This window comes from Dama dama, chromosome 12 (assembly GCF_033118175.1).
Source record: "Dama dama isolate Ldn47 chromosome 12, ASM3311817v1, whole genome shotgun sequence".
Taxonomy (NCBI): Eukaryota; Metazoa; Chordata; class Mammalia; order Artiodactyla; family Cervidae; genus Dama; species Dama dama.
Genome location: NC_083692.1, coordinates 94,338,259 through 94,626,616, shown reverse-complemented (window position 1 = coordinate 94,626,616; position 288,358 = coordinate 94,338,259). Strand labels below are relative to the sequence as shown.

At 40.8% G+C, this 288,358-nt stretch overlaps 2 protein-coding genes and 3 non-coding genes across 14 annotated transcripts; 2 read left to right on the top strand and 3 right to left on the bottom strand.

The window, feature by feature from the left end:
- Window positions 1-79,711: 79,711 nt before the first annotated feature.
- LOC133067509 (U6 spliceosomal RNA) lies at window positions 79,712-79,818 on the bottom strand. The gene has a single exon (XR_009695301.1). It is a non-coding gene; the product is annotated as a U6 spliceosomal RNA (small nuclear RNA).
- A 19,714-nt stretch (window positions 79,819-99,532) lies between these two features.
- Window positions 99,533-99,604, top strand: TRNAC-GCA (transfer RNA cysteine (anticodon GCA)). Its single transcript has one exon. It is a non-coding gene; the product is annotated as a tRNA-Cys (tRNA).
- A 20,458-nt stretch (window positions 99,605-120,062) lies between these two features.
- GCNT4 (glucosaminyl (N-acetyl) transferase 4) lies at window positions 120,063-145,929 on the bottom strand. 10 transcript variants are annotated; one of them, XM_061158158.1, is made up of 4 exons: window positions 144,949-145,121; window positions 134,655-134,704; window positions 132,493-132,651; window positions 120,063-121,956 (listed from the first exon to the last, which is right to left on the bottom strand). In XM_061158158.1, exon 4 carries the CDS (start codon window positions 121,953-121,955, stop codon window positions 120,591-120,593), a length of 1,365 nt encoding a protein of 454 aa, XP_061014141.1. In that variant the 5' UTR covers window position 121,956; window positions 132,493-132,651; window positions 134,655-134,704; window positions 144,949-145,121; the 3' UTR covers window positions 120,063-120,590. The 10 variants fall into 10 exon arrangements, with proteins under 10 accessions (XP_061014141.1, XP_061014145.1, XP_061014142.1 ...); XM_061158162.1 differs by lacking the exons at window positions 134,655-134,704; window positions 144,949-145,121 and adding an exon at window positions 145,801-145,863; XM_061158159.1 differs by lacking the exon at window positions 134,655-134,704.
- Window positions 145,930-155,646: 9,717 nt separating this feature from the next.
- On the bottom strand, window positions 155,647-287,710 carry ANKRD31 (ankyrin repeat domain 31). Its single transcript, XM_061158155.1, has 27 exons — window positions 287,586-287,710; window positions 286,923-287,071; window positions 273,525-273,583; window positions 271,641-271,750; window positions 264,056-264,096; window positions 260,928-261,004; window positions 259,118-259,161; window positions 246,805-247,431; window positions 244,238-244,509; window positions 241,657-241,757; window positions 230,498-230,653; window positions 227,434-227,576; window positions 219,866-220,010; window positions 215,978-216,030; window positions 213,498-215,007; window positions 212,812-212,973; window positions 210,680-210,817; window positions 201,440-201,582; window positions 194,322-194,484; window positions 191,243-191,358; window positions 187,756-187,843; window positions 182,460-182,556; window positions 178,942-179,941; window positions 176,008-176,148; window positions 167,670-167,760; window positions 157,706-157,768; window positions 155,647-155,996 (listed from the first exon to the last, which is right to left on the bottom strand). Exons 2-27 carry the CDS (start codon window positions 287,024-287,026, stop codon window positions 155,851-155,853), a joined length of 5,790 nt encoding a protein of 1,929 aa, XP_061014138.1. The 5' UTR covers window positions 287,027-287,071; window positions 287,586-287,710; the 3' UTR covers window positions 155,647-155,850.
- Window positions 211,499-211,571, top strand: TRNAK-UUU (transfer RNA lysine (anticodon UUU)). Its single transcript has one exon. It is a non-coding gene; the product is annotated as a tRNA-Lys (tRNA).
- Window positions 287,711-288,358: the final 648 nt, after the last annotated feature.

Below are 288,358 nucleotides of genomic sequence, written 5' to 3'. Positions count from 1 at the left end.
TGAAGCGATTTAACACACAATATCAAAGTTAAAACATATAATTATTTGGGTATTTGGGGGCAGTTTTTATTTTTAATTTAATTTTTTTATATTCAGATATAGTTTATTATCAGTGTTATATTAGTTTAGGTATACAGCAAAGCAGTTCAGGTATACATCTACATATATCCATCTTTTTCAGATTTGTTCCTCATATAGATAATTACAGAATATTGAGTTGAGTTCCCTGTGCTATACAGTAAGTCCTTGTTGATTATCTCTTTCATATACAGTAGTATATGTGTATGTTAATCTCAAACTCCTAATTTATCCCTCCCCTGCGTGCCTTGCCCATTCGGGAACCACTAGTTTGTTTCCAAAAATCTGTGGAAAATCCCATGGACAGAGGAGCCTGATGGGTTACAGTCCATGGGGTTGCAAAGAGTCAGACACAACTTAGCAACTAAACAACAAAAACAATTACACCCTTATTTACTCCTAAATGATATTTTTAGAGGAAGTAAGAAGCTAAATTTCAGTTAATTTTCTAAACATACAGTGGATTTTGACAACAATTAATTATTCATTTAAGTGGGCAGTAAATTTTCTAGTTGCCATTGGACAAAAATCAAAGCATATTTTAAAATACACATTAATCTGTGTTTAAAGGACTGCCCTTTTAAGGAAATTTAACATTCTATTTACCTTAACAGTATGTCAGAAGTGTTTATTTTAAAGCTATGATTTCTAAATATTTATACATAATTACATACACACATATATGCAGAGAAGGAGATTAGATAGTTAATAAATAGATGATAGATGATAAATAGAGACAGAGGCAGAGACAGAGGCATAGATAATAAATAGATGATAGACAGGTGATAAATAGATCAGAGACAGAGGCAGAGACGGAGGAGGAGGAGAGAGCGAGAGGGCGGGGTGGGGGGACAGGAAGAGAGGGAGCTGGCAACCCCAAGGCTTGGCTGTGCTGTAAGCTGCAGAGGGCAGTACCTCAGTGATCTGTAAAGCTCCTGTATTCTCAATTTTAAGTAGTAAACTCGCTTTATAGCTGTTTCCAACTCTTCTGCTGTATTTCCTTAGACACACATTTTTAGGCTACAAGGACTTACTAATGGACTAAATCCCATTTCAGCTCACACCTGCCGCCAGCCTGAAACACGCCAGCCCATGCACACGTTGAGAGCCATCGACCTCCCCCCCACTTTGACTACACCATTCTGTCAGTGGGGAATCCCCGGACACACCTTCTGTCCTCAGAATATCCCAGGAACGCTCTTATGTCAGTGGGAAATCCCCTGGAAACAGGCTTCTGATCACAGAAGGACCCGGGAATCCCCTATTGCCAGTGAGAATCCCCCAGACATGACTTTCTGCCCTCATTAACCCTGAGAAATCCCTTTGTATCAGTGGGGTATCCCATGGACACCGCTTTCTGTCCTCAGAATATCCCGGGAAATCCCATATTGTCAGTAGGGAATTTCCTGGACACCATATTCTGTCCTCAGACTATCCTGGGAAACCCACTTCTGTCAGTGGGGAATCCCCTGGACACCAACTACTGTCCTCAGAATATCCCGGGAAACCCCCTTCTGTCAGTGGGAAATCCCCGGAAAACCACCTTCTGTCCTCAGAATATCCCGGGAAACCCACTTCTGTCAGTGGAGATTCCCATCGATATCAGCTTCTGTCCTCAGAATAACCAGGGAAACACCCTTCTGTCAGTGGCGAATCCCCTGAACACCACCTACTGTCCTCAGAATACCCCAGGAACTGCACTTCTGTCTCTGGGAAATCCCCCGGAAACCACATTCTATCCTCAGAATATGCCGGGAAACCCCCTTCTATCAGTTCGAAATCCCCGGAAACCCCCTTCTGTCAGTGGGGATTCCCATGGACATCACCATCTGTCCTCAGAATATCCAACAAAACCTCCTTCTGTCAAAGTGGAATCCTGCAGACATGAGCTTCTATCCTCAGACTATCCCAGGAACACCCTTCTGTCAGTGGGAAATCCCCTAGACACCATCTTCTGACCAAAGAATATTCCGGGAATCCCCTTCTGCCAGTGGGGATACCCAGACACGACATTCTGGAAACATTTCCAACATACCCTGGAAACCACCTTCTGTCAAAATATCCCAGGAAACCCCCTTCTGCCAGTGGGAAATCGCCTGGAAACTACCTTCTGCCCTCAGATTACCCCAGGAGACCCCCTTCTGTCAGTGGGGAATCCCCTGGACACCACCTAGTGTCCTCAGAGTATCCCGGGAAACCCCCTTCTGTCAGTGGCCAATCCTCCGGAAACCACCTTCTGTCCTCAGAATATCCTGGGAAATCCCCGTCTGTCAGTGGGGGATCCCCCGGACACCACCTTCGGTCCACAGAATATCCCAGGAAACCCCCTAACCTCAGTGGGGAATCACCTGGACACCACCTTCTGTCCTGAAAATATCCAAGGAAACCCCTTCTGTTAATGGAGAATCCCAGGGAAACCACCTTCTGCCCTCAGAATGTCCCAGGAAACCCCTTCTATCAGTGGGGAGTCGTCTGGACACCATCTTCTCTGCTCAGATTCCCAAAGATATCCCTCCTGTCAGTGGGGAATCCCCGGACACACCTTCTGTCCTCAGAAAATCCCAGGAATGCTCTTATGTCAGTGGGAAATCCCCTGGAAACAGGCTTCTGACCACGGAATGTCCCGGAATCCTCTTCTGCCAGTGGGAATCCCCCAGACATGACTTTCTGCCCTTGTTAACTCTGAGAAATCCCCTTGTATCAGTGGGGAATCCCATGGACACCACTTTCTGTCCTCAGAATATCACAGGAAATCCCATACTGTCAGTAGAGAATTCCCTGGACACCACATTCTGTCCTCAGAATATCCCGGGAAACACCCTTCTGTCAGTGGGGAATCCTCTGGACACCAACTTCTGTCCTCAGAATATCCCGGGAAACCCCCTTCTGCCAGTGGGAAGTCCCCTGGAAACCACCTTCTGCCCTCAGTAACCCTGGAAAATCCTTTCTGTCAGTGGGGAATCCCCTGGAAACCACCTTCTCTGCTCAGAATATTCCAGGAAACCCCCTTCTGTTAGTGGAGAACCCTCTGGACACCACCATCTGCTAGTCGTGTAACCATCGGAAACCCCTTTGTCCGTAAGGAATCCCTGGAAGCATTCTTTCGTGGGGAATATCCCCGAGACCCCCTTGTACTCCTCAGGAATCCCCAGGAATCCTTATTCTGACCCTCAGGAATAGCCCGGAATAGCCCTTCTTACACTCAGAATGCTCTGTAAATCCCTTTCTGTTGGCGGGGAATCGCCCGGAAACCACCTTCTATCTGGTGGGAATCCCTGGTAACCCTTTTCTGCCTCTCAGGAGTCCCCGTAAACCCCTTTCTGTCTGTCAGGATTTCCTTGGAGTCCTCCGACTCTGTTAGAATTCCCCGGAAAAACCCTCTCTGTGTCTGAATGCCCTCAGAAATCTCTCTGTCGAATTCACATTAGGAGTTAAGATACTTACGTTTCTCTTGGCCCTTTCTCACAGAAATAGTTGAACACATACTTTTAAAAAGTGATAATTTGTAGTTTGATACAGAACTATGAAAGCGAAGAGATTATGAGTCAAATCTAAGTTGATTCAAACGTTTTGCAGGGGAAGTATTTTGATGTTGTTCACTACTACCTCATGAGTTCATTGATCGGGGTGGGGACTTGGAAAACTAAGAGGGATTATCATTCTTTTATAGTAATTTTGTAAATTACCTTTCCCTTGTGGGCAGGAGATCCCACAAAGGAGTGAGAAAGGATACACCCTCCTTAGAAGGCTCTCTGTTGTAACACACTGAATTCACAAGTTAAGTCCAAACTGATTTCCACTAAGAAACTCAGATTTCCCTCAAAAGCAAAGGATATTCTACTGTGAATGTATGGGTTTAAAGTGGGGATGTATAAGATATTCCTATTTTGTGCATTCAAGAAATCTGGAGAAATAAACATTGCTTCAGTTTGACATTTTTTCAAACTTATTAAAAATGTTTTTTGAAAGTGGTAATTTGTGTCTTTTTACTTGTAGGTAAAGGAATGAGAGAAGTTTATGAAACAGTTACTAAAACTCCAGGTTTGTATACCAGAACAGTTACAGATTTAAATCAAATAAGGTGATCTGTTCTCTACTATGCTCTGTGCAACCAAATAAACAAATTTATGATTGCTTTACCCCATGAAAAAGTTAATGTTTCAGTTATTTAAAACACCAAGCCCACACATGTTCCTGTTTCTCTTATAACTGTGTTTTAGTAATGGAATAAGAATGCTTTACTTAAAATGAAAACCTGTATTGTTGTCCTACGCTGTTTTATTAAAAGGAGCCTTGGACACTTTGCAGGCAGAAGTGGACATCAGATGTTGGCCCAGAATGTGGTATACTGGAGAGCCTGTAATCAGGGTTGTGTGTCTTTTCCTCCACACGAGGAAGCTACAGTAAACAACATATCGTGACAGCATCAGCTGTGCATTCCAGCCATTCAAATGTGGGGCTATAGCCTTCTCCAAATGTCTCAAGCATCAGACACCCTCTGCCTCCAATACATTAATTTTCATTTTCTGTTCTGTGTGATACCTTGCTTAATGCACGCTGTAGCAAGTGGAAAAGGTGCAGGTTTATTTCCTAATGAAGATGTTCATTACTCCAAATCACCTGGCCTGTTGTATCTGTTATAAATTTACAGAATATTTAAACAAGACAGTGTGTCCCCAAATTATAATGTAAGCCAAACTTTAAAAAAATAGAATGGAAAACACTTAGATAAGTTGTGTTTTCTGGTGTTTTCTTTATTCACGTGTTCACACTGGTTTCTTAGACATAAACTTTGTTCCAGGATCAAATGCAGAGAGAGTATATGAAATGATATAGTTCAGTCACAGTTGCTGGGCTTTGCATTCAATTCTTAGATGAGGCAAAAAGTTCCAACATGGTTAAAGGAATTCATGAATTGTACATCATGAAGTACGTACTTTAAAATTTTAAAATTAAGACCTACCATAAACTTTTTTCTGGACTATTCTATGTAAATGTTATTTAAAAATCAAACACAGAAATCAGTGCTCTATCCAGGCAAGGCTTTCTTCAATGGAAGGAAATACAATGGGTGGTGGCGGTGGTGTGTTTGTTTTGTTTTCTTTGCTCCTTTTGTCTTGGGCAGTGCAAAGTCTGCAGGCTCTTTTTTTAAATTCATTTTTAACTGAAGGATAATTGCTTTACAATAATGCATTGGTTTCTACCAAATATCAATACGAATCAGCCACAGAGCTGCAGACTCTGCCTCAGTGTGCCCATCCTCTCTGAAGGGAAGCACTGATGAAATGGGCTTCTGTGTTTAGGGGCAGTCTCGCACCTCCACTGTGGTGGTTACCTTACGCTGCAAACCTCCAGCAACAGGTCAGAGGACAGGGACCCAAGAAGATCATCCGTGTCCCCAGTGGTCACAGCAGAGCACAGCTAAGCCACCCCGCAGACCTGCCGCTGCTCCCGCTGCCCAGCCCGGCTGGCCCACCTGACCCGCCAGTGATAGGACCATGACAGGCAGACGTCCCCGAGGGCTGGAAAGAAAAGCACAACCAGGGACACTGTGCTTTGTCCTCGTCACGTGGTGGCCATAAGTGCATTTGCTAACAAACACACTTAAGGAGACAAGCAACTTTCTTTCTACCTAGGAAGTCCACAAATACCTTCTGACCAGTTCCACTCACAGTGGATCTGGTCCAGTTAAACAATTTATATATATCATGAGACGATTTAAAACAGAGAGCAATTGAGTGCATTCACTGATGTAGATTTAACATCAATTTCCCTGTAAAATGTTGTAGCAATATTGTAAAAATAGCAAGATTTTATGTATATTTGTTAGCAGAAATGTGAAAAGGTTTAATTTTCTTGTGACCAGTGAAAAGAGAGAATAGCTCCATAATATTTGTAAGAAATCCTGTCCCAGATGAATTGTAATGTTTCAAGAAGACTTTTTTGCCTTTTGTTTTTGACATCGTTTAGTCTGGCTTTCTTACCAGTTCTGGACTGTTTCTTATAAGGGGGATTAGAGTAGAGCAGAAGAGCTAGAAGAAAGGTTGGCTTTACTTACAAAATAGAGGCCTTGGGAAATAAAGCAGCTTTGTTTCTATTAGCTGGGTCTGTGCAGACAGAGTGGTGCTATGAAACGCAGGCTTTCTGAGGGCAGAAGAGTCCCGGCAGGCGTCAGTTCCTCTGAGCCTCCTAAGCCTCCCCCAGTAAGTGGGCTTGGATATTGAGTGAAGTAGCTGTAGTGATTTTCCAGGTCAGCCTGACTGATGATCTTACCTCGTGTCCTCAGTCCCAGTTCACCACGCACACTGGCCCTGGTGGATCCAGTAACACAGGTGCACTGGGGTCCACCCCAGCGACAGATGCGTGTCTGCATCTCACAGTAAGCTGCCTGCTCCGGGCTTGGCTCACCTCTTATAAACCTGCTTTGAGGGGACACAGAGACAGGTCATCTTTGTCATCACTGTCACTGTCGTGATGTCTTACTGAGCAATACTAAACCTTCTGTGTATTAAAATCTCTAGGTGTAATTGTTCTGTGTGTGCTAACATTTGTCTGACTGCCCCCCGCACAGTTCCTTCTGATGTGTTTTTCATTCATTCAGGGTGGAAGGGATGTTACAAATATTTAAGGAAAAGACAGCCTGTGATCCTAAGTCTCTACTGGTTCAACAAGCAGCAAAGTGAGCTCAATCTTAATCGAGGCCTCCCAGGGGGGAGCTGAAGGTGAGTGGCGCCCAGGGGTCTCCCTCACCAGACCCTCCCTCCCTCAGTCTTCTGGCCAAGGGGGCGCCAACACTGGGCCAGGTGCTGACTGACTATAAAATATTCAGATTTCTTAGGTTCACCCAAGTCCTTTGGACAATATTTCTTTTCATGGAGTTTGGATTTTTTTTTCTCTCAATGGAAATGCTCTCCAGTGTGACTTTGATGCAGTTAGGTTTGGATTTGGGGAAGAGCTTGGATCAAGGGTTATTCAGATTCAGTCCCAGTGGATAGAAGTCCCCCTTCCATGTACAGTCTGACTGGGAAGGAGCATAGAGGAGGAAGGGGAAGTCCTGTTCCCAGAGGACCAGCCAGGACCTGGTGTCCTGTGGGGTGCTGTAATTTAATTATAAAAATCTCCTGAATACATGCATCTCATCTCCACTGAGAGCTTGTAAAAGCAGGGTTCAGAGTTTTACAGGTTAAACTGGATGCTAGGAACACAGAGCTGCTGATAGTGGAGAGGAAAAGCAGCCCAGTCAACTCGTTAGGTGGTCCTCCTTGTCCGCGGGTCCTTTTCGTCTTCAGGGTCTTCCCATCCTTCGGTCCTTCCCATCTGTGGTTCCTCCCCATCCCCAGGTCCAATAAAGCCTGTGGGTTCCCTTCCATCCTGTGCAATTGGCCAGTGGACACTCTTCCTGCAGTGTTAGAGGTTTGCTTCTCTGATGAGAGGAAGTGGGAATTAACTGTTGGAGTCCCTGAAATGGACAGTGTGACTTTCCCTTGAGCCTGTCTCTGCACAGATGTTTGGGTTCATTATCGTTATTATTTAATATCTGCTCTCTTCTTTGTTTGTTTACTTATTTATTTGGTTCCTACCCTGGGTAGAGTGCTGATGGACGTTGAGTATTCTCAAGGCCAAAGGGTCTGGGATTCAAAAACAGCTGATCTCAACAAATGTCCAAGGGGTGGTCATCCGAAAAGAATTTAAAACAGGGTCGAGTTACACATAGCTGCACCAAGGGGTAACATGACTCCTGTTGCAGAGTCATGCAGAGTCTAACAAAACTCACCCTCGAAAAGAAATCACCTGAAAAGAGGTCAGTTCCACTAAATATGAGACATGCAAATCAAAACCACAGGAAGGAATCACCTCACAGCACTCAGAATGGCCACTGTCAGAAACCTGACAAACGCTAACTGCTAGAGAAGGCTTGGAGAAGAGGGAATACTCCTCCCCCGATGCTGGCAATAGACGTTGATAAGAGACACTGTGAAGGATCCTGAGAGGCTTATTAAAACAAAGAAAACGGGAATGAGGTTAGAACACTCTCCAATACCATACACGAAATGAACTCCAAATCATAAGTATCTAAAGGTCAAGAGGGATTCTATGAAAGTCTTAAGGAAAACATAGGCAGGAAATGTGAGGATGTCAACTACAAGGTCTTTTTGGGTTTGGATGACTTCATTGTGAGGTCTAGCACAATGAGAAATAAACCCAAACCAGGAAAATGTGACCTACTTCAATTTCAAAGCAGGTGTCCAAAAAAGTAAACCTTTGGGAATGAAAAAGGCAACCCAGAATGTAAAGAAATATTTGCAAACCAAGATACACACAAGCAGTTCATCTGTAAAACCAACAGAAAGCTCACAATTCAGTACTATTTCAATAAAGTGGATTCCATAAAAATACTGCATCCCTATGCTGTATCACAACACACACCTAGTGGTGTTAATCAACTGTACTTCAATTACAAAAAAAAAAAAAAAATGGGATGTATAGCTACAAACACAAAACTAGAAGAAAAAAGGAACAAAATGAAAATGGGAAATGTTATACAATACAAAAAGCAATTGAGAAATTACTGTGGATGAGATTTAAAAAAATCACACAAAATAGATGGACCATTTGAATCTTTGCTTCAGAAACAACTAACTAGTCAAAAGAAGACAATGAATCTACCAGCAAGATAAATAAGGACAAGAAAGCATTATTTAATGGGAAAGTCACATTTTACCAAGCCTACATTCTGATAATAAGTACCATCATAAGATACATAAAAATTTTGATGATACTTTCAAAAACAATTCAAAAGGTGTTAACTCTGAAGATGTATTTCCTGTATTTTTATCTGTGCCCCAAACTTCCAGGCTGCACTATAGAAAATCTGGGCCTCAAATGTCCATGCTGAAATAGGGAGAAGTTCCTATTTCTGGCTGGCAACTCTGTGCCCCAAGTTCCCGGGTTGACACAGGCGAAAGTTCCTATTTAAGGCTGGCAACTCTGAACCCGAAGTTCCTGTTCTGAAATAGGGAAAAGTTCTTATTTCAGGCCAGCAACACTGCGCCCCAAGTTCCTGGGCTGAAATGAGGAAAAGTTCCTGTCATTTCAGGCTGGCAACTGTGCGCCCCAAGTTCCTGGGCTGAAATAGGGAACAGTTCCTATTATTTCAGGGTGGCAACTCTGTGCTTCAAGTTCCCAGGCTGCAATAGGGAAAAGTTCCTATTTCAGCCCGGAAACTCTGCACCACAGGTTCCCGGGCTGAAACAGGGAGAGGTTAGTATGTCAGGTCAGCAGCTCTGCGGGCTGAAAGGTGAACAAAAGTCCTTTTCATGTTATACTATTCCTGAGAATTCTTTCAGGAGAATTTATTTACATATTCTCATCTAAGGCAAGGTTGTCAGAAACACAAAGAAAACTGCCCTAGGAAATCACACTTAATTTCCAACTAAAACAAGACAAATGGAGTTATCTATTAAACAGAAAGAGACTCACAAATCCAGAAACTAAGGATGCCTGTGCAGATTTGGTTGTGGGTGTTGCCAGATTGAAATAGAAATTAAGAAATAAAATTCATTATGTACAATGTAAGAAAAATAATAGGATATCGTATGCAACAGAGAGAACTATAGCCGAGATTTTTGCAATATGTTTAAATGGTATATATTCCATGAAAATATTGACTCATTCTCTTGTATCCCAAAGCAAATAGAGTAATGTGAATCAACTGTACCTCAATTGAAAAAGAAAGAGTGGATGGATGGCTGCAAACACCAGAAATAATTAAGAATGAAGTTTCACAAAATAAAAATGGGAAAAGTTTAGGAATAGAAACTCCCATCAAGAAATTATTTTGGATGGGGTTACTAAAAGTCTCTCTTGGTTCATCCACTAGAAAGAACAGTATGAAGGATCTTTAGAAAATGAAACATGGACGTGTATGAGGAAACAGCAATCACATGCCTGGGCATACAGTCAGGGAAAAGAAGCATTTTCAAAGACAAGGGTACCCATGCCACCCGTGCCGGACCGGTTTCCAAAGAAGGTACGCTGCTACAAAACTAAGGGTACAAGGACAAGGAAACGAATAAAGAAAACGGGTTCTATATACACAATGGTACATGAGTCAGCCACAAGGAAGAATGCACAGGCAAGAAGGTAGAGATGACCATAGCAAGTGCAGTGAGAGAGACATGGAGTGAAAAATGGGATATGATGTCACTTGTAGGTGGACTCTAAAAATGGATACATAGGAGCTCTTTGAGCCAAGATAAACAGCTCACAGACTTAGGAAAAGCTTGTCTCACTGTTAGCAGAGAAGAAAGGTTTGGGCACTTAGAAATAAGCTAATTCTTTAACGTGCACATTCCTATTTAGAAAATAAGCCACAAGGACCTACTGGATAACACTAGGAATGATACTACAGTTTTTGTCATAATCTATACAGGAACAGTCCCTGAAATACAGCATATGAACATCAATGTGTGAGTGAATCAAGTGACTATGAATTAAAAAATTTTAAAAAAATCCACTGCCTTGTAATTCACCTATATACTCAAGTTCAAATAACTGGATAAACACAATAAATATAGAAACATATGCTGATTCTATTCCCCTCATCCCATGGTTACCTTGACTAATCTCTTGGTAATTCTGGATTATCTTGGCAATCTCTGGAGACTGGGCAGGCTTGGGTCCCAAGGCTGGATTGTTTTGGGGCTCAGGGTCCTGGGAGGATGTGGTAGGCATTGTGACCCCATGATGTTTGTGGAGTGCCTCTTGCCCTCTGCAGGAGCCCTCAATCTCTAGGTACTGGTGCTGTAAATTAAGAGATTTGAATTAATGTAGACACACATATATGTATTCAATAGATGACCAAAACGACATACTGAATAGCAGGTGGAAGTTTACTGAACACACTGTAATCACCCCGATGAGAACAGGAACTTGAAAGAGAATAGATAAACATATCAAGTTCCTATACACTTGAAACACACATTAAATCAGAAATCACTTCTATTCCAATAAATAATCACACAGAAATGACAGGGAGTGGGGGGAATCTTGTGGGATGAGTAATTCTGCCTTGTGGCCATTTTCTGTAACAACAGCTTGGAAAGCTGTGCTGATGGGCGTTGAATATTCTCAAGGCCAAAGGGTCTGAAAGTCAAAAACAGCTGATCTCAACAAACGCCCAAGGGGTGGTCATCTGAAAAGAATTTAAAACAGGGTCGAGTTACACGTAGCTGCATCAAGGGGTAACATGACTCCTGTTGCAGAGTCTTGCAGAGTCTAACATAACTCACCCTTGGAAAGAAATCACATGAAAAGAAGTCAGTTCCACTAAATATGAGACATGCAAATCAAAACCACGGGAAGGAATCACCTCACAGCACTCAGAATGGCCACTGTCAGAAACCTGACAAACACTAACTAATAGAGAAGGCGTGGAGAAGAGGGAATATTCCTCCCCCGATGCTGGCAATAGACGTTGATAAGAGACACTGTGAAGGATCCTGAGAGGCTTATTAAAACAAAGAAAACGGGAATGAGGTTAGAACACTCTCCAACACCACACGCGAAATCAACTCCAAATCATAGGTATCTAAAGGTCAGGAGGGTTTCTTAAGGAAAACATAGGCAGGAAATGTGAGGATATCAACTACAAGGTCTTTTTGGGTTTGGATGACTTCATTGCGAGATCTTTTGGAATCCATCTCCTGGCTCATTGAGAATTAAACCCAAACCAGGAAAATGCAACCTACTTCAATTTCAAAGCAGGTGTCCAAAAAAGTAAACCTTCAGGAATGAAGAAGGCAACCTGTAATGCAAAGAAATATCTGCAAATCAAGATACACACAAGCAATTCATCTCTAAAACCAACAAAAGCTCACAATTCATTAATATTTCAATAAAGTAGATTCCGTAAAAATATTGCAAAAAATCCCGTATGCTGTATCACAACACACATAGTTGTGTTAATCAACTGTACTTCAATTACAAAAAATATGGGGTATATAGCTATAAACACAAAAGAAAATAGAAGAAAAAAAGAACAAAATGAAAATGGGGAATGTTATACAATAGAAGAAACAATTGAGAAATTACTTTGGATGAGATTATTAAAAATCATACAAAGTAAATGGACCATTTCAAGCTCTGCTTCAAAAAGAATTAACTAGTCAAAAGAGGCCAATGAATCTACCAGCAAGATAAATAAGGACAAGAAAGCCATGGGAAAGTCACATTTTACCAAGCCCACACTCAGATAATGAGTGCCATCATAAGATACATAAAAATTTTGATGATTTTTTCAAAAGCAATTCAAAAGTTATTAACTCTGAAGATGTGTTTCCCTAATGTTTATCTGCATGCCAAGGTTCTGGGCTGAACTAATGGAAATGCTGGGCCCCAAATTTCCAGGCAGAAATAGGGAAAATTTCCTATTTCAGGCGGAGAACTCTGCGCCCCCGGTTCCCGGGCTGAAATAGGGGGATAAGTTCCTATTTCATGTGGAGAAGTGGGCTCCCCTAGGTTCCTAGGCTGAAATAGGGGGGAAGTTCCTAATTGAGGCAGGGAACTGGGTACCCCAGCTTCCCGGGCTGAAATAGGGAGACAAGTTCCTATTTTAGGCAGGGAATGCAGCGCCCCAGGTTTCTGGGTTGAAATAGGGGGGTAAGTTCCTATTTCATGTGAGGAACTGGGCTCCCCTAGGTTCCTGGGCTGAAATAGGGGGGAAAGTTCCTAACTGAGGCAGGGAACTCAGCGCCCAGCTTCCCGGGCTGAAATGGGAAAGTTCCTATCTCAGGTGGGGAACTGGGCGCCCCAGTTTCCCGGGCTGAAATAGGGGTACAAGTTCCTATTTCAGGTGGGGAACACAGCACCCCAGGTTGGGAATAAGTTCCTATTTCATATGGGGAACTGGGCTTACCTGGGTTCCTGGGCTGAAATATGGGGGAAAGTTCCTAATTAAGGTGGGGAACTCAGCAACCCAGTTACCCAGGCTGAAATAGGGAGAGAAGTTCCTACTTCAGGCAAGGCACTGAGCTCCACTAGGTTCCTGGGCTGAATTAGGGGGACAAGTTCCTATTTCAGGCAGGGAATGCAACACCCCAGGTTTCTTGGCTGAAATACTAGGATAAGTTCCCATTTCATGTGGGGAACTGGGCTCCCCTAGGTTCCTGGACTGAAATATGGGGGAAAGTTCCTATCTCAGGCAGGGAACTCAGTGCCCCAGGTTCCCAGGCTGAAATAGGAAAGATTGTACTTTCAGGCCAGCAACTCTGCACCCCATGTTCCCAGGCTGAAATAGGGAAATCAAATCCCACCTGTCAGACTGGCCATCCTCACAAATCTACAAACAATAAATGCAGGAGTCAGCCAGCACGTGAGGTAACCCCACTACATGTTCAGTAGAAATGGACATATATTTCCTTTCTGTAGTCATGGAAATACAGATTAAAACCACAGTGCTATATTTGTTCACATTCACTAAACGGTTATAATCAAGATCAAAATATTAACAGCAATGTAAAAAATCAGAAACATTACACTTTGCTTGTGGATATGGAAAATAGTATAGGCTATATGTGTAATAGTTTGGCATTTCCTAAGATAAAAATATACATACTGTTTACTTCACCAACTCTACTCTTGGATATACATGTCAATGAACTGAAAACAGCTGTTCAAATAACAAATGGCACACAAATATTCATAGCAACATTATTCACAATAGCCCAAAGGTAGAACCCATTCAACTGTCCATCAGTGGGTGAATGAATATGCAAAATAGGGTACACACAAAAACTTCAGCAGTATTCTACTATACAAGAAATACAGTGAAATGGTGTAGCCACTCTGCAAGACATGACAGAAACTCCTCAAAAACTAGCAAATGGAATTAACATACAATATGTCAATTCCAATTCAGGTTATGTACCTAAAAGTTTTGAAAAAATGGGCTGAAAAAAACAAACTCATATTTCTACGCTCGTATTCTGGCTAACAAATGGAAGGAATCCAAGTGTCCATGGACAGACAATTCCATAAACAAACTGTGGTACACACACAATGGAATATGATTCAGCCTTTAAAAGTAAGTAATTCTGACAATGCTACAATCTGGAAGAACCTTATAGTCATTATGTTAAGTGAAACAAACAAGACCAAAAAAGGACAAACATTCTGTGATTCTACTAGCATGAGATAGTGGAATTATCTCAATAGTGGAATCACCTCAAAGCAAGTCAAATTCAAAGACAGAAAAAGCAGAAAGTGATTCCCAGTGGCTGAAAAGAGTTGATGTTTCATGGATGCAGTTTCACTTGGGGAAACCAACTTCCTATGACATCTCCAAAAATTGTTATATAAATAATTGGAAACCGTATGGAATCAAATGAAAGTAGAAAGAAACCTTACAACTTACCCCAAATTCATTCAAACTTCTCAATAGATAAAATGCAAAGCTGTGTCTACAGTACCTCAGTTTTGCTTATGAATTTTAACAAAAAAAAACTAAAGTCTATCCAAAAAAGGATATAAAATTTATAACATGATCTTTAAAAAATTAAAAATGTAAACTCTATAAAAGACCTTATTCATAAAACCTGAACACAAGCCTTAAACAGAGAAATACATTTACAAAATACATATCTGATAAAGGGTTGTACTCAAATAATACCAAAAATCTGGAACAAACAACCTCATTAAAGATGGATAAATCTGAACACCTAGCCAAACAAAGCATACAGATAGTAAATTATCAAAAATCATACATCATTAGAAAATTAGAAATTAAAACTACAGTGAGGTAGCACTGCATACCTATTAGAACCAGTAAGCAAAAAAAAAAAAAAAGAAAAGAAACCTGGGGCTTTTCTGGTGGCTCAGTGGTAAAGAATGCATCTGACCATGCAAGAGACTCAAGTTCCATCCCTTATCCGGGAAGATCCCACGTGCCACAGAGTAACAGCTAAAAAGATAAATAAGGACAAGAAAGCCATGGGAAAGTCACATTTTATGAAACCCATGCTCTGATAATGAGTACCATCAAAAGACACGTAAAAGGTTTGAAATACCTTCTGAAAGGCAGCACCCCTGGCATCCCCCACAGCCCAGCAAGACGCCACCCTCCACTGCAGGGGGCACAGGTTCGATGCCTGCTCTGGGACCTAAGATCCTGCATGTCCTGAGGCCAAAAAAGAATAAGTAACTGATTTAGATTTGGAGTTTGATTTAAGAGGTATAAGAGAATTTTTTTTTATAAATTCAAAAATTATTTTGAATCATTTAAAATATCTTAACATCCACCATATTCATGTAATTTATTACAAATATTAGAATTATTAAAGTACCTGAAAGGCTGACAGCCCAACTCCAAAGATAGCCAAATCCAATCCATGCCCTTCCTACATGTGTACTTTGCTCTCTGTAACAAGAAGAGGAGCTCATTTATCCTCCACTTCCATCCGGGCTGATCATGTACCTAACTTTGATCAAGAGAATGTGGCAGAAGTGACATTCTGGGACTTAAGCCCGAGCTTTACAAGAACTGGCAGCTTCTAATTTCTTCCTCATTCAAGGCTCTTTCTTAGAACCTGGCTGCCATACTGTGAGAAAGCAAATAACATACCCAATTGTAGAATATGTAAAGAACTCTTAAAACTCATTAATAAAAAGACAATGCAATTTTAAAATGGGTAAACTTTTAAAATAATTAAATACATAAAATGAGCAAACCTTTGAATAGATATGTCACCAAAGAAGATCAAGGAAAAGCCAATAGGCACATGAAGATAGGCTCAACATCATCAGTTATTAGCAAATTAAAACTGCAATGAGATAACATGTCACCCCTGCTAAAATGTAAAGTGGTTATAATAAAAATAAGACAGGTCATCACTAGTGTTGGTGAAATTATGAAGTGGAACCTTTGAACCTACTACCTTGATGGTTTGTTGTATGCATGTAGGGAAAATGTGATGGTGATTGCAGCCATGAAATTAAAAGATGCTTACTCCTTGGAAGGAAAGTTATGACCAACCTAGATAGCATATTTAAAAAGCAGAGACATTACTTTGCCAACAAAGGTTCATCTAGTCAAGGCTATGGTTTTTCCAGTGGTCATGTATGGATGTGAGAGCTGGACGGTGAAGAAGCTGAGTGCTGAAAAATTGATGCTTTTGAACTGTGGTGTTGGAGAAGACTCTTGAGAGTCCCTTGGACTGCAAGGAGATCCAGCCAGTCCATCCTAAAGGAGATAAGTCCTGGGTGTTCATTGGAAGGACTGATGTTGAAGTTGAAACTCCAATACTTTGGCCACCTCATGTGAAGAGTTGACTCATTGGAAAAGACCCTGATTCTGGGAGGGATAGGGGGCAGGAGGAGAAGGGGATGACAGAGGATGAGATGGCTGGATGGCATCACCGACTCGATGGACATGGGTTTGGGTGGACTCCAGGAGTTGGTGATGGACAGGGAGGCCTGGCGTGCTGCGATTCATGGGGTCGCAAAGAGTGAGACATGACTGAGTGACTGAACTGAACTGAACTGAGGGGAAATGTGTGCCTCAAAGGCAAACAATAGCACGTCCTTCCATGGTCCAGATGCTAATTCTATGGAAACTATTTTACAGTGCTGTGTTCCTCATAGGTAACAGAAATGCAGATTGGTGTTGTAGGCATGCAAGTGTCTACAGGCAGGCAAATTCTATCCTGTCCAGCAGACATTCAAATGAATTCCCTCCCCCACTGAAGAAGAAGTTCATCTGCCTCCAGTTGCACATTCATCCCCATATTCCATTTATTTAAGTGTTCTTCTTTGACTTTTCCTTTGAACCAGTTTTAACATCTGTCTGATCCCTCTAGTTCTGAGTAAAATGCAATCTTCAACATGCTCATTTTATTTCTGAATGAGAATCACGATTTTATCTTTTGGGGTAAGTTATCTTTAACATATTGTTTTTAATAGATTTTAGTTTTTGAGAGGAGTTTTAGGTCCACAGTAAAACTGAGCAGAAGGTACAGAAAGTTCTCATACACTCACCCAGGTCTCCCCCACCTGCAGCCTCCTCCACTATCAAGCCTCAGAGTGACACCTTTGTTACAATCAGTGAACCCACACTGACACACCGTTATCTTCCAAAGTCTATATAACACATGTTCTGTAACTATCAGTAAGTTTTTGGTCACCTTCATGAAGTCTAAAGATAACCTAAAGATAACCAGCCTACCTGGATAGATTCCCTTGAAGGAGCAAAGTCAACCTTCCCTTTCATAATTTTGCCTTAACGCAATTTATTTCTGCTTCAGTGTGCTGTGTGTGCATGTGTGCATGTTCAGTTGCTCAGTCATGTCCGACTCTGCAACCCCCTGGATTTTCCCAAGCAAGAATACTCAAGTGGGTTGCCATTTCCTTCTTGAGGGGATCTTCCTGACCCAGAGATGGAACTCGCATCTCTTTAGTCTCCTGCACTGGAGGCAAATTCTTTACCATGGAGCCATGGGGGAAAGCCCCTGTAATAGGAGAGTGCTGGCTAAACAAAAAAAAAAGCACAATTTAAAAGTTGGGAGTTGGGCTTCCCTGGTGACTTACTGGAAAGGATCTACCTGCCAACACAGGAGACACAGGTTTGATCCCTGATCCAGGAAGATCCCACACACCACGGAGCAACTAAGCCCGTGCTTCACAACTACTGTGCCTATACTCTAGGGCCTGGGACTGCAACTGTTGAGTCCATGTGCTGCAGCTGCTAACGACTTTGCACTCTAGAGCCCATGCTCCACAAGGAGAGAAGCCACTGCAATGAGAAGCCCGCCCACTGCAGCTAAAGAGTAGTCCCCACTTGCTACAACTAAAGAAAAGCCCATGAAACAATGAATACCAAGCAGGGCCAAAAATAAATTAAAAAGTAAATAAATACAAAAATTTTTTTTAAGTTGAGACTTATGTTTTCTTCAGTGGAGAAACTGAGGATTTCAGCCCAGGACACAGCATCTCAAGCAACTCTGAGAAACTGCTCCAAAGAGGCAAAATGGGGAGCCAGGAAATATATAGGAATTTTTGCAACGAAGACCAGGTAGTCGGAACATAAAAAGATTGTTGATAATTAAAGAAAACCAGATATCCCAAGTTAAGGAATTTAGCACTTTTCTGCATATTGGAAGATGTAAGAGTCTGGCTGCTCAGCTATCTAGGGCCAGTATTCTGTGTTTTCCCATCTTGAGTCTTCTTAGGGTGCACCGTTGGCGTTGCTGCAGTGTCTGATGATCTGATGGCAGGCATCCTGCCTCCATCCTGAGTTCCCTCAGGGCTCACTGTTGTGGCAGCTGTAACATGATGGCTGAATGGCTGCAACATCCTTTGTTTACTAATATTGTTATCCAGTCCAAGCTCATTCTGCTCACTGCACAATAGGCCAATAAATCCAGGAGATGAGTTGTTGAGGCAAGGAGTACAACTTTATTTGAGAAGTCAGCTGACTTAGAAGATGGCTGACTAATGTCTCAAAACAACTATGTTGTCAGGGATTGGATGCCAGGTTATTTTATGGATCAGAGATGGAGGGAGGTGAGGAAACAAAGTAAAAATGTCATTTAATTATTGCAAATATCTTCTAGATGGCAAACCTCAGGCGGGGGGATATGTTAATTTCTACCTGCACCCTATAGGTGGACAGGGTTATGAACAAAGGTACTTTAACAGTCAAGAAGTGGAGGGCAGGGTTCCCTGAAGCAGGCCATTGTTGTTATTCAATCAGGAAGTCTCGTCCAACTCTTTGCAACCCCATGGACTGCAATACTCCAGGCTTCCCTTTCCTTCACTATCTCCCAGAGTTTGCTCAAACTCATGTCCATTGACTCAGTGATGTTATCCAACCATCTCATCCTCTGCTGCCCTCTTCTCCTTTTGCCTTCAATCTTCCCCAGCATCAGGGTCTTTTCCAGTGAATTGGTTCTTCACATCAGGTGGCCAAAGTGTTGGAGTTTCAGCTTCAGCACCAGTCCTTCCAATGAATATTCAGGGTTGATTTCCTTTAGGATTGACTGGTTTGATATTCTTGCTGTCCAAGGAACTCTCAGGAGTCTTTTCTGGCACCACAGTTCAAAAACATCAATTTTTCAGCACTCGGCCTTCTTTATGGTCCAGCTCTCACATCCATACGTGACTACTGGAAAAACCATAGCTTTCACTATATGGACCTTTGTCAGCAAAGTGATGTCTCTGCTTTTTCATAGGCTGTCTATGTTTATCATAACTTTCCTTTCAAGGAGCAAGCATCTTTTAATTTCATGACTGTAGTCACTGTCTGCAGTGATGCTAGAGCCCAAGAAAATAAAATCTGTCACTGCTTCCACTTTTTCCCCTTCTATTTGCCATGAAGTGATGGGACTGGATGCCATGATCTTAGTTTTTTGAATGCTGAATTTTAAGCCAGCTTTTTCACTCTTCTCTTTCACCCTCATCAAGAGGCAGGCCATTGTGTATGCTTATAATAAGAAAAATGTCAAAAAAAAAAGGGGGTTAAAGTGAGAGGAACAAATTCAGCATGGAGTCAAAATTAACCCTTTTAGGTTACAATATGACAGGCAATATGTTTATAAAACCAGGGGAGAATGTACCTCTTCCAGATCTCTTTAGCATGCTTGCACATATCCCCATGCTTTATTTCATAAAAGAATTAAACTGAATTAAGCTGAACTGAATTTTGTAATTCACCTAGTTGCTTGTGCCAGAAGCCTGTTATTTATTTTAAAATTACCTCTTTCCTTTATTTTGTTATTATTTTTTAGTATTCAACAAATAGCTGTCAAATGCCCACTCTGGGCAGGCACACTACTAGACCCTGGGGAGACAGTGAGGAGCACACGAATGTGTGGATTTGTAACATCATCATAGATTCCTGGGTGTGCGGGAGTGGGTGGAACAGTGGGGTCTGCAGGAGAGAGAGGGAAGATGCCATGAGAGAGAGAGGTGGGGACCAGATCTGAGGGCCTTGTGTGCTAAGCCAGGAGTTGGAATTTTATCTTGAAAGCCATGGATTACCACTGAAGTATTTTAAGCAAGAGAGTGATGCAATCTGATTTGAAAATGATACCTCTAGCAGTCACTGGGAGAAGGCTATGGCCAAAGGCACAGGATTAGCAACGTTGAAACCAGCTAACCATCTGTGGCAAATGCTATCAGTGACCTTTTCTTTGTCCATCTTTATCCATTCCTTATTTTTTAAATTTACTTATTTTTGGTTGCACTGGGTCCTCATTGCTGCACACGGGCTTTCTCTAGTCGCAGTGAACAGGGCCTACTTTCAGGCTGCAGTGTGTGGGTTTCTCATTGTGGCGGCTTCTCTTGTGCAGAGCGTGGGCTCTAGTCTCACAGGCTCAGTACATGGGCTCAGTTGCTCCACAACATGTGGAATCTTCCCAAACCAGGGATCAAACCCCTGTGCCCTACATTGTCAGGCGGGTTCTTATCCATTGTACCACCAGGGGAGTAGGAATAGTGCTAAGTAGCTATGATTTCTATCTTCCCTTGAAACTGTTGTGACGACAGTTCTGGCAGAAGTAGAGTTGTGCTGGGAATTCCTGGAGCTGTTTTCCTTTCCTGATAAGATGCTGCTCTCCCTTCTCACCACTCCTCCTACCTGCAGTGCAGTTAGGAGGCTCTTGGTCGGTCCTTGCTAACTTCCTTGAGCTGTTGCACCAGCTCCGCACTGTTCATTTCAGTTTGGTTAAGATTCTATATTGGGTTTCTTTTACATGAAGCCAAACACAATCCTTATATGATTGTTACTATAGCAATTCAGGTAATGATGTAAGGAGAGCCTCATCACCACTCTGAACTAAGGCAGTGAAATGAAACTAGAGGTGACAGGATTAACTTAGAAGCTATTAAAGGAAGCAGGATCAATAGGATTTGTGATTAATTGGATGTGGCCTATTGGGAATTATCATCAGAGAGGTGACTTTTCTTCTGAATTCCAGGACTATGTATCCCATGGTCCTCCTACTGATTTTTTTCCTACCTGGTATCTTTTTTTCTCCCAGTAATTTCTCTTCCCCAATTTAGAGCTTTTATGTGTCTTTGTTCAGAAGCATTTATGTAGTAGACCAAAAAGAGATGTTGCATAAGACAGTCCCCTCTCCTGGCTTTCATTTTGAAAAATCTAGTTTCATTTGGGGTTACACTGGTCACTTTCCAGGGTAAGGAGACTGACCACTCATGGCCTTCCATGCAAGGAACCAAACCCAGTGAGAGGAGATGGAGAGGTTTTCTGAGACTAAAACAGGGCGTGTGGGGCTGTGGTCTCCTCAGATGTTCCCTGCCTTGGGGAAAGGTCCCATTTAGCAAAGCAAGCCACCAGCCTATGACTCACCCTCCATTAGAACCTCTCCTCTATTGCCTCTCATATGTAGCCCATCACCTAGGCCTTTCTATTTGACCAAAATATCTCCTGCATCTCTTCGTTTCTTTCCAATGTCATTGTCAGAATCCTACAACATTATTTCAACCCTGGCTGCTGCAAAATCCAGTGTGTCATATGAACATACTCCATAAAATGATCTTTTAAAATTTGGAATATTTTAGGAAGGATATAGATATTGCAATGGCTTCCCTTTGCCCTTAAAATGAAAAAAATATGTCCTCCAAAGACTGGCCTCTGTCTAGATCACCAGCCTCATCTCTCCACCCTCACTTACTGCCCAAACTCCTGCCATGGTGACCTTACAGGAACTAGAAAGTTCTTTCTTCTCCCAAAGACTTTATAGTAGCCTTTTTATCTCCTCAATCAGGTCTGCTTAACTGCCAAAGCCACCTGCAAACACACATATGTGCACACACACACACACACACACACACACACACACACACCCTAGCTAACTTATTTTCAACTTCAGATTTCAGCCCAAGTGTTATTTCTTCAGAGAAGCCTTACCTGATCCCATCCCACTACCCAGCTAAATCAGGGGCCCTGATTTAAAAGCATGAGTTTCTTTCATAGCACATTTTATGTATATACTTGTGTGATTATCTATGTGTGAGAAGTTCCATGGAGAAGGGACCCTACTCATCACTGTCTCTCCAGGATCTGATAGTGTGCCTGCCCAGAGTAGATGTTTGACAGCTATTTGTTGAGTACAAAAATAAAAAGAAGAAAAGGAGAAATAAGAGAAGAAACAAGAAAGAAAAGGAGAAATAATAGAAGAAATGAAAGAAGAAAGAAGGAGTCCAGAATGAATATCAGGCTTCTGGCAAAAGTTCCTAGGTGGATTGTGAAATTCATTTCAGCTCAATTCCATTTAATTATTTCACGAAGTAAAGCACAAAGATATGTGTGTGCATATGTGACAAAGTGATCTGGAAGAGGTACGTTCTCCTCTGCCTCTCTGAGGATTCCCACATGCCTCTCTGGGGATGAGATTTGCCATCTTAGCATAGCATGTTTTTTAATTAACTATAAGGTTTTTTTTGCCATCTCGATAAAATCTCAAGATAACTTGTTGAGGGATCATTCTACCCAGAGACAGTCTAGATAGGTCCCCTGGCTGAACACATGCAACCTGCCCTTTCAGAGATCTGCCTTAACACACAGTTCTTCTGTCCAGGTGGGCTCCATGTTTTAATAGCCTTGCCTGGATTGCTTTTCCATTTCCTTTGAACACACTCTTGATTTTATTCATACTTCAGTGGGTTGTGTGATTTCTTCCCAGAAGTCTTTCTGGGTCTCTTTTTCTCTTTTTCTAGAGTTCCTCGAGTTTACTATCTCTTTCTTAGATGGCACTTCTCACCCTTTCTTCTAGTCACTGGCTTACTGGGTCGTGAGTGCCTCAAGGGTAGACAGACTGTGTTTCACTCATTTCTCTGTTCTCAGCTGTATGTGTCAGCAGTCAGCGTGTTCTGAAGGAGTGAATCCAGCCCATTTGCAATCGTTGCTCCTCTGTAGCCTAGATGAATGTAGAGAGCTGTCCATGTCTTATATATTTAATAACCTCCTTTCCTCGAGGAGAGGCCAGAAAATGAGACCTGATGCTTCAGCAGGGATCTCTGGAACAGGTAAGAGCTTCAAACTTCCTTTCCCAGAGAGTGTTTTCCAACCCAAGAGAGAAAGAAAACTTTCTCAAATCTCTCTTCCTTTCCTTACCTCATTTATCCAGGCTTGGTGGGAATTCCAAAAGCTAATAATGTAAAGAAAGCACAAAGAGACAGAAACAGAGTTTGCACCATAAACTTCTACATTAGTGAGAAGTGGGCAAGCATTGTGCCTCACTCATTTGTAGAAATTTCACAGCCTATTACAGGCTGCATGTTTGGCTTTCCTCTCCCCAGTTTTTTAGTTGAAACCCTCACCCCCAGCATGACTGTATTTGGATGGAGTAAGGAAGTAATTAAGGTTAAATGAAGTCATAAGTGTGGGCCCTGATCAAATAGAATTAGTGTCCTCACAAGAAGGGACACCAGAGAGCTCCCTCCTCACCCCCGACTTGGGCAGAGGAAAGGCCATGTGAGGACTCAGCAAGAGGGGAGACCCTTGCAAGCCAGGAAGAGGCCTCTCCCAGATACCCACTGACGGGACTTGCCACCTCCAGAACGGAAGGGAAATAAATTCCTGTTGCTTAAAGCACCCAGTCTATGGTGCTCTGTCATGGCAGCCCAAGCAGACTAAGACACAGCCCTTGGAATAGGCTTTCTCCATAGTGAGTAGTCAGTAAGTATTTGTCCAATGTGCACATGTATAATGATATGTCTATAAAGGAGTTTACAAATAGCTATCTGTGAAGACTGTGACTATGGGTGATTTTCATTTTTGTTCCTTACATGAGTATAATTTGAATTCTTTTGGGGGTAGGTATATTACACTGTAAAGTTTTTAAAAAGCAATTCAAACGTCAGAGCTAGATGGTTTGAAATGCAGAACAGACCAGGATATAATCGTGGGTCCTGGAGACAATGCTCTGGGCCTTGGAGCAGCAGATACTTCCTGTGTGGGCTGCACACAACGTCTCCTATCAGGGCAAAGGCACCTGTGGGGATGAATTTCCTGAGTCTGCTCCGAGGTGCTAGCTGGATGGCACCGGTGTGAGCTCTGCAAGAGCGGGGTCAGTGTCTGGCTCTGCTCATCATCATATTCCCAGCACATAGGATGGTGGCACATCATAGCGAATCTTTATTTGTTGCGTTTTAAAAAAGGCCCATCATTCTCTTGGTTAAATATGAAAAGAGTAATAAATATTTACGGGACAATCAAATGAATGATGCAAAGTCCTCTCAGGCTTAAAATGATTATATTTCTTTTGAAATTTGAGAGTGACTATATCTAACAAGAAGATTCAAGTTATAAGAAATCTTGATAAACGAAGGAGGGAGGGAGGTGGAGTGTAGAGTCCAGTGTAGCTTTCTAAATGATGGAGCTCCTGCCCCTTGTCCTCTTCAATAATTTTTGTCACTGTTAGAAGGGCTGCTCTTATGAAGCCAGGACAGTTGTTTGGAGGTTCTAAGACGGGAATGAATGAACCTGTCTAGTCCTGAAGATGCTGTCTTGTTGGAACTTGAGCCCAACAGACTTCAAATTTTGATACAACTTGTATGCTAGGGACCTCTTGTGGTATCTCTGTGCACTTCATCTCTCAGTACCTAGAAAACACACACATGGCTTTGCAGGTGGCACTAGTGGTAACGAACCCATCAGCCAATGCAGGAGACATGAGAGACTTGCGTTGGATCCCTGGGTCTGGAAGATCCCCTGGAGGAGGGCATGGCAACCCATTCCAGTATTTTTGCCGCAAGAATCCCATGAACAGAGGAACCTGGTGGGCTGCGGTCCATAGTGTCGCAAGGAGTTGGACACAACTGAGTGACTTAGCACACACACACTAGGAAGTGAAGTCATTACTGTTATTTGGGGAATAAGCACAAACGTTAAGTGTTAAAAATGTAGAAATACAGGTGGTCAGTAGACATCTAACGTTTTTCAATAGTTCTAATAATTAAAGAAATTTAAAGTGTGTGTACATGTATGTATGTGTATTTAGTACCAAATTTTGAAGAAAATGTTCACTGACAGATGAATGGATAAAGAAGATGTGATACGTATGTACAATGGAATATTACTCATTCATAAAAAAGAATGAAACAATGCCATTTGCTGCAACATGAATGGACCTAGAGATTATCATACTAAGTGAAATAAGTCAGAGAAAGACAAATATCATATGATATCACTTACATGTAAAATCTAAAAAGTTATGTGTGCTGTGCTTAGTCATGTCTGACTCTTTCCAACCCCATGGACTGTAGCCCACCAAGGCTCCTCGATCCATGGGATTCTTCAGGTAAGAATACTGGAGTGGGTTGCCATTCCCTCCTCCAGGGGATCTGCCTGACCCAGGGATTGAACCAGTGTCTCCTGCATTGGCAGGCAGTTTCTTTACCCACTGAGCCACCTAGGAAGCCCCCCAAAATGATACAAATGAAGTTATTTACAAAACAAAAATAGACTCACAGACATAGAAAAAAATTTATGGTTACTTACCAAAGGAGAAAGGAGGAGGGGGAGAGATAAATTAGGAGTTTGGGATTAGCAGCTACAAACTATTGTATATAAAATAGATAAACAGCAAGGCCCTGCTGTATAGCACAGGGAACTGTATTAAATATCTTATAGTAAACTATAATGGAAGAGAATATGAAAAAATATATATATATACACATATATGTAACTGAATCACTTTGCTGTATGCCAGAAACTAACACATTATCCATTTCTTTTACTTCAATAAAAAGTTCAATGCTAAGAGAGTAAAGCAGAATTACAACTGTAATAGCTCTGTACATATGTATCTATATCCATACACACATATGACACAGATGAGATACAATGAGGGAGAGATATAGAGAAGTCAATACGGTGTAGAAAGATGAGAGAGGAATAGACAGTCATAGAGACATATTCTTATTACAAAACCTTAAGTTTGGGCTTTAATTTTTTAAACTTATAGTGGTAATATATATATTGTTCTAAAACTAGTTTTTTTCATTGTATGCTTTGGAGCTACTTCTATAGTATTAATAGCTCAGATTCACCTCAATGAGTATAAATGTTTATTTACAGAAAAAGATACCATTTAAAACTGAAAATGTATTATATTCATTGCTATTAGTTCAGTTTTGGATATATTCTTTTGGGGGGAAATAGCTAGTTCCACCAAAGAGGATGTGAGAGGTCTGATGAAGTCACTCTTTTCCTCTTTAATGAGAATCTAAGATTATATCTTAGAGAGAGCCGCGCTGCATAATAAGCAGATAAAAAACTTACAAGCAGGCTGCTTCCGCACCTCTCTGCTGCGACTTGGAGCCACCCTCAGCACCTTTTTAGGCTCCTCCGTGAATCTCAAAGGTTAGAGTAGCAAGTTATTTAATACATGAGTTCTTTAAAGCAGAAGTTCATGTGAATCTAAAGCAGTTTGGTTGCAACTTGCAACAAAAGTTATATCACTTATGCATTTTCAGTGGAAACTAGAGGTAAGAACTCCTCTCAGAAAATTTAGGTACATTTTAAAAATTAAACACATACAGAGTCAAAAACAAACACTGAGTCAAATATTCAAGCAATATAAAAATGTCCTCCTCCCTCAGATCCCCAGTCCTCTGTCCTCTGTCTCAGGAAGGAACTGTTGGCAGTTATTGATGCATTATTCTAGAAGTATTTTATTTATATCAAAGTATTGAACACTTTGATACAAATAAAGTATACAAGACATGTACCTGTCCCCCTTAACTAAAACACAAGTGGAAGGGTACTATTTATCTACATACTCTTTGGCATCATGTGATTTTAAAAAAACTAACAGTTTATCTGGTAGATGTTTTATATGTGTGTGCGTGTGTGTGTGTGTGTCTTAAAAGGCATAATGGGACTTCAATAGGATTTTATTTGTCTTTTTCCATTTTAAAAATGTATCTATTTTTGGCTGCGCTGGGTCTTCATTGCTACCGGCGGGCTTTCTCTAGTCCTGGGGTGCAGGCTTTTCTGCGTGCTGCTGTCTCCTGCGGCGCACAGGCTCTAGGGCACGTGGACTTCAGCAGTTGTGGTTTGCAGGCTCTAGAACAGCGTGGATTGTCTTCCCAGGGACTGAACCATGTCCCCTCTGCATTGGCAGTGGGATTCTTAACCACTGGACCACCAGGGAAGGAACTTCAGTAGAATTTTAAAAGTTAACTGGGGAAATTTTACATTTCTGGCAATATAATATATATCCTGAAAAACACTTCTGCTATAGAATATCTATGAATGCTAAATAAAATGGAATATATATATATGTATATTTAATGCATTGGCTTAGCAGGTAAAAAGTGAGGGAAATGAAGCAAGCGTAGGATTCAGATAGATGAGTAAGTTCTGAAGTTTCCTGACCAGAAACTGAACTACCACCCCACCCCAGCAGTGGAAGCTCAGAATCCTAACTACTGGATCACCAGTAAAGTCCGTTGTCATGTTTAGCTATGAAAACTATGTGCATAAATTACCCGAATGAAGTCACCACTCTATTCACTAAAGATCTAAACACTTTGTGTTCCGTGAGGAGTATTAATCTCATGTGCTAGGCTTTGCTGTGGTTCTCGCTGATGCATGCCTGTGACGAATTCTCTTCTTTTCGATTGCATTTATTTGGTTTTGGCTGTGCTGGCTCTTCGCTGCTGCGGGGGCGTCTCTGTCGCTGTGGTGAGTGGGGATGCTCTGCTGCGGAGCGCTGGCTCTCGGTGGATGCGGCTCCGGGCTCTGCAGCACAGGCTCAGTAGCTGCGGGGCGCAGGCTCAGCTGCTCCCCAGCATGTGGGGTCCTCCCAGATCGGGTCAAACCCACGGCTCCTGCGCCGGCAGGCAATTCTGTACCACTCAGCCACCGGGGAGTGCTGTGCTACCCATTCTCGATATTTATTCTTGATATTAAAAGTCCTTACGGGCTGGGAGGGGTTGAGTGAGGTAGGTGAGGGGGAGGAAAAAGTGCAAGCTTCTAGTTTTAAAGTCACTGAGTCACCAGGAGGAAATGCATAGCACAGCGAACATAGTCAACAATACTATAATAACTCTGCATAGCGACAGATGGTAACTGTACTCACTGTGGTGATCATTCTGTTTTATATAGATTATCCTGAGTCACTGTGTCATGCACCCGGAACTAACATAGTGTCGCAGGTCAATTATACTTCAATTTTAAAAATAGAGAAAAGAAAAAACATGCAGTCACAGTATTCTAATAGGTTCTGTAGTGAACAATATTTACATTGTTATAATGATGCAAACATATACTGACATGACTATAAGTATGATAAAATTTGGGGAAAGGATGAGGACAGAGAGGTACAGGTATTAAATCTTCATCTATCGCAACAATATTAATTTAGAAATTGCTTTTTTCTTTTCTTTTCATTATGTCTATATGAGATGATGTTAAGTAAACCTAGGGTGGTAGTCCTTTCACAGTATATGTAAATCAAACCATTATGCTGTTTGTCTTAACATTATACAGTGAGGTATGTCAATTATTTCTCAATAAACCTGGGGAAAAACAAAAATACTTTCTGTTTTTTCCTGATATAAAATAAAAATAAAAGTACTTATAAAGTAAAAGTTTCTGTTATCCTAGTGCTTTTAAAAAGTTTGACTGTTTGGAAAAAAATAAAATAAGTTCGACTGTTTAGAGGCCAGTATTACCTTAGAGGGAAGTTTCTTTCCTCTCTTAATAAGAATACTTAAATCCATTGCACCAACCTGCAACTTCACTTTGTCTAGTCTTCACGTTACTCTCAGAAGTCAGAGACATTTGTGACTTTGAGAGGTTTCCGTGGTGCTGCATGGTCTCAAAAGCAAGCTTTTCTTAAAAAAGTAATTCTTCACTATATCTTAATAGCAACAGGAGAAACAGTAGTGGGCTTTTAATGAAACTCTTTGAAACTCAGATTGTTCAGTGAAATATAAGCATTTTCAAGAGTTCAAATATTTTCCTAGACTTTCCCAGGGCTGTTACTAGAGCTGAGTTTTTTTCAAAAGGGTAAATACAGCACCTGGAGAAGAGGGGTAGAATGGTTATCGTTAAGGAGGGGGAGGTGGGGGTACCTAAAGAGTTAGGTGTTGGCTAGAATTGGGTCATAAATAACATGGGAGGTCAAAGTGGAATAAGACAACTCTTACGACATCTGTTTTGGGACCATTAAAAAAAAAAAAAAAACTTTGCTTTTCAGTTGTATGACATAAGGAAATCAACCTAAAACAATAAAATTATGCCACACATTTTCAAAATTCTCTTTTGGTAGCCAAAAAAAAAAAACCCTCACAAAGGGGTTGCAGCTAGTCTAAACAAACAGGTGATCTATTTTCATTATACAAGTGATCACCTTGTTTGGGCAGAAACATAATAGTAGGATTAACAGTAGGATTCAAGTACAAAATAACTTGGAGAATCACTCAGTCGTGTCCGACTCTTTGTGACCCCATGAACTGTAGCCTACCAGGCTCCTCTGTCCATGGAAGTTTCCAGGCAAGAGTACTGGAGTGGGTTGCCATTTCCTTCTCCAGGGGATCTTCCCAACCCAGGGATTGAACCCGGGTCTCCCACATTGCAGGCAGATGCCTTACCATCTGAGCCACCAGGGAAGCCCTTAGAGAATATACATATGGGTTATTATAAAAATCCTACAAAGAAGTCTTTACCTATTGATACAATGAAGGTACTTGTTAAGAAAAGACAAAGATGTTCAAACACACATACACAAGGATGTCCAAAACTTACACCTTTCAGTTTTCAAGATGACCCAAAAGGAGGCCTTCAGGCAAAAGAAAAGTTTATTTTGACTGAATGTCACATAAGAAAGTGACTAATAATAACAGAAGTTTTAAAATCTAAGCAGCATGACTGTGGCAACCTAGAGGGGTAGGATAGGGTGGGAGGTGGGAGGGGACATGGGTATACCTGTGGCTGATTCACGTTGATGTATGGCAGAAACCAACACAATGTTGTAAAACAACTATCCTCCAATTAAAAATAAATAAATTTAAAAAGACAACATGTGGGCCCGAAATAAATACGGTCTAGCCATAAAGAAACAATGTGTGTGTGTGTGTGTGTGTGTGATAGTTGCTCAGTCATGCCCAACTCTTTGTGGCCCCATGGACTGTAGCCCACCATGCTCCTCTGCCCATGGATTTCTCTAGCTGAGAATACTGGAGCGGGTTGCCATTTCTTGCCCCGAGGGATCTTCCCAACCCAGGGATGGAACCGGAGTCTCCTGCATTGGTAGACGCGTTCCTTACCCGCCTGGGAAGTCCTTATTCTGGTAAGGTATGGGGCATCCCAAGTGGTGCTAGCGGTAAAGAACTTGCCTGCCAATGTAGGAGATGTAAGAAATGTGGGTTACATCCCTGGGTCGAGAAGATCCCCTGGAAAAGGGAGTGGCTACCCACTCCGGGATTCTTGCCTGGAGAATTCTATGGACAGAGGAGCCTCGTGGGCTACAGTCCACGGGGTCGAAAAGAGTGGGACAGGACTGAAGCGACTTAGCAGGCACGCAGGCAATGGCAACCCACTCCAGTACTCTTGCCTGGAAAATCCCATGGACGGAGGAGCCTGGTAGGCTTCAGTCCATGGAGTTGTGAAGAGTCAGACACGACTGAGCAACTTCCCTTTCACTTTTCACTTTCATGCATTGGAGAAGGAAATGGCAGCCCACTCCAGTGTTCTTGCCTGGAGAATCCCAGGGACGTTGCAGCCTGTTGAGCTGCCGTCTATGGGGTTGCACAGAGTCAGACACGACTGAAGCGACTTAGCAGCAGCAGGCAATGGTCCAAGATATAGCATGCAATTTTATTTTCCACCTCTAGATGGTGCAAGTGAAAAGTAATTTCTCCTTTTTCAAGATTTAGGTTTACTTTTGCTGCATAATCATAGAAAAGGCATTTCTGACATTTTTTGGTTTTCTTAGTCTGTTTGGTATATATATACTCTTTTTTCATATTATTTTCATTATGGTTTATTACAGGATATTGAATAGAATTCCCTGTGCTATACAATAAGACCTTGCTGTTTATCTGCTTAGTTTTTCTTAACACACTTACCTATAATCTACAGAGATCAGTATGGAGAAGGAAACAGCAACCCACTCCAGTACTCTTGCCTGGAGAATCCCATGGACAAAGGAGCCTGGTGGGCTACAAGTCCATGGGATCGCAAAGAGTCGGACACGACTGAGCAACTAACACAACACACAGAGGTCAGTAAATATGGAAAATAATTTTTACTAAATGTTCTTAACAACCATATCCTATAAGATTCAATTGAGTTAAATTTTTAAAGCAAAACAGTTATATTATATGGTCTAACCTATATTCCAGGAAAGAAATTTTTCTTGCTTAATTTGACATTAAAATTTAGTAGGATCCTCTTAAACCATAATCCAACATAACAGATTTAGATCTGCTACTGATCAAAATATGATGGCAGTTGGCAAGCTTCTTCTGTAAAGGGCCAGAGAGTAAATATCTGAGACTCCATTTGCAGCACAAAGCAGCACTGACAAGATGCGAACAAGTGTGTGTGGCGGTGTTCCTATAAAGCCTTATTTATAGAAAGGAGATAGGCTGGATTCCTCTGGGCTGTAATTTGCTAATTCCTATTATTTACGGTAAAAGGCTGATTTCATATAAGTCACTATCATTTTAAGACTCCCCACAGACCTGGATGCCTGAGTCTGTTACAGGTTACAGCCTTCTTGAGCTTTGGCCATGATATGAAAAACAGTTGAGTTCACATAAAAATCCAGATTTCCATCTCCTCTTAGAAAGAGAAGTGAGGACCTAGAAACCCCGAGCCCAGGTGATGAGCTGGGGTTGAACCTCCTGTCCCCTCTGTGGACGGATCAGGTGCTCTCCAGCTGCTGCCTGCACCCACGGGCTGGCGCGTTCATTCACCTTCCATGACGCTGGGCATGGGGACCGAGACCTCCTAGAACTGGACAGTCTCCATCAGTTCTGTCCCCTAACGCTCTTCCCCATGCCCGTCTGCTGACTACCCATCTATCTCCTATTCTGGTCTACATTTTTCTATATTTCAACTCTCATCATTTTCATTTAAACACCTAATCCTAATAACATGATAGCAATGAGCGATTATTTATGACACTTTTGCTGCAAATATGAAAACAAGCGTTCTTATTAGTTAAGAAATCGTCATTTTGATTAACTCTCTTCATATACATCATAAGAATGAAATAGTATTACTATCTCAGATATAAGTCAGGAAACATTCCAATTTTTTAAATCTTTATTTAAAAATGATCATTTTTTAACTTAAAAAGTAATATTTTTATAGTAGTCTCCATTTTTTCCCAAAAAGCTTTTATATACATTAATTAACTTTAATATCCATGGAATTGGAATTAAATAAGTCTGAATAATTTGTTGAATTACTCAGATTGTATCATTATCCCATTCATAGATTTTGCTTTGTATTAATCAAGACATGTCTGAATCAATGTTGAGAAATGACTTCCAGATGAATGCCCTCATGAAAAAGATACTTAGCCCTGCAATGTGTGGACTTCTCACATTTTTACATTTTTTACTCCTGTATTTTCCTCTTTCTCTTTTTCCCTCTTTCAACATTGAGGAGAAAATGCCAATCTTTTCCTTTCTTCATAGCATTTTCCTAAGTTTATGTTTAGGTTTAAGTTTCCTATATGCTTGACATCATTAGTTCTTCCTTCTCCTTTCAAAATGAGATGCATGCAGTTTGAAAAAATCTTTTGATTTTTTAAAGCCCTTTGGTTTTGAGGTAGGTGGATTATTCCTGAGTCTTCATTAGATGCAGCTGTCTTGTCTGGGTCAACGTCAGTTGGCTTGTCAATGGTTCATCTCTGGAGTTCTGTGCTGTTCACTTCAGCTCTTGGGAAAAGTGGGTTAACTTTATTATATTTTAAATCTCAGTTTGAGTAGGTAAGACATGCACATGAAATCAAAACATATATAAGGGTGTGCATACCTTGAGGAGCCTTGTTCCTTGCCTGTCCTGTCCACACAGTTCCCCCTAGGTAACCACTTTTATTAGTCACCTTTGCTTCTTGGATGACCTTTCAATATTTATTTATGTGAACACATACATATTCTTATTATTCCTTTTTCTTGAATAAAAACTAACACAGTATATCCTGGAGATCTTATCAACCTTATCACAGAGCTGTTTCTATTTTACAGAGATTTTACACTGTCCAACTTTTATTTTTCATTCTCAACGCTTGTTTTTTACTCTTTACTTCATTTTTATTATGTATTTGGTCGTGCTGCATGGCTTGTGGGACCTTAGCTATCGCTCCGGGGCCTCAGCAGTGAAAGGGGTTCTAACCATTGGATGCCAGGAAATGCCCTCGGTGCCTGCCTTTCTAATTAGCATGTGCATTTCTTTAGAAGGCCGAAAGTTTTACACAGAGGAAATGATAAAATGCCTTGAGTCACAGATTTAACTGATGCCCTCAGAAGCATTTCTCAGTTTAGACATGATCCAATTAAACTTGGGGTGGCAGAGGATGAGATGGTTGCATGGCATCACTGACTCAATGGACATGAATTTGAGCAAGCTCTGGGAGATGGTGACGGACAGGGAAGCCTGGTGTGTTACAGTCCATGGGGTCGCAGAGTTGGACATGACTGAGGGACTGAACAGCTGAACTTCACTTTCCTGTTCTAAAGTTGTTAGGTTGCCTGATATGATTTTGCGTCTTGGTTTTTGATGTTAAATGTATTGGGGGTATTTGCACATTGCTGGGGATTCTGGAGGGGCAATGTTTTAATTCCAGAGAGTGGCTCTCTTTTGAATGACTTGTAGGAAATGCAGCAGATTCGAGGAATAAATAATTTTGGAAAGGGGGTCGTTCAAAAGCAGTCGAGACTTCTCTGGTTCCAAGTTATGAAAGCCCAGTTTGAATGTGCATGGTACAAGAAGAAATATCTTGGCTTGTAGATGTAAACTGGAGGCCTGGGGAAAATGAGCTTCAAGGACCAGAGCCTGGAATGCAGCTGAAACTCCCTCTAATATCTCATCCCCGCCTCCATCGCTGATAAACCTCATTCTGTCACGTCAGCTTCTTCCATGAGACTGAAACCTAGCTGCCTGCAGCTCCCAGACTCTCATCTCTCATCTCTGACCCTAGACAAGGTATGCCTTACTTGTCTCAGTGCAAGTTCACAAAGATCTGAGGGAATGACTAGCCTTGACTCAGATGTTATATGCTAGCCTGGACCAATTACCCAGTGGCAGAAGGCAGGGTGCCTTGGTTGTGATGGCAGTTTGCAGCAGATGCTCTCAGTGCACATAAGCTTGCCCTGGAGACTCACTGGACGACAGTTGCTGAACTATGTACAGTTCCTCCCACCTCTCTGGTTCAGATGCGTGCTCAGCCTGCAAGTGCAGCTGACCATGGGTGCAGAGAGTAACTGTCCACAGAGCCTCCTTAGACAAATGAAGGTTGGCCTTGGGAGTCCAAGTCCAGTGCCTCACCTCTTAGTGAGACAGTTCTGAAGTCGGCTTTACCGTTCCTCGGTCCCAGTGGGACTGAGCCCCATATTCCCACAGAGGTAACCCATTTGACAATGTACTCTTTTTTTTTTTCCTTTGTCCGCACTGCACAGCATGCAGAACTTCTCTGCAGGGATCAAACCCTTGCCCCCTGCAGTGGAAGCATGGAGTCTTAACCCTGGACCCAGGAAGTAAGTCCTTGACAACGCACTCTTTTTTATTTATGTAGGGATATATTTTACTTTGGGCTGTACTGTGTCTCTGTTACTTTGGGCTTTTCTCTCATTGAGGCGAGTGGAGGCTGCTCTCTAATCCCGGTGCCCGGGCTTCTCTTTGGTGACCTCTTGTTGCAGAGCAGAGGCTCTAGGGCTCACAGGCTGCAGAGGCTGTGACACATGGGCTCAGTCGTTGTAGCTCCGGGGCTCTTCGGCACAGGCGAAATCGTTGTGACTCACAGGCTTAGTTGCTCCACAGCATAGTCAAAGATTCCTGCCCTTGCAGAATTTAGAATTTTCTACTTATCGATGTAATGTATGGTTTGGGGAAGAGAAGTAAAGAGAGGTTGTTTTGCTTTTGACTGTCGTAACCTGAGACACAGTCTTAAGTTGGTATTTAATATATGAACGTGAGTTTCAAGTGAAGAAATAATCAAAAAAGGAACACTAAGTAATTCAGGGAAAAGAAAATGCTAAAGAATCCAACTATGTGAATATGTAAATATTACTACTCTATGAAATGCAGGATATCTGAATGCTTGGAGAATATTCCTTCCTACCCACCAGATCCACTGTTTCTTTTTTTCCCTTTAGTTTTATTGAGATATAATAGATACACATCATTGTATAAGTTTAAGGAATACAATATCATGATTGGACCTAAATACATGAGAAAATGATTACCACAAGTTTAGTGAACGTCGATCATCTAATATAAAAACAAAATTAGAGAAATGGAAAAAAGCTTTTTTTCCTTGTGATGAGAACGCAGGGTTTACTCTTAACAGCTTTTATATATAACATACAACAGTGTTAATTGTCCTTATTATGTTGTACCTTATATCCCAATTCTTATAGGAAGTTTATACCCTTTGACTGCTTTCATTCAATCATACCTCACCCCATCCCTACCTCTGGTAACCACAGTTTGTTTGTTTGGTTTTGAAGTGTAACTTGACACTATGTTAGCTCTTTTACACAACACAGTGATTCAGTACACAAACAAAAGATGTTGCCTTCCATTCCAGTTCTGCAAGGATCAAGTCTTTACCTGTTGCCATTCCAGAACTGCAAGACATCCTGGATGGAATTCAGCGCTGTGGATATCTGGTCCCCTAGACAGTAAAGATGCATAGCTAAGAAAGAATTTCAGTGATTCCAGATTGTTGCATCTTTCCATCCAGAGATAATCACTAAAATTATTAACTTATGTTATCTGTTTTTTGTGATTAGCTGTAATTTTTTTTTCCCCTTAAGGTTTGCAGGATCTTAGTTCCTGACCAGAGATCAAAAACCTGCATCCCTGCAGTGAGAGCTCAGAGTTTAACCACTGGGCCACCAGAGGATTCCCACCAGCTGTTATCTTTTAGCAAGACGTGTGCTTGGCTATATGTGTTTCTGAACCAAAAAAATTCATCTGTGCACTGGCTCCTCCCCTATCACTTTGGAGCAGTTCTTCAGAGCTATCTGAGAGGCTATCTCCTAGCCTTCAGTGAAGATATTCAGGGAATATAACTGAACGCAAAGCCCTCACATTGTGCATTTTTTCCAATCAACAAATACTTCTACACATTTCAAAACGAACCCCACAGGTCTAGTTACCATCCACCAGATGTTCTCTGAATCCAGTCATTCAGGGTTTTTATGGGTTCTGCTGGTTAAATCCCCAGTCGTGGGCGGTTAGCTGGACCCGCAGCCTGTCCCCCCTCTCTGGTTGGGGAGCAGGGCTGAAGTCCAGCCCTTTACTGTGCTTGCTTCCTCTGGCAACCAGCCCGCATCCTCCCAGTCACCTCATGGGCACAAGCTCAGGTGGGCTTATTACGAATAAAGAAAGATGCAAGTCTCAGCCTGCGCTCGGGGATTTAGAAGGGTTTTAGAAGCTTTGTCTGAGGAACTGGTGTGAACACCAAATACATATTTCTTATGATAGCACGTCATCACAGGATGTGTCTCTGTGTGTGTGTGTGTGTGTGTGTGTGTGTGTGTGTGTGTGCGTGTGCGTGCATATGTGGCGAGGCGGACATAAGGAGGAGAAAAAGAAAGAGGCAGCAATAGAGAAAGGGGGAAGAGGGAGAAAACTGTTCCCTTTCTCTTACTCCAAGTGAGTAGGTGGCATGGGGCCCGAGGGAAAGGCAGGGTCTCCGCTGACCAGAGCCTGCGCTACTGAGGGCTCTGGCCGAGGGGGTCAGGGGGGCCTGAGTCAGCTGTCCTGGAGGCGGTGCACGGACACCACCCAGGTGGGCTAGGGGGAAGAAGATTCATGTCCTCGAAGGCAGCCCTCGCCCTCCAACGTCCTTCCTTCCTCTCGTAACAAAGGACCCACCCAGTGCTCACAATTAACAGAGGGGCTCTGGAAGCCTGCTGGGCTCAAAGAGAGCTGTGAGTGGTGCATCTTGTTTTCATGAAGCCTCACCTGTGAACAGAGCTGCCCTGGACAGCCCCAAACTAGGAAAAGCAGCAGGAGTTCTGTTTTTCTCTTTTTCGAAGGGAGGAAACCATCAAGTCACTTATTAATGTGGGCACCAGTTCCGATCTGATGCAGAGGAGCCCGGGGAAATCCCCCAGTGTACATTAACACAAGCGGTATGACGGTGGCAGTCACGGCATTCCCGCGTGCTCACACACGCCTGCACGTGGGAAACTCCTGACCCTTGGAAATGAGCATCCTGCCTGCAGTGCCTGACTGTGAGGCCGGGAGTCTTCATAGTCAGAACATGACAGCATCTCTCTGGGCCATAATAACTGCCTTACTTTGTGTACAGATTCGTGAGGAATTAGGTGAAACAGCATATAGGTACTGCTAGAGCATGCTTCTATTTAAGGAAAAAAAACTTCTCTGGGTTTCAAATAAGTAGACTAACAGCATTCAAGGTTGATTGTTACCATTGGTTCTATAGCAATTGTCTTTTTTTCTTGGAATGAATGTGTGGAAGATGGGAATGCACCTTTCAAGCCAATGGTTAAATGGTGGATGTTTTCTAGTCAAATAACACTTTTCCTTTTCTGACTTGATAGCATTGTTGGTGACGTATGAACTTCATCTGTAGTTATCAAAGATTTAGGACACCCTCCTCCCTCCAATCTTAAGGAGATCAACCCTGAATATTCACTGGAAGGACTGATGCTAAAGCTGAAGCTCCAGTATTTTAGTCATCTGGTGCCAACAGATGACTCATTGGTAAAGTCCCTGATGCTGGGAAAAATTGAGGACAGAAGGAGAAGAGGGCATCAGAGGATGAGATGGCTGGACAGCATCACCGATGCAATGAACATGAACTTGAGCAAACTCCAGGAGATGGTGAGGGACAGGGAGGCCTGGCGTGCTGCAGTCCATGGGGTCGTAAAGAGCCGGACACGACTGGGTGACTGACCAACAACAATAACCTCCCACCCAAGTTCGTGGATCACGTTCCTGTGGAACAACAATGATGGCTGGTTCTCAGGATCAGGCGGTTTTCCAAAAGTGAGGCCAGGAACATTTGTCTGGCATGTGGCGTAGAGTCAAGCAGGAAATATTTCCTCACCCTTTTCTATTGTTAGTTGTCTTTCTTTGCTGTACATCATTTTTCCCTTTGACCATTTCTCTGTTTTACACGGCATCACAGCATCTCTTCAGTTATGCTGTTAGGAGACCTCTAGAGTTGTAATGTCTTCTTGATATTGAGTTTGTTGTTGTTTGCTTCTTTTTTATTTGTTTCCAGGTCTAGATGAGGAAGGAGACAGACGGGCCCCTGGGCTGGACAACTGGTGTTTGTCAAATGGAGTAAAACTGAAGTTTTCTTCTCACCCAGATACTCCAAGGATAAAGCTAGAGGCAGAAGCTGGACTCTGCTAAAGTAAAGAGATAAAAATGACCACTCCTGAGACCAAGGAAAACTTCCCTGTTTGCACAAGCGGAGGAAGGCTCCTTGGGGGTCAAAAAGGGAGGGGTCACTACCGCTCCTCCATAACAAGTGTGGACATGCACCCACAGGCCTCTGAGGTGGGATCCATCTTAGCAAAAAGATGTGTACATGTACTGGGGGAGTGTCCCAGGGCTGGTCAGGTGTGAAAAAATACATAATTGTTCAAAGGCAAGGACCCAGAAGGACTGTCCTATTGAAGTGATTTAAATCACCTCTTTATTACGCTCCTCCTCATCAGAGAGGACGCCACACCCTTTCTCTCCAGACCTATATTTCTGCTTTTGCCTCTCACTTAAATAAACTGCTTCACTGTGTGCCCTCCCATACGCTGTGCTGTCTCTAATAATAAAACTTTGTACCTGTTTTCACCATTTTTTCTCCTTGAAACATTCTTGCTTTCTAATGGGGGACAGAGCCAAGGCCACTTTGCTTCTAGCCTCTAGCCGATGGTGGACTAATAGCCAGGATTCCTGATTTTCATCCAGGCTACTCAGGTTCAATTCCTGGGCAGGTAATTAAGTCTCTTTTCAGAACCACTCACTGCTGTCTCACTGAGATCACATTCAGTGTTATGTGACCCTTTTGTCTGTTTTGGTTGAGATAATGAGTTCATTGCCCAAGAAACTCACACGCATAAACTTAAATCACAAGAAGCCAGTACAATTTATTCTTATTTCTACTCTTCGAGTTTTCATTCTTGGGATTTAAGGCAGTGTGGTCCTACAGGAGTCAGACCTTATCTTAAATCCCTCAGTTTCTTTGTTAAAAATATGAAGAATAAAGATAAAGGTTGAACTAGCATACCATTATGGAAAAAAGGTTTAACAAAAACAGCTTTCCTTCACCCCATGTCCATTTGATGCTAGTCAAAACACATCACTGGCCATTAAAAAAAAAAAAAATTTTAAAGCCCCAAACAAATGCAATATGCTTGTACACAGATACATAAAGGAATGGGAAAAGAGAAAATGAAAGATTAGAGAAAATGACACTAGCTGTTAGGAAGGGACGGGACCAAATTATAGCTTTCTAACCGAGACTGCATCCTTGCCTGTGGAACCGAGTCCTAGGATCAAGTAGCAGGTATTCCTTTCAGTACACACTTTGTTTTTACTGCCCAACACATCAACTGTATCTTCTTCATCCATGCTCAGCTGTTCAGGTTATCTGTTTCGTTGATTAGCTGCTCATCAAATGGAGATCTGATTTGCTTAACTGACAAAAGTTATCATTCGCAACAGGTACCAGCATTTGAAGGCTTGACTAGGGTTAGGGTCTGCTTCCAAAGTGGCTCACACATAAGCCTGGCGAGTCAGTGCGGGTGGCTGGCGGGAGGCCTCAGCTCCCCACCCACGGGGCTGCTTGAGAGTTTTATGATCGGCAGCTGGCGTCCCCCAGAGCCAGTGATTCAGGCTTCAGGTTTGTTTGTTTGTTTTAATTTGGCGGCTCCAGGTCTTAGTTGCAGCATGTGGGATCTTCGATCTTTGTTGGGGCATGTGGGACCTAGTTCCCTGATAAGGGATCAGACCAGGGCCGCCTGCATTGGGAACGCAGAGTCTTAGCCATGGACCATGAGGGAAGTGCCAGCGCCTCAGGTTCTGATGCAAAGGAATTCCTGCTAGAGTGGTTCTCCTGACCTGTTTCATCACCTCTCACCCTTTCTTACCCAGGGAGGAGGTGGGATTTCTGACTGGTGAATTTGGTGGAAGCAACTGAGCATGGTCCATCGTCTTCCTTGGGGTTATTGTTGAGTCCTGCCCCAAGGCCACAGAAGCGGAGTCCAGAACCAAGGTCACCTCTGAAGGTGACTGAGCCCCTTTGTAACTTTGCCCAAAGCCCCCTGATTATCACTAACAAGGTCACACATAAGCCTGGCTGACTCCCAGTTAGGAAAAGATGCCCCTTCCAGTAAACACCCTATCGCACCCCAATCAATCAGCTAACACCAACCTTCCAGCTGGAATTGTCTTTGTCTTGAGGCTATAAAAACTGGCTATTAACCCACAAAAACTGGCTATCAACCCACGAAAACTGTCAATTTTCCCAGGTCTGTCAGGAGGTTGGCCAACAGTGCTCGCAGGGCCCACTCTTTCTCTGATCTTTGTTCTTAATAAACTCACTCCCTTCCACTCCCACTGTGTCTGGAAATTCTTTTCCAACCTATGCTTGGACTGCTTCAACAGTGGTTTTACTTTGGAACAAGCAAGTCTCCAGGACATAAGCATTCCGATATGTTTTTGGTCAGACCAGAGTCAAGGCCAGCACTCTGGGGAGTCCCTAACTTGTCCTGCTAGGCTGGGACCTGGGTAAGTAAGTTCATCTCACTGGGGTAAATTGATGGCAAACCCACATGGCTGTAGATCTAAAGTCATGGTTCCCCATCAGCATTGCCAGTGACAATTTGAGCTCTCTTTGTATGACTCTTCATCTCAGCTAATTTTGAACACTGCAGGGAAAGGCAGAGCCTCTTCAAATCTCAAAATTTGTGGGGAGAGAATACAATTAGAGTAATTCAGCCCGTAATCTGAAGAACTAAATTGCTTCCTGCTGGCTTAATTTTGGCATCTTCAAAACTGAGGATGTTACTGCGTTCAAGTTGTTTTTTCTTTTCTTTAGAGGCTAAGAAGGTACTCCCAAGACTTCTTCTAGAGGGGTGTCTGGGTAGGGAGGGCACAGGGGGTGGGAAAGGGGGAGTCATTTTTCTTTATCATTCTTGCCCGCAAATTCTCTCCCCTGGTTCAGTCAAATGTCTAATGGCTGCAACAGTGTGAGAAATTTTCCTGGAAGACTTGATTCCAATTTCCATTTTCTGTTCTAATTATGATGATGATGATGATAGTCATGATGGCACTGACTATTTTGAGCACCCGCCATGAGCCAACCAGTATACTGGAAGCGCTACATACACGGTGTCTAATCAGCACATCAACCCTAAGAGGCAGACATTGTCATCTGACACAAAGATTACACAATATGGTCCAAGTTTCACAGAGCAGAGACTAGAGCCCCATTCTAGCAACTCCCAAGCCCAGGCTCTTTCGACTTTTGCCCATTTCTCTGAGCTCCTGCTCCATCTCAGCTTTTCGGGGCAGGGAGAGCAGTTAAGAAAGAGGACGTTCTTGTTTCAAGGCTGGCTGACATCTCTAGGGTGGGTTTTTTTTCCCAAATAACCTAGAAACTCAGGAGACATGAAGACTGAGCATGCAGCTCCGAGGAGAGGCGCTTTTACCTTTCTAACACCCGCATCCTACAGTGCACTCCCCAAATGCCCTCCCTCCCCACCTCCCCGGCCACGACACTGCTCCTGCACCTAGCTCAGAGCTGCGCTGAGAGGCCATCTGTTCAACCAGGGGTGCCATTATCTTTATGGTCCTTTAAAACGGCCATTTCCTGAAATTGCACTTAATGGAAAATGGGTTTCTGTGTCTCTGAGGGACCATATCCACATTGCTATTTTGTCCTCTCATGGCAAAGGGAATTTGAAACAACTCTAATATTGAGATAGAAAAGCAACAATTCCCTTAATAGGTGTGGTAAGCAGAATAATGCTTCCCAGAAGATGTCCACGTCCTTTTCCCTGGAACCTGCAAATATGTTACTTTACATAGCAAAGAGAACTTGCAGATCATGTAATGTGGGAGATTCCTGTGCGGTACCTGGTGAGTCTAATGTAACCACAAGGGTCCTTTTAAGGAAAAGAAGGCAGAAGAGTCAGAGAAGGAGACACAACAGCAAGAGCAGCTGGACTGATGAGATTCATAACTGGAGGCAATGAGCCAAGGAATGCAGGAAGCCTCTAGAACCTAGAAAAACAAAGAGATAGGCACTTCTCTAGAGCCCCGAGAAGCAACAAAACCCTGCCAACACCTTGAGTTTAGCCCTGTAAGACCCATTTCAGACTTCTGACCCCCGCCCCGGAACTGTGAGATAATGTTACCGAACTGAACGTGGGTCCGCTCACCCGCCACGTGGACACCAGCTCATGGAGGACGGAAGGGCAGTGGTTTCTGCAAGTTTCAAGCAAGGACAGGGAGCTCATGCTTGAGACTCAAACTCCTTAAAACCTTTCGGGGAAGGGTTTTTAAAGGCAACATCTGGGACGCAGTTTGCAGCTTGTGGACTTTCTTCTGATGGGCTGGTGGTGTGGTCAGAGGGTAAAGTTTTGGGAATCTTAATCCTCAACCTGGGGGGAGAAGGGGATGACAGAGGATGAGATGGTTGGATGGCATCACCGACTCGATGGACATGAGTTTGAGTAAGCTCTCAGAGTTGGTGATAGGCAAGGAAGCCTGGCATGCTGCAGTCCGTGGGGTCGCAAAGAGTTAGACACGACTGAGCAACTGAACTGAACTGAGTCCTCAGCCCTCTGGTTCCAGCCAGTCTGGGGTCTAAAGCTTGTGGTCAGTATATAGTCGCTATAATCTATCTGTGTAGGGATCTTCCTGTCTGCAGAACAACTCAAACATATGCCTCAGGTTGTTTTATGTATCCCTTGGGGAGGAACTAGAGCACTTATTCTACTGCTGAACTATTGTTTCTTGACAGCTTTTCCTTTGTTTCTGCATTCCCTCGCTTTCCTAATTACTAACTGCTTGAGTCTGTTCTTTGGAATTCAGGAAAGGCCTAGGGGATTAAAGTCTTTTTTCCCTACAAACAACATGGGGAACTTCCCTGGAGGTCCGGTGGTTAAGACTCTGAACTTCCAATGCAGGGGGTCCAGGTTTGGTCCCTGGTCAGGGAACTAAAATCCCACATGTGTTGGAATGCAGTCAAAAGAAAAAAATAATTAAAAAAAAGAAAAGAAACTGGGTCACAGGGGCTTTTGAACCTGGGAATGCCCCAAACGGGCCTGCTTACTTTCAGTTCCCTCTTTTCTTTGATACTCCTCAATCCTGAGCGGGCAGGTGGCAAGAAAGAGTAAATAAAGTTTTGGATAGAGAAATTAATTGTAAACACAAGCAGGGGGACTCAGTTCCAATCATGTATGTGTTGCTTTGTGGTAATTTGTTGCAGTAGCAACAGGAAACTAAGACAATAGGATACTCTCTGCCTTTCTCTGCTGAATCATTTATACCACTGGCCACTAAATATCCGGGTCAGAAACTCCAAGTCAGCTAGTGACCCTGCCCTTTGAACTCTTCTCAGGACATGGGAGACACCACGGCAAAATACGCCAGGTGTATGTTTTCATCACTGCCTTTTTTCATAACAGCCTTTTGGAAAAACAAGTTTATACAGTGCTTTTTCATGGCAATAAGATAAGAAATCTTTATAGATCAAGGCCGTATTGCCAGAGACCACCACCAGAGGCTCCTGCACATCCCCTTACTGGGAGGGATAATAGACACAAATCAGCAACTGTGTAACTAACAACTGTCACGTGGCCAGCTGCTGCTTGTGCTCCTGGAAAACAAGACACAGTTTATCACCACCGGGAACCGCCCATAAGCTTCCCGAGTCAGGTATTAAAATAGAGCTCTTTCAGTGCTACCGGAACTGGGGTGAAAAGGCCAATGACGCCCAGTCAGACTAGGAAGGAAGTTGTGCAGCTAATGCAAGATCCATGGAAGCTGATCCAGTCTGTCAGTGCGGAAGGTTGGTGCCCAGGACTGGGTCCCCATTAGAGAGCAGGACAAGGAGTGTCTTAACTCTGTTTTCAGCTGAACACTTTTGAAACTGCCTTGCTGATTCAAGGCTCCCAGTGTTTCAATGCCAGCCAGCAGGATAATGGTTTAATTAACCTTCCTGTTGAAGCTGGTGGGAACCCTAAGCAGTCATTCAGCAGTGGAAACTTTCACCACAAAACAAATTCTATTGATTTCTGCCTACTTTTCCCATTCTCTGTGGAGAGCTGAAAGAGTAAACCACTTCTCGCTGGTTAAAGCAAAGATCCCTTCAGGAAGGCTTCACTGGCTAACACTTCTGGGGTCCAGAAGGCGCTTGGTCCAAATATCTTATGTGTTCACAGTGCCAGGTGTCAGGTAACTTTTGGAATCCTGTTCCCTCTGTGCTCTGGGCAGTCTCCTCCATTCATACAAGGGGAGGCTCCCATTCATTGACTACGTCTACATCTTTCCTTAATGGCTGTTTCTGCAACCTCGCATTGTAAGAAAGGCCATATAGCATTAATAATTTGTATATGGGAACATAGCCATATAAGACCAGGCATGGTACACTCCCATGAAATTTTATCCCTGCCACATCACACTAACAGCTCATGAGTGTGGTCAACTCAGACGCCAAGATCTTCTTCAGATAAGCTGAATAATGAGAGAATAGAAATGGGACAGATAAACATACATGAAAGAAGGAAGTAGCTCTGAAAGCTTGAAAATTAGAGGAGAGAAAAACACATGGAGAAAAGGCCTAGGAAACAGCATGATGATGAGTGCTGGGCCATAGTAAGGGACAGTGCCAAAGGGGAGAGGTTCTAATAAGAAAGTGGGTAACTCTATTTAAGAATTCTACATGAGGAGGACTCCCTGGTGGTCCAGTGGTTAAGAATCTACCTGCCAATGCAGGGAACATGGGTTCAATCCCTGGTCTGGGAAGATTCCTCATGCTGTACCAAGCCCATGAGCCATAACTACTGAGCCTGCAGGCCTAGAGCCCGTGCTCTGCAACAAGAGAAGTCACTGCAATGAGAAGCCTGCACACCGCAACTAGAGAGCAGTCCCCGCTCTTTGCAACTAGAGAAAGCCTGCACACAGCAACAAAGACCCAGCATAGCCAAAAATAAATAAAATTGAAAAAGATATATCATCACTATAAACAATTCTACTTGGGAAGACCTTCATTTACACGCTTTCATCACTAAGTGTAACTACATTAATAAATGTGTTTTATTATTTAGTTTAATATTTCAATTGGTAAATTCTGAAATTGGCAAAGATGGAGCATAAGATGATTTGGACTGGCTGGCTCTCTGCAGGTTTAATGAACTGCTTTTGCAAACAGGACTTGGGTACAGAGAGCTCCAAAGTATTGAAAAGTAGCAAGCAGTACTCAGCAGGAAAAGGGGGTGAATGAAGATGTGAAGCACCAGCTCTGAAAGTGACCACCGGTGAATGAAGATGTGAAGCACCAGCTCTGAAAGTGACCACCCTATGCTACCTAGTCCTTCTTTCCTTGCTCCCTTAGGAGGTCTTGAAGGCTGGGTCAGAGGTGACATCAAGTGGCTATATTTGCAGGTTGGCAATTTAACTTGATGCAATAACACTCCAGAGGTTGTGGTTCATTTTAACAGAGGCCCTGAGTGAGTGTAACTTCCTCAAACCATAAAGAAATATACATACAAAGGCCAACAGTTATCTATCAATTGAAAAGAGTTACAGTTAAGTGGGATATAAAGTTCACAGACTGTACCCAATTAAAAAATATTATGGCTAATGTCCCACTAATTATCAGCAAATTAGTCAGGATTTCACAAAGATTAGACACAAACATAATTTATTATTTTTGAGGTTTGACAACTCTGCTGAATTATGAATCATCAGAGAAGACAGAATGATCTGTTCCTTAACATAAGACAGAAGCAATAGCTTCCTACATTTTGTCAGCCAGCTGAAGAACTGATTCTTGAGGGCTGACACCAGCAAACTGATTAAAAAAAAAAAAATACTTATATATAAATATTTTAGGAGAATTGAAAGACAGATATGAAAATTGAAGAAAATGATGGCAAAAGAAACAAACACTATGAAACACTGATATCTTTCAAAGGCTGTTGATCAGCTTCTATGTGCAATTTTCTTTTCAAATGACTTAAGAAAGTAAAAAATTAATAAGACCATGAGAAGAATTTACCATTATTTTCAAAAGCTCTAGTAACTAACCTTTTAATTAAATATAGCAATGATCACTGCAAAAACATGCATGATTTCATACAAATAATATATAGGTATTAGAAATATTAAAAATAATGTAAAATCTCACTATCCAGAAAGCATCTGTTAACTTTTTGGTGTGTGGGTTTTCAGACTGTTTCCTATATAGTAATGGCTTTGGGGCAGAGAAAAGAAATGAAGTATCAGAGAAGAAATCAAATATTAATATGTTTTGAGGATCTGTTGAGGAATTTTTAAAGGTATGTATAAATATTGACAATTATTTTCAAACAATTGACAAATGTGAACATTTGCATAATAAATAGTAAAAACTAGAAGACAATGAAAACATCCCAGAGAATGAGTAAAGGTAGATAGTCCAAGGTGTGCGTGTGATTAGTGCTTGTCAAGACATGAGTGGTAATCAGTTTGTAAGTAACAAAATTAATATAGTAATCTTAACCAGTGTTAAAATGAAAAAGGAAGTGGAGGGAGAGAAATAGAATAAAATTGGAAGTATCTGTAATTGCAGTAATCTGTAATCTGTAAAAAAATAATTCTGAAGCTTTTGTTTCGAGTGTGTCTGAGTGGGTATGTGTATGTACATGTGCTTAGTTACTGCAAATAATGCACTTTTGCTCCGAGGTGAGGTTTAAAAAAAAATGTATGAATGCCACAGTAGTAGACTGAAATCTAATAGACTGTGTCCTCAGAAAGTAGAGCAAAGAATGCATGGAGAAAGGATTTCCCTGCCAGATGATAAAATGGTCCAGTCCAAAGGGGAATAATAAAGGAGAAAATCATTGCACCCAATGAGAACCTTACGCTCCGATGCCACGTTTATTCTGCCTGGCTAACGGAGACAGATTAGCCTACTGGATACACCATCAATACCTTAGAGGTCATCACTGTCCCCCTCATAAAAGAACGGCCTCCTTCAGAGCGCTTCTGACTCGTCAGTGCTTCTTCAGAAGCAGCTGAAATATGATGCTTCTTCTGCCTGGTTTGCCTACGCCTGGCAGCCCTGACTGAAAATCCCCTTAGCCTTAGGGGACTGGACAGGCCACCACCACCCACCCCCGGGCCAAACCTGGAGCCGTGGTTCTCAATTAAATTAAATCCAACAAGAACTATACCGCAGCCAGCGGTCTGGAACATAACCCACTGCGATACCACAATGCCAAGGGAACAGCACGATGGGCTGTCCTGATGAATTGCAGAAATACTGCCATCAAACCCCACAACAGGCTTGCTACAGGGCAGAGGTCAGGGCGACTCCTGGAGACCTCAGGCCGTTACCTCTAGTCAAATGTCAGCCCTGCCAATTACTCCTGATTGATGACCCAGGGAACTGTCTGGAGTCCTCTAGGGAGAGCTAGCCACCAGGCAGCTGTCGTCCTGACAGCACCGTGTGGGGACCACATTGAGAGGGCCAGTGTCAGGACTCATGTGAGATGTGAGAAGTACAAGATGGCAGAGCTCACACACACAACTGTGAATTCATCACTGCGCTGCAGGGGCGCTCAGGCTTGGTCTAGAGTTTAAGTCATTTTTTGAAAAAGAAATGGCAAGTGCAGAATCACTGTCATTGTAAATTTTCCTCTTTCCATGAGATCACAGAGGGTGAAAACAAGCCTCATCAAGAGTCCATGCTTGTTATTAGGCTTCAGGGGATACAAAAGAACAGAGAATGCATCCAGCTGGGGACATCATACATGAGTCCAAATATCTGCAGAACAAATCATGCAACATGGACTTTATTTGCATGGTGATTTTCCACGCACATCTTCTTCCTATCAGTTGATAGTTGCTGCAAGGGAGGCCAGGGCAGCTGCCTCTCACTCAACAAATGCTCCGTTTCTCCTCAACTTCTATCTGTGTCTCAGTCCTCCACGGCCCCCCCAATTCTGAGGAATAATCTGGAGTCAGAAGCATCGGGTTCTTTTTTCCTTTTTTTTAATCAAAGGGGTTCAAGAGAATTTGAATGTAGAGAGGCAAACAAATTTTAAACAAATATATTTCCATCAACACTGCTACACATTGTCTTTCCTTCCTTCAGTTCAGTTCAGTCGCTCAGTCATGTCCGATTCTTTGCAACTCCATGGACTGTAGCACACCAGGCCTCCCTGTCCATCACCAACTCCCAGAGCTTACTCAAACTCATGTCCATTGTGTAGGTGATGCCATCCAACCATCTTATCCTCTGTCATACCCTTCTCCTTCTGCCTTCATTCTTTCCCAGCATCAGGGTCTTTTCCAATGAGTCAGTTATTCATATCAATGGCCAAAGTATTGGAGTTTCAGCTTCAGCATCAGTCCTTCCAATGAATATTCAGGACTGATTTCCTTTAGGATGGACTGGTTGGATCTCCTTGCAGTCCAAGGGACTCTCAAGAGTCTTTCCAACACCACAGTTCAAAAGCACCAATTCTTCAGCACTCAGCTCTCTTACAGTCCAACTCTCACATCCATACATGACCACTGGAAAAACCATAGATAGCTTTGACTAGACAGACCTTTGTTGGCAAAGTAATGTCTCTGCTTTTTAATATGCTGTCTAGGTTAGTCATAACTTTTCTTCCAAGGAGCAAGCATCTTTTAATTTCATGGCTGTAGTCACCATCTGCAGTGATTTTGGAGCCCAAAAAAATAAGGTATCTCACTGTTTCCATTGTTTCCCTATCTATTTGTCATGAAGAAATGGGACAGGTTGCCATGCTCTTAGCTTTTTGAATGCTGAGTTTTAAGCTAGCTTTTCACTCTCCTCTTTCACTTTCATCAAGAGGCTCTTTAGTTCTTCTTCACTTTCTGCCATAAGGGTGGTGTCATCTGCGTATCTGAACTAATTGATATTTCTCCTGGCAATCTTGATTCCAGCTTGTGCTTCATCCAGCCCAGCATTTCGCATGATGTACTCTGCATATAAGTTAAATAAGCAGGGTGACAATATACAGCCTTGACATACTCCTTTTCCTATTTGGAACTAGTCTGTTGGTCCATGTCCAGTTCTAACTGTTGCTTCCTGACCTGCATACAGGTTTCTCAAGAGGCAGGTTGGGTGGTCTGATATGCCCATCACTTTCAGAATTTTCCAAAGTTTATTGTGATCCACACAGTCAAAGGCTTTGGCATAGTCAATGAAGCAGAAGTAAATGTTTTTCTGGAACTTTCTTGCTTTTTTGATGATCCAACGGACATTGGCAATTTGATCTCTGGTTCCTCTGCCTTTTCTAAATCCAGCTTGAACATCTGAAAATTCACGGTTCACGTACTGCTGAAGCCTGGCTTGGAGAATTTTGAGCATCACTTTGTTAGCATGTGAGATGAGTGCAGTTATGCAGTAGTTTGAAAATTCTTTGGCATTGCCTTTCTTTGGTATTGGAATGAAAAGTGACCTTTTCTAGTCAGGTGGCCACTGCTGAGTTTTCCAAATTTGCTGGCATATTGAGTGCAGCACTTTCACAGCATCATCTTTTAGGATTTGAAAAAGCACAATTGGAATTCCATCACCTCCACTAGCTTTGTTCATAGTGATGCTTCCTAAGACTCACTTAACTTTGCATTCCAGGATGTCTGGCTCTAGGTGAGTGATCACACCATTGTGATTATCTGGGTCATGAAGATCTTTTTTGTATAGTTCTTCTGTGTATTCTTGCCACCTCTTCTTAATATCTTCTGCTTCTGCTTCTGCTTCAGGTCCATACCATTTCTGTCCTTTATTGTGCCCATCGTTGCATGAAATTCTCCCTTGGGATCTCTAATTTTCTTGAAGAGATCTCTAGTCTTTCCTATTCTACTGTTTTCTTCTCTCCTCCTGTCTCTCATCTCTTTACACATACTGAACTCCTTTCTTGGAAGCACTGTAAGAAAAAATCCAGAGATTTGCCACTGACTATGTTCTAATTCTGGCTGGATCTCTATCTGGTACTTTATGGTTTAGAGAATTTGAAAGGTCAGGGAAAATCCTAAACTGGACTGAAACCAGATGCTTAAGTACTTTGTTCTTAGGGTGACAAGAGCATTTGTCAATAAAGACTGATTGAATTCCTATGGTACTGCAAGGCTTTGCATGTAGGGGACGTACAATTTTTCTATTTCAGTGACGATTTTAGTCAAGTGACAATCAAACCCTCATAACTTCTGAGACAATATTTCTTCTCTCCCACCTTGATGAAATGGTCTGTCCTCAGCTTCATGTGAGCCTCTTCTCCAAAGCAGGGGTGGCAAGCTTCAGAGACCACCACTGGCACACCTCTCACACATCATGCTAATATGAGAGCCCAGAATGGAAGCCCCAGAGCTCCCAGCCCCATGCAGGTGAATGCTGGGCCCTGAGAGAGCCTGCAGGCAGCTGAATTGCACACACAGCATCTTGTCTGCAAAAGCTTCTGAGTGCTCTGAAAACACTTGGGTCTTGTGAGCCTCTACATTATAAAAGGATCATTGCTGAGGTCAAATGACTTCCCTGGTTATCACTCGGGCAACTCAGCCGCTACACCAGAAATAGAATCCTGCCCAGTGCTCCTGACTGCCTGGTGGGCGCTTAAAACACTTCCAACACTTAGGGCAGGAGAAAGAAGTCACCCATGCAGTCCTTGCCCTGAAATACTACAGAAGCTCATCTGGCCTCTGAGGTTGTGATGGCTCTTGCAACTTGGGGTGTGCCAGCATCCCCCCAAAACTCAGCTCAGTTCTGAGAGCAACCTGAGAAAGTTGCTGCCTTCTGAGTAGCCGGCAGTGCAAGCTGGAGCATCTGTTCTGTTGGAGTGCAGAGCCATGTTCCAGAGGTAATGGATACTCGTGGTAGGGGCGGGGCTCCCCAACCTCGCACTCAGGCTGCAGGAAGATGAAGCAGGCTGCCCCACAGTTCTGCCCACTTGCTGAATGATTCATGGAACAGAGGCGCTGGCCTCAGAGGGTGGCCACCCTGCTGTTGGCTGGAGCAGAGGTACCAAGCAGCAGGTACAGTAAAGGCTAAGATGCTGCAGTAAGACTCCTGTGTTCAAATCCCAGCTCTCAGGCTTGTTCCTGCTTCCTACCAGTGGGACTGCAGGCAATTTACTACTACTGTCTGCCTGAGTTTATTCATCTGCAAAATGTGGACGATAATTGCACCTACCTGATAGGTTCTGCTGCTAGAATTAAATGGCTAAATAAGTAAGGTACTGAGTACCTGGTATGTAATAAGTGTAACTATTCACTATCATGTATTTACTCAAAGGGCTATTTGGTGGCCCTTAAAAATGATAGTTAGGGCTCCCAGGTGGCGTCAGTGGTGAAGAATCCACCTGCCAATGCAGGAGATGCAAGAAATGGGGGTTCCATCTCTGGGTCAGGAGTGATCTCCTGGAGGAGGAAATGGCTAACCACTGTGGTATTCTTGCCTGGAAAATTCCATGGACAGAGGAGCCTGGTGGGCTATAGTCCCTAGGGTCTCAGAGTCAGATATGACTGAGCACACACACACACACACACAAATGATGGTTACAAACTGTGATGTGCTGGTAAATCTTTGACTATCTGTTCTCTGGGGGAAAACTCTGATTTATAATGTGTGCTGATTTCCATGGTTTGGATATTTCCATCATGAATGATTTCAAGAACACAGAATTTGGAAGAAGTACTCTTGGTTAGCTTTCAAGAGCTGGTATGCCACTGGTTAGAAAGCCCAAGTAGTAAAATGAAAGATGCTATGATATATTATGTGGAAAAATAAGAATAAATATGAAATACAAAATCATTATCAATTATGTGAAAATCAAATGTGTTCAAGAAAAAAAAATGCAAAGAAATATACAGAACACTGACCAAGAATAAGAGTGGTGTATGTAGTTAACTCTTCTGTGCATCTATTTTTGTTTTCCTTAAAGTGCCTATGTTAATTTAGAGTGGAAAAGCAAGCAGAGTTCTAGGGAGATCAGCTAAAATGGTGATGTAGAAAGACCCTAAGCTCACCTCCTCTCAAGGGTACACCAAAGTTACAATGATTTACTGAATATCTACCAATGAAAAAGACCAGAACCTACCAGAAAAGATCTTCTACAACTAAAGATATAAGGAAGAAACCATACTGAGACCAGTAGGGGGCTGGAGTCTCAGCAGAGTCAAGACCCATATGGTGGGCCACCCACAAACAAGAGAATAATTACGATTGCAGAGGTTCTCCCCAGAGAACAAGGGGGTCTGAGTCCCACATCACTCCCAGTCTGGGAGTCCTGTGCCAGGGAGATGAGCTCCCAGAGGGCCAGAGGGGCTTACTTTGCAGAGAGCCAGAGAGCTGTGGAAAACAGAGACTCCACTCTTAAACAGCACACACAAAACCTCACATGCTTTGGGACCCTGTAAACAAGCAGTAACGTGAAAGGATCCTGGGCCCGACCCAGCCCTTGGTCCTGGAAAGCCTCCTGGAGAGGTGGAAGGCAACTGGAGCTTACCCCGGGGACACAGTTACACGGCGGCAGCCATTTGGGAGCTCTTTACACCACACGGCAACATTCAATGCCAAAGAATGCTCAAACTACCGCACAACTGCACTCATCTCACACCCTAGCAACGTAATGCTCACAATTATCCAAGCCAGGCTTCAACAATACATGAACCGAGAAGTTCCAGATGTTCAAGCTGGATTTAGAAAAGGCAGAGGAACCAGAGATCAAATTGCCAACATCTGTTGGATCATTGAAAAAGCAAAAAAGTTCCAGAAAAACATCTGCTTCATTAACTACACCAAAGCCTTTGACTGTGCATATCACAACAAACTGTGGAAAATTCTGACAGAGATGGGAATACCAGACCACCTTACCTGCCTCCTGAGAAATCTGTATGCAGGTCAAGAAGCAACACTTAGAACCAGACATAGAACAACAGACTGGTTCCAAATCGGGAAAGGAGTATGTCAAGGCTGTATATTGTCACCTCTGCTTATTTAACTTATATGCAGAGTACATCATGCGAAATGCTGGGCTGGATGAAGCACAAGCTGGAATCAAGATTGCCAGGAGAAATATCAATAAGCTCAGATATGCAGATGACACCACCCTTATGGCAGAAAGTGGAGAGGAACTAAAGAGCCTTTTGATGAAAGTGAAAGAGGAGAGTGAAAAAGTTGACTTAAAACAACATTCAGAAAACTAAGATCATGGCATCCAATCCCATCACTTCATGGCAAATAGATGGGGAAACAATGGAAACAGTGAGAGACTTTATTTTGGGGGGCCCCAAAATCACTGCAGATGGTGACTGCAGCCATGAAATTAAAAGATGCTTGCTCCTTGGAAGAAAAGTTATGACCAACCTAGACAGCATATTAAAAAGCAGAGACATTACTTTCCCAATAAAGGTCCATCTAATTAAAGCTATGGTTTTTCCAGTAGTCATGTATGGATGTGAGAGCTGGACTATAAAGAAAGCTGAGTGCCAAAGAATTGATGCTTTTGAACTGTGGTGTTGGAGAAGACTCTTGAGAATCCCTTGGGCTGCAAGGAGATCCAACCAGCCCATCCTAAAGGAAATCAGTCCTGAATATTCATTGGAAGGACTGATGCTAAAGCTGAAGCTCCAATCCTTTGGCCACTGATACAAAGAACTGACTCATCTGAAAAGACCCTGATGCTGGGAAAGATTAAAGGCAGGAGAAGGGGAGAACAGAGGATGAGATGGTTGGATGGCATCATCAACTCGATGGACATGGGTTTGAGTAAGTTCCAGGAGATGGTGATAGACAGGGAAGCCTGGCATGCTGCACTTCATGGAGTTACAAACAGCCAGACACGACTGAGCGACTGAACTGAACTCCCACCACACTTACACCAGGAGTGGTAAGTGCCATTTTGGAATCCTCCATCTACCTTATCAGCCTCAGGACCCAGCCCCACCTACCAGTCTGCTGGCCCCAATTCTGGGATGCAGCCAGAGTCCCCAGGACCCAGCTCCACTCAACAGTGGGAAGGCACCAGCCCAGGAGTCCCCAGCCCCACCCACCAGGAAGCCTGGTCTAGCCTGGGGACCAGCCTTGCCCACCAGTGGGTAGACGCTAGACTCAGGAGAACCTCCACCCCACAATCTGCAGACACAGTTTCTGTATCGCAGGCCAGTCCCAGCCTGTGAGCTGCTGGGCCCTGGCTCCAGGCACCAGGGAGCCTGCTCCAGCCTCAGGACTGGTCTTACCCATCAGTGGGAGGACACTGCCCCAGGAGAACCTCAGCCCTGCCACCTATGGACCCAGCCCACCCACCAGCTGGGCCCTAGCAGGCCAACACAACCTTTAGGACACCGCAGACCCCATAGCCAGCCATGGCCCAACACCAGCTCTGGGCCCTGCAGCTACACCCTAGGACCTGCCTCTGCCTGCAGTGGGCTGGCAAGAGCCCCAGGACCTGGCTTTATCGGCCACTAAGCCAGTAGCCCCAGGCTCTCCACAAAGCTACAATTATCAAATTGTAGTGGTATTGGCCCAAAAACAGACATACAGATAAATGGAACAGAAAAGAGAACTGAGGAATGAGCATATGCACTGTGGTCAATCTATGACCAAGGAGGCAAGAATACACAGTGCAGGAAATATAGTCTCTTTAATAAGTGGTGCTGGAAAAACTGGACAGCCACATGTAAAAAAATGAATTAGAACATTTCTTACACTATATAAAAAATCAACTTGAAATGGATTAAAAAAAAAAACTAAATTTGAGACCAGAAAGCATAAAACTCATAGAAAAAAACATAGGCAGAACACTCTTTGACACAAATCATAGCAATACTTTTTTGGCTCTATCTTCTAAGGCAAAGGAAACAAAAGCAAAAATAAATAAGTGGGACCTAATTAAACTGAAAAGGTTTTTTACAGCAAAGGAAACCACTTGCAAAAATATAACTGATATGCGGCTAGTATCCAAAATGTATAAACTGCTCATTCAACTCAATATCAAAAAGCACAAATGACCCACCTGAAAAGTGGGCAGAAGATACAAAAGGGTAATTTTTCAGTGAGGACATACAGATGGTCATCAGGCAGATGAAAAGATGTTCAATACTGTCAATTGTCAGAGAAATACAAATTACAACCACAATGAGATATCACCTCATACCTGTCAGAGTGTCTATAATCAAAAAAACACAAATAAAATATTGGTGAGGATGTGAAAAAATGGGAACAGTCATACACTGTTGGGGGAATCTAAATTGGTGCAGCCACTGTGGAGAACAACATGGAATTTCCTCAAGATATTAAAAATAGAACTACCATGTGATCTATGAGTAATTCCATAGCTGGGTATATATCCAAAGAAAACAACACTAGTTCAAAGAGATGCATGTACCCCAGTGTTCACAGTAGCATTATTTACAAGTGCCAAGATGTGGGAGCAACCTAAGTGTCCACCAGCAGATGAACAGATAAAGAAGTTGTGATATACATATACACAATGGAATAACACTCAGTCATAAAAAGAAAAGAAATTTTGTCATTTGTCCCAACATGGAGGGACCTGGAGGATATCATATTTAATGCAATATGTCAGAGAAAGATATACACTGTATGTTATGCATTCCACTTATAAGTGGAATCTAAAAAATAAACTAGTCAATACAACAAAAACAAACAGACTCATAGGTATAGAGAACAAATTAGTGTTTACAATGGGGAGAGGGATGGCCAAAGGGGCAAGATGGGGTCATACCCCATCTAAGAGGTATAAACTACTATATACAAAATAAATGAGCTACAACATCACCAATATTATATAATAACTACAAATATATATAATTTATTAAAATTTTGAATCACCATATGGTACCCCCGAAATCAACATATTATAAATCAACTATGTTTCAATTTTTAAAATATCTAAAAAAAAGCAAGCAGAGTTAACTAAAACACACACACACAGCCTTTATATAATGGAAAATTTCAAATATGCGTAATAATAGTATAATTTACTCTACTCATTAACCAACAACGGTCAACATTTTGCCAATCTTCTTTCATTGTAATCAAATGAAATTTCTTGCATTTCATTTATCTCAGAAGATCATGTTATTTTACTTGAAACACTCCAATGTAATACATAGGACATTTAAAAAAAATACCACTAATCATATCCAACCAAAGTAATAATTCCTCAAAATCATTCCCAGTTGGGAAAGATGTCTTTTACAGTTTGTTTCTTTGAATCGTGGTTCAAACATGGCATTGGATTGTTATTCTTCTAAGTCTCTTTAATTCCACAATAATTATCTTTTCTTATCACTTTCATGCCACCAATTTAATGAAGAAGCTGACAGTTTGTCCTATAGAGTGTCTTACATTATAGATTTAGCCAAATATTTTCTTATACCTCTGATCCCCATATTTTCCATAAGCTGGTTACATCTAGTTACATCTAGAGAGGGAGTCAGATAAGAACCTTCCTGAGTGATGCTATGGACTTCCTACTACATCACATAACGTTTGCTTCTGCAACTTTTAGTGATGCTACGATTGAGTCATGGACTTAGAAATGTAACACATTTAAAAACAAAATTAAATAGGAGAAAACAATTGGAAGAATTCACTTAGGCAGATGATAAGTAAGTACAGGGTCTGGATCAGTCAAGAGAAGGTGTACTTGTGTGTCAAGATTTGCAGACAGAAGGACTTGACCCAGGCTTTCTCGGCCTTCTACACTTCTATGATAGTACAACCCATATGAATGAGTTTTGTGACTCCTTTTGATGATACCATTCTCATAAAATTGGGGAGGATATGACAATTTTAATATTGGTTCAGTTACTTCTTTGCAAAACCCTAATGCATTCTCTGGTTTGAGTCCACTACAGAAATGTCAGACACAGATTAATTTTAGCCAATTTTAGCCAATTTTGACCAATTTTAGCCAAACATGAGTCAAGGTCCCTACACTCCTTCAGCCTATCGAGGGCTCCTTGCTCAGTACAACAGTCAGAACGGCCTCCCTACCCAGAATCCCGTCTCCAAGGCATACTTCACACCCCACCTGCCAGATTCTCAAGTACAAATCAAACCATCTCCCTATCTGTGCTGGTTAGACTTTTCCAGTGGCTTTCCATGGTCTGCTGGAAAAGCTTATATAACTCCTTAATTTGTCAAGGATGTTCCCCACCTTCCGTTTCTTCTGTCTTCTGTAGGCCATGCCTTCACCCAACACTCTAACCACATCCAACCCCACGTTGCTCTCCGGATGCTATGCTCCTTCACAGCTCGGGGTCTTGAGGCAATTATTCCCCTGCGTAGAATGCCTTTCCTCTGGTCAGCCTGGCAGTTATTCTGGTGCCAAGCCACCTTGCCCTCCCTGGTCTGACTTGAAAGCTCCTCTCCTGTCTCTGTTTCCTCACCAGTCACACCATCACTCTGCCCCAGCAGACTTTCCTGGGCCTGGCATGTTGCAGGCGCTCAGGAAACACTTGTTGAATGAATTCATTTAAAATGAAGCCCAGGAAGGAGAATGAGGAAAGCACTGGGTGAATCCGCCATTGGCTGAATAGGCACACTTGGAAGATGAGCTAAGTGCTAACTGACCACATATACACTAGAACACCCCTGGCTTTGGCCTTACTTCTGTCTGCTCAACGGGTTTTATCCCTTTAAGAACTTGGCTTCAAATACAAATGACACCTCTTTATAGCTGTGTGGTCTTAGGCACTTACCTGTTTCTTTTCTTGTTGTTAGAGGCTATGCTGGGTCTTCATTGCAGCTCCCAGCCTTTCTCTAGTTGTCACACACGAGCTCAGCTGCCCACCCCACACCCCGACACGTGGGCTCTTAGTTCCCCGACCAGGGATCAAACCCACACACCCTGCGTTGGAAGGTGGATTCTTAACAACTGGGCCACCAGAGAAGTCCCTCTTACCAGTTTCATCCTTTATAAACTGGAGACGATGACAGAATCCATGATAAAGCTTGTTTTGAGGAGTCAGTTAATACACATAATGTGCTTAGAGTGGTGCCTGCAACATAGTAGTAGGAAGTTTTATTGAAATGCTCGTTATTGACATTTCTGCATAGGTCTTAACATCTCTACTTGACGGTTGGTTCTTTGAAAACATAATTTATATCTGATTGAGTTGTATTTACTCCATAGCATGTGGCATAAACTGCTGCAGGATGAATGAAAACAACCAGGGAGATTGTTCAGGGTGGTCGTAAAGAGGATGGACTTTGAGGCCAGGCTTCCTGGGTTTCCATCCCAACTCCTCCACTGACCACTACATGCCCTTCAGCATACAGACTTAAGCCCTTTGTGCCTCTGTTCTCCTTGTCTGTAAAATGATAATAGTTGTGGTCTGTTGTGATGGTTGTGTGAGATCAGAGATCATTTGTGTAAAGCTCCTAGCACAGTGCCTTCACATGGGAACTGCTCAATAGACATAAGTTAATATTATTATTTACTTTCTTTCTTGAGCATATTTGCATTTTTGCATGAACTAAATAGGGAATCTATGCTGGGGCAAATTAGTATTTAGGACCTATCCCAATAATCCATCCTCTTTGGTTATTGTTTTCATTCCTAAGTCTTTGACTATCATGCCGATTCTGCTTATACTTACACAAATAAGGTAGCTGGAATCCTGTCTGTTCACCAGAATGAATGATGTGTATGTCTGTCATTGGCTGTGTTCAGTGCAGCCCCTCCCACTAACTCAAAGTTAAAAAAAAAAAAAGGAACAATGAGACCATTCAAATCTAAAGATGGAACCAATCGAGGGAACTCAGGACAAATGTGGTTCTTCAGCAGTCTACCTATCAGTCAGGAGTGGGTGAGAATTCCCAAAGCTCTATGACCTAATGGCTAGGGCATCTTGGGCTAAAAACAGGCCCCAATGGAGATTAAACAGGAATTCAGGCATGGCTCCAATTCAGCACTAGGTTTGAGCTGAACTGACCATCCCTCTGGGAGTGCTCCTTAATGAAGAACAACACCCACTTAGCAAGCAGGATGGCGAACAGTGGCTCAGCATCTTCACAGGCTAAGAGCCCAGGGAAATGGACCGTGGATGAAACTGACTAGACGTCACCTCACAATGACTTTTGTATCCTACATATGCCATATTTTCCCCGAAAGTTTATCTGGGGATGTTGTGAACATAGCTTCTTTGCTTTATAACCCAAGTTCAAATGTCCTTATCTTGTAACTAAAGGTTAAAAATATTTCTTTATTCTTTGAAAAAAAAAAATTTTATTGGATATGCATGTTCAGTTGCTGAACTGTGTTTGACTCTTTGTGACTCCATGGACTGTAGCCCGCCAGGCTTCTCTGTCCATGGAGTTTTCCAGGTAAGAATACTGGAGTGGGTTGCAATTTCCTATCCCAGGGGATCTTCCTGACCCAGGGATCCAACCCACGTCTCTTGCATGTCTTGTATTGGCAGGGAGATTCTTTACCACTGTACCACCTGGGAAGCCCAATTTTGACGGGAGTATAGTTAATTTACAACGTTGGTTAGTTTAAGATGTACAGCAAAGTGAATCAGTTATACATATACATGTATTCATTCTTTTTAAAAGATTATTTTCCCATATGGGCCATTTCAGAGGAAAATAGCTTTCTTTCTTAAATCTCACTCCTTACTAATGCCCATAGATTATGGATACCAAAAAGTTCTTATGATAAGCTATCAGACCATTCTAAAATATCTTCAGGTTGCCAAATGAAGTTCTATGTATCTATATAATTTGTAGTGATCAAGGAGGAAGATGATTTTGAGAACCTGGGGTCTTTCTTATAATAATAACAGCAGATAACATTTATTGAGCACTTCCTATGTGCCAAAAATGTTCCTTCATTATCTCATGCGGCCTCATAGGTGACAGGATTACGTACCAACATCCACCCCATTTTACATATCAGAAAACCAAAGAAGCAGAATTGAAGTAACTTTCCCAGGGTTGTACAGCTAGCAAGTGACCAAACTACATTTCAGAGCAGGAATGTCTGACCTGGGGCTGAACTTCTAAGTGTAGAGTATGTATGGTGGTCAAGTTCAGTAGCTTCAGTGGTGTCCAACCCTTTGTGACCCTATGGACTATAGCTCGCCAGCTTCCTCTGTCCATGGGATTTTACAGGCAATAATACTGGAGTAGGTTGCCATTTCCTCCTACAGGGGATCTTCCTAACCCAGGGATCTAACTCACATCTCCTGCATTGCAGGTAGATTCTTTATTGCTGAGCACCAGAGAAGTCCCGATACCTCTCCTCTTTTCCCGCCACTTCCATGTAACTACAGATCTTCTTTGACTTAAGGTGGGATTATATCCGGTGAAAATATTGCAAGTCAAAAATGCTTTTAATACCCCAACCTATTGAACATCACAGCATTCTCAGAATTCTTAACATTAGCCTGCTGCTGCTGCTGCTGCTAAGTCACTTCAGTCGTGTCCGACTCTGTGCCACCCCATAGACGGCAGCCCACCAGGCTCCCCCGTCCCTGGGATTCTCCAGGCAAGAACACTGGAGTGGGTTGCCATTTCCTCCTCCAATGCATGAAAGTGAAAAGTGAAAGTGAAGTTGCTCAGTTGTGTCCGACTTGTAGCGACCCCATGGTCTGCAGCCTACCAGGCTCCTCCATGCATGGGATTTTCCAGGCAAGAGTACTGGAGTGGGGTGCCATTGCCTTCTCCGAACATTAGCCTACAGTTGGGCAAAATCATATATCATAAATTCTGTTTCATAATAAAGTACTGAATAACCCATATAATTTATTGAATACCATACTAAAGGGAAAAACAGAATGGTTGTATGTACACAGAATGGTTTTAAGTTTATCAATTGCTTACTAGTCATGAGACAGTATCATAACACATATCACTAGCCAAGAGAAAAGATCAAAATTCAAAATCAAAGTACAGTTCCTACTGAAAGCGCTTCACCTTTACATGATCAAAAAGCTGAACAATCATAAGTCAAACCATCATAATTTGGAGACTGTCTGTATATGCTATGGTATTTATCTCCCTAAATTCATAGGATGAAATTCTAACTCCCAAGATGATGGAATTAGAAGGTTGGGCATTTGAGAGAAGTGATTAGACCATGCAGGTGGGGCCTGCATGACTGGAATTGTGGTTTTATAAAACAGAACCCCCAAAAGAGCTCCCTAGCTCCTTCCAGCACGTGAGGGCACAATGAGAAGTCGGCGGTCTCAGCCAAGAAGACAGCCTCGCTGGAACCTGACCGTGCTGTAACCCTGATCTCAGACCTCCAGCCTCCGGAACTGTGAGCAATATGTTTCTGCTGTTTGTAAACCACCCAGTTGATGGTATTTTGTTATAGCAGCCTGAATAGACCAAGACAGTCTATATGCACAGGGCAATATCACAGGGTTGGAAGCTCACGGTGATCATACCCTAGTTCCCTGAGGTCACAACCTTCTCCCCACTTACCATTCATCCTTTACGTATCATTCAATGAATATCTGAAACTGGGCATTGACAACGTGTCACACCGAGAACAAGCCCTGGGGATACAGAGGTGATCAATAATTAATGCAGCCCTGCTCTTATGGAGCCTACATTTTCTATCTGATGTCAACATACATGAGGTAATTAAACACCCATGTGAAACTGCAGCTGGGATAAGTGCTCCAAGGCACAAGAATGAGGTGCTGTGAAACTGGGCAAAGTGCACTAGTTTGGGAGGTCAGGGAAGCCTTCCCCGACTCAGTGACGGAAGAAGTGATAGCTGAAGAGAGAGGAGAGGGGAAAGTCCCCCAGTGGGAAGCGCAGCATGGGAGGAGGCCCTGCAACATGAAGGGGGTATTACGCTCCTGGGACTGAAAACTGGCCAGTGGCTGGAGGACGCCCTGCTATGCTAAGGACTTGGTCTTGATCACAAGGGCAGTGAGAGGCCTTTGAATCCCAATTTTTACTCCATTCTTCAAAAGCCAGTCAGAGCCAGCAGTGTCTCTAGAGTCAGCCCATGTCTGCCTGGTACCTTGATGTCTGGAGCATCATGGAGGCACTCTGTGCAGCACCAGCATCCCTAGAGTTCAACTGAAGTCATGGTGATGGCCAGCTTGGAACAGGGAGAGCTGGGCCCTGGCAGCCTCCTGCCCTGCCTGTAAACACACATCCTTTGGCCTGGTAGCGAATGACAATTCCAGGAAAATGAAGGGTCGCAAGATAGATAGTAACTATGGAATTTGCCCAGGACAAGGATTACCCATACTTCTTTGCAAGCAAATTGGCCCACAGTAAGGAGTAATTTTAGTGCACTGTGAACAGGATTTCACAGATTATATTCTCTATCTCTGCCTTTTCTGCCAAACAATGCTAAAAATTCTTTCCTTGAGAAATGTGATTATATGTCGTTTTCTGGCACAAAGCTCTCTGCTGGCATTCCATGAGCGTGAAAGAGTAGTGATCATGGTGACTCATTTATTACACTTGCTGTGCTGTGCGTGTGCTAAGTCACTCAGTCGTGTCTGACTCTCCGACCCCGTGGACTGCAGCCCGCCAGGCTCCTCTGTCCATGGGGTTCTCCAGGCAAGAGTACTGGAGTGTGTTGCCATGCCCTCCTCCAGGGGATCTTCTTGACCCAGGGATCAAACTCGCATCTCTTGTGTCTCCTGCATGAGCAGGCCAGTTCTTTACCACTGGTGCCAACTGGGAAGCTTACTACTCCTGTTACTTAAACATTATTCACTAAGCTTTGTAAACAATAAAGAGCTACTGTAAAACGACTTCTCTGCCTCACCAGATAGAACCAGGAATCGAACTGGGGTCTCCTGCATTGCAGGCAGATTCTTTACTAGCTGGGCTACCAGGGAAGCCCATCTTTGGTCTAGGGAGTGTTATTTACTTATTTATTATCTCTCTTTCTCCTTGAGGGTTCATCATTTTCTGTATCGCAAAGGATGGCACAGGAGACAAAGTAAGAGAAACAGGTTTTGGCTTAGAAAGTTCAGACTCTTGCTTAGTGGGGAGGGCGGTGGAAGACTGGAGGTCTTCTGATCCAACTCCTGCTCAAGGCAGAAGGGCTTTCCACAAGGTGCTGGGCATGCTCAAGCATGCAGTCCTCTGGTTTAGGCCTGAACACCTTCATAGAGACATTGCTGTGTGCTGGTTAATAGCAAAGCTCTGAAATCTGACGCCTTGAGTTCTTCTTGGCCTCCACCTCTTAGTAGCTGTTTGACCCGGGTACCCACAAGGCCTTACTTGGCTCATTTCTAAAATGTCTAATAATAACATACATAGATTGTTAGGATAATCCCTTGAACTGGTTTGAAACGCAGAGTTCAGGTTCCGGGCGAAGTACACACACCTTAAGTTGTGGCTGAAGGCTCTGACCAAAACGATGACATGCGCAGGGCTAGTGCTAGAATTCTACAACAGGGCCCTAGAGGCCCCTTTGCAATTTAAGCCTGCTTAATGTTCAGCTCTGGCCAACATAGTAAAAGCCAGATTTACAGGAGGGATTCTGAAGAATAGAAAGAGCAGAACCAGGGGGAGGCAGGACCCGGGCCGTAGCAGGGGCTCCTGGACTCTTCCAGGGCACTGACCCTGGACGCCTCAACACCACGTGTCTGTGCCCGAGGCAGACTCTCTTCGACTGGCAGAGCCTGCGCCAGCGCCTTCTTCTCTTGGATCAGCTGGCCCTGCCCAGGTTGAGGGGGCAGCTGGGAAGGTGCTGAGCCAGGAGCCACCCCAGTTTGTCTCCACCACAGAGACCATCTTCCAGGAAGATAGATGAGTCCAGAGTTTGGCTCCAAGCAGCCTTCACAGATGTCCACTTAAATGAGCTATATGCATTGACAATTCTAGACAAAGTTAATGTAATGTGAGGCCTCTTAAACTTGCCTCAAGCAAGAAATCATGAGGGGAGCCTGACTCAGAAAAAATTATTTTCAGAGAATAGTTGTGTATTTCCCTGATCAAATCATTGAAAACTGCTAGCACGTTTGGTGTATGTTCTTCGTAGAGATTTTTTGGGGGGAGTTTAATCAGACAAAGGGTTCTTTGGGGATTGCAGCTTCCTCTGAAAGCACCATTGTCGCCACCAATGGCTGCTGAATCTGAAAAAATAGAGCCTGAATTTCCCAGAGAGCCGTATCTGGACACTAGAACAGGGCTATGGTAATCTGAGGGAGAAAATAAGAATTTCCACACCTTTATCTGAACTGCTGTTTTATCCCTGACAAAAATATGCATGTTGATAAAACCCCAACGATCTGGAACTCAGGTCAGGAAAAGGACAAGCACGTTCTTGGCTTCCAGCCAGCTTATGCATTAAAGAAGTATCGTGGCCACGTCTTCAAAAGGAATAACCCCACTGTTGTTTGCATTAGCTTGAGCTACACCTGGGGCGTGTTCAGGTATGTGCGCTACCTTCTGAGAAGGGCGTTGGAAGTCAGAGGATTCCAGGTAAAGAGCATCAGAAAAATGAAGAGAAGTTCTGTATGTCAGATTACATGAAGAACCATATGATGTCGAACCAGGAGTTGGGAACCATGGAGTTTAGGCAGAAGCTGCCTCCTCAGCCAGGGAGGTCAATGGACCAGGCAGACACAGACATGTTTCTCCTGCTCCTGAAGGGCAAGCTGAGCTCCCCAAGTGGTGGTGATGATGGAGAAAGGGATTTTCAATGAATACAAATATATTTATTTCTGACACAGAATCTCTATCATGGAGAAGATTGTCTGTGATTGGAGGAGATGCTGTGATGCATCTAATTTGTGTTGGAGAGATTTCTGAAGCAGAAATGTCAGATTTTAAAGAATTAGAGGAGGTGAGGGAAACTCCTATCAAAAGGCAAGGAGATTCATGTTGATGTATGGCAGAAACCAAGACAATATTATAAAGTAATTATCCCCCAATTTAAAAAAAATTTAAAATTACATTTAAAAAAAGAGTCAAGGAGTGGGGGTGTTGATAACGGGCAAGACTACCCATGTTGGGGTGGGGTGGAGGGGGAATCTCTGAAACTTCAGCTCAATTTTGCTGTGAGGCTAAAACCACTGTAAGGAATAAAGTCTACTTTAAAAAACAGTGAGAAGCAAGAAGAGGAACCTGTTTGTTCCTGAGAGGGAGGAGTGAGCAGAAAAGGGAGATGGGGAGAGAGTTAAAGCCAGCAAGAAGTAAGAAGGTAGGAGAATGGCACAGAGGCAGACCCGGGGAGGACAGAATGGATTTGAGAGTCAGAACATCTCTTTGTTCCTTCCTTCCATCATCCATCTATACCTATATCTATAAATATTTTAAAAGTTTAATTGAAGTATAGTTGATTTACTGTGGCTTCCCTTGTGACTCAGATGGTAAAGAGTCTGCCTGCAGTGCGGGAGACCCAGGCTTGATCACTGGGTCGGGAAGATCCCCTGGAGAAGGAAATGGCAATCCACTCCAGTACTCTTGCCTGGAAAATCCCATGGATGGAGGAGCCTGGCAGGCTACAGTCTGTGACGTTGCAAAGAGTCAGACACAACTGAGTGACTTCACTTTCTTTCTGCCCTCCTTTGATTTACAATAGCATGAAAGTTTCAGAGGTACAGCAAAGCAATCCAGAGAAAAGTCTAATCTGAAAAGATACATGAATCCAGTGCTCACAGCAGTGCTATTTAAAATACCCAAGACATGGAAGCAACCTAAATGCCCATCAGCAGATGAATGGATAAAGAAGATATGCTACATATATATAATGGAATATTACTCAGCCACAGAAAAGAATGAAATAATGCCATTTACAGCAACAAGGATGGCCTTAGAGATGACCATACTAAGTTAAGTAAGCCAGACAGAGAAAGACAAGTATCAACAGGTATTTTTGAGTGCTCAAACCTCTGTGCTAGATGCCATCAGAGCCACTGAGGACAGGGACGTTCATACAGCAGACAGAGTGCCTGTCCCAGGCAGGCTCACATTCTAGTAGGGAGATGCCAATGGACCAACACACAGACACACAGAACATCAGCCCTTGGGAAGTGCCATGGGGAAACACAAATCCAAGGAAAGCAGCTGGGTGGAGAGAGTGACAAGGCAAGGTTGCACAGGTCTGAGGCAGTGTGAGAATTCACAGGAGCCTAGAGCCTGAGATAGAGGCCCAAACCCCTCTCAACGTAAAGCACCTGCTCTCTCTTTGAAACTAGCAAATATCTTGGGGAAGACTTTAAACTTGAACACGCTATGAAACTGTTAGGGTTGAAACCAATTTTACCCAGATTTCGCAGAAGCAAGGAAGTCCTGCATACACTTGATCATGAGATCTCTCCACAAGTTTCTCACAGGTGTATGAAACATTCATCTCTGAAATAATCTACACCAAGGCTTCCAGAGGAGTCCTACTGCATTGCATAGTGAAGTGAAAGTGAAGTCGCTCAGTCTTGTCCGACTCTCTGCGACCCCATGGACTAATGTAGCCCACCAGGCTCCTCCGTCCATGGGATTCTCCAGGCAAGAATACTGGAGTGGGTTGCCATTTCCTTCTCCAGGGGATCTTCCCAACCCAAGGATCGAACCCAGGTCTCCCACATTGCAGGCAGACACTTTAACCTCTGAGCCACCAGGGAAGCCCCACTGCATTGCATAGTAGGTGGAAATAAATAGTTTTTAAGTCTGGCATAGTACCATAGTCACCTGGAGATTGTTTTAAAAATAAGTTTCTCAGCCTCACCTCCAAAATTCTGAATCATAATCTGGAAAATGGAGACCAGGAATCCGTCCCCATTAAAAAAAAGTCTCTGGGTTTCCCCGGTGGCTCAGTGGTAAAGAATGTGCCTGCCAACGCAAGAGACATGGGTTTGATTCCTGATCCAGGAGGACCCCACATGCTGCTGAGCACCTAAGCCCATGTGCCACGGCTGCTGAGCCAGTGGTCCAGACCCGGGAGCTGCAACTGCTGAGCCCCCACGCCCTACAGCCCTTGCTCCACAACAAGAGACGCCTCCTCAATGAGAAGCCCTTGCACTGCAGCTAGAGAGGACCCCCGTTTGCTGTAAACAGAAAAGCCTGAACATCAGTGAAGACCCAGCAAAGCCAAAAATAAATAAATAAATAAAATTTTAAAAAGTTTCCTACACAACCTATAGATATGATCCGATGACAAAGAAAAAAAAAGTGTTTCTTACAAAAAAGTTTCCCTGGTACTTCTGATGCAATTATAATATAAAATGCATTTGGAAACCACAAAATTAGATGACTTTTAAGGTTTTCTTCAGCTCAGAGTTTTTGATGGCATGAAATGTCAGCTCTTCCACAAGGTTAACTCTAAACTTTCAACTGGAGTTTTAAAACATCTTCTTATGGTTTTAAAGGAATACAGGTTTGTTATAAAAAATTTGAATGATATAGAATTACAGGCTATACACCCTCAAAAATAACCATATTAATATTTAGTGTCTATTATACCAGATTTTCCCATATATATGTGCATACACACATATGATAAGATCATTAATCTTTTGGTTCATAAAAATTGGCCATAATTTACTGCAATTTGCTTTATCTACTTGCTATATCTTCAAGGTCTTTCCATTGTATAGCTGTGTTGTAATATACTGGACACTGGTTTTCAATTTTTACTGTTACAAACATTGCTGCAATAAACACCATTGCAGTATATTTCTTGGTTTTCCCTGTAAGTGTATTTGGCATAAATTCCTAGATTTGGAATTTTGAAGATAGTCCTATAAGGCTCTACCAATTTATACTCATACCAACAGTTGTATTAAAAAGTTCCTGCTTCCCCTTCCTCTCATTCTTCACTAATATCATCAATCTTTTAAATTTAAGGTAATCAGGCTCATGAAAAATATCTTCTTATTGTTTCAATTTGAATTATTTGTACCTGCTGAGAATGGTATCATTACATATTTATGTTTATTGCTATTTGTTTTTCTTCTATAAATTACCTGTTCTTGCCTCTGATATTGTGACTTACAATAAGAAATGTGGTGTTTGTCCATTTCTGGCACAGAATTCCTAAAACCTTCGGACTTTCATGACAAGCGCCTTTCAGCCACCCCTGAGTTTATGTTAATGAAGTGAAGAGCGACTAATACTTTATACTATTTATCATGGCTTCTCTTAGTCAGTTCAAGCTGCTGGAAGATGAAGTGGCTTAAACAACAGGTATTTACTTCTTACAGTCTTGGAAGGTCAGGATCAAGGTACTGGCAGGTCTGGTGTCTGATGAGATCCACTTCCCGGTTTGTGAATGGCTGACTTCTCCCTGTGTCCTCACATGACAGAGTGCGCGGGGTGCGGGGGCGCGGAGCCCACATACAAGCCCCAGTGTGTCTGTAAGGGCACTAATGCCATCATGTTAGCCACTCAGTCGTGTCCAGCTCTCTGTGGCCCGATGGACTCTAGCCCTCCAGGCTCCTCTGTCCATGGAATTCTCCAGGCAAGAATACTGGAGCAGGTAGCCATTCCCTCCTCCAGGGGAATCTTCCAAACACCAGGGGTTGAGTCCTGGTCTCCTGAATTGCAGGCAGATTCTTTACCACTCAGCCACCAAGGAAGTCACGTATGGTTGTGAGAGTTGGACCATAAAGAAGGCTGACCACTGAAGAATTGATGCTTTTGAACTGTGGCACTGGAGAAGACTCTTAAGAGACCCTTGAACAGCAAGGAGATCAAACCAGTCCATCTTAAAGGAAATCAACCCTGAATATTCATTGGAAGGACTGATGCTGAAGCTGAAGCTCCAATACTTTGGCCACCTGACGCAAAGAGCTGACTTACTGGAAAAGACCTTGATGCTGAGAAAGATTGAGGGCAGGAAGAGAAGGGCCAACAGAGGATGAGATGGTTGGATGGCATCATCGAATCAGTGGACATGAGTTTGAGCAAACTCTGGGAGATAGTGAAGGATGGGGAAGCCCGGTGTGCTGCAGTTCATGGGGTCGCAGAGATCGAACATGACTTAGTGGCTGAACAACATCAATGCCATCATAAGAACTCCAACTTCATGACCTACCTCCCAAAGTCCCTACTCCCCAGTACCCATCACATTAAGGGTTAAGATTTCAATCTGTGAATCAAGGGGGGGACAAACACATACAATTCTCAACATTCCATGATACAAGCACTCAGTCCATACCATGGCTGTTAATCCTTTATGTAGTTTCCCTAGAATGTCATTTATCTTTCTAATTTAAGATTCAATAGATACTATATTTTATAAGATTCAAAAGTCAAAACTATTCAGAAAGGTAAACAGAGCAAAGTCTCATCTCTACCTCTGTCCTCTAGTTTCTTCCTCCCCATCCCCTGTAGGAATCTCCTTTCCTGGTCTTCATTTTGTAAACATGAACAAAATTGTGTCTATAGTCTTTTCATTTCTTTTCTTACATAAAATGTAGCAAACAATAAAAAAAAATGTTATGACCTTAGTCTTGCTCTTAATTTACACTGTAGATCTGCTGGTGATCACTCCATATCCATACATAGGGGTCTTCTTCATCCTGCCAATCACCCAATAGTCTACTGTGTGGATGCTCCACAGTTTATGCTGAATACTTGAGTGGTTTCCAGGTATTTTATAATTATAAGCAACATTTAAGGGAGTAACATTTTCCATATATCTGTGAAGTGTATTTATAGGATAGATTCCCAGAAATGAAACTGCTGTGTCCAAGAATTGTCACTCATCTCTGAACTTTATGATGTCTTTCACTGTAAAGAAATTTTAAGTTTTTATGCTATTTTTTTTTTCTATTTAATACTTTTGGGTTTTGTTTTGCCTTCCTTGGGAAGACCTACTCTGATCCTAAATTATAAAAGCATTCTATTTTCTCTCAAGGTGTGCACGGACACATTTAAACACACACCTATCTTAATCATATATGGGTTTCATATTGTCTGTGATGTAGGGTCTTACATCCTATTTTCTCCCATAAGGATATCCTACAACACTTAATGCTTCATTCATGGAACTTATCACCTTCTTTCTCCTTCTTCCTGGCAAGATGAATTTGTGTCAAATATTAACTTTCTATTTAACTGTGAGTTCCTGGATAGTAAACATTGTGCCTTATTCATTTTTATACACCTGATAGCTCCTACCACAGTCTTGGCTTGTAATAGATGTTAAACACTCCTTGATGAATTCAATAGCAACTATAGAATGGTAGCCAGCCTTCCAATCTCAGGCAAGATAAAATAAGAGAAAATAGACTTATGGTGCCAGTAGAAACAGTGGAATTTGTGTTGAGATAAACTTCTAAAACTCTAGCAATATGAGACACTGGTGTAAGTGGTAAACAAGAAGGAATTCTTGGAGGTCTCTTACAGTCTATGAAAATTCTGGGTGAAACAAGTCAGAAGTGTTAAAAAAAAAAAAAAAGAAGTTTTATAACATTGGTAGAAATAATTTTACAATACTGGGAGTGTGTTTCTGTGACTTCTTTAGAAATCAATACCTTATGGGAGAAATCTCATCTGTTCAACAAGTATTAGACCAAACCAGATGAAACTGCTAATATTGAATTGTTCTTTATCTATGAAAGCTGCAGTTTCATATGGTACCACCCAATATCTATTGAACTTTGATTGTGCCTCAGGTATTATATAAATTAAGTGACAGATGATATTTCAGTGGAAAAAACAACTATGGTCCACATCCTAATGGAGCTGAAAATATAGTGAGCAAGACAGACTGTAAACAAGAAAATAGGAAAAGAAAGAAGTGTAAATAATGACAAATCTCTAGATTAGTGTGTCTTTGTAATATTTGACTCATTCAAAATATGTTGAAGTTGCTATCAACTATAGTTTATAAGAAAGTATAATGCTTTTTCATTATTTTATTTTATTATAACCCTTTGCTTCACTCTTAACCTATATATCTTTTCTCTAACCTTAAACAATTAAATTGTGCTTAGTTAATGTATGATTTTAAAGTCAGTTTTATTGAAGTACAATTTATATTGGCAATAACATTTACGCTTTCTGAGTGTACCATTCCGTGAATTTTTACAAATGGAGGTATCTGTGTGACCACCACCTGATCAAAGGGTAGACTATTTCTCCCACCTCACAATACTCCCTCACGCCCTGTGTAGTCTGGGGTTGAGCTGATTAGCTTAACTCTCTGTTGGCAGACTGGGCCCCTCCGGATACCTACTCTTCTTTCAAAGACAGCCTAGTCTTCCAGGTGTGAGGAGAGAGGTCTGGCACTGAGAGAGGAAGTTTCAGGGACCTTGGCATGCCCAGGAGACCTAGTTTATATGAAATACCTAAAGGGGTGTGCGGTTTGGCTGGAATCCACCAGCCTGCATCGATAACCATGACTCGCCAAACATGTCCGGAGACATTTACTCTCAACCGGAGAGCTCAGCCCACCGGTGTATGTCTCCCTTTCAACTCACCCAGTCTTTTTAGTTTGCCCACATACTGCTTATCTTAGCCTTCCCGAACCCTTGAGGTTCCTTTGAAGACTTGAACTTTTTAGGCGTGGAACCCATGGTCTGTGTAGGATGTGTGCATTGTGATGAACAGCTTGTCCTTCCTTTGAAGGGTCTGAATGCTGTAGAAAGGGAAAGATGAGTCTGGCTATGAAAGTCTCTGAGGAAAGAGATTCAGGGACTCTGGCTCTGATTCACAGGAGACTGGACTAAGTGACAAAGCTCATGACTCACACGTGGATTCAGCAGTTTGGCAGAGATGGCAATGAAGCATTAGCTGCTGCTTTGTGCCTTTGCTAAGTATAACTGGATGAAAAATAAATATTTCCAAGCAGTTGCAGCCATGTCACTAACCTTTCAAACAAATGAACACCAGCCAGTGGCCTCCTTTCCTGGGCTTCCAGATTTGCAGTCACAAGCAGGCTATTTATTTCAACAATGTTTACGATAAATGAAAGTAGCAATGGTGTCTGAACTATTACTAATATGTGCTGTGTTAGATAACTAATAAATTAATAACTTGTACGCAGAGTACATCATGAGAAACGCTGGGCTGGATGAAGCACAACCTGGAATCAAGATTGCCAGGGGAAATATCAATAACCTCATATATGCAGATGACACCACCCTTATGGCAGAAAGTGAAGAAGACTTAAAGAGTCTCTTGATGAAAGTGAAAGAGGAGAGTGAAAAAGTTGGTTTAAAGCTCAACATTCAGAAAACTAAGATCATGGTATCCAGTCCCATCACTTCATGGCAAATAGGTGGGAAAATAGTAGAAACAGTGGCAGACTTTATTTTTGGGGGGCTCCAAAATCACTGCAGATGGTGACTGCAGCCATGAAATTAAAAGACATTTGCTCCTTGGAAGGAAAGTTATGACCAACCTAGACAGCATATTAAAAAGCAGGTGGAGAAGGAAATGGCAACCCACTCCAGTATTCTTGCCTGGAAAAATCCATGGACAGAGGAGTCTGGCGGGCCGAAGTCCATGGGATTACAAAAAAAAAGAAAACAAAAAACAAACAAAAAAAAAAGCAGAGACATTATTTTGCCAACAAAGGTTTGTCTAGTCAAGGTAATGTTTTTTCCAGTAGTCGTATATGGATGTGAGAGTTTGACTATAGAGAAAGCTGAGTGCTGAAGAATTGATGCTTTTGAACTGTGGTGTTGGAGAAGACTCTTGAGAGTCCCTTGGACAGCCAGGAGATCCAACCAGTCCATCCTAAAGGAGATCAGTCCTGAATATTCATTGGAAGGACTGATGTTGAAGTTGAAACTCCGATACTTTGGCCACCTGGTGTGAAGAGCTGACTCATTTGAAAAGACCCTGATGCTGGGAAAGATTGAGGGCAGGAGGAGAAGAGTACAACAGAGGATAAGATGGTTGGATGGCATCACCGACTCAATAGACATGAATCTGAGTAAACTCCAGGAGCTGGTGATGGACAGGGAGCCCTGGCGTGTTGCACTCCATGGGGTCGCAAAGAGTCGGACACGATTGAGCAACTGAACTGAACTGATGAATGGGTTTTTAAATAAACTTATTGGTTATCAAATACTACATCTATTAGTATTAGATGTAGTATTGGTTATCTAATACTACTTATATTCCCACAGTGAAGTAATTCCCATATACAACTAATTCTTGGAAATATCTTTAGAGCTTATTGAAGACACATATTCCCTGGAGATTCTGACTGCATCATCTCGGGAAGGGTCTCAGAAATCTGCAATTTCATCAAACTCCCCAGTTGGTCCTGATACCACTTAGCCAGGGTTGATCCTTGAAGGGCAGAGCATTTGAAACAAGCAGGCCTGGGTTCTGGAGTTCCAGGGTTCCAGCCACCAGCCGTGTGGCCTTGGTTTTGACATGTCACCTGCTGGGCCTCAGGAGACTCACTGAGAAATGGATCCCAAGCAGTTTCTGAGCAGGGCAGAAACATGGTGTGAGGCAGGCTTGGGGGAGGTTAAACTGGCTGAGTTGAGGTTTGAGTCATGCAAGTTGAGAGATAGCTGCCACAGTGCAGGCAGAGCTGTGAGGAGGGATGACGGGAAGAAAGGCAAGGGGGTCTGAGAGGAGAGCTGGTGCAGAGCGGGAGTCGAGGACTCGGTGACTGCTACAGAGGGGGAGGGGGAGGGAGGGGGAAGGGGGCCGAGGATTTCACACCTGGGTGCCTAGGTCAACGGGAATTTCTTTATAGAAATAAGGGAGTCGGGAAGAAGAGATGGATACAACACCCCGCAGCGCCTCTGGAGGATGCTGGCCGTGCACTGAGCTCTGTTCTGGGATGTGTCCCTGTCTGGTTAGGGGTCTGTGGCTGGGCTGCAGGAGAGGCAGACCGCAGCCGGTCATCACAGACTCCTTCCACCACCGTTGACAAATCCGCTCGCCTGCTGGAGTTTAGTTTCCTAGTGTGTAAATTAAAAAAGGGCTGGAAGCCAGGGATTCTTGCAGGATCTATGATCCAGGATAGGCAAGATTTTCATGAATGGGGTTATCTAAATTTTCTACGGAGAAGGCCTCGAGCTTTCATCAGATTCTCAAAGGAGTGATTGGCCCAAGAGGAGTTAGTAACTATAGGTAACAGAAAACTTCTTTCAAAAAAACTTTCTATATGGAAAATTTCAGATCCATAAAAAAGGATAAATACTCGCTTGACTTTAATAATTGAAACGATCTCTTAAGTCCTTTTTAGAGCATTGGTATTTCATTGTATGGAGGTACTGTACTTTAAGTTTGGCTTTTCTTTCATGTATTACCTCTAAGTAGGCTTGCCTCAAAAGTCACTGCTTCCTGTCAGAATGGTTATCATCAAAACAACAACAACAACAAAACAAATATCAAATGTTGGTGAAGATGTGGAGAAAAGAGAATTATACATTTTTGGTAGGAATGTAAATTGGTATAACCATTGTGGAAACAATATGGAGGTTTCTCAAAAAAACTAAAAGTAGAACCAACATATGACCCAGCAATTTTACTGCTGGATATATCTGAAAAAAACACCATCAATTCAAAAAGATGCCTGCACCCCAATAGCAGCATTATTTGTAATAGGCAAGTTATGGAAGCAATCTAAGTGTCTGTCAATAGATGAATGGATAAAGAAGATGTGATTACATATATATAACATCTTTTTAACCATATATCTGAATGTGTGTGTGTGTGTATACACATATATTTATATGAATACTACTTGGCCATACCAGATATGGAACAATGGACTGGTTCAAATTGGGAAAGGAGTACGTCAAGGCTTTATATTGTCACCCTGCTTATTTAACTTCTATGCAGAATATATCATGTGAAATGCCAGGTTGGATGAATGACAAATAGGAATCAAGACTGCAGGGAGAAATATCAATAACCTCAGATATGCAGATGACACCACCCTAATGGCAGAAAGAGAAGAGGAATGAAAGAGCCTCTTGATGAAAGTGAAAGAGGAGAGTGAAAAAGCTGACTTAAAATTCAGCATTCAAAAAAATAAGATCATGGCATCTGATCCCATCACCTCGTGGCAAATAGGTGGAGAAAAACTGGAAACAGTGACAGACTTTATTTTCTTGGACTACAAAATCACTGTGGACAGTGACTGCAGCTATAAAATTAAAAGATGCTTGCTCCTTGGAGGAAAAGCTATGACAAACCTAGACAGTGTATTAAAAAGCAGAGACATTACTTTGCCAACAAAGGTCCATATAGTCAAAGCTATGGTTTTTCCAGTAGTCATGAATGGATGTGAGAGTTGGGCCATAAAGAAGGCTGAGCAATGAAAAATTGATGCTTTCGAACTGTGATGCTGGAGAAGACCCTTGAGAGTCCCTTGGACTGCAAGGAGATCCAACCAGTCAATCCTAAAGGAAATCAACCCTGAATATTCATTGGAAGGACTGATGCTGAAAATGAAGCTCTGATACTTTGGCCACCTGATATGAAGAGCTGACTCATTAGAAAAGACCCTGATGCTGAGAAAGACTGAAGGCAAAAGAAGAGGGCGATAGAGGATGAGATGGTTTCATGGCATCACTGACTCAAGGGACATGAATCTAAGCAAACTCCAGGAGAGTGAAGGACAGGAAAGCCTGGCATGCTGCAGTTCATGGGGTCACAGAGTTGGACTTGACTTAGCAACTGAACAACAACAACAAACGATCATGTCTTGAGGGGCTTAAGGTCTTTAAGTTCCTGCTGCTTTTTTCCCCTCAAAGAGAAGACTTTGTTATTTCTGCCATAGTGAGTACAATATATTACTTAAACATACTTCGTATCCATGGAGATGAAGGCAAACCAGAGTGTTACAGTTTTAAAGCAAAGAAACAGGAGAATACTAAAGTACTTTCACTTTTTAACTTATAAGCATCTAATTCTATTATATAAAAGATTCATATATTTCTTCATCTGTATTTATCGATCTCCAAACACTTGTGGAAGTGAAAGTTGCTCAGTCATGTCTGACTCTTTGCAACTCCATGGACTTTACAGTCCATGGAATTCTCCAGGGCAGAATACTGGAGTGGGTAATCTCATGTATTACAGATGGAAAAACTCCATGCAACAGATTCCCAAAATGAAGATATTAGGTGGGAAGGGTCTTTCATAGCTAAGGTATGTCACTAAGAAATTTCAGAATCAGCTTCTTGCCCCTTTTTTCAACCTCAGAACTCATTTTATTAAAAGTAGGGATGCATTGCCAGCCCCTGTTTCTCCATCTTCACAATCAAATCTTGCTTTTGGCTATTGTCTCTGGTAAGGTTTCTGATAGCATGTACCACCCACTGGGTCAGAAAGGGGTGACTGTCATTGACGCTGAAGCTGCTCAGGATCAAGAAACTGCTGTCCCACCATTTACCTTGTCCTGGCCATCTTTGTTCTTACAGCACGGTTTTCCAATCAGACAAATGAAACAGACATGAACCCTTCAGTCAGTCTTATTGCAGTTTCACCTTCGGCTCTTCTGCAGCCAGAGGTACTGACGATGTTTGTGGTGTTTTTTGAGCTACATGAGTCAGTCATAAAAGACTTGATTGCAGGTTTGTAATAAAAGGATATAACTCAGAAGTGGTAGGATGGAGGAGATGTACAGGACAAAGTATGGGAAAAGGGCGTGGCACTTCCATGCCCCTCCAAGCTCGCCAATCTGGAAGCTTTCTGCTTCTCTTTAAAGAAGCCAAAGTGGGTACTTCCCTGGTAGTCCAGTGGTTAAGACTCTGCCTACTCAATGCAGGGGGCCCGGGTTCCATCCCTGGTCAGGGAACTAGGGATGCCACAACTAAGACCTATCACAGTCAAATAAATTTAAAGAAAGAAGAAGCCAAAGAGATAGCTGCTTAGAAAAATGCAAGACTGACTGTCATTAGCAGCCTTGTAGTTAAATAAAGTAATAAATCTGAAAGACGTTCCAAGGAACATTTACAGTAAATATCATTATTGTGTAAGGCTCTTTTTTGTGATTTCCTGCTTTAACTGACTTTTTCAATTACCAAACAAACCACCAATTTTAAGAGCTGGCAAAGAGGTTTGCAGAAAATGTTATCTCCCCCTCACTGTTCATTCTTCCCTTCTTCCACATTAAGAGAGTTCTCATTTTTAGCTGTGCTCTAGCCACCTCTCCACCCCAAATAAAAATATTTCTCTTAGTCCCTTGAAGTTCAGCATAACCATGTGACTAAAGCCTGGTGAACAGACAGACATATGTTGAAATGTCTTTTGGCAACTCCTGGGAATGTTCTTTAAGCAAAAGCTATAATGTGCTCTCCACTCCTCTCTTCTTTGTCTGCCTTCCAACCTGCTACCTGGGATGCAGATGTGATGGCTGGAGCTCTAGCCACCAACTTGAGTTATAAGGAAATGTAGAGGAATCCTGGTCCTCTGTGGATTTTATGTACCCCAGTTGTCAGAATAACATGAAAATGTCATGTCTGCCTTCCTTTTTTTTTTTTTTTTTTGATTTTGTAAAACTCTTTTAATGAATCAACTTTTCATATGAATATATAAATACAATAGTTGTTTGTTGTGTAGTCGTCAAGTTGTGTCTGACTCTTTTGTGACCCCCCCTGCCCTGCTCCTCTGTCCATGGAATTATTCAGGCAAGAATACTGAGTGGGATGCCATTTCCTTCAGTTCACAGTCAAGCTTCATTATAAATGATAAAGAGAGTTTGAGTCTTATTATTTTTTCTGAACTGAATTACAACTTGACCTGAATATTCTGGCAACCAATATTTATGTAGACATTGTTACAACACTTAGGGGCTTAACAGAAGCAATACTGGTAGGAAGAGAAACTTCCTCAGGTCTTTTAAACTCAAAGATTCCCCAGTGCTACAACTTACTTGTTCTTTTTTAAATCATAAAGTGTATGCCTTGCCCTGAGATAATCCCATTAAAATCAGTAATTCAGCTTAGTGGTCATAGTAAACACTTCTGCCTGCAGAATTTCCTCAGGCCATATTGATTTATTTTCCCTGTCTAACTTGGAAATGGTTGCAGTTTTAGAGCCAGGACCAGTGTGTTAACACATATTGATGACAGAAGTACCCTGTTCCCTCAGTTCTGAGATGCTATCAATAGAAGATGCATCACTGGCTTCATAACAGCTTTTGAGAAAAATGTATTAAGTGAACTCTTTTTTTCCTTAGTGAATGTTAATAGCAATATATATATATATATATGTGTGTGTGTGTGTTTGTGTGTATACATAATATACATATTCATTACTTTTTTTCATCTTTTCCACATCTAATCTAAAGATTCTTTTGAATTACTCTTGTTTCACAGTACACTGACTCTCTGCTTTATCAAACAAATTCTTGTGTTTTGGGGTCATTTGCATCTGTGTTACTAATACTGTGAATGGTTAATACTACATGCTCCTATTTAATTGTCTTTAGATAAAGTTCTTTTCATCCTTTCCTCTATTTTTTCCCAATAGAATTAATCTTTAGGCCTGAATATGATTTTGAAAGTTAATGAAATTCCAGAATCCGGCTTTAAAATCCAACTCCTCATAATGGACAAAAAGTTTCAAAAAAAAAAAATGGAGCTGTGTCTTCCCCTGAGCTTCAGAGGAAGAAGGGCTGATAGGGTCACACTGTGTCTGCAGACAGCTTTGGGTAGTCTGGCTAATACAATGGCAGTTTACAAGTCACTTCCTAGAATGGTCACTGTTGGCATGCTGCCCAGAAACCCTTGGATACTTTCTACTAGCTCTGTTTAATCACTTTATTTTCCCCCAAAACCCCCTAGGGCACCAACAGAATATTTTACATATAACATTTTACTTAAAAATGTTATTGAGTAAAGGGGGAATGTAGATAAATGGGTGGATGAATATATTTGTAGAATTAAAATTAATTGTATTGAATAATTCATTAACTGATAACAGAGAAAACTTGTTAATTATTATCCATTTGCCAGAATAGGTTTCAGAATAACAGAGATTTCACTCAGGGAATGAAACTGAGGCAGGAACATTTATTCTCTTCTTCTGTGATTTGATGACTATTTTTAGTGTTGTATTTAGATTCCTTTTTCTTTTGAATGTGTATATTTATTATAGATTTTTAGGTTGTGGTTACCATGAGGTTTTTTTGTATAGCAGTCTCTCTGTCTCTCTCTCTATATATACACACACACACACACACACACATATATGATTGTTTTTAAGTTGCTGAACTCCTAATTTCAAAAGCATTAAAAATACTCTGATCTGTACTCTTTTCCCCTCATGATTACTGCTTTTGATACCATATTTTAACATCTAATTGTTTTGTCTATCCCTTAACTGAAAAAAATACGGAGGACTTCACAAATTTGTATGTCATCCTTGCCCAGAGGCCATGCTAATTTTCTCCGTATCCTTCCAATTTTAGCATCCGTGCTGCCGAAGCAAGCACGAAGACAGGAACATTTAAGTATAAATTTCCAAGACTGGGCATGGTAACCAGAGAGGCTTGCCCTGGGTGAGTGGACATGGAGGAAGAAGGAAGATCTGCTTACGTGGGGACTAGCACAAAAGGAACACAAAGGACACGTGTATTTGGTCTTCATTTCCTTAGGCAGACCCATAAAATGTCACAGTTCTGTGGGCAGGGCAGGCTGAGCCAGGAGGGGACCACGCAAAGCACCAACGTCTGGTGACCAGATCTGGCAGGGTCAGAAACCGGTCAAGACACGACCTCGAGGGCCACTGAGGCTGTTCCGGGCCCGGAGACTGAAAAGGGCCTCCCAGGGTGGAGGGGCCATGAATCATCCGGCTGTGCGTCTTCCTGTCTGCCCACCTCCCAGCTCATTGATTGGGCTGAGTGCTCAGCCGTCTTTTCCTGCTGAGAAAACTGCCTAAGTGCTGCTCCGGACACTCACGCACAGACCCTCCCCTGGCAGGAGATGGGCTCCGAGAGTCGCAGCCGTCATCTCATCTATTGATTGCCCTTTTCCGGTGGCCTTTCCCGAGAAGATGCATTTACTGGGATGGCAATGTGTGGAACTGATGTTTGAAGAAACAGAAGTTGAAAAGAGGGAGCAGCACAGATGGACGTGCCTTGTTGTGAGGCCAGGGTCTCACGGGTGGCCTGCACCACTTCCCCGGGCCTCCCTGCCCAGGAGGGCCCATGGGTGACCTGCCCTTTGAGGGGGTTTAGGTGGTACCAGTGTCCATGCTCACTGCCTCAGCTGGGGCACCGTGAGTGACAAGATGCAGGAGAGGGAAAGAGGTGGGACTGGGGGGTTTGCTCACTCACAGCTCTCACCAGCATCCTCCAAAGTTGCCCCAAATAAATATCAGATCTATAGAATTGTTTCTGGCTATGTAAATGCAGTTTCAAAATAAGTCCCTGACACCTCTTCCAAACATAAAGCTGCCCCAAGCCCTTTCTGGGAAGAAACTCTAAACAGGGACAACTTGGCACAGAACAGTTCCCTAAGAGAAGTTCTACAAATTAGAGTAATCTGTTTGACATCACCCTATCTACCAATATCTGATTCCTTTTGTCATCCAGGCCTGCGGAAGGCTGCACTTCTCAGCTTTTGCGTTCCTTGAAGTTGAACAGGGCCGCGTGACTAGTTGTGATGGCCACTGTCATGGCGCACACCATTTCCAGGCTGAGACAGGGAATCACCCGTGTGTGATTCTCCAGGCTTTTTCTTGCCCTACTGAGGCAATCGTGAGATGGAAGGTCCAAAAGATAGAAGCAGCCTGGACAACTCAGTCCCCACGCAGAGGACAACTATCCTAGAGAAATGCCTGGGCCCATAAAGGGCTTGGCATGAGACAGATGAACTTTTGTTGTATAAAGCCTTTGAGATTTGGGGCTTGTCTGTCATTACAGCATAATTTAGCCAATCCTTAATAATTAATATAAGAAGTACTACTCAATGGAGTGCTTATTTTCTCCCCCCATATATGCTATATTTTATTTGATTTGACTTTTTTTTCTTTAATTGGAGGATAATTGCTTTACAATGTGTTGACTTCTGCTATGCTTCAACATGAATCAGCCTATTAATTCTCCTCTGATGCCATCTTTTCTTCCTTCAGCTGAGTACTGTCCTCTGAACCAGACCTCTCTCTTCCAGTCCTCTCCCAAGCCAGATATCCCTTCCAGGCCTTTTTTCCATAGAGACTGCTCAATTGTGGAGTTCATGCTTAACCACTCAAAACTTAGGGTGCTACAGACTTAAGAATCTTTCTCAGCCAGACCGGCCAAAGCAGGAAATTCTGTTGAAAACTTATCCATTTGTTTCATGAACTAAAAAAATGTTAAGCCCCATGGGGAATTAGTTTGAGTATCCAGGGAAGAGAGACTATTTGCCTGTCTTCACTCAATAAGTATCTTTACCTGACTCAATTGTGAAGCAGATCAAGTATGTCTTCACTAGGTAAAGATAAGACTACTTTCCTTTTTTCCTGACACCTATAAGTCAATCTTAGGACTTAAAATGTTGGTATAAAAATAATTGCTTTTCTGTCTGTGAAGTTAACACTTAAGTGCCTGGAGGCTCTGCCAAGGGCCAAACATGAAAACCCAAGCATTCCCACAGAAGGATGCCCCCTTGACCAAATAAAATGTCTCCTTGCTCTAAAAGTCAGGCTTGCAGGCTTGTGAGCTTCTGTATCCATTTGTCTGGAACTTGCCATGATGGCTGGGAAGGAACTAACTGGGTCTCCTTTCTCACTGATCACCTCTGAGCCAAGCCTACAGGATAAACAAAGCAATGTCTCCTCAGATGGGCTGTAAGAAATCTTCCAAGGTCACCTTTGAAGTTAGTGAAGTAGGCATCACTTGGACGGTATGTCCACTTGCAACTTTAACTTATTTAGAAGCAAGTAACAGAAAGTCTCAACACGGAGGTTTGAACAATTAGCATTCAATTGATGATTTCTCCTTCGTTTAACATTTTAGAGCTTCAAAGCCCTCTTGAAGGTAAGAGGTATCCCTCAAAGAGCACTGGAATGTTATCCCTTGTCCCCAGGACACAGAAACTTTTAAAATCAGCTATAGAAAGGCTGGAAAGCAGCCAGTTGTCAGGGGCGTCTCTGGGGGTTATGTGCAGGGCAGTCATGCTGATCTTACTTTCTGCAGAAGACACTGGTAGTTGCCTCAGAGCTAGAACCTGTTGGCTATCTATCCAACATCCAATATTTCTCTCTCTCTCCTTCTCCAGTTCTTTCAGGGTAGCAATACATCTACCGATAAATCATACCTAGCTTAAGCCAGTCATGACAATACTGTTTCCTGCTTTCTCAGATTCACAGATAAGGATGACCTCATTATGGCCAATGAGATATAAGGGTAGGGAACTTCTGGGAAAATATTTGCATTTGTAATGAAATGAACAGGCATGGCTGGCACTAAATCCTGCCTTAAATGTAAAGATAATGCTTAGTGATACAGCAGTCATTTTGTAATCATTAGAGCAAGCAAGAGGGTGATGTTTCAAGAAAAAGATTGAGATGCTAGCTAGCTCTCCCCTCAAAACCTCTGCTTCTGGCTAAGATGGAGTGACAGGGATCAGGTTTACCCTTCTATCTGAAATGGACATAAAAGAGGACAAAATACATGAAGTGACAGATTTCAAGGCAATGAAAAACAGTGATATATAAGAAGCTGAGAGGAAAAAGCATGAGCTCTATGATTGCTCCAGATTTCTGCCTCAACAAGGGTTTCCAGGTTGTGGGACAGGAAGGAGGGACCCAGGCAGAGCCTAGGGGGCTTCCTGAGGTGAAAAGATAGAGGAAGAATCTGAGGGGACAAAGGCAGCGAGGTTTGCAGGATGGGGTACTGGAGAAGGGGGAGCTGCCAAGAGAGAAATCCAGCAATATACAGAGTTTTCCTTGAGTTTCAGCCAAATATTGATCAACACGGCATGCAAGAAAATTATGTAAGGCCAGGGAAAAATACCAAGTGGATTATGGTATGTTGCCTGACCACACGGAATCAAATTAGAAATCAATAACAGAAAGATCTCTGAAAAATCCCTAAATATTTGGAAACTAAATGCTTCTCAAAATAACTGTAATAAAGGAAATAAAAAGGAAAATTAGAAATTAGTTGGAACTAAAAAAAAAAGAAAACAATATATCAAGTTTGATGGGATGCCACTAAAACAGTACTTGGTGGAAAGTTATAGCACTATTTTAGCAAGAAATATTTTTAAATACTTTCAAATTAGTGATCTAACCTTCTATCTTGAAAAAAAAAAAACAACTAGAAAAGAGCCAGTGAGACCCAAGACAAACAGAAGAAAGGAAATAATAAACTTCAGTGCAGAAATCAGTGACATAGAAAACAGGAAAAAAAAAAAAATTGAAGAAATCCAAAGCCAGTCCTCTGGGAAGATCAATATATGTAATTGACAATCCTTATTAGTAAAAAAAGAAAGACAAAAATTAGCAATGTCAGGAATAATAAAAGTAAAATTGCCACAGATTCTACAAACTTTAAAAGGGTAACAGTGGAGTATTATGAATAAGTTTATGTCAGTAAGTTTAATAGATGAAAGGGAAAAATCCTTTGAAAGACCCACAAAAAGCACACATAAAAAGAAATAGATAATCTGAATAGCTCTATATCCATTAAAGAAATTGAATTTATAGTTAAACTTGGTCCACATGACTTTGCTCATAAACTCTACCAAACACTTAAGGAATGTTAATCCTAGAGGACTCTATTATAACTCTAAGACAACTGACCCCACAGAAATTCTCCCCCCAAAATTGAAGATGACGAAAATGTTTCCTAATTCAGTTTATATGGCCACATAACCCTGACATTAAAACCAGATAAAGACATTACAAGAAAAGAAAATTACAGTGTAATATACCTCATAAATATGTATGCAAAAATTTTAAACAGACATTGGAAATGCAAGATTGGTTTAACATTTGAAAAATCTATCAATGTAATTCACCAAATAAACAAATTAAAAACCAAACAACTTTATATGATCATCTCAATAAATGAAGAAAACATTTTTAAAAAACTCAGCATCCATTCTTTATATAAATTCTCTGCAAACTAGGAATAAAAGGAATTTTCCTTAACCTGATAAAAGCCATTTACAAAAATGTACAGCTAACATCATACTTGATGGAAGACTGACTAGTGTCTTCCTAAGATCAGAAACAGGACAAAGATGACCACTCTCAACACTTCTATTCAACATTGCCATTGAGGGCAGTGCAATCAGGCAAAAATAAACAAATAAAATGGAAAAGAAATAAAAAAACATTCAGATTGGAAAGAAAGAAATAAAACTATTTACATACATACACAGAAAACTCTGTGTGTCTATAACAAAGCTACTAAAATAAAAAGGTGAGTTTGGCAAGGTTGCAAGATACATGCATAACCTACAAAAATCAATTCTATTTCTATATACTAGCAATGGACAATCAAATATTGAAAGTGTAAAAAACAATACCAATTACTATAGCATAAAATAGTTAAAATATTTAAAGACAAATCTAATGGAAATGTTCAACGTCTGCATACTATAAATATTATTAAAAGAAAATTTATAAGTTACAAATAAGTGGACAGATCAATTGTGTTTATGGGTCTGAAAACTCAGTTATGAATACAATGCCATTCCTTCCCAAACTGTCGATTTGCTGAATCTCAACCAAAATCCTAGGAAGCTTTTTTTGTAGAAATTGACAAACTGATTCTAAAATTCATATTATAGTACAAAAGACCAAAACTAGACAACCATCTTTGAAAAAATTTGTTGAAATTAAATTATCCACTTTCAAGATGTTACAAAGCTACCATAATCAAGACAGGATGATAATGACACAGTTAGATAAACAGACGAATGAAACTGAATGGAGAGACCAAAAATAAGCCCATACCTATATCAATCACTTATTTTTCACAAAATTCCAAAAGCAGTTCAGTATAGAAAGATAACACCAGAATAACTCAATATCCATATGCAAAGAGAAAAACAAAGTGGAGTCTGAGCCGTGTGTGTGTGTGTGTGTGTGTGTGTGTGTGTGTGTGTGTGCTCAGCCATGTCTGACTCTTCACAACCCTTTGATTTATAGCCCACCAGTTTCCACTGTCCATGAGATTCTTTAGGCAAGACTACTGGAGTGGGTTGCCACTTTCTCCTCCAGGGATCTTCCTAACCCAGGGATCGAACCCATGTCTTTTGTGTCTCCAGCACTGCAGGCAAATTCTTTACCCCTGAGCCCTACCTCATACTATACACACAACTCAAAATAGATCATAGACTTAAATGTAAAACCTAAAACTACATTAAAAAAAACTTCTAGAAGAAAGCATAGAAACTCATGGTGACTTTGGGTTACACAAAGGTTTCTAGATACTACCAGTAAAAGCATAATTCATAAAAGAAATAATTTATACATTGAATATTATGAAAATAAAAAATGTCTGGGGACTTCCCTCTTGGTCCAGTGTCTAAGACTCCATGCTTCCAATGCAGGGGGCCAAGGTTCATTGCCTGATAAAGGAACTGAAACCCAAATGCCACAAAGTAAGAGTTTGCATGCCACAACAAAGATCCTATAAGATCCAGAGTGCCGCAACTAAGAACTGGCCCAGCCAGAATGAATAAATAAATAAATACTTTTTAAAATAAAAAAATGTCTGCTTTTTGAAGCAGACAAAAACTGGGAGAAAAATTTGGAAATAACGTATCTTATAAAAGAATTGTTTCCAGAACACACAAATAACTTTTAAAACCTGATAAAAAGGAAACAAAAGTCCATTCAAGAATGGGCAACATTTTGGACAGATGCTTCACTAAGAAAACACAAGAAACAAACACAGAAAGAGAACAATGTTAGGGAAATACAAATTGAAACCACAATGTGATTTCATTCAACCATTGTAAACCCATTAGAATGGCAAAGATTTTTTTAAAAAATGATCATACCTAGTGTTGGCTGAAGGATGAAGAATGGGAACTCTCATACTGTACTGGTAAGAAGTTACAATGGTGGAACCATGCTGGAAAGAGTTTGGCAACTTCCTTAAAAAAAAAAAAAACAGTTATTTACCGTATGAACCTGCCACTCTATTTCCAGGTATTTATCCAAGAGAAAAAGAAATAAAGGGAGATTTTTACACAAAGATTCATAAAAACTTTATTTGTAATAACAAAAAACTGACAATATACCAAATACCCTTCAATAAGTGAATGGATAAATAATCTGTGATACAGCCACACAATAGAATACTACCCAGAATGATGCTACAACATGAATGGACCTTAAAATAATTATGCTGAGTGAAAGAAGTCAGAGGAAAGGAGTCCATACTATTGATTCTATTTATATAAAATTCAAGAAAATACAAACTAATCTATAGTGACAGAAAGCAGATTAATGGTTGCGTGAGGAGTGTGGGGACATGGAACAACAGGCTGGTTCAAAATCGGGAAAGGAGTACATCAAGACTGTATACTGTCACCCTGCTTACCTAACTTTTATGCAGAGTACATCATCTGAAATGCCAGACTGAATGAATCACAAACTGGAATCAAGATTGCTGGGAGAAATATCAATAACCTCAGCTATGCAGATGACATCACCCTCATGGCAGAAAGCAAAGAAGAATTAAAGAGCCTCTTGATGAAGGTGAAAGATGAGAGTGAAAAAGCTGCCTTAAAACTCAACATTCAGAAAACTAAGATCATCACATCTGGTCCCATCACTTCATGGCAAATAAATGAAGAAACAATGGAAAGAGCAAGAGACTTTATTTTGGGGGGCTCCAAAATCACTGCAGATGGTGACTGCAGCCATGAAGTTAAAAGACACTTGTTCCTTGGAAGAAAAGCAATGACAAACCTAGACAGCATATTAAAAAGCAGAGACATTACTTTGCCTTCTAACAAAGGTCTGTCTACTCAAAGCTATGGTTTTTCCAGTGATCAAGTACAGATGTGAGAGCTGAGTGCAGCAAAATTGATGCTTTTGAACTGTGGTGTTGGAGAAGACTTTTGACAGTCCCCTGGATAGCAAGGAGATCAAACCAGTCCATTCTAAAGGAAATCAACCCTGATAATTCATTGGAAGGACCCATGCTGAAGCTGAAGCTCCAATATTTTGGCCATCTGATACGAAGCGTTGACTCACTGGAAAAAGCCCTGATGCTGGGGGAGGAGAATGGGACAACAGAGGATGAGATGGTTGGATGGCATCACCAACTTGATGGACATGAGTTTGAGCAAGCTCTGGGATTTGGTGATGGACAGGGAAGCCTGGTGTGCTGCAGTCCATGGAGTCGTAAAGAGTTAGACATGACTGAGCGACTGAATAGAACAGAAGAATAGAAGAATAGAACAGAAGAATGTGGGGACAGACAGGAAGAAGGGATAAAACAAAGGAAGGAGTAAACTTTTGAGGGTGACAGACATGTTCACTATTGTGAGAATTGTGATGTTTTCATGGATATATACAAATGTCAAAATTTATCATATTGCATATTTAAATTATGTTGAATGTCCTCCATGTCAATTTTACCTCTAGAAAACTGGCTGGTAAAAGATGCTATTATCCCTGATGCTGTTAAGCCATTTAACCAATAGCTATTTATTTCCAAGTCATTGATTATGAAAAAAATCTAAATAACCCAAAATAAGTAACTTTCCCATATTTGCAGCTGGAAGCAAAATTTAATTCTATATCTACCCAACACGTTGGCTTACATAATGAAAATCACAGCATATTAAAGCTGAAGAGACCTTGGGGATTAGCCATTAAACTCTTCCCAACAACCCTCCCCCACCCCCATTTTTTTCCCAGATGAGGGAAATAGAAACCCAGAAAGTGGAGTTTGCCAGATTTGTTAGGAGATCCGTGACAGGAACCACAGTGCTCTCATTCCCAAAGCAGAGCTCCTTCCAGGATGCCATACCACAGTCTGCCATTTTGACTTTTTACATTCTAAATTTTATTTCCTTAAAACAACAAAGAGCGAAAAAAAAAAAAATAACGAGTGGAATTTCATGCTTAAAGTGGAATTACCTAAAGGAACGGTTGTGTGCTTTATAAATGAGGCAACAGAGCCTTGTGGAACAGGAAAGAAAGGTGATATTTTCTCCTAGAGTCTCAGAGCAAACATGAAACTTGCTGGTCTCTTAAAGCAAGTAAATGAAAATGACACCACTTGCCCCAACAGTAATTCTCAAGGGTAGACTTACTTCCAGGAGCTAGTATCTGCTTCCCTTCACTAGCAGACATTTCAGTCCCAAGGTTTCAAGGGTATTCACATGTTAAAAGTGCAACAATTCAGTCATGCTGTGTGGTTGACATTTTTTAAATGGCATGGGTGTTTTGTTTTGTTTTGTTTGTAACTTTAAATTTGTTTTAGATTAGGCTTACTCATGAAGAGCAGAAAGTTTTATTCCTTAAATGTTGCCCTCTTTGAGCAAAGGCCAAACAATGAAAATTCTAACGAGGCAGGAGAGGAGCATGAGTGCTTCCCCAAACCACGGAACCCTTCCTGGTCTCACGTGCTGAGAAGCAGGCTGCTTTCTACTCACCCTTCGTCCTTTACCAGAACGGTGACTTCAAATCTGGGCTCATAGGAGACACTGCAAAGTCACAGGGACTCGCGGAAAAGTTACTAGAATGATTAAGCTTTGAAAAATACAAATGAACTCTGGAAAGATGAAAGGAATGGCAATCACTGAGCCTCAGGGACAAGTTCAGAGAACAATGAATCTCCAGCCGGTATTATTTCCCAGGCTTCCTGTCCAACTCCTGCTGGAATTGCTCATAACATTAGTTACACCATATGGTGGACTCTGATATTTGCCCACTTGATATCCATTCCAGTTTCTTCCTCAGAAACAGAATTGCAGTTTTGTTAAGGCATGGCAACATGCCCAGCGCAATTACACTCTACATCCCCTTGCAGCAAGGGTGCCCATGTGACCCTCATCTGACCAACGAGAGACGAGCCGGGAGTTTCGGAACACTTTCTCCCCTATCTTCCGGCACCCGCTCCTCCACACCTTCTTTTCTGACACGTGGACAGGAAGCCTGTAGGAGCAACAGCCACCTGGAGATGTCGGGGACAAGCCGAAGGAAGACATCCCAGGGGCCAACTGCCTTCCCGAAATTCTGCTAAGATTATCTCTGGCATCTCAGTCTCAACATGCCCCAAAGGGAATTCAGGATCTTTCATTTCGCCCTTCGAGATTTCCTATTTTGCTAAATGGCATCATCACTCCTGCTGCTGCTGCTGATGCTAAGTCACTTCAGTCGTGTCCGACTCTGTGCGACCCCATAGACGGCAGCCTACAAGGCTCCCCCGTCCCTGGGATTCTCCAGGCAAGAACACTTCAGTGGGTTGCCATTTCCTTCTCCAATGCATGAAAGTGAAAAGTGAAAGTGAAGTCGCTCAGTCGTGTCCAACTCTTAGCGACCCCATGGACTGTAGCCTCCCAGGCTTCTCCGTCCATGGGGTTTTCCAGGCAAGGGTACTGGAGTGGGTCGCCATTGCTTTCGCCACTCCTGCTGTTAAGACTGATCAAAAACCAGGACATTGTGCTTGACCCGCTGCTCTCACGCCCAAGTCCCTAATTCTACCAATAAAAATTTCCCTTTTTTTGTGGGGTCTTAGTTCCCCAACCAGAGATCAAACCCAGCCCCCCAGCAGTGAAAGCCCTGAGTCCTAACCCCTGGACTGGCAGGGAATTCTTCTAACCAAATATTTTCTAACAGGGTTCTTGCTTTCACTTTTTTTCTCATTGTGGTAAAGTACACATCAATATAAAATTTAGTATTTTAACCAAAGTGTAAGTTTGGTGGCATTTAGCACATTCACAAAGTTGTGCAAGCATCATCATTACTTTGTTCTACATTTTTAGGGGTTTCCAAGTGTTTTCATATGTTTCATGATGAAAACCTGTTTTCATCACCCTCACCCCTAAAGAAACCCCAGTCTCATTAAGCAACAATTCTTATTCTCCCCTATCCTTGGCTCCTGGCAACCACTAATCTACTGCCTATGAATTTGTTTATTCCGGATATTTCATATAAATGAAATCATACAGTATATGGCTTTTTGCATCTGGCTTCTTTCATTCAGCGTGATGTTTTCAAGGCCCATCTGTACTGCAGCACACATCAGTACTGTTCCCTTTCACAGCCAGATAAATTCAAGTATGTGCATATACCGCGTTTTGTTTAGCCATTCATTAGGGGAGGGACATTTGGATTATTTCTACATTTGACTATTGTGAATACTATTGCTATGAACACTTAGTACGAGTGTTTGCTGTAACATCTGTTTTCAGTTTGGGGGGAGGATATGTATTGCTGAGTGGATTTTCTGGGTCACGTGGTAATCTATGTTTAGCTTATTGGGGTATACTGCCAAAATTTTTAGATAGTGGCTGCACAATTTTACATTCCCACCAGAAACTGAAGGGTTCCAATTACTCCACATCTTCCTCACACATGTTCTTTTCTATTTTGTTTTAATTATAGCCATCCTAATGATTGTGAAGTGGTATCTCACTTCAGTTTTGATTTATATTTCCCTAATGATGAATGGCCGGAGAAGGCAATGGCAACCCACCCCAGTACTCTTGCCTGGAAAATCCCATGGACGGAGGAGCCTGGTGGGCTGCAGTCCATGGGGTCACTAAGAGTCGTCAGACATGACTGAGCGACTTCACTTTCACTTTTCACTTTCATGCATTGGAGAAGGAAATGGCAACCCACTCCTGTGTTCTTGCCTGGAGAATCCCAGGGATGGGGGAGCCTGGTGGGCTGCCGTCTATGGGGTCGCACAGAGTCGGACACGACTGAAGCGACTTAGCAGCAGCAGCAGTGATGAATGGCACTGAGCATCTTTTCATGTCTTGCTGGCCATTTGTATATCTTCTTTGGGGAAATATCCATTCAAATTATTTCCCATTTTTTTTCCTTGGCTTGTTGGATTTCTTGTTGAGCTGTGAGAGTCCTTTATATATTCTAGATACTAGGCCCTTATCAGATATATGTTGCTGTTTAGTCACTAAGTCTTGTCTGACTCTTTTGTTTCCCCATGGGCTATAGTCCACCAGACTCCTCCATCCATGGATTCTCCAGGCAAGAATACAGGAGTGCATTGCCATTTCCTCCTTCAAAGGATCTTATCCACACAGGGATGGAACCCCAGTCTCCTGCATTGCAGGCAGACTCTTTACCACTAAGATGATTTTTGAGTATTTTCTCCATTCTGTGGTTTGTCTTTTTACTTTCTTGGTAGCCTCCTTTGATCTACAAAAGTTGTTAATTTTAATGAAGACCAATTTATTTATGCTTTTCTTTTGTTGCTTGTGCTTTTCTTGTCTTTCACCCACTTTTAAATCCTTTACCTCATGCATGGCTCAGCTAGTAAAAAATCCGCCTCAAATGCAGGAGACCTGGGATCGATTCGTGGGTTGGGAAGATCCCCTGAAGAAGGGAAAGGCTACCCACTCCAGTATTCTGGCCTGGAGAATTCCATGGACTACAGTCCATGGGGTCGCAAACAGTCAGACACGACTGAGTGACTTTTGCTTTCAGAGGAGAATAATATTTTAAATACTTAAATCTGATTGTCACTTTCCTGCTTAAACCTTCAACAGTTTCCCATTGTGCTTAGGATAAAGTCCAAAATCCTCTCCATGGGCTACAAGGTTCTGCATAATTAGGTCCCTGTCTTTCTCTTTAATCTCACTTTTCCACATTTCCCCTCACTTTCTTTGCTGTCTGCTCCTCAAGTATGCCAGGCCCTCTTTAGTCCTAGACTTTCTTACATGCTCACGCTCCTATCTGGGGAGGGTGTCCTCACCCCTTCTGTATGGCTAACTTTGCTAATTCCAGTTCATCTTTCAGGTTCAGTGTCACCTCCTCGGGAAAGCCTTCCTTAACCCCTGGCTCCAAACGTGTTCCCACTTGTGAGAGGTGGCGTTTTGCAAGCTGGATATTAAACAGCCATGATTAAAAATTGAATTATGTAAACACAATTAGATAAATTACATTAAAAATCAATGCAATAAACACTTGGAACTCTTGACATTCTAATTTCGTATTACATTTACTGTTATCCTCTTGAGGCCATTCTCTACATAGAAATAGAATGTAATGGTCTGCGATTGTGCATCCTGTCCCAACTTTTCCCTGGTGACAGGGATAGGCTTGAAACACATCATGGTGGGAGTATTTGGGCAAAGGCTAGAGACCATGTGTGGTGTTTTGGAGAGCAAGTGTCAACATTTACCAGCGCATCGTCACCAGTCAGATTTCCCATTACGTGCTGACATGGCGCTCTGAACTTTCCTGTGGTTTTTCTTTACATGCTTGCACTCTTTTAGTTTTTTATTCATAATAAATATTGCATTTTACCCCTGTGTTTCTCACAAGAGTGTGAACTCTATGAGGGAAGAACTAGGGTCCCTAGTGTTCCCTTTTGATCTCCGTACCCCTAGCACTTAGCATACTTATGGTAAATAACTAAATAACTTTGTCAACAGATTGTCAACAAGGCCCAAGAAGCAAACTTTAATATTTTAAACATAGATGGATTGATGGCAGGGATTCATTCACCTAGGAAAGCATGAAATTTTCCATTTCACTGACTGGCCTGTCTTGAGGATTTAAATACTGATGAACATTCAATTACATTCAAAAGGCTAAAGCATTTCTTTGATGCCTTTTTCATTAAAAGATAGCTGGTGATGGCCAAGGACAATTTCACCTGGCTCTGCAACAGGCATACAAACCCTGTGTATTGGTTTTTCTAATGTGGTTTCCAACTTCATACATCCAACCGCTGCCTGTTTCCTCATAGTGTACTCCCATTGTTTCACTGTTTTCTTATAAGGACATCAGTCATGTTGGATTAAGGGCCCACCTTACTCCAGTAATGCCCTACTCTTAAATAATTGCATCTGCAGAGACCCTATTTCCCCATAAGATCACATATAGAAGAACTGGGAGTCAGGATCTTACCATATTTTTTTTGAGACACAGTTCAAAATAACACACCTGCAAATGGCCCGTTTCAAATAGCACCTTCCCAGTGTGTTGCAACCAATTGAACCCAGCGGATTGCAATTCATCTATGCAGCTTCACATGATCAGCCTAGGTGGCTCTTTACTTCCTCTAGCTCCAGAATTTGCCTTCATTGCCAGAGGAGGGAGTTCCTAGAACCTTAGAATAACCCCAATTCCAAATATAGTCATTATGTTTTGTTTGAGGATTTAAATAAACCCACCCACAGGCCATCATTGCCAGGGATCAGAAGCTGGCATCAGGGCACAAAGGCATACTTTCCAGCCCTTGGCTGGGATACCTGAGAAGAGGGAGCCAATATTTATACCAACTCTATATAAGCCTTGAGACATCAAAAGTGATCACCATCCCTAGGATGCAACCAGTGAAAGAGGTGGCTGACATAGAGGGTGGCCCATCTGGATTTTCCTGGTGGCTCAGTTGGTAAAGAATTCACCTGAAATGCAGGAGACCCAGGTTTGATCCCTGGGTCAGGGAAGATCCCCAGGAGAAGGAAATGGCAACCCACTCCAGTATGCTTGCCTGGGAAATCCCATCGACCTGGTAGGCTACTGTCTATATCTATGGGGTCGCAAGACTCAGACACGACTTAGTGAGTAACCCACCACCACCCTTTTAGGGTCATTTCTCAAATTATATTTCTACATTCCTCTGGTGATATATACTTTCAGTAGCTTTGGTATAGATTTAGTGATTGTAGAGCTAGAAATATCCAGAAAAGCTCTCTGTTCCAAGCCTCTATTTCACAAAACCCAGAAGCCTAGAGGAATGGAAAGGTAGCCTAGGGTCATCAGGCTGGAGAGTGACAGAGCCCAGGCCAGACCCAGGTGGCGGCCCCCCATATGGATGCTCAGCCCACTGTTCTGTTAGCAGAAGCAATGACCAGAAGCTTCTGTTCCGCTGTCCAGTCTTAAGGTTAGAAACTCCATAGAGTAGAGGGATACAGACATGCTCTCTGAAATCCAGGAAAGGACATGATTGTTATGACTTCCTAACGAGAAGAGAATAAGCTTAAATATCCTATGTTTATTCTGGTCAATACAACCTATTAGAATGGTTTCATTATGACTTTCTGGGAGAACAAAATACATGAGAGATTTAACTGTTACCAGCAATATATGATCATCTTTGCAATCAGTTGTGAGTGTACTGGATTTAGAGTTCTGTGATTCAATTTCAGGTGATATAGAAACTTAAGAAAAATTACACACTGTGAATGCTAACCAGGAGAACCATCACCCTACTCCATGGTAGTACCCCTAAATCTCAGAGGCTATACAGCTCACATTCTACATTTCCCATGAAGGTTGTTGATTGGACGTGATTGCTATAATTATGCAACCTTGATTTTTAAAAAAGACTGGAAAATTTCCAGTTAAACTTCACAGATTCAACACATGGTTTTATCTCCACTGTCTTCTGAAATCCCACAAAATGATAGTAAAGGAAGAAAAAAAGTCATAAATTACAATTTTCAAGAGAAAGGAAATGGAGCTGAGACAAGATAAATGAAAGGGGAAAAGTGTGGAGGAGCCACAGTATGTTAACTGACTTATCAGACCAAAAAAAAAGGAAACCAAAGCCTTCAGCGGGGGAAGCCAGTGAGAGAGTTCATTTACTCAGAACCCTGAAAAGCCTTAGGAATCTGAAAGCAGGGATGCAGAAACTGGAAAAATCGATTCTGTCTCTTTGCAGTTTGGCAGGAAACTCAAGGCTGACTCTATGGCAAACCAAATTAGAGAAGACCTACTTAAAGGGCCCCACACAGGGCTGAGACACCATACTGAAATCGGGTGAAGGCCTGCAGATGAAATGGGACAATCCCAGCCCCCTTCTGCTGCATTGCTCTTAGAATACCAGCAGCCAGACACACAGAATCTGTGTGAGAGATCAGAGGATTCTATTCCAGAGATCCCGACCAGCCCATGATGGAAAATGACAAATGTGTGGTAGGGTAAGGCCTTGCTGATCTCTCAGCAGTGGCTCTCAAACTGGGCTGCACACTGGAATCACTTGGAAACTCTAGTCCATACTGATACCTAGGTTCCCAGAGAGCTAATGTGATGGGTCAGAAGTGCAGCCCAGGATTGGGGCTTATTTTAAGTTCTCCATGGGTGATTTTAATGCCCAGCCAAGACTGAGAAACACCAATGAACCTACCAATCAATGTATTCTTTTAAGTTCTTCATTCCTGATCTTTTCAAAGAACCAACTTTTAGTTCTGATTTTCTCTATTCTTTGCCCATTTCCTATTTATTTCATTGATTTCTCATCTTATTTCCTTTTTTCTGCTTATTTTGGGTTTAACTTGTCCTTCTTTTTTCAGTTTCATGAGGTAGAAATGTAGAGCACTGATTTTAGACCTTTCTTTTTTCCTCAGAAAATTTAATGCTACAAATTCCCCTTAATGTACTACTACAATATATGTATCCCACAAGTGTTGATGTATGGGCGTTCATTTCCTTTCTTTTTTTTTTTTTTTTTAATTTTTATTAGTTGGAGGCTAATTACTTTGCTATATTGTAGTGGTTTTTGCCATACATTGACATGAATCAGCCATGGATTTACATGTGTTCCCCATCCTGATCCCCCCTCCCGCCTCCCTCCCCACCCCATCCCTCTGGGTCTTCCCAGTGCACCAGCCCTGAGCACCTTGTCTCGTGCACTGGGAAGATCCAGAGGAATCGGGTGGAGAGGGAGGTGGGAGGGGGGATCGGGATGGGGAATATGTGTAAATCTATGGCTGATTCATATCAGTGTATGACAAAACCCATTGCAATGTTGTGAAGTAATTAGCCTCCAACTAATAAAAAAATAAAAAATAAAAAATAAAATAAAAATAGGGTCTTTTTTTTTTTCAAGGTTATAGTGAAATGAAAATGAAAATTAAGGAGTAATAGAGGACTTTAAAATAAAATAAGAGAAAAAAATTTAAAAAAGAAAAAAATTTTAATTAAAAAATAGTAAAAATATATGAAAATGAAAGTTAAGGAGTAATAGTGGAGTAATAGGGAATTTTAAAAGAAAATAAAAGAGAAAAATTTTTTTAAAAAAAGAAAAGAAAAAAGTTGTAAAAATATATCTAGGAATTTCTCTGGAGCTGTTGCGGTCAGTGTGGGTTCGGCTCAGTTTCAGATAGCTCCTCGTTCCAGCTTACACTTCTTGATATCTACAGGCCCCTTCTGGTGTAGTCGGTGTTACCTACAGGGATTTTAATCTGTTGCACTGGTCCCTTCTGAAGCGGTTCCCTTTGTTTATGTGGCTTCTGCTTGCTGGTCTCTTCAGTGTCTAATTTCCACCCTGACACAGGCGGGCGGAGGTGGCCTCTTGTTGAGGTTCGCTTGTTCAGTCGTGCTGCGGGGAGGGAGGGACGATGCAGACAAATCTCACTGGCCTGTGTGGGGAGCCCTCACAGTGTTCTGGCCACACTGGGTTTGCCCCCGCTCACGGGGTGTGCTCTCCCCGTCTGCACTGCTCAGGCTCCAGGCTGCTCTATAGGGAGCGGGCCTTGAGTGGCGTGCGGTTCCAGTTTTCAGGTATTCCACAAAAATACAGACTCAGTTGGGCCTGCGTTTTGTGCCGTCCCCGGCCCGAGCAGCTCAGGCAGCCCAAAGCTTGAGGGCGCACTCTCCCTGGTGCGGTACGCCTTCTCCCCTCCGCGGTCCCAGCCTCAGATTCTGCGCGCGCGCCAGTCGGGTGCGTGCGCCTTGTGTCTATTCTGGGGAGCTGGTCTCTAGCCACGCAGAATCTCAGGAAGGCTTTGGTTAGAAACTGGAGGCCTGTTTGCAGTGTGGTAGGGGTGCCTCTCTGGGGCCGATTTTGCCCCTTTCCCCTCCCCCCTGCCTCCTGCCTCCGGCGGGGGATGGGCCGGTCCACCGCCGGCTAGCTCTTCTCTGGACTTGCTCAGTCCCTTTGTTCTGCGAACAGCCCGCAGTGTGTTCTGGCGGTTAATTTTCTCTCTCTCTCTTGCTATCCCACAGTTTAAGTTGCTATCTCACGTTAGCTCCCTCCTTTGCCCTCAGGGCACTCAGGCCCGGTCCTTGCCCTAAGCAATGCCGCCCGCTCCTCTCCGTTCCGCCCCCACTTGCTGGTGGCGGATGCGGGCGTCTGGGGTACTTTTCTGCTGGGAGTTGCTTTTAGGCATGTAATCTGTGGGTTTTATTTATTTTTCCTCCCAGTTAGGTTGCCCTCCGAGATTGGAAAACTTCCCCCAGACCCGCCAGTGCGAGGGTTTCCTGGTGTTTGGAAACTTCCTCTATTACGACTCCCTTCCTGGGATGGGTCTCTGTCCCTGGCTCTTTTGTCTCTCTTTTTATCTTTTATATTTTGTCCTACCTCCTTTTGAAGATGACGGGCTGCTTTTCTGGGCGCCTGATGTCCTCTGCTAGCGATCAGAACTTGTTTTGTGAAGTTTGCTCAGCGTTCAATTGTTCTTTCGATGAATTTGTAGGGGAGAAAGTGGTCTCCCCGTCCTACTCCTCTGCCATCTTGGCTCCTCCCCTGGATTTCATTTTCATTCTGTTCAAAATATTTCCAGGTTCTCTTGTGATTTCTTCTTTGACCTCTAATTTAGAAATACGCTGCCTGATTTTCAAGTATTTGGGTTTTGTGGTCACATATCCTTCTGTTACTGATTTTAACTTTAATTCTATTGAGCAGAGAATATGCCTTGTGTCATTTTGACCCTTTTAAATTCAGTGCGACTTGTTTTAATGCCCAGAATATGTTCTACTTGAATATTCTATGTTCATTTGAAAAGAATGTGTACTCTGCTGTTGGGTGGAATGCTCCATAAATGTCAACGAGGTCAAATCAGTTGAGAGTACTACAAAATTGTCTATATGCTGATTCATTTTCTATCTACTCATCTGTTCATTATTGAGAAAGAAGTATTAAACTCTTCAACAATAATTTTAACTTTGTCTACTCCTTGAAGTTCCAAAAGTTTTTGTTTCATGTGTTTGGAAGCTGTGTTATTGTGGGCCTACACATTTGAAATTGTTATGTTTTCTTGACAAAGTGTTCCCTTTATCACTCTGAAATATCTTTTTGTTCGTGATGATATTCTTTGTTTGAAGGACATAATTTTATTTGAATATGATCCAATACAGCCACTCCAGCTTTCTCAGGGTTAGTAATTATATGGCCTACTTTGCTATTTACTTTTAACCTATTTGTTTTTATATTGTAAGTAGGTTTCTTACAGACAGCCTATAGATGGGTTGTTTTATAAGTTTAAAGATTCTTTTGATGGCATGGCACAACACAATGACCCTCAGATAGCTGAAAGGCAGACCTCTGTTATTTTAGGTCCAAAGGAGAGCAGGCTACAGAAGACAGCTTACATGTGGTTAGCTAGTTTCTTCAGGGTCTAGAAGACGGGGATCTCAAACAGAGACTGCAGGGAGCCCCCAAACAATGCTGGAGGGGAGCTCAGGGTTACAGCTGTGCTGCAGCCCAGAGACAAGTCAGTGCAGGCCATGGAGAAGGACAGCTCCGAGGGATTGTTCAAAAAGGGGGGAGAAGGAGAGGAGATCTTGTTATTTCCTTGATATGACTGTCCTGCAAAGAGCATGATTTAGCATGTTATTTAGAATTATGAAGGCAAATATGAAGAAATACAATGAGAAGATTTGAAAGTAGTGGTTCTGGGTAGTGGGAACTGAAGATCAAGAGGACCTTGGGGAGATGATTGTTATTTTTGTTTTAATCCTGCTTTTCTATTTGATTTTTAAAATTTTATCCATGTATGACTTCAATACAGAAAAATGAACATGTTAAGAGGCCTAGAAATCAAAATTCACAAATACCAAGCCCGTTACTGGCATAAATTCTTCTCTGGTACCCTAAGGGATGTGAGTGTGATTGGTGTGTGAGATCAGAGCATGAGGCTTGCACTCCAAGGGGTCAGCTCAGGCCCAGAGTTCAGTCTTCCTGCCTGTCATGTCTGAACCTAATAGGGCTAGGGTTGCTAAACCCCCTGCAAACTGGCTTACTGTTTGAGTTTCTAAGAGACTGTGGCAGAAGGCCAGTTTAGTAGTTTACAGTTAAAAATAACAACTGTCCAGGATGCTTGGGGGCTTCCCTGGTGGCTCAGATGGTAAAGCATCTGCCTGCAATGCAGGAGACCCAGGTTCGATTCCTGGGTTGGGAAGATCCCTTGGAGAAGGAAATGGCAGCCCACTCCAGTAGTCTTGCCTGGAAAATCCCATGGACGGAGGAGCCTGGTAGGCTACAGTCCATGGGGTCCCAAAGAGTGGGACACGACTGAGCGACTTCACTTTCATTTCCACTTTTCAGGATGCTTGGGAATTCTTGTAGCAAGTCTGCTACAAGAATTCCTCTTTAATAGGAAAACATACTCTGGAAGTCTAATAACATTCAGAAGATTGCTTGACAAAGAGGAAGTCAAAGTGAAGGGTGTTATACAGTCCTCAGAAATGTATCAGTCAGACCACAACAGCCTGGTAAGTCACTCTGCTCCTTTAATAGCTAAGTTCAGCAAACTTTTCTATGAAGGGTCACGTAGTCAATGTTTTCAGCTCTGCAGACCATCTCCACTGCAACCAGTCAACTCGAGGGTTACAGAGCAGCCACAGATGGCATGTAAATGGCATGGCAGTGGCTGTGGCCCAACAGAATTTTACCTGAATCCATGCTGATGACAGCTGGCCTGCCTGCCGGAGCTCTGTCCCCTAACAGGCTGAGAGACTCACAGATTCTTCTTCTCGGATTTCTCCTTTCTCTAACTTTCTTCATTCCAATAATCTCAGAGTGTCTTTAAACTCTGGAGAAGGAAATGGCAACCCACTCCAGTATCCTTGCCTGAGAAATCCCAAGGGACAGAGGAGTCAGGCTGGCTACCATCCATGGGGTCACCAAAGAGTCAGATACGACTTTGCAACTAAACAGCAAAAACAGAGAAACAGTGATCCAATTTTAGTTCTAAATGACAGCACCTGGGTTAGATTAAGGAATCATCGTAAGGTCAATAGTAGATTAGCCTGCCTCAAAATTATCTGGGGGATTTTTCCCACAGAGGCGATGGGACAGCAGAACGTGAGTTCTCCCGTCTTTCAGAGGGGAAGTTCCTTGCTTCCTCCTGCCCTCTCTCCCTCCCCTCCTCCTTCCACCTTCCTCCCTCCCTCCTTCTTCCTTTCTTCTCCCTTCCCTCCCTTCTTTTAAGCCTCTGTAGTTTTCATCACCATTGTTGCTAGGCTTTTTTTTCCTTTATCTACATCGCATAAACATCTTTCTGAGACATCATTATAAACAGCCTGTGATATGGCGTGCATGCCCAGTCACTTAGTAGTGTCTAACTCTTTGTGACCTCATGGACCATAGCTCACCAGGCTCCTGTGTCCATAGAATAATTCTGGCAAGAATACTTGAGTGGGTTGCCATTTCCTACTGCAGGGAATCTTCCTGACCCAGGGGTCAAACTTGCGTCCCTTGCATCTCCTGCATTGGCAGGTGGATTCTTAACCACTGCACCATCTGAGAAGCCCCCTGTGATATGGCATAAAGATCCTTTTGAGACATATCATTAGAAGCGCCCTCTGAGATGTGTTTGCAGTGTTTGTGCTCCCCGGGAGAAGAGGCTGCCAATATTAGGTGTGAACTAGGGTTGAGCTGGGGTGAACAGCTGGTGAGCTGCTTGTACAGTGTTCTAGGCTCCGTCTGTAAGGCGAGCGCCCAGCACACACTAAGGGGTGTCTGGCCAGCCCCCGCTAAGATGCTTCCTAGACCCTGCTTTGGCCTCCTGTGAGGGCATGATGCTATTCCTATGTGATAAAGGAAAGGATTTCCCTCACCTCCTCACAGTCACAGAGCCCAAAACCCAAGGCCAGGCACATTCTCAGAGAAAAGGCAGAGGGCTGGATAATTCTGGAAAAGTAACTGCTCACTTGTCCTAATCCCCAGGTTTGATTCCACAAATCTGCTTGTCTGGGATTTTATCCTGGGATTACCCATTGATATGATTCTGAACCACTTATACTCCCTTTTAGAAATTCATGTTTTATTGATCCAGAGCTCTGGCTTCTCAACAGATCGCCAGGTCCAACGAGAGTTATAAATTTGAAGGGGATTTTGGCCATTCATGTACTCATTAATAGGCCAGGGGCTCTGGAAAAAATAAAAGTTCATCCTTTAGGAAATATTTTACACCCACTGTGTGCCAGGCATTGTTCTAAGTGGTGGAAACATTGCTGTTAACAAAAAATCTGTGCCCTTCTGTAGTGGGATTGTGGTTCTAGGCAGTGCAGAGTGAAAGAACACACAAAATAAACACATCTGAGTCAGATGGTGATGAGAGCTATTAAGAGAAATAAAGCTGGACAAAAGAACAGACATCTAGAGTTGGGAGGGGTCAGCATGCTAGTTAGATGGGTGCTCAGGGAGGCCTTGCTTGGATATGGTGAGGTCAGAGCAGAGACTTCACTGCAGTGACAGAGAAACCATGTGGATACAAGAGGATGAGGGCTCCTGGCAGAGGAAACAGCAACTGCAAAGTCCCCAAGGACTGATCAGTCTCAGCTGAACTCACGGGATCTGAGTTCACGAAGGTGACAAAGTGATGACGTGGAAACAGCGATGCCATTGACGGAAGACTTCATTGCCTGAACTTGCTGGGGGATGGGGCACTCCACACCACGCAGGGCCACTCAGGGAAGAATGAGGTGGGGGCAGGAGGGGAGTGAGGGGAGAGCCTCACCACCAGAGCCTTGGATGGGGCTTCCACAGAAAAGGCAGGACCAGGCAGAAGAAACAGCGGAGTAGTGGCTAGTTTGAATAATGTAGCTGGGCTTTGGCTATAGAGGCGGTCCCTACCTGTTTGGTCACTGGCCCTGGAGTGATTTAGGGCCACGGAAATACTGGCTCGGTGTGTGAGGATTAGACTAGGAAGTGGTTCAGTGTGGGCTCTGGATCACAGCGTGTAAACAACTTTGAGCTTTAGTTTGGTGCAGTGATGAATGGATGCCAAACAGGCGAAGAATCTCAGAAGGGCTTCCCTGGTGGTCCAGTGGTTAAGCATGTATCTGCCGAAGCAAGGGACACAGATTCGATCCCTGGTCCAGGAAGACCCACAAGCCGTGAAGCAGTTCTGTGAGCCACAGCGGCTGAAGCCCGCGTGCCCCAGCGCCCGTGCTCCACAACACGAGAAGCCCGCACACCACAACGGGAGCGCAGCCCCCACTCACCACAGCTAGAGAAAGCCCATCCATAGTGACAAAGACCAGAGCAGCCAAAAATAAAATAAGCACACAAATTTTCAAAAAGGATCTACGGAAACACAGAACACAATCACGTAGGGTCATGACAGCATAATCAGATCATGTTTAAATTCCTACAGTGGGAAAGCTGGATGCATCTCCGGGAGAGTCAGGAATCCTTCCGGTCACCAGTGAAAGTAACAAAGATGAGCACTGACAGCTTGTGCTCAGCTCTGAAGATCCCTACTGCCTCTGGACTTATTTTAGACTCTATCTCTCAGCTCATTCGTACAGCCGGTTACAAGTTTTATCTGACCATTCTTGGTATCATTTAGCAGGTTTTGCTTTTCCTATTTTTTTCCCTGTTCCAAGTCCTATTTTGTTTCTCTTCCAAGACAAGTAACAGCAGAACTTGTAGCCAGGGACTTTCTAGAACAAGACCGATGATGACAAAGATGCCAGCAAGAGCCTGTTCTTTCTCATTTGTCATTAAGCTTTCATTTCATGGAAGAATGTATCATGAGATTCACACTCATATTAGGACAATTTAAAGGTTCATTTTGTGAACTTAAAGATGCTTCTTAAAAAATTAAAGATGTCTCTCACAGCCTGGCTGTCTGACCAGCTCTGGCTTTTGTTCATTTTGTTCATTTGTTTTCTCCGCAATTAAAAACCACAGCAATTATTCAAATACAAAGAACTGAAAGAATAAGAACCTTGTCATTGTCTAAACCTTGGAAATAAACATTTTGCTTCCCATTTGCTGCATTCTGGCTTATTCAATCTGCTGAAAGCAAAAAGACTAAATAAACAATGTCTTTGCAGAGCTGCCTGAGTTCATATGACAAAGAAACATCAGTTATAGGTTCAGTCACAGAAAGCTCAGAATATCATTCATTTGGCAAATATTAATGGGGCACTTACTGTGCGCTGGGTACATACAGAGGATGTAGTGTTGAATGAAACAAACATGGTCTCTGGCTTCATGCAACTTAGGTCTAGTGGGCAAGACATTTAAAAACAAAAAATGAATAACTACATATGCAACTATAAACTGTGATATGTGCCAGAAAGAAAAAGAGGGGAATGTAACTTAGACTTGGAGGTGGTATCCAAGGAGGACTCCGAAGAAATGTTATTTAATCTGGGGCTTAAAAAAGGTGAATAGGAATTTCTAGTTATCTATTACTCTCTATACAGTCAGCAAAAATTAGACCGGGAGCTGACTGTGGCTCAGATCATAACTCCTTATTGCCAAATTCAGACTTAAACTGAAGAAAGTAGGAATAACCACTAGACCATTCAAGTGTGACCTAAATCAAATCCCTTATGACTATACAGTGGAAGTGAGAAATAGATTTAAAGGACTAGATCTGATAGACAAAGAGCCTGATGTACTATGGATGGAGGTTTGTGACATTGTAGAGGAGACAGGGATCAAGACCATCCCCATGGAAAAGAAATGCAAAAAGGCAAAATGGTTGTCTGAGGAAGGCTTACAAATAGCTGTGAAATGAAGAGAAGGAAAAAGCAAAGGAAAAAAAGGAAAGATATTCCCATTCGAATGCAAAGTTCCAAAGGAAAAAAAAAAGTTCCAAAGAATAGCCAAGAGAGATAAGAAAGCCTTCCTCAGCAATCAATGCAAAGAAATAGAGGAAAACAACAGAATGGGAAAGACTAGAGATCTCTTCAAAAAAATTAGAGATATCAAGGGAACATTTCATGCAAAAATGGGCTCAATAAAGGACAGAAATGGTATGGACCTAACCGAAGCAGAAGATATTAAGAAGAGGTGGCAAGAATACACAGAAGAACTGTACAAAAAAGATCTTCATGACCCAGATAATCACAATGGTGTGATCACTCACCTAGAGCCAGACATCCTGGAATGTGAAGTCAAGTGGGCCTTAGAAGGCATCACTACGAACAAAGCTAGTGGATGTGATGGAATTCCAGTTGAGCTATTTCAAATCCTGAAAGATGATGCTGTGAAAGTGCTATACTCAATATGCCAGCAAATTTGGAAAACTCAGCAGTGGCCACAGGACTGGAAAAGGTCAGTTTCCATCCCAATCCCTAAGAAAGGCAGTCCCAAAGAATGCTCAAACTACCACACAATTGCACTCATCTCACACACTAGTAAGGTAATGCTCAAAATTCTCCAAGCCAGGCTTCAGCAATACGTGAACTGAAAACTTCCAGATGTTCAAGCTGGTTTTAGAAGAAGCAGAGGAACCAGAGATCAAATTGCCAATATCTGCTGGATTGTCGAAAAAGCAAGAGAGTTCTAGAAAAACATCTATTTCTGTTTTATTGACTACGCCAAAGCCTTTGACTGTGTGGATCACAATAAACTATGGAAAATTCTGAAGGAGATGGGAATACCAGACCACTTGACCTGCCTCTTGAGAAACCTGTATGCAGGTCAGGAAGCAACAGTTAGAACTGGACATGGACCAACAGACTGGTTCCAAATAGGGAAAGGAGTACGTCAGGGCTGTATATTGTCACCCTGCTTATTTAGCTTCTATGCAGAGTACATCAGGAGAAATGCTGGGCTGGAAGAAGCACAAGCTAGAATCAAGATTGCTGGGAGAAATATCAATAACCTCAGATATGCAGATGACACCACCCTTATGGCAGAAAGTGAAGAGGAACTAAAAAGCCTCTTGATGAAACTGAAAGAGGAGAGTGAAAAAGTTGGCTTAAAGCTCAACATTCAGAAAACTAAGATCATGGCATCTGGTCCCATCACCTCATGGGAAATAGATGGGGAGACAGTGGAAACAGTGGCTGACTTTATTTTTGGGGGCTCCAAAATCACTGCAGATGGTGATTGCAGCCATGAAATTCAAAGATGCTTACTCCTTGGAAGGAAAGTTAGGACCAACCTAATTAGCATATTAAAAAGCAGAGACATTACTTTGCCAACAAAGGTCCATCTGGTCAAGGCTATGGTTTTTCCAGTGGTCATGTATGGATGTGAGAGTTGGACTATAAAGAAAGCTGAGCGCCGAAGAATTGATGCTTTTGAACTATGGTGTTGGAGAAGACTCTTGAGAGTCCCTTGGACTGCAAGGAGATCCAACCAGTCCACCCTAAAGGAGATCTGTCCTGGGTGTTCATTGGAAGGACTGATGTTGAAGCTGAAACTCCAATACTTTGGCCACCTGATTTGAAGAGTTGACTCGTTGGAAAAGAACCTGATGCTGGGAGGGATTGGGGGCAGGAGAAGGGGATGACAGAGGATGAGATGGCTGGATGGCATCACTGACTGGGTGGGCATGAGTTTGAGTAAAGTCTGGGAGTTGGTGATGGACAGGGAGGCCTGGTGTGCTGCGATTCATGGGGTCGCAAAGAGTCGGATACGACTGAGCGACTGAACTGAACTGATTACTCTCTGATAACCCATTCCAAACTGTATGACATAGAATACCATGTTATTATACTCAAAAGTTCTGAGTATAAAAAAATACTCAGGATTTCAAACAAGACATGGTGATCATGACTTATTTCTGCCCCACAATGTTTAGGGTCTGAGCCAGGGAAATGTGAGTGTCTGCGAGCAGCTCAAATACCTGGCGGGTGGGGATCATCTCCAGGCCGCCTCACACACATGGCTGGGGCTGAACAGTGGCTCCAAAGAGGTGGGCCAAGTCTCAATCCCCCTTACCTGGGAATTTTGACCTTATTTGGGAAAAGGGTTTTTGTAGATGCGATCACAGTTAAGGATCTTGAGATGCTATCATCCTGGGTTTAGGGTGAGCCCTAAAGCCAGTAACTGGTGTCCTTTTATGAGAAAGGAGAGAATTGAGAGGAGAAGCTCTGGGGGAAGGAATATGAAGGTGGAGGCAGAGACTGGGGTGATGTCAGGGAACATCAGGGATTGCCCGATACCGTTAGAAACTAAGACAGAGGAATGGAACAGATGCTCTCTTAAAGACGCAGAAGGCAGCGACACCTGTTAACACCATGACACCTGCTGACACCTTGATTTCTGACTTCTGGAAGGATTCAGAACTGGAAGGAAATGGATTTCTGTTGCTTTAGCCTCCAAGTGGGTGGTAATTCATCACGGCAGCCACGGGAAACTAATACAGGTGCCTCTCTAAATAAATCCACTTCTTACTTATCACTACGCTTCTCACTGTATTTCTTCTATGATGAGACATACAGAACTTGAACTTCACTAAGTCCTGAGACCAGATGTGTCATCTCAATTCAGACAGTGGGTTCAAGTCCTGCTCTGGGTTGTACGGTTTCAGTTGTATGCACACATGCATTTCCCCCTAGACTATAAGCTCCCTGGGGAGAGGGAGCCAGTTTTACCCTCAATCCTCAGCATTTAGCATGTGACAACCCATCAGTGGTTACCCATGTAACCAGCCTTTGTCATTCTTTTAAACATCGTGTCCTACCTGCTTCCCTCCTGTTTCACAACGATGCCAGGGACCTATAGTTGCTGCCTGTTCACACCTTATCTCTGCTTCTTCCATAGTAACAGAACACTCCTTTAGCTGAGCACATGCTCCCCGGAAGAAAGATTACATTTCCTAGCCTCCCTTGCAAATTGAGCGTGGTTGTGTATTTCCCAGCCCTTCTCAGAAGGTAGGTGTGGCCATATGACAAAGTACAGTAACAACCCTGCCTGCCTGATTTTAAGGTTGGTTCCTAATTCCAGCATCTTTTTCAGAAAGACTTATTTCCTAGAAGCCACACCATCTTTTCCCTTCTACTTGCTGGAAGTATGAGGGGAGGATTCTCCAGTCTTCACCTTGAGAATCTGATGATGCTTCAGGAAATAAACAAAAGCATAGACATCCTCCCCTATAAGCACCCCTATCCCCCCCCTCCCCCCCCCCCACTGCCTTTGGAATTTTCAACCCTCAAATTAGCCCACTCTGAACTTGTCACTTACGTTTGCAATGTTCCCACCGCTACTGGCTCCAGCTCTGGACTTGTGCTTCTGGTAGATTGTGATTCTCTGTATTTTCTTGTGCCTCCAGTTTTCAGGGTGATGGCTGCCTTGTGACCTCAGTTTTCTGAGGGATCTAGGAAGAGGTGTTGATTTTCAGGTCAACTTTTCTCTTTTTGAGATGAGGATTTGAGAAGTGGATGGATTGGTAAGGGGAACTGAAGAGAGAGAGCCTCTTCACCAGCAATGAAGAGGCTTGAAAGCCAGGAGCCCCACCATCCTGCAACCACCGCACTTCTTCTATCCGACCAGGGATGCATCCAACCGACCACCCAACATCTGCTGCTGCTTCAGTCTCCGAAGTAGTGTTTTTCAACTCTGACTATTCATTAGAATCAGCTGGGGAGCACCTAGGTTTCCGCCCCCCCCTAATTAGAAGCACATTAGGTGGCTCTAACGTGCTTCTAGGAGGTTAGGGGAGTTAGGTTTGATCCCTGGGTTGGGAAGTTCCCCTGGAGAAGGGAATTGCAGCCCACTCCAGTATTCTTGTCTGGAGAATTCCGTGGACAAGTAGTCCACGGTGTAGCAAAGAGTAGGACACAACTGAGTGACTAACACTTTTACTTTAGGTGGCTCTAACATGCAATTGGTGTTGAGAACCAGTGACCTAGATTCTTGTTACTCAGAGTGGCCCACAGACCAGCAGTCTGGCATCGCCTGTTAGCTTGTTAGAAAGGCAGCATCTTGGGAGCTACCCTCGACCTGCGTGTATGTGTGCTCATTGGCTGAGGCATGTCCGACTCTTCACAGCCCACCAGGCTCCTCTGTCCATGGGATTCTCCAGGGAAGAACACTGGAGTGAGTTGCCATGCCCTCCTCCAAGGGATCTTCCCAACCCAGGGATTGAACCCACATCTCCTGCATCTCCTGCGCTGGCAGGCGGAATTTTTACCACTGAGCCACCTGGGAAGCCCCACCCTAGAGCTACTGAATCAGAATTTGCATTTTAACAAGATCCTGGTGGGATTTGCATTCATATCAAAGTTTGAGAAGAAATGATGAGGTAATCCTCCTACACCTCCACTTCCAGTTGTCCTTATGAAGCAGCCAGCCCCATGGGAAGTGCCATGTGAACTAGGCATCCTACTGACCATATCAGAGCAATGGAGAAGTCCAAAGCAGCCGGGATAGATGGTGTGCCTGCTGTAATTCCCCAAGGCTAATATATTTGAAATGGACAGAATTAGATCTTCCAGCCGAGGGAGGTGCTTGGGCCCTTTAATCTGAAACACCAATGCTGGGTTCACTAATTTCTGGGCCCACCAGAGTCAAATCACTCTAATTGAATATGTTACAGTTGAAGAGCTGAGGTTAGCTTGGAGGCTGGGGTTGGAAGGAGGCTAAAGAGACTTGAGCAAAAAAGAAAATAAATCAGGAGTTAAAGAGGAATGACCACTGGGGTAAGGAGGTGAGGGAAGGAAGACTAGAGGTCATCCATTTCGGTGGTAGGGGGTTGGTGAGGAGCATGGCAGTGAGGCTGGAGGACTCAAAAAGGAATGCCTGGGGGTGGGTGACTTAAGAAATGCAACAGACCATCTCACATCCTGACTCCCCTGAGCCACATGGATGCAGTCCTTCAACCCTGCTTACTTCCATCAGCTCTCGTTTCCTTCTTCCCTACAAGATCTCAGCACTTTGTGAAATAAAATAACAAGGCATGTGTTTGGCACTTTATTGCTCAGCAGGACTGGGCATAATAGGCACAGATGGGGGGAGGGGCTAAGAGCTTGGACTTTGGAGCCACAAGGCCTGAATTCCATCCTCATCTCTGCTACTTACTAACTGATGATGTTGGGCGAGTCCGCGGACCTCCTTGGGGGAGCTTCCTCATTCACAAAACATGGACAATACTGGTAACCCCTTCATAAGGGTAAACGCAGAATGGATGTGAAGCAAAGAGCACCATGCCTGGCAAAGGTACACATCCACATGCACATACATATACATGGTGTATTATTTAATGTAACATGTGGGCATATTAAATAATATAAACAAGCAGTTGGGACCGGATTCCCCTGACTTCTGAGGATTGCCCACCATCTCATGTCACCTTTCTAGGTTCCTTCAAGAGTGCTAAATGAGAGTGAGAACACTTAAAATGATATTTTAACCAAATCACTGTGGAGACCTTATTCAGATTCTGTTTGAACAAATGGTGGATACAGAGACATATTTGACACAAGTGGGAATATTTGAAAATGGACTTGGTGTTAGATATTAAAGGATTAATCTTAATTTTGTTAGGTGTGATAATAGCATACATCAAAAAAAAAAAAATTCTTAGAGGTTGGATTAGATTCATATAGGGTTTCCCTGGTGGCTCAGATTGTAAAGAATCCACCTACAATGCAGGAGACCAGGGTTCAATCCCTGGGTTGGGAAGATCCCCTGGAGAAGGGAATGGCTACACGCTCCAGTATTCTTGCCTGGAAAATCCCATGGACGGAGGAGCCTGGCGGGTTACAGTCCATGGGGTCCCAAAGAGTTGGACAGGACTGAGCAGCTAATGCTTTCAGTTTAAATTCATGTTGAGGTATTAGATCAAGCCATATAATGTTGCCAATATTTGACCATATAGCTTAAATATGAACAAAACTGGCCTTTGTCTGGCACCTTACTTTTCACCAGGACCAGTGCATAAAGCACAGGTAGATTGTAGGGGCTGAGTCGAAAGTCTGGGATTTTCTTTTAAAATATTTCTAAGAAACAAAAAGGGTAGAGGGATAGACAGATAAAACAAGATAGTCAAAATATTAATAGTTGTGAAGCTGGGTGATGGAATGTGGAAATTATGCTCCTCTTTCTACTTTTGTGTTTGTTTGCAACTTTCTGTAATACCATTATTTCAAAGTTTTGTTTGATGATTTTTGACTGTGTATGTATGACTACAATGAAAAGAAAAGCAATTCAATCTTGCTTCAACAAAAGGAGGGATTTAACTGACCAACGGGCAGCGTAGAGCTGGTCTGGAGGAAGATTGGATTTACTCCCTGAATACTTTGAGGACCCTCTTTGTCCTTCTCTATTTCTTCTCTGTTTGTTTTAGCACATTAATTTTGTTGGCTAGAAGGAACTTGTCCAGATAGTGAGGTAGAGAGCTGCCCTTACAAGTATATCCTTGGTTTTATGATCAGAGAACAAGAGGTTCTCGCCCCTGGGCAGGAATTTGAAAAGCCCCAGGAGAGCTGATTGGCTTATTTCAGTCATGTGCCCACTTCTTAGGCCAGTCACTGTGGCTGGGAGGATCTATAATTGGCCCACCACCCTGGGTCACCTGACCACCTCTGTAGCGAGGAGGGTGGTTTTCTGAAGACTTGGGAGCAATGAGGGGAGGGACAAGGGCTGAGCAGACACAAGCAGCAGCTGCACTTATAAGGTTTCTTGTTATTTGCACTAGCTGTTAGATTACAATCAGCCTGTGATCACAGATCACGTCTTTTTCCTTTCCAGTGTCTGTTCCCCCCACCCCCAGGTTTTATTTTAAGGTTTATGGAGCTTCTTGCAAGGCTTGTTGAAAAAAAAAAAAATTAGCAGTTTTCATCTCTTCCTCCATTTCCCTTCTTCAGAGGAAACTAGTTTCAGCTCTCTCAACTGGTTCTTTTGCTTTACTTTCACATATCTGAATAACATCCTTATACTCCTACACATGATGTTTCAGTCTTAGGCATTATCATTGATTACCACCATGGGAGATGATTTTGACATCTCTCACATACACCTACACTCCCCACCCCACAGGTTCAATCTTTTTAATCTCCCCAAGTTCCCAATAAATTATATCACCATCCTGTTGATTAGATCAGCATTTAAATATTACATGATTAAGATTATATGATTATGACTATGAAAACAGTATCCAGTTAAGCCATAACTGTACTACTCTTTGTTCTCCTTAAATAATAATTTATTCCTCGTAGACTTTCATTCAGTCCTCAATTCTCTGATGATCTAATTTGCCTCTAAATAAATGCTCCCCTCATAGCTCAGTCGGTAAAGAATCTGCCTGCAATGCAGGAGACTCAGGTTTGATCCCTGGGATGGGAAGATCCCCTGGAGAAGGAAATGGCAACCCACTCCAGTAGTCTTGCTTGGAGAATCCCATGGAGAAGGGAGCCTGGCAGGCTACAGTCCATGAGGTCGCAAGCATCGGACATGACTTATCGACTAAACCACCACAAATACACTCAGATTTATTACATATGCTATGTGTTCATCACCCTGAAGAAATCTCTAAAGCTTTCTGACCTCTTCCAGTCTCTACTGGTTGCCACCCCCATTAGTACCCAGCTCTCATCCTGGGATGTCCATTCAGCATCACCCTTGGGATCCCTTTCACCTCTTCCCATGATGGATTCCCTTTTTCCTGCACAGATGGTCTTCTCAACAACAGTGAGAAAAACTACCTGTAAAACTGATTAATAATAATCTTGAATAAAAAAATAATTAGTAGCCATTAAGACTAAATTAAGTAATGGTACAACTTACCTATTCCTTGTTGCAATTTAAAACAAAGTAATGAAAAAACTCTAAAAATAGGAAGCAATTTCCCTTAGGCACATACATTTTGCTGAGTTTTCTTCATTCCCCCCACCCCCCTTTTTTTTTTCAGTATCCACTCAGGGTTGAAGTAAAAACTTGAAAACATTTATGAGTGGGCACGTAACTCTGTATCTATTTTGTATTGGTATTCCTGTAATGACTTGAACTAGTGAAGAGTTAGAATGATAGGGCTGTTTCACTCTTTCAGTAATTTTTCAGGACTGTCACATTAAAATGTTCATGAAAAATTCCTTCTGGGTAGAGTCTGCCTCACCAGCGAATACCTTTGTTTAACAGGATTAACACATAGGTCTCAGCTTGAGACTTTACCACCAAAACTTCAGGGTAAATTCATTTATTTTTATACCTTTTATAAAATAGTTCCAAATAAGGTAGCAATGTGGTTGAAAATAACTTTAGGAGGACATGTAGATATGGAAGTGTGTATCAACTGTAGTCATTATTCAGATAATAACAGATAGCTATTTCTTCAATGGTGTAAAGAAAGCATATAAGGCAAAGCATATAAAACATTTCTGGACTTTTGACCACAGTGTTTTAGGGTCTGAAGGTATGTATGTTTATTGCCATGTATGTTTACTGGTGTTTTCTAAATGCATTTGGCCTAATGTTTACAACATTGAAGAAGTAATTTTGGGGAAAGATACCCTAATAGTAGTTCTCAAAGTGTGGTCTGGAACAGCCTCATCTGGGAATTTGTTAGAGGTGCAAATTCTCTCCCCTCATCTACCCCATTTAATGAAAAGTTCAGGCAAGGAGGAGAGATCTGTGTTTTAACAAGCCTTCTAGGGCAAAGTTTGAAAAGCATTGTCCTAGAAAAACATTGTATAAGTTAGGGCTCATGTTGTTCTGCTGTTAGTAATGGAGAACTAAAATAACAGTAGTTTAAATACACTTTTTTTCCTCCCATAAAAAAATACTGCAGGTAGGTAGTATTGGCTGGTTCAAGTGTCATATTTTCATTGTCTTTGATTATAACTTATATCCTCATGGTTTTAAAATGGCTGCTAGAGTTCCAGCTTTTACAAACACATTCCAGACAGAAAGAAAAAGTAAGGGAGGCAGAAGGAAAGCAAGCCAAGTCAGCCACCTTTCAAGTGCACCCTCATGCCCCATGCAATGACTTCTGCTTTTTCTCCTTTGCCACCATTGATCAAAAGTGACTATATATTTAAGATCATTTAAAGACCAAAAAAAGAGTATCTATGGTTCAGGCATCCAAAGTGGAACTGAGTGGCCACTGTGGATATAATTTCAGACACTTTCCCAAATCACTGAGAACTTGAATCATCTCTGAATTATACCAAACTCAAGGACACAGCCACCCATTTTTAAAACAATATCTCCAGCAGCTGCTAGCTGCAAACTTATAGTTACAAAGTTCCCTCCCTCTTTGCAACTACGTAATCATCTCAGACCCTAACTAATTCTTGCTTAACAAACACTCAACTTCTTGCCAGCTTCAATCCTAATTCATGACAATTTATTTAACTTTGTAGGGTTTTGCCTTTATAATCCTCCCCCATTTGCAGTCCAGGGCAACATAAGCCCTTGCTTCTTGAATCTCTGTCTCCCTGGCTGCAGTCCTAACAACTCCACAATAAATGTCTGCTTATCTCAGTCTGGTCTCTGTTTCTGAAATTTTGGTTAACAAAAGGCTGGGAATTAATAGTTGCCCAGAATTAAATCACAGAAGCCAGCGAGAATGGATACTGGAAGGAGCTAGTAGCCTTCAGATCCTTGCTGGAATGGAGTCAGTCATCAAAATGTAAACCTTGAGAATACTAGTACTCTGAAAGGGCTTTCACTAATCATACAGCAAATGCCTTCTTTGATTTGGTAGAAGACTGGTTGCATCCTTGCTTTAGGCCAAAGTCTTTGCTTACCTTTGAGAATCAGACTAGCCTTTTATTGGAATAAATAAATAAAATGTATTTCCCATAGGTTGAGGCTGTAGTTGATACATACCAACTAGATGTCCTATACAATTTCTTGAGAGGGCGATTTGCAACATACATGTACAACAATAAATCTTTAAAATCCATTGTCTTCAGGATTGTCACTCCTCTCTCAGAAATAAGGAAGTGACTCAGGAAACGAGAAGATTTATGTGTAAAACTGTTTATAACACCATTATTTACGACAGAAGGAAAAAAGCAGTGTACAATCCAATTGTCCTACAATCAAGGAAGAACTGAGGAAATTATGGTATGGCCATTAGATAGCCATAAAGATTAAGCAGCAACATGGGAAGTGACTGAAAGCATACTGGCAGTGGGAAGAGGAGGTATATGCAAATGGTAAGATTACAAGGGCATTCGAGACAACTATGATGGTTTTGTCAGGATGTTAGGATTATGAAACAAATGATTTCTGTTTAAATTTCCCTTACTGCTCTATAGAAAAGAGCAACATTAACAACAAAAAAGATGAAATAAATTTACCCAGGTCATTGATTATGATTTTTTTCTCAGATTCTTTCCCAGCTATTTTTCCTCTGCGTGACTTGGTCCAAGCTGCTCCCAGGAAGGACCCTACATGAACGCCATACTTGAGGGCAGGTGAATAGTCTTTCTGGGGCTTTTATGCATCCTCATGGGTGCACTGATCATCTGTCTGTGAAACAAAGCTCAAGCTGTTTACTATGCATCATCATAGGAATTTTTTCCCAGTAGTAGGAATAAATTTGCAGTCATCTACTTTCTTGTGCCAGGTTTCCTCATAATCAGTTTCATGAAACTAGAAGCCAGTTGTCCTAGTTTAGATACAGATTGGTAGGCACCAAATGGGATTTTTAAAATATGAAATTGCTAATCTGGGAATCAAATGGCTTCTTTTCAAATACCTATGAAGAGAAGTGAAAGGCAAAGGAGAAAAGGAAAGATACACCCATTTGAATGCAGAGTTCCAAAGAATAGCAGGGAGAGATAAGAAAGCCTTCCTCAGTGATCAGTGCAAAGAAATAGAGGAAAACAATAGTACAGGAAAGACTAGCGATCTCTTCAAGAAAATTAGAGATAACAAGGGAACATTTCATGCAAAGATGGGCACAATAAAGGACAGAAATGGTATGGACCTAACAGAAGCAGAAGATATTAAGAGGTGGCAAGAATACACAGAACTGTACAAAAAAGATCTTCACAACCCAGATAATCACGATGGTGTGATCACTCACCTAGAGCCAGACATCCTGGAATGCGAAGTCAAATGGGCCTTAGGAAGCATCACTACGAACAAAGCTGGTGGAGGTGATGGGATTCAGGTTAAGCTATTTCAAATCCTAAAAGATGATGCTGTGAAGATGCTGCACTCAATATGCCAGCAAATTTGGAAAACTCAGCAGTGGCCACAGGACTGGAAAAGTCCAATCCCAAAGAAACGCAATGACAAAGAATGCTCAAACTACCACACAACTGCACTCATCTCACACCCTAGCAAAGTAATGCTCAAAATTCTCCAAGCTAGGCTTCAACAGTATGTGGACTGTGTACTTCCAGATGTTCAAGCTGGATTTAGAAAAGGCAGAGGAACCAGAGATCAAATTGCCAACATCCACTGGATCATCGAAAAAGCAAGAGAGTTCCGGAAAACATCTACTTCTGCTTTATTGACTACACCAAAGCCTTTGACTTTGTGGATCACAACAAACTGTAGAAAATTCTGAAAGAGATGGGAATACCAGACCACCTGTCCTGCCTTCTGCGAAATCTGTATGCAGGTCAAGAAGCAACAGTTAGAACTGGACATGGAACAACAGACTGGTTCCAAATCAGGAAAGGAGTACATCAAGGCTGTATATTGTCACCCTGCTTATTTAACTTATATGCAGAGTACATCAGGAGAAACACTGGGCTGGAAGAAGCACAAGCCAGAATCAAGATTGCTGGGAGAAATATCAATAACCTCAGATATGCAGATGACACCACCCTTAAAGCTGAAAGCGAAGAACTAAAGAGCCTCTTGATGAAAGTGAAAGAGGAGGGTGAAAAAGTTGGCTTAAAACTCAACACTCAGAAAATAAGATCATGGCATCTGGTCCCATCACTTCACGGCAAATAGATGGGGAAACAAAAACAGTGACAGACTTCATTTTTGGGGGGCTCCAAAATCACTGCAGATGGTTATTGTAGCCATGAAACTAAAAGACACTTGCTCCTTGGAAGAAAAGTTATGACCAATCTAGACAGCATATTAAAAACCAGAGACAGTACTTTACCAATGAAGGTCCATCTAGTCAAGGCTATGGTTTTTCCAGTGGTCATGTATGGATGTGAGAGTTGGACTATAAAGAAAGCTGAGCACCAAAGAATTGATGCTTTTGAGCTGTGGTGTTGGAGAAGACTCTTGAGAGTCCCTTGGACTGCAAAGAGATCCAAGCAGTCCATCTGAAAGGAAATCAGTCCTGAATATTCATTGGAAGGACTGATGCTGAAGTTGAAACTCCAATGCTTTAGCCACCTGATGCGAAGAACTGACTCCTTGGGAAAGACCCTGATGCTGGGGAAGACTGAAGACAGAAGAAGGGGACAACAGAGGATGAGATGGTTGGATGGCATCCCTGACTCAGTGGACATGAATGAGTTTGAGTAAACTCTGGGAGTTGGTGATGAACAGGGAGGCCTGGTGTGCTGCAGTCCATGGGGTCGCAGAGTCGGATACGACTGAGTGACTGAACTGAACTGAAGTGAATCTGGAAATCAAGCCTAATGGGTTGTCAATGCCATGCTGTATACCCACCCTACCCTGCCACTACCTAAAGCGGTGCAAATTCTTCCATGGGATTACTGTGGATTTGCATAGTTGTCCAGCTTGGTAAGACCTAGAATTAACCTTAGGTTAAAGTAGATGTTAGTTTTTTTATATTGACTTTTCCTAAATTAGCCTTATTCCTCAAGATGGATTGTGATTTGTGAGTGTGACATGCATACTCCTTGTTAGTTAGGAAGGATGGTGACTGTTGCAGCTTTAGAAAGGGTGCTAGAAGAAAACTAACTGGCCAGGAGGATCTTCAGAGCAGGTGTGGAGTGGGGGCAACAGTGATGCCAAATGCTCCTCAGTTTAGTAGAGCTGCAAAGATGGTGTTACCCAGGACAGAAAGAAACTCATCCAGAATCCCCCAGCCATCGAGTCTGAGGACCCTGGTGCAGCCTCCTCATACCCAAGGGGCTCACAGCCAGGGCAGGCATCCTGGTGCAGAGAGGAAGGGTTGCTTTTCCAGGGACTGAGGAATGAAAGAGGAAAAGCTCAACCTACTCTATTAAGAACAAACTTCCATAAAGTAAGCAAGCAAGCAAGAATATTTCTCTACACAGTTAATCTGAGAGGAGAAACTAACCTGAAGGAGAATTAAGAGAAATTCTGGAACATTCTTTGAGACTTTGCCAAATTAAATTCAAGTTTGTGCGCCTATATTCCGTGTATAATACACACACTGATTTTTTAATTTTGACTCTGAAGTGAAATTAACTGCTCTTCAAATAGTGGGCAAGTGTCATCAACTGAAAGAGTGTGGGGAACCAGTACAACCAGAAAAAGGAAACATCAGAGATTCCAAGGGCTTGGTTTTGGAGGCACATTTTATTTAACAGTACTAGAGAATTAACATCTAGTAACAGCGTAATACAAAAATGAAACACCAATCTATTTAAAACTCATATAATGGGAACATGTCTTTCAAGAAATGTGGGAAAAAAAGTTGGAGATTTTGAGACACGTTGATAAAAATGTTAACAAAAATCAAAACTCATTCCATCATCATTCACTTTACATTCTCATGAAAAGATTGTCATTTTGTTTTCTCCACAACATGTCAAAAATATATATACTTATGCATAATATTCACATTCTGGGAGGCAAGAGAAATCTTCAAATTTAATTCCCTAAATTTAAACATTACATATATTTCAATTAAAATAACCTAAACATTAAGAATAGCAGCAACACTGGTCTTTAAATTACAGTAGATTATTCATATAATATAGACATATTTGTGTGGCTCTTTCACTATTAATATTATCTGATATAATTTACAAACTCCAAGGTAATGGTCTCATCATCAAATAACATAGAATCTAGTGTCAATAAATACTATGCAAAGAATTATTATAAAACACAGATTGCCAAACATTCTCCAGACTAGAGAGAACCATACTAAAAAATTTCAGGGGAGAATCAGGTCTGAAGGAGGTTTGAAGGCATGCAGGAATCTGTGGGATTCCCAAGGCAAGAGAAAATGATCTGACAAGCTCCCCGAAACGACAGGCAAACTGTCAGGAACAGAATCCTGAGAAGTGTGTCCAAGGGGACAAGGCACAGTCACCTCTTCACGGCGCCATGTTTCACATGAATATGGCGTTAAAGTGACTAACATCTGAAAAACTTCCCACTAAACAAAGAACAGGATCATTTCTCACCAGGAGACAAGACATTGGACCAGGAGGTCAGTATTTATTTCTCATCATTTACATTATTCTGATGACCAAAGGCAAAAAAAATATTTCAGCAGGGCTTTGTGTTTTTAAGCCTGGATGGTAGGAAAACTATTTCTACCCCTACTCCTGATTTAAGCCACTGTGCCAATTTCCTAATCCTACTGGCTTAAAAAGGACCCCAGATGTCAGGACAGGGGTTTCTTCATAACTGGACTGTTACAGAAGTTGCCTTGAAGACTGTGCCTTCTTTGTATATTTGGAAGGTTTTTCAGAAAAGATGATCACAATGGGGTTGGGATCTCTCACAGTAAGACTACTTGCTGATATTTCAATAATTTGTCCCCATCTTCAAGCCACTTCATACACAATTGCATGTGATACCCTCACACACAAATCTGTGAGGCAACCAGGACACATCCACGTGTTCCCTTTATAGAGGAAGAAAACTGAGGCTCCTGGAGATCAAAGAGATAAGCTTGTCACAGTCACACACATGGACAAACGGGTAATTTGAAGGAGGCAGGGGAAAAAAGAGAATATAAATGAGTTCATGAGAAAAAGAAAGGGAGACAGAAGTGGTGCCACTTGGCAGGCAGTATATAAACTTTAAAACAAGCAAAAGGCATCTCACATGTAGAACATAGACATTTAAAAACATATTTAAATACTTCAGTCTTCCCAACTGTCTCATACTAGCCTGGATTACCATATCTTTATGCAGTTACTGAGGCTGACATTGAAACGTAAGATCACCAAGAAATTCTTACATGAGTTTCATGATTTCCCAGTAGACATAAAAATAGTATAACCTGTTCTGAGGAACCCCACTCCTGTCTCATTTCACCTGCAGCACAGTAATTACAGGAAAATACATGTATATTTTGACTCATTTTGGTAATTTTCTAAGGTGTACTTTTCTTAAAATATTATTAGCGAATTTTCTTGCTATGTCCTTAGGAAAATTAGCTTTTTCTCTCTTGGATCAAAGCTGAGAACACTGCAATAAACTTAGAGCTTTGATAATTTTACGTTTGAACTCTACTTGATTGTTGTTGGAGAAGAACACGTTTTAAATGACTAATAGTTAATTTAGAAAGCTGTCTTATTTCATACAACCTTTTGAAAAAAATTCAGTGATTCTTAGCTTGACAGTTTCACAAAACAAAATTATACCTATTGCACTGTTAAAAAAAAAAGAAAACAACTTACACATACTGATAATCTACGTACTGAAAGAGTTAGGTTCAAGGTTCTGGAGAGGGACACTGAACTGTTAATCAGTTTTAAATTTTAATCAGTAAATGTTTTAAAGAAACAGCTGAATTAAAATAGGAGGCCATTCACGACACCATTGCGAAATGTGATGGAAAAGTCATACAGATCCCTTCATTCCCCCTCAGCAGCACCCGCCCCTCCCCAGGAACCCCCACCACCTTCCCGACACACACACTAGAAATGTCCGGCCATCAAAGTCTCGGGCCCTGCACTCAATGAACAAGGTACCACAAGGTAAGTTACACTTTGGCAAGTAGGAAACGGAACAATTCTTTGAGTTCTTCTGAGGTAGTACAGTCTTTCTAACATTCTAACGGTTGAGGGGTGTCTAAGGAGCTGGAACCTGATTATTACGTGGAGAACCTAAGATGCGAAGATCGCTGTGTGATGGGGTAACTGTGACTCGTGACACTTGGATTTAATCCCTCTATGTTTTTTAAAAAGTGCCTGGTATACAGCAGAAACTCAGCACATATCAGATTACTGACTGTTTAAAATCTCCCACTTAGCTTAGTGAGATTACAAGTGAAAACAAACATAAAAACTCCCAACCAATTGCAGACTAATTGTCACCAAACGCCAGGTCACTTTCCCTTGTTCATGGAATTGTAGACACCTTTCAAATGGTACTGGCCACGGTATAGCATGCAATTCCATCTTAACCTTATTTCCATTACAATTTTATCATGAGGTGCTTATGGAAGGTTTGGCTTTAAATAACTTTTCTGAAGACAGTGTGATCCACTTTCTTTGCTGTTCTTCAAGCTTTTCTGCCAAGCATTTAATCAAGACAGGGTCCACCTTAGAATCAAATTTATTAGCAAACCAATGTCCATATTTCATAAGCCACCTTAGTTCTGCTGTTCCATAGATACACACACTTCGGAGGTGAGAGCCAGTACAACTGGGATAGAAAAGACCTTCTAGATAATTCCATTTGACCAGGCGGGTCTTACTCTGTAGGTCAGACACATCCTGGGCTGTCCTAGAAATCTCCCCGGGGATTCCTGGTACCCGAATTAAGGTAGCCCAAAAGTGCTCATCAGGTGAGTATGTATCTTTAGACCAGGCAAAAAAGTCTTCAACAAAGGAGTTGTTGAAAATATACTTAATGAATGCTCGACTTAACACAAAATAAGCACTGCCAACAAATATCTCGATGTTATGAGGTGGGGCTTCCTTGGAAATGTTTGTCCTCATCGGTAGTTTCACATATTCATAAGGTGCCTGTCTGAGCTCATGGTGATAAGTGAATCTTTCCACCTTAGTGCTAGGGGGTTTCACTGTCTCTAACATGTTTGATCCATTGAGTTTCTTCAACTCTGACACTAATTCGAAGTTTGACTTCAAAGGAAAATCCTGCCCACACAGGTTGATAACGTATTTCCACTGAACTGAAGACTTGAGAAGGTCTGACAAGCAATTTAAATCAGCCTGGAGTCTGGAAATGTGTGCGTACTGCACAGTCTCTAATTTGGAAGCAATGAAAATATTGGAGAAGCACTTAGCTAAATTGTTCATGGCAACTTTGAAGGTATCCGATGATTTTTGGTCATAATGGATGCAATAAATATTGTGCTGGTTGTATATAGCAAGGATTAGCCTTTCAACCATAATTGCATCTTTGTGAACCACCAAAGAATAGGCTATTGGGAAGTTTTTCTCCTCCTCTGAAACAAGCTTTTCATCGTAGCTTCGTAGGGCCTGATAAATCTCACAATCACTGGTAATTGCCACAACATCATCATCATCCAAGTCAATGATAGTTCTTCTTCTTATTTCCAGACTCTTGCCAATTTCCAAAGGCTCCTGTTCATAGACACCCGAACAGTTAATCTCATATCCAATTTCATTCTTGACATGGGTGTATCTGTTCCTTACAAAAGGCGAGGTACTTACAGAGTACTCAACCAAGTAAATGCCCCGTTCAGGGAAGAGGAACCGTTTAACATTTAGGAGCTTCAACAAGGAGAACAGCCATAGGGTTAGAAACAGGATGAAAACTTTCTGTTGTAGGTGAAATTTAAAACAACATTTGAATGTCTTCATTCTGTAAGAGAACAAAGGAACAATTCAGTTGAAATAGGAAGAGAAAATTAGTTCAGTTCAACCAACATCCACTAGCTGCCTACCACACTAGGCTAAATGCTGGGCCCAGAGGTGATTTAAATAAGTGTTCTTGCCCTTTAAAGAATCCAGAAATAAGGAAATGGAAATATGTACAACAGTTGTATTTTGTCCTATTCTCTGTTAGATATCTAATTTTGAGAGATATTGATTACCAAATATTAGAATGAAAAATAATGTTAACTCCTTAAATATAGGTACTAAGTATCTTAATTGATTTTCTGCTGAGCATATTTGCAGAAGGATTGCTGTGGTTTGGACAGAGGTCTAGAAAACTGGATTTTTTAGTAGTCATATACAGATGTGAGAGTTTGACCATAAAGAATTTGAGCACCAAAGAATTGATGCTTTTGAGCTATGGTGCTGGAGAAGACTCTTGAGAATCCCTTGGATTCTCAAGGAGATCAAAGCAAGGAGATCCAACCAGTCCATTCTAAAGGAAATCAGACCTGAATATTCATTGGAAGGACTGATGATGAAGCTGAAGCTCCAAAACTTTGGCCACCTGATGCAAAGAGCTGACTCATTGGAAAAAGACCCTGATGCTGGGAAAGACTGAAGGGGGGAGGAGAAGGGGACAACAGAGGAGGGAGGAGATGGTTGCATGGCATCACCGACTCGATGGACATTAGTTTGAGCAAGCTCTGGGAGATGGTGAAGGACAGGGAAGTCTGGAGTACTGCATGCAATTCACGGGGTCACAAAGAGTTGGACATGACTGAGCGAGTGAATAACAACAAAGAGGTCACTGAAAATGTAAATGACCCATCTGAGGCTAAAAGGAATATCCATCTTGATTTTACCTTCAGATTCTGATGAGATCTAGATCTGAAGTCAAATGGGGAAAGCCCAGTGAACTCCACTGCTATAAACTGAATGTCTGCATCCTCCCCAAAATTTTAAGTTGAAACCTAATCGCCAAATTAAATTGATTGTATCAAGAGGTGGGGCTTTGGGGGAAGTTTTTAGGTCTTGAGGGTGAAGTCCAAACACATAGGATAGGTGCTCTTATAAAAGAGACCCCAGGCAGCTAACTTCCTTGCCCCTTCCATCATGTGAGGAAAACCGTGGGAAGATTGTTGTCTATGAGCAAGCTCTCATCAGGCATGCAATCTGCTGGAGTCTTGATCCTGGACATCCCAGCCTCTAGAACTGTGAGAAGTACATGTCTGTTGTTTATAAGCCACCCAGTCTGTGGTATTTTATTATAGCTGCCTGTGTAGACTAAGACACTCACCTTCAGAAATAAGAGCAGTGGGCAGACCTCAAAAGAGGCTATAGTAAATATTAGACATTGCAAAATTTTATTCAGATTACACAAATTTGGTAAACTTGCACATTTCCCTTATTTTGTTAGCTCCCATTTCCTCACAGGGATTAGCAATTTAGCCCTTAAAATGAAAAGAATCTGACTCATTGAGAGTAGGTGGTCAGGGGCCAGTTTGGCTGAATCTGTCAGTTTTATGTACTTATCCAGAACAGTTCATGTGTGTGTGAAGGTTCCCTGCAGTTCAGGCTAAAAACTGAAAACCGCTAAGACGTCCTACAGGGCAGTGATTAATTACACCCAACCTGAGACGAACGTGCACATGCCTCACACCACAGACTGTGAAATAGAAATAGGACCATGCAGAAAACAGTGTAGAATGAGCTCACATGTGTGTCCAAAAAAAGACTATGTACACCCAGCAGCCTACACACAAAGAGGACACGTCAGTAAGCTTTTTCTTTCTCTGTCACAGCTGCTCAACGCTGCCACTAAAGTGGGAAAGCAGCCAGATAGACTGGACATGACTGTGTGTGAATGGCTGTGTGCCAATAAAACTTTATTGACAAAAACAGGCAGCTGAAGCCCAATATTTTCATAAGGACTAAGAATCTGGGGTCTGGGGAAGAGGGGATTTATTTTTCACCAGATAGCCTTTTGGACTATTTGAATGTTAAAAATGATTATATTACTGCACCCAAATAGATGAACATCTTTAAAAAATGATTATATTACTTTATCAGATAAAAATGGGCTACCCAGTGGACGGGCATTACATGTACTTATTTGGGGAGCAGCAGGAAATAGGCAAATCCACAAAGTATTACCCTGAGGCTTGCAGACAGCAAGGCTGGCCAAGCTCCTAGCAGTGCTTCCAGTAGGCTCAAATACTGAGACTGGGGAGGTCTGAGGAGCCCATATAGAATTTCCTTATACATCTCAATAAACCATAAACAAGGACATAATCATTGAACCCAACTTCCTTAGAAAGAATCAGCAAGACATTTGAACCCGATTTATTTTCGTAGATTTCTTTTAAATAGATTAATTGAAAAAGCTCTTGTGGGAATGACATACTCTGATTCACCTTCACTTGAATTACTCCCTTTGAAGAATGACACTTTATTTATCAACGGTGAAGTGCCCTTCAGAGACTGTTCTCCTGCCACATCTCAGACTCCTCTGGGTTTTCCTCGGGTCCTATTCTCAACTTACTGCTCTTCTCCCGAACACTTTCCCTTGCTTTCAGGATTTCACCTTCCATGTATACATTGCCAGCGTCTTTATCTTCAGCCTCCACCTCTTGCCCAAGCTTCTGACATGACCATCCAACTGCTTGATAGACATCTCCACTTAGACAGCCCATGGGCACTCCACTTAGACAGCCCATGGGCACTCCATCTCAATAAGTCCATAAGTGAATGTGACATCTTCCTCTCCTGTGTTTTCCGTCTCAATTTATCCATTCAGTGACTCAAGCTTGAAACGTAAGAGCCACTTGACTCTTCCATTTCCGGTATACCCATATGGTCATCTCACAAATACCCCTCAAATTCATCCTTTCTTCTCCTTCCCAGATACCAGGCCCAGACAATATCTTTGCTGACCATCATCCTCACACTTACGTAAAAGCAAAGGCTTCAGCGCCCAGGGGGATAACCTGCTGACTCTCCCCAGAGCCGTTTGATAAAAGCTCTTTCTGATCAAAGGACTTGTACCTCCACCCCTTGTTCCTTCTAACCTGGGAAAGGGAGTGCTTTCAAAGGCATTTTTGGCCGTAGTGAGCAGGTGAAGGGGCTTCACATGGACTCAGGACACGACAGAACTGGAAGGCTGATTGCTTCCCCTGATGTTAAAGGCAGCCCTGGAGGGTAAGCTCTCCTTCTTAAAAATGCCTGGCATATGAGGAGTCAGAAAGCAAGCTTCTGGGCCGCCCCGATTCCCTCCTTGTCTTCCTTTAGAATTAACTCTCCTCCCTGGTTGACGAAGCTCAGACCGAGGATCCAGGATGCTCCCGTAGGGCTTCTCTCTGTGTGCCCGCCACCTCTCCTGCTCCGGCGCCCTGCGACCCTCCCTCTGGGCAGCCCCAGCCTCCTGCTCAGCTCAGACTGTCCTAGGAACCAGCACAGCCATGCCCCCTCGACAAGCACCCATCTGCTTTTTCCCACTGGATGGCTCATGGGCGGAGAGCAGGCTGCTGTGTCTCTGCCTTGAAGTAGTCTTATAATCATATTACAAATAATTCCTTCCTACCCAGCCAGGCAGGTGAGGAAGCTGACATGCTGGGGAGTTACCACCACACGGGTGCAAACGCCTCGTGGTGACGCAGAAGGAAATGGCAACAAAGGCTGACCGCTGCATCATGCAAGTTCTGTCCGGATAATTCAATAAAACCCCAACAGGGACGACGAATAAAGCATTCCTCCCAAACCAGCTTCTTTCCCCCTGCCCTCCCAGGCATCGTTCACAGTCTGAAAGGAAACAGCAGGCCCACCAAAGCACATCCCAGCTAAGTGGTTGTAACTGCCTTCAGGGTTAGGTGGCCACAGCCCTGAGCAGCTCTTCAATGACCTCTCCTTCACCGGCAGTTTAACCCAGGGCTGTCACTGCAGCACCTGCCTCCTCACAGGGGCAGGAAGGGGAACGGGAAATAACCCGGGAAGGAAAACGGTGAATGGGGTCTAGCCTAGGCACTGAGAATGAGGGGCCCGCCATCCATGTTGCAGGCGAGCTGGCCTCTGCGCCCCACCTCCCTCCCCGCCTGCCCTCCCCTGCACACCACACACCTTCCCAGGAGTGCAGGGATGGGGGCGGGGGGGGGGGGGGGTCGCGGAGAGAAAGCAGATGGGAGGGCTCGGGGCACCCGGACCCAGGCTGGAATCCTGGAGTGGCAGTAGCTTTAAGACTGAATGAGCGACCCTCCTGAGACCCTCTCGAGTCTCAAACTGGGGACTGCAACGGCTCCCTGCTCCCTGGGCTGTGAGGATTCAGGAGCCCGGGTGAAAGGAGTCCCTGCAGAGGCCCCCGGAACACGTCCCAGGTCTTCTCTTTCCCAGCGCCCAGCTTCCCGGAAAGATCCAATCTTGGATTTTTCCCCAGTGTATCACACAGGATGTCCTGATTGTTTTTTTATTTTAAAGAAAAGAATCCACTAGGTAATTATAGGCAGACAATGTGAAGGAAATGGCCTTCACTTTTCTGACCACACGAGGAGGTGGAAAGGCAGAGGGAGAACAGAACGGCTGAGAGTTAGGTTCCTGCTCCAGGCTGAGCGGGAGGAGCGGCGGGCACACGTGGTCCTGGCTATACAGCCAGGCTTCAGCCTGTGGGGGGCCCCGTGTGGGCCCCGGGGCGAGCCCCTTACCCTCCACCCCTCTGCCCCATCAGAAAAGAATGTAAATGACAGTAACTCCCTAAAGGGATCGAATGCACGGAGCTTTGGCCCAGTCCAGATCCGGGCTCCCCCCTCAGCCTCATCACCTCCTCCTCAGCCCCCCAACCTCCTTCCTCCTCCTGTCACTACCACTAATCAATGACTTCTTTGAAGATCCTGCCCAGACCTACGGCTTACTGGGCTATTTTTCAATCTGTCTCCCATTTTACCCCAAAGTGTTGACATAAATTCAATACTTTAGAATCAATGCCTGAATGCTTTCACGTAATGGTCTTTACTAATTTAACAATACCATGATTATTAGTGTAGAACCACTCAGGAAAGAGTTGTCACATGGTTCTAGGTACTCCACATTTAGCAACAGTTTCCTCCACGGATCAACCAGGGAGATGCTACCTCTATCCCTCTAACACGACAGGAAAATGAGGCACATGGAGATTAAGAAATTTCCCAAGGTTATGAAGAGCTAGTACTGAAGAAGTGATGCTTTTGAACTGTGGTGTTGGAGAAGACTCTTGAGAGTCCCTTGGACTGGCAAGGAGATCAAACCAGTCCATCCTAAAGGAAATCAGTCCTGAATATTCATTGGAAGGACTGATGCTGAAGCTGAAGCTCCAATCCTTTGGCCACCTGATGTGAAGAATTGACTCACTGGAAAAGACCCTGATGCTGGGAAAGAGTGAAGGTGGGAGAAGGGGACAACAGGGGATGAGATGGTTGGATGGCATCATCGACTCAATGTACATGAGTTTGGGTAAACTTAGGCAGTTGGTGATGGACAGGGAGGCCTGGCGTGCTGCAGTCCACGGGGTCGCAAAGAGTTAGACACAACTTAGTGACTGAACAACGACATAAAGAGCTAGAAAGTGCTTCAGCTGGAACTTGAACACAAGACAGTTTTGCTGCAGGGACAAACCCTGTAGGCAATGCTGTTTTTTGTAATATAAATAAAAAATATTTTTCACAACAGTTTTAGTCCTCAGTTAAAATTTCTCATTACTATGTCTTATCTGTCTTAAAGTTGGAACAGAAGCGAACATCAAACCACGTTTGAGGTCCGGAAACCTTCCACCCAGTTTAAGGGCTTGTTTAAACAGAGAATTAGCCTGGAGAAATGCTGGCTGATGAGCAAGTTCTGTTCCTGCAGCCAGGGGCTGGAGTCAGTCTACATGCCGATGAAGAGATTAGTCCATGGTTCAGTCAACAGAATCTAAGAAAGGAGAAGAAAGTGGGCTCACCCTGAGAAATGCTGCCATCAGTTACTCTTGAGTACTGTCACTGACTGTTCACTGATTCACCTGTTCTTGTAGTGACCAGTGTTAAAAATTGGGTTCTCTGAGGATCACTAATTATTTTAGAACATTTTCTGGGTGCAATTTCTCTCTACATAGTGGATATATCCTCTGTGCATGTGTGTGCTCAGTCATTCAGTCATGGCTGCCTCTGTGACCACATGGACTATAGCCCACAAGGCTCCTCTGACCGTGGAATCTTCCAGGCAAGCATACCAGAGCAAGTTGCCATTTCCTACTCCAGGGCACCTTCCTGACCCAGGGACCAAACCTTTATCTCCTGCATCTCCTGCACTGGCACGTGGATACTTTACCTCTAGTGCCACTTGGGAAGCCCTCCTATAAATTTTTAAAGTTTCAATCACTATATGTCAGTGTAAAAAATAAGATTTGAAGAGTTTATTGATGTAGGAATTTCACAGTTTTCTTTCTTACAGAGAGGAATTGCTTAAAAACACTAATATAAAGATGAGCTCACTAAAAAAAAAAATACTGTGCTTCTACTGCAGAGCTCTGATTTCAACAAAGCCACTCATTCTCCCCTTGATGACATGCTCATCATCAAACCCAAGGAGAGTTTTGGAGTAAGACCACTAGTGGAGGGACAGCACAGCCTAGACGCATTTCTTCAGCGCCCCCAGAGCACCCGAAGTCAGCAAAGGAGCAGGAAGGCCAGTTTTTTGCTCTGATGACCTTACATCTTCATTGTTCTAGAAGGATGATTGCAGTCAGTTCAGGGCAGTCACTCAGTCATGTCTGACTCTTTGCGACCCCATGGACTGCAGCACACCAGGCTTCCCTGTCCGTCACCAACTCCCGGAGCTTACTCAAACTCATGTCCATCCAGTCAGTGATGCCATCCAGCCATCTCATCCTCTGTCGTCCCCTTCTCCTCCTGCCTTCCATCTTTCCCAGCATCAGGGTCTTTTCCAATGAGTCAGTTCTTCGCATCAGGTGGCTAAAGCATTGGAGTTTCAGCTTCAGCATCAGTCCTTCCAATGAATACTCAGGACTGATTTCCTTTAGGATGGACTGGTTGGATCTCCTTGCAGTCAGAAGGACAATTGCAAAAGGCAAGTAATCACCAGACTGAGCAGGCAAACGGTAAGCACAGTGTGGCTGGGGCTTCCCTGGGGGCTCAGTGGTAAAGAATTCACCCGCCACGCCAGGAGACGGGTTTGATCCCTGATCTAGGAGGATCCCACATGCCGAGGAGCAGCTGAGCCTGTGCTCCAGAGCCCGGGAGCCCTGAGTACTGAGCCCTCCTGCTGCAGCTCCTGGGGCGCGCGTGCCCCAGAGCGCGTGCCCTGCAAGAGACGCTGCCGCAGTGAGCGGCCCACGCACTCCAACTGGAGAGCAGCCCCTGCTCGCTGCAACGAGAGACACCCCGCACGGCAGCGAAGACCCGCGCAGGCCAAAGAGGAAAAGAACCGGGGGACGGCGCTGGTAAGGCAGCAAGATATAGACGGAGGACAGACGGGCCTCGGGTAACAGGAGGCTGTGGTCTCCAAAGGAGGAAGAAAAGGTTCTCCAGTCACTGTAAAAGGAAACTTCCTTTTCCCCTTATTTTTTTAAATCAGAAAGTCAGAATAGTCCAAGGAAGAAAACGAAGCTGACCAGTAATCCACCACCTGGCCATGGTGCTCTGTGGACAGTGTACCCATCCAGACTGCTTTTGGGAAACAGGCCTGTTTGGCTTGTTCTGTTGCTGTAAAAACACACTTTTTGTTGTTGTTGTTTTTAAAAATTAATTCTTAATGGAGGATAGTTGATTTTCAGTGTTGTATTAGCTTCTGCTCTACAGCAAAGTGAATCCATTATATATGTAGATATGTCCCCTCTTTTTTAGATTCTACATATAGGTCATTGCAGGGTGCTGACTGGAGTTCCCTGGGCTACACTGTAGGTCCTTAATAGTTATCTATTTTCTATATACTAGTGTGTACATGTCGATCCCGATTTATCCCCTCGCCCCCACCCTTGGCTTACTTTTTAATGAGAAACCTCACTCTACAGGCACTGTTGTAGCTGTTTATTTCAAAATATAGTGTGAATGAGTCCTATTGTAAACTTGGTCTGTGAACTGTTAGAAAATAAAGGATTTCTAACTGAGGTCAGCATACTTTTCTACAGGGAGAAACACTGAAACAATAGAATTGACTTTTCGGGGCCTTTCCCATCAAAGCTGAATTAATTATCCCATAATTCCTGAAGAAGCTTAGAAGCAAAATCTAAAGCTGCCAAGGACTTCGGCAGCGATCTGAGTCCAAACTCCTCCTTGTCTAAGTGAGGAAGCAGAGGCCTAGTTGTCATTAGATGCTGGCTCACTCCTCACCTTCCCCCACTACATGTGCCTTGGTATTTCCAGCTACTTCTCTCCAAGGGACTGGGCAGAGGGGCCGTCTGCTGCCCCCACCCAGGTCCCTCAGAAGGCCCCAGGTCCATCTGGCTCCACCAGCCCCTTAGCTGAGGCCGTTCTGCCCGCGTCAGTGCACACAGGCCCATCTGTCTAATGGTCCATGCTGAGCGTCAGTACCATTTACAGTATCTTAGGAATTCCAGCCAATAAACCTGTGGGGGAGGTACTATCGTCTCCAGTTTTCAGATTAGGGAACTGAGTTGTAGAAGATGAAGAGCTAGGATGTAGAAGGGCCAGGATTTTCACCTGTGGCTGATTTCAGAGCCTACACTAGTATCTGTAAAGCAAGCCTGCCATTCAGCCTCCTGGCAGTAGAAGAACCCTGTTGGTTCTACAACTAAAAGGCCGGGGAATCCACCCATCCCTTTCCACTCTGCAGGAGCCACCCTAGTCCAGGCCAGCACCACCTTTCGCCTGTATGTGAAGTAACCTCCTTACTCGCCCGCCTCGTTTCCCTCTAACCCACTCTCTATACTGTAGTCAAAAGTATCTTTTAAAACCATCAGTCAGAGCACACGCCCAGCCTGGCCCCACTCCCCACACCTACGCCACCTTCATTTGGGTTTCATTGCACGTAGAAGTAAAATCAAAGTCCTCTCCATGGCCAGAAGGCCAGCCAGTTCCTGCCCCTGCCTTCCTCTCCAACCAACTTCATTTTATTCAGTCTTTTTTTTAATCACTCGTTAAGCTCTAAGCAATTCCGGCCTCTCTACAAGTTCCTAGAACACCACCTCAGGACCTCTGCACTTGCTATTCTCACGTTGGGATCATTTTTCCTGAATCTTGGCTTGCCTGGCCCTTCCATATCCCTCAAGTTGTAAGAGAAATATTCTTCCCTCTGGTCCTCTCTAATCACCCTTCTCGAATCTCTTTCCTGAATGTCATACTCCTGTTTGCCTCTCAACACTCATCCCGCGTTGGAGGCAGACTCTTGGCCCTCTGAGCCACCAGGGAATCCCACCCTCATCACAGCAGCAGTTAACTTTACTTACTTACGTCTGTCTCTGGGACAAGCCTAATTACGCTACCGGCTGCCCCGAGTACACGCCTACCTGGCCCAGAGTGCTGCTCAGCAGGACAAGGTCAGAAGAGCCACGTCCCACCTGGGCTCTGCCACCAAGATGCCTCAAGTGACCCTGCTGAAGTCATTTAATCTTATCTGCACACACATGCAAGCTCAGTCGTGTCTGACTCTTTGCAACCCCATGGATGGTAGCCCACCAGGCTCTTCTGTCCATGGAATTTTCCAGGCAGGCATACTGGAGTGGGTTGCCATTTCCTTCTCCAAAGACTCTTCCTGACCCAGGGATCAAACCTGCATCTCTTGCGTCTCCTGCATTGACAGGCAGCACAACCTGGGAAAGCCTTCATCTAATCTTGGGTAAGTTTTTATTTCCCAAGTGTTGAGCAGGATAATGGTTTTGCACCCCAACAATGCTGTTATGAATGTCTTATACCACCATGCATGTGAAATAACTATGGGAAGAGAACTGTGGTATGCAGAAGTCAGGTACTAGGACCTTTACAAGATGGATGATTTCTTGGGAAACCAACATATTGACTCTTTCCCAGTTTTATCAAATAGTATATTCATTATATTTCTAAAATAGTACATTCATTATTCTCTTCATTCTGACATTATTATTTGCTTTTCACTTCCTGAAAACATTATTTTTTTGTTCATGCCTGATGCATATTGTTCTTGAAGACATACACCTATCTTGGATTTTGAAAGGCAGAAGAATTTGCTCTGGTTAAATTTAAAATTTTTAAATTTAGAAGTTTTTCCCCACGTCTGCTCTATATCTTTTGAAAGATCAAGAGCCAAAGAATTCCTTTCAAAGATACCCAAGGAGAGCCAACAGAACTACTTCTGTGTGGTTACAACCAGCTGAAGTGTTTCTGTAACTCTATGCATTGCAAAAGCTATAAACTTTCCCCGAGTTCACTATCTTTAGGGCGATTCTCTAGATAGTACAAAACTGCAGTGACTCCCTCTAGGATGCCTGGCAAGCAAAGCCATCTTCAGAAGCCACGTAACAAAGAGCCCTGAGAAAGCTGCAGCAATGTGCGTACACAGAACATACCCTTGAACAGGGCCTCCCCCGGCTCAGCTGCTCCGATCGTCCATTCAGCTGAAACTGTCTCACTGGGGCAACGAGATGCCCTTCATCCAAAGGGGATGTGGTCATGGTCCCTGGGGAACATGTCACAACTGACAGTTTTCCTCTACAGGCAGCAGGCTTCTGTTGACAAGTACAAAGACTATGGTCACAACTTTTCTTAAACAAAGGTTTACTTAACCCAAAGATGTGAGAACAGAGGCCTGAACAAAAATGCTGGACGGGAATCTCAGTCTAGCAAATAGCTCTTTACACTGTAATTCTTCCAAATAGCAACCTGGCTGGCTCCTCTCAAGCTTGGGAGAGATTTATAGGGTCATTTAAGTTCACATGGGAAAGGAGCAACCTGCCTCAGGATGTATTTACCTCACGTCCGACCCTCAAGGTCATCAGAAATCTGGGCTTGCAGCAATGGAGCAAAAAAGTGCCGAACTCAGCCAGCTGTTTATAGTCACACCAACTGGGAGACAGCCAAAGATTCTGGGCTTCGTTTCATCTGGTCCACAGGGCAAACCTCAAAAGTTGACTGTGTATCCTGCTGGGCAAAGCTTTATGACTTAAGAAGTCTTTGGTGCAGCCCATGGGGTCACTAAGAGTGGGACACGACTGAGCGACTTCACTTTCACTTTTCACTTTCCTGCACTGGAGAAGGAAATGGCAACCCACTCCAGTGTTCTTGCCTGGAGAATCCCAGGGACAGGGTAGCCTGGTGGGCTGCCATCTATGGGGTCACATGGAGTCGGACACGATTGATGTGATTTAGCAGCAGCAGCAGTAGGAAGTTGAAAGGACCAGTAATGATCCTACTGGGTGAAAAGTTCTTATTTTGTAACAATTTGTGCCCCTCATTATGTTGCAAAACACTGGGTTTTTCCATAGGAAGAAAGAAAGAAAAAAATAAGATTGGGGCTGGGGACCCCGTTGAGGGTTGGTTCAAAAATTCCTATGCTGTCATATTTTAGCTCTGATGGCAACAGCTTAAATCAAATATTTCCTTCTTTGTAGATATAAAAGGTTACAAAAAAGATGTTTGCTGATGTACTTAAGCTATCTCCAAAATTTATAAACAGCAAAGTTACATTCCTTTCTCTAGTTCTTCTCATCTCTGCATTTCATACTTAGCTGGCCCAATACAAACCAATACATAGTTTATGCTTTGTGTTCTAACTTAAAGATGTGGCTTTATTTTGGCTTCTTTTTCTATAAAGAGGAAAACCTTAATTGGAAAACATTTAACTCCTTTAAATGAACAAATGAACAAACAAATGCATGTTTAGTGTGCTAGAAAGAAAAAAGAACTTTCTCTGTCCAGCATGTACCTGGGGTCCATCCCACTCCAGAAATTTCTGGAAGCACTTATTTGGTACTATATGGCTAACTCTCTGTTTCACACTGGCCAAAATTAATTACTCAAAGGTTATGCAGCAACTGAAAAGGTACAGTACTCTGATTTCCACATGTGCATTTAAAGTAGACTCTCCAGGGCTCATAAGTACATCACAGAGACAGCACAGGGGCCTGCAGATGTGAATCAAGGTTACGGACAGCAGAAATGGCTTAAGGCCAGGCCATGCTCTTCTTGAATGGATTAGACACACACAGTTTTAAATCATCAGAAAGGCTCCTTTGTTTGTCTTCTATGCTCCACCAGTGTGGTGGGGAGCCGAGCCGGAGATTTCAATATGCTTCTGCACTTTCACTAAAAAATTCTAGGCTGGCAACACTGTCCAGCTGTCATGATCGAGCCAAGATCCGTATTGTCCCGAGAACTTGTGTGCACAGAGACACTATAAAGTTAAGATCCAGGAACTTAAAGGGATGGAGCAAATAAAATTGGCAGGGCTTAGGAAAATTCTGCCAAAACAGTAATTTCAAAAGCAGAGGTTTTGTGTAAAATGTCTTGGTGGTGGTGGTTTAGTTGCTTAGTCGTGTCCGACTCTTACAATTCCATGAACGAGGAGCCTGGCAGGCTACAGTCCATGAGATTTTCCAGGCAAGAATACTGGAGTGGGTTGCCATTTCCTTCTCCAGGGGATTTTCCCAACCCAGGAATCGAATCCGGGTCTCCTGCATTGTAGGTGGATTCTTTACCAACAGAGCTACAAGGGAAGCCCAAAATGTCTTACCCAAAGTCAAATCTAGAAATGACTTCAGGAAATTCTCCAGCTGGCATCTCCTAAAGGAGGCATTGTAGCAACAGTTTTTATTATTATTTTTACTGAGGTATAGTTGATTTATAATGTTAAGTTTCACGTGTACAAAACAGTGATTCACAATTTTCAAAGGTTATAGTCTATTTGTACTTATTATAAAATATTGGCTCTATTCCCTGTGTTGTACAATATACCCATGTAGCTTATTTATTTTATACGTAGTAGCTTGTACCTCTTAATCCTCTACCCATATCTGGCCCTTCCCCCTTCCCTCTCTCTCCTGGTAACCATAGTCTGTTTCTTTTTGGTTATATTCTTTAGTAATGGTTTTAAGATAACAGGTCTCAACATGGAGGTTTTCTTTTTGGCTAATAAAAATTTTAAAGATTATTTAGTTAAAAACTAAGTATCTCAGCAAATTTATATGCCAATTCAATAGAACGCAAAAGTAGAAATCAGACTCTTCAGATCTCCAAGTGGATTATAATGTTACAATCACTGAAACAGTGTGGCCAGAGTAGAGAGAGTTCAGTGGGATGAAAAGCAGAAACAGATCTGGTAGGGAAGGATTGTATTAACAGGTATGGCTCTGGTAAAGATGGCAATTGCCTCCCATCATCCACCCTCCTTTACTAAGAGAATCTCTGTGTTGGTGACAGCAGAACCATACCCCTCTAAAAGACTTTTCCCCCAGCCTCCGTTGTAGAGGAGTAGTCAATGAAATACAGTGTGGGGTATCTGGGAAGGCTCTTCAGATGAACCTGATTCAAGGCAGATGGTATGCCAGTGTGGCTTTCTCTCCTTGTTCATCCACTTTTCTGCTTGGAATTCTCACATGATGGCTAGTGTTGTAGCAACCACCTTAGGACCGTGAACAGACCAAGAGAATACTAGCAACCTCAGCCCCCAATCCTCAGACCATGCAACCAGCAGCAACCACCCACTCTACAGCTTTATTATGTTAGAAAAATAAGGCTGTATATGTGTAAGCAAATTTGCAAAGATGCAACTCTGAAGGAACATATGAAAATGGTAATGCTTCACACACACACGAATAAAGCTTAAATTGAAACCACGTTAAAGTGTCCACTTGAACAACAGTATAATCCTGTATATAGGCAAGCACAAATGTGTCTCACATGAGGCTGAAACTCTCATCTGTTTGGATTTAGAGGCAAACGGTGGCTTTAGATAAACCTCTGAAGAAGAGCAAACTCTCAGAGTTACCAATTTAACCCTGATGCTGGCATGCACGGAGCAGTCTGCTCCCAGGCCTCCGGTGAGCTCTCTTCGGCTTACAGCACACCTCCTCTGGGATCTCTGAAGGTCACCTTGCAGGTTGGCTGCCTTCTTGGGAGCATGTTTTGCAACAAGCTTGTTGTATGTCAAGAAACAGAGGATCAGCACCATGGAGGGTGAAGTGTGTGCAGTGGTTCTTCCCTCCTCCTCTTGCATGCTCCCCTTCCTCTCCTCCCTGCCAGACCCTCAGCTGCCTCCATCTCACCCTCCTACTTTATTTGTGTATAGCATTAACGTTTGGAATTTAAAGCCAAGGTTTCTGAATTGAAGTCCTAACTGCACTGACAAGAGGTCACTCACTAATCTCTTTAGAACTCTGCCTCCTCATCTGTGAAAGATGGTCAGGGGTACTCACTCCCATGAACACGGTGATGACTAACTCAGCTCATGAACTGGCAGGAAAAGCCAATAGGTGCCATTTGAGAAAACCATTAAAAAAAAATCAGTAATGTTAAAAAGTTTTGTTCCTTAGCCTATCCTAGAAAAGCTGTCCCATAAATGCTGGCGAGGTCATGGGTGGGTGAGTGGCTGGATAGATGGATGGAAAAATGGGTGGCTGGCTGGCTGGAGAGGTAGATGGACATGGATGGAGTCACGGTTAAAATTTTAACCATTTTTTTCTCTTTTAAAAAAATTTCAGTTGAAGGATAATTGTTTTACAGAATTTTGCTGTTTTCTGTCAAACATCAACATGAATTAGCCATGCTGCTGCTAAGTCACTTCAGTCGTGTCCGACTCTGTGTGACCCCATCGACGTCAGCCCACCAGGCTCCCCCATCCCTGGGATTCTCCAGGCAAGAACACTGGAGTGGGTTGCCACTTCCTTCTCCAATGCATGAAAGTGAAAAATGAAAGTGAAGTCGTTCAGTCGTGTCCGACTCTTAGCAACCCCATGGACTGCAGCCTACCAGGCTCCTCCGTCCATGGGATTTTCCAGGCAAGAGTACTGGAGTGGGGTGCCATTGCCTTCTCCGTGAATTAGCCACAGGTATACATATATCCCCTCTCTTCCATCTCCCTCCCATCCCACCCCTCTAGGTTGGTGCAGAGCCCCTGTTTGGGTTTCCTGAGACATACAGCAAATCCCTGTTGGCTATCTATTTTACACATGGTGATGTAAGTTTCCATGTTACTCTCTCCATACATCTCACCCTCTCCTCCCCTCTCCCCGTGTCCATAAGTCTGTTCTCTATCCACATGTTTCTTTTCTTTTTTAAAAACTAATTAATTTTAATTGGAGGCTAATTACTTTACAATACTGTAGTGGTTTTGCCATACACTGACATGAGTCAGCCGTGGGTGAACCTGTGTCCCCATCCTGAACCCCCTCCCACCTCCCTCCCCATCCCATCCTCTGGATCGTCCCAGTGGACCGGCTTTGAGTGCCCTGTTTCATTCATTGAACTTGGACTGGTCATCTGTTTCACATGTGGTCATATACATGTTTCAATGCTATTCTCCCAAATCATCCCACCCTCACCTTCTCCCACAGGATCCAAAAAATCTGTTCTTTACATCTGTATCTCTTTTGCTATCTTGCATATAGGGTCGCCGTTGCCATCTTTCTAAATTCCATACATATACATTAGTATACTGTATTGGTGTTTTTCTTTCTGACTTACTTCACTCTGTATAATAGGCTCCAGTTTCATCCACCTCATTAGAACTGATTCAAATGAATTCTTTTTAATGGCTGAGTAATATTCCATAGTGTATATGTACCACAGCTTTCTTATCCATTCGTCTGCTGATGGACATCTAGGTTGCTTCCATGTCCTAGCTATTGTAAACAGTGCTGCGATGAACATTGGGGTACACGTGTCTCTTTCAGATCTGGTTTCCTTGGTGTGTGTGCCTAGCAGTGGGATTGCTGGGTCGTATGGGAGTTCTATTTCCAGTTTTTTAAGGAATCTCCACACTGTTCTCCATAGCAGCTGTACTAGTTTGCATTCCCACCAACAGTGTAAGAGGGTTCCTTTTCTCCACACCCTCTCCAGCATTTATTGCTTGTAGACTTTTTGATGGCAGCCATTCTGACCAGCATGAGATGGTACCTCATTGTGGTTTTGATTTGCATTTCTCTGATAATGAGTGATGTTGAGCATCTTCTCATGTGTTTGTTAGTCATCTGTATGTCTTCTTTGGAGAAATGTCTATTTGGTTCTTTGGCCTATTTTTTGACTGGGTCATTTATTTTTCTGGTATTGAGCTACATGAGCTGCTTGTATATATTTGAGATTATTTCTTTGTCAGTTGCTTCGTTTGCTGTGGTTCAGTGGCATTAAGCGCATTCACACTGTTGTACAACCATCACCAGTACTCATCTGCAGAACTTATCATCTTCCCGAAGCGAAACTCTGTGTCCATCAAACACTAAACACTCCCCTCTCCATGGCCCCTGGCGACCGCCACTCTAGCTCATCTTCCTATGAGTTAGACTACTCTAAGAACCTTGTTTTAGAGGAATCATGCAATATGTCACTTCATAGCTGGTTTCTCTCACTTAACACCAAGTCTTCAAGGTTCACTCACATTATAGAGCATGTGAAAATTTCCTTCCTTTTAAGGCTGTATAGTATTTCCTCAGATGTACAAAACCACATTTTGTTTTTCCATTTGTGGAAAGTGTCTGTTTACGGACACTTGCATTGCTTCTACCTTTTGGCTACTATGAATGCTGCTGCTATGGACATGAGTGAACAAACACTAGCTCATGTCTTTGCTTTCACTTGTGTTCATATTTTACACATGTCTTTATTTTTATATACCCTATTTCTATCCCCCTTCACTGGCTGCCCATCCATCCAGCAAACATTTACTGTGTGTCTACTACGTCCCAGGCAGGCATGGTGTTAGATTCTGGAGAGATGCAACTAGAAACTAAGCTGTCTGGCAGAATAAATACACAGAGAAAGAACTAGTGAGGTTCTGAAAGACTTGACAATACAATTTGAGGAATCCCAGTGATTTTGTTACATTTAAATTTTGTTGTTTAGAGATAAACTCCCAGAAAAGGTAAGGCACTAGCTAGCATTTGGAAAAGTTTCTTTTCTTTAGGGATTCTTTTGCTGTGGTGTTCATCTTATGTTAGGGCTTCTCTGGTAGCTCAGACAGTAAAGAATCTGCCTGCAATGTGGCAGACCCAGGTTTGAGCCCTGGGTTGGGAAGATCCCCAAGAGAAATGAATGGCTACCCACTCTAGTATTCTTGCCTGGAGAATTCCATGGACAGAGGAACCCGGTGTGCTACATACGGTCCAGGGTCGCAGAGTCAGACATGACTGAGTGCCTTTCACATTTTCGCTTTTCCTTAGCATCTCCCCTCTGGTTCCACATCCCTTCTTCCAGTTCTACAATCCCCACATCCCTCCAGCAGTGTTTTTCCATGATCCAACGTTTGCGACTGACTTTGTGCCTACCTTGCGTGTCACTCCGCTTCTCTCTCCCAACCCATCAGCTTCGACATCTCTCTGCTTCTGCCTGAGCGTAGGGCAGGCTGTGGCTGGAAGGGCTGAAGGAGGGAGAACCTGGGAAGACGATGGCTGGCAGACAGCCCTCCTTGTTGCCCCGCAGAAGGAATGTGGGGGCGTGGGGAAAGGACGCCACAGTGCAAATATTCCAGCCATGCTGCAGGGATAAGAGAAGAAGGAAGGGAAAAGGAACACAGGGGCTGTGCTACGCCCTGGTCATGCTGATCCTGGGCTTGCCCTCTGCTGCCATCCAAACGAGTTCTGCCATGGTCTCGGTAGGATCTGGTAGATGACCAGGAGAAACACCAAGGTCTACAGAAACAGGACTGAAAAACAGGGTTTCCAAGGTTCTGCAGAACCTTTATCCAAGAGCAGACCAGCTGAGTCTGAGCACAGCCAGGAAGCCTTCCTTCCAAGTGACCACCTCATCTGTTTCCCCCTGAACTACACTGGAAGAACAACAAGGCAGGCAGGGAGAAGGGAAAGCAATCAAAGAGGCAGAAGTACAGGATATCGCGGAGATTCCCTAGAGATTACAAGTAGTTCCCTCGTCACCCAGCACTTTTTTTTTCTTGCCATGCTAAGCTAGAATGTCACATCAGAAAAGGTTTGATAGCATCCTAGAGGAGGAAAGTAGGCTTGGATTTTATTGGGATTTTTTGCAATTTGGTTTAAAGCTGGTCTTCCAAAGCAGCGTGAGGAGGAGGGAGAGAGCTTGAGTAGGACTGCATAAAGTGCTAGTTGCTTAGTCGTGTCCAGTTCTTGCGAACCCATGGACTCTAGCCAGCCAAGCTCCTCTGTCCTTGTGATTCTCCAGCTAAGAACACTGGAGTGGGTAGCCATTTCCTTCTCCAGGGGATCTTCCCAACCAGGGATGGAACCCGGGTCTCCTGCACTGCAGGTGGATTCTTTACCAGCCGAGCCACCGGGGAAGCCCAGGACTGGACCAGGATCATGAATGGCGTGAGAGTGCAGGAGTCCAGGCATTTTTTCATGCTCTAGCAACAAGCATTCTCGCCATAAAATTGTTCTGCTTTCTGACTTTTAAAACTTTTTTTATGTGTGTGTGATTATATTATCTAACTGTACTCCTTTAAGGATCATATATGAGCAAAATTTCACATTAAAAAAAAAAAAACATTAAATAACCCTAATCTCCCAGCAAAATACAGAATTGACCACAAAATATCTGAATTCTAGAGCCTGGATGGGTAGGACCCTGAAGCAGAGAGAAATGACAAGGCATATGTTTTTTGCTTCCCATTAGTTGGAAATTTCTGAATTCACCTTAATCTGACCATTTAACAAGCTGAAACTTACCGTGGGTCACCCAGGCAAAAAACCAAGACCCTGCAAGACGCTGATGGTATAAACATAATAGGGAGGGAAAAGCAATTGTCAGAGACAACTGCTCCTGCTAGGAAGCTAGGAAGACTGAACCATGGGGGGCACTCAAGAAGGAGCTGGGAAACACGCCTCACACGGAGAAACCACGTGAGGGGCACTTCCTGAACAGCAGTAATTTAAATGCAAACACCAATGAGGCTGATGACAAGCATTCTTCCGATTTTAGGCCCCCCAGGGTCTGTGAAGATGCCAAGTTTTTAAGCCTCATTAACTGTGACAAAGGCCTCTAACCAAGATGCTCATGTTGTTATTATTTCCTCGGGCCAGGACACCAGCAGAGAGATCAGCAGAGGGCTCAAAGGTTTACGTGAAAAAAGGACAGAAGGAGGACCCAAACAGATCTGGGCAGACTTGGACCTAGCAAGATGACACTGAACAGAGATAAATACAAAGGCTAACAGTCAGGTCCAAGAAATTAACTGCATCGTACCAGATGGAGAAATGGGATTTCACAGGAGCATCTGGAGAGAATGGTTCAGGGTTTTGGCTGACTATATTCAGGAGTCCCAGTTTGTTTGGTACAAGACTGCCAAAAGATTTTAAAAGGCAGAAAAACCAAAGCAGAAACCAAACCAGTATAATCCTGGACAACGTGAAAACCACAAGCTGTAGAAACGTGAGAGCCTAAAGGGATCTTAGCATCTTCCATTAGTGTAGACTGTGGGACAGAGGCACGGATGGGTCTGTGTCTGGGTACCACCCTCTACCAGGACACTGTCTGATGGAAAAGCAAGCAGCACAGTGAGTTAGTGACCACAGGAGGGAAACGGAAGGCCAAGACCAAAGAAGGGAAAAAACAAAGAGGCATGAAAGCTGGCTCCAAATATTAAATCATAGGTTTACTAGGCCCCATTTGCAGAGGTTCTGATTCAGCCAGTCTGATGGCTGCAGAATCTGCATTTCTAACAAGTTCCCAGGTGATGCTGGTGCAGTTTGTCCAGGGATCACACTTTGAAAACCAGTGCTCTAAGGAACTATATCATTGTTTTCACAATATATATATTTCTAAGATTTTACTAAGACACAATGGCCTGTTTTCCGCTAAGTCCAAATTAGGGAGAATTTACTGGTTTTGAAACGCCACACATTTGTATTTAAGAATATGCTCCTTTTATAAACCTCATTGGTTAGCAGAAATTCCACCTTTGCTTTCTGACCTTTAGTATTTCTTATTAGTTCAGCTTCACAAAGCAGACTTCTCCTTCCATTTCTGGCATTTTTATATAATAGGCAATTTCCCTCTGGCCTTCTACTTTTCCTGAATTTTCTATTGTGTTCAGCAAATCAAGCTTCATTACATATTAAGATGTGACCTGCTTTTACCAAATGGTATCTGGTTTCCCACATCTTCTAAAATAGTAAATATTGACCCAATCCTTTCCCTTAAAATCTACACTGAGCACGCCATGCCTGGGGGCCCATTAGGTTTTGAAGCAGCTGCATTCAACTCCTGGTTAACTTAATTTGATCTTATATACGTGAAGCCTCAGCCTGTAGATCCCACTTAGAAAATAACCAGCATGTGGAAATGCATATAAAATGACTTGCAAAGCAATGTAAATTAATACAAAACATATATCTCTAAATTGCTTGGGAAAAGTCTGTAAGCCTTGACATTGATATTATCTGCTCTGCTTCTTGCATTCTGACAAGCAGTGACCAGATCCTTTTATGAATTTCACGCAGCATCCAGCACATGACACTCGTTGACACGCTAAGGGGGAGGTGACCCTGCCTGTGAGTCAGGCAAATGGGATCCTGGCCTTAACTTCCACCGCTGTTGGGCTCTCTGGCCTTGGACAGGATCTCAAAATTCTGAGTCTCCGATTCTACATCTGGAAGTGATGGGAATGAGCTCATCATCATAAAACCACCGGCTCTAAGGCTCACCGAGCATTCATTATGCACCAGGTACAAGGCACACAGGCACACACTGTACAAAGATGATGTACACACAAGTGTTGTGCACACGCAGTGCACACGTGCCTACCTCGTGCACACAGGCAAACCTCCCCGCAACCCCTGAGCAGGGACCACAACACACACCCCCCTCCGATGTGGGGCCACATCAGAGACCAGGAAACCAGGGCAGAGAGGTAAGGAAACGTGTGCAAGGCCATACGCTAGGGAGCGGAAGGGTCAGAACCCGGTCTCTCAGCAGTCACATCCCAGGGCCACGCTGAGCTACAGTGCCGCTCTGTTCATGGTTTCCATCTATGTTCCTCCTCCTCATTACATTTCCAGATCTACAAAGTAAAACTTCAAATTTCACGGTCATGTGGGCTTCAAAACATTGTTTCAGTAGATGGGGAACAGTGTTGGCTTCTGTGGCGTCTGCCCTCAGTCATTCTCAGGGGACCAGGAACTGGACATCACCATAGCCCCACCTGCCCCCGCCTGCCCAACGGAGCTCATTCAAAGTCAGTTTGATAACTACTGACTGCCCACCTATCCTGAGGGTACTTAGCGTGATGCCAAGCACCAACCCTGACTTACTGCCCAAAATATGCCATTCACTCTTACCTCCCTCTCTGCAGACCTTGTGGCCTTTAGTAAATGTGCCTCTCAAAGGAGACAAATTTACAGCTGCCCCCACTTCCCACCCCCAAAGGAAATCCTCCTTTCACTCACTGCCACACAGCCTGATTCTGTGGATACTGTTTCTCTGCAAATACAAGCATGATACGATTCAATAGCAGCTTAATCGATCATTTCTCACAGAGAATTGATTCTTAGAAAGTGCAACAGAGGAACCGCTCTCTGCAGTAACCTCCTGACTTTTACTTCCTCAAGAGGCCATCAACAAAAGCTGTCAAAACTGACAGCTAGGTTCTAGACTGTCTTAGACTGATAGGTGGTTTAATAAGGGCATGCTTCTGTAAAACCAGAAGAGGTGACTTCTATCTACCAAACCACATGAACATTTAATTTAATATCATTGAATATCATTCCCAACTCCCTTAATCTTCTGGTTTGCCTCTCTTCAGTTTGAAGGACGAGAAGAGGGAACGACAAGTGCCTAAGGGCGAAGGTCATCTCTCCCTCATCCAGCGAGAGGAAAACACGGTGCCCACTACAACCACAGGAAAGCCTCATCGAGGCAGGACAGTTCGGTCCTGAAATACACATTCAGTATCCATCAGCTCGCACTGTTCCTACGTGAAGATGGAAAACTGACTCTCGGATCCTCGGAGGCTCCCAGCTCGATGGAGGAGGTGCCGCCACCTCACAAGGGGACGATCCGGGCCAGCTCTGCGGTAGGGAAACTTGACCGTAAAAAGCGCAGAAGCTCGTCCCAGCGGGAGGCGCGGCGGGGAGGACCGCTCCGCAGCTTCTGATCCGCGACCTCCTGAGGGACGCGCACTCCCACCTGGTCCTAAAGGAGAAGCCACGCCAGCAGCCCATTCCCGCGCCCGCCCCCTCGCCTCCGGCGCCCCCGGGCAGCGCGGCTCGGCGCCGCGGGTCCAGGGCTGCGGAGAGGCCGGCGATGGCGCGGCACAGCGCGCGTCCGACCCCCGGCTCCGCAGGTCCCTCGCGGACCCGCCCCTCGCCCCTCACCTGGGCGGCTCTCAGTGGCCCGGAGGACCGAGACCCAGGACCGCCAGCCCCGGAAGGGGCGCGTCGGGGAGCCGCGTCCTCACCGCTCCGGGAGAGCCCGGGACGACACCCTAGCGCGGGTGCGCCTGGCTGCTCCCGGCCTCCCAGCCCGGCCCTGCCGGGCCCCGGGAGCCCGGGAAGAGGGCGCCACGGCCGCGTCTCTGCAGGACAGCCTCAGGCAGACGCGCGCTGGCCGCCCCGCAGCCGGCCGGCCTCGAACTTTCCAGCGTCCGGCCGCCAGCAGGGGCCCCCGAGTCAACGAGGGCGCGCAGCCCGGCCAGGGCTCAGCTAGGCTTGCGCCGCGGCTGCCCCGGGCCGACCCCTTCCTACCTACCTCTCCCTCCCCCGCCGAGCGAGGGACGCGGCGCCCAAGTTCTCCCCGGCGGGGAAGTGAAAGTCGTGAGGAAGGGGTCCCGGGCATCCGCGGCTGGGCCAGGAGCCCCGCACGCTGGCCCCGAGCGCTCCTCGCCGGCCTGCGTGGCCGAGTGGACTTACGAAAAGGGAGCGGGGGATCCCCGGGCGCGGAGTCCCGGCGGATGGACGAGTCGCTCCGGCCCGGCCGCGACCTGCGCTTCAGACTCCCGGCCCCTCAGCGGCGGCTGGCTCCGGGCTCTCGCCTCCTCCTCGTCCTCCGCCGCCACCTCCGCGGCGCGCCCGGCTGGGGAGTCGCTCTCCGCCGGCCGGGGGCTGGGAGCGCGCTGAGCGGCCCCCGTGACGTGGAGGGAAAGGAGGAGCGCCGCCGCCGCGCTCCCGCAGAGGGAGCTCCGGCCCCGCACTCCGGGGCCCCGGCGCCGCGCCCGGGACTTCCCAGGTGCGCGGTGCGCTGCGCTCTCCGCCGCCGCTCGGAGCGTCAGCCCGCTTCGGTTGCCTCCCCGCGTTCAACAGCAAGAAAGCGGAGGTCTGGAGAGCTAAGTGACTTGCCCAGAGATGATCAGAGGGCGGTGACAGAGCAAACACATCTGCGACTCCTTGCTTTTTCCTCTGCGAGGGTCCGCTCCTGCAGGGATCGCCTCGCTGTCACTGGTTAAGACCCACAGGTCAGTGTCCCAGGCAGCCTGAAGAAATATCACCTAGGAGCGGCGTGGGAAGGTGGAGGTTTATGTCCCATAAATAGACTACTACAAAGTTGTTTTTCCGTCTGTACCTGCAGTTCAAATAGACACTCTAAGGCTTCCTCTTTACCCTCAAGCGGGGGTGAGGGTGGCAGACCGTGCCGGCGCGGTATCCGGTCCCATTTCTGTTCACCCAATTGCCGGAAACACGCCTACTTAACCAACTGGGCAATATCTACGCCTCAGCCTTGGTGGCGGGTTCCTGTGAATAGACTCTGAGAATTGGATGCCCTACCTTCCAGACCTTCTAATTCCCGACCTTCCAGACGTCTCTCGCGGCGCTCCGAGTCCTTGGCGGCCAGCGAGGCTCCTGGGGGCCCGCCTTCCAGGCCAGGGATGCACCTGGGAAGTCAGTCCCAGCCGGTTTCTTCCTTCCGTCCTCACTTAACCCATGTTGACTGAGCGCCTGCTGTATGCCAGATGTGTTGGTGCGGAGCCAGATCGGACCAGGTAAAACCGGTTAGGCCTTGCAACCCAGGAATCCTAAAAGAGGGAGCTGCTTGGGACCCCATATCCTTTACTCCTAGGCTCTGGAATCAGCCCACAGTAGTAGAGACTCTTGAGACCACCCTGCCTTAAAAAAAAAAAAGAAAAAATCCCCTGTGTTTGGAAAAGCAAGTATTTTAATAAATACTTTAATACCTTGTAGACTTATTTTCAAGCAAATGGCCAACTTTGCATTCATCTCTCCAGTGGGACCCCCCTGTTTCTGGAAGAATCATTAAAGGTCACATTATTCACACTTCTGGTCTCCCTTATGATGATGATAAGAACAACTAAGCCTTCTGTTACCTGCTGTGAGCACTGTTCTAAGCACTTTGTGCAGATTAATCTTTCAACCCTCACAATTTTATGAGGGAGATGCTATTTTTTCTATTCTGATTTTCCAGAGGCTGCTTCTGTTGCTAAATCGAGTCAGTCGTGTCCGACTCTGTGTGACCCCATAGATGTCAGCCCACCAGGCTCCTCCGTCCATGGGATCTTCCAGGCAAGAGTACTGGAGTGGGTCGCCAGAGGAGAGGGAGGCAAATAACTTGCCAGTAAATGGCAGAACGGGAACTCAGACCAGCATGGTGGGTCCCAGTGTCCATGCTGTAACAGCTGAGGAAACTGTGACTTCCAGGGCTCAGTAGTCCACCAGCCACCATCAGCCTGGCTCCCACCATAGACCCCCAGTTATCTAAGCAAGGGCTGCTATGAAATCCATGCGCAGGTAGTTTCTCCCAAATTGGTCAGTTAAAAAATTTGGATATATCATATCATAAAGTAGTTGTCCATTCACTTGCTTGCACCCCTGTTTCCAACTCCAGGATCAACCTGTTTGTCATAAAGTAAACTGTTTCTATGATAAGACCTTAAAAAATACCTGTATGGATTTCCCTGGTGGTCCAGTAGTTAAGAATCTGCCTTCCAGTGCAGAGGGCACCCATTAGATCCCTGGCTCAGGAACTAAAGGTCCCACATGATGTGGGACAGCTGAGCCTGAGAGCTGAAGATCCCAAATGCTGCCAGTAAGACCCAACACAGCCAGAACAGAATTAAATAAATACATATTAAAAAGTACCCTTACCGTAATGCTTGTAAATGCTTTCCTTTCTACCCAGACTATATTCAGTTCATTCCCTGTCCCCTTCATCTACCCTCTTCCCTTAAAGCCTTGCTCTGATCTGCATCCCAGGTCTTCAGAAAGGATGCCTCTCAGCTGCATGTGTGTGTGTGTATGCTCAGTCACGTCCAATTCTTGTGACCCCATGGACTGCAGCCCACCAGGCTCCTCTGTCCATGGGGTTTCTCAGGCAAGAATACTAGCCACTTCCTTCTCCAGGGGATCTTCCCAACTCAGGAATCAAACCTGTGTCTTCTGTGTTGGCAGGTGGATTCCTTACAGCTGAGCCACCAGGAAGCCCCTAGGCTGGATGGTGGCCCCCTAAGGCCTCCACTACCCTCCACAGTGTGCTTAGCACGCCTCGGGTATTAGTTTCCCAGGACTGCCATAACAAGTCACTACTAAATGGATGACTGCGGACAGCATAAATTTATTCTCTCACAGTTTAGAGTTTAGAAGTGTGAAATATTGGCCAGACTGTGCTCTCTTTGAAGGATCTTAAGTCCAGTATGGGCTTCCCTGGTGGCTCAGTGGTAAAGAATCTGCCTGCCAATGCGGGAGACTAGGGTTCGATCCCTGGGTCAAGAAAGATGCCCTGGAGGAGGAAATGGTAACCCACTCCAGTATTCTTGCTGAGGAAATCTCATGGACAGAGCCTGGTGGGCTGCAACCCATGGGGCTGCAGAGGAGTTAGACATGACTTAGAGAGAAAGCAACAACAACAAAGTCCAATATGACCTATACATAACTTGATTCCATATGCAAAGACATGAACTTTGAGGGGACACTCATTAACCCAGTACAATCTCCAAAAGTCACTGTTAACGAAAACATATTGTTTGAGCTAAGAATACAAAGAGGCATGCATAAATCACAGACCTTGCCCTCAAAGAAAGACTGTAGTTACAGAGGTAGTAACTACACAGTAACTACACATCTTGTACTCAGAACATGCATCACCAGTAAGACAGGAGATGCTTAGAATCAGCTGACTGGGACCATATGGCAGCCATGGCAGAGGAGTTCAGCCAAAGGGACATAGTCCCTGAGGATACCACTAAAGGACTTCACTCAGAGCAGAGGGCATTCCAAGCAGGTCCTTGAAGGAAAAGTAGGAAAAACGAAGCGAAGGAAGGTGGGCTTGTCAAAAGCACAGCTCCAAAGGGGAAAGTGTGCCTGGAAGAATCTTACTTCTGAAGTTTTGCTGTAGAAATGGGAGGCTGAAAAGGATGTAGGTAAGTACCATTCAGCGTGGAAGAACTCAGCGAATTACTCTGACTGTGATAATACTATGCTGTAATGCTGCAGCAGTGAGCACGCTGTGAAGTGGCTTCTCATTCATTCATGTTATTTGGTCTTTATGGCAATCCTGAGTGCTGTTATACGACCACGGATCCTGGGCTCAAACGAATAGTAACGTGTCCAGGTGAATCAGCAAACCAGTTGTAGAACTGGTAGGAAACACATTGGTCTTGATATTCTTTGTTCAGGAATTCCCCCACAAAATAATGTGCCTCCTGGGTTACCCTTCCAGACCTGATTGTGTTGTTCTTGGCCCAGGAAACCATTTGAAGAAAGTAGTAATCCTGCAAGAAGTGGAAATGTCTTCTAAAAGTCATGTAAATCCCAAATTGGAATTGTGGTAAACCCTTCCCAGCCATCTGAATTGGTTTCATGAAACCTTATGAGGAATTTCTAATGTATTTTAAAAGTCTTCTTAGGCCTTCAGAGACATCATAGGATCCAGTATCTTTCTGCAGAACTAACTTAGCTAGTTATCTTAAGGAAATAGGGGCTGAATGGAACTTGAAGGCATGCAGAGACACTGGTAAGAAGTTGAGGGGAAATTGAGTACAAAAGACAAGAAATTACACCACAGGTCAGCAGAAACTGATAATTCAAGCTGTAGGCCTGGGCTCACCAGTGTGCAGTCAAGCACAGATGACCAGATCTTGACATGTTTTGGAGCCTTTCTAATAAGAATTTGTCACAGGCTACCAATGGGAAGCAAGCAGGAAGTCTAGCCTGGAGTTAACTGTCTGATACTTAATATGCTTCTCTGGATTTTCCTTTCCTTAGCAAGCATGTAGCTTGCCAGATTCTCTGCTGGCTGAGTGTTTAAAGGTATATTTAAGGATGAAATGCTTTTGAGACTAATGTGATTCACTGAACTCTTGCTTGTGCAAAATGCTGCACTGGTTGCTATGGAAGAATACAAAAATACAACAGCCCTTGACCTTGGAGAAAATCCCATTTAATTTAGGAGACATGAGACATATAAAGTATTCATGATATAAATGAGACTAAATGAAATTTGTAAGCAGTTTCTCATGTTTAGATACAACTTCTCACAATGAGGCCCTCCCAGCTCCCCTATTTAAAACCATGTCCTGCTTTGAAGAAAGGACCAGGATGGGTTAGATGAGTGGGACAGAGGGGTGTGGGGATGGTGGGAGCGCTAGTGACTGAGAGCACTGTCCAGGCCCAGAGCTGAGGGAGTTTCACAGAAAAGCACTTCAATGGAAGAGCTTACTCCCGGGAAAATACAGAGAAAGAGGGGCCCCTAAGGTTGGGGAAGTAGTAGGCTTTTCCCTGTATGTCGACTGCGGGACTTGTGTCGTTTGGTTTGGCTCCTAAAGGAAAAGGAAACCCACCGCTACAGACTTACGGCTCCAGGGCTCACGTTACTACACATAAAGTCATTTGTGCCACAGGGCTAAGCTCTTCCAAATTTAACTGTTCACTCCTTTTTTTTTATCCTGGTTTTTTTTATTTGGATGAGAATCACCACTTTCTTTTTTCCCCCCTTTTTAAAAAAATAGAAGTACAGCTGGTTTATAATGTATCAGCTTCATGGGTATAGCAAAGTGATTCAGTTATACACACATGTATGTGCTTTTTCAGATTCTTTTCCATTACAAGTTATTACAAGATATTGCAAACCAAGATTTTTTTAAACCTCTTCATTTCCCTCACCAGCATTTCTTTTGGGGACATTTTTACACAGAGAGACACGGCTTCTGTTCTGTTTAATCATTTCACGACAGTTAATGAGTAGGCAATAATAAACAGAACCAAAAAAGCCGTGCTGCATGAAGATGCTGGGGGATTGGCAAGGCTCATCCACCAGCTGGATCACTTGCTTCACCACTTCCTTGCCTCCAGCTTTGAAGGACATGAGCCAACTTCGTATCTCAGCCACAAGGCCAGACATCATTGAACATTAAGGTGTCTCATGAACAGCTAAAAACAGAAATGTTAATTGCTTTTACCTTTAGAAGTATCACTACTTACATTATAGCTTCAAATGTTTGCATCTACTGTTCCTACTTTAAAGGAGCCTAAATGAAAGAATATGAACTTACAGATATGGCCAAGGAATTTAGAAGTTAACTGTGCAGCCTATATGAGGGACTTTAAGATACAGGCAACTTGATCTATTGTTGTTCAGTCATTAAGTAGTGCCCAACTCTTTGCAACCCCAGGGACTGCCGCACACCAGGTTTCCCTGTCCTTCACTACCTCCTGGAGTTTGCTCGAATTCATATCCATTGAGTCAGTGATGCTATCTTTCCTCATCCTTGACCTGGCATGGCTTCAAATTCCATTCTTCTTATTTAACTGGGAAGAGAATTCAGGACGTGAAAACATTTCACTTACATTATAGCAGACACTTTCCACATTTCTTGGCTTTTATGTGTTTGAGAGAGATGTATCCCTGGTTTCCTTTTGCAAAGCAGGCTTCAACAAAAATGAAATGAGAAGAAATAGAAAATGAGAGAGACCAAAGCGAACCCTTGTGGAGGTTATGTGCCATTATCCCTCACAGTCTTGAGAACCCAGTGAGACTTAAAATCCAAGTTTCATGGGCACATGCATTCAATTAACAGGGTAGTTTTCCATGAAAACTGAGTTTGGGCAGTATCTCAGTTAAATAAACTTTACTTTCTTTATGCCTGGAGCTCCTAGATGGAAAAAGAGAAAGCCCTAGAGCAGGGATCAGCACACTCATACTGAGGCTCTTCCCGCAGGACTTCTGCATTCCATTTCCTACCAGTGAGCATCTCTGTCTGCCCTGCCTGCATTCACCAGAGTGAGTCAACACTGACTCCTCAGAATGTGTAGGTGGCAGTCACTCAGAAGGATGGCAACACTTCTAATCATAATGTCTATTTTTTAGGCAGATGCTTTTGATTGAGAGAGAGGAAACATATGATACCTAACAGCATGCGTTCTGAAACCAGACTACCAGGTTTGAATCCCAGCTCTACCACTTGGTGGTACATATGTGACTTTGGGCCAGTTTACTTCATCCTATATTTTGATTTCCTCATCTGTAAAATGGGGACAATAGTTCTACCTCAAAAGGTGTGGTTAAGATTAAATGAGATAATACACTGGAAGTGCTTATAACAATGACTGGTATGTGTTAAAGTGCAATAAGTGCTAGCTCTTACCCCACCCCAACCTTACTCACATGCTTTTTTTTTTTACTGGCAGAGTCTGGAGTGTAAACACCTGACTACTCTTCTGCACACGGGCATGCACTTGCTTTTCTCAGCCAATGAAGGATAGCCGGCTTCCCTGGCTAGTGACTGATTTAGGGATGAGCCAAAGGTAAAATTTTGGCTAATGAAATAAACTTGCCTGGGGTGGTGGTGGTGTTCAAGGAAGGTTTCTTCCCAAATGATGTGCATTGGAGGGGATGTTTCTTTCTTCTAATGATGCTGTTTCTGCATCTACATCTGCCTGAAACAGCAGAGTCATCTTGGCACCCTGAAGGGAGCTGGAAGAAAGGTGGAAACAATCATAACACTGTTGAGTTTAAAGAGCTAACCAACCCCCAGATTCCTACCTCTGGACTTGTTCTCTGAAAGAATAAAATTTCCATTTTGAATATGGTTTTCTGTTATGACTTGAATATACTCTGATATTTCTTGAGTACCTAGTGTGTCTGAGATATGTTATTGGAAACACAAAGTATAAAACTATAAAGCTGACCTCGACAAGTTTTCCAGCTACCTGAAGACAAGTTTTTCCAGCTACTTGAGAGAAATAAGCCATGAAAAGAACACTAATAATACCAAGCAGCAAATATTCAGTGCTTGGCCTGAGAAAGCAACCCAGGAGGGCATGGATGAGGAGAGGGCTCCAAGAATAAGGAAAACATAAATGGACAGAAGAGAGAGGGAACATTCTTGATAGTAAACAAAATATTGGGTAGAGTTAGGGATTGTGTTAGTTTGCCAGGGCTGCCAAACCAGATGGCTTCAAGAACAGAAGATTATTTCTCTGGAGGGGAGAAGTCTAAGATCGAAGGGTCAGCGGGGTTGACTTCATTCAGGGGCCTCTCTCCTGTGTTTGCAGATGACTGCCATTTTGCTCTGTCCTTATAGCATCTTTCACTTGTTCACACGCACCCCTGGTATCCCTCAGTACAGCCAAAAATTCTTCATAAAGGACACCAGTCAGACTGTATGAGGACCTACTTTAACTGCCTTATTTTACACATCTCTTTTAACGATCTTATCTCGAAATACAGTCACGTTCTGTGCGACTGAAAGCTAGGACTTCAACATAAGAATTTTGAGAGGACACAATTTCAGCCCATAAAAGGGATGAAAGAGGAGACTAAGAGTCAAAGGTTACAGATGATTGGGAGCCTAAGCTGGGAATTATGTCAGGACCGGAGAGCAGGCGCCTCAAACCCTGGGCTGAGATTCTACTCCTGCAGCAGCAGTAAGGAAGTAAAAACAGACCTTCGGGAAGAATAATTTGGCAGTGTGCTGCAGCGTTTTATAAGGGCAAGGACTGGGCTGAGAGAAACGGTGTGAGGTTGCACAGAGTCTGGTCCTGCTAAAGGACTGAACTCAGGAAGGAACTTGAAGGGACTGAATGAAAGAGAAGTGGAAGAGAAAAGGACAAGATGTATTCTTGGACACTGCCAGCTATCAGGCCAGTGGAAGCTAATCTATAATTCAGATCTTAAACGGAAGTATTATTTTGTCATAACAGGATTGTGAGTCAGTCCCAGGTGATTGGGGTTCCAGCTCTCTGTTATTTAGGAGCACCTGTCTGAAAGGGAACAGGCTTCCTTGTTGGGTATGGAGTATCCTGGAGGTGTTCAGGAAGTTAATTTTATCAAAAGGATACAAATATCAGGGATTGCATAATTGGATATTCTTGGAGGTCTCTTATATAGTTCAAGGTCTACAAGTTAAGCTAATGCTTTAGGGTCTAAAAGCCTTTCATTTAGAACCCAGAATAGACAAAATGTCTAGCCACCACCCCAAATTGCCCAGTCATCTCAGAGGGAAGATCTGGGGTAAGGTAGCTCTCTGGACCCCAGTCCTGCTTGAAGTAGACCCTTTTGTTTAGTTTGGGCAATACTCACATGCCTCCACCAGGTATTATGTCAGTTACCAGTTGGTATATTTAATGTTAAATGGGCTTGGAAAATTAAGTTTAACAATTTGATTACTAAAATGAAACCTCAGAATTGCAAGACTGGAAGAATTGATGCTTTTGAACTCTGGTGTTGGAGAAGACTCTTGAGAGTCCCTTGGACTGCAAGGAGACCCAACCAGTCCATCCTAAAGGAGATCAGTCCTGAATATTCATTGGAAGGACTGATGCTGAAGGTGAAACTCCAATACTTTGGCCACCGGATGCGAAGAACTGATTCAATGGAAAAGACCCTGATGCTGGGAAAGACTGAAGGCGGGAGAAGGGGGCGACAGAGGATGAGATGGTTGGACGGCATCACCAACTCGATGGACATGAGTCTGAGTAAGCTCCGGGAGCTGGTGACAGACAGGGAAGCATGCTGTGCTGCAGTCCATGGGGTCACAAAGAGTCAGACACAACTGAGCAACTGAACTGAACTGAGAATGTATGACTTTTATAAACTGTAATCACTAATAAACAAAAGACCTGCTTTTAAGTTATTTTTTTAAAACTATTTTTAAATTACAAAGAAATGTTTGACTTTTTAAATTTTATTTTTTGGCTTTTTAAAAATGTTGAATGTAAACTGCAAAATATCTTTCTACCTTCCCCAGTCCAGCTCCCTTAGGGATAGGCCTGCAGTTTTATTTGTAACATTCCAGACCTTTTACTGGACATTCCCAGCACCACACACATACCTTATGCATACAAATACATATTTCATAGCTTATAAAGTACATATACCATATATAAAATATGTATATTTATATGGCTATACATATTATACATGCACTCAAGACATATAATTTTTGTTTAACATAACCAGGATTTATACTAAATACTAACAGTTTGTATTTTTTTAGTTACTTATATATACAATTTCCCATGTTAGTACGTATATTCCCAAATGGCCCATGTTTTAAATATCTACTTAAGGTATGAAAGCCAAACAGATCACCAAATAAGGTAGGTTATTAAAAAATTAGAAAAACAGGGTAGTCTAAGAAAATGATAATGGAATAAAATTCTTGTCAGGTCTCACACATTACAACATGTAGGGTGACTTTATCCAGAACATTTTCAATGGACTCTCAAAGGAAGAAAAATAAAATGATCTGTCTTTACACTTTTATTAATAGGCAAAACTTTTCAGATGCTTTATTTTCAGATATTTCAAATTTTTATCTGAATAGAAAGAATAAACACATTACCAATTTCAAAATTGCCAAAGGGTGCACGTAGTTAGAAGTCCTTCTTTCCCTGTAGCTCTCCAATCCCATAATTCTCTCCACAGGCAACTGCTGACAAGGTTCTTGTGTATTCTAAAGATATTTAAGATTCTGTATGTTTAAAATAAGAAAATATCAAGAAGCAACACATTATGGCTCCTCTGCATCCCCACCAAATTCTAGCACTTGCTAGAGTAATCTTTATTGCAGTTTGACATCTCTACCCAAAAAATGAGAGAGAAAAGGATAGAATGAAGCCACAGAGTTAAAAAGCATATTTGGGCATCTGGAGTAATGACAGATAAGAATAAGATGGCTATCAAAGACAGCTACTAAGACACTTATTTTTTAAAAAGCTTATGAAAACTTATAAAACTCTTGAATATAACTCTTTAAAAATATCTTCATGATAATGTAGCAAACTTTACAGGTAAAATATACACCCTACTTAAAATAATCAGCCCCCAAATCAACCCTTGATTCTTTGTTTGTTGTAAGACTTAGCACAGCCACAATTCTATCTACACTAAATTTTATGAAACTTATGATAAACCTCTTTCATAATTCTACATTTTTATTTCAACATAAATTCCAAAGTAAATGGGGGGTAGGTAGTAAGGTTTTAAGTTCTTTTTTGAGGTAGATTCACTTTACCAGGGATTTTTGAAGACCAATTATCACTCCTAGTTGTATCCTTACTTCCCATGAAGAACAACTGTTATTTATGCAAAAGTGAGGTGTTGATTTAAAGATTAAAGTCTATGATAGTACAAAGAAAGTCAGAGAGTCGATATTATGTCAAAAATGTCTTTAATTGCAAAAAGTATTAATCTTACTGTAACAGTTGAAGAGTTATATTTTTTCTTATAATAGACATTATACTTATACATCTTAAGCAGCAACTCATAAAGTGTGTATTAAACAGGTTCACCAAACAAGACAAAATATGAACATTGGCTAATAACATGAACAAATGTCAAACAAGTTATTTAAAAACAATGCTTTAGAATGTCAGCTCCTCACATTCCACATAGAACTTCCAATGCTCATCCATTATATGGCACGGGAGAAATTCTTGGTCGCTGCTTAACTGTATTTCTTTTATTTGAAGATAATGTGGGACGCTTTGAATTGATTCTTTGCAAGTTCCTGTTTAAAGAAGTGTCAACAAATAAGAAACTGCCTTTTGAAAAAATAAGATTTAAATTTACTTATTACAAACCTTAGACCCTAGTCAAGTGTATTAGCACACATAACAGGTTTTCTGACCAGGTCATTCTTCACTCACTCCATTTTCTACACCCAAGAGAAAGCTGTAAATCAGCCCTGACCCATCTGGGAAGAAAGAAGCCTGGTTGCAGCCTAAAGCACCAAGGCAAAAAAAGGGTAACTGAAGCTTCTGAAGGTAGTTGATCAAAGTCCCTCTGTGCCTCCATTTCCAATAAACTGAGGGTAAAACAGTTGTGAAGATTAAATGAGATATTGCATGTGAAATGCTTGGCTACTGCCTAATACACAGCAAACACTCAATAATACTAGCTGCTGTTATTATCATATTTATTCCTGAAGACATTGTTAGGCTGGAAGATGGGGGATCAGTTTTCTAGGCCACACAAACTTGGTTGTGACCTCAAACAAGTTATATGGCTTCTCCAGACTTCCAACTCCTCTGAGAGGTGAGAGCAGATGATCAACAGGGTCCCTTTCGGCTCTGCCAATCTGAATCAGTGATTCTAAAACTGGCTTCTTTAAGCTCCCTGACAGTCTCAGAGATTCCTTTCTTGGAGACTGGCTATATGACCTGTAAGTCATTCAGCTAATTGAATCTTATTCCAGGGATAGCGCCAATATGCGTCTGTGTGACCTCAGCCAGGCAGTTTCAGATAGACAGGCTCTAAGTCTGAGAGCTCTGCTCATCATTCTAAGCAGTACACATGTTTACACAGTTACAACCTGCATAGATATCTGGGGTCTCTAATGCCCAGTACTCATTTATCCTTCCAGTGGTGATCCCACCCTAATTCGCCTCTGACAGACTATCCTTTCCCGTCACACTTGGCCCAGGTGCTTCTGGTGAAACTGTTCTCAACTGTGTGGCTGAACCACACTGCCTGCCTCTTGTCAGCTCCATCTTAGGTCTGCAGTCCTTCCCCTCCCCTTTCTGCATGACCATACCTTAGTCTGCTCATAAGGAGTGTGCCCATTAACCCACTGCAGTATTCTTGCCTGGAGAAGTCCATGGACAGAGGAGTCTGGCAGGCCACAGGGGGTCGCAGAGAGTCATGAGTGAGCAACTACCACTCACTCACTCAAGGAATGTGCCCAAGCCAGATAAATTCCCTAACAACTTGCCTTATCCTTGCTTTGAACTGATGTGAAAACTGGAAGAATGCCTTTTGCTGATGTACGGTAAATGACTGTGAGACCCCCAGGGAGGGGCAGGGAGTTCCATCAGCATGCACTTCTCCCTAGTAGTCAGGTTCTGTTCTCCTTCTTCCATCAAGCAGGCTTCTCCCTAGTAGTCAGGTTCTGTTCTTAGCTTTGGTCCCTTCAAACCCTCCTTACCCTTTGCAGAGGCATGGAGTGCCGCTGTGACTGTTTCTGGATCATCTGATCCCTCCTACCTGTATGTAAGTTACCCACAATAAACACTTCACAACTGGACTCTAAGGAGTGGCCTGCTTAGTTTTTTGGTCTTCAAGTTCCTTCTCAGTTCAGGGGACATTATTCAATACCTCTTCTTTCCCACATCGAGCTGATGTGTTTAGATATAACCCAATCAGTGAGCAGGCACTGATTCATGGGAAGAACATGACCCATTCAGAGCAGAGTTACATGCAATGAGATCTTTGCTTCACCTTCTAGGAAAGAGTCACATCCAGGTTCTTCCCCTCTAGACTTGGATCCGAAAGCAGGGAGCTCTGGAATGAGGAGAGGAGAGGCTGTTACAAAGGAGCTAAGGAAAGGAAAGTGCGGAAAACTGGTGGTGAGAAAGGGAGAAAAACAGGCAGTGCCGCTCCCTTGGTAAGCCTATGGACAGTCGTGCTGTTTGAACCTTGGCTTAAGTCTGAAAACCTATTCCTGGTACATGAATCAACAAAATTTCTTTTTGGGGGGTTTTAAGGCAGTCTGATTTGGGTTTTAATCTGTTTACTTATGACCCAAAGAATTTAAACTTTTTTACACATGGTCCACATGTAAGCAACATAATTCCCTTATTAACAGCTTTGTTTTGTAGACTATCTGAAGCAAGGTATCCCACAAAAGTTGGAAGTGGAGAGCATTCTTTCAGGAAAAACTCATGGAAATAAGTTTAAATATGTACTTAAATTCATTTTGCTAATACTATCTTAGTTTCACAAGAGCAAGGATGGACCTGTATACAGGCCCATTTCCTCTTTCCAGTGAGTGGGCCTCACCTCAGAAGTCACAGACCCAAACATGGGAACTTGTGAAAGATGGCTGGGAGCGCCTGCTGAGCTTTATCTTGTCTGTAACGGGCGTAACCAGAAAGGGTCACCACAGTGCTCACACAGCCAAGGCCAGCAACAGAACTGCAGGCTGCTAAGCAGCAGCAGCTTCCCGGGAAGCCACCTGCCCCTTTTCCCAGCTGACATGCTTGAAACGGAGGGGCCCAAATCTGGGATACTGAGATGATAGAACTGAAGTGTCTGAAAGACAGTGTTTTCAGATGGACATCTGCTAACCTATTAACCCTCAGAAGTGGGGTTTTCAATCAAGTAATGCTAATGTTAAACATTTTGCTGTACCAGTCCCATCACTCATCACCTTTGTCAAATGCGGAAGAAAGAAATGTGAAAGCTTTCCGTAAAACTGTGAAGTGTTATTCAACATTGCTTTGCACTCTAAATGAGCTTTGCTTGGAGATGATTTGGGCTTCTCTCTCCCTCATGGGCTGTAATAAATTGAGAGAAAGGGACCACTTTAGGCCCATCTCCTCTTTTTGTTGTTGTTTTTTGTTTGTTTGTTTTAAGCAGTGCTGACTTTATCACTAAAGTCAGTAGGGTGTGATGGTTTTGATGTATAACTTTCTCAACAGGTTAGCCGTGATATACCCACAAGGGTTATTTGGCTGACAGTCTAGCTAGCAGCCCTTCACATGGCTTGACTTTCAAAGGGACAGAGGTCATGGCACCCCACTCCTAGATCCACTTTCTACTGCTGGCACACTGTTAGTGATCAGAATTACTTCTGAATTTCCTGTAATCGCAGGACTTTAGGAAAACTGCAAGGGGCTCCGTGGTAACGGGCAGTGCCACTTCCTTAGTAAACCCGTGGACAAAAGTCCTGGGAACACACACCACAGAATACAGTGTTAAGAACATCTCCTAGTTTCTCACAGGATAGCCGCTTTTCCATAATAACCAGCCGGGAAAAATCAGAGCTCACTCTTTACAAAACGCCTGCTCGCATCCCCTCAACCCCTCTCACCCTCTGCTGCCTCATCCTTCTCCCTGCCACCTCTTCCGCACCAGGGTCTCTGAACTCCATCCACCACTCATCCCCACCTATTCTATCCCAGCTGGTGCTGCCAGGAGCCGGCACCTTTGGCTGACCACACTTCTAACACTTCCAGGTTTCTTTGCTGTTATCTACCTCTCCATACATTGGGAAGGGGTGGGCAACAACAACAACAAAAAGCATATAGAGAAACTGAGAAACATATATAGAGAAAACTCAGCTAAACAGGGTAATCCCCATGTAAGGAAATGTAAGAATGCAGCGAATTAATTTCAAATGTATGATCCTGGTTTGAATTGTGTTAAGTAACTATACAATTGCTACCTTATCCTAGTACATAATAGTACAAGCTTCAAAACCATTTGAATCATTCCAGACAAGTAACATCCAGCAAAGTTAAAGACAAAGAGCTTCACTAACTTTCCTTCCTTTTTTGAAGCTGAACAAACCTTTTCTCTGTATCCACATATGAAAGCATATCTGAAAGCATCAATGCCAGTATGTAATGTTTTAAAAACTCTTCACTTTTTCTTTTCATAAAAAATAAAACATATATGCAGTATACTATATGTACATAAAATGAGTAAAAATATATTGTGAGATGTATTATCAGTCTTCTGAGAAATAATAACAACCTGTTACTAATAGTAGCTGAGGACACAGTTACAGAATCAAGAGTCTCTTCCGTGGGTCCTGGTCTGGGCTCACTCTGCAAGTCTCCTGGCATCAGGGCTTTTAGAGCTGAGTTCTTAAGTGATTTACTGTTGTCTATACTTTAAATTTGGCCTGCAGGTATGGTTTTCCTGAAACCCTCTCCCTATTCCACCTCCCCTCCTACCCAGGTTAACTAATGATAACAACCCAAGGTATATTATAGCCTTCTATAGCTTGTTTCTGTGCTCTGATAGTACAGCACACATTTGTCCATCAATTTTCAATACTTTAATCTTTGCACAACCATGTGAGACAAGAAAGGGAAAGAATCCAAGTAGTTGGGAAACTGGGATTGAGATTTTTAAAATTTAATAATTCATTTACAGTATTCAACATACTCATTGGTACTTAATAAGTTGCACAAAATACAGGCACTTAAATAGAAAAGAAATCTCGCCTCACCAGTGCAGTCTGTACACTTACTACAAGCCTTACTATTCCCACCAAGCTCTGGGCCAGTTTGGAAGGATGGTAACAAATAAAGCATGAAGGACATACTTAAAAGACCTGCTTCCAAATTGGAAGCTCCCAGACACTGGAGTTTTGCTTCCACTCTAACCCAGACAGTCATGTGGGAGGTGGTAGCTGAGAGGGGATGAAGCAACAAGATTCAGATACTGCATGTAAAATGCTTAAATATAATATTCTTTATAGGAAATGATTTTACTTTGGGTCTATTAGTAATTGTTACTGTGCCACGGAAAGATCTTAGAAACACGAAGCTGTTGTGATCTGTAGTGATGTGAACTTACAGGTAGGATGCTGTAATACCAGGAGCAAACATACACATGGAGTCTTAAGCAGTCTGACATGATCTACTATTCATTTTTCCCAGCCTTCACTGTGGGGAGGATTAATGTGTGGACTAGTGCTCAGACGTTCTGTTCTGCTTAAGGGGCCAGACAACTCCTGGTCCTGAAGCCTCCAAGAAACAAAGAGGAATAGGAGGATTTAAAAAGTTCTATCACGGAAAGAATTTTTCTGAGTGAGGAAGGAGAAATTAGCATCCCGAGAAACACTAACTTAATCCATTATTTGGTCAAGAAATTACTGTCTTCTTTGCAATAACCAAGGACATCTATTTGTAGCTCTGTGACAAAAAGTTCATTCCATCAGCACTGTGAAAACTACCGAATCACCCCACTGGCAGGTAGGGGCCCTTCTCCCTCTAATTTTCACTTTTAGTTCAGGTAGATTCCCTAGACAAAGTCAGTGCCCTCTGAGACCAGTAAATAAAATGTCTGAACAATAGCACATTTAGCCAGCCAGTACAGCCAGGAAGAAAGCCATTTAATTGGGTCTTTGGCTTATCTTGACCCTAATCTCCAACAGGAAAGACACAGCTAAGGAGACATGCTGCTCATGGACAGGGTATCGAGAAATAAATCTCCTTCAAGTAGTACCACTCCATATTAGCTACTCTGCACAAGTCTGCTTAAACTGAATTGCTAGATTCACTAGTAGACAAAGGAATGGGCTCATGTAACCATTCATGTTATCTGGTTGCTGAAATGGGCACTTCAAAAATGACAAACTAGTTAGTTTAAAAATAATTTTAACTTTTACTGTTCTTTTTCCTGTTTTTTTTTTAATTCTCTTGATATGTCAAAACCAAAAAATAATCAGATTCATTATTTTAACTGATAGTTCACTTCTGACACACCCCTAACCCATTTTACTTCTCTTGCTCTCAAGTTTCATTATCTGTAAAACAGGTACAAGACCAGTTGATGTATTAAAACTTCACTTCTAACTTTAAAATTATTGAACTGAGACTTCCAGAACTTGTGCTTACAAATGAAGCATTCTACACTTCATTAAGATTATGGAATGAAACATCACTTACTCTAGTTAAAAACGAAAATGAATATACTTATGTATACATTCTCATTCGGAATCAGAAATATAATCCAATCAAAGGCAAATGATTAAGAATAATTTTAACAGACTGCAAAATAATTTTAATAGACTGTAAAAATACATCTGCTCTAGTTATGATGGGGAAAAATTCTATTATGGCTATTTAAATGCAAAGTTCAATGCCTTCTGATAAATGAAGGATCCTAAAGGATACATATGGTGATAGAGTATTATATGATTGGATATCTAAAACTAAGTTAATAATTTGGCATATATTTACACTGAAGGGCTTCCCTGGTGGCTCAGCTGGTAAAGAATCCTCTTGCAATGCGGGAGACCTGGGTTGGGACAACATCCTGGAAGAGGGACCAGCTACCCACTCCAGTATTCTGGCCTGGAGAATTCCATGGGCTGTACAGTCCATGGGGTCGCAAAGAGTCGGACATGACTGAGCGACTTTCACTACGCTGATAAGATCAAAAGCCATCTGTGAAAACTGGACTGGAATCAAGAAACAGACTTGATCATAATATTTAGAAATTTAAAACTATTTAGGCCTTCATTGTTCAGGGGAAAACTGAAATTATCAGGCAATTCCTTAAGCTGAACTGGGTTTGAGGGACTTGATAGTACATGTAAGGTGTTCGGGTTTTCTGTGTATCTGTCGTACAGATGTGAATCCTGGAGGTCACATGCTGAAAAGAAGCTCCTAACTGCCCTAACGTATGTAAAATAATCTGGCAGGGGGACGGCACATGGCAAGTGCTCAACAGATCATTTGTTTTCTTCTCTTTCTTCCTCTATCAGTAGATGTAAACTACCAGGGTGAAAAAAAAATGACCTGTTAAAATAGTGAAAAAGAATCAAGAGTTTAAATAGGAGCTGAAGTAAACACCCGCTGCTCTGTTATCAGGCACCCGTCTTCCTTGGGTGTTTAAGTTTAACCACATAAAACAGAAGCACCTCTGAGTGTTTGTCTTCTATTACATATTCTTTTACAGAGAAATGAAGCACAATAACGGCACTAAAATGAATAAAATTCTTTCTTTAAAGTCATGTATTTACAATAGATTACACATACGTCAGACTTTTCAAAACAAAACAGTCTACTTTTTACAACAGAAAAATTGTGTTTTATTTCTGAATGAACAAGTGATGTTAGATCCTCATGAAAAAAAATTATAAATTATATAATCAGTGTGCATTAAATGATAGCCTGGGAAAAGACCAGACCTCAGGAGACACCTTTTTGTTTTGTTTTGCTTAGATAAATACACTCAGCTTCAGGTGTTTTGAGTGTCTTGGTACTATGGTGACAGGGGACATAAACATATAAAATTGACTTTCCAGGTAAATGATGAAATGTGATTTATATTAACATAATGTTTTTTTAGAGAACTTTATGAAAAGTATATCAATATGTTTACACACAGTATTCACAAATGATGTAGAAGCCTTGGGAATGTTCATTTTTTCCTATTCCACTATATACTGAAATACCAATGAAGAGTCCCTCAATAACACAAAAGGGAACTACAGCCAAGTACACAATGGGGAGAGAGGCTTGGGAGGAAGCTGTGAAATTTTAAGGGAAAATGCACCACAGACTCACTCCATTTTAAAGCTTAAAAGGATTTAGAGATAAATACTTCAGGGATTCAATCAACATTTCATCAACAGAATCTCACTTTTAAAGGTTAGCTTTGGTATGTTTAAAATCTTTCATTAGGCTTAACACACACCCTCAGATGTGCTAATGTACCATATTTTAATACCCTGTAGTCTATCAACACAACGTTGCCTTGTGTTGCCAAGTTAACTAGTTTTCGTGTAGAACTCAAAAAAATGAAAAGCTCTTCCATTATCTCTGACTTACTAAAAGTCATATTATCTCTTATCTTCATGACTCAGGATTTTCTTGATACCATGAATCCAAAATGATATGTATTAACAGAAGTAAACTGGATAAGGGGTAAAGAGAAATAGTTCTCTTAAATTTCTGGATGAGAAAATGTGAAGGGCCATCACTTCTTTTTTTTTTTGCAGTAAACTGATTTATAATGTATTAGTTTCTAATGTACAGCAAAGTGATTCAGTTACACATTATATGTTTCTCATTATGGTTTATTAAAAGACACCAACTATAGTTCTCTGCGCTATATAGTAGGACCTCGTTGTTTATCTACGTTCAGTAGTTCGTATCTGCTAATCCCAAACGCCTCATTTACCCCTCTCCCACCACCCCTTTTCCCTTTGGTAATCGTAGGTTTGCTTCCTATGTCTGTTAGTCTGTTTCTGTTTCATAAATAAGTTCATCTGTGTCATATTTTAGATTCTACATACAAGTGGTATCATGTGGTATATGTCTTTCTCTGTTTAACTTACTTCAGTTAGTATGATAATCTCTAGGTCCATTCATGTTGCTGCAAATGGCATTATTTCATTATTTTTTATGGCTGAGTAGTATTTCATTGTGCATATATATACCATTCCTTCTTTATTAAAAAAACAATTATTTATTTAACTGCATCAGGTCTTAGTTGCGGCATGAGGGTTTAGGTGCCCTGCGCCATGTGGGATCTTAGTTCCCCAGCCAGGGATCAAATCCACACCGCATGCATTGCAGGACAGATTCTTAGCCACTGGACCACCAGGGAAGTCCCCACTGCATCTCCTGCATCCACTCGGCTGCCAGGAGACACGGAGATTGCTCCCATGTCTTGGCTATTGTACACAGTGCTGCTGAGAACATAGGGGTGTCTGTATCTTTTTGCACTATAGTTTTGTCCAGATGTATGCCTTGGAGTAGGGTTGCTGGGTCATGTAGCAGCTCTACTTTTGATTTTTAAAGGAGCCTCCACACTGTTTTCCATAGTGGCTGCACCAATTTACATTTCCAGCAACAGTGTAGGAGGGTTCCCTTTTCTCCACACTCTCCCCAAGATTTATTTGTAAACCTTCTAATGATGGCCACCTCTAAAGATGAGGTGGTACCTCACTGTAGTTTTGATTTGCATTTCTCTAACAATAAGCAATGATAAGTATCTTTTCATGTTCCTAATGGTCATCTGTGTATCTCTGGAGAAATAAGACAGCAACCTTGCTTGTAATAAGGTTAGAGACTTTACATTTTTCTGACTTGCCAGGGCTTTTGATTTCTTTTAGGTACCACAAAACCAGGTGCAAAAGAATCCTAGCAATGTTTAAATAAAACTTCAACAGTAGCCTACAGACCTGTTTTATAGATTCCTAGGTCCAGATCAAGGTAGCAAGATGCTAGTTGGCATACTGGTGCCTCCACAGTTCTCAAATTAGTACTAACATCTGAAATTTCTAAAGGAAAGAAAATTCAGGATTTCTGGAGAGAAATTAGTAACAAGAAACTGTTTATACTGCCGGCAACAGAAGCAGAATCCATTTTTCAAATTTCATGCTTAACTTAGCAGGTGATCTATCAGCCCTCTGAGAAAAGAGATGTATGGCTGGGGTTGGAACTATGTGCCTGGAACTAGAAAATCTGAGGAGCAAGACAACCTTTCTAATATGAGGAAGAACCTGTATTTCTGCTTTGACTCTTAAGGATAAAACTAGGAGAAAGGTTTGCTTGATCTTCCTTCAAGAAGTGTGTGTGTGTGAGTGACAGAGAGAGACAGAAAAAGGGAGAGGGGAAGGGACAGTGAATGTGAGTACGCAAGCCCTGGGGCAGGTATGCTTTGGAATCAAAGTGAAGGGCCGAATATAAAGAATTTCCAAATTATTACCTGCATAAGAAATCAGATACTACTAGTCATTCAGAGTCAGCAGTCAGGCTGGCTGCCTAAGAATCACTTCTAAAAACTCTGGGTTCCAGGCTCATCTCCAAGATTAGGAAGAATTGCAGTCAGGGTGAGGAACCAAAGGCCATGAATCACAACTCCTTCCAGTTCCTTAAACCCTTTAACTTCTTCACAACTGTTTTATTTTATGAGTTTCCCCGAAATGATGAGAAACATTTTTGAGGCTATCCCTAGAAAACTGGAGAAAATGCATCTTATTCTGAAGCCAGTTTTTGAGACAAAGGGCTATGTGTAAAGTTAGGAAAGTATTGAATTATTGGATTTGTTGTAAGGGAACGAGTAACCCTGGGAAGCCCCTGGTTAGGGGCCTGGTGACAGTAATCCTGTTTGATTTTCGTCTCTGGTTATTACAGAATTATCATTTCTCTTTTGTACCTCTTTTCCTCATATATTGTCCCCAACTGGTCTAAGACAGGGACGCTGGGGGGGGAAAGAGGGAACGCTGCCGTAGAGGAGCGTAACACAGCATTAGTTATGTCCACTTTTCAGAAATGTGTGCTGTCCTTTCCCACAACTCTGCAATCAACTGCTGACTGAAGACTACATTCTCTTCAGTTTTCTGAAGGTTTATTCCATCAAATGAAGTGTATCAGTTTACACTAGTAAGCAAAGCTTTATTCTAGTATCTAGTGTTTATTTTTAGAAAATATGGGAAACTAACCAAATGATGCCTGCAAAGAAGGGAAAAATATCATTTTCCCTTGTGTGCTAAGTTACTTCAGTCATGTCCGACTCTTTGTGATCCTATGGACCATAGCCCGCCAGGCTTCTCTGTCCATGGGATCTCCCAGGCAAGAATGTCTGAGGAGGTTACCATTTCCTCCTCCAGGGGATCTTGCCAACTCAGGGATGGGGCCGGCAATTCTTACGTCTCCTGCAGTGGCAGCCAGGTCTTTTACCACCAGCACTACTTGGGAAGCTATTTCCCTTTTATGGCACTTAAAAAAAATCTACCTTACCAATATTTATTTACAGCTTGAGTTTTTACATGAAGTCGCATTATTGAAGACTTGGCTGTCTTGTGATGAATTTTTCATATGTATTCTCTGCCATACTATTGTTAAAATGAACTGCTGCTACTGTGAGATGGGTTTTAACTGACCTATTATATTATAGGTTTCTTTCAAATGGCACTACTTTAGGGACACTCAAGCCTTTGCTTCTATTGTTTGGGCCTTGTGGATAATGTACAGATTTAAAAACAAATCTTATTGCTGCTATGTCCATTTCTTTCCCTGTACTTTGTTATATCTGGGGTGTAGTCAAACTTATCTGATTTAATATGCATTTTTAAAAAATGCTGTGACTATTAAATACCTTGTTTACATACAGGTGAAATAAATTTATTCCAACCAAAAAAATCTACCTAAAATAAGCACATCATAGATTCACAGAGAAAGGAGCTGTGAGGAAAGGGTTATTCTTCTAGAAATTAAGTTAAATGGAGTTTAAATGGAGTGCTGTGTATAAGCAGAAAATAATTTTTGGTGGGAATGTGGGAAAACTGGAACCTTTGTACACTGCTGGTAGGAATGTAAATGATTCAGTTGTTGTGGAAAACATATGGCTGTTTCTCAAAAAAGTAAATATATAATATATATTAGTAATATAGCAATTTACTCCTACCAAGGAGTAATATATACCAATATATCCAAAAGAACTGAAGACAGGTACATACAAATATATGTATATACCTGTTAATAGTAACATTATGTCCAACAGCCAGAAAGTGGAACCCCAAATACCAATCAAAGAATGAATAAATAAACTAAATGCCACTGAACTGTTCACTTTAAAATGGTTATCTGAACATTAGGTGAATTTAACCTGAATGAAAAAAAAAAAAAAAAAAAAGACAAGTGAAATGTCTTATCAGTGGATTAGGGTGTGTTTTTCCACAACTAAGAAATAGGTTTTGGTCTGCACATACCTGGAAGGCAAGGTTGATGTTGTTGAGGATCTGGAGGCACGGGTAACTCCTCAGAAACATACTTTAAAAGTTCCTTCCCCTGGTATGTTATCTGCACATAAGTAAGCACAGAATTTCAAAATCATACAAAATCACAAGCAGCAAATGCACCTATCTCTCGCAAACTGTAACTCCAGTACAGTACTGATTGTTTGTAGATTATTTATTGGCAAACTATAACCCACAGCCAAATGTGGGCTGCCGTCTTTTCTGTAACTCAAGTTTTACTAGAACACAGTGATACCATTCATTTACTTAACATCTATGGCTATTTTTATGCTACAAAAGGATCAAGTAGTTTTGACAGAGATCATATGCTCACAAAGCCTGAAATATTTATTATCTGGCTCTTTATGGGGAAAATTGTTGATCTCAGATGTATATCATTAATTCTCTCATACATGCACTTACTCAACAAATATTAATTCAGTACCTGCTACTTTACAACTTAAAAACTTAAGTGTTGCATCAATAAAATTAAGCCATAAAAGTAAAATGGTACTTTTCAAGAAATCAGACATGCAACTGACTAGATTAACAGCATTTCAGGTCTAAACATCAAAGTCCCCCCACTTCCTGCCCCACACCCCCCCGCCCACCTTGGTTTGCTTGTGAACTTAGCTATTGTTTATCAGCCCCAAAGTTCAGAGCTTAGAAATACATACACAAAAATGGGCTGGACTGAGGCAGACTGGCAAACACCTGCCAGAAATGTTTGAGTCCAAGAGTCTTTGCTTTCTCCAGACTGAGTTCTAAAGCAGTCTGATAACATAATCCCAGAAGCTAGGTTCACTGTGGTTAACCCAGCAAGTCTTGACTTGAACACCCCTTCCTTCAGGATGCTCACCCAGAGATGCTCAAGTAATGACCTTCCTACAGGACCCCATAACCTCTGCACTTATATTTCTGTCAAGCACTAAACCCACTTAAATGAAATTATGTATTAATGTGTCTGCTTTCACTAAAGATTTGTATCATACTAAGTTTTATTTTCTAGCACTTCACATAGTGCCTGACAATATAGGGAGAAAGCTTTGAAGTCCCAGATCTTAATCAGGATTCTTAAATTCTTTGAGTACCTCCAGATTTTTAAGTTGTGGGGAGTAAAAAGGATAATACTTATGAGAAATATACCTTTGGCATACTGTCAAGCACACCCTCAGTGCTCAATAAGTGCTTGTTACCGAAGGGAGCATGGGTGGCCTAAGGAATATGGAATGGTTAGGCAGACTTAGAGCTCAGTCCTATGATCAAACAAAGCCTCATATGTTAATGGAACAGACCTGGCCTACTCAGCATGCTAAACCCTCCTTACTTGCAATGGAAGAAGAAGCGGTGAGGCCACTAACTGCCATCTGTCATTTCTCCAAATAATAAACAGTTGAAAACAATGGATTTTGACCATTTATCCAAAAAAAAGAACAATATACCTTCAAAGTGCACATGAAATCATATCACGCATCTTTTCTAACCACAATATTAAGTGACTAGAAATCAACTACTAAAAAAAAAAAAAAAAAAGAACTGCAAAACACACAATCACGTGGAAGCTAAACAACATGCTACTAACCAACCAATGGTTAACTGAAGAAATGAAAGAAGAAATAAAAAATACCTAGAGACAAGAGAAAATAAAATCACAATGATCCAAAATCTATGGGATACAGCAAAAGCATTTCTAAGAGGGAAGTTTATAGTGATACAAGCTTACCTCAGGAAAAAGAAAAAACTCAAACAACCTAGCCTTACACCTAAAGGAACTAGAGAAGGAAGAACAAAAGAACCTATCAAAGAGATTAGAGCAGAAATAAATAGAGACTAAAAAAAAAAAAAAAACAGAAAAGATCAACAAAACTAAAACCCGGTTCTTTGAAAAGATAAGCAAAACTGATAAACCTTTAGTCAGACTCATAAAGAAAACCAGGGCGAGGGCCCAAGTCAGTCAAATTAGAAATGAAAGAGAAGTTATCACCAACACCACAGAAATACCAAGATTCTTAAGAGACTCCTACAAACAACTACATGCCAATAAAATGTATAGTCTAGAAGAAATGGACAAAGTCTTACAAATGTACAATCTCCCCAAACTGAACTGGGAATAAATAGAAAATCTGAATAGACCAATTACCAGTGATGAGATAGAATCAGTAATTTAAAATTCCCAACAGGGGCACTTTCCCGGTCGTCCAATGGCTAGGACTCCATGCCCCCAGTGCAGGGGGCCCGGGTGTGATCCCAGGTCGGGGAACTAGATCCCACACACCACGAGTAAGGCGCTGTGTGCCACAATTAAGACCCGACACGGGAAAATAAATAAAGAAACATTTAAAAAAAAACCCACAAAACTCCCAACAAGTATTTCCCTGGTGGTCCAGTGGTCAAAGCTTCATGCTCCCAACGCAGGGGGCCCGCGTTAATATCGCTAGCTTGGCAACTAGATCCCCCATGCCACAACCAAGAATTCACAGGCCACAACTGAAGACCCCACATGCAGCAGCTACAGGGCGGAGATCCTGCGATCCGGTGCAGGATCTCAGTCTCGGCACAGCCAAACGTGTCAGTATTAAAACAACAGACAGACAAACTCCCAACAAACAGAAGTACAGAACCAGAGAACTTCACAGGTGAATCCTACCAGACATTTAGAGAACAGTGAACACCTATCCTTCTCCAACTATTCCAAAAAACTGCAGAGGGAGAAACACTTTCGAACTCATTCTAGAAGGCCAGCATTATCCTGATACCAAAACCAGACAGGATATCACAAAAAAAGTCCCATAAATTACAGGCTAGTACCACTGATTGACACAGATACATAGATCCTGAACAAAACATTAGCAAATAGAATCCAATAACATATTAAGAGGATCATAAATCATGATCAAGTGGGATTTATCCTAGAGTTGCAAGGATTTTTCAATGTCTGCAAATTGATCAGTGTGATACACCACATTAACAAACTGAAGAATAAAAATCATAGTCATCTCAATAGATAAGACAAAGCTTTTGACAAAATTCAGTATCTGTTTATGATTAAAAAAAAAATACTCCAGAAAGAGGGCAAACATGAGAATATGCCTCAACATAACAAAGGCCATATATGACAAACCCATACTTAGTATTACAGTCACAGTGAAAAGCTGAAAGCATTCCCTCTAAGATCACAAACAAGACAAGGATGACCATTCTTGCCACTTTTATTCACATAGTATTGGAATTTCTAGCCACAATAATCAGGCAAGAAAAAGAAATAAAGGGCCTCCCAATTGTAAAGATATAAGTAAAACTGTCACTATTTGCAGAAGACATGATACTATATATAGAAAACACTAAAGACACCACCAGAAAACTACCAGAACTCATCAGTGAATTCAGAAAAATTTCTGGATACAAAATTAATATATAGAAACCTGTTATATTTCTGTATGTTAACAGTGAACTATCAGAAAGAGCTAAGGAAATAATCCTGTTTACCACTGCATCAAAAAGAATAAAATACCTAGGAATAAATCTACCTAAGGAGGCAAGAGTCCTGTACTTGAGAAACTGTAAGACATTGATTGAAAAGACACAGAAAATGACACAAATAAATGGAAAGATATACTGTGTTCTTGGGCTGGAAGAATTAATATTGTTAAAATACCACACTAGCCAAGGCAGTCTACAGATTCAATGCAATCCCTATCAAAATACCAATGGCACTGAACTAGAATAAATAGTTTTAAAATTTGTATGGGAACACAAAAAACCCTGAATAGCTACAACAGTCTTGAGACAGAATAGAGCTCAGGGAATCATACTCTCTGACTTCAGACGGTACTACAAAGCTGCTGTAATCACAACAGTCTTGAACAGGCACAGAAACAGACTCACACATCAACAGAACAGAATAAAGAGCCCAGAAGTACACCATGCACTAAAGTCAGTTAGTCTATGACAAAGGAGACAAGAACACACAATGATGAAAAGACAGCCTCTTTACTACGTGGTGCTGGGAAAACTGGGCAGCAACATGTAAAAAAATGAAATGAGAACATTTCTCACACCATATACAAAAAGTACACTCTAAATGAATTATAGACCTAAATTTTATGATTTTATGGAAATCATAAAATTCCCAGAAGAAAACACAGGCAGAACATTCTTTGACATAAATTAGAGTAACACTGTTTTGGATCTGTTTCCTAAGGCAAAGGAAACAAAAAATAAATAAATGGTGCCTAATTAAACTTAAAAGCTTTTATACAGCAAAGGAAACCACTGACAAAATGAAGACTTACTGAAGAGGAGAAAATACTTGCAAATGATATACCCATAAGGGGTTAATATACAAAATGTATAAACAGCTCATACAACTCGGTATCAAAAAACACCTTGGTCAAAAAATGGGCAGACGACCTGAATAGAAAATTTCCCAAAAAAAGACATACAGATGGCCAACAGTCACATGAAAAGATGCTCAACACTGCTAACCATAAGAAAAATGCAAATCAAAGCCACAATGAGGTATCACCTCACACCTGTCAGAATGGGCATCATCAAAAAGAACACAAATAACAAATGTTGCCAAGGCTGTGGAGAAAGGGGAACTTTTCTACACTGTTGGTGGGAACGAAAACTGGTGTAAGCCATTATACAGAGTGAAGTAAGCCAGAAAGATAAAGACCAATACAGTATACTAACACATATATATGGAATTTAGAAAGATGGTAACGATAACCCTATATGCAAACAGAAAAAGAGACACAGATGTACAGAACAGACTTTTGGGACTCTGTGGGAGAAGGCGAGGGTGGGATGTTTCGAGAGAACAGCATCGAAACATGTATATTATCAAGGGTGAAACAGATCACCAGCCCAGGATGGATGCATGAGACAAGTGCTCAGGGCTGGTGCACTGGGAAGACCCAGAGGGATGGGGTGGGGAGGGAGGCAGGAGGGAGGATCGGGATGGGGAACACATGTAAATCCACAGCTGATTCATGTCAAGGTATGGCAGAAACCACTACAATATTGTAAAGTAATTAGCCTCCAACTAATAAAAATAAATGGAAAGAAAAATAAAAAAGCAAAAAGAAAGAAAAGAAAACTGGTGTAAGCACAATGGAAAATAGTATGGAGGTTTCTCAAAAACTTAAAACTACCATATGATCCAGCAATTCTGCTCCTGGGTATACATCCAAAAACAAAAACACTAATTCAAAAAACGTGAACGTGCACTTCAATGATCAAAGAAGCATTGTTTACAGTTGCCAATATATAGAAACAACCTAAGTGCTCATCGGGGCTTCCCTGGTAGATCAGTTGTTAAAGAATCCACCTGCAATGCAGGAGACCCTGATTTGATTCCTGGGTTGGGAAGATCTGCTGGAGAAGGGATAGGCTACCCACTCCAGTATTCTGGCCTTGAGAATCCATGGACTGTATAGTTCATGGGGTTGTAAAGAGTCGGACAAGACTGGGTGACGTTCACTTCCACTTTAAGTGTCCATCAGGAAATGAATAGATAAAGAAGACTGGTGTAAATGTACTACTCAGCCATAAAAAGAATGAAATCTTGCCATTTGCAACAACATGGATGGACCTGGAGGGTTTATGGTATGTGAAATAAAAAAAACACAGAAAAAGACAAATACTCTGTTACTACTTACATGGGGAATCAAAAAATAAAATAAATGAATATAACGAAATAGAAACAGACATAGATAAAGAGAACAGACTAGGGGCAGCCAGCGGGGAGAGGGAAGAACGGAGGGGCAAGATAGGGGTAGGAGACTAAGGCACAGGAGACCACATGTGAAATAAACAAGCTCTGAGGATACATTCTGCAGCACAGGGAATAGAGCGAATATTTCACAATAAACTTAAATTAAGTATAACCTATAAAAACAGTGAGTCACTATGCTGTACTGCTGAAACTGACTATACCTCAAAAATAATAAAGTTTATCTGCAAGTATATAAAAAGAAGAAAGACTGGGTTTCATTCACATTATTGCCCTGATGATATCCAACACACGCTATGCCCTCATCAACGTGTAGGCTCAGTATGTTTTCACCTATATCTCCAAATTTAAAGTATATTTTTAATCAGTTAGTGGTGGGTAAAATTTTACCTTAGTAGACTTAGGAGTCCTGAGTAAGCCCCAGACATATCACTAGGGATAATTCACGCATTCAGAGAACACAGCTTTAAGAAAGTCCATTGAGTTAAAAACCTACTTTCCGTAAGGCAGGAGTGATTTAATGGACAGCGATAAGGATGAATAGGCCTGAGACTGAACTGGCACTAGGTCGCTTCAGGAGACGGCAGCAGCGAGAGGAGCGCGCGGCGTCTGGTGGGGTACGCGTGAGCACTCCCTCGGCAAAGCTGCTCATCAGCCTGGCTGCCTGGGCAGATCTGAGTCACTGCTGGGGCTCCTGGCTCTGCCATTCTGTCGATGTGGATGCAGATGCAGGACGAGACCTGGTTTTCTGGCATTTCTCGCCTGACAACCTGGCCTCTACATCCCCACACCACCTAGTCAGTGAAAATGTTCACATTTACCAAGATAGCAAAAACCTGTTCTCATCAAGAAGTGACTGTGAATTCAGGAGTTACCCCAAGACAAAAAGAGGTAAAGGTTACTGTGGTAAACTTTAAAGGAGGCATTAAAAAAAACTGTAAACAAACTCAATTTCTCAGCCTGTGTTATTTACGAGAAGTACATGAGTGCCCTATAGTAATCTTTGAAACTATTTCCATTTCTGGGATAATTTAAAAACTAAGCTTGGTTAGATAATCCGGATGAATACCTCACATCCAAGAACTGCCCTAATTCTAGTGCCCACATTTGTATTTGGCTTCACCATCACACAGATCTGAAACAGCATGACTCTAATTGACATGGCTAATGAGAGAAGACCAGAGGCAATGTGATATGTAAATGAGGCACGTGAGTACAGAGTGAGGGCCAAACGATATCACAGCCAGATATGCAAAACCAGAAACTTGGCGGTAACTCCAACAGAGATAAGGAGCGGGAAGACTGAGTCATCGCTAGGCACAGGCACGTCAAACTCCAAAGAACCTCCGCTACAGCAACTAGGGTCACGTTCGCTCTATGAGCACAGATTCAGTTTCAGCAAAACAGTGTCATCTATCATAGCTTTAAGAAGCTTTGTGATAAAAAGGGATTTCCATGGGTAAAATGTTAATTACTAACATGCAAATATAATTTATGAAACCATGGAAAGGATTAAGCAGGTTAAATTGAAAGCAGGTGACTCCAGTGGTCAGAAGAAAAAAAACGACAGGAAAAGAGGAGGACAGAGAGACTATAAAGTAGAGAAAATTTAAAATGTGCTCATGTAAGTGAAGGAACTGAAAACTGTTCTGGAAACACCTGCAACAGAGGTCCGGGAGGCCAGAGTTCATAGGTTAGGGACAAAAACTGAGACAGAAGCCAGCAACGAGGGTGTGCAGAGCTGAGCTGGACAAGAAGGGGAGAGGAAAGCTCCCCCCGCTGCTGGCGCACTGAGGCTTACTACAATGGCCAGTGGGGGCTGAAGGTATCTGCAAGTCTATCAACAGTGATGGGGACTGTCTGATGAGTCACGGTTTCCTGGGTAAAACGTTGCAACCCAGTTCCCTGAAATGGTGCCATGGACATCTGGAGGTGGCTGATCATCGGACCTCAAGGGTGTTAGTCACCAATACTCTTCATATAAGTCGTTAAACTGGGCTTATAAATCAGAAGACAGAGCTGAAGGGGGAGACTTCAGCTCCCAGCTGAAGTCTGGGAAGTCCGAATAAAAATTCAGAAATTTTTCCTTCTGGGAGGCTAGCAATTCTTGGGTAAGACTGTTCAAACATGTGGGTCTCAGGCTTCCTGATCATAACTTTCACCTTTGGGGGAAGATTCTGCTTTATCGTATCAGAATACTAGTAACACATTATTAACTAAATTATCCACATATCAGTGGTCCTGCATACTCTACGTGGAGTCACAAGAACCTGATATCACTGTGGGGGTGGGGTGGCAGGAATGAGAGGAAGATCGGGGCATTCAGTTTTCTGAGACGAGGTAAGGAACGAGGAAGGAGAGGCTCTGTCAGTGTGCGACCCTTCTGCGGGGAGTTCTGGCAAACGGGGACTGTGGCAGAGCTCATGGCATGCTGCAACAGGGACACACGGGCACAGAACTAGTCTGGAGAATTGTCAGCGTCCTTTTTAGTAAAGGAAATAGTTTTATCATCAAAAAATATGATGTTATCTCCAACCGAATATGAAGTTAAAGACTAATTTAGGAATGACCCACCTTACTCCAAGCGTAATTCCAGGTCACATAACTGTCACCTCCTAGAAGATCCTTGAGCCAGGTGACTGGATTTTGATAAATCTGACCATTTTCTACCTTAATTTTGCCACTCAATAAAACACTGGCTTTGTGGGTAGCCTCCTGAAAGTGAAAAATAAGACAAAAATTAGGATTAAAAAAAATACCTGAACTTCTGCTTCTGTCCATGATAAAGTAAACAGGGATCAGAATTATGTTAACACCCGACACAACCAAAAAAAGAGACAAGCTAAATATATGAAACAATGGTTTCCAAGATACCAAACATCAGGGGGAAAAGTATAGTGGTACTGAGAACTGAGGAACTAATGAGGTGAGCCCTACAACTGTCCCAGCTCACTGCCTTGAGAGAGCTTCCAGGTCTTCATACAGGGACAGGAAATCCAGACGAAACCTGTGGATTCTCTCAACTGAGTAGACAGCACAGGGCCCAGGGAGGCATGACGGCTAGACTTGCAGGACAGAGTACTGAAGAAGAGAGAGATACACAGAGAGAGAACTCGACAGAGCTTCAGAGGGTCCTCTTTAAGTATACTGCTGACTTGTGATTGGCCATGTGTAAGAAGAAATTAGCCAAGCCTGGGAAAAGAACCATCTGAAAGAATTAGATGGGATGGCATTCTCCGGCATTCTCAAAGGGCAGAAACGGCACCTGTTCCCCACAGTGAGACTAGAAAGACAAACTGATGGAGCACTGGTAGATACACAGAAGTCTTGCCTTGCCTCGGGATATAATTAGCCTTAGACTGAACACTGCTCCAATCCTGCCTAACAAACTATAAAAGGAAGACCCAAAAGGACTGGAAAAGGTCAGTTTTCATTACAGTCCCAAAGAAGGGCAGGGCCTAAGAATGTTCAAACTATCGCATAATCACGCTCATTTCACAAGCTAGTAATGTTATGTGCAAAATCCTTCAAGTTAGGCTTTAGCAGTACCTGAACCAAGAACTTCAGATGTACAAACTGGGTTTAGAAAAGGCAGAGGAACACAGAGATCAATGGCCAACATTTTCTGGGGGCTTTCCTAGTAGCTCAGCTGGTAAAGAATCCACCTGCAATGAAGGAGATCCCGGTTCAATTCCTGGGTTGGGAAGATCCACTGGAGAAGGGATAGGCTACCCACTCAAGTATTCTGGCCTGGAAAATTCCATGGACTGTATAGTCCATAGGGTCGCAAAGAGTTTGACACGACTGAGCAGCGACTTTCACTTTCAATTTCTGGATCACAGAGAAAGCAAGGGAATTCCAGAAAAACATCCACTTCTGATTCATTGATTATGCTAAAGCCTTTGACTGTGTGGATCACAACAAACTGTGGAAAGCTCTTAAAGAGATGGAATACCAGACCATCTTACTTGTCTCCTGAGAAACCTGTATGCAGGTCAAGAATCAACAGTTAGAACCTTACACTGAACAACTGACTGGTTCAAAATTGGGAAAGGAGTAGAAGGTTGTATACTGTCATCCTGCTTATTTAACTTACATGCAGAGTACATCATGTGAAATGCTGGGCTGGATGAAGCATAAGCTGGAATCAAGATTGCTGAGACAAATGTCAACAACCTCAGATACGCAGATGACACCACCCTTATGGTAGAAAGCCAAGAAGAACTAAAGAGCCTCTTGATGAGGGTAAAAGAGGAGAGTGAAAAAGCAGGCTTAAAACTCAACATTCAAAAAACTAAGATCATGGTATCCAGCCCCATCACTTCATGGCAAACAGAAGGGGAAAAAGTGGAAGCAGTGACAGATTTTATTTTCTTGGACTCCAAAATCACTGTGGACGATGACTGCAGCCATAAAATTAAAAGATGCTTGCTCCTTACAAGGAAAGCTATGACAAACCTAGACAGCATATTAAAAAACAAAGACATCACTTTACTGACAAAGATCTGTATACTCAAAGCTATGGTTTTTCTAGTCATGTATGGATGTGAGAGTTGAACCATAAGGAAGGCCGAGCACCAAAGAACTGATGGTTTTGAATCATGGTGCTGGAGAAGACTCTTGAGGAGTTCCTTGGACTGCAAGGAGATCAAACCAGTCAATCCTAAAGGAAATCAACCTTGAATAATCATTGGAAGGACTGATGCTGAAGCTCCAATATTTTGGCCACCTGATGCGAAGAGTCAACTTACTGGAAAAGACCCTGATGCTGGGAAAGACTGAAGGCAAAAGGAGAAGGAAATAGCAGAGGATGAGATGGTTAGAAGCATCACTATTTCAATGGACATGAATCTAATTAAGCAAACTCCGGGAGAGAGTGGAGGACAGAGGAGCCTGGCATGCTGCAGTCCATGGGGGTACAAAGAGCTGGACACAACAGAGCAACTTATCACACACAAAACCCTTCCTGCTGAGTATAACTAACTCTGGTCTGAGAGCCCAAAGGTGCTTGTGACTAAAAGAATAGGGCAATTTTAGGCTTCCCTGGTAACTCAGCTGGTAAAGAATCTTCCTGCAGTGCCGGAGACCCTGGTTAGATTCCTGGGTCGGGAAGATCTGCTGGAGAAGGGATAGGCTACCCACTCCAGTATTCTTGGGCTTTCCTGGTGGCTTAGCTGGTAAAGAATCCACCTGCAATGCAGGAGACCTGGGTTCGATCCCTGGGTTGGGAAGATACCCTGGAGAAGGGAAAGGCTACCCTCTCCAGTATTCTGGCCTGCAGAATTCTGTGTACTGCATAGTCCATGGGGTCACAAAGAGTTGGACATGACTGACCGACTTTCACTTTCACTTGCTAAGAATATAGTGGTCAAGTTTCTCCATTCAAATAGCCCAACCAAACCCTTTCCCCTAATAAGAGCTATATACTGACACTACGTGACAGGAACATTTTAAGTCACTTATTTAGAAAATTTACATAATTTTAGAGGAAAAAAAACAATAGGATACCTGTGTTTTGAATTCCAGAATGTTATTTCCTGGATTAAGTCTTCCTAGTAATATCAGATCCTTTATCTGCATATATTTCTTTTTGGAAGTTGCGCTGTAGTTTGAAGGTTTTTTCACAGTATGTTGGTAGCCAGACCCAGAGGAGGAGGAGCTCTGACTATCATTTGCATGAGGAACAGTGAGGACTGATTTTTTAAAGTAAGGTTGCAGCTGTTGCCCCATGTCACTGCCAAAAACATCAACCCCTTGGGGTGCCAGGGATTCTGATGTCCCCCTGGGTGCTTGGCGGGGAGCTGTTTTCCTGTTTCCTTCATTTGGATCACAATCAGAAGGAGCCTGATCACAAATAACACTTGCTGGATGGCCATCATGGCGGGCAAACACACTGGTGGTTGCTGAAATCTTTAATGCGCTAGTTACTGCTGAAGGACTAAAGGACACCTGCCCCTTGGCTGTACTACCTGTAAGATCATTCTCTTCCTGTGAATACTCTGCTTCAGCAATAAAACTAACAGATTGGGATTGTAATTTAATCTGATTAGTGCCATCTGAATGTTCGGATTTTGATAATCCATCTAAGGTACAGTCATTAATATCTTGCTTAAAGTTCAGTTCACTTCCAGAAACTTCCTCCCTTCTCGCTGTCTTTGAATTTAGACACAAGTGGCTGCTCTGGTCGCCGTGCCAGACTTCCTGAGACAGTTGTGCTTCCTGCATGCCTCTGCACACAAGGCTGACGGCAGAAACTGAAGCTGACTGGGGCTGCACGGAGTTTTCCAGACGGACGAACTCTTGCCTGTCCTTTTCATGAGAGGCTTCTGAGCCGGATGGCAGCTTCCCAACACTAAGACCAGACAAAGATGGAGCATTCTTATGGGTGTGAAGCTTCTGGCTTATTTTTTTCTGCTTTTTTGCTACAAGTAGGAGGCTCTTCTGTCTTGCGGCCAAGTTAGCCAGTTGTTCCCTCAGGACTCCACACTTAAATGACTCTATGGACGCCCTGTAGAGAGAAACAGAAAAGGGACAAATACAAAAACAGTGGAAAACTTTTTTTTTAAAGCAGTCATGTAGATTTTATAGATACTCTGTGTCAATTTAAATTTAATCAGCTCAAAGTACACAAGAGTCTATCTTCGCCATGTGTATTCTTTGAAGGCAAACTTGCTCTACATGAGGCAAGTAAGTATGCCTTTTTTAGGAGGTGACAGTGTGGTTATCCACAGTTGCGAGTCAGCCCTAAGACAGAAACAAAGCTTGCGTTATCTATTTAGATGTCTACTCATCCTTTAGTTGGAAGGTACCAGCTGATGACAAGAAGCAATACTACCTGCTCTAACTTTGGAATCGGTTTAACCGTTTACAGTTAAACGGTGTATCAGGAAGTGAAATTTGACAGTAAGTTCCACCCAAATTCACTTAACTATGGAGGACTGAGGTTGTTTTGTGAATAATCATAAGTAAGCTAGACACAGAAGTGTCAATTCATCAAGTGATTATCGTAACTGTACTTTCTGAACCTGCAGGGAGGCACCTGGAAGTCCAGAACTCTACCCAGATAAGCGCTGCCCTGTATGTCCTCCCCAGACCAAGTCTCTCAGGGGCTTGAGGACTGAACGGGAGGCAATGACTCACCCACACCCCGACTTCTGGTTATACTAACCTATTCCACACTGATCTTCAGGATACTGGACACTTTTGTTTCCAGTGGCTCTCAAACTTTTTGGTCTCAGGACTTTTTTATACTCTTAAAAGTTACTGAGAAACCCAAAGAACTTTTGTTTATATGGGTTATATCTATCAATATTTACTGTTTTAGAAAATAGAACTGAGAAAATTTTAAAACAAAGAAACACACAAGTGTACATTCCATTAGCTATTAGGATGATGATATTATTATATACCATGTGGCCTCTAGAAAATTTCATTGTACACTTATAAGAAAATGAGAGTAAAAATCGGCAAATAACATATTATTATAAAAATGGCTTTTGACTTCTTGGACCCCTTGAAATGGTCTCAGTGACCATCTTTTAAGAGCAGCTGTTTTAAAGGAAAGCAACAGTATAGGTAATTGTCTCTCCTAAAACAGTTTAGAGTTGTTGGTACTAAACTCCAAACTGACTGGATATTAAAGCAAGTAGCAGATGCAAGTGGAAGAAGTCCACTTGCATTTCAAGAAGAAATCAGAATTAGCAAATAACTAGTAGTATTAAATGTAAGAAGCTGGTTGGATAGAGAAGAAAAAAGAAATTAATATCACATTTAAAGCTATGTGAAACAGAGTCCAGATAGAAAATAAAAATGCTCTTTAGATTACAAAATTTCAAGGCTAATAGCAACATTAATAAGAAGACACACACATATAATGGAATATTTTTCAGCCCTATAAAGAAACAAATCCTGGCATTTGTGACAACATGAACAGATCTTGAGGGCATCATACTAAGTGAAATAAGTCAGACAAACACAAATACTGTATGATCTCACTTATATTTGGAAGCCAAAATAAAAACCAAAAGTCACAGATTCAGAGAACAGGCTGGTGGTTGGCAGAGGCGGAGGAAGCATTCGGGTGAAATGGATGAGGGTAATCAAAAGGTATAAATACCCATGGAGACTACAATTGATAATACTGTATTGTATACTTGAAAGTTGCTGAGAGTAGACCTTAAAAGTTCTCATCTTAAGAAAAAAGAAAAGAATAAAAAATAATACCCAAACAAGAAAAAATACATACAACAAGTTTCTCAAAAAAAAAAAAAAGATAAGAGGTATATAATCAATATAATTAGGATAAAACTCTTTAAGGACCCTGAGAACTTAGAAGTACACAAGACTACAAAATACACATGATTACACTGCTTAGAAAAACATTTGTGATAGCATAAAAGAACCAATTTTAATGTCAAAAAATGTGAGTTCACTAAGGAAAGAAATTTACTTAGGGGATTCATGGCCAGAAAGGCTTTCATGAAATTCATGGCTGTGGACATTTTATTAAAATGTCCTTTTCTGAACATTTCAAGTAATAAAGTAGAAAAACATCTCTCTAGGAAGTATATATAATTCCTCATGGACATAATAGATTAGATGACCTCATAAAGTCTTTTTCCAGTTCCACATAACATCTGTGATCACAAGGAATTCCAGGCCAGGACTTCCCTGGGGGTCCAGGGGTTCAGAGTCTGCCAGCCAGCGCCGGGTCACAGATTTGATGGCCTGGGAAGACTCCACATGCCACGGGGGCAACTAAACTCGTGCACCGCAGCTACTGAAGCCCATGCTCTAGCGTCTACGCTCCGCAGCAAGAAACAAGCTCTGCCACTGCAATGAGGGCGCACGCGTTGCAACTAGAGAGCAGCCCCTGCTCACTGCAGCTAGAGAGCCGGTGTGCAGAAATGAAGACCCAGCATAGCCAAAAATAGATAGATACAACTAAAAAAATTCTAGACCTATTATAGATTACAAATAGATAAATTCCGAAAACTCCAAAGCATTCTTACCTTTTTTTAACTCACCTGTATTTTTTAGCTAGATCATCCCTTTCTGCCTTCTGTTTAGCAAGCACGTTGTCCATAACTTCCTTTATCTCTAACATCTTACCAGCGTATTGTTCTAGATGCAAGGTAATAAAAAGTCAGTTAACTGAGAGATAGCAAATGTTAAATTTGGTCACAACAGACTTAGCCTTACTGTTAATTAAAAAAGCCATTATTTCCCTACCCTCTTCCACCATATCAATGGTCCAGATATCAAAGCTTATGGACTTATGTCACTCTAGAGAAGTGCCCTGAGGTGTATAAGACCACACCAAGAAGGAGCAGGCAAGCCTGAGTTCTAATCCTGTTATCCCAGTGACTAAGCTTGGTGATCCTGGACAAGTCATTGACCTCTCTGGTGAGCTGCCTTAATTGTGAAACAAGGATACTAAAAGAAGATAAACAGTAAGATAATTTTGTCTGTTAAAATTATTTACTTTTTAAAATACAAAAGGAAAACACTGTCAATGTAAAGGAAATTTTCAAATAATATGGATGTTTACAGAGAAGAATGCTGGGAAAGATCAAAGGCAGAAGGAGAAGAGGGTGATAGAGGATAAGATGGTTGGATGGCATCACCAATTCAATGGAAGTGAACCTGGGTAAACTCAGGGAGATTGTGAGGGTCAGGGAAGCCCAGCGTGCTGCAGTCCACGGGGTCGCAGAGTTGGACACGACTTGAACACAACAAACAGAGAAGAGAAGTCAGGGTATTCCCACTCACCCATTCCTCCTCGATATTTCACTCCATGAAAGAGACTGCTTTGAATACTCTGGTAGGTGTGTGTGTGTTTAAAACATGTTTATTTTATATATATAGTCTATATATTTATACTATATATAACTATTATATGTACTTAAAAATAAGAATCATGCCATCAGTTCTTGTTCTTTATACTTAACACTTAGGACTATATGATGTCTAAAGTCACTTATGAAGTGACGTGAAAGTCACTCAGTCATGTCTGACTCTTTGTGATCCCATGGACTATAGCCTGCCAGGCTCTTCTGTTCATGGAATTCTCCAGGCCAGGATACTGAAGTGGGTAGCTGTTCCCTTCTCCAGGGGATCTTCCCAACCCAGGGATCGAACCGGGGTCTCCTGCATTGCAGGTGGATTCTTTACCAGTTGAGCTACCAGGGAAGCCATAGATCTATATAAAATTATTCTTATTATTACTTATTTTCCTACTTTCTTCCATTGCTTCCCAAGTAAAGACATCATGACCTCCCCCAGCACAAATTCACAGGATTTACATGTAAATTATGTCCAAACCCAGATACCCAAATAGGAAATTATTTATTTTAAGCTATTTGCTATTCATTTCATTTTTGGCTTTGTTTCTTAAGTTTTTCTTAATTTTTTTAGACCAAGGTGTATTTTTCTAGATAATTTAACTAGAGAAAATCAATGGTGGAAAATGACACAAAGTTCATAGCTGGAATTTGCTCCAGAACCTCCTTTTGTGAGTCAGACAAATGATCTGACAAGTACAGAGTCAGTGTTCCCAGAATAGTTTCTATCTCCCTAATCTCCTTAAACAATAATTAAGAATTTAGACATAAATTTGTTGGGAAGACTTGACACTTTTTAACAAAAGACATTTACATTATCTATATACCCTGCCACGTTTGGGTTTTCTAACTGAATTTTAAACCACATCAACCACATTATAATTTTAAATAACATTATCATAGTAACCAAAGTTTCTTTTTTTTTTTTTTTAAATTTATTTTTTCAGTGGTTTTTGTCATACACTGACATGAATCAGCCATAGATTTACACGTATTCCCCATCCCGATCCCACCTCCCACCTCCCTCTCCACCCGATTCCTCTGGGTCTTCCCAGTGCACCAGGCTCGAGCACTTGTCTCATGCATCCCACCTGGGCTGGTGACCTGTTTCACCATGGATAATATACATGCTGTTCTTTCGAAACATCCCACCCTCACCTTCTCCCACAGAGTTCAAAAGTCTGTTCTGTACATCTGTGTCTCTTTTTCTGTTTTGCATATAGGGTTGTCGTTACCATCTTTCTAAATTCCATATATATGTGTTAGTATGCTGTAATGTTCTTTATCTTTCTGGCTTACTTCACTCTGTATCTATAAAAGCATATAAAGATATTTTATGTCTAACTTGATACTACTTATCAAAGAGACAAAATTAATCAATGGTATCTTTGAGAAAATCTAGAAACTACCCAAATACGTATAAGATTTTAATATGTGATAAGGCATTATAAAATAATGAAGATGAGAGGAATTACTCAACAAATAAGAGTAGGCAAAGGGGTAGTAATATGGGGGAAAGCCCTGTTCTATCTTTCTACCACACATGGCAAAGAAATTTCAGATGAATTATAGAGTTATAATGCTTAGCAAAAATAACATAAGATGTTTAAAATGAACATTTTTTTCTGCTTCAATTTAGCTGAGGCACTAAAAATATTTGATATAAAAATAAATATAAAATATCTGTAAGAAAAATTTACAAAGAAATAAACAAAATAAAATTCTCTTGGATGCCTCAACCAGATCAAAGATGAAAAGGTGTCAGAATATGGAGATGGTGAATTTGCAAAACTATTTCTTAAGAGACCTGAAGCTTAATTGGGTGGGATTCTCTGTTCTAAGAAGCAAAAGTGAGAGGTGAGGGCGTCTCTCCTCTTCTGCTGTTGTTGTTCAGTCACCCAGTCGTGTCCGACTCTTTGGGACCCCGTGGACTGCGGCACACCAGGGTGCCCTGTCCCTCACCATCTCCCGGAGTTTGCCCAAGTTCATGTTCACTGCACTGGTTATGCTGTCCAGCCATCTCATCCTCTGACGCCCTCCTCTACTTCTGCCCTCGATCTTTCCCAGCATCAGGGACTTTTCCAATGATTCACGTGTTCACATCAGATGACCACAATACTGGAGCTTCAGCTTCAGCAACAGTCCTCCCAGTGAGTATTCAGGGTTGAGCTCGCTTAAGAGTAACTGGTTTGATCTTGCAGTCCAAGAGACTCTCAGGAGTCTTCTCCAGCACCACAGTTCTAAGGCATCAATTCTCCGGCGCTCAGCTTTCTTTATAGTCCAACTCTCACATCCATACATGACCACTGGAAAAATCATAGCCTTGACTAGACGGACCCAGGTTGGCAAAGTAATGTCTCTGCTTTTTAATATGCTATCTAGGTTGGTCATCACTTTCCTTCCAAGGAGTAAGCGCCTTTCAACTTCATGGCTGCAGTCACCATCTGCAGTGATCTTAAGCAACAGCAAAGAGGCTGATACATTCTACTATACAGAATTTGAGAATCTCTGTATTTAACACACTCTAATATGTTATAAATAAAAACACCGTTAAGGGACAAAAAAAGTATTTGCAGCAGTTATCACAGAAAAGTAGTCAATAACTTGATTATATAAAATGGCTTCAATTTCTTAACAAACAGGAATAGTCACTTTATGAAATAGAAGATAAAATTAGTGAAAAAGTACCATTAATAATCAATAGTGAAAATAATATAAAAATTTTTTACTAAAATAGTAAAATTTTTTTTAGTTGACACTATTAGCAGTGTAAAAGCAAACACAAATGTGTGTTGGTGGAAGTACAAATTATTATGTAACACTTTAGGAAGTCAACTTATCAATATGAACCAACAGATTTTACAATGTTTATATATTTTGACCCAATAATTTCAATTATGTTAATTTTTCCTAAGAGGATAATCCTAAATCCAGAAAGAACTATGTATGGTGGTCTAATAGCAAAAAATTGGAAAAATCTACATGCTCAACAAAAAAGGAAAAATTAAGTAAATCATGGGACATTTATTGAACAGGATACTATATAAGTACTAAGAATGATGACCATGGCAAAAAAAAAACACAGCACATCTAACATGACCCAATCTATGCTTTTTAACAATTTTATTGAGGTATAATTGCATAAGCATTCTCTTAGAAAAAAAAGAAAACTAAACACCAAAATACTATGGTAGAGCAGTAGGTGATTTTAGCATATTTTTCCTCATTATTGTTTTTGAAATGTATCTATATACCTTTTATAATGAAAAAAGTATATTCTTGTAAACTTCATCTTAGATGTGTAAGATATTATAAATACTAAATAAAATATATGAACTATACATACTGTTTGGGGATATAAATTAATTTGTATTATTTTCCTCAAAATACAACCCGTATCATGTGCTAGGCCAGGATGAAAAGTAGAATGGGTATAGTTTTAAAAGAAATAATTTTTTAAAAATGTATACAACATGAATTAGGGCTTCCCTCATAGGTAAGTTAGTAAAGAGCCTGCCTGCAATGCAGGAGACCCAGGTTCGATCCCTGGGTCGGGAAGATCCCCTGGAGAAGGAAATGGCAACCCACTCCAGTACTCTTGCCTGGAGAATCCCATGGACAGAGGACAGAGGAGCTTGGCCTCCATGGGGTCACAAGAGTCAGACACCACTTAGTGTCTAAACCACCACCACCACAACATGAAATTAAGCTAACAGACTAATTAACAGTTATAACCTGCTACAAAAAAGACTGATGAGGTACTATTTTGATTTTTTTTAATTAATGTTTATTAGAGTATAGGTGATTTACAATGTTGTGTTAGTTTCTGTTTTGCAGCAGCGTGAATCAGTTATACACACACACACACCCACTTTTTTAGATCATTTTCCCACACAGGTCCCCACAGAGTACTGAGTGGAGCTCCTGGTACTGTGCAGCAGGTCCTTACTAGTTGTCTATTTTACAAACAGTAGCATGTATGTGTCAATCCCGATCTGCCAATTTATCCCTCCTATACCCCTTCTCCCTTGGAAACTATGCATTTATCGTCTACATCTATGACTCTATTTCTGTTTTATAAATAAGTTCATTTGTACCATGTTTTAGATTCCACACATAAGTGGTATCACATGATACGTGCTTTTCTCTGACTCACTTCACTCACGACAATCTCTAGGTCCATCCGTGTTGCTGCAAATGGCATTATTTTGTTCTTTTCGATGGCTGAGTAGTATTCTGCATATATGGACCACATCTTTATCACTCATCAGGGCTTATAATGTGGACATTTTTGGGGGGGAGGACACCTTCAACCTCACAGCACTCCTATTTTGAATTCTATCCAAAGTTTAGTTTTGCCTGTTCTTGAACTTTATAAAAAATGGAATCATACTATACCCACCCCATCCCCAAAAGAAGATAAGGCAGCAACGCCTTGGATGACTGAAATAATCAAACTTAAGTATGAGTGCATATTTACCTGCATCTTCAGGGGTTCTTATTTCAAACTCTAATAAATTTTCTTGTTTTTCTTCTATATTTTGTAGAATGGCACTGATGGTCTGATGCTATCAGATAAAATATTAAAAACTTCGTTACAAGAAGGTAGATGTTTTTCTCTAGTAGGCAACTGACAAATGCACAGTAAAAGTGCTAAATAAAGTACCACTAAAAATGCTGATTTCCCTTTATGTTCCAAATGTATTCAGGCCTCATTTAAACTTAACTACTTAAATGTTAACAAACATTTAAACTTGGAAAAAAATTAAATACATCTGATTTATGTAGCAGATCTGCTCCTGTAAAACAGAATGTTAAGAGTGGCAACCATAAAAACAATCACAATTTCTCAATGACTCCTTTTATAGGTGTAGGTGAAAAAAAGAACTCAGCAAAAATATTTAAAGATTACATGTATGCAAGTTCACTTTAAGGCTTTATGATTATCATTGTGCACTATGAAGATTTCACATACAGTCTTAGAAATACAAAACACTCTCAAAAACCCACAAAGAGGATTTAAAACCACCTCTTTATATACTTGTCAGTATTAATAAATAGTATTAATTAAACTATTAATATTAATAGTTTAATATTAATATTAGACTATTCAATGCAGATAGTTTCTTGGTTCATTGTTAGGGAAATTAAAATAAAGGAATATTAATACTGAAATGCATTCAACATATTGGGTTGGCCAACAAGTTCGTTTGGGTTTTTCCATAACATCTTAGGATCATTTTTGCTTCTGACATGTCTTTCACAAATTTGTATATTTAAAGCATACTGGTTGAGAGCACAGGCTCTGGAGTCAGATTACCTGGAGTTTAATTCTGCCACTGCTATGCAATAGAAATGTAATTTTGGATTGTTACCTACACTCTCTTACTTCAGCTTCCTTAGCTGTAATGAGGAAGGTAATGATATTAATAGAAACTACTTTCATTATTATGAAGACTAAATGGATTAACATAAAGCACTTAAGAGGAGAGCTCACCATGTCATAAATACTCTGTGAATGCCAACTATTATCATTATGATAATCACTTTTTGTACTCACTCTATATGGAGAGAGAGAAGGAAGCTGCCTAGATGCTGTGATCTGAAGGTGTCAGAGGTAGCATCAAACTAAAATCATCTCATTTCCTTTGCATCTGGCCATAGAGTCACCCCTCATCCTCAATTTGATTTGAAATTTTCAAAAACAAATTTACATTTACAAAGGACAAACCTTTAACAACTTTAAAGTCTGCATATTTAAGTTTTTTCTTAAAGTTGGTTTTCATTAAACTCTTATATCTTCATTATATTTCCCTGAGGCTTGGCATCTAAAGTGATACTCATTATTCCTGAAACAAATACTCATACAGTTAATAACAATGGGGTTAGGGTGATTTTTCCATCATGTTTTAATCTTTACATGAAAATATACCTTAAAGATACTAATGGTCAATACAGTGAGCTGAGCTGATACAGAAGGACCCCTGTCTACTCCAAACACCTGGAAAAATACGTTAGACAAAATACAATAAATTTTAACCACCCACGCCCAGCTAAAATTGGAAAAATAAAAGGAAAGGAAATGAAGCTGGTAGCAGCCCATAAGGGATGTGGAACTAACATAGGTGTTAGGAATTAGGGTCTGGATTTTTAATACCTACAAAGGAACAGGATATAAGGCCTCAGGGCCACATAAGGTAGGAGTTAGAATCAGTCAGTTCAGTTCAGTTGTGTCCGACTCTTTGCGACCGCATGGACTGCAGCACGCCAGGCCTCCCTGTCCATCACCAACTCCCGGAGTTTACCCAAACTCATGTCCATCGAGTCGGAGTTAGAATGGAGCCCCACATAAAACTAGTGACCATGAGTGGGTGTCCTTTAGCTTAAATAAGGATTAGTAAAATTCTACTTGTCACCCACTCAAGCCTGTGGGTAGAGATTAGAGGTCAAAGGGTATCACCCAGAATATAGTGCAGAGAATTAAAGAGATGGAAAATACAAAAAAGATATATGGAGACTGGTCTAACACCCATCTCAAAAAATATGAGTTCCATAAAAGGAGAATACTGCTAATGGGAGAGGGGTAATAGTCAACAATCTAAGGGCTAAAAGTTTTCAGAATACAAGGAGAAATCTGTCTTCAGACTAAAGGAACATGTTTAGTCCTTTTAGAATAAAATTAATTAAAAACATACCCACATTTATACATAACCTAGTGAAACAGCAGAATATGAAAAAAAAAAAATCCTTAAAACTGTAAGCCTGAAAGATATATTATCTACAAGGGAGTGACATTTAGATTGACAATTAACTTTTCATTCATTACAGGAGATACCAGGAACAATGTAAAACATTTTTGAAATGTTGAGGCAAATACAATTCAGTTTAAACACCATTTAAAATATTTTAGGTATAAAACAGTTGATTAATCATAGTTTATGTTCAATGAATAATATTTTCCTCTCTATACTAACAAAAAGTATGTAAGGGAAGTCTAATCCACATACATAGTCTTATTCACTTTGCTTAAGAAATTAGTGTCTAGGACACTATGTGTTTTAATCAAACTAAGAATATCCATCTCATAAATTAATATATGTGCAACTAAGTTATTTTCTTTAAAAATACACCTTCACATGAGGGATTTCACATATAGCAAACTCTATCACTATCAACCATGTGGGATCCAGGTTGGTTAAACCAGGTTGCTTTCCTCTTCTTCCTCTGGGTTCCAAGGTCTTTTCTTCCTACTATGTATCCGAGATGCGTTTTGGAAGTGGATGGATGAAGACACACTAGAACCCTGCAACACTGACACTGTTTGTGGGATAGGTAGGTGCCTAAGAATCCAATCCAGGATTAAAGAACAGCAGCTAAACTATAATCCTCTGTTCAGACAGAACAGACAGACAGTTTCTTGGTTCATTATTAGGGAAATTAAAATAGAAGAAGTCTTATTCTGGCTTCAGAAGCAGGACAGCAGGTCTCTCTGACCACCTGTCTGGGCACTGCCTAGATTCTGAATTCAGTGCCTGCCCTCAAGCACAGCAAGTCAGGAGTCACTTTACATAATGAGGAACTCCCAGTACTGTTCAAGTCTGGATGCAGGTTGGCCCAACTGGTGATGTATATACATGCTGTTATTTCTCTCTATTGTTTCTATTTCTTCTCTTTTACTGCTTGTATATTGAAATTAAGTCAAATAATCTATAAAAAACTGAAAATGTTTATGTGTGTAACGAGTGGTTTCTTTGGCTAACAAATCCTTCAAACCTAAAACAAAAGTAAAACTTTTGGCAAAACATTCATTCTACTCAATTATGCTGTATTATTTTCTTATGACAAAAAAACATTTTTAACCTGCATGTCCTTAAAATGGAAAGAATGCTGCCAATAGTCAATGGCTGGCTGGCCCAAAGAATGGCATTTTCTAGGCTAGAGAACAAAAGCATTTCAACTTCACTCACCATGGAAAGGTTTTCTTCTGTTTTTTCTTGGTGTGAAACAGAAGGTGTATCAACAGTTTTGGAATCATCACAAATGCACTGTTTACGTCTTCTTGCCCGGACGTCAGGAATTTTTACTTTAAAACATAAAATCAGAAAATATATTAAGAATGTGCAAAAATTTTGCCTAATTTTATCAGTTGTAATGGTGACAGGAATAGGAAGGATAAATTAAGCCTATAATTACCATGATATCTTAATGTTGATTAGCACCTCATTATTTATTATCAATTGACTAAATTCAGCAAATCTATTGAATACTTATCACATGCTGCATATCCAACTCTTTCCATGAATCATCTTATTTAATCTTCATATGAGCCCTGAGGGGTAGGCAGTTAATTACATCTATTTTACAGAAGAGGAACATGAAGCTTAGAGGCGTTCAAGAAGTTGCCTGATGTGTCTCAGCAGATGAATGGATAAGGAAGCTGTGGTACATATACACCATGGAATATTACTCAGCCATTAAAAAGAATTCATTTGAACCAGTCCTAATGAGATGGATGAAGCTGGAGCCCCTTATACAGAGTGAAGTAAGCCAGAAAGATAAAGAACATTACAGCATACTAACACATATATATGGAATTTAGAAAGATGGTAATGATAACCCTATATGCAAAACAGAAAAAGAGATACAGAAATACAGAACAGACTTTTGAACTCTGTGGGAGAAGGCGAGGGTGGGATGTTTCGAGAGGAATCGGGTGGAGAGGGAGGTGGGAGCGGGGATTGGGATGGGGAAGACGTGTAAATCCATGGCTGATTCATATCAATGTATGACAAAACCCACTGAAATGTTGTGAAGTAATTAGCCTCCAACTAATAAAAAAATTAAAAAAAAAAAATAAATAGAAAAAAAAAAAAAGAAGCTGCCTGATGTGTCACATAGCTAGCACTGAAACCAGATCTGACTTCAAGTCCATGCTCTACTATGACTGTAATTCACTCTCTCTATAAAATTCTCTCTGCACCTTCTCTCATTCCGGATTCCCTTTCTCCACATATGTCTACCCTATACCCTCATTCTGTTGGGTTACCTGTCCAAGGAAAGGTATATACAAGGAACAACAGAAAAGTGGGAACAGATCTAGCACTTTATAACAGTGCACAATAGCCCCAAATATGGCTGTGAAGAGGGAAAAAGACATGCCTGGGGCCATAAGAGTCTCATACCCTATGGGCTTAGCACATGATAGCAGACAAAGAAACGAGGATCTGTGTGTCAGTCTCTCGACTTTGACCTACATGGGATCTACGCGCCAGTAAAACAGGACCTGATGACTACCCTTGCCTCTCACCAATCCTATCAGTTGGTAAGGATAGTGGCAGGCCAGGGGAAAAGCATGTCATAGGGGTTCTCTTCCCAATAATCTCCCTCACAGACAGGACAGATAAGCTCCTGGCTTTTTTCTTCCATGAGTCAAGGCTCACGCATGAAGGAAAAGGAAGATCAATGCCCTCTCCTCAACGCTTCCAAAATTGTTTTTAACTGCCTGTTTTCTGGCTTATCTCTCCACAAGACTGGAAGCTCCTCCTGGGCTGATGTGTATAGCATGTGCTCAACAAATGTATGTTTTCTAAGTCAGTGCTCACTAAATGCTTCTTTTAAAAAAACAAACCAAACAACATCCGTCACCTCACATTGTTACCTTGTGTGTTTGTGTGTGTGTGTTGGTGAGAACATTTAAAATTTACTTTCTTGGCAAACTGCAAGTATACAATTTATTATTAAAAACTGTAATCATCATCTTATACATTAGACCCGCAGCACCAGTTCATCTTCTAAGTGAAAGTTTGTACTCTTTGATCAACATTTCTCCATCTCCTCCACCACTTCCTCCCCCAAGCCCTTGGCAACCACCACTCAACCATCTATCTGGTTCTTTACACTTGACTTTTTAAGGTTCCATATATAAGTGACACCACAAAAAGTTTGCCTTTCTGCACTGGGAAGACCCAGAGGAATCGGGTGGAGAGGGAGGTGGGAGGGGGGATCGGGATGGGGAATACATGTAAATCCATGGCTGATTCATGTCAATGTATGACAAAAACCACTACAATACTGTAAAGTAATTAGCCTCCAACTAATAAAAATAAATGGGAAAAAAAAGTTTGCCTTTCTGTATCTTTCTATGCTTACTTCATTTAATACGACATTCTCTAGGCTCACCTATGTTGCTACAAATGGCAGGACTAAATGCTTACTTCTTGTAGATAACTCATTATATTATGTAAGTGCAAACTACTGCTAAAAATGCTTCATAAAAATTTCCCTGACTATATATTTCCTTGAAATATTCTTTCCACTATAATATATATTACACATACACTCACACACATATATAAGTATAGTATATTTGCTTAACAAATTCATATTCTAGCATTAGAATACTTGTCTTGAAAAGTTGGCGTGAGTCCAACTTTTGCATGAATCATTATAAATTTTGAAGTAATGGAATCTTAGTTGCAAAGACTTTAGTATAATGTCATCCTTTTCCAGCCCCACTATAAAGTAAACCAATTTGCACAGTTTCAGTAACAGCTCTATCTCAGATCCAGTGTTATGAGAGATGAATGTTTAATGAATGTGTTTTGTTTCAACATATAATTCCAATACAATAGAACCATATAATCAATAAATTAAACCAAGTTTTGAAATGCTGTTTCTAAAAATAAATTATGCTTTTCAAGAGTTTAATAAACAGACAAAAAAGTATCCCTAGTTTTGAAACAATTTACACAAATCTGAAGAATTTGTTTTTCTAAACAGAAGTATGTGAAGTTGAAGTTGCTCAGTCATATCCAACTCTTTGTGATCCCATGGACTGTAGCCTACCAGGCTCCTCCATCCATGGGATTTTCCAGGCAAGAGTACTGGAGTGGGTTGCCATTTCCTTCTCCAGGGGATCTTCCCGACCCAGGGATCAAACCCAGGTCTCCAGCATTGCAGGCAGACACTTTACCGTCTGAGCCACCAGGGAAGCCCAAGCAGAGGTATACACTTCTATAAAACAGCAAGAAATATTGCTATACATACCAGCAACTACAGCATCACTCTCATCTCTATTGTTAGTCTCAATAGCGCCATAAGATTTCAGCAGCTCTTTCATATTTTCATCATCTGCTTCATCCAAAGCAGTCTTCTGCTTTTCGTCCTTTTGATTAGGGTTTGCTCCATGTTGTAGTAGAATCTCAGCTGCCTAGAAGGTATTTTTCCAAAGTTATCTCTACAGACACCTAAAGTCAACCATTTCTGCTTTCATTATAGGATAACACTATCAATATGAAAAGTTATCAAAAAATTTCTCAAACTCTGACCAAGAAAATTTCGATTAAATTTGATATGACAATTGTAAACTGATTCACTGTTTGGCCTGATCTGTCTTCACAGGAGAATCAAATACAATGATATGAAAGTTACCAGATATGCTGCTTTCATTGTCTAAGAGCAGACTTATATAGACTGATGTGCAAAAGGATTTACTCCATCTCTTTTACACAGCCTTTTGTCCTCCCCTAAGCTGCTGGAAGATAGGGTACAGAAGGGAGTAAGGATCATTTCAGGATTATATTATATTGTATTATATTATACTATACTATACACTGTATTATAAACTGCCATTAGACAAAGTTGAATAAAGTTTTACTTGAACTGTACTTCAGATACATTACTTGTTTAGGAGTTTTTATAAGTTAGCCTGGGAAACTAATGTCCATTCTAATACTCTCTATGCAAATATATTTCCTAAATAGATGACTTGCATTCAAAGAATCTTAACAAGATAAAAAGAAACAGAAATATTCTACTCCAACCCCATCTTTTACAGAAGAGAAAACTGAGGTCAAAGATAAATGTTGTGACATTCTGGGGGCAAAAGTTTCTAATATAAATAATGCTTTCCTGAATAACTCAAACTTGTGTATTAGAATTAAACTTGTAATTCCTCAGAGTTAAAGACTGTCACTTATTAGTTGATAGTAAAAGTCAATTAGTAAAAAACAGTCAATGATTCTATCTGCATAACACAAGCAACTCAAATCATTGAAAAACCTTTTGATCAGGAAAAGATGGTCAGTATTTTGTTAAAGATACGTTATGTGCTAGTAGCCTTCCTCTTTCCACTTGTGTTCAGGTATGGAGAAGCATAAAAATTTAGAAGCAAATGCACCAGTAGAAATTATGACAGCTCCTTATTTGTTCTATCAGCCTAGAATTAGTCCAGCATGAAGGAAAATACATTTGTTTTAAGGTCAAGCATACAAAACTCACTCCTGCTACTTACTAGCTATGTCCTTGGGCAGGTTACTTACCATTTGAATCTCATTTTTCTCACCCACAAGGCTTAAATGTGAACTCACATATAAAGTACTTCGCACATGGCGGGGTTTAAGGGAAAACAGCCCCCTAATTAGCTGTGTGTAAGCCCCAGCAACGGTTCTGCCAGCCCTCCCTGCAGCATTCTGCCTCTTTACGTAGTTCCCTTACACACATTTGTAGATCAGCCAAAGAATTGAGGAAGTTCCCCCTTTATTATTTTTTTTTCACTTTTACAGTTAAATATTTTATTTTCAAGATGTCTCATTCTTTTCAGAATGAGTAATTTTGAAAACTAGGAAGTTCCCCCTTTAAATCGCTGGAGAGGTTGCTCTATGCAGATACATTCTGTCTGGTATCTTGCCCTCAAAATTTTAGCTGTTGGAGCCTTTTAAACCCCATATTCTGTCTTCTCAGACCTCTGAGATCAGAAGGCTATCTGTTTTCCTCCTCCATACACTACTGCCTGGAAACCCCCTCTAGCCCGTAAGGTGGGGCAATCCACAGGGCTCGGCTCATTGGCTCCTGTCCTCTCCTGCATGCTGTCTAAAATCTCAGAACTGTTATTTCACATGTTTTGCTCACTTTCCTAGCTTTTAAGGTGGGAGGGGGTATCTTATCCCTGCTATCCTATCTTGTACAAAAGTGAGTATCCATTCCCACCCATATTTTAGCTTTAAAAAAAAACTTTTCCTCTCATTCTCCTTTTCCTTATCTTTTAATACTCCACAGTTTATAAGGTAGAATACAAAACCACCTTGGAGGATAACTTAAAACAGAAACTAAGATTTTTTAAAAATATGCAAGTTGAAAAAGAAAGTAAGATGATGAACTCAACTTTGTATGTAGTCATGCAAGAGAGAAAATCAAGAATTAAATACATAGGATATTATAGAATTGATACTTATTAGTTCTACAATTGGGCTTCCCAGGTGGCACAAGTGGTAAAGAATTTGCCTGCAATGTAAGAGACCTGGGACGGGAAGATCCCCTGGAGAAGGAAAGGGCAACCCGCTCCGGTACTCTTGTCTGGAGAATCCCATGGACAGAGGAGCAGGAGGGGTTACAGTCCATAGGGTCACAAAGAGCTGGACACAACTGAAATGACTTAGCACACACACAGGTCTACAAGAACATATATTTATATATCTTGCTCCCTTACTTATCTTTCTAGATTATCTATCAATATCCTACCTCAAAAAAAAAAAGAAATAGGGACAAAAGGGAGAAAGTGAATCAGAAATAAAAAGAACAAATGACAGACAAACTGTTACATGGAGGGAAAGTTAATGAAGATATAAGGAAAGATGCTGGCCAATATATGTGTCAAAATAATTAAAATATCATTAAAAACCCTACCTCCTTCATTTTAAATAGAATATTTCTCTTTAAAGTGAAGGCAATGGAGATATGGAAGGTTAATCCAAAAGCAAACTTTATCTGTATCACCACTAAGGTATCAAGAACACCAGTGATTCTCTAGAACAAGCAATAAAAGCACACTATGGTCCATGGGCCAAATCCTGTCTGCTGCCTGACTTTGTAAATGAAGTTTTATTGGTGCACAGTCAAAACCAACTAATTTACAAACTGTCTAGGGTTGCTTTTGTAACAGAACAGCAGGTAAGTAGTTGCAATAGAGACTGTGTGGCCCAAAAAACCTAAACTACTGATTATCTAGCCCTTTGCAGGAAATATTTACCAATCCTTGCTCTAGACCAGAGTTGTCCAACAGAGGTCTCTGTGATGATGGAAATGTTCTAATCTGCATTGTCTAATACGGGAGCCACTTGCCGCTGTAGCTACTGAGTATTTCAAATGTGGCTAATGCAACTGAAGAACTGAATTTTTCAATTTAATTGATTTTAGGTAATTTAAATAGTCATTATGTGGTTAGTGGCTATAGTACAGGACAGCGCAGCTCTAGATCAAACTCCTTATTTCAAGGGTAAAGTTATTTTTATCTTTTTCAAGCAGCAGAACTAGGCCTAGAATTCAAGTTCTCCAATATCCAGTTCTGTGTTTTGTCTGCAAAACCAAGTTCCCTTTCTGCTATTTCCTGTGGTTAATTTTCAGTTCGTGACATTTATCTTTACAGAAGACCCTCAACGTCTGAGTAATCCTCTTCTCTACCCCTTGAAGTTACCAAATGGCTATGAGAGAAGCTAGAGTCTTCAAAACAGGAAAATTCTCACTTATGAAGTGAAAGTCACTCAGTCGTGTCTGAATCTTTGCAACCCCATGGACTGTAGCCTGCCAGGCTCCTTTGTCCATGGAATTCTCCAGGCCAGAATACTGGCCAGAAAAATATACTACAAATTGATAACAAAGTCAAAATGTAAAGATGTAGGATTGCCTGAAAAGAAAGTGAAAGTTGCTCAGTTATGCCCGATTCTTTGTGACCCCATAGACCATACAGTCCATGGAATTCTCCAGGCCAGAATACCGGAGTGGGTAGCTGTTCCCTTCTCCAGGGGATCTGCCCAACCCAGGGATCGAAACCAGGTCTCCTGCATTGCAAGTGGATTCTTTACCAGCTGAGCCACAAGGGAAGCCCAAGAATACTGGAATGGGTAGCCTATACCTTCTCCAGGGGATCTTTCTGACCTAGGAATCAAACCAGGGTCTCCTGCATTGCAGGCCGATTCCTTACCAACTGAGCTATCAGGGAAGCCCAGGATTTCCTGAAGTCATATATTAAAATAATATTGTAGAAATGCTTAAAGTACCTGTGAAGCAAAAGTGATAAGGGATAAACTAAAAGATAAAACTGTTAACCTAAAAAAGAAAAATCAGGATTTTAATATGGTGGTGGTGGTGGTTTAGTCACTAAGTTATGTCCGACTCTTGTGACCCCATGGACTATAGCCTGCCAGGTTTCTCTGTCCATAGGATTCTCCAGGCAAGAATGCTGGAGTGGGCTGCCATTTCCTTCTCCAGGGGATCTTCCCAACCCAGGAATTGAACCTGGGTTTCCTGCGTTGCAGGCAGATTCTCTACAGACTGAGCTACAGTTAGAAAGGCTTAAATTTACTATATAAAAATTTAAAGTGTGATGTTGACTCTTTTGAAGATTTAATGTAGATTATAATGAACTAGCAGTATTAAAAATACAAGACTTGTCTTTAAATTAGCTTATCTAAATTACTTTGGAATATGGTGTTTTTAGCTGGATACTGTCAAGCTAAAGCCAAGAAGAACTACATGATCACTATATTCTTATTTAGAAATTACCAAACTTTTTCTGGAAAGAGCCAGATAGTAATTATTTTGTGTGTGTATGCCATGGTGTCTCTGTCGTAACTACTCAGCTCTAACAGAGCACAAAAGCAGTCACAGACAACACGTAAACAAATGAGCATGACTGTGTTCCAGTAAAACTTTATCCATGTGCACTAAAATGTGAATTCCATGAAATTTTCATGAAATATTCTGTCTTCCCCCACCTACTCATTTAAGAATATAAAAATTACTCTCAGCTATCTGCTATTCCAAAACAGGCAAAGGGCCAGAATTGCCCTGGGAGCTCTTTGCCAGCCCTCGCTCTAAAAGAGAAATGTGTTTTACACAGTGATATGGATTAACAATTCTGAAAATGCTTTACATTTATATGAGAGTTGGACAAATAAGTAAATAAACTGTGGATAAAATAACCAGGTTTATCCTTGTCAGAAAAGGAAGTTATAAAGAAACAAGATGGGTAAAAGCTAGAATGAACTCTGTGAAGCTGGATTAGAGTCTGAGAAGACAGTTTTAGTTCAAGTTTATTTTAATATATACAGATAGATTAATTCAGAGATATAGATATGAGTATACATGTATTAGTATACTCACATATTTTCCTGTCCTTACCCCCTTCTGAAAGGGCCTAGAAGGAGTGACAACCTAATAGCAATAAGCATAAAAAGAGAAAAATCAGGATTTTAATATGTGTATTAATACAGGACCTAGGGCCAAAACTTGTGGCACCTTTCAAATTTTTTGAAAAAAAGAACTTCCTTTAGACCATGATGCAAAAAGTCAACTGTGAGATAAAGTATGTGCTGTCATACTATTTTGCCAGAAAAGCTAGGCCAAGAAAACATACTTTATTGTGTCTCTGGTGAACCAGAAATCAATCAGTATGTACTTCAGTTAGAAACTAAATACACTACTATTCAGAGGAGTTAACATAGCAAGCCCAAGACTGCTATCTAGAGAGGCTGCTTACAGGGTTGGCCTGTAGCTGGCATGTGAGAACCGAGCTGGCAGTCCGTGTCCAGCAGTGATATAAAACTTTCCCTAATTGCTGTGACTCTCTGGGAGTCTGGAATCTTGGTAAGTGCTAGGTATAGGGTGCCCACATGACCAGCCCTCTATATAAACCGTGAGCATTAAGTTTCTAATCAGCTTTCCCAGACAGAAGCTTTGTACTTATGTCAGTACACTTTCACCACTGAGGGAAAAGCAAACCGTCGGTGGCCTCTCGTGAAGAACAGTACATAGTAGAGCCTGCACCCGGGCATCTCCAGGCTCCACCTTATCCTCTGATGATCCAACTATGTATCCTTACTATATTGTTGGAACAAACCTTACCCATGAATACCATACGCTGACCTCTGTAGCACCTTCTAAATTTCCAGGTACAGGGGTGATGTTGCGGGGGGGGGGGGGGGGGTCCTTATTTCTATATTGCATTTTTCAGGATAGTCTAAAATCCTAATTTTCCTACTATAAATTTTTTGCCCTTATTTAAGAGGTTTCACTTTAAATGACCTTTTCCCTGTACAAATAACCAGTAGGTTCACCACTTCAGTGGCTCTTCCTGTTTGTTTTCTTCCACTGCACAATCACATAACCTCAAGATTTTGTCAATTCCTTTTTAATTTAAACATCTTTAAGGTCAAAGAGCTTCTTTGATCAAAAGAAGCCTCCATGGACATTAGCCTACCCATCTGGTATTATTCTTAATTATTAGTTTATACCTTTTATCTCTGCAAATCACAAATTCAATACTCTTCTTTCACATGACTATATTCAGGCTGAAAACAGTGGAGATATATTTTCACAAAATTAAATAAAAACTACCAGACTATTAAAAAAATACCTACAGACAGATAAAGTGGTATTAGTGAGAGATCCAAAATATTTTTTACATGAATCTTGGTTTTATACTCTTGTTGTTGCTGATAATTTCCTTAACTATTTTTCAAAGTGAAAAATTATTCCTGAAATCTACACTATCTATAGACAAATCTTCTTATAAGGTTTGTCAAAAAAAAAAAAAGATAAGTTTAAAAATCTGAAGAATTTTAATATCTAGATTTGAAATTCAGTGTTACTCTAATAGTTAACCTAGTAATTTTCCCCTGTTATTTTCACCATAGTTGTTTATTAAAAAAATGAGAAAAAAAAATACAACAATCCCCAAAGAAACAAGCAACTTAAGCTTTTACCCATTTCTTTGAAACTTTAAACTCACTAAGAAATTTCTGAGTTTAAAAATTGTCTGGTTATCACATATATCATCACTATATATACTCTTTTATGTACAACAGCAAATCATTTAAGACAATTAAAATTAGAATGTATTACATTGATAGGCTGTGTTTACTCTTAGCCATTTCATTTTATTCTGATTTACATGAATTACACAATGAAGAGATAATGGAAACAGGATTCATTAGGAAATATATTGCTCTTCTAAACTATATGTAATATCATATATACTTGTACCTCTAAGCAGTTTTAAAAATTCTTTGTCTTAAGGAATCACTTTAATTAGCAATTTAAAATACCTTCACTGTCTTCATTCATTTTTCAAAGAAAAAGAAATAGGAACCTAATATGATGCACTATACCTTTAAATGGTTGTTTGCAACAGCATCATGTAAGGGTAGAATTCCATCTACATTTTCACAGTTAACATTAGCGCTAGCTTTTAGCAACTCTACAATTACATCACTCCATCCCTTACTAGCTGCATTATGAAGTGGTGTCCAACCTAAAAAAGGAAAAAAGAGAAAACAAAAGAAGCTACTTACAAATCAATACTCAAGTAGTATCCTCATTATTAAGTTTATTTGCACTAATGGGATGAATATATATATTGATTCAAATGTATATACTAAGTACTGGACAGGAAATAATATTGAAAACAGGCTACTTTAACATCCTCTGAGCCCACAGCTGCCCTTGGACATGGCCCTGTCCACCAGAAGGCCCAGGACCCAGATCCTCCCACAGTGCACAGATACTAGACCCAGGACACCCAGGGCTCTGCAGCCAGAGACCCTGGCGCCCAGTTCCACCCACCAATGGGTGGGGACCAGCCCCAGAAACCCCTGGGCCTAAGCCCTATCCATCAGCAAGCCAGCTCTAGCCTTGGGAATAGCCTCAGCCACCAGCAGGTGGCCGCCAGCCCCTGGACAATTACAGCTCCACAGCCTGCTGTGACAGAAGTCAGTCTACCAACAAGCAGCCAGCAGCAGCCCTAGGACCGGCTGGGCTCAAGTCCTGCTCAGCAGCAGGCCAACATGAACTTTAGGTCCACTGAGCCCACAGCCACCTGTAGCAGCACTGGTCCCACGCATCAGCAGTCCAACACGAGCTCTGCAACCTGTGGGCCCTCTATCCAGTGCCCAAAACCTGGCTCTGCTCACCAGTGGGCTGGCAGTAGTCCCAAGAACCACCTTCATCCACTGGAAGGCAGCAAACAGCCCTGGATCTCCTATATCCAGACTCTGCCCATCAGTAAGCAAGCACTAGTCCCGGGGTCCCCTGGGGGTCAACGGCCAGCTGCCTTGTGGCACAGCCCCCCCAACCAGGCCAGCAGCCCCACACAAAGCAGGGCAGCCAACCCAACTGGGGGGCAAGCCAGCCCAGCAGACCACCCACAGCAGTCAGCCTGACACACAGGAGGACGCATGGAGCCCACATGGGGGGCCAGGACACACAGCTCTGCTATCAGAGGGAAGTGAGCTCCTAGAAGCATGGAGGTTTCCTCTAAGAGGCTACTTCTCCAAGGCTGGGAAATGTAACAAAACTACCAGACACACAGAAATAAAACTAGTTAGTTAGGCAAAATGAGGCAACAGAGGAATATGTTTAAAAGAAAGAAACAAGATAAAACCCCAGGAGAAGAACTAAGTGAAGTGGAGATAGGAAATCTATTTAAGAGAGAGTTCAAGGTAATAACTATAAGGATAGTCAAAGAACTTGGGAGAAGAATGGATAAATGGAGAAATTAGAAGTTTTTAACAAAGAGTTAGAAAACAAAGACCAACCAGGCAGAGATGAAGAACACAATAACTGAAATGACAAATGCACCAAGAGGAATTAACAATACACTAAACTATATACAAGGACATATCCACAAGCTGGGTGACACAGCAGTGGAATTCAGAAAGTAAGGACAGTTTAAGAGCTCTCTGGAACAGTATCAAGTGTGCCAATATTTTCATTATAGGAGTCCCAGATGAAGAAGAGAGAGAAAGGGACTGAAAATATATTTGAAAACATAATAGCTGAAAAGTCCCCTAACCTGGGAAAACAAAGAGACATCCAGGCCCAGGAAAAAGATCAAGACAATCCCAAACAGGATCAACTTAAAGAGGACCACATTAAGACACACTGTGATTTACATGAAAAAATTTAAAGACAGAGAATATAAAAAGCAGCAAGAGAAAGCAACAAATAACATACTAGGGAACTTCCATAAGACTTTTGGCTAACTTTACAATAGAACTCTGCAGGTCAGAAGGTAGTGGTACCATATATTTAAAGTGATGAAAGGGGAAAATGTACAACCAAAAATATTGTACCCAGCAAGGCTTTTATCAAATATGATGAAGATATCAAAAGCTGTATAGACAAGCAAGAGCTAAAAGAGCTCAGCACCACCAAACCAGCTTTATGAGAAATGTGAAAGGGACTCCTCTAAGCAAAAAAGAAAAGGCCACAACTAGAAACATGAATATTACAAAAGGAAAAAGTTAATCGGTAAAGGCAAATATACAGTAGAGATAGTAAGTCAACTGGGTACAAAATTAATAGGAAGTTTAAAAGACAAAAGAAATAAAACCATCTATAACCATAATAAGTAGTTAAGGAACACACAAAACAGATGACAAATATGATACTAAAAACAAATATTGGAAACTCCTTACATAACTGGAGGAGTGGAGAGTAAATATGCAGGGTTGTTAAAATGTGTTTGAAACTAAGAGATCAGATGCAAGTTAAAACAATCATATATATACACACACACACACACACACACACACACACTCATGGTAACCATGAATGAAAAATCTATAATAGATATGCAAAAAAGAAAATGGAAACTAAACATAACATTAAAGATAATCATAAAATAACAAGAAAACAAAACAAAAAAATAAGAAAAGAATTACAAAAACAACTCCCAAACCATGAATAAAATGGCAATACAGTTCAGTTCAGTTCAGTTCAGTTCAGTCCTCAGTCGTGTCCATCTCTTTGCAACCCCATGAATCGCAGGATGCCAGGCCTCCCTGTCCATCACCAACTCCTGGAGTTTACTCAAATTCATGCCCATCGAGTCGGTGATGCCATCCAGCCATCTCATCCTCTGTTGTCCCCTTCTCCTCCTTCCCCTAATCCCTCCCAGCATCAAGGTCTTTTCCAATGAGTCAACTCTTCGCATGAGGTGGCCAAAGTACTGGAGTTTCAGCTTCAGCATCAGTCCTTCCAGTGAACACCCAGAACTGATCTCCTTTAGGATGGACTGGTTGGATCTCCTTGCAGTCCAAGGGACTCTAAAGAGTCTTCTCCAACACCACAGTTCAAAAGCATCAATTTTTTGGTGCTCAGCTTTCTTCACAGTCCAACCCTCACATTCATACATTACCACTGGAAAAACCATAGCCTTGACCAGATGAACCTTTGTTGGCAAAGTAATGTCTCTGCTTTTTAATATGCTATCTAGATTGGTCATAACTTTCCTTCCAAGGAGTAAGTGTCTTTTAATTTCATGGCTACAGTCACCATCTGCAGTGATTTTGGAGCCCAAAAAAATAAAGTCTGACACTGTTTCCACTGTCTCCCCATCGATTTCCCATGAGGTGATGGGACCAGATGCCATGATCTTAGTTTTCTGAATGTTAAGTTTTAAGCCAACTTTTTCACTCTCCTCTTTCACTTTTATCAAGAGGCTTTTTAGTTCCTCTTCACTTTCTGCCATAAGGGTGGTGTCATCTGCCTATCTGAGGTTATTGATATTTCTCCCGACAATCTTGATTCCAGCTTGTGCTTCTTCCAGCCCAGCGATTCTCGTGATGTACTCTGCGTATAAGTTAAATAAACAGGGTGACAATATACAGCCTTGACGTACTCCTTTTCCTATTTGGAACCAGTCTGTTGTTCCATGTCTAGTTCTAACTGTTGTTTCCTGACCTGCAAGTAGGTTTCTCAAGTGGCAAATCAGGTGGTCTGGTATTCCCATCTATTTCAGAATTCTCCACAGTTTATTGTGATCCACACAGTTGAAGGCTTTGGCATAGTCAACAAAGCAGAAATAGATGTTTTTCTGGAACTCTCTTGCTTTTTCGATGATCCAGAGGATGTTGGCAATTTGGTATCTGGTTCCTCTGCCTTTTCTAAAACCAGCTTGAATGTCTGGAAGTTCTCGGTTCACATATTGCTGAAGTCTGGCTTGGAGAATTTTGAGCATTACTTTACTAGCGTGTGAGATGAGTGCAATTGTGTGGTAGTTTGAGCATTCTTTGGGACTGCCTTTCTTAGGGATTGGAATGAAAACTGACCTTTTGCAGTCCTGTGGCCACTGCTGAGTTTTCCAAATTTGCTGGCATATTGAGTGCAGTACTTTCACAGCATCATCTTTCAGGCTTTGAAATAGCGCAACTGGAATTCCATCACCTCCATGAGCTTTGTTCATAGTGATGCTTTCTAAGGCCCACTTGACTTCACATTCCAGGATGTCTGGCTCTAGGTGAGTGATCACACCATCATGGTTATCTGGTTCATGAAGATCTTTTTTGTCCAGTTCTTCTGTGTATTCTTGCCACCTCTTCTTAATATCTTCTTCTTCTGTTAGGTCCATACCATTTCTGTCCTTTATTGAACCCATCTTTGCATGAAATGTTCCCTTGGTATCTCTAATTTTCTTGAAGAGATCTCCAGTCTTTCCCATTCTGTTTTTTCCTCTATTTCTTTGCAGTGATCGCTGAGGAAGGCTTTCTTATCTCTCCTTGCTAGTCTTTGGAACTCTGCATTCAAATGGGAATATCTTTCCTTTTCTCCTTTGCTTTTCGCTTCTCTTCTTTTCACAGCTATTTGTAAGGCCTCGTCAGACAACCATTTTGCCTTTTTGCATTTCTTTTCCATGGGGATGGTCTTGATCCCTGTCTCCTGTACAATGTCACGAACCTCCGTCCATAGTTCATCACATAATAACAATTACTTTAAAAGTAAATGGACTAAATGCTCCAATCAAAAGACAAAGAGTGACTGAATGGATACAAGAACAAGACCAATATATATATACTGCCTACAAGAGACTCACTTCAGATCTAAAGACACACACAGATTGAAAGGTAGGGGATGGAAAAAAAGGTATTCCATGCAAATGGAAACAGAAAGCAACCTGGAGTAGCAATATCTGTATTAGATAAAGTACCTTAAAACAAAAATTGTTATAAGAAACAAATAAGCACATCACATAATGACCAAGCAATCAATCCAAGAAGAAGGTATAGCAATTTTAAATATATCTGTATCCAATACAGGATCACCTAAATATATAAAGCAAATATTAACAGACATAAAGGGAAAAATCAACAGTAACACAATAATAGTAGGGGATTTTGACATCCCACTTTCATCAATGGACAGATCATCCAGAAAGAAAACCAATAAGGAAAAACTCATAAATGACACATTATACTAGAGGGACTTAAACTGATATATATAGAACATTCCATCCCAAAGCAGCAGAATACACATTCTTTTCAAGTGCACATGGAACATTCTCCAGGATAGGTCACATGCTAGGCAACTAAACAAGTATCAGTAAATATAAGAACACTGAAATCATACTGAGTATCTTTTCATTCACACTGAAATCACTATGAGACTAGAAATCAACTACAAGAATAAAAATGCAAAAACACAAACATATGGAAGCTAAACAATATACTACTCAACAACCAATGGATCACTGAAGAAGTCAAAGAAAAAAAACAACAAACACCTAGAGACAAATGAAAATGAGGACACAATGATCCAAAATCTATAGGATATAGCAATAGCAAGTTCTAAACTTCTATAGAAGAAACATTTCAAATAAACAACGTGAACTTATCCCTAAAGGAACAAGAGAAAGAAGAACAAAAAATGTGAAAGGAGAAGGAAAGAAATCATAAAGTTCAGAGCAAAAATAAATTAAATAGAGGCTAAATAAATAGAAAAAAATATCAGTGAAACTAAGAGCTGATTCTTTGAAAAGATAAAACTGAAAACACTGTGGCCAGACACACCAAGGAAAAAAGAGAAAAGGCCCAAATAAAATAAAATATAAATTAAAATGTTATAATTAACAGCACAAAAATACAAAGGATCATAACAGATTACTACAAACAACTATATGCCAATAAAAAGAACAACCTACAAGAAAAGGAAAAATTCCTAGAAATGTACAATCTCCTAAGACCTAATCAGGAAGAAATACAAAATATGAACAGATCAATTACCAGTAATGAAACTGAATCAGTAATTAAAACTCCCAACGAAGTTCAGATGGCTTCACAGATGAATTCTACCAAACATTTAGGGAAGAATTAATACCTATCCTTCTCAAATTATTCCCAAAAATTGCAGAGGAAGAAACACTTCCAAATTCATTGTACACGGCCAGCATCTCCTTGACACCAAAATCAGAGAAAGATATCACACACACAAAAGAAAATTACAGGTCAATATCACTGATAGAACATAGGTGCAAAAATCTTCAACAAAATTTTAGCAAATCAAATCCAACAATACATTAAAAGTATCATACACCATGATCAAGTGGGATTATCCTAGGAATGCAAGGATTTTGCAATGTCTGCAAATCGATCAATGTGACATACCACATTAACAAAATGAAGAATAAAAGTCGTATGATCACACAGATGCAGGAAAAGCTTGTGATAAAATTCAACATCCATTTATGATCAAAACTCTCCAAAAAGTGGGCATAGGGAGAACATATCTCAACAACATAATAAAGGCCATGTGTGACAAACCTACAGCTAACATCATATTCAACAGTGAAAAGCTGAAAGCATTTCCTCTAAGATTAGGAACAAGACAAGGATGCCCACTCTCATGTTTATTCAACATATTATTAGAAGGCCTAGCCACAGCGATGAGAGAAGAAAACGAAATAAAAGGAATCCAAACTGCACTCTTTGCAGATGACATGACACTATACATAGAAAGATCCTAAAGCTACCACTGAAAAACTACTAGGGCTTATCAATAAATTCAGTTAAGCTGCAGGATACAAGGTTAATATACAGAAATCCCTTGCATTTCTACACACTAACAACAAATGATCAGAAAGCAAAATTAAGGAACTTTCTCATCTTCAATTGCATCAAAAAGAATAAATACCTTGGAACAAACCTACCTAAGGAGATAAAAAATCTATACTCAGGAAATTATAAAATAGTGATGAAAAGACTGAAGATTATACAAACAGTTGAAAAGATAAGATATACTGTATTAGAAAAATTAATAGTTAAAATGACCATACTACCCATGGTGATCTAAGATTCAATGTAAGTCCTATCAAAATACCAATGGAATTTTTCACAGGGGTAGAATAATTTTAAAACCTGTATGATAGCACAAAAGATCTTAACTAGGCAAAATAAACTTGAGAAAAAAGAACAGACTGGAGGAATCACATTCCCTGACTTCAGATTATACTACAAAGCTACAGTAATCAAAACAGTCTCATATGGGCAGAAAAAGAGACACACAGATCAATGAAACCGAATAGACAGCCCAGAAATAAATCCACACACTTACGTCAGTTAATCTGTGACAAAGGAGGCAAGAATAAACAATGGAGAGAATACAGTTTCTTCAATAGTGGTACTGGGAAAAACTGAATAACTATATGTTTAAAAAAAATGAAATCAGAATAGTTCTCACACTATATATAAACATAAACCCAAAATGAGCCAAAGAACCAAATGTATGACTGGAAGCCATAAAACTCATAGAAGAAAACATAGACAAAATGCTTTTTGACATAAATTATAGCAACATTGTTTTGGATCTGTCTCCTAAGACAAAGGAAACAAAATAAAAAAATAAACAAATGGAATCTAGTTGAACTTGAAAGCTTTTTCATAGCAAAGGAAGCCATGAACAAAAAGAAAAGAAAATCTACTGAATGGCAGAAAATATCTGCAAATGATATGACTGGTAAGGGGTTAATAGCCAAAATAGATAAATAGCTTATAAAACTCAACATCAAAAACAAACAGGCCAATCAAAAAGTCGGCAAAAGACCTGAACTTTCCAAAAGATCTTTCCAAAGAAGACATACAGATGAACAGATATACAGATGAAAAGATGCTCAACACTGATAATCATCAAAACAATCCAAATCAAAGCCACAGTGAGATGTTATCCCACTTCGGTCAGAATTATTATCATCAAAAAGAACACAAACAGTGTTCACAAAAAGGACACCAACAAATAACAAACGATGGTGAGGATATGTAAAAAAGAGAGCCCTTACACACTGTTGGTGGGCATGTGAATTGGTGCAGCCACTGCAGAAAAACAGCGGAGGTTTCTTAGAAAACAGAACTCCCCATGATTCAGCAATTCCACTGTTGGGTATATATCTGAAGAAGACAAAAATACTAATTCAAAAAGATACATGCACCCCAGTGTTCACAGCAACATTATTTACAATAAGCAAACAAGGACTACTCAGGTATAAAAAGAATGAAATTTTGCCTTGTGCAAAAACATGGATGAATCTGGAGGGTATCATGCTTAGTGAAATAAGTCAGACAGAGAAAGATAAATACTCTATGGTATCACTTATACATAGAATCTAAAAAATAAAAGAAACAAGTAAATACAACAAAACAAAAACAGATTCATGGATATAGACAATAAACTAGTGGTTACCAGTGGGGAGAGAGATGAAGAGAGGGGCAAGATAGGGTAAGGAATTAAAAGGTATAAACTACTATATATAAAATTAATAAGCTCACAGATATATTGTACAGTACAGAGAATACAGTCAATATTTTATAATAACTAAGTGGAACATAGTCTATCAATTTTGAATCACTATGTTGTACACTTGAAACTAATATATTATTAATCAAGTATATCTCAATAAAAAATAATCTTCATTTTTTAAAACAAATTAATCTCATCAAAAATATTTATTGATACAAGTGACAAAAGACTAACAGAACACAAGCTATCATGGGACTGAGTAAGTACTAATCATGTCAAATGGCTTCAAGTCAGACATTACATTAGAGTAAGACCATCTGACCTTCCTATTTATATCTTGTATTGCCACATTTCTCTTTAAAAAGACATGTGAACAATCAATCTGAGTTTTTCCCCTCTGGAATTTCTTACACAAGTTTTTTGTGTGTGTGCTTGAGAAAAATGTTAGAAGATCAATTTAAAAATGGAGCTTTAAGATAAAAACAAGACCTGGAAGAAAAAAAGGAATATTATCAAGAAATAAGAAAAGAAGGGACAGGGAAAGAGGAAATTTGGCATTCCCTATAAAGTTAGGTAATGATATTAAAGCCTCCAAGGAAAATGCCTAAATAAAGCTTCTTTACTGAAAATGAATGAAAATAAAAGAATGCTCCCCAAGGAATATTAAAAGCTGTTTCAATGGTTATTTTGGCAATTGGTGAGAACTAAGATAAACCACAAAATATTATATAAAGAATTTTCAAAGTGAGCATCTATATAACAGGATCAAAATGGGGGAGGGTGGGTGAAATGTATATATCAGTGAGTTCAAATTACAAAGACATTTACAATTTAAAAATCCAAACCTGCATTATCTTTTAGATTCACATCTGCTCCAACTTCTATCAGAGCTTTCACCAGAGACAAATGTCCTCTTCTGGCAGCCACATGAAGCCGGCTTTCCCCTGTGGCATTCCTCTTATCGATCCCAGACGTTTTCATTTCTGTAAATTTGCAAGCAAGACTGAGTTTTCCGCCAAGTGCTGGTTACTATGAAGGATCTTAGAAAACACAAAGCAACTTCCTAAAAACATCCTAAAAAGGATGCACTACACAGAAAGTGAAAGTCGTTTCATTGTGTCCGACTGTTTGCGACCCATGAACTGTAGCCCGCCAGGCTCCTCTGTCCATGGAATTCTCCAGGCCAGAATACTGGAGTGGGGTGCCATTCCCTTCTCCAGGGGATCTTCCCAACCCAGGGATTGAATCCACGTCTCCTGCATTGCACGCAGATTCTTTACCATCTGAGCCACTAGGCAAGTCCCACACAGAAACATACCTCAATTAATATTATAACTGCTGTTGCTATTTTAAAACACAATTCGTAAAGAAATGATAGAGCATCTGAGCATACTAATTCATTCCAGCTGTTGTTCACTCTATCCTAAGCTTGACTGAAACAAATAAGACTTGCTTCATTTCTATACTCGTTTCACTCAGTAGTCCATAATCTGCTTTCCACATTTATTCTCATATCTCAATGAGTGTGTTTCTGATGACGAAAGATGTCAAGAACCAAACTATGGCCTATCGAGCATTTCATTTTTCTTTCACAGAAAATTCAGTACAGTATTATTATCTAAATATTTTTATTTCTTTTCCTTACATCACAAGTTAGAAACACCAACTGGGTAGCTCAGCTGGTAGAGCATCAGACTTTTAATCTGAGGATCCAGGGTTCAAGTCCCTGTCCAGGCAACAAAAAATAAATAAACAAAATAAAAACAATGCAATTTCCCCCTAAACTATGCTAAAATTATGTACTAGAAGATATTTTTGTAATATTATATAAAGAAAATCGAAGATACCGTCTCTTCTTTGAGTGGCCTGCAGCCTAGGGGAATGAGAGACATGTAAAATATTACATTAAAATCTGATTAAGTGATGCCAGAGAAACATATTAGTTTCTTGTGGTTCTGGAGACCAGAAATCCAACTCCAAGGTGTCAGCAGGGCTGCACTTTCTCTGGAAGCTGTAAGGAAGAATCCTTCCTTGCTTCCTCCAACTTAGCTTCTTTGGCTTTTGGCCACATTGTTCTCTTGTCTGGTCTTCACATTATCTTCTCTTTCCTTGTGTGTCTCAAGGCTGTCTCCATTTTTCTTTTATAAGGATACTTGTTAGATTTGAATCCCATTTGGAAAATCCAATACAATTTCCTTATCTCAAGGTCCTTAACTATATCTGCAAAGATTCTTCTTCTAAGTAAGGTAATATTCACTCTTTAAATGCAACAGTATCACAGATTCCATGGATTAGGACATGGACATAGGTTTTTTTGGGGGGCCACTATTCAACCCACTATAGGAGGTATGTATAAGAAGCACTTTAGTTTACACGAGAGGGAGACAATGGGGAAAAGTTCAGAAAGGATGTCTAGTATTCCTACCTCTTACTCTATCAATTTTTTCTTTCTAATCAACTTCGCAGGGCTTAACATTTGACCTGAAGTAGTCCAGCCTATGGTTCACCACAGAACTAGCTCCAAGAACTACCAAGGAATAGTCAGTTATCCATATTGTCAAACACACACAGTTCATGTATCTGACAAAAAGAAACTAGTGGCTATGCTTCTTTAATTTTCCTTATGTTAAAAGGGCTCAGTGAAAGTTCAAAGGGGTCTGACACAATCCAGAAGTGCTGCCCCAACTCAAACTTCTTGCTGTCTCTACTGTTTACCTTATCTCCTCTAACATAACGAACAGACAAAAATATGACAATATATTGGAAGACTAAGAGATTCTCAAGTGGTGATTACAGTAAAACCACCTAACAAATATACCAAAATAATCTTATAAATTAGTGAATGACTAAAAAAATAAATATGTAAATATGTAAATGAACAGTAAATATGAAAGTGTATATAATTCTTTGAAGGAGAGTGGATTGCTAGGAGTGGTCATGCAAAAACCTTGTCCCTATACAGTATAGGAATACAAACCTTGGCTGCAGGTAGCTTTGGAGACATTTTTTCTTTTTCTGAAATTCTGAATTTTTTTGTGTGATTGGATGTTAGTAAGCATATGAATTTCTGAATCTGGTTTTTCTTTTTTCCCTTTACAATTTCTTATAGTGTTTTCATTTCCATTGACAAATTCCTCACCTGAAAAAAAAAAAAACATTTTGAAGTATCAGTGTTGTATTTCTCCTTACTGGTTACAGGACTAAGAAAGAGTCTAATCATATAATTGCTCCATGTTTCTGTTCCTTGCTAGACTGCTTTTTTATTTAAAGGAACGGAAGCTTTTAAAAATGTTTTCATACAACAAACATAAATTAGTTTCCTGGATGCAATTTCAACAGTGAATCACTAAAATCAATGGAGCTAACATTTTCCTGCTATGAAAATGTTGTTAGGTTTCTTGACATTAAGTAGGTGCTATATTAAAAAGAAAGCTAAAAACTCAAAAAAAATACTGTTGTTTTTAACTTCTGTCAATATTAATTTAGCACCTTCTTTCAAAGTAAATACCATTACTTAACTAATTAATAGTATCTCCAAATTGTGATCCACATGTCCTCATTCTAATCAGTTTGGGCAGAGGTTAAGTCAAATTCAGTTGGAAATTTCTCTGAAATAACTCAATCTATAGGAAATGTGTACAAATTGAACAATACTACTAATACCTGGTTTGTGAGAAATCTTCTCTTTTTGACTAAGTTGTGAGATGTTGGTCAATTCTTCACTGATATTGTCAGTAGAATGAAAACCTGTATTTCGTATGGCTTTGCTCTCTTGTCTCCTTTTTTCAACTTTAGTTGTTTCCATTACTTGAGAAGGAACACCTCTGGATGAAGGCCTATTTGAAGGACTTGTTTCTTGGTCTGTGTCAGTATAATTCCTTTTAGTGTCTCCTTCCTTATTCACCTTTTCCACAATATGTATATCTGCTTGATTCATTAAAGGAATTAGTATGCTGGGGCTATAATCCTGAGGCTTCTTGACTAGCTTCTCATGACTGGTCAACTCTGAAACTTCATGTGTCGAGAGTGTTCCTATACAAGCCAGAGGAGTATGTTCAGGACTGCCATGTGAGTGATCAAAAGAAGGTCCACATAAATATTGTTCGTAATTTGAAACATGTTCAGAAACTATTATATTATCTGAATTAGAAAAACTAACAGCTTCCTGTTGTGGAAGTATGGTTAGGCTGTCTGCTTTTAACTCATTTTCCTGCGGAAAATGGTCTTGAGAAGGTAAAAATTGTTGAAAACCCATTTCTTCTGTATTTGTTTTATTCTCTTTATAATTATCATGGTTTTTGCAACCTGAAGAACTTATCACCTTTTTAGACATTACAGTCTCCTCAGAGGCACAGGAATCACCATGATCATCATTATTAAAATTTTCCTTTATAAAGGATGGGGAAAATTTTTCCCACTTGAGGCTCTCATCTTTTTGACCTGAGTTACTGTTTTCATGAGATTTATAAAGGCTAATGTGCTCCTGTTCTTGGTGAGTATGAGGCTGCTGATCTGTAGTAACAAGTGGTAACTTGGTTTTTTCATGTAAAGAAAGTCCTAAGAAAGAAACAGCTTCAGCTTGGTCAATGGATTCTACTTCCATACATTTTATTTCTTGACTATCTGATGATAAATCCAGGCTTTGAGTATGTGTCTCTCTGGGAACTGAACAAGTTTCAACATCATTACACAAACCATTTTTCAGGCCCGGTAGAGCTTGGCTAAAAGGTTTACATGACTTTTCTGGAAGGTTATCAAGGATTTGGACACCTTGTTGCCGGCGAGTAACTGATGCACTTATTCTTCTAGAAAAAGAGACAGTCACTGTCTTTCTTGGACTGCTTTCTTGGCTTATATCATCCACGTGAGTCCTTTTATGTTGTGAATTTCTTCTTCCTTTATCTTTAGACACACTTGTGCTGGGATCCTCAGCACCGTGGAGATTGTCCTTTCTGAATCCTGGAGAGTGTATCTGGTTAAGAATTGATTGTTTCTGCTTGGATTTACCAATTCCCATGTTTGGGGAATCTTTTTGATAATGTTCATATATATCTTTATTTATAAATAAACTCTTTTTGCTTCCTTTATTGACTTCTACATGTTCTGGCTTCTGTCTGTTGGAATTTTCATCATAAACAAGCCCACTGTGATTTTTAGAACTGAATTTTGGTTTCTATAGAAACAAAATACATAGTTAGCTTTAACTGTCAGCTGTAATTCTGCATTCAATTCATTCTGGATTGGAGAAAAAGAAAACTATTATTCCATTCAACCTTATAATTTGATCTAACCACAGGGCCTGCTGGGATATATACAACCTGATATATATTTCAGAAAAAATAGACTAAAAGCAGAAAGACAAATGTAATAGATTCAAACTCAGTATATGTGCTAATTATTATTTTTTCCTGTACATTTTAATTTGTACTTGCCAGTATTTTAGCACTATCAATCTTATTACTAAACATAATAAAAATTTTAATCAAGCTAATCCATATAGGCTTTTAAAATAATCAGATAATTCCTTCACAAGGTAATCTTTGTAACTATGCTTTAAAACCACTCTCCTCTCCCATTTGTTATAGAGATAGAATTAAGAGTTTCTTTCTCTGGTATCTATGAGCAATCATAGGTAGGGTAGTGGAAGAAAGGATTTAAAAACAAAAAGACAGATATACAACCAAGTAGGCATGTATGGAAAGATTACGGTGGGCTGACAAGACTGAAACAGGGACAGGACTTCCTCTCACACACCACAACCCAAGCATCAGATGAAAAATAACTGCCCACCATGTAAAGTTTAACGGGATGGGCTAACACCTTTGACTCTCATACTGTGCTCAGGCCAGAGGACATTCAACATGGCTGATAAACTTCATGGCTTTATAAAGAGGAGAAAGGAAGTAGAAATGGTTACCAATACATTAGTGTGCCCACATACACTACATTTACTCAACTGCTTCCCAAACTAACAGCCCAGAACCTTCTGAGTCTCATGTAATTATTCCAAAGTGTCTAAAAAGCAAAGGCGAAGTCACTGTTCCTGATGAGCGCTTCAACAGTCTTTCTTTCCCCTCCGATGATCAATAAAATAACCAGCAGGTGTGCTCTATAAAATCGCTCACTGCTGAACAGAGAGATACCTTGTGCCGGCGTGCATCCTCTACATCGGAAGGGTCAATGCTCTTCTTCTGAGCTGTAAGCAGAAAGAGAAATCAGAGAAAACGGCCTCCAGAGGTCAGACTCCAGACTTCTGAAACCACAAGTCCTTTGCCATAAGCAAACCAAGTGGAAAAAATAAAATTATGAAAACACATTTTATTAAAATTGGCACATATAACATTACATAATTTATGATTTCCGTATTTATTATAAACCAAATACTATCTTGAGGGAGCTGAAAACACCTCTGTAGGAAAAGCAAAAGAGACCCAACAAAATAATGCTGAAGATGGGCACTGAACTCAGTATTTTTATATTCCCCACAGTTATACTCAGATATGCAAGTGTACAGCTTTTACAAGGCAAAAATTCTTTCCTAATGAATTGTAGTATTACAATTCCTAATACATCTGCTTACTAAAGTTGAAGGATACATGATTAATATACAGAAATCCACTGCTTTTCTATACACTAATAGGGAACTATCAGAAAGAGAAAGCAAGAAAAAAAAAACTTACTTATATTTACAATCTCATCAAAAAGAATAAAATACCAAGGAATAATCTTAACCAAGGAGGTGAAAGACTTATACCTTGAAAACTAAAACATCAATGAAGGAAACGAAAGATGATACATGGAAAAGAGAAGATATACTGTGTTCCTGGACTGAAAGAACACTGTCAGAATTTCCATACTACCCAAAGTAATCCACAGATCTAATGCAATCCCTATCAAAACAGTCACAGCATTTTTCACAGAACTGCAACAAACAATCCTATGGCTTATGCAAGACCACAGAAGACCCTGAACTGCCAAAGCAATCTAGAGAGAGATGAACAGAGCTGGAGGCATCATGCTCCCTGACTCCGGACTACACAAAACCACAGTAATCAGAACAGCATGGTGACGGCACAAAAACAGACACAGATTGATGGGACAGACTAGAAAGTTCAGAAATAAACCCACGCACTTATTTTTAACTAACCTGTGACAAAGAAGGCAAAAACATACAATGGATAAAAGAAAGTCTCTTCAATAAACGGGACCTATGATAAGTAGTGAAACTGGGCAGCTACGTGTAAAAGAATAAAATTAGAACATTTTCTCACACCACATACAAAAATAACCTCAAAATGGATTAAAGACATAATTGTAAGAACAGAAACCACAAAACTTCCAACAGAGAACATGGGCAGGATGTTCTTTGAAATAAATCACAGTAATATTTAATATTATTTTGGATCTGTTTCCTAAGGAAACAAAGGAAATGAAATAAAAGATAAACAAATAGGACCTAATAAAACTGAAAAGCTTTGCATAGCAAACAAAATCACTGACAAGACAAAAAGATGACCTACTGAATAGAAGAAAATATTTGCAAGTGATATGACCAATAGAGGTTAATGTCCAAAATATATGAACAATTCGAATATAAAAAAAAGTTTTAAAAATGGACAGAAGATGTGAATAGACATTTTTCCAAAGAAGATATACAGATAGCTAACAGGCACACAAAAAAATGTTCAACACTAATAATCATCAGAGAAATACAAATTAAAACCGCGATGAGATGTTACCTCACACCTGTCAAAATATCTATCATCAAAAAGTCTACAAACAACAAAAGTTGTTAAGGATTTGTAGAAAAGGGATCCCTTGTACACTGTTGGTGGGAATGTAAATTGCAGCCACTCTGCACCGACTCAATGGACATGAGCTTGAGCTAGGAGACGTGAAGGACAGCGAAGCCTGGCGTGCTATAGTTTGTGGGGTTGCAAAGAGTTGGACATGACTTAACGACTGAACAACAACAATGGAAAACAGTATGGAGATATGGAGACTTCTCCAAAAACTAAAAGCAGAACTAAGATGTGACTGGACTTCCTTGGTGGCACAGTGGATAAGAATCCACCTGCCAATGCAGGGGTCACAGGTTTGATACCTGGTCTGGGAAGATTCCACAGGCTGTGGAACAACTAAGCCCATGGGCCACAACTACTGCGTCCATGCTCTGGGGCCTGTGAGCTGCAACTACTGAGCCCGTGTACCGCAACTAGTGAAGCCCACACGCCCACGAGCCCACATGCTGCAACGACTGAGCCGGCGTGCCGCAACTGCCGAAGCCCACGCACCTAAGGCCGGCACTCTGCAACCAGAGATGCCGCCGCAGTGAGAACTCATGCACCACAGGGAAGAGGAGCCCTGCTCTCCACAACCAGAAAGCCTCAACAGAGAGCAAACGAAGACCCACTGCAGCCAAAAGTAAAATTGATTAATTAAAAAAAGGAACCATGATATGATCCAGCAATATCCAGTTTACTGCTGGATATGTAGCCAAAGAAAATGAAAACATGAATTCAAAAAGATACTAGCACCCCCATGCTCACAGTAGCATTATATATAATACCAAAGATAAGGAAACAACCTATCTGTCCATAGCAGATGAAGGGATAAAGAAGATGTGGTATACATGCATGCAACGGGGTACTACTCAACCATAAACAATGAAATTCTGCCATTTGCAACAACCCAGCAGGTATTATTCTTGGTGAAATAAAAGAAGGACAAATACTCTATATTACCACTTATATGTGGAATGTAAAAAAATAAATCAAGGTACAAACAGAAACAGATTCACAGATACAGAGAACAAAGTAACAGTTACCAGAGGGGAAAGGGAAGAGAGGGGGCAAAATAAGGTTTGGGAATTAAGAGATAGAAAATACTATGTATAAAATAAACAAGCACAGGGATATAGCCATTACTTTGCAATAACTTTAAATGGAGTATAACATATAAAACATATGTATAACATATAAAAATACTGAATCTCTACATTGTATACCTGAAATGAACATAATATTGTAAATCGATTAGACTTCAATAAAATATAAACGATTCTTATATAATCTTTTTGAAACTGCAGTTTAACTTAACTGTTCCTTTGCTGTTTAACTTAACAGTGTAATGATGAATGACAAGGCAAAAGTATAGCCATAAGAAAATATTCTTAAGGAATGAAAGTAAACAATCCTGGCCATATTCATTGAAAAAGATACAGCCAAACATAAGTTACAACTCATGTTATTCAGTCAATGGATTATGGGGAGAAAACCCAGAACTGTATAAAAATTTTCTGTTTGCAATGCATATCCTGGGGAAAAGCACATTTAGCATTATCTTTCTTAGTTCCTTTAGAGTTCTTCCATTTAGTGGATTGTAAACAAGTTAGTGTGCTCTACTAAAGGAATGAAGCAAGAACTTCACTGGGTGGATTTTCTCAAAATTTTTGAGGAAAATCAGTTTAATTTCTATAATTCTAAGCTTGATTTGGAGATCCAACCAGTCCATCGTAAAGGAGATCAGTCCTGGGTGTTCACTGGAAGGACTGACGCTGAAGCTGAAACTCCAATACTTTGGCCACCTCATGCGAAGAGCTGACTCATTTGAAAAGACCCTGGTGCTGGGAGGGATTGGGGGCAGGAGGAGAAGGGGATGACAGAGCATGAGATGGTTGGATGGCATCACCGACTCGATGGACATGGGTCTGAGTAAACTCCGGGAGTTGGTGATGGACAGGGAGGCCTGGCGTGCTGGGATTCATGGGGTCGCAAAGAGTCAGACACGACTGAGCGACTGAACTGAACTGAAGTGAAGCTTGATTTCTATAACTCTCTACTAAGGATGATGTGGTTAGATGACATTACTGACTCAACGGGCCTGAGTCTGAGCAAATTCCAGGAGACAGTGACAGACAGGAAAGACTGGCATGATGCAGTTCACGGGGTCACAAGGAGTCGACACGACTGAGCAACTCAACAATAACTACTGACATGATGAACAGACATAACAGGGCAGTCTGAGTTTACCTGATGTAAGATGCTTTTGATGTTTAGGAACAAATCTCTCAAGGAGACGCATCATACGTGAGTCTTTGGCTTCATCCAAAGCACACCTTCCATTGTCATTTCTAAATAAAGGATCTGCTCCATTCAAAAGAAGTAACTCTGCCACCTAGAGGAAGATTGTTTTATGTGAGGAGCCCAGACAAAAAGTATATTATTATTATACATGTATGCTAGCATACAACTCTAAGCAACATCAAATATTTCTTTCCAAATATTTTGAATTTACCAACAATACAGAGTTTGGGTTTACCTGTAACATCGTTGCCTAACAACAAAAATCAATGTAACTGCTACTGAATCATAATTTGTTGATGTACATGTGACTTCTCTCACCAAAAAAAAGAGAGAGGAAGCAAGGAAGAGGGAAGAAAAGCAGGGAGGGAGGAAAAGAGGGTGGGGCAGAATGTCTATGGTTTAACTGATGATGAAATGGAGCTAGCATATATACCGGGAACTTGAATTACATTCTGCAGTAGTAAGTGTAATTTTAACAGGTTCCAGGAGATAGTATGTCTTCTATGTGTACCTGTTGCTGCTGCTGCGCCTCCTCAGCATCAGAGAGAAACCGGTAAATTCGTAATCTGTTACTACTCCTCAAGCAGCCTCCTCTATGAAGCTCTCCCTGACCTCCTCATCCACTGATGCCCTAGAGAAAAATGACCTCTTCCTTCTTTTATGTACATATTTTATGTCCAATAGATTCTATATTATATTATACTCACTTCTTATACCTATCTCTCTCCTATATTTCAAGTTTTTTGAGGGTGGGACTCTGTTTTTCTTTTAAAATTAATACTTTTGGATACGAAATTAATAAATACGGTTCAGAATATAGAAGGCTCAGAGAAACAGACAATGGAAACTAAGTTTCCCTTCTCTACCCTTGTACTTCAGTCATCTAAGTATTTCTCCTAAGTTAGCTCTAGTTACAGTTTCTTCTGAATTTTCCCAGTAAGTCTAGTCCAACAGGTATATATGTGTATATCATAAATGTGTATATATGTTGTTTCTTACACAAGTGGGCCTATAATATATACATTTTTCTGTGGTTTAGCTTCTTTCCTGCCTACCCTACCCAGCATCAGACTCTGAAAACGGTTCCAAATCAGATAGATTGAACTTCCTCATTCTTTCCAGCAGCTGAGTAATAATTTACTTTTTAATATACCTATGTGAATGCATCAATGCTACAATTTAGAAGACTCTTGAGAGTCCCTTGGACAGCAAGGATCTCAAACCAGTCAATCCTAAAGGAAATCAATCCTCAATATTCATTGGAAGGACTGATGAAGCTGAAGCTCCAAAGCTTTGGCCACCTGATACAAAGACCTGACTCACTGGAAAAGATCCTGATGCTGGGAAAGACTGAAGGCAGGAGGAGAAGTGGACGACAGAGGATGAAATGGTTGGATGGCATCACTGACTCTCAATGGACATGAGTGTGAGCAAAGTCCAGGAGATGGTGGAGGACAGGGGAGCCTGGCATGCTGCAGTTCATGGGGTCAAAAAGAGTCAGACATGACTGAACAACTGAAAAAACAACAACAACCCTACTAATGGATGTTTAAGTTGCTTCCAAGTTTTCACAACAGATATATGTCTTAGTCATCTTTATATTCCCAGTGTCTATTTCAGTATCTGGCACAGACTGTATGTTTAATAAATGCTGTTTATAAAAGAATGAATGTTGGTCTAGGAGGATGTGTAGAAAAGGCTTTAAGGAACATTATACTAAAAGAAGCCTAGATTTCCATGTAAATGTCTGGAATGAGTGAAAGGGTCAGAATTTCTATAAATTTTAAGTATCTAAAAATTATATACATATATATTTATATCTATATATATTTAATATATATTTCCTTTTACATACATATATTTCCTTTTAAAAAGAAAGCATTCTAGGAGAGAAAAGTACCCCATCACACATAGGGATAAGCCAAATCCTTTAAAAATTAAGATTCAGAAACTTGATGATTCTGCTTTTCAAATGACTTTATTATGGGAGTTTAAAGCTAAGTAAAAGGATTAAAAGTAATAGTAGGTATAATTAAATCTATAATTCATATGCCTGGATCTTCACATATTGTTCAGCAATACAAACAGAAAGCATATTGTTTTCTTTCAGGAAAAGTAATTCCATAAGATTGTTTATCTCTGGAGGTTTTATGTCAAATAATAAAGCATGCAGTATCAGAGTATCTGAGGATCAAGGAACATGAAAAAGAAGACAGGAGGAAGGGAAAAGAGCCTCACTTCTCTGGAAATCCGGGCTGGTTACCCTAAGGGAAGGAATACATTACTCTGGCAGTCTCTGTTTCAGACAGTGGATACTCTCTATCCATATACGCTATGGACACCAACTATCCACATTTACCAATTTCCTCTATAGCCTCATATCAGGAATTGTGAAAGCCTACTTATATTACACACTCTTTCACTTAAAAAACTCTCTCTTCTCATCAAATGGCAGTAAATAGGTTATTTCCATGGAGTTTTTAACCCTGTATTTTAAACCTGCATTTGACTCTGTATTAGTTATGTGTTGCTACCTGACAAGTTACCCCGAAACTCAGTGGCTTAAAACAATAATAAATATTCACAATCTCCTAGTTCTGTGGGTCAGGAATTTGGGATGGTGGCAGTGGTTAGTTCTGCCTCAGGGCCTCTCAGGAGGCTGCAGTCAAGAGGCTGGCTGGAGATACAGCCATCTAGAAGCTTGACAGCACCTGGAGGCTCTGTTCCTGAGACGGCTCTCCCACGTGGCTGTGGGCAGGAAGAGGCTCAGTGCACTGGCAGTGCGGCTGCTTGATACGACATCTGGCTTCCTTCAGTTGTTGAACAAGTGACTGACAGAACAAGGAAGAAGCCACGATAGCTTTCAACAGAGTCTCAGAAGTCATATAAAGTGTTACTTCTGCCACATCCTATTTGTTAGAAGCAGCTCACTGAAACTGCAGCCCACACTCCTGAGGTTCCACCTTTCGGACAGAAGAGTGTTAAAGAATTTGTGGCTATTTTAAAGCCACCACATATTCTTAACTGGAACAAGCAGAGCCATTTCAGTAAGTGGCTGGCCTCACAATCTCCACTCATTTAGTTCATCAAACAGTAGGCCCCTGAAGGAAATACACTTCTACTTAGAGCTCGCCCGTGGCTTTTCACCTTCAACAATATTATTGAATCTAGTGCTTTTCCTCCTTCTAGAATCCGCTGACTTCTATGTTGCTGAACCACTCTGACTCCATCTTGTCAGCTCTGCTTTAGTCCTTCCCCTCTCCTTTCTGCATGACTGCACTTTAGACTACTCATAAGGAATGTGCTCAAGCCAGATAAATTCACTAACAACTTTGCCTTCATCAGATGTGAAAGCTGAAAGAATCCTTTTGCTGATGCAGATGGTTAATGGTCATGAGACCCCAGGAGGAGGAAAAATCCCCAGTTCCAGTCAGTGTGGATGTGCTTCTCCCTCGGTGGTCAGATCCTAATTTTAGCTCGGGCCCCTTTAAATCCCCCTGGACTCCTTTCTGTGGCATGGAGCGCAGTTGTGCATGCCTCTGGATTGCTCTCTGCTGCCCAATCTTGCCAGCATATAAGTTATCCACAATAAACTTCATGACTGCACTGTATGTAACTGCTTTGTTAATAAAGCTTTGTTTTACAGACTCAAAATTCCTTCTCAGTTTGGAGGATATTATTTTGTATCTCTTCCTTCCAATAACTCCCTTGTGTAAGAAGCTAATAAGACAGAGAATAAAATTCTTTCAAGTACTTGAAAAGCCAATATTTTGACTATACATTCCTACTGGGGTATAAACAAAACAAAAAGCACTTCATTAGTAGTTCCATTGTTATTAATATTGTTAACAACAGAAATATCACTAATAGTAATATTATAAATAAAATGTACAATAAATAAGTTGATGTATTAAGAAACAAATGTTCAGCATAAAATCAAAAGATACAAGTAAAAAGTAAAGTTATTATGAATCTATAATATTAAGTTTAAAATGGAAAAATCAGTAAGAACTCATGATTTTTCTTTCTAAAAGTATGATTTCATGGAAAATGCCTAAAAACAATGACATCCAATAGCAACGAGCACACCTCGCACTGAAACTATGGTCTCTAAATAGATTTTCCATTAAAACAACCATTTACAGAAAATATGGGAAGAAACCATAAAAATCAGTCAAATCCAGAATTTCGGAAACCCCAACAGACAAATGACCCAGGTTCCAGAAGAAACGAAACATAGGAAGAAACGCTGTAGATTAAAACATACTTAGGAGACATAAAAAATACATGTAACATACAGACCCTGATAGATCTTCATTCAAACAAAAACTTTAAATAAAAACCATTTTTAGATAATTTGGGAAAATTTGAATATGGACTGGGTATTATTAAATGGTATTAAAAATAAGTTTTATTAGGTATGATGATAAAAAACATGTAGGTGTGAGAAAAAAGTCCTTATCTGCTAGAGATGCAGGTACAAGTATTTATCAGTAAAATGGTATGATGTCTGGAATTTAGAAAAAAATACTCCCAACAACAACAAAATACTATCCATTGTCCAGCCTACTATGTGGTATGACTTTTTATAGGTCAATAGAATAAACAATCAAACTTTATAAGATAGCTCACTCCAGACACAAATGGAATGGATAATCAACATGTCTGGGGATATCTTTTTAATATCTGTGAATCCCAATAACATAGTCAATAAACCTCTAATTCAACAGCTCAAATACTCATATACCACAAGCATGCTCCATCAGATAAAAGCTTGCTAAAACGGTGATAACTTATATCAACTTGTCATGCCATTTCCTTCACAAAGTAAGCCTAATAAAGGAGGATCAAGGTCAATCTGACATGATGTGTTCTTAGTGATGTCTGCTTATGCTCAAAGATCATTATGCCTGCCTAAATGTCTCCCACTGTATGTTTAATAATTTGTCCCAGATTTTTCTAAGCAACCACAGTGAACTGATCATCTGAAATTCACAAATTCTACCTTTTCCACACTTGAAAGAATGTATTTAAGTTTTGTCGTTCTTGTTTAGTTAGTAAGTCATGCCCAATTCTTTGCAACCCCATGGACTGCAGCATGCCAGTCTCCTCTGTCTTCCACTATCTTCTGGAGTTTGCTCAGATTCATGTCCACTGAGTTGGTGATGAGATCTAACCATCTCATCCTCTGCTGCCCCATTCTTTTGCCTTCACTCCTTCCCAGTGTCAGGGTCTTTTCCAATGGGTCGGCTCTTCGCATCAGGTGCCACAGTATTAGAGCTTCAGCATCAGTCCTTCCAATGAATAATCAGGTTGATTTCCTTTAAGATTGACTGATTTGATCTCCTTGCAGTCCAAGGGACTCTCAAGAGTCTTCTCCAGCATCACAATTCAAAAGCATCAATTCTTTGATGCTCAGCCTTCTTTATGGTACTGGACTACTGGAAAAACCATCGCTTTGACTCTATGGACCTTTGTTGGCAAAGGGATTTTTCTGCTTTTTAATATGCTATTTAGGTTTGTCATAGCTTTCCTTCCAAGGAACAAGCATTTAACTTCATGGCTGTAGTCACAGGCCACAGTGATTTTGGAGCCCAAGAAAAAACAATCTGTCACTGATTCTACTTTTTCCCCCATCCACTTGCCACAAACTGATGGGACTTGATGTCATGATCTTAGTTTTTTGAATGTTGAGTTTTAAGCCAGCTTTTTCACTCTCCTCTTTCACCCTCATTAAGAGGCTCTTTAGTTCCTCTTCACTTTCTGCCATTAGAGTGGTATCATCTGTATATCTGCAGTTGTTGACATTTCTCCCAGCAATCTTGACTCTAGCTTGTGATTTGTCCAGCTCAGCATTTCACATGATGTACTCTGCACAGAAGTTGAATAAACAGGGTGACAATATACAGCCTTGATGTACTCCTTTCCCAATTTTGAACCAGTCAGTTGTTTCACATCTGGTTCTAACTGTTGCTTCTTGACCTGCATACAGGTTTCTCAGTAGACAGGTAAGGTGCTCTGGGATTTCCATCTCTTTAAGAATTTTCCAGTTTGTTGTGATCCACACAGTCAAAGGCTTTAGTGTAGTCAATGAAGCAGATGTTTTTCTGGAATTCCCTTGCTTTTCCCATGACCCAACAACTGTTGACAATTTGATCTCTGGTTCCTCTGCCTCTTCAAAAACACAGCTTATACACTCAGAAGTTCTCAGTTCACATACTACTGAAGCCTAGCTTGTAGGATTTTGAGTATAACCTTCCTGGCACATGAAATGAGCTCAAATGCATCTCTTTTAAGGGATTCTTGCCTACAGCCTTCCCCAGCTCTACCTGTGGCAGGTATTTCTTCTGGAGAAACACAGAACAGATGTTCCTTAGCCCCCTTTGCTACTCTAAAGGTTTTAAACCCAGAAGCGACTTCCACCACTTTAAATAAACAATAAACTATTTTCAGGAAATGCCTCAGCCCAATGCAGTCCCTGGATGAGAAAAAATGTCTAGGAAGCTCAGAGTACAAATGATAAAGCATTTGTGCCAGAATTCATAATCTTAATTAACAGTTTCATAATTGCAGGCTTCCCAGGTGGCATAGTGGTAAAGAACCCACCTGCCAATGCAGGGGACATAAGAGACCTGGGTTCAATCCCTGAGTCGGGAACATCCCTGGAGGAGGGCGTGGCAATCCACTCCAGTGTTCTTGCCTGGAGAACCCCATGGGCAGAGGAGCCTGGTGGACAACAGCCCACAGGGTTGCAATCAGACATGACTGAAGCGACTTAGCATTCACGCACCATTACTGTAGTTACTATTAACCAACATATATGGCATTATAGCATTTTGATATTATAACCATTGGTACCTCTGTGCTGGTGTGTACTGGCTGGTCATTAAACCTAAGAGGTTCTCATGTCTTAGTCTGACTCTGACAGTAACGCTAGACTACAAAAAGCTGTGAGCCTGCTGCGACCCTATCATTGCATCACACACTAAGAAGGAAACGTTCTCCTAGAGCCTGTAGGGGCTTCCCTGGTGACTCAAGCAGTAAAGACTGCCTGCAGCGCAGGAGACCTGGGTCTGATACCTGGGTGGGGAAGATCCCCTGGAGGAGGAAATGGCAACCCACCCCCATGTTCTTGCCTGGAGAATCCCATGGACTACAGAGCCTGACTGGCTACAGTCCCCCGGTTCGCAAAGGGCTGGCCGTGGCTGAAGCGACTCAGCACACGCACACAGACGCTGTAAAGCACTCTACAAAAAGATCCTATGGAGGCTGAAAAAATACTATGTACAACCAACATACACAGCATGTGGCTGTTAAAAGTAACATGCAAAATGGGGTCTGCCGTGTTAGGCACAACCAATCCATCACAGTAACATTTTATTACAAATTCTGAGTACTGACTAGCAGGATGAAATGAAAGCAAATCCTTATCTGTTTTTCTATTGCTTGGTTCCAGAGGTTTTTAATAGTTGCAGAGTGTAGTGTTTGCTCTGCAATCGAAAGAATTATAGTACCTGATAATGTCCATTAATCACAGCATCATGTAGGGGAGTGATCTGGTACATTCCGCTGATATTCACGTCTGCTCCACCTTTTAACAGTTCACTTACTGTCTGATAAAATCCTCCTAAACTAGCTTCATGAAGTGCTGTCCAACCTGTGACACAAAAAAGTAATGGTGTTTGTTTACATTTGGCATCTTAATAATGTCTGCGCTTGCCCTTAAAATAAGAACTCTAATTCTAAGTTGTTGCTTTAAAAATACTTTGGCTATATGAAACAAGATAACCTCACCATGAAGCAATCTGTATTATTTGTGGATTCAATAAATCTGATGGACAAATAAAACTCCTACCCTTAACACTGTTGGTATTAACATGGAAAAATATGAAAACAGTAAAAAATTTGAAAACACTCCTGCCCCCCTCAAATAAAAAGGCTGTAAGGTGGGGGGGGGTCATTATTAGCTCATAGAGAATGCTGGTTGCAGGTTACTTTTCTACAGAGAAGAGGGGGAAAAGCCTTATTCATAGCTCAAGGTACTTTCATTAAAGTAACCCAGCCAGCAGGACCTCACAGAAGTCAGTTTAAAAGTTGACTCTTGACCAACGTGGGTTTGAACTTCGCAGGTCTATCTTATACACAGATTTCTTTCCAACAGTAAATATTACGGTATCACACAATCTGAGGTCATTGAAGGAGAAACCATGGATAGGGACAGCTAACTATAATTTATACTCAGATTTTTGACCACAATGAGACTCAGCACCCCTACCTCCCACACTATTCAAGGGTCAACTGTATAATTTTTTCTCCCAATTTGCAAAAAGTTAGTTATAGTAATTCAACTAACATACTACAAAGTGCTCCAAGAACAAATCTTTTATTATCTCCCCAAACTGCAAATTGGGACATCCTTAAGCAACATCTTTTTTTCTTTTTAAAAATGTATTATTAATATCCTGGCCTGAGCCAATCTTTCTTTTCAGTTCTAATGCACCATAAGCTTAGGAATCTGTGTAAAATAATCCTCAAATCATTGATCTGACAGGGTTTTAGCAAAGAAGCTTTATTATATCTATTTTGGGTATTCAGAGTTTATTTTCAGGCTATTTCATGGTAGTCACCATTGGTTTTGATAGGTGAAGAATTACTGAATTAGTTTTTCTTTAAATCAAAGACAAAGATATCACAAAATGTAAATGAGGACTTATGAAATGCAAATGTTACCTATGAAAAGATAATTGGGTATATTACATTTTGTGTGCACTTAAGTCTTTATTGGATTGTATCAAAAAATAAATATATTTTAACCTTTCTAGTAGATATTGTTTATTTTTTTTGTTTCCACAGTATTTGGTGCAGAGGAGGCACATGGTAAAAGCTCACTACATTGAACCGATATGTTATAAGGAGACCATACACCTCTTGTCAGCAGTTCTTGAACTTTAATGAGAATAAAAATCATCTAGGGAGGGACTTCCTTGGTGGTATAGTAGCTAAGACTCTGCACTCCCAACACAGGGGTCCTGGGTTTGAGCCTGGTCAGGGAACTAGATCTCACACACTGCAACTAAAGACACTGCAAGTGCAACTAAAAATCCCTCTTGCCGCAATGAAGATCAAAGATCCCATGGGCCACAACAAAGACCTTGTGCAGCCAAATAAATAAATAGATATTTTAAAAAATCATCTAGGGAAGCTCGATCTCTAGGTTTTAACCTAAAGATTTTGACTGTGATTTTCAGTGATTTTGTGTGTGTGCTTCAGTAAAGGTTACATTTTAAGCAAATATTGTAGGTGACTAATAGGAAAATGGCTTATGGACAACCTTTTGCAAACACTGCCCTCTGCAATTCTGTGAGACATGGTAGTCAGAAGTAGTGAAGGTCAGAGTAAGATGCCAACTGAGAAGAAAAAGTAGAAAACAAGGGAGTTCAGAAGTCTGGAAAATATGGACAGGTAAAGAATTCATGAAAGTCACAGAAGTATATGGGGCAGTGAGGAGAAGGTGTATACTGCCAAGCAAAAGACAAGTAGGGAATAGCAACCAAGGATGCTAATAATGGCACAGAAAAAAAAGAAAAAAGGTTAATGAACAGAAACCTATAAAGATTGATGTTTGGGAAATCCATAAATTCCAGTTAGAGGCATGCAGAACTACTCCTGAACCTAAGAAGCACAAAGAGGCTTAACAGAAAGAACCATATATTTCTCAAAATCAAAGAAGCAAGTGCTCTGGCTAGCAAGTAAGGATCCATGGTTTAGGGTTATAAGACCATGATAGAATAACAGTCTTTAAAGTGCTGACTGATTATAGTATAAACCCAGGTCCTACTAAAGTAAGTTCAAGGGGAGCACTTGTATCACCTGCTTATCCGTGGACTGTGCTGCCGATCTCTGTGCATCAAAAGACTCTGTGCACTCTTTCATACACCAAGGAAGTCTAGAAGCAATAGTAAAAGCAAGGACACATAACAGGGGCTGGCCCAGTGCGGCTTGGTGTTTTAAGTACATAAGGGCCATCAAGGAATCATTCCTCCCCAGGAGAACACCCCGGGTTCTCCCCACAGGAAGCCTGTACCAGAGATCTAACCTGGCAGAAAGACGGTTCTTCCTGAGCTTCCTGCCCCACCCTCTCCAACTCATAAGTCTGTTCTCTTCATTTCCCTGGCAACTGCCTTTGCTGTTTCATCCACCATTAATCTTCCCAGAAGCGCAATGTACCACCAGCTTCGTCCAGCTGAACCTCATTCCTCCCCCATTAAAAGCTGAGTCTCACAGTAACAGTGCTCACGCAAAGCCAGCAAGCTGGCCCCAGGAGCCCCATCCCTCTGTGGCAGCTACTGCACATGGCCCATGACCTTTGAAGGGGAAATACAGTGTTCTTCTCCTGCCTCTCCCCTCATCTTACCACTTCCTGGAGAGGATGGTGAAGCATCACCTAAGAAGGAAAATTACTTGGGAGCTTTCTGTTTGAGGCTTGCCTTAAGCCTACTTTGCCATAATTTCACAGGAGTAATTCAGCTGAAACAAAAAACACTCTCAAGATAACTATAAGTGGTAACCACAACCTACCGGCATAACTTGGCTGATTAACATTTCCACCTTTTTTGATATAATGATGAACAAGACCAGCATCATTGTGCACAGCAGCTTTATACAGTAAGTTCTCTCCAAAAATGTTTCTCCGGTTAATGTTAGCAAGAGTTGTTTTATTCATCTTCATTTTTTCTGAAATGAAGGCATGAACACAAGAAAACCAAAAACATGAATAATTCTTATTTGAAAATCAAGAGGACTAGGAGTAACAGAATGATTTCAGTTAACATTCTAGAATAGAGATAAATTACATTATGAAGGAGTATTTCATTCATTAACCCAACTTATAACAGTATCTACATGCAAAAAGGTGAAACAGGCAAATGTCATTAGTTTGAAATATTTGAGTAAACTATAGATCATGTAAGCATTTATGTTGATTGAAACTCTAGGAGAGCTGCATATGTAAGAAGACTAACATTATTTTTTTTAAAGTTCTAATGAAAGGGACTATTTAGACGTTATTAAACCTAATAAAATGTTACAATACCGAAATGTCTTATAAAACCATGAAGAGAAAATCTCAGAAAATCTCAGAAAGATACAAAAATTACCTCCAGGAAAACCAGGAAAAAGAATGCTACTAAATTTTCTTTCTTTGCTAAAAATAATTGTCATGAAATTAAATAAAGGACTATGATCTTGAGCTGTATAACAGTTTTGACTTCCTAAGCTGAGAAATACACAATTAAAATAGTTTTCCAGGTTCTGCATAGCAAGTATCATTTCTCCACTGTGCCTCCTAAAATACTGAAACTCATTTAGATAATCCAAATCCTGTCCATTTTTACAGATAATACTCATTTGGTTTTCCCGAATTTCAGAATAGCTTTGATGACAGCTTTTCTAGTTTTCATGCAAATACCCTGCTCCATCCTAAAACCTCAGAAAGGTAACTGAGTACTGCAGCAGATTTTCTCAATGGATCACAATTCAACTGCTTTGTTTTTATGTGACTCTCTCCATTCAGTCCCACTGTAAACTAAAACAAACCAACTGCTCAACACTTGAGCCTACCTTCCCCTACCCCAGACTACAAAGCATTCTGCTCCCACCAGATAAACTATATGTAAAGACCAATAGTCTTTATTCCAGATCTGTCTTTGCCAGTTATACTTGCTATTATAAACATGCAATTTATTAAAAACAAATTAAAAATATAAAAATTTTCAATGAAAACTAAGTTGTGAAAGACATTCACTTCCAATCAGAACTAAATAACTGCTATGACTTACTCTCCCATTGTAAACAACTAGAAAACTAAATAAAATATAAGGGGGTAAAACCCTTTATCCAGAAATTGGAAAAACAGGTAGTTCAGATCTATGACTCCCTGAGTGAAGGCAAACAATGCAGTGAGACCTAAGGTCACTCCAGCTTCCTGTCTGGGGTTTTCCGAGGATAACACCAGCATAGTGAGGTGCTCCTGCTGGGCGGAGGAGACAGATCAGCGTCTGGGGAGGCTGGGGTAAAAAAACTTACAGGGCAGGGCACCAGAGATGAAGGTGTAGAGAAAAGGCACCAGAAATCTATAAAAAGGGCTCCTTGAGTCATTATCTAAATACTAAACCATTCATGGGTAAATCGTCCTGAGGCTGAGCAAGAAGTACCCAGGAACTATAAATTACTAATAACAACCATCAGAGATCACACAGGCTGGGGAACACTTACATTCCTGCCCATCTGGGGAGAGAGACCTTGTTGAAAAATTGGGGCATTTGGAGAGACCTTTAGTGGGTCGTATCTTAGGGGGAAAGCTAAACTAGTCCCAGAGTAAGGCATACACTAGACCTACCTAACCAGGGTTTTTTAAATGTATTGAAAGGATAGAGCTGATCTTTAAGTAACTTGTTGCCCAAAATAAAAATAAACACTCTTAAAATACAGAGAATGACACTCAATAATATTCTGCTGCATACAGATTTTGAATTGTTCTCTACTATAAAAGCCTTGTGCCTTTGTCAAAACTCAGGGTTTACTTCTGAACTCCCTTCTCTTCCACTGATCTACTAATATTTCCCCATCTTGATGACAGTACCATGCTGTTTTGATCACCACAGCCATAAAATAATAATAATAATTCTTAAAATAAGGTAGGGTTAGCTCTCAAAACTTTGTTCTTTATCAGAGTTGTTTTACTACTTAGATCATTTGCATTCCATATGAATTTTAGAACCAGCTTTTGAATTTCTACCAAAAAAAAAAAAAAATCCTACAGGGATTTTGATTAAGATTGTGTAGATTCCATAAATACATCTCAATAGAAAACACATCTTAACCATATCAAGTCTTCTGACTCAATGAACAAGGTATGTTTCCATTTCTCTCCATCAAATTTTGTTTTCTATGTGTAACATCTTGTAGGTTTCAGCATACTTGTCTTTTACATCATTCGTTAAATTTTATCTGTATTTCATATTTTTTGAAATTTCAGCATAAAATTCAGTTCCTAATTGTTTGGCTTTCAAATATAACTTTCTAATTGTTTGTTGCTAGAATACAGTAGTGTAATTAATATTAGTACATTGACCTTTTATGTTGCAACTTTGCTAAACTCACCTATAGTTGCTTTTACTGTAGTTTCCATCAGATTTTCTACAGACGATCATGTGACTTGTGACTAAAGACTGTTTTCTTTCAATGATCAAAAGAAGTAGTGAGAACAGACTTTCCTGTCTTATTTCTGATGTTAGGGGGGAAGCACTCTTTCACCATTAAGTATGATAGCTGTGTATCTTTTTGTAGATGCCCTTTATCAGGTTGGACGGTAAAGCATCTGCCTACCATGAGGGAAACCCAGGTTCGATCCCTGGGTCGGGAAGATCCTCTGGAGAAGGAAATGGCAACCCACTCCAGTACTCTTGCCTGGAAAATCCCATTGACAGAGAGCGTGGTAGGCTACAGACAATGGGGTCGCAAAGAGTCGGTCACGGCTGAGCCACTTCACTTTATCAGGTTGACCCAGTTCCCCTCTATTATAAATTTGCTGAGTTTTTATCAGTAATGGATATTAGGTATTATCAAAATCTTTCTCTGCATCATCTACTGAGGTGATCATATGGTTTTTCTCTTTTAGCTTATTAATATAACAAATTACAGTGATTGCCTTTCAAATGTAAAATCAACCTAACAGTCCTGTGATAAATCTCACTTGGTTACAATGCACATATGCACATATGTTGCATATGGTTTGCTAAAACTGTTTAGATTTTTGCATCTCTGCTTATGAAGGATACTGAACTGCAGTTTTCTGTTCTTGTAATGTCTTTGATTTTTGTATTAGTTTAATGGTGACCTCATAAGATGAGCTGGAAACGGTTCCTCATTGTCAGGTTTTTGAGAGAGTTTGTGAAGAACTCTTTCCTGGCTTCCCCTTGGTGGCTCAGAGGGTAAAGCATCTGCCTGCAATGCGGGAGACCCGGGTTCGAACTCTGGGCTGGGAAGACCCCGTGGAGAAGAAAATGGCAACTCCAGTATTCTTGCCTAGAGAATCCCATGGACGGAGGAGCCTGGTAGGCTACAGTCCACGGGGTCGCAAAGAGTTGGACACGACTTAGCAATTTCACTTCACTCACTTTGTGAAGAACTGGTATCATTTCTTCCTTAGCTGTTCGGCAGAATTCACCATTAAAGGTATAATGGACTGAAGTATGTCCTCACAAAAGTCATGTGTTGAAGCCCTAATTATAACCTTATAATCAAGGTTCAGTTCAGTTCAGTCACTCAGTCGTGTCCAACTCTTTTCGACCCCATGAACCGCAGCACGTTAGGCCTCCCTCTCCATCACCACTTCCCGGAGTCCACCCAAACCCATGTCCACCGAGTCAGTGATGCCATCTAACCATCTCATCCTCTGTCGTCCCCTTCTCCTCCTGCCCTCAATCTTCCCCAGCATCAGGGTGTTTTCCAATGAGTCAGCTCTTCGCATGAGGTGGCCAAAGTATTGGAGTTTCAGTTTCAGCATCAGTCCTTCCAATGAACACCCAGGACTGATATCCTTTAGGAGGGACTGGTTGGATCTCCTTGCAGTCCAAAGGACTCTCAAAACTCTTCTCCAACACCACAGTTCAAAAGCATCAATTCTTCAGCACTCAGCCTTCTTTATAGTCCAACTCTCACAACCATACATGACCACTGGAAAAATCATAGCCTTGACTAGATGGACCTTTGTTGGCAAAGTAACATCTCTGCTTTTCAATATGCTGTCTAGGTTGGTCATAACTTTCCTTCCAAGGAGTGAGTGTCTTAATTTCATGGCTGCAATCACCATCTACAGTGATTTTGGAGCCCAGAAAAATAAAGTCAGCCACTGTTTCCACTGTTTCCCCATCTATTTGTCATGAAGTGATGGGACCGGATGCCATGATCTTCGTTTTCTGAATGTTGACCTTTAAGCCAACTTTTTCACTCTCCTCTTTCACTTTCATCAAGAGGCCCTTTAGTTCTTCTTCACTTTCTGGCATAAGGGTGGTGCCATCTGCATATCTGAGGTTATTGATATTTCTCCCAGCAATCTTCATTCCAGCTTGTGCTTCTTCCAGCCCAGTGTTTCTCATGACATACTCTGCATAGAAGTTAAATAAGCAGGGTGACAATATACAGCCCTGACGTACTCCTTTTCCTATTTGGAACCAGTCTGTTGGTCCATGTCCAGTTCTAACTGTTGCTTCCTGACCTGCATACACGTTTCTCAAGAGGCAGGTCAGGTGGTCTGGTGTTCCCATCTATTTCAGAATTTTCCACAGTTTATTGTGATCCACACAGTCAAAGGCTTTCACATAGTCAATAAAGCAAAAATAGATGTCTTTATGGAACTCTCTTGCTTTTTCCATTATCCAGCGGATGTTGGCAATTTGATATCCAGTTCCTCTGCCTTTTCTAAAACCAGCTTGAACATCTGGAAGCTCACGGTTCACATATTGCTGAAGTCTGGCTTGGAGAATTTTGAGCATTACTTTACTAGCGTGTGAGATGAGTACAATTGTGTGGTAGTCTGAGCATTCTTTGGCATTGCCTTTCTTTAGGATTGGAATGAAAACTGACCTTTTCCAGTCCTGTGGCCACTGCTGAGTTTTCCAAATTTGCTGGCATATTGAGTGCAGCACTTTCACAGCATCATCTTTTAGGATTTGAAACAGCTCAACTGGAATTCCATCACCTCCACTAGCTTTGTTTGTAGTAATGCTTCCTAACACCCACTTGACTTCACATTCCAGGATGTCTGGCTCTAGGTGAGCGATCACACCATTGTGATTATCTAGGTCATGAAGATCTTTTTTGTACAGTTCTTCGGTGTATTCTTGCCACCTCTTCTTAATATCTTCTGCTTCGGTTAGGTCCATACCATTTCTGTCCTTTATTGAGCCCATTTTTGCATGAAATGTTCCTTTGGTATCCCTAATTTTCTTTTTTTTTTTTTTCCCCAATTTTCTTGAAGAGATCTCTAGTCCTTCCCATTCTGTTGTTTTCCTCCATTTCTTCATATATATATAATATATATATAAATTATATTTATATATAAATTATATATATAATATATATAAATTATATTTATATATAAATTATATATATAATATATATATAAATTATATTTATATATAAATTATATATATAATATATATAAATTATATTTATATATAAATTATATATATAATATATATAAATTATATTTATATATAAATTATATATATAATATATATATAAATTATATTTATATATAAATTATATTTATATATAAATATAATAGGGTTGGCATCCTTATAAAAAAGGAAGAAACACTAAAGCTCTCTGCACACACAAAAAAGTCACTACAGGAAGGCACTGTCCGAAAGCCAAGAAGAGAGGTCTCAGCAGAAAGAATTTTGTAGCATCTTAATTGTGGACTTTCAGCCTCTAGAACTATGAGAAAATAAGTTTCTATTGTTTAAGCCACCCAGTTTGTAGTGCTCAGTTATGTTTGCCTTAGTCATCTAATACAGGAGGCATCTTGTCCTAGAAGATTTTTTGGTTTGTTGTTGTTTGTTGATTTGCTTTTTGGTGGGGAAGTTTTGAAATAAAGATGCAATTTACTTAGTAGTTTTGTTATTACTCAGGTTGCCCATTACTTTATAATAAAATTCCTGTCAAGGAATTTGTCCATTTCATCTAATGCATTGGAAAAAAGTTGTTCATAATATTCCCTTATTATCCTTTTGCATATCTGTAGACTAGGTAATGATGTCACCTCTCTTACTTCTGACATTGGTAATCTGTGCTTCTCTTTTTCTTCCTGGTCAGTTTGAGAAAGATTTATCAATTTTACTGATCTTCTCCAAGATTAGTTTTATTAATTTTCCTTATTATTTTTCTGTTTTCAATTTCATTGATTTTTGCTTTGCCATTGTTTTCTCCTTTACTATTTCCTTTCTTCTGTTTACTCTGCATTTCATTCACTCTTCTTTTCCTAGTTACTTAAGTTAGAAGCTGATGTCACTGATTTCAGAGTGTTCTTTATTTCTCACATAGACATTTAGCACTATAATTCCCCCATCACTCTTTTCAAGACATCTTCAAATATTGCTATGTTGTATTTTCACTCTATTTTAGTTAAACATATTCTCAAATTTCTTTTAAATTTCCTTGACCCAGGGGTTATTTTAAAGTGTGCTACTTACTTTCCAAATATTTCAAGACTTTATAGAGCTCTGTTACTGATCTTCTGTTAATTCTATTTGCAATCATAAAAAAACACTTCATGATATTAATCCTTTTATATTTATTGATACTTCTTTTATGGTTCAGCATATAAACTATCTTGATAAATATTCTGAGTGCATTTGAAAAGAATGTGTTATCTTCTGATCTTGAGTGGAAAGTTATACAAATGTTAAACAGATCGAGTTGTCTGCTAGTGTTGTTTGAATCTCCTGTATCCTTACTGTCCACCTGGGTTACTATAATGAGTTACAATCACTGAAGTATGGTATTAAAATCACTGATTATAATTGTGGATTTGTCTATTTCTTCTTTCACTTTTATCAGTTTTCGCTTCATGTATTTTGAAACTCTGTTATTAACAGAACAATTGTTTACTTCAGATAAATACCCAGGAGTGGAATTGCTGGATTATATTGTAGCTCTAACTTTTTGAGGAATCCCCATACTGTTTTCCATAGTGACTGTACCAATTTACATTTCCCACCAACAGCGCACAGTGCTTCCTTTTCTCAACAGCCTCCCTAACACTTGTCATTTACTGTCTTTTTGATAACAGCCATTTTAACAGGGGGGGGGAGATGATATCTCACTGTGGTTTTGACTTGCACTTCCCTGATGATTTGTGATGTGGAGCACCTTTTCATGTGTCTGTGGCCATCTATATGTCTTCTTTGGAATAATGTCTATTCAGATTCTCTGTGAAAACACTAACTAGAAAAGACGCATGCACCCTTACATTCACTGCAGCATTTTTAGAGATATAGAAGCAACCTAACTGTCCGTTAACAGATGAATGGATAAAGATGTGATTATATGTATATGATGGAATATTGCTGTTGTTCCCTGCTCTTTGTGACCCCATGGATTGCAACATACCAGGCTTCCCTGTTCTTCTCTGTCTCCCACAGTTTGCTCAAACTCATGTCCATTGAGTCAGTGATGCCATCCAACCATCTCATCCTCTGTCGTCCCCTTCTCCTGCCACCTTCAATCTTTCCTAGGCTCAGGGTCTTTTCCAATGAGATGGTTCTTTGCATCAGATGGCCGTAGTATTGGAGTTTCAGCTTCAGCAATCAGTCCTTCCAATGAATACTCAGGACTGATTTCCTTCAGGATGGACTGGTTGGATCTCCTGCCATCCAAGGGACTCTCAGGGCCTTCTCCAACACAACAGTTCAAAAGCATCAATTCTTCGGCACTCAGTCTTCTTTATGGTACAACTCTCACATCCATACATGACCACTGGAAAAACCGTATCTTTGATGGACGGACCTCCGTCTGCAAAGTAACGTCTCTGGTTTTTTAATATGCTGTCTAGGTTGGCCATAGCTTTTCTTCCAAGGAGCAAGCATCTTTTAATTTCATGGCTGCAGTCACCATCTGCACTGATTCTGGAGCCCAAAAACATAAAGTCTGTCACTGTTTCCATTGTTTCCCCATCTATCTGCCATGAAGTGATGGGACCGGATGCCATCACCTTCGTTTTCTGAATGTTGAGTTTTAAGCTGGCTTTTTCACTCTCCTGTTTCACTTTCATCAAGAGGCTCTTTAGTACCTCTTCGCTTTCTGCCATAAGGGTGGTGTCATCCACATATCTGAGGTTATTGATATTTCTCCCTGCAATCTTGATTCCAGCTTGTGTTTCATTCCACATGATGTACTCTGCACAGAAGTTAAATAAGCAGGATGACAATTTACAGCCTTGACGTACTCCTTTCCCAATTTTGAAAGAGTCTGTTGTTCCATGTCCAGTTCTAACTACCGCCTCTTGACCTGCACACAGGTTTCTCAGGAGACAGGTAAGGTGGTCTCGTATTCCCATCTCTTTAAGAATTTTCCACAGTTTGTTGGAATAATTTTTATACATATAGTTAACAATTCCAATGATCTTCAAGGTGTAAATGCAGAACTCCATTGAGTGTCATCTTTCTACTGCCTGAAGAATGTACTTTAAAATTTCCTATAATATGGGTCTGCTGATGATGAGTCCTTTCAGCTTTTGCATGTCTAACACTTTTTCACCTTCATTTCTGAAAGATATTACGTTGGGTATGAAATTCTAGGTTCTAGTTATAGAATTCTAGGTATAGAATTTTTTTTAGTACTTTAAAACTGCTGCTTGCATTGTTTCCAACAAGAAATTTGAGTCACTCTTATTACATGAAAAAAAAAAATAGCTTTTTTTCCTTATCCACATATTTATAGTCTTCTGATTTCATAAATGACTGAATATTATTTCATTGGTAATACTGTAATTTGTTAGCTATTCAATTTAGGTTGTTTCTAGTCTAGTCATAGTAAACAATGCCGTGATGAACATCCTTATAAAATATATCTATATATTTGAGTAAATATAGCCATAGAATAAATCCCTGTAAGTAGAACTGGTGACTCAAAAGAATTGTGATTTAAAATTCTGATGAATATAAGTAAATCACCCTGTAAAAAGACTGAACATACACTATTATTATTATCAAAAACATATTTTGTCACATTCCTCTCACTGGGAATTCTCAAATGTTTACTGGCATTCTCTTAGGTGAAAATTACACCTTTTAATTTGCATTTCGTTAAATGTGAATGAGATGTTAATCTTTTCAGGTATTTATATTTTTTTTTTCTGTGAATTCCTTGTTCATATCCTTTACCTATGTTCTTTATAGTTACTGTTTCATAAGACGTTTTTACATACAATTATAATTAACTCCTTGTCATTGTTATTAATATTTTTTCTGTGTTTGATGACTGATTTTCTTAAGGATATTTTTCATACAATTTTTTTAAATGTATGTAGTCAATTTTATTATTCTTTTCCCTCCTGGCTTCTGGGTTTGAGTTGTTCTACACAAAGGTTTTTCCAAGACTGCAAAAAGATTCACTTGTCTTTTCTTCTAGAGCTTTTTTTTTTTAACTTTTTGGCCAAACTGGAATTAAATCTGGTATAAGGAATGATATAGGGATCCAACTTGTTTGTGTTTTTCACTACTTATTGCTCAGTTCTCTTTGCCACCAATTTTAGATGCCATATTTATCACAGACCTGACCCCATATTCCCATTGTATCTGGCTTCTACATCTAAACACTGTACTCTGCTTCATTGATTTATCTGTTGATTCTTGTGCCAGTATCAAATTATTTTAATTTTTATTGCTTTTCTAATTGCAGGTTCTTTCCTCTCCCTTTGCTTTTATTTTTTTCAGAATTTTCTTGGCTAGCTTTTGTATTTACTTTTCCAATTGAAATTGTATATTATTCTCAAGCTAGCCTCCAGTCCTATAAAGCAAGAAAAAACAAAAAAATTAACAAATACACAAAAATCTGTTTCTGATTGTGCTGCCATGCATTTTCAGAATAATTTAGGGAGAAGTTTCTTACAGTACTGAATCTTTATTGTCAAGAATACAGTTCTTCTTTCCATTTATTCATCTTTTTTATATTCTTCAGCATAATTTTTACACTCTCTTCATGCAGGCATGGCAATTTGTTATTAGGTATATAAGTAGGTATTTTCTCTCTTTTCTAACTATTGCAAATGGGATCTTCTTTTATATTTTCTAACTGTGTAACATATATATGAAAGATATTTATTTGTCATCTTTTGTTTTATTGCATTTTTTTTAAGCTATTTAGCTGGAAATAATCTCAGACTTATAAAACAGTTGTAAAAATAAAACAAAGGATCCACCCATTGTTAACATTTTGCCACTACTTAAATCATTCTCTCTCTCTCTTTATATATACATGCACACAGACATACATACACACAGAAATAATAATTTGTATATACCATGCTCCTTTACTCACTAATACTTAAGGATATATTCTCTAAAAACAAGAACACTACCTTACATACTGATCAAATTAAGAAAATTCAACACTGATAAAATATGATTCTTTAATCTACAATCCATATCTCAATTCTACCAACTGTCTCACTATTTTTTGTAACCAGTCTTTCTAGGTTCCCATTATTTATGACAGTTTTAAGTTCATTCTTTCAGGTTTTACATACAGGAACGAAGAAATAACATCTACAAACATAATACGTTTGCCTTCTTTCCTCTATTTATTCTTCTGGGTTTAATTTCCCAAAGTCTATGTTGGCTAGTCACACCACAAAGAGGTCAGACACCTGAATCCAAAAAGGATTCTGAAATTACCATCTTAAAAGTACAAGTATAGAAAATACATGACCCTATGAGGTGGAAGTTAAGGATACTGACTGAGCCACAGGGAAGCTTATGAGGTAGAAGTTAAAGATCAAGTCCTAGTTATATTACTGATCAGCTGCACAGTGCTGGGCAAAGTCCTCAACCTTTCTGAACTTCCTCATCAGTAAAATGAGAAAGTTGAGACATAATAATCTCTAAATCCTTTTTAGTACCAGAATTCTGTTTCTGTAAGTTACTTATTAAAGAAATAAAGAAAACAGGCCTCACCTGCACGCTTTCTGTTTTTCTTCATCTGTTCTCCATTCCTGAGCCTGGATGAAGGACCAGTCTTCCCTTTACCTTCAATCTTTAAAGCAGGATTCTGCATTCTTGAAAATCAAACACGTTTTTAAAATTACTATCATGTTCTCCACAACCATTCACAGAGAATCATACCAAATTTTTGACTAATATTTTTTAAAACTCAATGGTATTTTACTAGGCTGTTGTCATGTATGAGAGCAGTTTTACACATGGAGATTGTTCCTGAGTAAGCTGCAGATAATTCTGTGACACACATGCCAGTTACTATGGTTTCCAGGCTTATCTTTGTGTCATCTACGGTGTCTCTCCTTTAGGGACACTCAGTCACAAGTATGAGTATTTTGAGTCCCTTGTCCTTCACTCCCCACCTAGGCATGCCACTATCTACTCTATCTGCAACTTCTAGGGAAAAAGAGGCAGGCTCTCGGCAAGAAAGAAAGGACTTGCCATGTAGTATGACACTGATCAAAAACTGTAAAAAAACTGAGATAAGAACAGACATATAGATCAATGGAACAGAATATAGAACTCCAAAATAAACCTACTCACATATGGTCAATTAATCTACGACAAAGGAGCCAAGAATATACCATGGGGAAAGGATAGTCTCTTCAATAAATGGTGTTGGGAAAACTGGACAGCCATATGTAAAAGAAAAAAACTGGACAACAACCTTAAACTACATACAAAAATCAACTCAAAATGGAGTAAAGACTTAAACACAAGACTTGAAACCATAAAACTCCTAGGAAGAAATGTAGGTAAGCACCTTAACATCAGTCATGGAAATGATTTTTTGGATTTCACACCAAAAGCAAAAATAAACAAGTGAAACTACGTCAAACTAAAAAGTTTCTGTACAGAAAATGAAACCATCAACAAAATGAAAAAAAAAAAAAAAAAATCTACCAAAGGGAGAAAATATTTGCAAATCATATATCTGAAAAGGAGTTAATATCCAAAACATATAAAGAACTCATACAACTCAACCACAAAACAGAAAATAAATCCGATTAAAAAATGTGTGAGGAGCTAAAGAGACATTTCCAAAGAAAGCATCCAAATGGCCCACAGGTACATGAAAAGGTGGTTAGCATCACTAGTCATCAGGGAAATGTAAATTAAAACCACAATAAGATATCACCCCATACCAGTCAGAATGGTCATTATCAAACAGTCTACAAATAATCAATGCTGGAGAGGGTGCAGAGAAAAGGGAACCCTCACGCACTGTTGCTGGGAATGTAAATTAGTGCAACCACCATAGAAAACAGTATGGTGATTCCTTAAAAAATTGAAAATAGGACTACCATACGATCCAGAAATTCCACTACTGGGTATCTTCTAAAAGGAAACAAAATCACTATCTCAAAATAACATCTGCAGTCCCATTTTCACTACAGCTTTATTTATAACAGTCAAGACATGGAAGTAACCTAAGTATCCATTGATGGATGAATGGATAAAGAAAATGTCACACACACACACACAATGGAAAAGTATTCAGTCACAGAAAAGAAAATACTGCCATTTGTGACAACACAAATGGGCCTTGAGGACATTATGCTAAAAGAAGTAAGCCAGACAGAGAAAGACAAACACTGTATGACCTCACTCATATATTGAATCTAAGAAAACAAACAAACTAAGAGATACAGAGAATAGACTGGTTCTGTAGCTTAGAGACAGGGCGGGTAAGTGAAGGTGGTCAAAAGGTAGTGATGTATAGCAAGGTGGCTATGGTTAATAACACCATATTACATGTTTGAAAAGTTGCTAAGAGTGTAACCCTTAAAAGTTCTCAAGCCCCCCAAAAAAAGAATTTGTAACTATGTGTGGTGACAGATTTTAAACAAAGAAAGAAAATTAGCATTAAGCAAAAATACAATTTCCCATTACTTTATCCTAAAAAAACAAAGTAAAGGTGTTTTCTGGGTTTTTTTGTTTTAATTGCAAAATAAATGTAACAACACTGAAAACTAAAGTTCTTTACTTAGACATAACTGTAAAAAAGCAGAGACATTACTTTGCCAACAAAGGTCTGTCTAGTCAAAGCTACAGTTTTTCCAGTAGTCATGTATGGATGTGAGAGGTGGACTGTAAAGAAAGCTGAGCACCGAAGAACTGATGCTTTTGAATTGTGGTATTAGAGAAGACTCTTGAGAATCCCTTGGACTGCAAGGAGATCCAACCAGTCCACCCTAAAGGAAATCAGTCCTGAAAAATTCTTTGAAAGGACTGATGCTGAAGCTGAGACTCCAATACTCTGGCCACCTGATGCAAAGAACTGACTCACTGGGAAAGACTCTGATGCTGGGAAAGACTGAAAGTAGGAGGAAAAGGGGATGACAGAGGATGAGGTGGTTGGATGGCATCACCGACTCAATGGACATGAGTCTGAGTGACCTCTGGGAGCTGCTGAGGACAGGAGGCCTGGTGCGCTGCTGTCCGTGGGGTCGCAGAGTCAGACACGAATGAGCGACTGCACTGAACTGACTGAGCTGTAAACTTACTCTAGTGCCCCAAGCGTGCGTCTGCAGCATACCTGACATTCCCCGCTGAAGAGCTATGTTTCGTGTGATCCTCACAGCCAAGTACTCTGCGTAAAATGTTTTCTGGCATCTTATACATGTCATCTGTGGGCTTTACATCTCTGACTACTTTCAGTCTGGATGATCTCCTTAACACATGTGGAGTGGCCTGGTCACAGCTATTTTCCACCAGATTTGAATTTCTCTTATTATTTATTGGATCACAAGAGGTGACATTTTGATGAACCAACGTTTGCAATTCAAATGGATTTGGGTCTTCTAGACTCTGTAATAAGATGTAAATATATATACAAATGATTACAACAATTCAAAAAAATAAAATAAAATTAAAAGAAATTAAGTTTTATCTTGTCCTTTGATTATACAAAAATGCCTCATAAGATGAAAATATAAAAACCCACAGACATATGTGAACAGAATGAAAATTTCATACTAACATAATAAATGACAATATGGATTTAAAAGCCTAACACAAAAATACATTACTTGTATTACATAAGTAATATTCATCCTTAAAACTCAAAGGTAGGGAATTCCCTGGCAGCCCAGTGGTTAAAACTGCCTTCCAATTCAGGGGGTGTGTGTTTGATCCCTGGTCGGGGAGCTAAGATTTCACATGGCTCAAGGTCAAAAAAACCAAAACATAAAACAGAAACAATATTGTAGCCAATTCAATAAAGACTTTTAAAAAACGATCCACATCAAAAAAAAAAAAATCTCAAAAAAAAATCTCAAGGTTAAACCTAAGGTTACTCTGGTGCTTTCATTTTACAGGAAATGAATAGTACAAATGATGAGTGGCACATAAAAACAGCAGAAACATCATGCCAGGCCAGATCAATGTTCTATTCAGTCTAGAATTTTGCTATTTGACAGCAACGGTAAGTGGTATTTGTGGGACAAGATAGTATTAGTATATAACTTTCATTACACTAATTTAAAAGGTTGGCCAGTATATCACGAATGGCTCTAATGTCCCCTTAATAATCCATTTTGGATTTAACTTTCACGGGGGTACATGTTTTTATACATATCATATAAACCTTTCTTGAGCTTATTTATATATCCAGCATATGAAGCTTCACAAGACAACAAATTTCATATTTTTATTACAGCTAAGTAAAAGACTACTTAATTTGATCTGTTCTAAATCAATCTCCTTTCTACTTTTATGTAGACTTTTTTTTTAAGACTGCCTAAGTTAAAGCTTACTCTATCAATATCAGTCATAATTTCCTACACTTTACTAATATCACCTCTTTTTAGATGAGAATCTTGGAATATTTAATTTAATCCTCATGTCCTATCCCCATGATTAGTTTCTCTTTTTCTGGATTTTTTAAAATAGCATTAAAAAATGTCTGTATTGAAATTTTTTGATCAGAATTGCATGCAGTATTATTCTAGGTATGTATGTTATGTGAATAACATGAGCTTAGTATCACATTATTTAAACCTTTCAAGAAATGTTCAAAAGAGCATTTTGGTAAGAGCCAGAAGGAAAAAAGGAAAAAATCCAAATGACCTAGTGAATTGATTAAATAAACTATATGTACCATTTTATATACACAATATATATATATATATGCCCACACAGTGGAATACCACTCAACAAATAACAAGATTTAAGCAGTGCTACCTGGAGAAGGAAATGGCAACCCACTCCAGTATTCTTGCTTGGAAAATCCCCTGGACTGAGGAGCCTGGCAGGCTACAGTCCACAGGGTCCCAAAGAGTCTGATACGACTTAGTGACTAAACAACAAGTAGTGCTACATTCGTTGACATAGGAAGATAACCAAGATGTATTATTAAAATTTAAAAACAAGTTACAAAGCATTATGTATAATATAATCCCATTTATATAAAATAAACTTACAGAGACTACATAGAAAAAATGGGGACATACAGTAAGTGGTTAACAATTATCTCTGATAAGTGGAACTGTTGGAGACTTCCTCTTACTGTAATGCTTGATATTTTTTATAATGAGGATGCATTACTATTATAATCAGGAAAAAACTGCCAACATGAAAAGTTGGTTAAGTGGCAGGCACAGGAGGGTCTCCCAGCATAGAAGCCCAGGAACTCTAAACCAAACTGTGTCAGGGACAGTACCCTCAGCCACAAAAAGCAAAGTGGTGCTGAAGCCAGGCAGACCAGCTACATGTCCCTCTCCTGGAAGACCAACTGCATTTATGTCCAGCTAGAAATTAACATGGGCTATCTTACCTCTACTTTGCACTCAGGTAGACATGGAGATTTTCTGAGCTAACAGGGAAAAAGTCTGAGAAAGAGTTTTTTCTCTCGTCTATATAAGCAATGTGATAATGATATATCTTCTCAGGTTTTCAGAGGAGAAACTTAACTATTTTAACTTTCAACTCCTTGAAAACTCTACCCTGGGAACTTCTCAAAAGATCACTATATGCTTCAAAGTCAAAAAATATCTTCTGAGTGTTGTTGTTTAGGTAGAAGGTTTGCATTTACAATAAAGGGTATGGACAAGGAAGACTCGTTAAAGATCACTATAGAAGATAAAATTGTCGGTTCATACTTACACTTATTTGCTGCACTGAAAGATGCTTGTCCTGCAGCTCAGCTAACTTGGAATCTTGTTCAAATGGTGGAGAAGAACAAAGAGTCTCAAAATCCACCTCTGCTATCTGTGTACAGTCTTCATCAGTCTGAGACATACTGGGCTCCACTCCTGAACATTCATTCCCAACACTGAGACTGATGCCTCCCTCTTTCCTGTGACAGATGACTTCCACCTTGGCTTCTGACAATGTGTTTAAGGCTGTTGATACCACAACTGGCAATGCGTCATCTTTTGGGTCTTCTAGAAAATCTCTGTGACATGTCAAAGGTATTGACATGGAGCTCGAAGCACTGCTCAATGTGTTTGCCAGCTCTCTCGGTTCAAAATCATTCATTATTCTAAACAGTCTTTCCTCCCGGCTGATTTCTGGTGATGTGAGTACCCTTTCTAAGGCAGACACAAAGGTTTCAAGAGAGCTTTCTTCATCTTTGTTTTCTTCCGAAGTCATGGTCAATGTGCCTTCCTCACCAGGCTCCTTCTCTGGCTCTATTAGTGACCTCTCCTTTAGAGCAAATGTATCAAATTCTTTATCAGAAGCATGTGAGAGAAGACTTGTTTCAGGAGACTCTCTGTCTCTACTAAGTTCCTATATATTCCAAATAGAAGTTACATCATTAGTACATACACCAAAAAGTGTTTAAAATGAAAATGTTAGTTTTCTAGCTCACCATGTTGCTAAGTTCCACCAAAAAGCTTTATCAACTTTCCTCCCTTCCATAAATAAAAATATTCTTTATTACTTTCTTATACCAAATTACTAATGACAGTGAACTCATGGTTAAATATTTAATAGTGAATCAAGGGTAAAACTGGCTGGACCATAATTACAGATGACAAATTATCTATTCATTTAAGTTTAAATTATCTGGGCTAAAGGAAGAAGCAGAGATAACAAGGATAGTTAAACTAACAGATAACCTAAAAACTTCACTGCAGTTAATGGTTGAAAAATTCTCCCTTGCTAAAAATCCCAATTGAATTTTATTAAAACTATTAACCAGGAACAAAATTGGTGTTGTTTCACCTTCTTTTTGTTCCCCACCTCTGTATGAATATGTAAATGTGAAGTAAAAGGGCCAAAGGACAGGAGGTCAGTAGGGAGAAAAGGAGAAATGAAAACACAGATCAATGTAAATGTTATAAGCTCTCCTATAAATCAATGGTTCTGACCTGTGGTTATGTTAAACAAAAAGCACAAAACTACAAAACTATTTTGAGAACAGATTTGTTCTCAAAATATTTCCAGTGATCAAAATATTATTAAACGTCTTCTTTTGAAAGTGCTTTTAAAATCATTTATAAGCCATTAAAGAAAATCAGTTTCAATAGCTTAAAGGCACTGAGCTATTTTTCAACATTTCAGATTGTTAATTTGCATAACCTTAAATAACAGAATGGGTCTCACTGACTTTTGCCTGTTTCTAAAAACCAAGTCCACCTTCACTGACACACCACCACACTAATTTGTAAGCCCTCTAATACTCTGATCTGACTTGAATAAGAGAAGTGAAGAACATTTTATCCTCCCTCTCCTCCTTTCCTAACCTGCCACCATTTATATTCTCTGTACATAGCATGCAGAGCTTAAGAAGATATATTTACTTGTTAGCAATGCAAGCTATAAGTTGCTCCGAAAGATAAAAGAAATTTAGAAGGAACTGAAGAACTGGATCCTATCCATTCTTTAAACATGTTCAAGATTTCCTTCCTATTTGAAATCTTTATATCTACTAAATTCAAGGCCCTAAATCAAATAAAACTTACATATATATTGAATTGAACTCTGCCCTAAAGGAACTTAACTCCTAAATTAAAATTGAAGGCATTAACACATGACATTAAATAAACTATTAACAACATCAAAAACACTGCATTAACTCAAATTAATAGCATAAACCATAGCCTTAGTGTTACAAGAATAAGTTTTCTGGAGCAGAAAAAGAGGAGGCAGTGAAGAGTTTTCAAGATAGCCTAAAATTGGTTAAATAAGTTTCTTTACCTCAAGACTTTTCAAAACATGCATTATCAATCTCTGAGGAGACTTTAGCATACAGTGCTCTCTAAACTTCTTTGCTCAAAAAATCCTTTTTCTCAAGTATATTAATGTCATAGGAGGCAAGTGATAGGTAAATACTGACATAGTAAATAATGAATGCTAAATAAAGAGGGAGCAGTTACTTTGGTCAAGATCACTAAAGTCATCTGAGACAGGATCCAATGAGATGGTACTTAAGCCAGAAATTAATGATTTGTGAAGGAATAAAAGAAGAGAAAAACACACATTTCTACACATTTCTTAAGCACCAACTAGTACCAAACACCATAAGCTATCATTGCTCACAGCCCTCATTTTAAGTCTATTAAATGATTATCATTTTCCATATATCACACATGAAAATGACATACTTCCCTTGGAATGAAACCTATGTAGTTCCAAATGTGATGCTTTCTCTTGCTTTCTGGCTCCTGACTTGAACACAGGCATAGAGGTGGGAATGCTAAGGTATACCTGAGATAAATAAGCTACAGCTCAGGGTTGGCCTGGGGAGGTCCTTGACTGTTGGAGTCTGTTATGGACGGAGCCAGTCTTACTGTCCTCTGATTTCCCACAGCACCAAGCAGAGAGCAGAGCCAAAACAAGCACTCAGGGGGAGGAGCCAAGATGGCGGAGGAGTAGGACGGGGAGACCACTTTCTCTCCTACAAATTCATCAAAAGAATAACTGAACGCAGAGCAAACTTCGCAAAACAACTTCTGATCGCTAGCTGAGGTCATCAGGCGCCCAGAAAAGCAGCCCATTGTCTTCGAAAGGAGGTAGGACAAAATATAAAAGATAAAAAGTGAGACAAAAGAGCTAAGGACGGAGATCCGTCCCGGGAGCTCTTAGGCGGCATTGCTTGGGGTAGGGTCCGGGCCTGAGTGCCCTGAGGACAATCGGAGGGAGCTTCTGTGAGTTGCCAACATGAACTGTGGGAGACCAAAAGAGAGAGAGTAAATTAACCGGCCCGAACACACTGCTGGCCGTTCGCAGAACAAAGAGACCGAGAGGGTCCAGAGAAGAGCTCGCAGGCTGCGGACCGGCCCAGCTCCGCCGGAGGCAGGAGGCAGGGGGGAGGGGAAGGTCGCGGCGAGACACAGGGCGCAGGCACCCGACCGGCGCGGGCGGGGACTGGGGCTGGGGACGCGGAGGGCAGAAGGCGCGCGCACCCGACTGGCGCCAGCGGAAACTGAGACTGGGTCCGCGGAAGGGAGTGGGCGCGCCACACCTGGGGAGAGTGCGCCCACCGAGCCCCTGGCTGCCTGGACCGCTCTGACGGGGAAGGCACAGAGAGCAGGCGCAGCTTTTCCTTCCGCGCTTTTGTGGAACACGCGAGGGCTGGAACCTCGCGCAGTGCGGGGCGCGCTCCATATAGAACAGCCGGGAGCCTGAGCAGCGCAGACGGAGAGAGCAGCGTCAGCCCCTCCCGGCAGCCCCAGCCCGTCCCCGCGGCGCAAGCCCGTCCCGGCAGCGCCAGCCCCTCCCCGCAGCGTCAGCCCCTCCCCGCAGCACCAGCCCATCCCCGCAACGCCAGCCCCTCCCCGCAGCGCCGGCCCCTCCCCGCAGCGCCAGCCCCTCCCTGCAGCGCAAGCCCCTCCCCGCAGCGCAAGCCCCTCCCCGCAGCGCAAGCCCCTCCCCGCGGAGCGACGGAACTAGCTACCTGAATAAGAGTCCACCTCTGCCCGCCTGTGTCAGGGCGGAAATGAGGCTCTGAAGAGACCGGCAAACAGAAGCCAAATAAACAAAGGGAACCGCTTCAGAAGGGACTGGTGCAACAGATTAAAATCCCTCTAGGAAACATTGACTACACCGGAGGAGCCTGTAGATATCGAGAAGCGTAAGCTGGAACGAAAAGCTATCTGAAACTGAGCCGAACCCACACTGACCGCAACAGCTCCAGAGACACTCCTAGATATAATTTTACTTTTTTCTCTTTTTTTTTTTTTTTATTTTTTTATTTTATTTTTTTTTATTTTTTTCTTTTTTATTTTTTCTCTTTTATTTTCCTTTAAAATCCCCTATTACTCCCCCATTACTCCTTAACTTTCATTTCCATAGACTTTTACGATTTTTTAATTAGGGGGGAAAAAAAAAAAAACATTTTTTTTTTCTTTTTCTTTCTTTTTTTTTCTTTCCTTTTTCTCTTCTATTTTCTATTTTTCTTTTTCTCTTATTTCTTTTAAAGTCCTCTAGTACTCCTCTACTACTCCTTAATTTTCATTTTCAATACACTATAACCTTCCAAAAATAAAAAAAAAGAAGAGAAGCCCTATTTTTAAACCGAAGATTATTTTCTCCCGATCTTGACTCTCTGTTTTCTACCTCAGAACACCTCTATTTCCTCCTTTCCCTTTCTCTTCCCAATCCAATTCTGTGAATCTTTGTGGGTGTCTGGGCTACGGAGAACACTCTGGGAACAGACAGCTGTGTAGATCTGTCTCTCTCCTCTTGAGTCCCCCTTTTTCTCCTCCTGTTCATCTCTATCTCCCTCCTCCCTCTCCTCTTCTTCATGTGACTCTGTGAACCTCTCTGGGTGTCCCTAACGGGGGAGAATCTTTTAGCCATTAACCTAGAAGTTTTCTTATCAGGGCTGTATAGTTGGAGAAATCCTGAGACTACAGGAAGAATAAAACTGAAATCCAGAGGCAGGAGACTGAAGCCCAAAACCTGAGAACACCAGAAAACTCCTGACTACAAGGAACTTTAAGTAATAAGTGACTGTCCAAAAGCCTCCATACCTACACTGAAACCAACCACCACACAAGAGCCAATAAGTTTTAGAGCAAGACATACCACACAAATTCTCCAGCAACGCAGGAACATAGCCCTGAACATCAACATACAGGCTGCCCAAGGTCACACCTAACACATAGACCCATCTCAAAACTCATTACTGGGCACTCCATTGCTCTCCAAAGAGAAGAAATCAAGTTCCACGCACCAGAACACTGACGCAAGCTTCCCTAACCAGGAAATCTCGACAAGCCAATCGTCTAACCCCACCCACTGGGTTAATCCTCCACAACAAAAAGGAACCACAGACCTCCAGAATACAGAAAGCCCACTCCAGATACAGCAATCTAAACAAGATGAAAAGGCAAAGAAATACCCAACAGGTAAAGGAACATGAAAAATGCCCACCAAGTCAAACAAAAGAGGAGGAGATAGGGAATCTACCTGAAAAAGAATTTAGAATAATGATAATAAAAATGATCCAAAATCTTGAAAACAAAATGGAATTACAGATAAATAGCCTGGAAACAAAGATTGAAAAGATTCAAGAACTGTTTAATAAAGACCTAGAAGAAATAAAAAAGAGTCAATTACAAATGAATAATGCAATGAATGAGATCAAAAACACTTTGGAGGGAACCAAGAGTAGAATAACGGAGGCAGAAGATAGGATAAGTGAGGTAGAAGATAAAATGGTGGAAATAAATGAAGCAGAGAGGAAAAAAGAAAAAAGGATCAAAAGAAATGAGAACAACCTCAGGGACCTCTGGGACACTGTGAAACGCCCCAACATTCGAATCATTGGAGTTCCAGAAGAAGAAGACAAAAAGAAAGGCCATGAGAAAATACTCGAGGAGATAATAGCTGAAAACTTCCCTAAAATGGGGAAGGAAATAGCCACCCAAATCCAAGAAACCCAGAGAGTCCCAAATAGGATAAACCCAAGGCGCAACACCCCAAGACACATATTAATCAAATTAACAAAGATCAAACACAAAGAACAAATATTAAAAGCAGCAAGGGAAAAACAACAAATAACACACAAAGGGATTCCCATAAGGATAACAGCTGATCTATCAATAGAAACACTCCAGGCCAGAAGGGAATGGCAGGACGTACTGAAAGTAATGAAAGAGAATAACCTACAACCTAGATTACTGTACCCAGCAAGGATCTCATTCAGATATGAAGGAGAATTCAAAAGCTTTACAGATAAGCGAAAGCTGAGAGAATTCAGCACCACCAAACCAGCTCTTCAACAAATGCTAAAGGATCTTCTCTAGACAGGAAATGCAGAAAGGTTGTATAAACGTGAACCCAAAACAACAAAGTAAATGGCAACGGGACCACACCTATCAATAATTACCCTAAATGTAAATGGGTTGAATGCCCCAACCAAAAGACAAAGATTGGCTGAATGGATACAAAAACAAGACCCCTATATATGCTGTCTACAAGAGACCCACCTCAAAACAAGAGACACATACAGACTAAAAGTGAAGGGCTGGAAAAAAATATTTCATGCAAACGGAGACCAAAAGAAAGCAGGAGTCGCAATACTCATATCAGATAAAATAGACTTTCAAATAAAGGAAGTGAAAAGAGACAAAGAAGGACACTACATAATGATCAAAGGATCAATCAAAAAAGAAGATATAACAATTATAAATATATATGCACCCAACATAGGAGCACCGCAATATGTACGGCAAACGCTAACGAGTATGAAAGAGGAAATTAATAGTAACACAATAATAGTGGGAGACTTTAATACCCCACTCACAACTATGGATAGATCAACTAAACAGAAAATTAACAAGGAAACACAAACCTTAAATGACACAATGGACCAGCTAGACCTAATTGATATCTATAGGACATTTCACCCCAAAACAATCAACTTCACCTTTTTCTCAAGTGCACACGGAACATTCTCCAGAATAGATCACATCCTGGGCCATAAATCTGGTCTTGGAAAATTCAAAAAAATTGAAATCATTCCAGTCATCTTTTCTGACCACAGTGCACTAAGATTAGATCTCAAATACAGGGAAAAAATTGTTAAAACTTCAAACATATGGAGGCTAAATAACACGCTTCTGAATAACCAACAAATCATAGAAGAAATCAAAAAAGAAATCAAAATATGTATAGAAATGAATGAAAATGAAAACACAACAACCCAAAACCTATGGGACACTGTAAAAGCAGTGCTAAGGGGAAGGTTCATAGCATTACAGGCTTACATCAAGAAACAGGAAAAAAACCAATTAAATAACCTAACTCTACACCTAAAGCAATTAGAGAAGGAAGAAATGAAGAACCCCAGAGTTAGCAGAAGGAAAGAAATCTTAAAAATCAGGGCAGAAATAAATGCAAAAGAAACTAAAGAGACCATAGCAAAAATCAACAAAGCTAAAAGCTGGTTTTTTGAAAAAATAAACAAAATTGACAAACCATTAGCAAGACTCATTAAGAAACAAAGAGAGAAAAACCAAATTAACAAAATTAGAAATGAAAATGGAGAGATCACAACAGACAACACTGAAATACAAAGGATCATAAGAGACTACTACCAGCAGCTCTATGCCAATAAAATGGACAACTTGGATGAAATGGACAAATTCTTAGAAAAGTATAACTTTCCAAAACTGAACCAGGAAGAAATAGAAGATCTTAACAGACCCATCACAAGCAAGGAAATCGAAACTGTCATCAAAAATCTTCCAGCAAACAAAAGCCCAGGACCAGATGGCTTCACAGCTGAATTCTACCAAAAATTTAGAGAAGAGCTAACACCTATCTTACTCAAACTCTTCCAGAAAATTGCAGAAGAAGGTAAGCTTCCAAACTCATTCTATGAGGCCACCATCACCCTAATTCCAAAACCAGACAAAGATGCCACAAAAAAAGAAAACTACAGGCCAATATCACTGATGAACATAGATGCAAAAATCCTTAACAAAATTCTAGCAAACAGAATCCAACAACATATTAAAAAAATCATACACCATGACCAAGTGGGCTTTATCCCAGGAATGCAAGGATTCTTTAATATCCGCAAATCAATCAATGTAATACACCACATTAACAAATTGAAAGATAAAAACCATATGATTATCTCAATAGATGCAGAGAAAGCCTTTGACAAAATTCAACACTCATTTATGATTAAAACTCTCCAAAAAGCAGGAATAGAAGGAACATACCTCAACATAATAAAAGCTATATATGACAAACCCACAGCAAGCATCACCCTCAATGGTGAAAAATTGAAGGCATTTCCCCTGAAATCAGGAACAAGACAAGGGTGCCCACTCTCACCACTACTATTCAACATAGTGTTGGAAGTTCTGGCCACAGCAATCAGAGCAGAAAAAGGAGTAAAAGGAATCCAGATAGGAAAAGAAGAAGTAAAACTCTCACTGTTTGCAGATGACATGATCCTCTACATAGAAAACCCTAAAGACTCTACCAGAAAATTACTAGAGCTAATCAATGAATATAGTAAAGTTGCAGGATATAAAATTAACACACAGAAATCCCTTGCATTCCTATATACTAACAATGAAAAAACAGACAGAGAAATTAAGGAAACAATACCATTCACCATTACAACAAAAAGAATAAAATACTTAGGAGTATATCTACCTAAAGAAACAAAAGACCTATACATAGAAAACTATAAAACACTGATGAAAGAAATCAAAGAGGACACAAATAGATGGAGAAACATACCGTGTTCATGGATTGGAAGAATTAATACTGTCAAAATGGCTATTCTACCCAAAGCAGTCTATAGATTCAATGCAATCCCTATCAAGCTACCAACGGTATTTTTCACAGAACTAGACCAAAGAATTTCACAATTTGTATGGAAATACAAAAAACCTCGAATAGCCAAAGTAATCTTGACAAAGAAGAATGGAACTGGAGGAGTCAACCTGCCTGACTTCAGGCTCTACTACAAAGCCACAGTCATCAAGACAGTACGGTACTGGCACAAAGACAGAAATATAGATCAATGGAACAGAATAGAAAGCCCAGAGATAAATCCACAAACCTATGGACACCTCCTCTTTGACAAAGGAGGCAAGGATATACAATGGAAAAAAGACAACCTCTTTAACAAGTGGTGCTGGGAAAACTGGTCAACCACTTGTAAAAGAATGAAACTAGAACACTTTCTGACACCATACACAAAAATAAACTCAAAATCGATTAAAGATCTAAATGTAAGACCAGAAACTATAAAACTCCTAGAGGAGAACATAGGCAAAACACTCTCCGACATAAATCACAGCAAGATCCTCTATGACCCACCTCCCAGAATACTGGAAATAAAAGCAAAACTAAACAAATGGGACCTAATGAAACTTAAAAGCTTTTGCACTACAAAGGAAACTATAAGTAAGGTGAAAAGACAGCCCTCAGATTGGGAGAAAATAATAGCAAATGAAGAAACAGACAAAGGATTAATCTCAAAAATATACAAGCAACTCCTGCAGCTCAATTCCAGAAAAATAAATGACCCAATCAAAAAATGGGCCAAAGAACTAAACAGACATTTCTCCAAAGAAGACATACAGATGGCTAACAAACACATGAAAAGATGCTCAACATCACTCATTATTAGAGAAATGCAAATCAAAACCACAATGAGGTACCATTACACGCCAGTCAGGATGGCCGCTATCCAAAAGTCTACAAGCAATAAATGCTGGAGAGGGTGTGGAGAAAAGGGAACCCTCTTACACTGTTGGTGGGAATGCAAACTAGTACAGCCGCTATGGAAAACAGTGTGGAGATTTCTTAAAAAACTGGACATAGAACTGCCATATGACCCAGCAATCCCACTTCTGGGCATACACACTGAGGAAACCAGATCTGAAAGAGACACGTGCACCCCAATGTTCATCGCAGCACTGTTTATAATAGCCAGGACATGGAAGCAACCTAGATGCCCATCAGCAGATGAATGGATAAGGAAGCTGTGGTACATATACACCATGGAATATTACTCAGCCATTAAAAAGAATTCATTCGAACCAGTCCTAATGAGATGGATGAAGCTGGAGCCCATTATACAGAGTGAAGTAAGCCAGAAAGATAAAGAACATTACAGCATACTGACACATGTATATGGAATTTAGAAAGGTGATAACGATAACCCTATATGCAGAACAGAAAAAGAGACACAGAAATACAGAACAGACTTTTGAACTTTGTGGGAGAATGTGAGGGTGGGATATTTCAAAAGAACAGCATGTATACTATCTATGGTGAAACAGATCACCAGCCCAGGTGGGATGCACGAGACAAGTGCTCCGGCCTGGTGTACTGGGAAGACCCAGAGGAATCGGGTGGAGAGGGAGGTGGGAGGGGGGATCGGGATTGGGAATACATGTAAATCCATGGCTGATTCATATCAATGTATGACAAAACCCACTGGAAAAAAAAATAATAATAATAATAAAAATTAAAAAAAAAAAATAAATAAATAAATAAAAAAAAAAAAGCAAAACTAAACAAATGGGACCTAATGAAACTTAAAAGCTTTTGCACTACAAAGGAAACTATAAGTAAGGTGAAAAGACAGCCCTCAGATTGGGAGAAAATAATAGCAAATGAAGAAACAGACAAAGGATTAATCTCAAAAATATACAAGCAACTCCTGCAGCTCAATTCCAGAAAAATAAATGACCCAATCAAAAAATGGGCCAAAGAACTAAACAGACATTTCTCCAAAGAAGACATACAGATGGCTTACAAACACATGAAAAGATGCTCAACATCACTCATTATTAGAGAAATGCAAATCAAAACCACAATGAGGTACCATTACACGCCAGTCAGGATGGCTGCTATCCAAAAGTCTACAAGCAATAAATGCTGGAGAGGGTGTGGAGAAAAGGGAACCCTCTTACACTGTTGGTGGGAATGCAAACTAGTACAGCCGCTATGGAAAACAGTGTGGAGATTTCTTAAAAAACTGGAAATAGAACTGCCATATGACCCAGCAATCCCACTTCTGGGCATACACACTGAGGAAACCAGATCTGAAAGAGACACGTGCACCCCAATGTTCATCGCAGCACTGTTTATAATAGCCAGGACATGGAAGCAACCTAGATGCCCATCAGCAGATGAATGGATAAGGAAGCTGTGGTACATATACACCATGGAATATTACTCAGCCATTAAAAAGAATTCATTCGAACCAGTCCTAATGAGATGGATGAAGCTGGAGCCCATTATACAGAGTGAAGTAAGCCAGAAAGATAAAGAACATTACAGCATACTGACACATGTATATGGAATTTAGAAAGGTGATAACGATAACCCTATATGCAGAACAGAAAAAGAGACACAGAAATACAGAACAGACTTTTGAACTTTGTGGGAGAATGTGAGGGTGGGATATTTCAAAAGAACAGCATGTATACTATCTATGGTGAAACAGATCACCAGCCCAGGTGGGATGCACGAGACAAGTGCTCCGGCCTGGTGCACTGGGAAGACCCAGAGGAATCGGGTGGAGAGGGAGGTGGGAGGGGGGGATCGGGATTGGGAATACATGTAAATCCATGGCTGATTCATATCAATGTATGACAAAACCCACTGGGAAAAAAAAATAATAATAAAAAAAAAAAAAAAAAACAAGCACTCAGTACATGTTTATTGATTAGCAACTGGAAGATGAGAAAGCAGTATCCAATAGGAAATATCAAAAGAACGAGAGTAACAGATGTAAGAAAAGGGTCCTCATGCTTTGTCTGTCTTTGGCAGCCCGGATTGAATGGGGGAATGCAGGGGAAAAAAATATTTGCAATTCACAAAAAACCTTGTGAACAGTAAAAGCCTGCTTTATTCCAAAGAAGGAAATATAAGAGTTTATAAGCAAAGTATTGGAAAATTATTCCCCTTTATAAAAAAACAACACTGAAATGGGTTGTTAGACACATTCTTTTCAGGGTAATAGACAAAGCAACAGAACACATTTTTGCTATATTACCTCAGTAATTAGTCTGATATTATATTCTCCTCCTCTAGATAATGAATAAAAGACTCAGAATGCCAGAAAAGAAGCACAGATCAAGAAAATTCTATTTCATTAGAGACAAGAATAAATACTGAAATGGGTTTCCACTACAGATGCAAGAAAAGTGTCCTCATGCCGTCTGTCTGTCTGAGGCAGCTCAGATTGAATGGGGGAATGTAGGGGATAAAAATTTTTGCAATTCACAAAAAACCTTGTGAATGGTAAAAGCCTGCTTTATTCCAAAGAAGGGTTTATATGAGTTTTCATGAAAAATATTGGAAAATGATTCCCCTTAAAAAAAAAAAAAACACTGAAATGGGTTGTTACACAATTCTATTGAAATGGTCTAGTCATATTTCTGCTTAGGGGAAAACTTAAATGGGCTTGATACTTATTAATATAATTTTTAAAAATCTAAACCCAAGACCTGAATAGCTAAGTTCCATTATACAGACCAACCTTTTCTGGGTATGTTAACACTTCAGGACTTTCAGCCTCAGGTCCTAGAAGATAACATTATATGTTTTCATTCCAGTTTTATCAAAGCAATAAAACATACTGTCTCACTCAGCATTTCTTAATCACATAACTTGAAATTATTTCCTCAGACATGCATGAGATAACAAATGTTTTATAAATGTTATATCAATTTATTAAAAGTATCATGTTAGCAATAAAGTTGTGAAATTCCTTAAGAAATATTTCACATGAAACAAGGTAAAATTATGATGATTCGAAATTAGTAGAATTAAAAACCAACCTCTCTGCTCCCCTGGTGGCTCAGTAATTAAGAATCTGCCTGCCCATGCAGGAGACATGGGTTTGATCCCTTGTTCGGGAAGAGCCCATAGGCAGTGGACCAACTAAGCCCATGTGCCCCAACTACCGAGGCTGTATGCCACAGCTACTGAAGCCCGCAAGCCCAGACCACACTCCTCAACAAACGAGAAGCCCAAGCACCCCAAAAAGAACAGCCCCCAAACCACCACAAAAAGCCCACGTACAGCACCAAAGACCTAGGGCAGCCAAAAACAGAAATAAATAAAACTATTAAAAACAAAAAAAAAAAACAAAAACCTCTCTACTTTGGCAGAGTCCTTCTAAGTATCTGCAACCACACGAGGAAAAATCATATCTACTTTCTCAGTGTCATCATCTTCTCCATTATACGTAATAGAATTTAAATTAATTAATGTAGTTGAGTTAAGCATACAAAGGAACATTCATGTAAGGGCCAAAAGGAATCAGGAAATATCCTAAATGTACATTAAAAATCTTTATTTCTTAAAATCATTAAGATTTTTTACACATTTTGCTGCAGTTTTTTTTTTTTTCCATATATAGAGACAGACTATACTGCTAACATTTTTTGAGTACACAAACTCATGGTTTTTTTCACAAACTTATTTCCATAAACCAAAATCATTGTTCTTTTTTTTCTTCACCTAATTTGCCAGAGGTTGGACACTGGGAGCACAACTGATCTAGCTCTTTATCCTTTTAGCATTGCCCCCAGACACCCTTGAAAACATTTTTGTTCTCCACCAATGGTAAGATGGTTCAGACCCATCCTATCTTCAAGCTCCAGATCAGCTATCCTTTTAGGATCCCTGGTTTATTTGGCATTTGTACACCCATAGCATCCATATGCCTGGCACTCAGCAGGCTCAATACATATTTGCTAAAATAATGAATAAATAATATTACAGACCAAAATCCAGGCACTAGGAGTACCTAGTTGAGAGTTGGTGCTGGGCTTAAGTGGCAATTCTACTGTTACAGTGGCAACAAAACAGGAGAGGGCAGAAATTTTAAAACTTAACTTTTCAATTTCAATTATCATGTCCTTGTACCTTTTCTTATAATACAGGTTTCAATGACCACTAAGAATATTTACTACACTGTCATACAACATACTTAGGAGACACTCCAAAGAGAAAGACAGTCATCCTCTAATACAGCTGAAATCAAGCAAATGGCCTGCTATGAACAGAGAAAACACTGTTTTTAAATTTGAGCCCCTGAGTTGCAAGTCAAAAGAGCAGACATATGGAGGAGCAAGTACTGACTGCACCTGAGCTGCTTCTCACATGAGCAGCTTCAAGCAGCACAATCCAAGGTCGACAGCAACACTGATTCCATATGTAAAAGTGAATGGCAGCAGTCACAGGAGACCAGCCGAGTTGTAAATAAATCCACACCTAACTAAGGCTTCTATTTTCAGGCAAAGACAAATTCACTTTATATGACTCTACCCATAAAAGCGTACCTAGACTACTTCGGTGGTTCATTGAAAGTTCAGCTTGGGGAAATGATACCGTGAACACTGGATGACTTTTTCTAGACCTCAGGAAAAAAAAAAAAAAAATCAATCAATTAATAAATAAATACAAAATTTTAAGTAGAAAAAAAACTCTACTATTTCTCACTCAGATACAATTTAAATTTCTTTTTAATTTAAAGGAATTTCAAATAGGCTTTGTCTTTGCTCCATCGTTCTAGTTATTTTACAGTTACTACCAATTTATTAACATGCAAATTTCAAATGGCTTCAAAATTGGAGAGAGCCAGAATATTAAGGAATGAACTTCAGGAGTGTAAACAAGCTAAACTACACTTAGATCTGAAAGCAACTTTGGAGATGATTGTCTATCAAATACAGGGGTGGGGTGAGAGAAAAAAATTTGTCCCAATTCATGTAGCATGGTTATTTAAATCCTCAAATACATTTAAAGTCTGTCATTATAGTTTAAGATGTAAGTGAAAGTCAGTAATGAGAAAATTCTCAGACATTATTCACCTTACAAGTATTTCACAGCAAAGGAAAAAGGGTAGCAAATGCTGAAGGGAAGAGATTACAAGCAAAATAAAGGTCATGCTTAATCTACAATTTTGATCATTTACCCTGGGATAATTAAAAGTTGATTAAAGAAAAGCAATCAGTAAACTATTTTTTTTCTCAGTCTAATTTACTATACAAATGCAATCAAGATATCTTCCTCAAAAAAAAAAAAAAAAAAAACCTGCTTGTTCCAGTTGTTTTAAGAACAGTTTTCATGCACCAGGCATAGCTACTTGAATCCTAAGCAAGAATAATAAATTGAACATTCTCTCCTGTCTAAAAAATAGAAGCAATCAATATAAGCTATCTTGAAAATGAAACTGCTCATACAGAATAATTTCCATGAGGCAAAAAGAAAAAATGTCAATTTTTTTCCTAAAACATGATTATGAGTACAAACTGATAAAACAAAATCATAGTCTGGATCAACAACAGGATTTTTTCCCCTTAATTATAAAAGAGAATTTTGAAATTAGAGCAAACTTTCATCTAAGTTATTTAAAAACTTATTTATATTAGACATAGTTATTTATATTAGGCAAGACTGCAAACAACATACATGTCCAATAAGAGAAAAATTATTATATGAATTATAGTATGTCATACAATGAGGCCATTAATGCACGTTTTTAAAACTATTAAAGATGTGAAATAGTAATTATGATAAACTACTACTTAAAAATTTAAAAACAAGAGGAATTCCCTGGTGGCCCAGTGGTCAGGAATCTAGGCCTCCACTGTAGGGGGCAGGGGCTCGATATCTGATCTAAGAACTAAGACTCCGCAAGCTGCATGGTGAGGCCAAAGAAAGAAAGAAAGAAAGAAAACAAACAGGAAACAAAACTATCTGCAGATGAATCTCAACTTGGTTGAAAATATGAACAAAACAAAAATATATAGAAAGCCTGAAATAAAATGTTCCAAAATGTTAAAAATGGTTCTCTCCAGGCAGTGAGATTATAGATGCTGTATTAGTCTTTTCTTTTTCCAATTCTGAAGATGAACTTATACTGCTGATATATTCAGTAAAAGGGTGCTTCTCAAACTTTTGGTCCTTAGACTCCTTTATAATCTTAAAAATTAGTGATGAACCCAAGGAGACTTTATTTATGTGGCTTATATTTACTTGTATTTACATGTTAAAAATTAAGATGGAGAAAAAATGTTAAATAATCATTAATTTAAAAATAACAGTAATAATCTAATAAATTAATATATTTTATTTAAATTATTGTATTGTCCAAAATGGAAAAAAGTTAGTGAGAAAGTTTCACATTTTTAAAATCTCTTTAATATTCAGCTTAATGGAAGACAGCTGCCATCTGAACTGCTACAACACATTCAATCTTTTGCCATATATTTTTTTATTTGAAGTATATTACAGAAGTCTGGCCTCACACAGACATGCAGTTGGAAAACAAAGGAGTACTTTAGTAGCCTTTTTGGATAATTGTGCATATTCTTTTTAGATGACACACCAAAACTCCAGAAGCAATCATTTCCTTAAAAGTTACTAGAAATGTGAAAACTGAAACAAAACCAATCAACTTTTGTATTGGTCTGTCGTGCACTTTGAACGGATCTTTCACTTATCTGTGGATGATGTTGTGATATCATGCACTGGTCTTTCAGAAAATACTCATGTGTTAAGTTATGCAGATCTTCCCTATATTGATACATTTTATTATAAAAACTTCAAAAAAGGTCACCTTCATAAATATTTTCACCAATCTTACCAGAAAGTTCAAGAAAATATCTGCCATTTACTTGAGTAAATAACCAGTCTGTCATTCTTTCAAGTTAAAAAAAGCAAACCAAGTTTTTTGTTTTGTTTTTACAAATCTTATAACTCAAACAAGTGCTCTTAAGACAACTATCACACTTTAAACAGAAGTATAAAAAGACATATATTCAAGGTAGAAATTTAATAAAACAAACAACTTTTCTGCTTCATCAAATGCACTAAGTAAAACTGGCCTTTTTTTTTCCTTTTTAACTGCAAGTACATGGCCGGGAAAAACACAGGACTACAAGTACGATTTGGTGCCCCTGCCCTGATTCCTACTCAGGCTCCATCATTCTACCCACTACCTGCTTTAGCACTATAAGTGCAAATGTCAACACCATGACATAAGCAAATAAAGTGCTGGCATTATTATGAAGATAGTTTTGACCTCACAGACCCTCTGCAAAGTCTCAGGGACTCCCGGGGGTCCACAGGCCATGCTTGGTTTTTTTTTAAAAATTTAAAGGACAAGGTCTCTTTAAATATAATAGTTCTATGAAGTCTAATTTCAATAAGTTCTACAAATTCTTCCTTCATGCTATGCTATAAATTTGCTTTTTAAATAATCTTAAGTCAGAGAATTGAATTAACCTTATTCAATTTTCCTCATGAAATAAAACTTATCTAGAATGTTCATAAAATAACATATTTATGCTGCTAGAGGGACAATCATTTAAAAACATACAATAACTCTAAAATTCTTAAGAAAAAGGCTTATTTTAAAATGATTTTTAAAAATCTACAATAATTCAAAAGTCATTATACTTACTGTAACAAAGCTTCATTTTGTTCCATTTCATCCTGAGGTTGCTAGAAAGAAAAAATGTTTATTTTCAACTGAGGAATGCTAAGTTAATGCAACAACTAAAAAACTTAACATTTAATATAATTCTTGTGTTATTATTTCTTAGATTCTTTTTTATTGTGGAAAAATATACATAAGATTTACCATTTTGACCATTTAAAAGGTACAGTCCTTTGACATTATGTACAGCCCCACTGATGCATAATCATCACCTCCGTTTCAAGAACTTTTTCATCTTCCCTCACTGGAACTCCATATCTAAATAACTTTCCGTTTACCCTTCTCCCAACCCCTGGCATCCGTGCTTCTACTTTCTGTCTCTCTGAATGTGACTAAGTGCCTCATACGAAAGGAATCATGTAATACTTGTCCTCTTGTGACTGGCTCATAATAGTAGTACTTATTATGATGTCTTCAAGGTTCATCCATGTTGTAGCAAGTATCAGTATTGTGTTCCTTTCTCAGGCCGAATAATATTCCATTGTTCGTATGTGCCGCATTTTATTTATCTACTCATCTATCAATGGACACTTGGGTTGCTTCCAAGTTTTGGCTACTGTGAACAATGCTTCTACGAGTGTGGGTGGACAAATACATTTTCATGTCCCTGCTTTCATTTATTTTGGGTATATACCCAGAAGAGGAGTTTTTAAGTCATATGGTAATTCTATGTTTAATTTTTTTTTGAATCACCATACCATATTTCACAGCTGCTGCACCATTCTACATTCCCACCAGCAATGGGCAAGAATTCCAATTTTTCCACATTCTCATCAACACTTGTTATTTTATTTTGCTAATAGCCATCCTGATGCATGTGAGATGGAATCTCCTCATTGTTTTGACGTGCATTTCCCTAATGGTTAAAGATATTTACTATCTTCTCATGTGTTTATTAGCCATTTGTACATCTCTCTCTCTCTCAGCTGCACTACACAGTTTGTGGAACCTTAGTTCCTGGACCAAGGGTAGAATCCAAGCCCAGCAATGAAAGCCCCAAGTTCTAACCACTGGACCACCAGGGGATTCCCTATATTTTCTTTATGGAAATGTCTATTTATGTCCATTGCCCATTGTTTAGTCAGGTAGTTAGTTGCAGCTATGAGTTTCCATATATTCTGTGCATCAATCTCTAATCAGATTTATGATTTACATATATCAACATGTTCTCCCTTTCTTCAAGTTACTTTTTCACTCTGTTCACAGTGAGTGCCCTTTGATGCACATAGGTTTTTACTTTTCATGAAGTCTAGCTTACCTATTTTTTATTTGGCTGCTTACGCTTTCGTATGCATGTAATCACTGCCAAAGAGAATGTCATGATACTTTCTCCCTGTAGTTTCTTATAAGAGTTTTATGGGTTTGGCCCTTATGTTCAGCTTTTGTCTTAATTTTTTTTATAAAATAATTTGTGGAACTTAGGTAAAGAGAAAGGGAGTGTTCCTTCTTCTTATTCCTAGTTTTCTCCTTTTCTTAGTTCATTAATCCATAATGGTTCTGATGAGACATTCTTGTCAGGTTCTGAGTTCTATATTTCTCCTGAGGGCCAAAAATCATACAATTTCTGTGTCACGGTGTTAAATACGTAATGGATTCTACTCAATTCTCAAGTCATGCCCAAAAAGCTGAAGCTACTGTGTCCCTTTCAAATAAGCTAAAATGCTTGGATAAAATGCTTCCATTTTAAGATTTCACAGCACACTGGCTCTCATTGCTTTAAAAGAAATCCTTACCTTAAATATCTTATTAGAATCAAAGAAAATCTTTAGAAAAAGGTCTCTCTTTGGGGGGTCCTCTACGTTTGTTTCTATGATCAATAATAAAGCTTTCTGAAAATAAAGCCATTAGCCTGAACTTCCAAACTATTTTTGATCACTGACAGTCATAATAAGAAAACACAAAGTAATGTGAGAACTTCAGTGCCAATTAGTGAAAGTGAAATTCACTCAGCTGTGTCCAACTCTTTGCAACCCCATGGACTATACAGTCCATGGAATTCTCCAGGCCAGAATACTGGAGTGGGTAGCCTTTCTCTTCTCCAGGGGGTCTTCCCAACCCAGGGATCGAACCCAGGTCTCCTGCATTGCAGGCAGATTCTTTACCAGCTGAGTTACCAGGGAAGCCCTCTCCAATTAATGTTCACTCTTATTTATTGATAGTGCATCCTTACACTGCTCAAGGTTATTACATTGGTTCCACACATACATACTTCCTAAGCAGACTTTACAAAAAGCTCAGAGACCCACAGCAAAGAAGGTATTTTAAGAAGTAAACTTAGAAAGTCCCAAGGATTAATCAAACAGTTCAGTTCAGTCGCTCAGTCATGTCCAACTCTCTGTGACCCCGTGAACTGCAGCATGCCAGGGTTCCCTGTCCATCACCACATCCTAAAGCTTGCTCAAACTCATGTCCATTGAGGCAGTGATGACATCTAACCATCTCATCCTCTGTCGTCCCCTTCTCTTCCTATCTTCAATCTTTCCCAGCATCAGGGTCTAATTAAACATGATATACCTAGATACTTGGCTTCCCAGGTGGCTCACTGGTAAAGAAACCCCCTACCAATGCAGGAGACATGGGTCTGATCCCTGGTTTGGGAAGAGTCCCTGGTGGAGGAAATGGTAACTCATTCCAGTATTCTTGCCTAAAGAATCCCATGAACAGAGGAGCCTCGTGGGCTACAGTCCACGGGGTCACAAAGAGTCGGACATGACTGAGCAGGCACATGTGCGCGCGCACACACACACACACACACACACACACACACTTATATATTCACTAGGTAATTTCTGAGTCTTCACAAAGCAATTCATTCAAGTATCTATAACACCCATTTATCTTACTAGAGGACCAGTAATTTTCCTGTTAAGGGCTAATTATTCCTCTGTTCCTACCCACATAAGGAAAATGCAAAAGATAAGAGAGCAAGTAAGAAGGAAGTTTGCCCCTGACTGCTGATTTTTTCCCTCTTCCATAGGCAGAAATACTCCTCAAGCGATAATGCCTCAGAATATAATGGGTGCTGGAATTGTTCATTTGTTGATTATCAAAATATAAAGATACACTCAATTCATTCTTTCTTAAGAGGTACAAATTGCTATCTGTGCTGTTGATATATGTGACATTTTCCCCCTGCCCCTTCCAGGTAATTCAAGTGCAGACATTAAAAAAAAAAAGAAAAAAAAAACCTGTTGGGGGTAGGGTGTGAGAGGTGAAAGAAGGTTTAATTTGTATTAACTAAGAGTACTTGAAAAAGGAACAAGTCTGTATATATATCCTTAACCAAAAAACAATATTCTACTATCTGAGATCTTCAACTGAATAATGGATTACTGGGAGAGAAATGGGAGCCTGGCCAGCTAGGTCAGCCTGATCAACCTTGGCTCTCCATAAGGCATGAGATGTCTGTCCTCAAACCATCCTCACATTCCATAAAACGGAATACACATTCCTTCAGTGTGTTAGTGATCTTGATGAATTATTGATAACATTTGCTTAAAATACCTTTCTCTCACACTAAGGTAGTGAAATTTGGTTATCTATACAGATACTTTTTTTTTTATTATTTTAAAATACCCACATGACTGTCTTTTAGACTGTTTGATCTGGATATATGGTACCATCTTTACATTGCTTCTGAGTTATAAAATGATAAAACGGTCATTTTAAACTGCACTACGCGTGCATGCTAAGTCACTTCAGTTGTATCAGACTCTTTGTGACCCTATGGATTATAACCCTCCAGGCTCCTCTGTCCATGGGATTCTCTAGGCAAGAATACTGGAGTGGGTTGCCATGCCTTTCTCCAGGGGATCTTCCCGACCCAGGGATCGAACCCACATCTCTTATGTCTCCCACACAGGCAGGTTCTTTACCACTAGCATCACCTGGGAAGCCCTAAACTCCACTGAGCAGTATCTAAATACAACTTAAACACAAAGTAATTTAAACACTGGATGAAAACTGTCTTTACTCTGGCTAAGTTAGGAGCCAAGGCCCTGGTTTCATCCTATTTCTTTCCAGAATAATCCTAAGCAATTGCAACTCTGGGCAGAGACAGCAATTCTAGGATCCTAAGAATTAAAGAAGGTCAGGATGGGTTAGAGTCAGGAAAAAGATACCAATGATACTAATAGTCAGCATAGTAGAGTCAAGGAGTTCCCTAAGTTTTGCAAACTCACTCTGAATTTGACTAGTCCAGCTATTCATGCCCCAAGAGAGGTAGCTAGTAAGAGAGAATGCTACCTTCTCCTGGGGCTTAAAAAGACCCTGCAGGATGCAACCTACTATATACAGAATAGAGAAACAACAAAGCCTTACTATATAGCACAGGGAACTATATTCAATATCCTGTGATAAACCATGAATATAAAAAAGAAAAAAAAATATATATATATATGTATAACTAAATCACTTTGTTGTACAGCAGAAATTAACAACATTGTAAATCAACTACACTTCAATAAAATAAATTTTTTAAAAGCCCTTACAGTACATATTAATATACACATAATCTCTGTAACCTCTGGCTTTGCGAACAATGATCCTTCTTCCACTGTCAAACAAGTCTGTGGTTGTTCAATTCCCTTTAAAGGCTCTCTCTAATGTTCATTGGAGAAGGAAATGGCAACCCACTCCAGTGGCCTTGCCTGGAGAATCCCAGGGATGGGGTCGCACAGAGTCAGACACGACTGAAGTGACTTAGCAGTAGCAGCAGCAACAATGTTCATTTTAACTGATTTCACCTTTACATATGGATAAGGGTGGAAGGTAGAAACTGTATAATGGAAAGGAAAAGTGAAATTCAACCTGACTCAGAACTCTTAGATAGCATTTCAGAGAGCAGAAGATGGAAGAGGCAGCCTGATGGTAATAATCACAAGATTAATCATTATTCCCTGTCAAACAAGAATTTTCCAGATGATTAAAAGCTAATTATATTAATAGTAAGATCAATGGCGCCTACTGTATTAGTCAGGGTTTTCCAGAGAAACAGTAATAGGATATGTATATACAGAGTAAGAGATGTGTCCTAACTGGCTCATTTAATTATGGAAACTGGCAAGTCCAGATCTGCAATGTGGGCTATCAGGCGCAAGACCCAAGAAAGCTGACAGTAGAGATAAAGTTCAAAGGCTCTCTGCTGGAGAAATCTCTCTTGCTCAGGGAGGCTGATCTCTTTCTTCTATACAGGCCTTCAACTGGATGGATGAAGCCCACCCTCATCCATAATCGGCCCATTCGATTACGGAGGGCAATCTGATTTACCCAAATCCACTGACTTAAATGTCAATCTCATTCAAAAACATCCTCAAAGAAACTCCCAGAATAATGTCTGACTAACTATTTGCATATCCAATGGCCAGTCAACATGTAAAATTAACTATTATATCTTCTAATTTTCATAGTAATGTCTCCAATTATCTCTCCAGACATACTACTAAGCTCTCCAAACAAAATTTCAAAAATTTCTATGTAAAATTTAAAAACTGCTTGCCATATAGCACCTATAAAGAACAAGAAAAGGTACTGCAAGACCCAACAAAAATGATGAACATGAGATATTTTAAAACACTTCTCCTTATGTTTTTAAAAATTAGCATGTCAAACCAAAGATTCTCATAGTTTGCCCTTACTTAAAATGTTCCACCATTTTTTAAAAAAAATTTTTATTGGAGTATAGTTGCTTTACTACATGTTTACTACAACTTTAATGCTGTGTTAGTCTCTGCCGTACAGTAAAGTGAATCACTTATGTGTATACACATACCCCCTCTTTCTTAGATTTGCCTCCTTTGAGGTCACCACAGATCACTGAATAGAGTTCCCTGTGCTAAACAGCAGGTCCTCATTAGTTGTCTAGTTGATACACAGTGGTGTGTATATGTCATTTCCAACCTCATCATTTCTAAAATAGTTTGAGGTTGAAATGTCAGTATTATATTTGAGTTTTAATGAAAATTTTATTAGAAATCTGTTTAGTAACTGAATTATTTAGAATTTACTTAACATCAGGTTTTGAAACAATATATATTCAAGTTGTGAAGCAATACATATTTTTTTTCTTTAAATTAACTTTGGGAAGTTATTTAAAGAGGCCAGTGCCTTTCCTGGTCTATTTATTTGATAAAATCAGTATTTCTCACATAGTTAAATTTCTAAAGGTTTATTTTCAAAGAATAAAATAAAAAACTGCGAAAGTAGCAGTATCTGTCAATTAAAAAAATAACACTAATTAAAATTTGCTACAGATGTTTAACACCTTGATAACATGGCCTAACTTCCTGTAAAAAAAAAAAAAATGGGGACGAGGCAGGGAAAAGTTAAAGGAGGTACCTATTTTACTACCAATGAAATTCTATGAAGGCAAAAAAAGGAGGACAAATACCAAAGACTTCATACAACCTTCTTAAGAAGCCCATGGTCAGCAGATAGCTGATTTACAATCTGATGAAAAAATCTTTGAAAGATAGTCCTCTAAGGCAATTGTTTCAATCTAGCTGATTATTAGAAATTTCTTGGGAGGCTTTTGAAAAATGGAGAGTCCTAGGTTCTACTCAAATATGAGTCTGAGAGTCTATATTTTTAAATAGATTGATTACCAAATAAGTTTGGTAATCAAGCTTTCAAAATCACCATTCTGAGGTACAATCTAGAGCCAAGTATAATAGTCACATAATAAATGTTTCTGAGATACAGAGAAAAAATTTAATTTTTATTTCCCATTTCACAGTTACTAAAGCTAAAGGGGGAAATTTTTTTTCTTCTTAATTCAGAAGTTATAAAACTGATATCTAAACGAACTGTTAGAAACTAAATACAGCTATCTCCCGCTTTTAAAAAAACATTTGGTGTTGTATTTTTCTCTTTTGACTAGTTATACAAGCTATACACCTTCCCAGGGACAATATCAAATAAACCCTCACAGTCACTCTTTGAAACTGCTGTCAATTTCTGCTATTAAAATACATGTTTTCTCTCTTCCATTCCTTAAGACTCTGTAGTTATCTCTGGGTAGCTAACTTATTCACGGCAAGGTGCTAAATGAATCATCCCTTACTTTTCCCCATGCTGACTGCATTAAAAAGAAACAACTGAAAACTTGTGTATCTAAGTGTATGCCTACACACATGTACTTTCTCTCTCTCTCCCTCTCTCTCACACACACACACAGGACAATAGAGAGGTCTTTCAGTGGCCTGTATCTCAAATGTTACCACACAGAGTCGTATCCTATTCACAAATTTAAGGTGACCTCTAACATACAATGGAGAGAAAAATTGCTAATTATTATATCTTATTTTAGCCTATTTTAACCTTCTCAATTCCACATTTCTATCAGAAAGAGAAATAAATAAAAGAAAAAGAGCCTAAAACATTTGACTTTTACATAAGAAACAGAGTGACTGGCTAAGAAATGGGAAAAAACTGAGTAAGAAAGAAAGAAGCAAAACAATAGCAAAAAGAATTAATCATGAGTAATTTGCCCTTATTTCAAATAGCATTACTAATTTTTAAAAAGCATGCATTTAATCAGTATGCTACACACCTGTAAGACTGCATCCTCAATAAGAATAAGCATCGTTTGACTTTTACTCATTTGCTCCCATGGATCCTCTCTGAATTTGAATCCAAACTGAATCTCTGGAGAAGATGCGCCTAAAATGAAATACAATCACAGGTCATTTGCAATAGTTTTATTGCTCTGCTTTAACAATGACCCAAGGCAATTCACTCACACACACACACACACACAAACTATAAATGGTCAATATTAAAATATGCCTAACCTTGGTACTCTTCAAAACTGCAAATTAAAATAAACAGATACGTTTTACTTACCAGTTTGGCAAAGATCGCATATATCCTGTGTTGGATCTAGAAAGAAAAAGTCATCTTTTATAGGAGGCAATATATGTCAAAATCTGACATGTGTTCATCCTTTAAAATCAAATTAATTTTAGCTGCTTATTCTAAGGAAATAATCAGAAAAGTAGGCAACATACTGAGAAACAGCAAACATTATCAAATCATTATATAAAGGTTCATTCAATTTAACGGGTTGAGGTAAATCAATACAACAAAGAAAAAATACATGTAGGACAATACTAATTACTAAAAAACATATTTATATTGGTACACAAATGTCTAGAAAAAAACACAAATACTAAACACTGGAAACTGTAAGGCGCTAAGTTAACAGAAAAGTAGGAGATGGGATCTTTCACTTTCTACATTATATAATATTATACTTTAAAAATGTTATACTTTTAATAATTAGCAAAATAATTAAGGTCTATACACCATTTGGAAAAGGGAAGGGAAGCAAAGGGAAAAAACTTTGTTGGAATATTGAAACAGATATCTAACTTCTTCCTAGTGGCATTTTATACATCATAAGAATACATTTTGGAGACCAATATTATGTACTATTCCTTCCAATTACATGTAGGAAAAACCGTTTCAAGATCAAACTGTAATCTGCCAGTATCAGGTGAGATGATGTAAAGCGAAGACTTTGTGAGCTACAGCTGACCCTTGAGTAACAGGGGGTTTGAACTACCTTAAACATGGTCCACTGAAACAAGGATGTTTTTTAATGGACATACATTCGGCCCTCTACATCCGTGAGTTTGGCATCCACAGATTCCACCAACCATACATGAAACTGTGTACCGCGTTTACAACTCACAGCTGGTGGAATCTGTGAACGTGTACTACACAGATGGGAGGGCCAACTACAGGACTTGAGGATTTGGGTGTATACAGGGGCTCCTGTGAACAATCCCCCATGGATACCTAGGCACAAGTGCATATACCAAGATTTTCAAGACGTTGAGGATATTTTCCTTCCATCCTACACCTATTTCCAGATATCCTCCAATAAAAAATGGCTCACAGGAAGAATCATAAGAGGAAATAACCCACCATTTGAATGGCTTTCTGCAAAATTGATCTTTCTGAACTGCAACAATCAGTGATAGATTTTTCTGGAAGTGTAAATATTGATCTAGAAGTGGACTCAGGAGGTTTAGAGAATTTGTAAGTGAAAGACTCTTTTTAAAAAATATATACCAAGGACACCTGTACCTCAATTTTAGTCTGAAAGAATCAGACTGATTATTAAAAAGTATTATTCACTTTGCAAATAGGAAAGTTCGAGGGTTAAGTGAGAAATCTCTGGGGGGAGAATTGCTATCCCAGCGCTACTTCCACATATCTGTAGCCCTCTTTAGGAGTCATAAACATCTTCCAGAAGTTACAAACCCCATTCCTATCCTTATAACAACAGATCCTAAGATCTATTACAGATGCCTGTAAGAAATTAATTCTGTGTAAAGTTAAAGAATAAGACTAAATATGAAAGAAGTTAATAGAATAATAACACTTGGAAAATTAAAGGGATTACTTAGTGAAAAGAATTATTTCTCACCTTTACTGGGATGGAGACTGGGCTCAGATCTAAGAGACGTGTCTTGATTAAAAAGCAACCTTTCAAAAACAAAAAAGAAGGTATAGATGTTATGATATTTCTTAAACAAAGACTAACAATTCAACTGTCATTTAAGGTTTTTTTCCAGTTTTACTGAGATGTAACTGACATATAATATTGTATAAGTTTAAGTTATACAATGTGATGATACACAGCATGCATTGCAAAATGATTAAGTGAATAAACTTTTAACATAGTTCAATGTAAACTACTCTTAAAAATTATAATTAAATTTGCTAAAATTCCTAGTTATACCATTATTAATATTCTATATCAATGCATTTTTTCAAAAATATAGTCTTTAAATTAAAACTTATCCAAGATGACCCACGCACCTATGGGTACCTTATTTTTGACAAAGGAGGCAGGAGTATAACTGGGGCAGAGATAGCCTCTTCAATAAGGACAGCTTATTGTGGAAAACCGGACAGTCACGTGTAACAGAATGAAATCAGAACACTTCCTAACGCCATGCGCTTAGTCACTCAGTCCTGTCCAACTCTTTGTGACCTCCTGGACTGTAGCCCGCCAGTCTCCTCTGTCCATGGGGATTCTCCAGGCAAAAATACTGGAGTGGGTTGCCATTTCTTCCTCCAGCAGATCTTCCCAACCCACGGATCGAACCCAGGTCTTCCATATTGCAGGCGGATTCTTTACCTTCTGAGCCACCATGCAAGCCCTCCTAATGCCACACAAAGATAAACTCAAAATGAATTAAAGACCTAAATGTAAGACCAGAAACTATAAAACTCTTAGAGGAAAATATAGGCAGAACAATTGATGACATAAATCAAAGCAAGATTCTCTATGACCCAACTCCTAGAGTAATGGAAATAAAAGCAAAAATAAATAAGTGGGACCTAATGAAACTTAAGGAGATCAGTCCTGGGTGTTCATTGGAAGGACTGATGCTGAAGCTGAAATTCCAATACTTTGGCCACCTCATGCGAAGAGTTGACTCATTGGAAAAGACCCTGATGCTGGGAGGGATTGGGGGCAGGAGGAGAAGGGGACGACAGAGGATGAGATGGCTGGATGGCATCACCGACTCAATGGACATGAGTTTGAGTAAACTCCGGGAGTTGGTGATGGACAGGGAGGCCTGGCGTGCTGTGATTCATGGGGTCACGAAGAGTCAGACACGACTGAGCGACTAAACTGAACTGAACTGAATGAAACTTAAAAGCTTTTGCACAGCAAAGGAAACTACAAACAAGGTGAAAAGACAACCCTCAGAATGGAAGAAAATAATAGCAAAGGAAACAACTGACAAAGAATTAATTTCTAAAATATACAAGCAGCTCATACAACTCAATACCAGAAAAACTAACAACCCAATCAAAAACTGGGAAAAAGACCTAAAAAAGACATTTCTCCAAAGAAGACATACAGATGACTAACAAAACACATGAAAAGAGGCTCAACATTGCTCATTATTAGAGAAATGTAAATCAAAACTACAATGAGATACCATTTCACACCAGTCAGAATGGCCATCATCAAAAATTCTACAAATAATAAATACTGGAGAGGGTGTGGAGAAAAGGGAACCATCTTACCAGTGGGAATGTAAATTGATACAGCCACTATGGAAGACAGTATGGAGATTCCTTTAAAAGCTAGGAATAAAACCACTATATGACCCAGCAATCCCACTCCTAGGCATATACCCTGAGGAAACCAAAACTGAAAAAGACACATGTATCCCATTGTTCACTGCAGCACTATTTACAACAGCTAGAACGTGGAAGCAACCTAGATGTCCATCAACAGATGAATGGATAAAGAAGGTGTGGTAGGCAATGGAATATTACTCAGCCATAAAAAGGAGTGCATTTGAGTCAGTTTCTAATGAGGCTATTATACAGAATGAAATAAATCAGAAAGACAAATATAAATATCATATACTAACACATATATATGGAATCTAGAAAGATGGTGCTGATGAATTTATCTGCAGGGCAGCAATGGAGAAACAGAAAGAAAGAGCAGATGGCCATGGGGGATGTGAGGAGGGAGAGTGAGAAGTATGGAGGCAGTAACATGGAAACTTAATTACCATATGTAAAATAGACAGCCAACAAGAATTTGCTGTTTGACTCAGGGAACTCAAACAGGGGCTCTGTGAAAATCTAGACAGGTGGGATGGGGAGGAGATGGGAGGAAGCTTTGGGAGGGAGGGGACATGGGTGTACCTATGGCTGATTCTTGTTGATGTTTGACAGAAAACAACAGAATTCTGCAAAGCAATTATCCTTCAGTTAAAAAATAAACTTAAAAAACACATCCAAGATGAAAATTAAGACTTATTCGTCGCTCATGTTCTTTTTAAATAAATACTCTGCTAATTTTGGATATTTTGGAGTAAGGGGAAAACAGCAATACAGTTTTTGAACAGAAGTGAAATGAGGAGATATGAAGGAACCAGTGCTGGTGGGTTTTCTTCATTCACCTTTCTCTACATCACAGAGAATTTAAGATCCCAGGGTTAAATTCAAGTATATATTTTCAGAACATAAATTACAGAAATTTAAGTTTTGGATTCACATCTTAATATGTTCTAGGCAGCACCAAGGTAAATAAAAAAGATGGTCCTTGTTCTCAAGAAGCTTCAGATCTGGTGAGGGATAAAAACAGCCAAGATATATCATGGTGAGTATGCTACTAAGCAGAGCATTCTAAGTATGCTACTATATATCACTCTAAGTATGCTACTAAGAATTTCTCCTGTTTAAAAAATCTTTAAAGAATGAAAAAAATGGGCAAAGGATTTGAATAGACACTTCTCCAAAGAGGATATACAAATCAGTTCAGTTCAGTCGCTCAGTCATGTGTGACTCTTTGCGACCCCATGGACTGCAGCACGCTAGGCTTCCCTGTCCATCACCCACTCCCAGAGCATGCTCAAACTCATCCCCATCGAGTCAGTGATGCCATCCAACCATCTCATCCTCTGTCGTCCCCTTCTCCTCCTGCCTTCAATCTTTGCCAGCATCAGGGTCTTTTCCAATGAGTCAGCCCTTTGCAACAGGTGGCCAGAGTACTGGAGCTGCAGCTTCAGCATCAGTCCTTCCAACGAGCATTCATGACTGATTTCCTTTAGGATTGACTGGTTTGATCTCCTCGCAGTCCAGGGGACTCTTGAGAGTCTTCTCTAACAACACAGCTTAAAAGGATCAATTCTTCGGCACTCAGCTTTCATTACGGTCCAACTCTCACATCCACACATGACTACTGGAAAAACCATAACTTTCACTAGATGGACCTCTGTTGGCAAAGTAGTATGTCTGCTTTTTAATATGCTGCCTAGGTCTGTCATAGTTTTTCTTCCAAGGAGCAAGCGTCTTTTAATTTCATGGCTGCAGGCACCACCATCTGCAGTGATTTTGGAGCCCAAGAAAAGAAAGTCTAATCACTGTTTCCCCATCTATTTGCCATGAATTGATGGGACTGGATGCCATGATCTTAGTTTTCTGAATGTTGAGCTTTAAGCCAGCTTTTTCACTCTCCTCTTTCACCTTTATCAAGAGGCTCTTTAGTTCCTCTTTGCTTTCTGCCATAAGGGTGGTGTCATCTGCATATCTGAGGTTACTGAAATTTCTCTTAGCAACATGAAAAATGCTCAACAATACTAAGTATTAGGGAAACCATAATGAGGTACCACTTCACACCAACCAAAAACAAATAAACAAACAAAAAACAAAGATAACAAGTGTGGCAAGTATATGGAAAAACTGGAACTCCTGTATATTGCTACTGGGAATGTATATTGGTACAGCCACTGTGGAAAACAGTATGGTGGGTCCTCAAAAAATTAGACACAGATTTACAATTTGATCTAGTAATTCAATTTCTGTGTGTGTACACAAAACAACTGAAAGCAGAGACCTGAATTTGTACACTTATGTTCACAGAAACACTATTCACAACAGCTAAAAGGTGGACATTGACAAGTGTCCATTGACGGATGAGTAAATAAACAATGTGGAACCTACATACAGTGGAATATTTTTCAGCCTTAAAAAGGAAGAAAATACTAATACATGCTACATCATGGATAGACCTTAAAGACATCATATTAAGTGAAAAAAACCAGACACAAAGGAACAAAAATGGTATAATTTCACTTACATGAGGTACAGAGAGTAATCAGATTTATAGAAACAGAAAGGAGGATGGTGGTTGCCAACGCCTGAAGGCAGGGAAGAATAGGGTTATTATACACAAAGCGTCAATTTGGGAAGATGAAAAAATTCTAGAGATAACTAGTAGTGATGGCTGCACAACAATGTGAATGTATTTAATGCCACTGAATTATACACTTGAAAATGGTTAAAATGCTATTCTATATTCTATATATATATATATCTCACCACAATTAAAAAAAAAAGTTTTAAAATGTTCCCAGAATCCAAGAATGTAACCATGTACTAAGGCATAAATATATGATTTGGAAAGAGGGTTTTTTTTTTGTTTTTTTTTTTTACTTACTCATTTTACCTTTTTATGGAAAACTACAGACAATAGTACACTCACCATCCGAGTGCAGTAATTATCGGTACACAGCCATTACTGCTTCCTCTATAACCCTTGCCATCCTCTCCACCCACTGTGAGTCTCTTACTAGATTATTTTTAAAGCAAATCCTGAACATCTTATTCCATTTCATCTGGAAATATTTCAGTATTCAACTCTAAAAGATAAGGACTCTTTTAACATAACCATAATAATCACACCTTTAAAAAAGCAGCCAAAATTTCATACTTAAAACAGTTAATAATTACTTGATATTATTAAACTTATATAGTCTACAGTAAGCAACCTCTTTAATGGCTCTCAGTATTTATACCCTTGTATATGGTATTTATCCTTGAGTATGGACTGGATCCAGAGACTCTTCTCGTAAACAAAATACAGCAAACAGGTTGGGATGTGACCTCTGAGGTTAGGTTACAAAAAGACACTGGCTTCCATCTTATTCTCTCATCCTCTTTCTGTTTCTCTCTTGTGGAAGCCAGCGTGCCATGTTGTGAATGTCCTTTGCAGAAACCTACATAGCAGGAAACTAAGGGAGGCCCCCTATCAACAGAGAGGAGCCAAAGACTAAAGTCAAAAGCCAGAAAAGGAACTGAATTTCACAACTACCATTTAGGTAGTGGCTCCTTCTCATGAAACCTTGAGATGAATGTTTAACTCCTTCTGAGTTAAGGAGTTAAGCCACTCCTAGACTCCTGAACCACAGAAACTACACAATATGTTTACTGCTTTAAGAAGTTAATACATTTTGGAGTAAGCTGTTATACAGCAATGTAAACTAACAAACATGACAGTCAGATTTCCCTGTCTTTTTACAATGGTTTTGTTCATATAGGGATCCAAACAAGATACACACATTGCATTTGGTTGTATGTTTGGTTGTATGTTTCTTAAGTCTCTTTTAAAATCTGTAAGTTATGCCCCTTACAATTTATTTGTTGAAGAAACTGGGTTGTTTTTCCCAGAGGGTTTCCCACATTTGGAATTTGACGACTGCATGCCATTTCACATGCTCCTCTGTCCTATCTATTCCCTGTAAACCAGTTATTAGATCAAGAGGTTTGATCTGATTCAATTGAGGAGGCAATATGTGTACTTTCTACAGGAGATAACAAAGAATGTGTTGAGAAAGGCAGTCGTGCGCATGCCATCTTTCACCCCTGCTAGGCCTTGGGTCTGGAACATTTTCCTACTAAAAGACAGAGTCCTCCCAGCCTGTACTGGACTTACCACCTTGTATGGGAATACACTTCCCTGTTTAGCCTCAGGGTGGACTCCTCTGTTCTGTTTAAAAGTGTATGTCATATGGTAGTTGGCCAACCCCACTACTCCACGTGTCCTCTGTGGGGAGAGGACGAAGTCCTTCGTTCGGTGGCACCAGAGGGGAGTGTGCAAGCCACTGACCCTGCATCAGCTGCAGAGAGTGACTGCTGGCCATGGCGGACTGATGCCCACTACTGAAGCTAATTTTGCTCTCTCTCTTCTCTCAGAGTTAACAGCTTTAAGAATAGTACTTGGCACCATTCTGTTTTAATCACTGGAGAAGTCATTATTTTGACATAGATCCTGACCCAAAATGTTGCTTTCTTTAGCTATTTTAGTCCAATTATTCATTGTCTCATTGTATCTTGCTTTATATTTTTCCCTTCTGCAACTGTACCCTTTATAACAAGTATTTCTTATCTAGACAATTCACGAGGACAGTGCTAGCCTATCTTAAAGGACAGAATGAACACTCATTTTGCAGGGTATTTTAATCAGTTAGCCTTTATATGCACTTATAATGTTCAGAGAATATGATTTGACCTGAACATATACCTAAATCTATGTAATAATGAACTATCTTAGAAAGTGGTTCTGTTTAAATTTATTGAACAGGATTAGTTTGAGATGCATTATTTAAATGTTGTTGAGCCGTTAATATTTACCAGAGGCTGAGACAGAAATTAAGGATTGATAAAGGGTTCTCAGTGCACATATAAGAAAAATGAATCCTTGTTGTTGTTCAGTCACTCAGTCGTGTCTGACTCTTTGCAACCCCATGGAGCAGCACGCCAGGCTTCCCTGTCCTTCACCGTCTCCCAGAGCTTGCTCAAATTCATGTCGATTGAGTCAGTGATCCCCTCCAACCATCTCATCCTCTGTCAAGAACAGAGGACAGAGGACGAGATAGAGAATGAATCCTGCCTCTAAGTAAACAAAAAACAAGCAAACAAAATCTTATTAGTCAGTGCTTTAAATTCTTACAGATTAGTAGCAACACCTACCAAGACATAAAAGAAACTGGATGCATTTTCCAGTTTCATAACGGTTAGGACCAAGTCCAGGCTCTCAGAGTACTTTTCAGACACAGTTATGGCATCCTCATTCTTTGAAGGCCTTGCTTTATGTAATTCCACTGGTCGTCAAATCCTTTCTCAGACTTTAGCAAAAGCACCTTAATAGCTGCAACATTTAAGGATTATTTAACTATGTGAAACTGTATGTTTTGCCTGTTCTCAGCTCTTCTAAGACCTATTCTTCTCTTGTCTGTCAAAGTTGGAAGCTTGGGCATGAAAAACAGAATAAATTGCATACAAGTAAGCAAAAAAGATGCAGGGAGGAAAAAAAGCAATGGCATTCAGCTCCAGCAATGCTTAGACTTTAATGTATTTCTATACCAATCAAAAGAACACTAATTTTTAACCCTGAGCTATGAGGTCTGAAAGAATGATGTTTATATGGCACTACAGAGAATCATTTCAAAGTGAATTAGAGGGGGAAAAAAAGATTGGTTAGCCATGACACAGTGAACCATCTATAGCCTGGTTCTCCACTCATCACAACTAAAAACTCTAGTAGAATATTTTTTAAAAGCTACCTGAGTAATTTGAAAAGTAAACAATAGCAGTTAAACTGGGGACTGAAACTAAAATCTAAATAACAACCTTGTAGTAAGTGAGTCTCATGGTTTGCTTGGATTTTTTGGTTCAGTTTTTTGCTCTTATTTTTTTTTTTGTTTCCAGCTTTGACCCTAAGCCTAAACCTAGTGGGGGCTTCCCTTGTAGCTCAGTTGGTAAAGAATCTGTCTGCAGTGCAGAAGACCGGGGTTTGATCCCTGGGTTGGGAAGATCCCCTGGAAAAGGAAACAGCAACCCACTCCAGTATCCTTGCCTAGAAAATCTCATGGACAGAGGAGCCTGATGGGCTGCAGTCCATGGGGTCACAAAGAGTTGGGCACGACTGAGCGACTAACACTTACTTACTTACTTACTTACTTACTAAACCTGGAACTGCACAGTGGGCACAGATACCAAAAACTTCAGGAGAAACCCTTCCTAGCTTTATCGAGAAAATTAGAGAAAGGGACCCCTGAACACCAGAAGGTGTGAGGGAAGTCCTTGAGTTTTGCTGTTTTCTCTTTTTAACTTCAGAGCAATACTGCTACCAACTATGGTAGCTTGGACACTTAAAACTCAAGAGAAAACCTGTTTCTCTCCTCCTAGAGGAACCATACTCCCAAAAGTATGAAAAGAATCTCTCTATTTTTTTTTTTAACACTTTGCCCTGAAGATGGCCCCAGCTGCAGGGAACTACTCTATAATGAAAGGCTGACACTGAAAGAAATCCATCTTCCTCGTCATATAAACCCACATGTGGGGGTACAGGGAGGAGATGGTGCATGAAAATCCTGGAGAAAAGAAAGCAGGGAGGGGGACCATCTAATTCTGTATGTGATCCAACGTTTAAGTGTGAGGCGTTCTTAAAGGAACGATGCAAAGAGATAGAGGAAAACAATACAATGGGAAAGACTAGACATCTCTTCAAGAAAATTGGAGATATCAAGGGAACATTTCATACAAAAATGGGCACAATAATGTACAGAAATGCTAAGGACCTAACAAAAGCAGAAGAGATTAAGAAGAGGTAGCAAGAATACACAGAATGATACAAGAAAGGTCTTAAAGATCTGGGTAATCATGAAGGTGTGGTCATTCACCTAAAGCCGGACACCCTGGCGTGTGAAGTCAAGTAGGCCTTAGGAAGCATTATTATGAACAAAGCTAGTGAAATAATGGAATTCCAGATGAGTTATTTCAAATCCTAAAAGATGACACTGTTAAAATACTGCACTCAAAATGCCAGCAAATTTGGCAAACTCAGCAGTGGCTGAAGGATGGGAAAGGGTCGGTTTTAATTTCTATCCCAAAGATGGGCAATGCCAAAGAATGTTCAAACTACCAAACAATTGCACTCATTTCATACGCTAGCAAAATAATGCTCAAAATCCTTCAAGTTAGGCTTCAATAATACATGAACCAAGAACTTCCAGATGTACAAGCTGGGTTTAGAAAAGGCAGAGGAACCAGAGATCAAATTGTCATCATTCACTGGATCACAGAGAAAGCAAGGGAACTCAAGAAAAACATCTGCTTCTGCTTCACTGACTAGGCTAAAGGCTCTGACTCTGTGGATCACAATAAATTGTGGAAAACCCATAAAGAGATAGGAGTACCAGACCATCATACCTTACTTTTCTCAAGAGAAACCTGTATGAGGATCAAACAGCAAAAGTTAAAGCTTACATGTAACAGTGGACTGGTTCAAAATTGGGAAAGGAGTACAACAAGGCTTTATATTGTCACCTTGCTTATTTATCTTATATGCAGAGTACATCACAAGAAATGCCGAGCTGGATGAAGCACAAGCTGGAATCAAGATGGCCAGGAGAAATATCAACAGCCCTAGAGAGGCAGAAGATACCACTCTAATGGCACAAAGTGAAGAGGGACTAAACAGCCTCGTGGAGAGGGTGAAAGAGGAGAGTGAAAAAGCTGGCTTGAAACTCAACATTAAGAAAACAAAGATCATGGCATCCAGTCCCATCATTTTATGGCAAATAGAACAGGAAAAGTGGAAGCAGTGACAAATTTTATTTTCTTGGGCTCTAAAATCATTGCAGGTGGTGACTGCAACCATGAAATTAAAAGATGCTTGCTCCTGGAAGGAAAGCTATGACAAACCTAGACAGTATATTAAAAAGCAGAAACATCACTTTGCCAACAAAGGCCCATATATTCAAAGCTATGATTTTTCCAATAGTCATGCATGGATGTGAAAGCTGGACCATAAAGAAGGCTGAATGCTGAAGAAGTAATGCTTTTGAATTGTGGTGCTGGAGAAGATTGCCTTAGACTGCAAGGAGATCAAACCAGTCAGTCCTAAAGGAAAACAACTCTGAATATCCATCAGAAGGACTGATGCTAAAACTGAAGCTTTCAACACTTTGGCCCCCTGATGTGAAGAGCTGACTCACTGGAAAAGACCCTGAGGCTGGGAAAGATTGAGGGAAGGAGGAGAAGGGGACGAAAGAGGATGAGATGGCTAGGTGGCATCACCGACTTAATGGACATGAATTTGAGCAAACTCTAGAAGATAGTTTGGAGCCTGGTGTGCTACAGTCCATAGGGCTTCAAAGAGTCAAGACATGACTCAGCAACTGAACAAGTCTTACGCTCAACTCTGAGCTGTCCACTTGCAGAACAGATTCAAAAAAGCCTAATAAGGGCTTAGAGAATTGAACTATGATATTAACTACTTCCGAAATTCCAGATTAACCCCTGAATGGTACATGAGTCAGACAGACTCAAACAGCATAGTAAAGGCTTTGGAAATTGGACTGATGTAACCACCACCCACAGAAGGCAAAGCAGAATGGGCAGTCAGATCTAATCAGACTGACTGTCTCTTCTAACAAACAAAAATTAACACCCTCTAGCGGATTTTAACAGGAACAAGAGTACAAAATATAACATTCAAAATACACAGGATATTATGCAGAATTACTCAACATGCAAAGAAAAGGAAAATCTGACTAATACTTGAAAGAAAAGATAACCGATTTGAATGCTCCAGCCTGTCCAGTACAGATGCTGGAATTATAAGACAAAGATTTTAAAACACTTATTTAAATAATTCTCTATGAGATAAAGGTAAACATTTATCAAATGGGTGACAATGAAGTTCTCAGCATAGAAATAAAAACTAAAAAAGAGAATCCAATGAAAATTTTAAGAAATATAGTTGCCAACAAAGGTCCGTCTAATCGAAGCTATGGTTTTCCCAATAGTCATCTATGAAAGTGAGAGTTGGACGATAAAGAAAGCTGAGTGCCAAAGAATTGATGCTTTTGAACTGTGGTGTTGGGGAAGACTCTTGAGAGTCCCTTGGACTGCAAGGAGATCCAACCAGTCAATCCTAAATATTCATTGGAAGGACCGATGCTGAAGCTGAAGTTCCAATACTCTGGCCACCTGATGCAAAGAACTGACTCATTGGAAAAGACCCTGATGCTGGGAAAGACTAAAGGCAGGAGGAGAAGGGGTCGACAGACGATGAGACGGTTGGATGGCATCACCAACTCAATGGACATGAGTTTGAGCAGGCTCCAGGAGTTAGTGACAGAGAGGGAAGCCCAGCTTGCTGCGGTCCATGGGGTCACAGAGTTAGACACAACTGAGTGACTGAACTGAACTGATTATATAATACTTGAAATTAAAAATTCACTGGATGGTCTCAACAACAGAATGGATATAACATAGGAAAGGCTAAGTGAATCTGAACACAAAGCAATAGAAATTATACAGTCAGAAGAACTGAGAGAGAAAAAAAACAGAAACAGTTAATAGAGCCTCAAGGATCTGGGAGACTATCAGAAGATCTAGCATTCACATCATTTAAATCCCAGAAAGAGAGAAGAAAAAGACTGGTACATAAAAAAATATATGAAGAAATCATGACAGAAAACTTTCCAAGTTTGGTGAAAGACATAAGTTTACAGATTCAAGAAACTCAGTGAACCCCACCAAACAGGAAGAACACAGAGAAAATCATTACCAGACATGTCATAATCAAACTGCTAAAAACCAAAGATGGAAGGAATGGAAGCAGACAGATTTTAAAAGATGCTATAGTACACAGATGGAAAATGTGATTTAAATGGGGAAGGAGGTGCTCAACTACAAGGGACAGTGAGCACAAAGGAGGGTTTGGTTTTTTTTAGTAACAGAACTGTGCTGGATCTTGAGTGTAGTGATTATTATGACTTCATGTACTAGTCAAAATGGTCCCCACATACCATTAAGAGCAAATGTTACTGTCTGTATATATAAAAGAGCCAGAAATCTGAATACCATCCTATACTGCTGCCCAGCTCTCATCCTCCATATCACGTCAATCACCACTGCCTACCAAATTTACTTTCTAAAGATTTCTCAGATTTGTCCTTTTCCCTCTGTTCCCACTGTTTCTCCCTAGCCGAGTTCTCATCATCCCAGTCTGTTACTACTTTGATCCCAAAGCTAACCTGCATAGCCACGCTTTGCAAAAGGTAACCCATGCTCTAACAGAATCAACTTTAACTCAGACACTTGTCAGAAATGCAGAATCTCAAACCCCACTCTAGAACTCCTGAACTGGAGTCCACCTTTTAACAGGATTCTGATGTGATTTAAATAAATATAAAACTTTATATTTATATAAATTTTATATATTTTATATTTATATTTATAAAACTTTATATATATTTAAATAAATATAAAACTTGGAATTTACAAAGCCCCAATCCAGGGCATACATGAGTGAATGAAAATCTGATTATGCTACTCCCTCACTTAAGATCTTACAGACTCCCTACCAGGACACATACAAGCTATAAAAAGCCTCATATGACCTTATCCTACCTTTCTCTCCAGGTTCATCTTTCACCACACCTATCACAATATTTAACACATCAGTAATACTTAACTGTTTGCATGTTCCAGCACACATTAACACAGTGCTATGTCCCACCACGACACCTTTACGCAGGCAGTTCCCTTGGCCTGAAAACCTCTTCCTCTGACTTAATTCCTATTCACCTTCAAGCCTCTACTCAGAAGCCAACCCTGTATAGCAGATGGGCATCCACCTGTCAGTGCAGGGGACACGGGTTTGATCCCTGGTCTGAGAAGATTTCACATGCCGAGGGGCAGTTAGCCCCCTGTGCCACAACTACTGAGCCAGAGCTGGTGTGCCAGCAGCCTATGCTCAACAAGAGAAGCCACCACAATGAGGAAGCCCGTGCACCCCAACAAACAGTAGCTCCCCAATGACTGCAACTGGAGAAAGCATACGTGCAGCAACTCAAGGGAACCAAACATCAATAAATAAATTACAGAAGTCAACCCCGCTCCGGGCTCCTAAACCTGCCTGCGCCTACCTCCAACCCTGAACTTCCCACACAATATTGAAACCATCTCTTTATGGATTTCCTGGCCTGTAGGTTTCTCAAAGGCTGTGGCCTCTTCTCTTTTATCTTCTCCGTGTCCAGCACAGAGAACTAGCTATGTTTTTATGAAAGGAACTATCATCTTCTCTTGATTCTTATAAAGCTATCCGTTTCCAGTTTGGCAGTAACCAGTTCCCCCATTGCACGACCGTTTCTTGAAAGATCAGGAACCGCCCCTTACACCTGAGTTAGGAGTCGCTTGAAGCCTAACGCATGAAGGGTTTAGACCCAACACTTTTGTGCCTGTGCAAAAAGCCCCAGGCTAAGAAAGCAGGCTTTTTAAAAATGCCATAACGCCACCTAACTATAAAGTTCATTCGGCCCTAGGTGAGGGGTATGGGGAGGGTTTTGGGGTCTTTATCTACAAAGTTTTTAGCTCAGGCCCGGGCGCCTCACAGGCCTACTCCCGCCTGCACGCAGTCTGGCGGGGAACACCTCCCCCTCAAATCTCCGAGGGCCACCCGCCGCCAGGGCCCCGGCCCAAGGGCGGTCACCTTCTCCAGGGCAGCGCCTCTTCCTCGGGGTCGCTCTCCGTCACGGACCCCTCTACCACCGTTCCATCGCTGCCGCAGTCCGCGGCCTGGGAGCCTTCCTCCATCTCCACGTCGCACTCGGAGTCTTTCTTATCCTCCTTCTCCAACGCCTCCATTTCCGCAAAACCAAAAAAAAAAAAAAAAAATTGTTTTTTAATTAAAAAAAGTAAAAACCACAAAGAAAGATTGTCCTGAGGGCCAGGAGAAATTATGAGTTAATAACATTCTTGGCGGGAGACCCGCCTGTTCTGCGAGCGCAGCGCCTCAGGCCGCGAGTGCGTCGTGAGGGAAGCAGGCCAGCGCCGCGGTGTGACCGCACGCGGCCGGCAGGGGGAGCCTCGCCTCGCCCCGCCCCGCCCCGCCCCGCCACGCCCCGCCACGCCACGCCCCGCCACGCCCCGCCACGCCCCGCCACGCCCCGCCACGCCACGCCACGCCCCGCCACGCCACGCCACGCCACGCCACGCCCCGCCACACCCCGCCCCGCCCCGCCACGCCACGCCACGCCCCGCCACGCCACGCCACGCCCCGGTAGCGGCCGGAAGTTAGCCGAGCTAGCGCCAGAGGGCCCAGGGTTTCTCGGCGATCTAGGAAGTGGCTTGCTACCGCACCCTCTTTCCGCACCTCTCTTTTGGGGTCTAGCGGTCAAGGGACTGGACCTGCGGCCGCGGGGATCAGACAGGAAGCGTTGCCTCAGACAGACCGCGGGCCGAGCCCGCCTAACGCTGCCGGCCGAGAGGGAGAGCTGGGTCAGGTCCCCGTGCAGCGCCGTCTCCAGGCTTATGAGCCGCAGACCACGGAAGGAACTGCCGCCTCTGACAGACTTTTCTGAAGCCAGAATGTGATCTTAGCCCCAAGAGTGCTTTTGAGTCCACCAAGTGCTGCCTTTTTTACACCCCCTTCCCCCACAGTCGCCTTAAGTAGGCAAAAACAAAAATATTAGAAGTTTTAAAATCACCAACTGATCTATTAATAACTGATGTATTTTGCATTTTTTTCCCCCCTCATCAACTCTTTGGTTACCCTGGAATACAGATTGTGTAGGAAAGGCAGGTTAAATGCTTTATTTTTTCCCTTTATTAATTTTTATAATAATATGGTTGCCTGAGTGAGTGAGTGATGGTCGCTCTTTGCGACCCCATGGACTGGAGCCCACCAGACTCCCCTGTCCATGGAATTCTCCAGGCAAGAATATTGGAGTGGGTTGCAATTTCCTTCTCCAAATATGGGTGCCTAGCAACATCCAAAAAATTACCAATTATTATTTTTTACATGAAATGACTAGATTTTTATATATTTGATTTCAGCCTGTTAAAAAGTTTTAACTTCAAACTCATTTAAAACAAAGCCAAGTGGGCCCCACCTGCCAAGTGAGAGGAAGATTCCAGTATGACAGG

Excerpts from the sequence above, each read along its gene's own strand:
- GCNT4 (XM_061158156.1), bottom strand. The coding sequence starts at position 145,412 with ATGTGTTTGCTCTGTCACCGCCCTCTGATCATCTCTGG. Across the intron at positions 121,957-145,374 it reads CGCCCTCTGATCATCTCTGG|AATGAAGACATTCAAATGTT; the intron begins GCAAGTCACTTA and ends GTTCTCTTACAG.
- ANKRD31 (XM_061158155.1), bottom strand. The coding sequence starts at position 287,026 with ATGGAGGAAGGCTCCCAGGCCGCGGACTGCGGCAGCGATGGAACGGTG. Across the intron at positions 271,751-273,524 it reads CAGTCTCCATCCCAGTAAAG|GCGCATCTTCTCCAGAGATT; the intron begins GTGAGAAATAAT and ends ATTTCATTTTAG. Across the intron at positions 210,818-212,811 it reads CAAAGCTACCTGCAGCCAAG|AAATGAAAACGTCTGGGATC; the intron begins GTTTGTATTCCT and ends GCAAATTTACAG.